This window comes from Pipistrellus hanaki (genome assembly GCF_964339955.1).
Source record: "Pipistrellus hanaki genome assembly, chromosome: 5".
Lineage (NCBI taxonomy): Eukaryota > Metazoa > Chordata > Mammalia > Chiroptera > Vespertilionidae > Pipistrellus > Pipistrellus hanaki.
In genome coordinates, this window is record NC_140507.1 from 66,899,681 (window position 1) to 67,160,002 (window position 260,322).

General features: G+C 45.2%; 1 protein-coding gene and 2 long non-coding RNA genes across 4 annotated transcripts; 2 read left to right on the plus strand and 1 right to left on the minus strand.

The window, feature by feature from the left end:
- Window positions 1-3,158: 3,158 nt before the first annotated feature.
- XKR6 (XK related 6) lies at window positions 3,159-218,760 on the plus strand. The gene is made up of 3 exons (XM_084886395.1): window positions 3,159-4,472; window positions 198,468-198,664; window positions 213,537-218,760. The coding sequence occupies exons 1-3, from the start codon at window positions 3,703-3,705 to the stop codon at window positions 214,499-214,501; spliced, it is 1,932 nt and encodes a 643-aa protein (XP_084742521.1). The 5' UTR covers window positions 3,159-3,702; the 3' UTR covers window positions 214,502-218,760.
- Window positions 218,761-222,010: 3,250 nt separating this feature from the next.
- Window positions 222,011-239,126, minus strand: LOC311623905. 2 transcript variants are annotated; one of them, XR_014795222.1, is made up of 4 exons: window positions 236,601-239,126; window positions 227,340-227,423; window positions 224,697-224,898; window positions 222,011-223,742 (listed from the first exon to the last, which is right to left on the minus strand). It is a non-coding gene; the product is annotated as an uncharacterized lncRNA (long non-coding RNA). The 2 variants fall into 2 exon arrangements; XR_014795223.1 differs by having other exon boundaries at window positions 227,340-230,829.
- LOC311623907 lies at window positions 223,622-232,293 on the plus strand. Its single transcript, XR_014795225.1, has 2 exons — window positions 223,622-223,740; window positions 227,334-232,293. It is a non-coding gene; the product is annotated as an uncharacterized lncRNA (long non-coding RNA).
- Window positions 239,127-260,322: the final 21,196 nt, after the last annotated feature.

Consider the following 260,322-nt stretch of genomic DNA (forward strand, 5'->3'; position numbering starts at 1 on the left):
AACAATGCTACATGAATAACCTTGACCATAGGTAACTTTGGACATATACATATTTATAAACTCCCATAAGAGGGACTGCTGTCTTAGAGAGTGATTGCATTTTAATTTTGACAGGTAGTGCGACATTTCCTTCAATAGAAATTGTGCCATTTTGTAACACCAGCAGGAATATATGAGAGTGCTTGCTGAAATTTCATTTCTTAACATCAAATACAGAAATGGAGCTTCAAGGGATAATAGGTTCTATGAGCTTACTCTGCAGTGCTCAAAGAAGTCCTATTTCTATAGAAGACAGTATGATACAAGGAATAAAATTGGTAAGGATGGCATCCCCCTGTTGGTTTTGAGGTTTTACTCAGGCTCACATTAGGAAAACCTTGTGAAGAACGTTTGAGGAAGCCCCTGTGTAATGCTTTTGCTAGGGCAAATTTTCATGTTGGAATTCAAGTTTTCTGTCTCCTAGATATGTTATCATCCATCATAGTTGGGTCTCTCCAGTACTAATACAGTAACACTGACTTCATTTCTAGGGGAGAGTACGTAACTTCTTGGCCCGGGGCAATGGTTTAGGCATTGGAATTAAACCTCCCATGGATGTGACTCTACCTAAGTTATTTGGTAGACTCAGGGCTGTTTTCTAGACCATTAATATGGAGATAGTAATCTCCATGCATTTTGGGATAATATTTGGGACAGTGTGTAATATATAATAGCATTCAATACTAATTTTCCGCTCTTTGCTGTTCTGAAAATAGCAGGGAATTGGGAAGAAAAACCCCAAAGATTTCTCTAAACAACCAAAATCTATGCCACAATTTCCATATATTGTATTAATATCTGTCTTATTTTACTCATGGTATAGGCTCTAAAAATGGACTGTTATTTTATATATTTATAGTTTGGCTTCCCAGCCTATATCTGAGTGGAAGTAATAAGGGTCAAAGTTGTTAACTGACTGCACTATGAAAAGCAGAGATTAAAAAAAATTATTTGTAAACAACAACAAATGTGTCTAGTAGGCCTGGGGTGGCTCCTTAGCAGGCCCTTGGAGTTAGAGCTTCTTAGCATAAAACCACCTTAAAGTCAAGTCATCAGGAAGGGGTTAACTGGTGTGCTGTTAAGAAAGCAGACCTTTGGACAAAGCATTTCTTTTTATTAATTCACCACACCCCTTATTATTAAATAGAGGTATCTTTCTAATGCATCAATGGGTTTTATGAAGTATAAAATACAATTTGGGTGGACACTTGGAAGGGTAAATTTCAGTTATCTGGAAAATTAATTTAATCAACTCATTCATTCATGTAACCAATATTTATTGAGAGCCCATGAAGTGTTCAGTACTGTGCTAAGTGATGAACTTACTTGGAATAGTTAATTGCTCCAAAAGTCCAGGTAAAAAATAAAGTACCATTCATCCATCACACAGTCCAAATTTATGTTAACCTTTCAGTGAGTCTCATGATAGCTGTATTATCATTGTAAGATATTTTAATTTTAGAACCTCCTGGGTTCTACAGAGTATCACTTCCCAATAATGCAGAATAAAATTGTTGAAACAGCAAATGTGAAGTTGAAATCACTTGATAGTCTGTGATTCTTATAAATCTACTTGAAACTTCAATTGTGAAAGTACTTTTGATTCAATCTCATTAGTCAGCCTTATAGAGTGTGTGTAACTTACTTAACTAATTTCATTAGTAGTTTATGTTCTTTTAGGGCAGGGAGAAATATAACTCATAAATATGCCATTACTACTTGCTTTTGAATCTCATTTCGTAGCCTCACAGGCTTAAATGGAGGAAATATATTTTAAAACACAAATTAATTGTATCTATTTCCTATACTTACTTAAAAATACTTTCATTTATTAGAGATACTAAATTTGAATGATACAATTTAAGCAACTATATGTTGGTACTATGCTAATAACAGCAATAGTGATAATAATAACAATAATGATAATGGCAATTACCATTTATTTAGTGTTTATTCTCTATTACTATCTATCAAGTATCATGGTGAGAGATTTGAATGGATTACCACTTTTAATTTGTCCAAAAACTTTTCAAAGAAAGCCCTATTATTATTTCCATTACATAACATGGGATTTTGAAGTTTAAAGATGTCAACTCTCTTGCTCACATCATTCACATTATTTCTGTGGAATTGGGATCCAACCCAGGGCAATCCTACTGTATGTTTATGCCATCTTTCTCAGGTGTTAATTCAAATTCAGCAAAGAAAGAAATAGAACCCCATCTATATGCAGAAATAACCCTTTTCAGCTGGCTAGAAGTATTACTACCATAGAAAAAGAGGCTTAAATCATAGCATGAAATAAAAGGCTACAGCTATATGACTTGTATCCAAAAGATTTTGGAATTATTCCTCTACCCCCCCAAAGCAAATGACTGGTGTAAAAATTCTCAATGGGTACTTTCCGTAAATATACTTTCACTGAAAGATTATTATAATTCAAATCCATTCAGTGCTGCTTCACTTTTGTAATTTGTTAAGATTAAATAGTTTACCCTGCACCTATTTTAATGACATAGCACATTGATAACATTTTCACTCATTTAAAGCTATGTTTACTGTCAGAGCCTTAGCACCAAAAATTCTAAAAGGCAATCTTCACACATTCAAATAGCCTGAAAAGTAATCGATACAGCTTATCCCCTTGCTAGTTCTAAATTTTCCAAATTAAAGTCACAGAATTTTAAAATCTCATACTTAAGATGATACACTCAAGGTCACAATGTGCCAATTCAATCTTTGCTCCAATACTCAAGATGCAATCAGGCTGATGTTTAACTAGAGTTTTCTTAAGGGAATTGTGAAAACTTTATTACAAAAGATGGTTAAGTTGTCAGGGACAGGAAAATCTGGGGGTCAACAGAGGTAAAAAGAGGAAGGAGGTATTTAAATAGAAGTGAGAATCAGTATGTTGTGAGTAGGAATCTAAACTGACTTCTGTAATTTCTAAAGACCCCCAAACAAGAAAAGAATAAAAGGTACTTTTGAAAGAAAAACACACACAAAACAGCCAAAGAGGTGAGACAGCCATTCTGATGGGGAGGGGGGGTGTCTAACTATACAATGAGGTCATCCTATCTCCCGGAAGTGACACGTAATCACCTGCTTTGCACTAGCTCCGCCCCTTCCTCCAGAAGTCCCGCCCCTCCGCCAGCGGCCGGGAGGGTGTTAGGGGGCGTTTCTCCGGGAAGAAAGCTGTGAGCTGCGACGCTGAGGAAGGGGACCCCAAAACGTCTGGCACTGCCCCCTCCAGGGATCACTTTGGACCGCCTCACTCGTCCCAGCGGGGTTCAGAAACGCCGAGGGGTCAACCTGATGGGTTTCGGGGTCAACGGAAGAGGGGAAGGGGAGCCCTGGCGGGGAGAACCCCCCGGCCCCCCGCCCAGCAGCTGAGGCATAGGAGGGCGGCCATCTTGGCCGGGTGGGTAGGGCTGGGGAGCTACGGGCGCCGTGTGATTGGGGGGCTCGCCCGGAAGTGACGCCGACTACCCGGAAGCGGAGGGGGTTCCCCGGCCCACTCCCCCCTCGTTCGTTAGCTCCCCGCTTCCTCCCCGCCCCCCTTCCTCTCCATTCGTTTCTCCCCCCCTCCCCGTTCCCTGCCTTCTTTTCCCCCCCCACCCGTCCCTCCCCCCCCCAACCTCCGGAGCTGGGAAGAGAGTCAAGATGGCGGCGAAATCCGATGGCGGTGGCGTGGGGGTGGGCTTCGCCCAGCTGCACAACCTGGACGAGGCGGTGGGCAGCGGCGGCGAGGAGGACGGGGAGCCCGGGGGAGGCGGCTGCGGCGGCGGCGGCGGCGGGGACGGCAGCGAGCCCGGCGAGAGCAGCTCGCTGCACATCTGCCACTGCTGCAACACCTCCTCGTGCTACTGGGGCTGCCGCTCCGCCTGCCTGCGCTCCCTCCTGGGCAAGAAGCCGCGCCGCAACGCCGCCGCCGCCGCCGACGGGGGGGACCAGCCGCTGCAGCCGCCCGGGGCCGCCGGCGCCGACCGCCACCCCCCGACGCCCTCGGCCGCGCGGCCGCCGCCGCCGCAGGTGGAGCGGCCGTGGCTCGACTGCCTGTGGATCGTGCTGGCGCTGCTGGTCTTCTTCGGGGACGTGGGCACCGACCTGTGGCTGGCCCTCGACTACTACCGCAAGGGGGACTACACCTACTTCGGGCTGACCCTCTTCTTCGTGCTGGTGCCGTCGCTGCTGGTGCAGAGCCTGAGCTTCCGCTGGTTCGTGCAGGACTACACGGGCGGCGGGCTGGGCGCCGTGGAGGGGCTCAGCAGCCGGGGTCCCCCCATGATGGGGGCCGGCTACGGCCACGGCGCGGCCCGCGGCGGCCCGGGCGCGGGGGGCTCGGCCACGCCGGGGGCGCAGCGCCTCTGCCGCCTCTCTGTGTGGATCTGGCAGTCGGTCATCCACCTGCTGCAGATGGGGCAGGTGTGGAGGTAAGAGCACTGCGGGGATGGAGATGGGGGCGGGGGCTTGGCCAGCGGTCCTGCGAAAGGGCCCCGCGGGGCGAGGCGGGGCCTTAGGGGGGCGCGTTCCGCCCTCGGGGTGCCTCGCAGGTGGGCCCCTCGGACGCGCCGGGCCCGGGGTCTTGAAGGAGGGGCTGGACGCGCACTTCCCCCTGGCATCTCCAAAAGACCCATCTTTTTTGATCTGGATGGAACCTTGACCACGCCTTTTGGCCCAGGGAGGCCCAAGTCCTGCTGTTTGTCTGCATCCTTGGTTCGCGCTTAGCAGAGAGACCCTGCCTCATCCTTCCCCTCCCCCCATCTCTGTAGACCTCGGCATCCCCGTTGTCCCTTTCCCCTGGATCTTAAGATAACCAGCCGTTGGAGCTTTTTATCTGCACCCCAGCTCTTCTCCTGGGGCGAGGTGGTGATGGTGGTGGTGGTGGTGGGAACCTTCCTTCCTCCAGCCGGTTTGCACTCGGTTTTGTCCCCCAGTGAGACATCTTCCCCTCTTCCCCCGACTTCTCTCCGCAGTGGACTGTGTGGGGCCCTGTGCAAACCCCCTTGCTGCCTCTTTATTTAGCACTCCCTTCTTCCACGCCCCCTCCCCTCCCCCTTCCTGCAATCCCATCCCCAGCAAATGATTCCAAACCGCTGCCCTCCTTGAAGGAAAAAAATGACTTTTTTTTTTTTCTTCTCTCTCTCTGGATTAGACGTGCCCTTTTCTTAGTGACAGGTAGAATTGTGTAGTGTGCGATGAGTGTAAGCGTTTTTTTTTTTTAATTCTCACCTCCAGAAAATCAGCCACCCAGACACCTATTCCGATGGAACCTCGGTTTTGGTAGCCAGGCCAGTGTGTAGGTGGTGTGCATCTCCACAAGCCCTGAGCTTGGCCCTGCAGCACTTTCGAAACCCTTTTGTAAATTTCCCGTGTGCCAGGTGAATCCCTCAAACACCATTTGCAGATGTGCTTCCTGCCAGCAGCCTTACATGGCTAAACTAAGCAAATGATCCTATTAAAATCTTGGTAAATCTGTGCTCTCCAACTTAAATCAGTTTGAGTGTATTTTGGGAACAGTGAGTTGTAGGTAAGAACATTTTCAAGAGAAAAAAAAAATCGTATTGAGGATGAATTACACAGAGCTCTTGAGGTAGATTGCTTCTGTGAGAAGACATTTTGCCTTGATTGTTCTGACTCTTCCACCCAGTAGGAGATTTTAGGCGCTCAGTATTTTAGATAACTAAGATCAAGTTCATGTCTTTTGAATGTTTGTGCAGATCTCTGTTCAGAATTTCAAAAAAAAAAAAATGTTTCAGAAAGCATGGGATTGAGTTAGTGGAATCTTGAAAGTGACTGTAAGAACTCTGTCCCACAAAATTTACATGCAAATTCTGAATAGGGGACATGTGAGGTGCTTCCTGGTCCACCCAGGGTTGTTTATTGGTGTTCCTGAATTGAACCAAGCAGCCTTTTTTCTAGCTATATTTTCTGTAGATAATTTGTTTCCTGCTGATAAATTTATAAGGAGAGGGGGGAATGAAATAGAAAAAAAAAAAAAAAAGTAGTTGACTTTTAGCTATTTTGAGCATAGCTTGTGGTGAAGTACAATTTTGAAAAATATTTTGAATTTGAAATCTAAACTTAAAACACCCATAAACCCAATAGTAAATCTAAGGTATTGTGTTCGATATTGGGGATACCTATTGTGATTTCTTCTAGCTTGATAAGGTATAAAGGAACATAGGGGGAGAGGGACAAAAACTGTGGAGAAGAGAAAGATTTTGAAATAGCAGCAAACTTTAACAGCATGTATTTAATAACTGAACAAGCTGAAGTCACTTATCTCTCTCCATGTCTTAGATTGCTAAGTGTGGGAAATCAAAAGCTTGATGTCAGGTTAAAATTCCTGAGAGAATTGTTTCTAATATAATCCACCCTAGCTATTTATTAGTAGTAGCTTTTGAGATATAATGAAATTGGAGTTCAGTTTCACAAAATTTTTAGGTAGGGTAATTTTCCCTCAACCGACCTAAATCTTAATTGTATTTGGGCAGAATAGAAGTCCAGATTTTGGAATAAACTGACAAGTGCATTTTAAGTGTAAATTTAGCTTTTATGGCTGTTTAAAATGGCAGTGCATTATTTTCCCAGATATTCATTGATATTTCAAGGTCTACAGATACAAGCACACACACACACTCACACACACACACACACACACACATTTGTTTTTGTATGTGTGTGTGTGTTTTTTTAAAGTATGTTTTTATTGATTTCAGAGAGGAAGAGAGAAGAGAGAAACATCAGTGTTGAGAGAGATTCATTGATCAGCTGCCTCCTGCACACCCCCAACTGGGTATCAATCCACAACCCGGTCATATGCCTCAACCAGACTTGAACAGTGACCTCCTGGTTCATAGGTCAACACTCAACCACTGAGCCACTCCTGCCAGGCTATTTGGTTTGTTTTAAAAGGTGCACGTGATTTTATTGTCTGCATAATTTTAGTCTTTTTTTTTTTTCAAGATTAGAATATATGTCTAAATATTTCATTAAGTTTTAATGAAATATTTAGACATATATTCTAAATATTTGTATAATGTATTAAAAGAGATGCTAATTCAGTGAAGTTATTTATTCTAACATAGCAATACTTCAGAGGAAATACTTCTTGAGGAAGGATTTTATTTTTATCTTTTTTCCAGCAAGCTGGTTGTGCTTGAAAAACTCCAGGAGCAGAGTCTGCTCTTTAATACCTGCTAGGCATGTGGCTTGAATAGAAATTCACATGGGAAGCTTAGGAGAAAGGGTTTTATTCTTTTCTTGTTTTAATCTCTTGGCAAATTACTTGTCAGTGTGTATAAACATACATCATCTCAGTTTTTACTGCAGCTCCTTTGGGGTTACAGTTGTTTTCTTATTCATATTAATTACTTGAATTTTGCTATTTTATGTGGTCATGCTATATAAAGGTTAAGATCTAAGAATTATATCATTGACTTGGGCCACAGAAGAAAAGAAGTTGGTGAAGTTGTACATAGTTAAAGCTGATTCCACTAAAGTAGGGGTGTCGAACTCAATCAGAGAAGGGGCCAAAATCTAAAATCCAGCCTAAATTGCGGGCCGAATGGTTTACTGAACAGTCATAAACTGACAATGTCATAAACTGACAGCGGAGTGCAGTGATGACAGCGAGGTGCGGGCCACATTGCAAGGCCTGGCGGGCTGGATTTGGCCCGCGGGCCTTGTGTTTGACACATGTGCACTAAAGCATGAGTACCTGTCTCTTCACATGCTTTTGTTTTTTAAATGTAAAATTATTTGACTTCGGCTTGGACAAAGCACAGTGCTTAAGAAAATTTAGTTTGCCTTTATAGTAAGGCGGTAAACTTCTATGCTTGTTGACTTTCTTTTCAAGATGGAAAATCTGGACATCTCTTTCACCAAAAAACTTTGCAGAACGTAGGAAAGTATTTTTGGCTGGGCCAAAATTGGAGAATGGAAGGGTATCTGTGGGATGCCTTGGTCATGACCTTTCTTTGCATAGCACTACTGGGCTTATTTAATGCATCTTTTACCCTCATAATTAACATGTAACTTCCTTTGTAGCCGTATGTGTTCTATTTTGCAGGTGCTTTTCCTAGGGGTAACAGGTACATGAGTCACTCATACTGGGACTGTGAGTCCCACTGGGCCTTATTTCAGTACAATATGTTGTTATTAGAAAGTGAGATCATTTTCTTGGAGGGTTAGACTTGATTTAGTTTGCATGTTGCATTGCTGTATGTAAGTTTTTCCTTCAATATACTAGCCTTTCTTTGCTCTTGTGCTGCATTTAGAGGGTGCTTAAGTGTGTTGGCAGTTCTCTGCAGTCTAGAAGCAACAGTTCTTTGAATTTTCAACTTATGTCATAGCTAAATCACTAATCTCCCTTTTTATTTATATTTCTTATAAGTATGCTTTCACCCTTCTGTTTTACAAAGTAAAAGAGGAATTGCTTAAGATCTTAATGGTATTTGTGATTTTTAAAGGGAATATCAGCTTCCCTTTCTTTTGGGGTAGAGGATTGCCTTCAAGGGAGAAAGAAGAAAAAGGAGCTTCAAATATTATAATGGCATCACATATCTGAACAGTAAAGCTTTGTTTTAGTATTTTTTGTTTGTTTTTAAGACTTTGGTCATAGGGACATAGCTCTCTAGATAATCAGCATTAAATGTTGCTGGGCCGGTGAAGAGGTAAATATACCTTTTAAATGTGTATGCTATGGGGCTTTGGTCTTATTAAATAGTTTGGAATAGTGTTTTTTGTTTGTTTGTTTGTTTGTTTGTTTGTTTTTAGAATAGTTGTGTTTTAATTCTGGCTGAGAATAGAAAATATTACAGCTTTAAAAAAATACAAAAAAAAGAAATGTTCTCGCATTGCTGGACCTGCTGAAGAAGAATCCCAAGATGGGACCTAAGCAGTGTTATTTTTAGAAGCTCCACAGGTGGTCAGATGTGCAGCCAGGTTTGAGAAACACATTTAGAATTGGGTTTCAGGCTTGTTTCATTTGGAGATTGTTATTGGATTTGTTCTTAATAAATATGAACAATAAATATGATGGAACAATTGGGAATGGAATAATTTGGTACTCTGAAGTTTGGTTCCTGGACAAAACCATAACAAAATGACTTCACCTTGGAAACACGCATGTCTAAAAGCACTTGGGGCTGTCTCCAGTGTATGCACTGATGGTACTCAGTGTTTTTTCCTTTGAGCCCACGTATGCATCTTACCTTTTTAAAGGATTCCTAAATTCAGAGCAGTTTTCAATCAGTATAGCCCACTTCTCTGCCTTTTATGTGATTCAAATAGTGCTTTTATGATTATGTTGAATGTAAAAGGTATATTTTAATTTTAAAGTGATTCTCTTAAGTAGGCTTGAGGTAAACATAACTGGGATTATAAGAGGCATTGGACTAAGTGATCTGTAATATCCCTCTATCTCTAAGATCTTGTGATTTAAGAAATTCATTCTTGTGGGTCTGGTGGACTAGTTATAGTTACATTAAAAGATTATATACATGTATTTATGAGTGTGTGTGCCTGTATGTCTGTTTAAAGAGGGCTTTATATGCCTGCATGTTACTGGGCAGGAATTTCAGTATTGTAAAAATATAATTGTTTTTCGGTGTATCCATAAATTTAATGGAATTCTGGTTCAAAATTCAATGGAATTTTTGAGGAGAAACTTGAGAAAAATTTATCTGAGAAAAGTAAATGTGTCTTTTAGTAAAAATAACCTTGAAAAAAAATGTTGAGATTTACCTTATTAGAAAGTGATGTGCTTTAAAGTATTAATAATTTGAACAATGTGCTTCTGGCAGAGGAATTAAGCATATAGGTAGTGAAGCAGAAAAAGCAAAATAAATTGACAGGTTCGTGGGAATTTAGACAGTAAAGGTAGTACTTCCAATCAGTGAATGGGAACAAGATCATTTAACAAACGATATTGAGGCAGTTGACTATCCAGTTAGGGGGGAAAGTTGATCTCTACATAAACAAAAACTCTAAAAGAATGAAAGATGTAATAAAATACTAAACTGTAAAAACTCTAGAAGAAAGTGTAAGATAATAATTTTATGATCTTGCAATTGGCAAGGCATTTTGATACCATCAAGAAAAAAGGGACAAATTTAATAACATAAAGTGTCATCTAGTTATCCTCATTTGAAAAATTATAGAAGAACATGATTAGCTGTGAATTAAATTTAGACAAGGAGCTAGTACTTCCTAAAGGAGAGTGACTATGAAGAGAACAACTCTGAAGATTATTTTTGAGTGAACAGAAACAGTAAAAATTTGACATTTACGGTGAATTTTTAAGTAAAGGTTATGAAAAAATGCCATACTTTGAGTAAAATTGCAACTTGTGATAAAAAATAGTTATTTCCAGGATGACCTAAGAACAAAACCTCAAAATCTGTATTTCAGAAGTCTAGCAGTTCAGAAATATAATAGGCACATAACAGAATTCACAAGCAGTTCGTTTCTGCCTTTAATATCATTTGCTTTGATTTTTCAAACTACCCAAAAGGTCAATTAGTTAGGTTTATGTAATGGATAATTTCTGTACTGTTGAAAAGATTCTGTAGGATGCAAAAATAAATAAACCGTGTAGTAAACTTTGCTATTTTCACCATGGATTGATTTGCTTTTATAGTATGCTCTCTACAGATAATTTGGGGCTAAAACTTCAGTTTACTCCCCAGAATATTTTGTTCATTTACTTCCTTTTATTCAGAAATTCTGGATTTCTTGTTTAGCTCAGAATGAGTTAAGTTAAAAAAAAAATCATGAAAATATAGCCTCATTAAAAAAGTTCAATGAATTGTCTGTTGCCTGAAGACATTTCACTATTCACCACTATTAGAGATATTTTAACTAATTAAAAAGCAGAGGGCATTTCATGGTATCATAGGGGTAGGGAACCTTTTTTCTGCTAAGGGCCACTAGGATATTTATAACATCATTCTTGGGCCATACCATATTATCAGCTTAAAAATTAGCCTGCTGTATTTGATCAAACATTTAATTAACTCACCTACTGCCTTGGCAGGGCCAGACCAAATGGTTTTGGCCTGTGGGCCAGACGTTCCCCGCCCCGAATAAAGGGAACATTGGAGTTGAGAAATCAGATTTATCATTCTACATTTTACTAAAAACTCTGATAGTAGTTTCCTCATATTGTATTTAGCAAATGAGTTAAATTGATAGATCTTTAAGGTCCTTTCAATTTTGAAAAGTCTATTATGGTGTTAATGCTCTGAAGTTTTAAAGAAGAACTTTTAGACTCTAATTTGAACAATTAAAATATTAAAAAATGTATAGGTTTTCCAGGAATTGTTTGAAGTCCTGTCTGCAGACACACTCCACCTTCTCTCTTCAGCCATGTTTCTTAGAGTAGTCAGAGAACCCTCTGCTTTGGAATAGGCCCAGAGCTTGTTATTTTGACTTACTCTTAAATAAATTCTCATTATTTTTAGTCACTTTGGTTACTATAAAGCATATATATCTCTCCTGTTAATGTTAGCATTTATAGTAGATTAGACTTCTTGAGAAACTTGTTATGCTGGTTTATTAGCTAATTTTGTGAACTTGCAATTTTAGGTAAAATGAAAGTATTTTACATTACTTATTTTTTTATAGTTTTCTGTTTAAAAATTTTATTTTTTCAAAAGAGCAAGCAAGAATTTATTGACTGCATAAAAACTCACTTACTAGTAGGACAGTGAAACAAAGAAGGGCATAGAAGACTCAACAGCAGAGCCCAGGCTGGGTTGCTTTGGCTCAACGAGAAGTCAGAGAAAAGGGGACCTTGGAGACAGGTTCAGTGGGGTTACCCCAGGATGAGCTGCCACTACCCGTTGCTCTCCTGGTTGCAAGTCTAATGGGGTCCCTTGGAGTTTAGGTGCCTATGGGGGATAGATCTGGTATATCATATTATCTTATATACCTTAAAACAAACCACAATGTCCTAAGGTATTTTGCATATTGTTAACAAAAAGTTTCTTTTTGTATAGGTATAAATATCACTTTTATCCTGAAATATATCAAACAAGTAGTTTTTAAAATAACTTATATTGAGTGGAACATTTCTACTTTTTTAAATTTTTATTTGAGGAAGCTATTCTGTTTTATCTTGGTCATCCATTGTAGAGCATGTTTTGTATACTCATCATTCATTTCTAGGAAGAAATTTGAGTAGTTCACAGAAAAGTAAGCAACAGTTTTCTTCACAGTACTTTTGGAAGGGAGGTAGAGTAATTATTGATAACCCTGGCCGGATGCTCATAGGCACATCAAATAGAAACTTGCTTTTTCACCATTATGCCCCCTTTTCATTCCATCTTAAATATGCTGGAAACATAAAGAAAGATGGCAAAGGTGAGGAAAATACCAAGTCCATGGCTTGGGAAGCCTGCCAATAAAAGAGAGCTGGCTGGGAATTAGGAACCCAGGCTCCTCCAGACAGCAGACACACTCCACCTTCTCTCTTCAGCCATGTTTCTTAGAGTGGTCAGAGAACTCTCTGCTTTGGAATAGGCTCAGAGCTTGTTAAAATGTGGATTTATGGGTCTACCACAGGATTAAGGAACTAGAGCCTTGGAGTTTAGGGCCAGGGAATGTGTATTTTTGCTCAGTTTTTATTATTGGAACTTTAAAAAAATATGTATTTTATTAATTTTTTACAGAGAGGGAGAGGGATGGAGAGTTAGAAACATCAATGAAAGAGAAACATCGATAATCTGCCTCCTGCACACCCCCTACTGAGGATGTGCCCGAAATCAAGATATGTGCCCTTAGCTGGAATCAAACCTGGGATCTTTCAGTCCGCAGGATGACTCTCTACTCACTGAGCCAAACTGGTTAGGGCTATTGAAACTTTTAAGCATGCAGACTAGAAAGAGTAGTATTTTGAACACCTGGATTCAGTAATTAACATAGACATGTGTTTAACATGTATTATGCAGTTGTATCTCTCCATACTTCAAATAGTAAATTGAGTAATTCTGCATATCATTACCCTATCTAAGAAAATTAACAATAATCCCATAATTATTCCATAATTCTATAAAATTATCTGGTAGCTGCTTCACATTCCAATTTGCCCACTTGTCCCCAACAATGTCTTTTATAGTTTTTTTCCACCTGCAAACAGAAATCTAATCTAAAATCATGTATTGCCTTTATGTTTCTTTAATCTAGAACAATCCTCATATATGTTTTTCCTTTATGACATCAACCTTTGCAGAGTCTAGGTCAGCTTTTTTATATTGCCTAATTGTTTCCTACATATGTTGTCTATCTTCTATATTATAGGTAAACTGTAAGTCAGTGTTTTTCAACCTTTTTTGGGCAAAGGCACACTTGTTTCATGAAAAAAATCACGAGGCACACCACCATTAGAAAATGTTAAAAAATTTAACTCTGTGCCTATATTGACTATATATAAAGTAATTCTCTTGAATAGGAATCAAATAAACACAAAGAAAGTATTTTATAATTATTTTATTATGAAATATTAAGTAAACAAAATAGTGAAAAATTATAAAATTCTTGTCTGCACCTACGGCACACCAGGCAACATCTCTCGGCACACTAGTGTGCTGCGGAACAGCGGTTGAAAAACGCTGCTGTAAGTTGCATCTAGGGTCTTGATTATATTCAGGCTACATATTTTAGTCAAAAGTACTACCCTGTTTCCCCAAAAATAAGACAGTGTCTTATATTAATTTTTGCTCCCAAAGATGCTCCAGGTCTTATTTTCGGAGGATGTCTTATTTTCGGGGAAACACGGTACTTATACTTTATATATGCATTGTATCAGTAGGCACATCCTCATTCATCCCACTATTAGCAATGCTAAGTTTACCTCTTGATTAAGGCTCTGATTGCCAGATAAAAGTACATTTTCCTGATTGCAATCAGTAAGTAACTCATGGGGTAATATTTTGAAAAGGTGTCACTATGCTGTTTCCTAATAACATTTTACCTAGTAGTTTTAGTGGCCATTGAGAATCCTTGCTTGAATCAGTTATGAAATTATTGGTGGGAAATGAGATTATATTTTAAACAACATTTCTAGTAATTCTTCCCTTCTCTAAAGTTTGAGAGCCATTTGCTTTACTGGTATCAGGACCTGAGAGAAAAAACAAATATGTCCGTTACTATATGAATCTAGGCACTGGTGTATTTTCAATGGGTTGTCAGAGTTTAAGCTTCATATTAGTTTTGGAGGAACAGAATCAAAGTTTATGCCTCGTGTTCCCTGTATTAATAACAATAACTTGAGAAAGGGCTAATAGACGTATTAGGGAGAGTGCAAGAGACAAGTAGAAATCACCAAGGAGGAAAGGAAACCATAATATGTTGAAAATTCTGTTTTTTACAAATATTGTCTCATTTAAATTTGCATGTTTTTCAGATCTATTTTACAGGTGATGGTATGAATTTAGAGAGGTTAAGTAATCTACGTCACTTAACTGGTGGAGGAAGGCTTTGAAGCCAGTCACCAATGGCAAAATATGTACAGTTTTTATACATCAGTCTTCTCTCTTTAAAAAAAAAATATATATATATTTTATTGATTTTTCACAGAGAGGAAGGGAGAGGGATAGAGAGCTAGAAACATCAATGAGAGAGAGACATCGGTCAGCTGCCTCCTGTACGCCCCCTACCCGGGATGTGTCTGCAACCAATGTACATGCCCTTGACCGGAATTGAACCTGGGACCTTCCAGTCCGCACACCGACGCTCTATCCATTGAGCCAAACCGGTTTCAGCAGTCTTCTCTTATAATGGTCACTAATTACTTGGCTTTACTTTGGGATTTTGCTGTTCTGGCTTATTGAAAGTGGAGGAATGATATTCTTGAACCACTGGGACCTCTCGAGGAGAAAGTTCTTTGAGACCTTTGCAGAGACTAGGGTAGGCTTATGACTCTTTTAATTGATTATAACCACTAATGTGATTCAAATTATTTTCAGCACTTTACCCCAATCTCTTTCCTAAGGTAGACATACCTTCCAATCCTGTGATAGTCCACATTAGAAGGAATTTTTAGTGTTGGCAATACCCTCTAGGTCACTCTTCATTCCTGCAGGTCTCACCTAAATGCTGTACCCATATGTTGGTTGGTTTTCTGTTGACCTGTTGGAAACAGCAAGAGCAGCAATACCTCTTTCCATAAGGGCTTAAAAGCATTTGTTTGCAAACCTTGGCTGTGCATTGGAGTTACTTGGGGAGTCAGATACTTGAATTCCATCATATGAGATTATGGTTCAGTATGTTTAGGATCCTATATGCTTTATTAATCCTCACCCGAGGATACTTTCACATTGATTTTTAGAGAGAGTGGAAGGGAGGAGGAAAGATGAAAGAGAGAAACATTGGTGTTAGGATTGGTTGTCTCCTACAGGTACCCAACCAGGACCTGGTTTTGAGCCTGCAACCGAGCTACATGTCATGGACAAAAATTAAACCTGTGACCCTTCATTTCATGTTCTGACACTATCCACTGAGCCAAATGACTAGGGCAGAACCTATATATTTTAAAAGACTGTGTTTTCAGTAAGTTTCCCAAGCAGTAGACAGATAAGGATGAGAACCATAGTTTTAAAGGCTGATTTCTACCAGTTTTACAGTGTTAGTTCTCAAGGAGAAGGAGTTTATATTAGACTTATTCAGGAATGTTTTTTAAACTTAAGCACTGGGCATGTCAGATTCAGAGGGGTGGAATGTATAAAGGAAGCTCTGATGATGATTTTATTGGAACACCGTATTTAGACAGTCTCTGATTGGTCCTTATTTTTAGCTGGAATGGGTTGATGAAAGTGTATATTAATAAAACAGTAGCTATACTTGCTGTATACTATGGCATATGGATTGTCATATACTATAGTTAAATTCAGGATACTGTAAAGACATTAAAAACACACACATTTCTTTATTGATTTCAGAGAGGAAGGGAGAGAGAGAGGGAAACATCAGTGATGAGAATCATTGATCGGCTGCCTCCAGCACCTCCACTGGGGATCGAGCCTGCAGCTCAGGCATGTGCCCTTGGCCAGAAATGAACCTGGGACCCTTCAGACAGCAGACCAATGCTCTGTCCATTGAGCCAAACCAGCCAGGCAAGACATTTACCATTAAACCTGTATGGTATATAACTGAATATTCCTTTGACTCAGAAGCTTCTTTGGAAGTTTGAAGAACTTCAAGGTCATTATTAACACAAATGATCACAATGGTATTTCAGAAGTGCCAGGTTAGAGGTATTTTACTGTGCTGGGAAAATTGATATTCAATGAGTGTTAATTTCATGTCTCAAATTTTCAGAAATGTTATATTTGTTGAAATCGGTGCCAAGGATAGGATTCATAAAAAGAAACTGGTGAGTGACAGGGGAGAATTGACCTAATAGGTATTAAATGAATATCAGTAGAGATGTAAGTGAAGGGAGCAGAGAAAAATGACTTACCTACATTTTGTTTGATAGATCATGGTGTTGAATAGCTAGGGGAGTGGATGGGAAGGGGCCATATAGTTTTTTATTTTATTACTTCATGCTGGTAAGGACACACACCAAAATAATATTCTTTTGATCTAGGAATGTACTGTGGCACTGGTGACAAAACCTAAAGTCCTGGGGGAAGCTCATCAGAAATCCTAGGAGAGGCAATGGCTGGCAGAGATGGGACATAGGATATATAAAAGCAAGTACAGTGTAGAGTGGGTTGGAGTCTCTGTGATCCTGATCAAAATGAGCAAAACTCCAAAGCTGTCATTTTGCTTGGTCATAAGAAAGACAGTTTTGGAGATGTCAACTAAATAGTAGTTATAAATAGCCCTGTATATTTAGGATGCTTCCATTTTGCCTTCTGTAAAGCAGTTTTCATTAAAGCTGACTCTGAAGGAACAGATTATGCCTTGCAATAAAGAATTTATGTATTCAAAATTTAAGCAAAATGGTTTTCCTGAGACCTAGTGGGTAATGGTGGGCCTTTGGGTTGGAAGAGAAGAGATTCCACAGAAAGGATCTGTTACTCCATGTGCAGATTAAGCAAAAATTGTCAAGACAAAACTGACGTTAAAAGCAATTACCTCTGTTTGAAGCATTTTTGGACTGTATTTGAGGTTTTCATTATTTGATAGGTAGGTACTACATAAGTTTTAGATAGTTTTCAAGGTGTAGTAATCTAGGATTAAAGGAGATGGTATTTGTCAGGTACATTACAGGATATTGAATGGGTCGCTATGAGATCAGTTTGTCATTTTGCCTATTTGCTTGCCATTTGCAGTTCACCATTTCAGTTTGTGGTATGCTCATATCTCCCATAATGTGATATATGCATTCATGAAAAATCTCTCATTCTGCAAAGTCACACTAAAAATAATAGTGCTGTAGAAATATAGGATTAAGGTGAGACTACTTAAAGAAATGTAACCTTGTAACCAGAGCATTAACAAATACATGACAATCCAAATAAGAATGCTAGCACAGTAGGTGGTGACATATGCACCCCGTATCATACCTAGGTGATTCCAGGCTTTATTTTATCCTGGAACATGCTTTTTTCTTTTCTTTTTGATATGTAGATTCTTACAGGGATTAGCTTCTCCGGGAAGCCACTGTCACCAAAATTAAAGCTCTGATCCATGCTGTAGCTTCTTGTGCGCCCACAGCATCATCAGGCAATGAAACAATGGATATTGAAGCCACTAAGTCAGCTGTCAGTGCCTGTACCAAAGGGAGGCACTTTGGTAAGATGCTCACTGTTTTTCTTAAAGTCTTCATTATTTCCCGTTATTTGCGAAAAATCTTGCCTTCGATAGCTTCAAGCATTAACATGCTGGGAAGATTCACTCGTGAACCAACAGTCTTTCCTCATCACACTGTTGTCATTCGCATTTTGCCAGTCATGTGTTGAAGGCATCCATGTTACAGAAGCATGCACTGTGGCATGACTGATATATTTTTTAATCTGTGATGGTGTCAAGATGTAGCTCTTGAAAATGTCAAGGTTCTCTTGTTTGGGGAAGTTCTAGTTTTGGAGATACTGCACTGTTTCAAGGTTGAGTGAAATATATTGTACTTCTCATGATTTGTTGGCCTTTATATACAATGAAGAAGTGAACAGGGGTTGTTTCAATCCACTTTTATTTTTTATTTTTTTAAAATATATTTTTATTGATTTTTTTACAGAGAGGAAGAGAGAGGGATAGAGAGTTAGAAACATCGATGAGAGAGAGTCATCGATCAGCTGCCTCCCGCACACCCCCTATTGGGGATGTACCCGCAACAAAGGTACATGCCCTTGACTGGAATCGAACCTGGGACCTTTCAGTCCGCAGGCCAACGCTCTATCCACTGAGCCAAACCGTTTTCGGCTCAATCCTCTTTTAAATTTCTGCTTTGTAACATAGTCATTAGATGGAATCTCATAATGTCTCAATAGCATATAAGCACTTGAACTACATATATGGAGCAGGAATGGTTTTAAACTTTAGTTCATTTGAAAAGGATTATAGTGAGGCTTTAAATTAAAATTCATCTGGGCATATAGTAAACAGGAAGAAAAAAAAAGCAATAGTAGCCAGTTGTCAAAGACAAGACTGATGGGTAGAATAAACAGACAGCTTACAGCAATATAAACAATCTGTTTTCAAAGAGGTTTTTTTTTCTTTTTCTTAAGGATGCTTGGGAGAACTTCCAAATTAAGTAGAAGTTACTTAAATATGAAAGGCAGTGAATATACATGTTTGTTAGTGACTATTACAGTGTTTCCTCAACTATAGTAACACAAATTTCTTTAGCTTAACACATAGAAACGTATTGTTTACTGTGAGTCCTCTGGCAGATGATGGATTTGACATCCTTTAGGGACTCAACAGTCAGCATTCGGCATTCAGCCAGTGAAAAGAAAGAAAATGTAGAGAAAGAATAATTGTTTCTTAAAATCCCTAACTTGAAGTGACACACATCACTGTGGTGACATTCTGTTGTAGAGAAGTAGCCCTGTGACTGTACCCAGATTAAAGGAGGCTGAGGAATGTAGTTCTGCAAAGGTAACAGTTTTGTATAATCTGTGCTTAGCCCAGGTACCCTTCAGCCTTCAGATTAAAAGAGGTTTAGTGTCTGTGTTTGTGTGTGTGTGTGTGTATGTATATGTGTGTGTACGTGTATGCATGTGTATTATTGATTAAAGGGTAAAAGAGAAAATTTCTTTTTAAAAACTTTGATTTATGTTTTAATTTAATAATTTACAATATATGAGCCATGTCAGGCCTCTCTCTCATTGTGTCTTTTAAAAAAATACAGAAGCTATTTTTAGGCTGAGGATCATACAGAAACAACCCAACCTCTATTTCAATTGGTCAGGTCAAACAAATATTTAAATTAGATTGAAAAAAATATAACAAAGTTTAATCATTTTAAGTGTGATCCATATTAAACTAAAATATAATGAAATAATACTAGAGTTTTAAATAAATTTTCTTCAGATGGAATTACACTAAGGTAAAATGGCTTTCATAGTCAAAATAAAAAGCATATGGCTCTTATGCTTGAGGCTTGTCAGTTTTCAAGTTTTAAGAAATACTTTATCTGGTTTGGGATATGTGACCACAGCTAATGTAACTTTTAACAAACCATGTCCTGTACCTGGAGACCTTGTTCTGCACTATTACTACTAGAAGTCACTCTTTGTTTTTCATGTATTAATTTACAGGCCACCAAATATATAACCTAAAATTTGTGCAAAATTTATACCTATATTTGGAAATTTATATGACTAAAGCTTAATGAATTCTGTTTGTGTGTTAATAACCACATGAATTTAAATCACCTAAAATTTCCTTGAAAAGGTGTTAAAGCATCTAAATTTATGTTAAACTGAAACCAAAATGTTTTCATCAAAACATGTCAGAATATTTTATACATTCTTATAGAAATCCATACAATATTTTAAAAATAGAGACCTGCTACTCTAGTATTGAAGGTTTAACAGATAATGTTTTTAAGATATTCTTTTAATTTCAAACATTATTTAGGTTACATTTTCTGATATTCTTAATTGGCTTTTTAAAATTAGGTTACTAAAACATTAATAAATATATGTTCATTTAGAGGCTATTATTTAATAATTAAAGTTTCTCTGCATAATCTTACCACTAGTTGAAACTGTACTGGTGGTTTAGATAAAGATCCTTGATTTTTTTTCTTGCAAACTAAAATCTCTGACCTGTATGGCTAATAAGTAATTAATATTTTATTAGACTATTATACTTGAGAGGTAAGGGGGGGGCTTACCTTGGTGTGTACATTAGCCCATTTTAATAAATTTAATAAATTTATTCTATCACAGTTTGGGAGACCAGAAGTCTGAAACCACGTTGTCAGGAAGACCATGATCCCTCCAAAACTCTGGGTAGAATCTTTCCTGGCCCCTTCTTAGTTTCTGCTTTCATTGTCAAATGACATTCTTCCCTCTGTATTTGTGACCAAATTTTCCTTTCCTTTTAAGACACCAGTCATATTGGATTAAGGCCCAGCCTACTCTGTATGACTTCATCTTAACTTATTACATTTGCAACTACCCTGTTTCCATAAGGTCACAATCTGAGATACTGGGGGTTAGGACTGTTACATATCTTTTTGGAAGACACAGTTCAACCTATAAAACTTGTGATTTTTCTCTAGCATAGCAGGCTTTAAAATTTTCTTTTATAGTTGACTCAGTGTCAGTCTGACCAAAAAATGAAGGCATTTTAGGCTTGGGTATAGATAAATCTTCAAATAGGAAAATTAGGTGTTTATGAAAGTAGCTGTAATGAAGGTTACCAATATGTAAATCTCTATTTTTGCTGTAGGTTAAACAGAGTCTTTGTAGCTGGACTATAATGTATGACACTACCTGTTCCACCTAACTTCATATTATAACAAGTGGAAATATGGTGGGTTTTCTTATCCATCACTTTAGCTCTGCAGATAATGAATTTTTCTCAATTTTCATGGTGTCATAGGCTTAGGCATTATAATTATTTGCTGAGTTCTCAGAGCCTTGGTTTGTCCATTGGTAGGATGAGAATTCTGCCTCCATGATAGGGTTGTTCAAGGCTTGGATGAGATGATGTTGGCATAGTGTCTGACACATGATGCGTTTTACTCTGTGGGAGTTGCCCTCTCCTCCTCTCCATCTTTTCTTAGCCTTGGCCATGCTCAAAGTGGCTGTCAGTGGAGCAGCTGGAGGCCGTCGCGCTGCCAACAGTAACATCTTGCTGCCAGTGGTGCCAGACTGTGCCCAGTGTTGAACTGCCTAAAAATAGCAACCAGGAAGACGGCCAGAGGAGGTCTTTTGCTCTGATTTAAAGGCTTTTTGGGGGGGTTTCTTTGAGAAAGGCATTCATGCTTTATTAAGATGCACTAATTGCCTGTGGGTCTCGGTCCCACCTGGTGAGGTGCTGTGGGCGCCGTTACACCCTGTGTGCCTGGGAGCGGACCTCATCTGCTTTCTACTAGGTTTTAAATAGTCTTTGGAATTTGCACTCAATCCCAAGGTGAAAGCTTAAGGTTTTCTCTGAGCATGTATCTCTTTTTGGGCATACTTGTTGCTTTCTAAGTTTCCCAATACACATGGGTACTTTTGACTGCCCTACTTTCACAAAGCAACTCTCTTTTTGACATTTCCTTCTAGATCTCAAGTGGTCTAGTGTATGTCTCAACTGTGATCTTTTACCTCTACTGTCTACACATTGTTCCTCTACTTTAAAATGTTTACAGAGCAATGCCAGTTACTTCTCCAGCATGGGAGGGTTTGAGTTAGGCAAAACAGACTGCACCTGTGTCGTCCTCCAGGCGGCTCCCAGATCGGTTAGAACAGAGTTACATAATAATTTGCAAATCAGGTTGACTATTTTTTCTGGAACCAAGGAGCAAGGTCTCAGTCTGGGAAAATAGTCTGCTGCTGCACCAGAGATGGGGTAGGGCAAGGACAATTAAAAATACCGCAAAACTTGCCTACCATTTTAAGTGAATGCTCCCTTGATTTCGTGTAGAATTGTTACAAATCTTTGTTTTTTAGAGCTCTGACAAACTTGGGTCTTACAGTTGGTGCTTATCTTTGATGTTATGGTATGGTGGGGGGAGCTTGGAGCTCCCTACTCCAACATTCTGACATTACCTTAACAGATTTGGTTCCCTTGTGGTAGTCCACTTTAATACCCATGGAACTCATTTCATCCTACCACCTCTACAAATGCTGCAGATAGGAGATGCCTCAATTCTTACAGACCCCTTTTCTGTATCTCCCTGGAAATCATTGTAGTTTCTGTTAAGCTATTTCAGTATTGTTGTTGACTGAGTAGTTGTGTTAATACTAGTATTTGTTCCTATTAAATATTAGACTAAATAACTACTAAATACAATATAAGGTTTAAAGACAGTTGGGTGCCTTAAGATCTTTATATTTTAAGGCCATATATTTTTTGGATTTTTCCTCCTGTACAAATGCACTTCTGAAATAACCCAAGGCAGTGCTAAATATGGTTTGATTTATATACAATTTCATAGTTATGCATATCCTGGAAAAATTAAAGTACATCTAAAATGGTCTTGTACGTATTGGTGGGGAGTATGCATTTATAACCGGTTCACGAATATCCAGTCAGCATCATTTGGTAGAACATTGGACAGTGATCATTGCTTGTGGCTTTTTAAGACTTTCTGCCCTTTTATGTAGCATGAGATAGGATAACAGTGTATTCAGAAGACAAATTCTAGCATTATATATAAACTATAAGTGGCCATTAGGATAAGACTTTGAGATCCTTGAATTCAAGAATGTATATCTTTCTGGTGTTCTGTGCCTGCTTTTGTTCTTGATCAATCATTTTGACACTTCATTGGGAGTCACTGTTAATTTTCAGGGGTAAGACCTAAGGGTTAACATGTTACATTTATTCTGAAGACCGAGTTGGGGAAAAAATAGAAAACAGTTGGTAATAAATTATGGTTTGTACTAAGTGAACCTGAGGCTGCTGTGACCCTAGACTGTATGCATCTGATAGATTAAATATAAAAGGTAGGCCGAAACCGGTTTGGCTCAATGGATAGAGCGTCGGCTTGGGGACTGAAGGGTCCCAGGTTCGATTCCGGTCAAGGGCATGTACCGTGGTTGCGGGCACATCCCCAGTAGGGGGTGTGCAAGAGGCAGCTGATCGATGACTCTCTCTCATCGATGTTTCTAACTCTATCTCTCTCCTTTCCTCTCTGTAAAAAATCAATAAAATATATTTAAAAAAATTATAGAGAAGGTAGCTGGAGACCGGGATGGCAGGACACACACAGGCTTTATTGGAGAGAAGGGTACCCCTGCCGGCTGCTTTCACAGAGAGGGGCGGAAGGGAGCGAGGGACAGGGTACAAGCACCTTTAAGGATAGGGGATGGGGTTTAGGGCACTCAGCACACTCTGATTGGTGATTAGGGACCTAGGGATTTAGGAATTGGGGGCTTAGGGTATTTGGCAGGTGCTGATTGGTGGTTCAGAGCTCAGGAATGTCTGGCCGCAGGTGGGATTTATGTCTGTCCATCAACTGGAGGAAGGGAGGATCTATCACCATCTTACCACCTTTTCCTTTTTGCCCCTTACCTTGTTTGTCTAGGCATCAGTTTGAAACAATTTGGTTAAAATTCTTCATAAAAGCATTGGAGCTAGTTGATCTTTACTCCTCTGCTTAAATAGTTATTGCCAAGGGAAAGATTGGATAATTTAGAATTGACATGTTGCTTCAGGGGATTTTCTTGGATTGAAGGTGTATTTTAACTCCATTGGTATGTCTAGTTCTTTGGTATACTCACACATGCACACAGTATCATTTCTGAACTCATCATTGGGGAGGGGAGGTTACCTTTGTTTTGCAAATTGGTAAACAAAACTTCAGTGGCATGATTTCTTGATTAAGTGATGGTGTTCTAGTAGTCAAGTCTACTTTTCTTTAAAAAAAAATTTTTTTTTAAATTACTGATTTCTGAGAGGAAGGGAAGGAAAGAGAGAGATAGGAACATCAATGATAAGAGAGAATCATCAGTCGACTGTCCTCATGCCCCACACTGGGGATCGAGCCTGCAACCCGGGCATGTGCCCTGTGACCTCCTGGTTCATAGGTCGACACTCAACCACACTGAGCCACACAAACTGGGCTTTTTTTTTTTTTTTTTTTTTTTTTTTTTAATTTATCTTTATTATTGAAAGTATTACAGATGTCCCTGTCCCTCCCTCCCCCCCATTGACCCTCACCCCTCACCTCCATTCCCCCTCCCATCCCCCATAATTTCACACTATTGTCTGTGTCCATAGGTTATGCATATACCCTTTGAGACAGCTTGCAGGGACCTGGAGAGTATTATGCTACTGCAAATAAACCAGTCAGAGAAGACAAGTATCACATGATCTCACTTATATGTGGAATCTAATGAATTAACATAAACTGATGAACAAAATAGATCCAGAGACATGAAAGCATGAAACAGACTGATGAATCACAGAGGGAAGCGGGCTAGGGGACAGAGAGTTGGGAAGAGATAAACCAAAGAATTTATATGTATATATGCATAACCCAAGGCTAGTTTCTTTATATTTCATATCTTAGAAATGTATTTTGAGAAACAGTTTATTATATGGTTAGAGGGGAAGAACAGTGGGTATAGTTAGAAATTAGAGGATAGAAAAGGGGGATCCTAAGAATGAAAGACCTTCACTGTTATGATGTGTGTGTGTGTGTCTGTGTGTATTTGTGTTTATTATTTTTAGGTCATATTTCTAATATTTTTAATGTTTGGTTTCTTTGAGAACTTGTTTGGAGGTTCTAGCAGGGGAGCGCAGCTACTCGTATACCCTTGACCGAAGACCGGTCCTCTCCTCTTGGGGGAAAGTCGTCCTCTTCGACCGAGCGCGCAGCTTCGGGAGGGACGCACATGGATCGGTGAGGGAGGAGGGGGACACCCGCCTAGCCAGCCAGATCAGCCGAATCAACCCTGGCGATCAATGGGGTGACAGATGTCGCAGCCAGATCGCCCTCACATCCTGTTTGGTTTCTTTGAAAGGAACCTGTTAAAACAGCAACTTAAAACAAGAACCACCTGGATTTTCACTTCATTTGATTTCATTTTCTTTTTTCCTTTCAGACCTTTCATTTCCCCCAGAGGAATCTATAGGGGAGAAGACTCAGAATAACATAAATGTAGGGGCAGCACAACCAAGGGGAAAAGGCTAACGATAGCACTGAGTAAGTGCTGGGAAAAGAGCCTGAACACCAGTGGGGGAGAGAAGGGAAAAGTAGCAAATGCCTAGAGTAATTGACCTCATTCTAGCATGGCTGCTATGACACACAATTGCAGAGTTTGATATTGTAAAGGATCAGAGAACTGTTGGCTCTGCTTGAGGCACTTTCAAACCTCACTACAGTACCTGAATTGAAGCAGAAGCCTGCGGGACCATTGGCTTTCTGACTGTGAATAGGCCAACTCACTGGTGAAGCAAGCAGGAAGTAGTGATGGCCTGTTCTCATTTATTCTTCCCCATTGTAGACAGGGGAGATTGTAAGGGTAAAACTAAAATGAGAGTGTCTCCTCCAAAAAATTAGTTTTACATTACCAGTCAGGATCATGTGTCTGTAACTTGCTGAGATAGCTGGGTTGCTGACTGGTTGTCTTTTTTATGGTTGTTTATCCTGTTGTTTTGCATGTATTTTTTCAATAAGGGCTGGGCCAGGAACAGCAGAGATTTAGAATGAAGTACAATTTAAACTCTTCATTTAATTCTGTGACTGTAGATATCTTGGACAGGTCAGTGGACTGTGCCTCAGTTCCTCAACTGTCAAGTGAGGTAACGATAGTACATCTAACCCATAGGGAGAATAAATGAGTTTATGTATCTAACATGCTGAGACAGTGTGTCTAGCACAAAATAAGAGCTGTATTAAGTATTGTTGTCAGAAACTGAAAAAGATGAGTAAGAGCCTACTCAAACAAAATGGATATGTATTTTATCACACCCGAAGTAGTGATTCTACTAAATTCAGTATGAATTTTGTTACTCATTTATTTTTTTAATTTTTGATTTTATTATGGGGCTTAATTTTATCATGGATGTCTATCTCCAGCAGATACAGAACATACTTAATTATGTGAACAAGGATAGACATGGTACATGAAGATTTTTTTAATACTATGTTAGAACCTGAAAAATGACAATGGCAACAAAAGAGACAAAAATCTCTGATATACCAAGTCATATTTTTCCTGCAATTGTAATTATTTCTTTGAATTAAGTGCATATGGAAATAGAGTGTGCAATAAATGCTACATGTGTAATGCTTATACTTTATTCAAAACAGTATTTTACAAGCCATCTCATGCTTGAAAGACTGATAATTAGGACTGACCGTCAATTTAGCTGCCTTTCTGTGAAATTTGAAATGAAACTACTTAGTACCTTATTATAATAAAAAATTAGAATTTTTCCTGTATTTCCACAATTGATCAGAGCCATTCCTTAAGTTGTAACTTGGTAAATCTTAAAATAGCGTTTGGAAAATTAATGTCTTCTAACAAATTTTTATTAAATTTGTTGGCTTTTTAACAATTTTAAATGGCCTTATTTTATTAGAAAGTAATTTTAGCTTATGACTACTGTTTTTGCTATCTTCTATAATAATTAAAATGTAATGTGCTAATTAGACCAGACCCAAGCCAGAGCTGCGAGGGAAGTCCGGATCCCAGGTGCCTGCCAGCGGCCAGAAGGAAGCCCGGGTCCCTGGTGCCAGAGGGAAGCCAGTGCCGGCAACCAGGGGAAGGGAAGGCCTACTCTTGCACAGATTTTGTGCATCGGACCTCTATTGTTATTATGTTAGTAAAGTGTCCTATTTTCCTTGTTTTCATGTACAGGGGAAACAAATTGGATATAATAAACCATTTCTCTTTAAGAAAAGCTGTTTTTCCTAAAGTGATCTTTTTGGAGGCCGATGTCCAAAAAGATTGGCTATAATGAGAATAAGTGACGGATGCATAAAAGTGTCTGTGAGGTCTTAAACGCTTATACGATGTAGTTCTGCTAGGACTCAGCCATTGCATGTGACATTGCTGTTAATGGATAATGGTTTAAAGAGCTATTGAAAACATTGTGGCTCATTACTGAGTTCTTTTTCTGGCTCTCAAGTGTCAGCCAGACAGACCAACTTAATTAAAACTCTGGAGGTTAAATGGCTCACTGGGTTAACCCATAGGCCTTTTGTAATAATGTCTTAAATTTTTTAGACAATTAAAAGGCACAGATTTATATACCTGGTAAGGCAAAACAAACCAAAAAAGTGAAGTTTCTCTTTTGCAATTTATGGAGAAGAAATTGTGTTCTATAATTTTTTAAGTTCCAATTTAGCTGCCTTTCTGTGAAATTTGAAGTAAAACTACTTAGTACCTTATTATAATAAAAAATTAGAATTTTTCCTGTATTTCCACAATTGATCAGAGTCACTCTTAATGGAGAAGGGACAACTGATCTGTTTGCTAATAATTTTATGAAGTTAGAAACTGGAAATCTCAGAAGTTTGTAATACAGATAGACTCCTAAGAAAAAACACCTGTCTTTGAATAATTTTTGGTTTACAGAAAAATTGTATTTGTTTTAAATATATTTTATTGATTTTACACAGAGAGGAATTGAGAGGGATAGAGAGTTAGAAACGTCGATGAGAGAGATATATCAACCAGCTGCCTCTTGCACACCCCCCACTGGGGATGCACCCGCAACCAAGGTATGTGCCCTTGACCGGAATCGAACCCGGGACCTTTCAGTTCGCAGGCCGATGCTCTATCCACTGAGCCAAACCGGTTTGGCTGGTTTACAGAAAAATTGTAAAGACAGAACAGATTCTCTCACCTCCTCACCTGGTTTCCCTTATTGTCAGTGTCTTCTATTGTGATGGTTCATTTGTCCAAAGTGAGAAACCAGTTTTGATATTGCTACATTACTATTAACTAAACTCCAGATTTTATTTGGACTTTACCACTTCTTCTATTTGTGTCTTCTTTCTGTTCTAGGACACCGAATTGCATTTTGTTGTCACATCTCCTTAGACTCCTTACCTTAGTGATAGTCTTGTTTTTCATGACCTTGACAGTTTTAGGCATCTTGTAGAATGTTCCTCAGTTTGGGTTGGTTTGATCATCTTTTCATGATTAGACTGAGGTGGTAGAATTTTGAAAAGTATACTTACAGGGGTGCAGTGCACTTCCTGTCATTTATATTAAATGGCTTATGTCACTAATATCAAGGGGTGCATTATACTTACATGACATCATTGCTTAACCTCTATCACTTGATTAAACTGATGTTTTCTTCACTGTAAAGTTCTTTTTCCCTCTCTCTTCTTTGAAATCAAGTCACTAAATAGCTCATCTCAAGGACTAGGGTGGGAGGGGGACAGAAGAGGTAGAGACTTAACCTCCACCTCCTGGAGAGGGTGGTATCTCCTTGTTTTTTAGAATTCTGTAAGCAATATTTGTTTCTCCTCTCCTCTAAAATAAATATTTAGATTTATCACTGTGAATTCACTTTGTGAATATATGACATATCTCATTTAAAAGAGAATTCAGCTGATTCTACACTTGGTGAATACTTGCTGGACATTTAGATCTATTAAACTATAGGCCACTAAGGGGACTCATTTTTATGGTGACCTCTTTTCTGTCTTTTTTAAAAATCAGGCTTCAGTGTTATTCATCAGTTCCTAATCTGATAGATACTATTTATAAAGGAATAGAACCTCTAATAAGGGAAATTATTCCTAAATAAAGCATTAAAATGTAGCACATGTTTGAACATAGATTTGACCCTATGCTTAACAAAAGGAGATTTTGGTCACAGTTATAATGCCCTTTGGGCATGGTATTAATTGATTTTGGAAATTAATTTAAAATGAAACTTCATTATACAGCCATTACTCTTGCATTTTTATTTTTTCTACTCTAAATTCTTAGTGAAAGCATATGCTCTTTAGTAAAAAACTGTAAACTGAAGTTTTATTGTTGAAATATTGCCTGGTATTATAATGATAAATAACTTGCATTTTAAGGAAGCATTCTTTTGTGATGGAATTTTGAAAAGATATATTACTAAAATTGCATAATTTGTACTAATAATTGACTTGGAAACCTTTAATCAGTATATTTTATGCTTTTGGACTCATTTACTCAGCAAAATGTGCTGAGCACTGTGAATGTATAGCAGTGGATAAGAAAGACTTGGATCCTGTTCTCAAGCTAGTGCAGACAAATTGAACAGGAGTGGTTAATGCTGCAAAAGGTGGAGTGTATGTGTGAGCTTACCTCGTTTGTGGGAAGGCATCAAAAAGATCTGTTTAGTAATGTGAAATCTGCAACCTGAGGGATGGCTAGAATCTGGGAGAAGAGTTGGGAAAGAATGGCTGAAGCAGCGGGAACAGTTATGAAGGAAGGAGTATGCCTGGGGAGTGTGGAGTTCTGTACAAGCGGACCCAGAGGACCAAGTGTGCATATGCCTGGGAAGAGCAGGACAGTGGTGAGTAGAGCCACGTGATGAGGGTCTTTGTAAGGCTTTTGATTGTATCCGAAAGGCTCTCCAGAAAGCCATTGATGGTAGAAGATCAGATTCACATTTTGAGTACTATCTCTTCAGTGGACCGGAGTAGAGTGGTGAAATAGATTGATGGAAGGTTTGATCTAATGTGGGGAGGCCAGTTAGCCTTCTGTAGTAGTCTCTGCAAGGGATGGCATTCAGTGCTTAGTGAGAATTTGGTGTTAAGCTCTACCTTCTGAGAGACCACTGAAATAGGTGAAAATTGCATATGTGTATGAAAACAAACAACATATGTCTCCTTTAAGAAGTGTAAAGGTTTGCTTGGCCGATATGGCTCAGTGGTTGAGCATCAACCATTGAACCAGGAGGTCGCGGTTGATTCCCCATCAGGGTACGTGCCTGGGATGCTGGGTCGATTCCTAGTTGGGGGCATGCAGGAGGCAGCTCATCAGTGATTCTCATCATTAATGTTTTTCTCTCTCTCCTTCTCTTCTTTCCTCTCTCTGAAATCAATAAACGTATTTATAAAAACAGAAATGTAAAGGTTTATAGTATATGTATAGTTCTCCAATCTCACTTAAAGATCCTGAATTTCATTAAGAAATTATTGTGAAATCTTTATAATTTTTTTTCTTTTTTGGTGGGGACAGTCCCCTTGTTTATTATATAAAATGAAACTAATATTCAAATTATAAGGTATTTGATCGTACTGATTTAAAGTCAGGTTTTTCTTTTTAATTTTAAACATATCAGACTACCACTCTGGAACAATTGACCCTTAATTAACTAGTAAGCAGGGAATTCAGCCCATCCAAATGTTAAACAGTGCCATTTAAAATTTGGAAGCCCGAAGCAAGATAAGGCTGTGGTGGTCATAGCTAAGACAAATGGACTCTTGTTGAGAAATAAAATAAGGTTGCAAAATGAGTACAGTTCTGAGGAGTATCTCATGTAAAGACTGGAGAAGCAGGTGCCAGTAGTGTGGGCCTCAGGATGAAACCATGGGGCTGGCCAGAAGATTTTTGTTTTCATCTCTAATAGTGCTCCAATAAATATGAGGTTGTGCTGGTAGAAAATATTTTATATTCCCTACTTGTCTTTTCCTTCCTGAAGGAGTAGGAACTTACATAGCAGATTTATCAAAATATGATGAGAAACTTTTAGAATTCAATTTTGAGTCCCTGAAGGAATAGATTGCCTTACTGAGAAGATTTAAAGAGGAGTATAGAAACAGTGGAGAAAAAAGAGGATGGATGGGAGGGTACTTTGTTTTCTATTAACGAATGGTGGGTAGAGCAAAGAGAAAGAGATTACATATACTCTAGAACAGCGATCGCCAGCTGGTGGTCTGCGGACCACTGGTGGTCTTTGAGATCCGAAAAGGTTCGCGACCACTGCTTTAGAAAACATATTTTTGCAAGAAAACAATAAAAACACACGGATTGATGCCAGGCTGCAAGTTTTGACGGCACAGTCCCTTATACTGCCCTTACTTCTGACACAAACTTCAAATTCAGGGGGTTCCCAAAACCACCCTCAGGTTCATTTATTTGCTAGAAAGGCTCACAGAACTCATTGAGAGCTGTTATCTGTACAGTTTTAGTTTATTACAGGTCAAAATAAGCCAAAAGAAGAGAGTTATTGGGCAGAGCCTGGAGAGTTCAAGCACAAAGCCTCTGTGTTGTCTAATGTGCAGTTAGGATGCATTACCCTCTCGTTATTGATGTGTGACAGTACGCACAGAATTGCCAACGAGGAAACTCACTCAAGCTTTGGTGTCCAGATATATTTTGGGGGGCTTCATTACATGGACATGATTGATTGATTGGTTAATTGCCCATGGAGTTGAACTCAAGTTTCCAGGTCTAATGATGTCATATAACCCAAAGGCCTTGCCATAATTTGGTCTTTCTGGCATCGCCAGTTCTCACCCTAAGACTGTTAGATATGGCCAACCCTACTCTAAGATCCAGTATGACCAGCCCCTATGCTAAAAAGGATACCTCTGTCAAATATAACAGATTGCCTCCCAGAAGCCAAGGCAAAGGCCACACCTCTTTTTTTGGCAATGCCAAATTTATTGTATACACTTAGATGTTAAAATAATTGAGATTTATATTGAGATTGGTATTGAATAGGAGCCCAAGAGGAAACAGATAATTTAGGATAAGATTATGTGCAATAGCCTAAAGCAGGGGTCTTCAAACTACGGCCCGCGGGCCACATGCAGCCCCCAGGGGAGTCTGATCCTGCCCGCCAGGTTTTTTGGGCAGTGAGCGCAGCCAAGGTGTTACAGTAGGGATTAGTAGTTCATATAGTCCGGCCCTCCAGCTCTCTGAGGGACCGTGATCTGGCCCCCACTTTAAAAAGTTTGAAGACCCCTGGCCTAAAGGGAGTGTTGGCTTGACCCTAGTCTGAAAATATTTTGAATTTCCTTATTGAGTTTAACTGTGAATGTTGTCAGTTAGTTGTAATTCACTGGACAGTATAGATTAAGTGTACTCTAATTTTAATTTAAAAATTGATAAGTAAAAATATTCTTCTAGTTAGCAGTTTTAGTAGTATTACTCTGTGTTGATGTTATGATCAGAATAATACCAAACCATTTGGCTATCCATCATCTATATCAGTACATAATTTGTCACCTGACAAATTTATCAGCTAGAGTGTATGCTATTCTCAAGCCCTAGTAACCCAGTAATATATTTTCTACATTATGGAAAGTAAAACGGTTGTTTAAGACTGTGACTAGATGAACTCAATTATAATTACATTTAAATTTATTTATAACAGTTAAAAGGATTAACTAGAAAATATTATTTTCATGAGCAAGTTGAGGATCAAATTGTCTTTTCTAGGGTTTCTACTTTGGGTTACTAACTTAATTCTGTTCATTTTGAAAGCATATAGACTGGTGAAATAAAACAGCAGATTGATATAACTGAAGTTAAAATGATACAATGAGACTCTGGTCAGATATATACTTTTATTAGGGAAAAAGTTCAATTTAAGTTCTTCAGGTAAAAGAAATCTCATCCTGGTAGTGACAGATGGGTGTGCATTGACTTTTTCCTCTCCCTTCTTCCCTTACTCTTCCTCTTGCCTTTCTCCCTCTGTCCTTCCCACAATTCATTATATTTAGAAATATAATATTAGGCCCTAGCCGGTTTGGCTTAGTAGATAGAGCATCAACCTGCAGACTGAAGGGTCCTGGGTTTGATTCCAGTTAAAGGCACATATCTGGTTGCTGGCTTGACCTCCAGTAGGGAGCATGCGGGAGGCAGCCAGTCAGTGATTCTCTCTCATCATTCATGTTTCTCTCCCTCTCCCTTTCTGAAATCAATAAATGTATATATATATATATATATATTTAAAATATACATAATATTTGCCAAGCTTTAATTTATTCCAATGTTTTTTGGTTTTTTTTGAATTATTTTTTTAAAATCAATCTTTATTGTTCATATTGTTACAAAGGTTCCTCATTTCTTCCCCCCTCCACCAGGTTCCCACCCCACCCTCTGCCCCCTCCCCATCCCCCATTGTCCTCATCCATAGGTGCAGTTTATGTTCAGTCTCTTCCTCCCTCCCTTTCCCCTATAGTAAATCCCTTTTCAGATAGTAAATCAGTTACTTAGCATTTTCTCATATCAATAATACCACCACATGCCCAATGATACATTTCACACAAAAGACATTTCCAAATAGGTCAACCAGCCTCATCCAGGCCCCACCCAAGGCACTCACAGATCAACACCCCAGCTCTATACTAACTCAACACATCCAGATCTAAGCCTTCATCACTTGATTCAGCAGATCCTCAAGTTCCCATAAAAGTTTCCAGCCATGTCTGAGAGGCAGCCGTGGGGCAGGGGCAGGTGAGGAGCGAGCTGTTCCGGGCCTGGCTGCTCCGGGTCTGGCCTCTGTTGCTCTGGTTCGTTCCACAATCAGCTGCTCCGGGTCTGGTCACCGCCGCTCCTGACCTAGTTGCTCTGGATCTGGCTGCTGCTGCTCCGGGCCTGGCCGCACCCGACCCGGCTGCTCCGGGCCCGGCCGCTCCTGGCCTGGCCGCTCCCAGCCTGGCAGCTGCTGCTCCTGGCCTGGCCGCACCCGACCCGGCTGCTCCGGGCCTGGTCGCTCCCAGCCTGGCAGCCGCTGCTCCGGGCCTGGCTGCTCCCAGCCTGGCAGCCGCTGCTCCGGGCCTGGCCGCACCAGACCCGGCTGCTCCGGTCCTGGTCGCTCCCAGCCTGGCAGCCGCTGCTCCGGGCCTGGCCGCACCAGACCCGGCTGCTCCGGGCCTGGCCGTATTCCAATGTTTTAACTGCCCTTACTTCTGGTAAATTATTCTTAGGATATTATTTGAATTCTGTATACTTTAGGAAAGCCTATGTGTGCTCTTAATGTGAATTGAGGGCTAGTCCTTCTTTGGAAGTTTAGCTTGGTGAATTTTGACAAAGTGAATACTCACATATGACTAGCAGCTAGATCAAGGAACGCAAGTCACAGAAATATCCTTGATGACCCTTTAGTCACTAAATCTACTCTTCCTTCTCGCCCCCCACCCACAAGGGCAATCACTGGTCTTTTTTTTTTTTTTTTAATCCCCACCTGAGGTTATGTTGACTTTTTTATTGATTTTAGAGAGGAAGGGAGAGAAACATTGGTTGCCGCCTGTAAGTACTTTGACTGGAGACCAAACCTGATGCCTACCTAGGTATGTGCTCACCTGGCCAGGGCATGATCTTGTTTGTTTCCACTTTTGAAAATTGAGAAATTTCTATTTTGAATATAAGTTCTTTATCAAGATATATGCTTTGAAAAATACTTTCTCCTAGTGTGTGACTTGTCTTTTCATTCTAGTAATAGTATCTTCTAAAGAGTGAAGTTTTTATTAATTTTGATAAAATTCATTTTACTTTATTTTTTCTTTCACGAATCATGCTTTTGGTGTTGTATTTTAAAGATCTTTGTCAAACCCAAGAACACAAAGATTTTTTTTCAGTTTTCTTCTGGAGGTTTCATTGTTAACTTTTTTGTTGTTGTTGTTAATCCTAACCCAAGGATATTTTTTCCATTGATATTTAAGGGAGAGTGGAAGAGAGTGGGAAAGACGAGAGAAATATCGATGTCAGAGAAACACATTGATTGGTTGCCTCCTGCATAATCCCTGAGCAGGCCTTGGTCTGGGAGGAACCTGCAATTGAAGTACGTGCCCTTGACCGGAATCGAACTCGGGACCCTTTGGTCCTCAGGCTGATGCTCTATTCACTGAGCCCAACTGGCTAGGGCTAGAGGTTTCATTTCTAAGTTTTACATCTAGGTCTGATGATTCATTTTAAGATAATTTTTGTATATGGTATGGATTAGTTTTTTGGGGTAGAGGAGGGTCATATCAATCAACATCTAATTGTGCTAGTACCATTTGTTGGAAAGATTATTCTTGCCTTGGCCAGTGTGGCTCAGCTATTTGAGTGTCATCTCATGCTTTGAAAGGTTTTGGGTTTGATTCCTGGGCAGGGCACATGCTGGGGTTCTGGGCTCAATGCCACTGTAGGGTGTGCAGAAAGCAACCAATCGATGTTTGGCTTTCACATTGATGTTTCTCTCACTCTCTTCCTCTCTTTCTAAAAATCAGTAAAACTATATTTTTAAAAAATCTTAAAGAAAGAAAAGGCTATTTTTTCTTTATTGAATTACCTTTGTTCCTTTGTCAAAAATCAGTTGACCATAAATGTATGAATCTATTTCTGAACTCTGTTCTGTTACATTGACTTAAAAAAAATATTTTGATGCCAATAGCACAATCTTTTGATTACTGTAACTTTTAAAATTAATTCTTTTAAAAATATATTTTTAATGATTTCAGAGCAAAAGGGAGAGAGATGGAGGGAGGGAGAGAGGGAGAAAAGAGAGAGAGAGAGAGAGAGAGAGAGAGAGAGAGAGAGAGAGAGAGAGAGAGAGAGAGAGAGAGACACCACAACCCAACATGCCCTGATTGGGAATTGAACTATGACCTCTTGGTCCATAGGTCGATGCTCAACCACTGAGCCATGCCTGCTGGGCAACTAGAACCTTGCTTGAAAAATCTAATTTTTAAAATATTAGATGCCTATCCAGTGTTCTGTTCCTCAATTAAAATGGTTCTGTTTCTAACTCCTAGTTGTTTATACTAGTGGGAAAAGATGGTGGGAAAGCCTATCTGCCAACATTTGGACAGGAGACTTAACAGAGATCTGTCCTAAGTATACATTGTGATTCATTGTGGGAAGCACTCACAGGATCTCCTTTGGATCTTTGTGTTTATAAGTTTTTCTGGCATGGATATTAAGGGCTAGGTTTCATTTAGCAGGTGTTTCCATATAATCAATTTCTAAGGTAGAGACAGACATTCTCCTTAAGAATGTTGTTTAATTGAATCCAGGGACAGGAAGTCCTTATCTTGCTGCTCTTCCATCTTCTAAGCCCCTCTGTCTGACTGTCCTACTTGAATGAAGCAGGCAGCAATCTCCTGTCTTTGAAGATGGAAGAGCAGCATGGTTCTACAGGAGATGGCATTATCTGATTAGGTCTATGATGTAATGGATGGCATAGAGTTAATTATGTTTTGAGTGTGGCATGGTTATGAGAACTGACATTTTCTTGGGAATAACATTTCTTGGTTTTAAAAATGTGATAATTATTGGGGACAGGGAGGGTTTTGCACAAAGTGTGTTTCAGCTTCTTTCCTATTTGCAAACGAGGGAGGGTTTTTGGTGAGACTTTCCCAGTAAAAGTTGGTGTTCTTATGCACACAGTTCTTCCAGTGCTCAGGCCTTACTGAATCTTAGTTATAGTGTTGTCAACAGTTGTTCTTTTCGAATCTCCCTGGAGACTTCTGAGGGAAGCGCCATTCCCTCCAGTTCTGGGTCTGCTCTGCCTTACATTTTTACAAGATATAGTTGGGACCCTCAGTTTTTCCTCTCCATGAGGTCAGCCTTAAGGATATTGTTCATATTTGGCCCAAGGATCTGAGTTATGTCCAAGGTTCAGAGTGATGATTTGTTGCTCCAGTCCACTTCCAACTTGTCTCTCACAAAGAGGTGCTCTCTGTGAAGCTGGCACCATATTGTTATAGATCTTTCAGAATGTGATTCTAGCTAGTTACAGACATAACAATGGCAGCACATTAGTTCTGATGCCTAAAAACACTAAAACTTAATAAATGTGCATTTAAATTTCAATTCCTGGTAGCCATTTGCACCCCCTCCCTTGTGTGCTTGTATTTAAAGCCAATTATATTCATTTGTTTGCATTATAACCTTCAGCTTAGTATTTCCCTTTACTGTAACATTAGATGTCACATGAATTTATTTTTCTCACAGAGGTTTTTTATCTTAAAAATATGTAAATTTACTTCTGACCTTCTTTTTAACTTAAATCTTTTTAGTCTGACTTGAGCAGATTTTTGTCCTTGGGGTATTTATTTTTGGCTTTCCAATTGAAAGATGTTTTCTTTGCATTATCACTTTACAGGTGGATAAAGTGTAAGTGACAGAAACTAATAAAGTCTACCAAGAGTATATATAGGAAGAAAAAAAAATGAAGAAAGTAAAAGTTAAAGGTTATGCCATTAATAGTATGACAGAGGCTTGAATGAGATTTAGTTTAGAGGAATTACTTCAGACTAGAATAGAGTTGCTTTATACAATAGCTCTGCCTAGTAGATTATTTGATTGTATTAGATCAGTGCTTTCCAAAGTGTGGTCCTGGCACAATAGCATTCTGTTAGAAGTGTCAATTCTTGGGCCCCACCCCAGATCTACTGAACCTGAATCTCTGTGGATGGAGCCCAGCAATGCTGAAGTTTAAGATCCACTGTATTAGAGCTTAGAATGTAGAGAAAACATGGCTCTTAAGGTCAACTGTGCTAGGGAATAACGACTTCTCTTTTGTTGGTCATGATCCATGTTCATAGCCATGATTCCAATGGGGGAGAAATTCCAAGGATTTGACATTGTAATTGAATTGAGCATTTATGTGTTCTGGTTCCACTCAGTGAGCATCTTGCGTTTCCTATAGCTTTACAAATCTCAGCCTTTCTTTGTGTTTGCTACACAGACAGTACAAACTATATTCTCTTTCTGTTTTTTTAGGCTCTTAATCCAGATTATGGCTCTTTAGATTTCTATGTGGAAATGTGTGTGTGGATTTAGGAATTGAAATTTACTTGAAAGATGTAAGTTACAAGGAAAAGATTCATAATTAAAATAAAAGGCATGATGGAAAACATTGAATTTTTCTTTTAAATTTCTGCTATGGAAATGAAAAATCCTTGGAAATCTCAGTAAAAGCTAATATTTAAAAATTGTTTTGATTGGGTTAGCAGTATAAAATTGAAAAGGGAAAACAAAGATATATAGTAAAAAGTCTTTAATCCTTGTCCTTTAGTCACCGATTCTCTTCCTCTCAAGTAGTCATTGTTGTTTGCCTGACCTTTTATATGTGTACTAGTATATACACACACATATACACACTATTTGTATATATATTACTGTCTATATATACATATATATGTATTTACTTTTTGCCATAAATAATAACATACTATACCTTTTATGATAGACAAATACATTTTTAAAAAATCTTTTGTTATCATTGCTATTAGTAATATATATTATATGTGTGCCATGCCTGCATACACATATGCACACACATCTTCATATGTTAGTATATATGTAGAATGAATTTCCAGAAGTTTACCGGTTGTGTCAAAAATTACATGAATGTGTAATTTTGATATATTGTCAAATCGCCTTTCATAATGGCTCTACTAATTTGAATTACCACCAGTAATGTAAGAAGTTGCTTATTTCTCCATATCTTCACCAACAAAAACTTTTGAATTTTTGCCAGTCTGGTTGGTGAAAAATAATTTTTAAAAAATAAGGTTGTTTTTTTTTTTTTTAATCCTCACCTGAGGAATGAGGATATTTTTCCATTAATTCTTTTTTTTTTTTTTTTTTTTTTTTTTAGAGGGAGTAGAAGGGGGTGGGAGGAGAGAGAGAGAGAGAGACATGGATGGAGGGAGACACATTGATTGGTTGCTGGAGATGGAACCTGCAACCCAGGTATGTGCCCTTGATTCAGGAATCAAATCTGAAACTCCTTCGGTCTGTGAGTTGATGCTCTAATCCTGAGCCAAAATGGCCAGGGCTGAGAGCGAACAGTTTAACAGCACCACTCTTCCCCAATAAAGAAAATGAAGCCGGCCACGAAGTTTTACTTTACCTTAAATGCTAAATGCTAGTCTAGTTTTAGAACTGAAAAGGACTTGTCTTTCTAGAAGTATATATTTTGAATATATAATGAGATGTGTTTTTTTTTTGTGGCTTTAAGTAATTAATTTTACTTAATTGTCAAGGCTTTTTTTTTTTTTTTTTTTTTTTTTTTTTTTTTTTTTAGAAATGGGATCAGGGATTTCCCACACAATCTGGAACTAAGAATTTAGATTTGACATTTGAGCTTTATAGCTTGAGTATCCTTTTCCTTACCTCTATTATATATCAAATAGATGAGATTTTTAACAGTGAAGATTAAAGGCCCTAGCTGAGTTGGTTAGAGCATCGTCCCAATATGCCAGGGCATATATAGGAAGCAAAAATAAAATAAAAGTGAAGATTGAATTGGTTTCTCACATTTATTGTGGACAGAAAAGTGAAAAGATCATTTTTTGAGATAGTTGTTGACTTGGCTGGGTAGAAAATAATCATTTTTGTCTTGTTTCCCTGTCTTCCTTTTTCACCTTTATTAAATAAATTAGACACAAATGCAGGATCCAAAAATAGTAGACTTAGGATAAATTAGAATTCAGGTAGAATTAAGGTATTATAATTTATATAGCATTTGATACTAAATATATGTAATCCTTAAAAAAAATTTAAATTGAATTTAAGAGAGAGAGAGGGAGGGAAAGAGAGAGAGAAAACACGCATTTGTTTGTTCCACTTGTATATGCCTGACCGGGGATCGAATAGTGGCTTGACGTTCTAACCAACTACCTTGTTTCCCCAAAAATAAGACAGTGTCTTATATTAATTTTTGCTCCTAAAGATGCGCTAGGTCTTATTTTCAGGGGATGTCTTATTTTTCCATGAAGAAGAATACTGTACACATTTATTGTTAAATGAAAATAAAGGAACTTTATTACCTGTATACGGTACGGTAGTACGGTAGTTGTCAACACAAACCAGATAAACTGTGAATCCTACAGTATCAAGAATTTACTCATTTATTCAATGACAATCATATCATCTTCTGGAACATCATCATAACAATCCAATTCCTAAATTTCCTGGTGAATTTCTTGTGACTCCATTTCTTTCAGAATCAGTGGACCAAATCTCTCATGTTTAGCCTGGGGGGGGGGGCGCACTTCTTTTCGGGGGATGCCTTATATTTCACTCAGAAGAAAACCTGTAAGTAGGTCTTATTTTCGGAGGATGTCTTATTTTCGGGGAAACACGGTAAGTACCTGGCTAGGACCAATGTATGTAATCTTTTTAAGAATGGTATTTTATAATTGTCCATGCCCCATGCATATTCTCATTCAATTTTAGTCAGTTATTAATTCTTTTTAATGAGATGGTTTGAGCATCTAGGAGTCTACCTGTGGAAGTAGAAAGCAGATTTTTCCCTTTGATAACATTTAAAACCAAGGATGAACCACTCAAGATAGATTTGGTGATAAGATTTTTTTGAAAGCCCCATCAGTGGAGCAGTATAAAAAAAATTTACTTCAATATCTAATTTTACCAATATGACTGCCGTGATAAACTAGTTTTTAACACCAGGAGTATTTTTTACAAAAAGAAGATAGCTCCATCTTTCCTAATAATCTGTCTTACTAAATTGGGAAATCACTTGGCAAATGAAAAGGAAGTATTCTTTGAAGGCAGCAATTTATCTCATCCTCATTTTTGAATTGTTGTATCTGTTTTAGACTACACGGTACAATAGGAAATATTCATTAGGGTGGTTGTCTAAAAAGAGGTTATTGTGTAGTGTGCTCTGTTGTGGAATGGGGAAATGTGCAGTACACAAAAGCTTGCTTTCAAAATGGGTGAGCATGAAGTTTCTGTGCATAAAATAATTTAATTGAAGTTAGAAGAGCCCTCAGTGATAATCTGATTTAGCCCACCCTCCTAATTTTATAGCCACAGAAACTTAGACTTGGAGCATTTAAATAGCCGATGCAGGACTCAAGAGCTAGTTAGTGTGACAAAGTTGGCACTGGAGCTGGAGCTGCTCTCTTGTGGGTGATCCTTACTGTGCAGTGCTTGTGGAGTGATACGAAGTCTCTTGAAAAATTTACCTATGTGCATTTCACTGATTACTGCATGTCTACCTCCTAAATCAAAGCAGTGCTGGAAAGACTAGAAATTTTAAGTAATAGCAATCTTTTTGAACCACTTTATGTGTCCATTGGAGATTGAACTCTTAAAAGATACTTGCATTGTGGCTTTGACTCCATTCCACAGTAATTTTTTCCTATAGTCATCTTTGCTCTGTTCATTTCCAATTAGTTAAAAATACCATTTTTATATTCTTTTGAATTCAAAAAAGGGTTTTTCACATTTCCAAGTAAATAGCTGTCTTTGACTAATCTTTTGTTAATTTTCAATTAATTTTTAGTTCCCTTGCAATTTGGCTAGTTGATTTGGCTTGTGTTGATTTTTCTTTGGAATATGTTAAGATTTTTTTCATTGCCTTAATACATAATGTTTGTGAATATGCAAATGTATATTTGGAAAGAATGTGAATTCTCATTAGGTACAAATATATACCATATGTACCTAATGAGAATTCACATTCTTTCCAATATATATATATATATATATATATATATATATATATATATATATATATATATATATATATGGTAGCTTATGGATCTTTCAGATCCTTTATATCCTTGCTTATTTTTTTTTTTTTTTTTTTACCGGCTTTGATATATTGATTTCAGAGAAAGGTTTTGCTGTGATCTGAATGTGTGTGCCCCCATCAAATTCATGTGTTGAAACCTAACCCCTAAGGTGATAGATTAGGAGGAGGTGTCTTAGAGATGACTAGAGGTCAGAGCAGGAAGCCCTGCTGTCACAAAGGGCATTAGTTCCTTTATAAAGTCGGCCTGAGAAAGCTTCCTCACCCCCGTTCTGTCATGTGAGGGTGCAATGAGAAGCCTGCACCCGGAAGAGGACCCTTACTCAAACATGTTGGCACCCTGATTTTGGACTTTCAGCTTCCAAATGTTGAAAAACATTTGATAGACTTGATATTCCAGCGATGTTGAAAGTTTGGACTAGATGTTCATAGCTTTAGGCTTTACCATTCCAAAAACAAATGATGAAGCACTCAACAGTTGAGATGGAAGAAGTTGGAATCTACTTAGCTTCTTGATTTGTGTCCTCGACTCTGCTAGGATCTTTTCTTTTTTGAGGGGTAAATGTGGAACATTGTTTCTCATCGTCTTACTCATATTGCACTGAATATGATGTCTGTGCTTTATAGTTTCCAGAGGGAAGGAGGTAGGACATAATTTTGTTTTAGCTTAAAAGAGCTTTTCTGTTGTTTATGTGCATTGATTTATGAAGAGAAGAAAGTGTCTTAGATGTCAGAAGTTTTGTTTTACTGTAGTCATTTAAATACTTTTAATCTTTTTAGATTAGTTTTATTTTTTCTTAAAAAATGGACCAATTATTCCAGTCTTATGCATAGAGGATATTGTAGGGACACAATGAAATGATAATTCTTTGGAAAATAATTATACTGGCAGGCATTTATTATAATTGTTTTATGCTATTTGAATTAATAAGTTGTGAGTACATTCTTTTTATATTGAGTTTAAAATAAGTAGTTCATTATTAAATTACTGTCTTTCTACTCTTTGAATTTCAAGATGGTAGTGAGAAGCTAAGTAATTTAAAATACTAAATGAAATAGCAATGAATCTACTTTTATTTATTGTGGATGTTCCCAGAAACATCAGATTCAAATCATTCTCATTGTTTAATTGGGTTATCTTATTTTATATTAGAAATAAAGGCAAAAAAGGTTTGAATTCAGGTTTCAATTCCCAACCTACCTTCTATAGCAAAGGTATGGAAAGTGAGAAGAACTGTCCACATATTATTGTGAAGCTTCTTTTTGAACTTAATTATTGTTGTTTTGTTTTTCTTATAAAGTGTATTCGGCTTAAGCTATCAGTGCATGGCTACCGTGCATGGCTAAAAATAAGTTAAAGATAATGAGTCTTCTATTCCACATTACCACAATATTTCCAAAGTTGTGAGATGAACTCAAAAGTAGACAAGTTTGTCTTCTGGAATGGTGACATAACTGATAACCGGTAGTTTCGTGAGGTTCTTTTTTTCTTCTCAGATTAGACTTCTGTTTCTTTCACTCTCCCAAGACCCATTCTGGCAATAAGACCTATTCTTGTCCAACTCCAGATTCCTCCATTTCCTTGCCTATCAGGATTAAAAAACAAAACATGGTTAACCCTGAGCAATTAGCCAATAGGTGAAAATGGATCTTTGACCTTTTATGTCCCCCTTTATGCTACATATTTCAGATGTAATTTGTAGGGTTCTTGTTTCCAGGTAGCCATGCTGATCTTTCTTGGGTAGTGTTAGACTCTAGATCTCCTTTATTATACTCCTTTACTAAAAAGGATCAGTTCTGTATGTTTTCTGCCTGTCAAGCTCCTGTCTGTTTTGTGGTGATTAATTTCATATTCATCTTTGGAATTGTGTTCACAGATGTTTATATGCCCTCCCCTACCTTTATTTAAAAAACAAATTTGGGAATGCCTGAAATCAGATTTTGGCTTATCAGTTGTACTGTGGGTACCAGTGCCTCCGTGAGTGCATTCTGTATTTAGAGGTGAGGGTTCACTTTTGCCTTTCCCATGCTTTTGCTGCTTGGAGTGTTAGTGCTCCTCGACTCAATATGCAGGGCCAGCTTTATGGGCAGCCAACTTATGTAGTTAGTTGTACAGGGCCCCACACTTGATTTAATGTTTTCCCATTACATCTTGATATTCTTAAATTTTTTTAAAATAAATTTTTATTGTTCAAATTATTACAAATGTTCTCCCCCCCCCCCCATTGCTCTCCTCCACCAGGTTCCCACCCCACCCTCTGCCCTTTCCCCACCCCCCATTTTCCTCATCCATAGGTGCACAGTTTATGTTCAGTCTCTTCCCACATCCCCCTATCCCCTTTTTCCCAAGAATCGTCAGTTCACTCCCCTTCCATACCTCTGATTCTATTATATTCAACAGTTAATATTGTTCATCAAATTTTTTTTTAATTTTCTTGGTTTTTAGATTCACTTGTTGATAGTTACGTATTTGTTGTTCATAATTTTTATCTTTATTTACTTTCTCTTCTGAAAGAACCCCCTTCAGCAATTCATATAATTCTGGTTTGGTGTTGATGAACTCCTTTAGCTTTTTTTTATTAGTGAAGCTCTTTATCTGACCTTCGATTCTGAGTGATAGCTTTGCTGGATAAATTATCTTTGGCTGTAGGTTCTTACTATTTATAACCTTGAATATTTCTTGCCATTCCCTTCTGGCTTGCATGGTTTCTGTTGAGAAATCAGTTAACAATCGTGTAGGTGCTCCTTTATAGGTAACTACCTTCTTTGCTCTTGCTGCTTTTAATATTCTCTTTGTCTTTTGCTCTTGGAATTTTAATTATGATTTGTCTTGCTGTGGTCCTCTTTGGTTTCCTTTTGTTTGGAGTTCTGTGCATTTCCTGGAGTTATAAGTCTAATTCTTTCACCAGGTGGGGGAAGTTTTCTGTCACTATTTCTTTCACTATGTTTTCGATATCTTGCTCTCTCTCATCTTCTGGGACCTCCATAATTCTGATGTTGGTTTGCTTGAAGTTGTCCCTGAGGTTTCTTACATTATCTTCAATTTTCTGGATTCTCTTGCCTTCTAGCTTCTGCGGAGGAGTGTCTTCTGGCTCATTATGTTCCAAATCTTTGACTTGATTCTTGCGATCTTCCATTCTGTTTTTAGGACTCTGTATACGTAATATTTTTATTTCAGATAATGTATTCTTTATTTCTATTGATCCCTTATCATTTCTTGTTGATTCCTCATTAATTCTAGTTAATCCCTTTTCATATCCTCATAGGTCTTATCGATCTTTTCTAGGAAATTCTTGAAAAACCTTATAAGCGTAGATTTGAACTCTATATCCAGTCGCTTTTTGTCTTCCATTTCTTTCCTTTGTGATCTATTTCGCCTTGGCATTTTCGCAGCTTCCCTGATGGGGTGGGGTTTCAGGGTGGAGCCTACAGCTTTGGCTTCCGACAGCCCAGCCCTATGCGGCTCCTGAGTCTCAGGGTCCTTCAGTACTCGTTTCAAACGCCTCCGAGAGAAAGGTGCCCTCAATTTTCGCCTGCTACCAAACAGTCTAGGCTCTCCCCCATGAGCCTGGTATTGGGGTTCAGTTCAGTTGGCAGTGGAGTTGGAGGTGGCGTTCAGAGCAGTCTGGAGCCCCTGTCTCCTTCCCGCCAGGGCAATCCCGTGGCACAGCCAACCATCCCTTCTCTGCGCGCAATGTGCACCTCCGGGACCTCCTTTCGCCGCTCCCCCGGGGTTCCACCATACAGCCCAGCTCCCTCTGTGTGAGCCTGGGTCCTCGGGGGTCTGGCCTAGAACTGGGGTTCAGAGCAGTCGGAACTGGGGTTCAGCATAGTCGGAGCTTTTATCTCCTTCCTGCTAGGGAACGTCAGCCAAGCACTCAGCCTCCCTCCTCTCCGGCTCCATCCTCTCCACGCGCGCTGCGTGTCTCCGTACCTTAGGCTTTTACAGCTCCTCTGCTCTTCCTCCTGGTTTTCTCCTTGCTTCTCGTTGTAGAATTTCCAGTCAGTCGACTTTCCTGTAGTTCTGGGTAATGTCCATTTTATATTTTAGTTGTTTTTTATTGAAATTGTTCTGTGAGGCTGTGGCTAGGTGTTTACCTGTGCAGCCATCTTGGATTCTCTCCTACATCTTGATATTCATAATTTTTTACAAGGGCCCTGCATTATCATTATGTACTAGGCCCTGGAAATTATGTAGCCATCCCATTAATAAACTTTTATTCGTTGCCTTCTTTCTCTCCTCCATTTGCTTCTAGCTTTCCCTAGGGGCTTTTAGTGCTGCCTCATAGCTCGCTATCTTCTGCTCATCCCACTTACTTTACCCACTTCACTATCCCCTCATATATGATTACCTCCTATCAGTGGAATCTACAGAAAACCACAAATAAGAGTTATTTAACTATCTAGCCTGTGCCTGTGAAGTTTACCTGTTAAGATACTCGCAGCTGTTTTAAGATTAGTCTTCCCTTGGTAGCCACAAATATCATTCCATTGTTTATAGTTTCAATAGTCTTGGACTATTAATATTTTTAGTATTTAGGTAGCTACATATCTAATATTGTATGATATAGTCTGCTTAAACCAGTGTGATGGAAAAGAACCATTTATTTGAAACTGTAAAAAAACTCATGATAGATTGTTAAGGATCTTGAGTACTTGCCAGTAGATCAGGACTCCCAGCTAGTCAATTGTGTTTGAAGCATTATGTAACACAATGTATGTGATATTACTTTGTAAACTCCAAATTTTTGCCAAGTGCCATTTGTCTTAAAAATAATTGTTTATCATCTTTGTGTACTGTTGGTAAGAATGTAAACTAGTATAACCACAATGAAAAACAGTGTGGTATTTCATCAGAAAATGAAAAATAGAATTACTGTATGATCCAGCAATACCACTTCTGGATATTTACCCAAAAGAATTAAAAGCAAGCAAGGTCTTGAAGAAGTATTTGTATACCTATGCTCCTAGTAGTGTGTTTTTTACAATAGCCAAAAGGTGGAAGCAACCTAAGTATCTATTGATGGATAAGTGAATAAACAAAATGTGGTATACAGGTACAAATGAATATTGTTCAGCCTTAAAAAGGAAGGGTACATTAAAAAAACAAACAAACATAAATCTGGAAGACATTATGCTAAGGGAAAGAAACCAGACACGAAAGATCAAATTTTGTAGATTCTACTTATATAAGAGACCTAGAATAGTCAAATTCATAAACATAGAAAGTAGAATGATGGTTTTGAGGGGAAGGGGAAAATGGGCAATTATTGTTTAATGGTAACAGTTTCAGTTTTGCAAGGTGAAAGGAATTCTAGAGATGGGAATTGTGGTTGTAATATAACAATGTAATATACTTAATACTATTGAACTGTACACTTTTTAAAAATGGTTACGGTGATTTAAAAAAAAAAGATACTTAGTTCTATATTTTATCTCAGGGAAGAAATAAGGAAAATAATAATCCTCATCATGTTGAGGAGAGACAAATGGGAGAAGATGTAAGTGAAACAAAAATGGCAGAGTGTTGATAGTTGCTGAAACTGAGTCAGGGTACATGAGTGTTCATTGGACTAGTCTCTTTTGTATGTATTTGAAATTTTCCATAATAAAAAGTTTTTGAAAATGATTATTTGCCATTCAGTTTAGAAGTCTATATTTGTTTCATCGTGAGAGAATGTCCACCCAGTTATGACATGTTTTAAATATTAGTCTGATCATCTTTTAGACAACAGTCTCTGTTAGCAGGACTGATACATCAAAGGCCTAGAACATCCAAATCCGATAAGAAAATTAGACATGGGAAAGCACAAACATTCTGATGTTTATACACATGAAACTTCAATGTACAAAATCTTGTCTTTAAGTCATTTAAAAATGGAGAAAGAAGCAAATTAAAATTTTTAAAAAATCAGTATGTTTAAATTTTATAGAGTTCTTTCTCTTGGTTATAAAATACATATCATATGGGGATTTTGTACAACACTGATGGAAGTACACTTTTATTTGTATGGAAAATATCTAAGTTTAATTATATGGTGGGTTGATTCTGAGCATAACTCAGACCATCTTGTATACATAAAAGAACTGAAATATCTAGAGCTCATGTTAAAGGATGTATATTCATTTTTTTTTTTGGGACTTTTTTTTTTTTTATTGAAGCATAGTTAAAAAGTATATTGTAGTATACTTTTTAAAATGAACAAATATTACAATCCTAAGTCTGTATCAATAATTCCAAGGGAATATGGGCAGAGCCCTTAAGTGTTGAACCTAGCAAATTGATATCTTGCCCTACTTAGCAGAATAAGGTGAGAATACGTGGTTTAGCCATCCAACTAGGTACTGTGCTAAGCACAGAGATGGCTGGCCCCATAATCTGAATGTTGTGTCTATGAACTAATCAAATTATAGTAGGATATTTATTTAAAAAATTTTCTTGTTTGAGTTCATCAATATTTCATCACTAAGAGAAAAAAATGAGGCAAATCCATAAATTAAGGCAATTTCAAATATGCTTCTAGTAGAGAATCTTATTAAATGTGGTTCTGTTGTAATTAATTTTTTAGCAGCCTATTTTCTGCCAGGATTGACTTGTCAGATGTGTAAATTTTGAACACCTATTATGTACAAAATAATAAGCAAAATACTGAGAGAAGTGGAAGGTTAAAAATCAGTGACAACTAGTGCTTTCAAGCTCAGGATACAAGCCATTTCAGAAGCTGAGTAATCAGTTAATGAGAATTGAGAAGATTCAGAGTAGTGTTAGTATTACACAGCTGGCTTTAAGACCTATAAACTTCTGAGTGAAAGCACTTTATAACATTTGTCTAGATTAAATTTAGTTGGACTTAACATGAAAAATTGTGAAAGGTAAGCTAATTGAGAAATGTATTTATTACTTTTGATTTAAGATGAACATAGAGCTTAAATTGAATCAGATGCCTATATATATTTTTGTGTGATATACCATATTCCCACAAAATTAAAGAATTTAATTGGTATACTTAGAACCAGAGGAGAAATGCAAAACATTAATCAATAGTATTGACTCTAGTGATAATGTATTCTATTTAATTTAATGGATGTATATGAATGGTATAGAATATTCATAAATATTTATCTTCATTACATTATAGTTAGGGGCCAGTTCTTTATAACTTGCAGCAGACTTTCTGAATTTTAAATTATGGCTTCAGTTGAATTAAGTATTTTTACATTAAGCGATTTTTTTTTTAAGGTGCTTGGCTGATTTAACCTTACAAAATAGTCTGAGATTTATATTTGGGATTGAAACTATTAGTGCTCTCCAAATGAAGAAGAATTGATTATCAAGATTAATACAGGATTTTGAAAACATAAGCTTCACACTAAAGAGACCAAATGCTGCCTGGAGGTCACATGCAACTTTAGGCTTCTCAATGGATTTTGTTTTAAATCCTAATTTTATTCTGTTGTGACATATACAGCCCTCTTCCTGTCATGGAGAAATAGAAATAAAACTTACATTCTGTTTCTTTAGCACGAAAGACTAAACGTGAGACCAAAATATGGAAGTCGAGACTAGGGCTCACTTCAATTGTGAGGTTCAGAAATATATCTTTCATATTTGGCATTTGACTTCCAGAGCTTAGAAACATTAAATATTTGTTAAATGAGTGAATGCCTTATTTTGATTGTAGAAACTGATTAGTTTGTCCTGTGCTGCTACCACTGATGTTGGAACTAGGGGTTCTAAACAGTCAAAAATACATTTTTCAGGGCCAGACCGTCGTTCTGGTTCAATATTACACTTTCTGTTAGCGGTGAAACGGCACTAGGTCACCAGGAAGTGTCAGGCTGGACCTTGATAAGCAACCTCGGTACTTGAGTTCTGGCTAAGAAAGAATTCAGAGCCAAGATTCAAGCTACAGAGAAAGATTAGGAAGTCACAGAGGTAGAAAAAGTGAGCTGCAGGAGAAATGAGCTCAAGAAACAAATTATAGAGGCAAAAGAAGGAGTTTAGGAGAAAGAGGCAAGGAAAACGAACCTTGGGGAAGGACAAGAGAGAGAGGGAGAATATATATGCCTTCAAATATTCATCAGCCATCAGCTTTTCAGGTGTGTCCCTTTGGAGTTGTGATTTCCACTAATTGGCCAGTGCTAGGGCAAGGGTCCTGATGTCGGCCATGGCATCATCGCTTGTCTGGTTTTGTTGCTTTTCTGAGCCTGGAGCTGAAACACAGTGAGGCCTAGATGTTATCCCTAGGGGTTAATGCTTAAAGGCCCACTGGGAGTCTGGTGAGGCCAGTCTTTAGCCCTTTGTTCCTCTTCCAAGTGGTCTACTGCATGATAGCAACATACCAGGGGAGGGTCCGAACTGCTTGACAGATATGAAAGGTCACGAATCTAAACCTCAAGACCAGCAATATTCTAGGGGAGGAAAGGTTACTCTTGGGGAGAGGTCCTTGTTTTCCCAGTTTTGCCCTTTGCTGGGCACCCAGGGCTTTCCACCCTGGCAGCCTTCTCAGTAGTACCTGGCCCATCATCTCTGCTGTGCTCATGTTTTTCTGACCGCCTACCACATTTCTTTCCTTGCCTTAATTTATATGCTTAAAGAAGAGCTAAGTTGCTGTCTAAAGTCATTAGCTTCATTAATGATATTGTTATATTTAACTCTATAAAAAAAAATGAGCGTTCCACAGTCTCAGGAGATGAATAAAATATTACTTTAACTTTGTAGCATCACCTTGGAATTAAATAGTTATTATACTCAGCAGCTGATGGGATGGGGAGAGCACCCTTTCATTCTAAATAGGATTGTGATGCTCTGGATAGAAATGTGTACATTTTCATCTTTTGTGATAAAAATTGGCTTTTAATGTTTTGTATTATAGTATCATGTTGGCAGTTTCATTCCATGATTATTCATTCACTCACATGTATTTTTATTTTTAGCTCTAAGCGAAAGACATGAGGCCTAAGGCTGACCATGAGGTTGTTTTGAGGCCATCTGATTTCTGACTAGAAGGTGTGCGCGATCGCCCCGTCCTGAAACCACTTCAAACAGAATGGTAATGGCAAAGCCTAAGGGAAAGAGAGGCCTTCATGTTTTTCCATGCCTGTTCTCCTACCCAGTTCCTTCCTTTTTAAAATTAAAAAAAAAAAAGGTTTCAAAATTGTGAACAAAAAATATTAAACAACATGCTGACAAAGTCGTAACTGAACTGGTTCAAATGCTTAACAAAAGAATTAATTAAACCGTTTAGAGATGTTAAAATACATTTTTTAAAAAGTGAGCTATACTGAGCTATTTAACTAGCAACAAAATACTTATTACATGTATACACCTGAGCCATTATAAATTTGCAGATTGAAATCACTTTCTCCTTTAAAAACCAATAGGGTTTGCTCTTAAATGGCACTCTAGATTTCGTAAGTTTTTCCGGCTAGAAAGTAAGGATTTTTGCCACAATTTTCTCTTTTCATAAAGAATTTTGATGTTTTGTGTGTGTGTGTGTGTGTGTGTGTGTGTGTGTTTCTTTTTAAAATGTAAAGTGCCTATTAAGAATTTGTTGTATCAGTTAAGTTTGCTTTAATTATTATATGTATTTTAGTTCAAAAATATATTTTATAATTGAAGGTAATAGTACTTTTTTCATTCTAGTAAAACTTTTTTATTGGGGGGGGGGGTACTTGTCCTTATTAAGTTTATGCTAATGGACCATGTCCTATTAAATATGTAGACATAGCAAGGCTTATAAGGCAATTACTAGGATTTAGATCTTCTGGAAATAGTGTTCTAGTATGTAGGTTCTTTGCCCAAATTTAGATTTTATACTAACCAATTCTTTCAGAATAAGTGGTTCTTTATGTTATTTCATTTTCTGTTCTACATGTAGCAATGTTAATAGCAAAAATAGTACAAGTTTACTTATATTTAGCCCAAATTATGCATTTGTTTTAATTGACGAGATACTAAGAAAATGAAATTGTCAACCCATTCTAGAGGGTAATACAGAAGGCAAATTCTATGGAACTGACAACATTTCTATATATTTTTAGTCACGCTTATTTTCTTCTAGGGGCTCAGTTGTCACTGTAGTTCTATACATGACCTTATTTCTCTCCAAACAGTATTTTCTTACCATATTGCCAATGGCATTTTACAAATAGTATCTTTTCAGATGTTGAGCGATTTAAAATTTATATAATGTGTTTTATTTGTGTATGTGGCTTTCTGTGATGATAGACTATTCACATGCCATGTAAATCTAGCACTGTTTAGCTTGAGGACAGAATGATTTTATATCTATGATTTCAATTTATACTTAAATAAGCCAGCCCAACCTTGTTCTAAAGAAAAACAATGTACAATAGGTTGTTTCTTTGTGTTACCTTATTGCCTGATGTGTTTTATTCTTCTGGAAATGTGAACTCTGAACTCTTGATTTTCTATGGAAAAATTAAATAGGTTGGTTTAAGTAGCATGGTTTTTTGTTTGTTTTGTTAATCCTCACCCAGGGATATTTTTCCATTGATTTTTAGAGCGGGAGAGAGAAACATCAATTTGAGAGAGACACATTCATTGGTTGCCTCAGCATGCGCTCCCCGGTAAGGACCAGGGATCGAGCCTGCAACTGAAGTACGTGCCCTTGATGAGAATCGAACCTGGGACCCTTCAGTCTGAGGGCGGACACTATCCACTGAGCCAAATAGTTAGGGCTAAATGGCATGGTTTTTACACCTGTAGTAGAAGAATTCTTTGAATAATACACTTTTGTGTATTAATGTTTTTATGATAAACGATTAATAATTCTTTTTATTTTTTAGAAATTCTCATTACTTATTTACCCAAACAAATTTTTTTTCCCCTCCAAAGTAATAGTTGACCTTTTTTGAAGGTTGGAAGAACTTTAAGGATTATCTTTCTTATTTAATGAGCTAAAAGTTAATGTGATAGAAGGACAAAGTCTTTAACCACTGTTAATTGGCTAAAATATATTTTTACAGGTATGAGTTACATAGGAATGAAATCAGTAACTTTATTTATATACCTGAATGTCTTTCATCATAGTTTTTAAAAGAAGATAAAGACAGAACTAATGCCACTTTAATTTAAAGCTTGAAATTGTAAGGGTAAAAATATTTTGACCCAGTGTTAAATAGGTGATGTGTATGAGCATAGTTTAATATTTATTTTCTTATAAGTAAACTGCCTTTTTTTTTAAAGCAAGACTTTAATATTAGACTTATAACTATAAAATGAGAAAAAAGACATAAATTTTAAAATGTCATTTTGAAAATTGTAAAAGTAAATACTGACCTTTTCTAAGAAAGTCTTTTCCTTTTGACATTGTTTAATTTTTTTTCTTTTCTGTTTTTTAGGTTTGCAATTTTTTTTGGTGATGGCATGTTCAGAATCTTGGATCCCTAAGTTGAATATGTTGGAAATATTTTAGGAACTCTGGATATTGTTGTTTTTGTATATATAATGACTTAATAGGTGAATCAGTAGGTTTAATAAAAAGTATATAAAAGAATAGGATTATATTCTTTATTTCTAAGTTGGCATGCATGTCTCATTCTCAGTTTTAGTGTCATACACCAAGGGCAGTTCTCTTTTAAAAATTTGGGGGGTTAATTTTCCCAGGCAGTTGATAATATTCCTCTCATGCTGATTTGGTCAGTTTCTTTTTCTTTATGTCTACCTTCAGTGTAGCTTACTTAGAGCAGACGTAATTATTGATCAGGAATTTTTAAAAAATCCTAAAGGTGGTAATTATACAATTTTGACCTAGAAATGGTCTCAGAATGGTCTATGTTAGAATATGCAAATTCTACCCAAATTATATCCAGATATACTGGTGGCAAAATGCTGCCAATTTTTGAATTAGATATTATATGTAGCACAGAAGTGCTAATGAAGCTGTTCATTTTCACCTCCCTCTCACTCCCTATGGTTGGATGAATGAATTGGTGGAAAGTAAAATGGCCAAAGAGTAGATAGTGCGAATGAGAAGGATAAGGAGCAGCATTTTAATCTCGAAGGATTATTTCCTCTTAAAAATAGAAAGTTGGTTATATTTTAAACCTGAAACACTAATTCAAAAGAATATATACATCCCTATGTTCGTTGCAGCATTATTTACAATAGTCAAGGTTTGGAAGCATCCCAAGTGCGCATTAGTAAATGAGTGGATAAAAACACAGTGGTATGTTTACATAATGGAACATTACTCAGCTGTAAGAGAGAAGGAAATCTTACCTTTTACAACAACATGGATGGACCTGGAGAGTATTACCCTAAGTGAAATAAGTCACTCACAGAAAGACAAATATCATATTTTTTCACTTATATGTGGAATCTAATGAACAAAATAAACAACATAGAAACATACTCACAGATACAGAGAACAGACTGATAACTATCAGAGGAGATGGCGGTTGGGGGACTGGGTGAAAAAAGTAAAAGGATTAAATAAAAAAACAACTCAAAGACAACAATATGGGGATTACCAAAAGGAGGGTGTGAGAAGAGGATAAAGGGGTAAGTTGTGATGGAAGGAAACTTGATTTTGGGTGGTGGACACATAATATACAAATGTTGTATTATAGAATTACACACTTTATTTGGTTAATTTTATTAACCAGTGCCATCCCACCCCAATAAATTCAAAGGAAAAAAAAAAGACTGCCACATAGAAACCTTGTCTTATTTTCTAGCCTACAGATGTCAGACTCAGTACTACCATGTCAACTCTTCCCTGAATTTTTCACTCTGCCAACCTACTACTCTACATGTTTTGGAATTGTCAGCCCCCACAATTGTGTGGCATAAACCTGTCCCTTAAAGTCAATCTCTATTATCTATCTTTTTATACATACATACACATATACATTTACTCACATTTACATTCATCTATATCTGTATATATGTATATACACACATGCATTTATAGATACACACACACACACATATATCGGATGACTGGAATACTATTATCTGTGGTGGTCTTTTTCTCTGGGCTATTCCTGCTAGAATTAAGAAATTTGAGGAACATTCTGGGCATATAAGTTATATGTATGTTCAAATGTGACTGGACTGCCTCCTTACTCTTTATTTTATTACAGTTTTCATTTACTTTTTTTTTTTATTAGTTCAGATGTACAGCACAGTAGATAGATATCCATACAGGTTATAAAATGTTCCTTCCAAGAGTTCAAGTGCAGCTGCCTCCCTATTCTTTTGATCACAACTGGTGAAAGATTGATTTTTAAGACCATAATCAAAGCAAGTGAAAAAAGATCAAAAGGAAAGTATGTGGAGAACTCAAGGAATTATAGAAACTGAGTGGTAACTCAGTGGAATGTTAATGTATTAGTTTATTATTGGTAGATTATCTGGTAACAGAAATAGGTGTATAACAGAAGTGTTAAACATTTCTATTTGAGGGCTTTTAGAAATGAAATAGGCTATACCATAATTCTCCCACCCCACCTCCTTTTTTCTTTTTTCTTTTTTCTTTTAAGGGAAATTGGCTATTACTTAATAGATGGCACAATGAAAACATCAGAGTTTTAAAAATCTTAATGTGTATTGCCTATTTAGCTGCCTTCCCATTATAACTGGCTTTTAAAAAACTCTTCTTCTATGATACTTTTGTCAATAGAGGTGTTTCCTCTTAGCCAATTCTAGCCACAGTATTGACTGGGCCTTGGCATTTGATATGCCCAGAAGGAATTAGGCAGGGAGGAAAAAACTTGGTCCCTGCTGGAATGAATATTTTAAAGACCTTCTTAGATTCTGAACACTGAGTACAAATGAAATGGACCCAAGAGAGGAAAAAGAGCCTAAGAATAAAAAATGAGGGGGGAAGTTAGGTGTGGGAGGAACTCATACAATAAGTAGCCTAAAGGAAAGGAATAATTTCCTGGGATTATGTTGTAGAGAGTGGAATCCCTGTACTGTGATCTTTATTTGGGTAGTTCACATTAGCACTATAGTATTTTAGGGCTAGTGGCAGTGATCTTGGGAAATACTAATGTATTCCTTAATAATGAGTTTGATCTTATTCTGCTATGTTATAAATGGGTTCATGGCTCAAAGATGAACTTAACTCAAAATAAATATCTTTGATCTCAGAGAAAACTTATAGAAATGGGTCTTTTGTCCCTGTCATATGACTTTAGAAAATGTAGAATGCTGAGCATAGTAGAGAATTGATGATGTGAATACAATATTTGATGGTTGCTTTCCAGAAACTTCTGAGTAAAATCTTAAATGTGCTTCATGTTGGCTCATTTGTACTATAACAACATTTTCAGTGTGTGTCTCATGGGAAAATCTGTACCTTCCTGGGTCTCTGCATTTCTTAGTCTGACACATCACTGTGAGAATTAGAGAAACCTAACTATCCAAGGATGAACAGATCTTTGTAAGTTTGGGTACAGTAAGAACGTAGAGACAGACTCAGAAAAAGTGAGCCTAGAAAAGTGGTTCTTTGTATTTTGGAAGTTTAAGACCCTCTTCTGAATATCTGAACAAAGCTATGGATCCTTTCTCCAACAAAACTAATTTCTTGGATAAAGGTTATCGGGTCAGAAAGATCATCTTCATTTTACTTCTGACCTTGCTCTGACTTGATTGTCACTCTCCGTTAGTGCTTCTCTGAGACTTTTGAAGGTCACTTCCTGCCTTACACATTGAACTTAAGCCATACGTTCAGACCTTTGTAATGCAGTAGAGCAGAAACTCTCTGTGAAGGGCTGCCACAGAGTACAAGTGGTGGAAACAGAGCCCAAGGCAGGAAGATGCAGAACAGCCCCCTAGAGAGTAACTGCCTCCAGTTGCACCCAGCTAGGGGTGCTTGCTTCATGGTCAGTGAATGTTAATGTTTTATTTTTTCACATGAACATATCTTTTTCTAAAATGCCTACTTATTATAGAGGTGTTTTTTTCTTTAAATCTAAGTGTGACGTTTTCTTATATTTTATTATATCAGATTAATGGTGTAAACTATATACTACTTCAAATCAACACAATAACGGGAAGTTTGTAATTCTGTTATTTTGTGACTGAAATTTTTAGCACGTTTTCAGGAAAATTATTGAGATTCCCAGGTAATTCTTTATTCCTTTCAAGTTTCTGGAATGTATGATTATTTCTGAACTTTATTAGTCCATTTATAAGTTTAGAGAAAACTGTCCTCGGTTTGTATTTTGACACAAAATGGGTGCATTTAATTTATGTTATTAGAAATGTGTTTCAACAAAAAAAAAGTCCATACAAGCGGCTCTAATCTCCAGTTTGGAATCTCATTTCACATCCTTGTTATGTCATTCACTGGGATGTTTCTGCAAAACTCAGCTTCACTGAGGTCATCCTTGAAAAAACAAGAAAACTGAAGACACAGACGTGGGGACGACTGTAGAGTTGGACAAGCATCATCAGGTTGACAGCACAGCGCCTTCTGGACACGGCCGAGGCTGCATGGCTCTTGTGCGTGGAGTGATCTTTTATGAATTGGACGTATATTTAACATAAGAAAAGCACAACTCGAGTCTCTAAGCCGTTTCTGTTAGGACAGTATACTCCTGATTGCTGACACGGGTGGAGAAGAGCCTGAAAATTAGTATCGTGTATTCTGTGTGCGAAAGTGTTTTTGTATTTTCTTTTGGAACATAATGTTTTGGGCTTTTACAATGTGTGCCTCACAATTCCATGTCCCCTGGGAGAGGAGCCTGAGCATCCATGTCCCAATGCTTGTTCTCCGTCCTTCCTTTTCTGTGCTGGCTGTCCATTTAAATGTGGGAGAACATCAGGTGCATAGATTCCCAAAATGATCAGGATTCTGTTAGTTCTATCCAGCTTATCCTCCCACCATAATTTTTTAAAATATATTTTATTGATTTTTTACAGAGAGGAAGAGAGAGGGATAGAGAGTTAGAAACATCAATGAGAGAGAATCACCAACCAGCTGCCTCCTGCACTCCCCCCAACTGGGTATGTGCCTGCAACTAAGGTACATGCCCTTGACCGGAATCGAACCTGGGACCTTTCAGTCCGCAGGCCGATGCTCTATCCACTGAGCCAAACCGGTTTCAGCCATAAATTTTTAAAAACACTTTTTTATTGATTTTTAGAAAGAGGAAGAGAGAGGGAAAGAGATAAACATCAATGTGATGCGGCAGCAGAACATTAATTTTCTGCTTTCTGCACGCCTCCAGCAAGTATGGAGCCTGCAACCTGAGCATGTGTCCTGACCAGGAATCAAACCAGCAACCTTCTGGTGCACAGGGTAATGCCCTGCCAACCGAGCCACACAGGCCAGGGCCTTCCTGCATAATTTTATTGCATTTTCTTTCAGTTCTTCTAAATGTTGCCTGATTGTAGTCCCTTTGTTAGGTCAAGATGGAATTATAACGGCACTGTTCAGGCTTCTCCCTCCCATAGTCCTGCTTTATTCTACCTGTTAAGTTGTCTTACAGTAAAGAATACACTTACATCCTTTCATTTCCATCTCCCTTTCTTTGGGGAAATAAAATAGAACTTGATTTAGAGATCTTGGCTGTCTAAGATTTGTAAAAATTCATAGCATTGTATTTAAAATTCAGCGATTTAACTGGTGTTTACAGTAGTCTCCATTGGATATCTCTGTGCTGGCACTCTGCTGGGCGCCCTTGTCTACTCCTCTGCACTGCCCTGTTCTCTTGAGGCTAGGAATAGGCCTCATAGTGCCTCAGGACTGGAAAGACCTGGGACTGACTTCTGTGTAAGCCTGTTGAGGCAGTGGCAGAGATCCATGTGTTCCCCTCTGGATACTGGGAAAAATTGATCACGTGCAAAGGAAATGTTCATGTCAATAATATCTAGAAAGCAAGTTTTATCAAAAAAAAAGGGGGGGGGCAAATTTTAGGTTTACCTATATGAACCCAACACATTGGCTATTCAGGTGTGTCTTACTAAAAACTAAAAAACATTATCAACATATTTAAAATGTGATACTGCTCTAAGAATTTATTATATGTGGTTTTCAGAAATACGTGCAAATATGTCTTGTGTAAAAGCATTTTCTGTATATAAAATTTTTCTGGCTCTTGCTCAAATAAATATTAAACTTAAATGGTCTCATTTAAAATGTAATAGTTTGAAGTTAGTCTTTGAGTAAAACATTTACTTTTCATGTAGTGTACAAATATTCTTAAAACAGCTATGCTTTAGATATGCATTTTTTCTACATATAAAAATATTGTAAGTGGGTCATATCTTCAGTTAGAGTTTCAGAAAATTTGGCTGGAAATACCAAGTGCTTGGGAGTGGGCTGGCTGGAAATGCATATTGAGCTTTTCTGTGTGTGGCAAACATTGTCCAAATAAAGTAGCTTTGTACTCTGAAGGAGATTTCAGTAAATTTTTATTCAAAAAACTATGTGCAAGTTAAGGGAATGAACAAAATGACCTTAAATGTGATTGTGTAAGTGGTCTGTAACCCTTTTCTATCCAAATCAGCAGTGGTAGTCAGTAGGAATGGAGTGGGGGTGGGATATGTAGTTTGAAGGAAAAAGACCCCCACCTGGGGTCAGCAGTGTTGTGAGTCAGTGTATGTAAGCTGTGCGCTGGGACCTGAACCCAAGGTTAAGGAAGCTTGGTACTAGAAGTTTCTCTCCACAGTTCCTAAATGACCACCAGAGAAGGATGGGTGTGAATCTGAGGCAAAATAGGAAAAAGACAGTGTAGGGACTTCAAATTATTTTCCAGTTTAAAGATTGTTCTTTAAATTTCTATGTTCTTTTCTCTACTGTATGTCCTTATGTGGTAAAATAAAAGGCTTGTCAACCCAAATTCTCTAAAGACATCTTAAAAATATTTTATTGGTTTTAAGTCTGGGAGCTGCTGTTTCTTTGAACCATGTAATAGCATACTAGAGGCCCAGTGCACGAATTTGGCCTGGCCTGGGGCATTGGGCCAAAACCAGCCCTCTGACATCCCCCGAGGGATCCTGTATTGCGAGAGGGTGCAGGCTAGACCGAGGGACCCCACCAATGCACAATCGGGGCCAAAGAGAGATGCAGGAGGTAGGCCAGCAGGGGAGGGACCAAGGGAGGGATATGGGGTGTGTCTAACATGTCTCAGTCCCCATCGACCGGACCCCAGCAGCAAACTAACATACCAGTCAGAGCATCTGCCCCCTGGTAGTCAGTGCACGCCATAGCAACTGGTTGACTGGTCAACTGTCTCCCCTCTGGTGGTCAGTGCATGTCATAGCGAGCAGTTGAGCGGCCTTAGCATATCATTAGCATATTATGATTTGATTGTTTGAATGAATGACTGGACACTTGGCATATTAGGCCTTTCTTATATAGGTTTAAGGTCCCAATTGTTTCTCACACAACCCATTCCTCATAGGACTGATTAGAGTGCCAGAGAGAGCAGTTTGGGAAAGTTTTGGTAATTATCTTCAGCATTTCTGTATCATAGGAGTTGGGGCAGCTGGTATTACTCTGTTTCAACCAATGGTGGTCTGGAAATCTCAAGAGTTTCAGTAGTTTTGTGTGAAAATGAACTGAAACCAGATGAGAGATGCACTACAACACAACCCTTGAGGAAATCATTTGGACTACCTTGCAGATAATTTTTTTACCTGCAAAATAGTTGCCAATTTACAAAAACTTCTACACTATTAGATGACCAAAAATAGTGCAATGGTTATAGCTGATTTTATTTTTATTTCTGCTTATCTCTAATATCAAGCTTAAGATCACCTTACTATGCCATGGTCTTGTGTGAGTAGACTGCTTTTTATTAATTTGCTTTAAAGAAAAGGACAAAGGGATCCTGGAGAAGGAGAAACTAAGGATGAACCCATCTTATATTGGGGTTCTTTGGTGATCATCTTTATCTTCCCAGTGTAAGGGCTTTTTTTTCTTCAGGAAAATGTAAACTAAATAACCAATTTTTATATCTTATCCACATATGTGCTGGACACTGTTCTAAGTGACATAGAAAACGTGGCAAGGAGTGAATTTCCAAGAAAGATACTGAGCTTTCTTCCTTTGACGTCTTTAAGGTGAAAGTTCTTCCTTCCTAAGTCAGTGCTTGTAGGCCATTTCTGAGGAAGTCCGTGATCTCTAGTCATAGTTTACAGTTCTCCAAAGTGCCTCCATTTATCTCCAGAGATACTGCAAAATTCTTACTGAATTGCTCATTAGGGAAAGCTTGCCATATCCTACATTAAGGATTTTCCTTAGAGACTGTCTTGGGAGACCCAACTTTGAATTATTAAACCCAGGGCTATGATTAGTGAGGCAGACACCTGCTTCCTATATTCTCTGGGACTTGAAAGCAAGAATGGAATTACTAAATAAAGTGAAATTGGTCAGAGGGATAGTTCAGACTGCATTTGCTGTATTCTGTGCATCCTATCCCTCGGGTAGAAAACTAGAGTGAAGGGCTTTTAAATTTCTCAGTACTGGAAGGCATTAAAAATTTGTCATTAAAAATTTGTATAAGGTATTTTGAACACTCAGTTTTGTAGTAGAGAAAAAAATGATAATATGTATTGATTGAAGTAATTTCTCCTAAAATATGACCAAAAATTGTGGTAAGTTTGTAATTTTTGTTTTTAAGAGAAAGCCCAAATTATGTACTATGGATCTTTGATGACACAGTTCAAAGCGGGGAATTTAGTTTGTTTTCCCTCTCCCAATATCTCATTCTTGCAACAAACCAAGTTGCATTTTCAGTTAAATAGCACCTCTGAAGTTTTCCCTTGGGAATTAGGATTTTCTTAAGCCCTTGATTTGCCTCTTCAGGCCCCATTTCGACCTAAGAAAACCATATCACGGAATGAGTTATGCAACTTTAAAAGCCCCATTTGTAGAACCTTACAGAAAATATTAACGTATTCACACCATTGTGGGGTAGCTTTCTCACTTTCCAAGTGAGGAATTAGGAAGGCAGGTGTGGCTCCTGAGCTGATCGCTGGTATAGGGGCTGAGTGGCAGTATTGAATGTCTGAGCAGCTAAGTTTCCTGATGATTCAGGATGTCTAAGGCTGGTGTCAGAGCGTCGCTTTTCATACCTACCAGGATAAGCAACTCCTGTTTGTTTGTTTTTAATAACATCCTTCCAGGAAGTCAATGTAGCAAATTATAGTTTTTCCCTTCCTCTAGGTTTTATTTTTTATTTATCTGTTTGTTAAAAATGAGGATAAGAAGTTGGGTTCATTTCCTCTAAAAAATTGCTGACCTAGAATTCCATCTTGTACCTCAGTATTATATACAGGATGTGGCAAAAGTATGTTTACAGTTGTGAGCATGCAAAACAATTTATTCTTGTCATATTATTTGTTAACTAGAGGCCCGGTGTATAAAAATTCATGTATTGAAGGGGTAATCCCTCAGCCTGGCCTGCCCCCTCTCACAGTCTGGGAGCCCTCAGGGTCAGGAGACGACCTAGTGATCATGGGAAGGCAACGCCCCATTACACTTCTGCTGCTGCCACTGCCTGCAGCACAAGCTTTAGCTGGCCCTGGTTACCTGAACCTCAGGTGGCCTTGGGTGGCTGGGCAGCCACCATCAGAGAATTGCCTGCACCTCAGGCTGGTCCTAGGCAGCTGGGGGCTGAGGGTACTGGGGGACTCTGGAGGCAGGTTCGCAGAGTGGGGCTGAGGGGATTGGGTGCCGCCATCTTGTGGCTGTGGGTGCATGGCAGTTAATTAGCATATTCTCTCCTCATTGGCTGTGGGTGACACCATCTTTGTGACAGAAGGAGGGTCAGTTAGCATATTCCCTCTTTATTATATAGGATTATTGTATTATCCACACAAATAACTCTAAATATACTTTTGCCCCACTCTATAAAATACATTAAGTCCTAAATTCTGACCAAACAAAAGGATAGATCGGTTTGGGTGGAGCAAAAGATTCTAAAAGCCCTTTTACCTTTTCATGCGAAGTATCCTGCTTCTCAGATCTTTTTGGCTCCCTTTGGTAGTGAATTTGATGATAGTCCTTTGAAATTTAGAAAAAAGAATCAGAGGTGATAAAAGGGACGTAGGACAGGAATGGAGTAAAAACTGGTAAAGTGCAACAAATACTGGATGATGAGGATGAAGTCTTGTTGGTTTATCAGCCCGTGTTTATGACTGAATGAGTCAGGGCTGAGCACTGCACTTGAACTCCTGCCTCATCCATTTCTGTTTTCATCCTCATCTTCCTCTTGTTGATAGGAATGTTACTAAATGAGTACACTGGTACCTAGGTGGTCATCAACTTATGAGTGTGCATAATCATCCTTAGACTCCTCTGAATGAATGAAAAGACTACATTTCTTGACAATAGGAAATTGTCACCATTCTTACTTCCCATTGTCCCCACCTTTTTCGGTTTGAGAGTCTACAGCAAAAGAATTTTCTCCAAAAGTTATTTGCTAGGAAAAGTTTAGAAGCATGATGTAGTTGGACGTGGCATTTCAGTAAATTATTCATCCCTGCAACATATTGATGGGTGCTTACTATGTTCCCGACATTGTTGTGGGCTCTTGGGAAATCACCCACAGTTCAGAGTCTACATTCTGGCAGAGGTAAACAGACTCAGAAGCCAAATGTCTTATGTAGAATAAATAGACAAGAATGGGGAATGTGCTCAGGACACAGTGTAAGGTAGAGGAGCAGGTTTCAGGTTTTGTGTTGTGCTTTCTAAAAATACATTTTTTATTGACTTCAGAGAGGAAGAGAGAGATAGAAACATCAATGATGAGAGAGGATCATTGATCATCTGCCTCCTGCAGTCCATCCCTCTGGGAATTGAGTCCACAACCCAGGCATGTGTCCTGACTGGGAATCGAACTGTGACCTGGTTCAAAGGTCAGTGCTCAACCACTGAGCCATACTGGCCAAGCAAGTTCTCAGGTTTCAGAAAGAGATTAGAGTAGATTTCATCGGGAAAGTGAGGTTTGAGAAAGATGATGGTCATATATAAATTGGAGCTGACCAACAAGTTTCTCTTAAGGAAGAGAGAAGACAGAAGGCTGGGAAATGGCCAACAATTGTTTACTGCTTTTCCATTCACTCTTTAACTGTATTGGAAGTGCTGGCTCTGTCTAAATGTAACTGCACAGTCCCTCTTTTTTCTTTTCTTTTTATTGTCATTCCTCCTGCCTAGATTTGCTTTTTCTAGGGAGGGCCCAGCCCAGATGGCATTTCCATTTTATTGTTCGTGGAGGTAGGCATGTCGTAGCAAACTGGACTGCAGGCAAACTGTGACCCACTAAGTGTGCAGAGGTCCCATTAGAGAAGATGACTGGGCTTTTCACTGGGGCCCTAACGTGTGGGCCACATGTCCTAAGGGCCTATAATGATGACAGGCCAGGCTGAGGGGACCTCAGGAGCTACAGCAGGCAAGGGTGAGCAAGGTCTAACTTCAGGGTGATTAAGATGGGAAAGATCGCAGAGGACCCCACATTCCATGCTAAGGTGTAGGGCTTTGAATCCACAGGCAGGAGGGAACCACTGCTGTCCTCTGGGCTTGTCCCGGTGGCAGTGTCCACTGGCTGCAGTAGAAATTCGTTGGTTCTTGTGGGTTTTCAGCTTATGATCTCTGGCACATGGAGACTAGAAGAGACTCACTCCTGTTGACATTCTGACCATTGTCAGTTCAGACTTGTTCTCAGCCGCATGCAGTGTCCATTATCCGTGCGGACAGCATCTTTGTAGCAGCCGCTCTGTGCAGATGTCAGCAACTCCCTGTGGCTGGACGTGAAGTGGTTGGTTTACGGTTTTCATGCAGGTTCTTTGCAGTTTTTCACTCTTAAAAACTCAACAAGTATTCTCCTGCACAGTGTCTGCACATACCCAATTTCTCCTTGATGTAAGTTATGAACATTAAAAAAATCGGGATGCCTATACTAGAAAGTACTACGGCAATATTAGAAAGTATACAGCAAGACGAGATGCCAATACTAGAAAGAAGTACAGCAAGACCTTATGTCTGAGCCGTGTGTGTGTGTGTGTGTGTGTGTGTGTGTGGCTTATCTCTTCAGATCTGCTTAATAACATTTCATGGCGGGATAAGGGAGGTGGCGTTCCCCAATTGGGCAGGTGAGGGGACTCTGGGACTCCCTTGTCCTTGGTGCTGCAGCCACACCAAGCACCTGCTGCTCATGAAGCATGTTTGCCACCAACTTTCAGAGCACTGATGCCGAGGCCAACACCACAGAAGATTTAGGAATATACGATGATTAGCATGTATTGCAGCTGAACTAAAAATGTGACTTTTTGGTTTCCTCCCATGAAACTGCCTTGATTCCAAGTTTAATTAGGCAGATCAGACACAACATGTTTTGCTGAGAAGTTGAAAATCATGTCACAATTCTGATCTGTTTCTTGATGCAGGAAGGCTTTGCAAGGGTTATGCATCTGTGTGTGTGTGTGTTTTTTTTTTTGCGTCTGTTTTTTTTAAACATATTTTATTTATTTTTTACAGAGAGGAAGAGAGAAGGATAGAGTTAGAAACATCGATGAGAGAGAATTATTGATCAGCTGCCTCTTGCACACCCCCCACTGGGGATGTGCTTGCAACCAAGGTACATGCCCTTGACTGGAATCAAACCTGGGACCTTTCAGTCCGCAGGCCGACACTCTATCCACTGAGCCAAACCGGTTTCGGCAAGGGTTATGCATGTTTAGTCCTTTCAGGGGAGCGTGCCTTCTGGAAGTGGTCGCATTGGATTACTTGGGGGCGGTCTTCTCTCTGTGCCGTTCTCCCCATTTTTCATTCATCAGGTGGTTCCTGGGTAAACCGCTGTGCACTGAACACAGTGAGTAGAACTCAGCGTTAAAGATTCCGGTTCCTGCCCTGGCCGGTTTTGCTTGGTGGAGAGAGCGTTGGCCTGTGGACTGAAGGGTCCCAGGTTCGATTCTGATGAAGGACACATATCTTGGTTGCAGGCTTGATCCCGACCTTGGTCTCTCTGTTTATCCTCCTCCCTTTCTCTTAAAAACTAACTACTACTACAACAACAAACAAACCAATGGAGATAATATCCTCAAGTGAGGATTAAAAACCCCTCCTCCCCCACCAAAAGAAAGATTCCGGTTCCTGTTGTGTGAAAGGCTTGACCTAAGTTGAAGTCAGAAATTCTATTCTCTTCCCTTAAAAAAATGAATGCTATTAAAAATTATACCTATTGGGGGCGAGGGCGCTATGGGGCGATAAGGACACATGTAATACCTTAATAAAGAAGAAAAATGGTAGCTATAATCACCTCTCTGCTCATCAGCCAGCTGCTTAGTGCAGTGGTCGGCAAACTGCAGCTAGTGAGCCACATGCGGCTCTCGAGCCACAGTTTGCCGCTCTGTTAACTAAGGAGTTTGCCGACCACTGACCTAGACTCTTGAATCCAATAATTATAGGCTGTTGTGTCTGTTTTTTTAAAACATATTTAAGCCCCTGGTGCATCCCCTTCCTTTCTGCCTCAGAGTCTTCACACTGCTGATTCCTTTGCCTAGAATGTTCCTCCCCTGGTGCTCACATGGCTCCCTGCTTCATGAAGCTCTCTGCTCAAATGTCCCCTCGTTAGGGTTTCTCTGACCAGCCTATATCTTCCTTATTTCCTCATAGCAATGACCACAACCTGAAACCAAAGGCTCGACTCCTATAATATAAGCTCAGAGGGGGCGATCTATGTTTTGTTTCTTCAAAACCTAAAATGATATCTGACGTGTTAGAAACTCAATAACGATACATATGAATGAATGAATACCATCCTGCTCTTACATAGGGAATTGTGGAGAAACTCAGAGCTTTTAAAGAGTTTGGGAGGAAGTCAAGGACAGAAAAAGTGATAGCCACCTTAGAGAAACTGGCCTCAGGGCCCCAGCTCACGTCCAGCAGTGCCATTCCTGCCTCCAGCTCCTCTACCCGAATGTTCATTCACTTAAGACCATTAGGCCTAACATTCCCCTAATTGAAGGGTGACTTGTGCTAATAGTAAGCACTGCCTTTAAAATACATATTAGTGGATTAGTGCATTCAATACATTGATTGAGCAACAGTTATAGTGCCAGGCATTGTGCTAGAGGCCAGGGCTGCAAAAGTCAACTGGATAGTCTCACTGAGCTTAGAGTTTTCAGAGTGTGCATTTGGTTGGACAGGATCGCCCTCCTGCCATCCCCACAGGAAGAGAAGAGCTCTGAAGGAGAGGGTGCTCTGCTCAGTGGGGAGGAGAGCTGTCACCTGGAGCTCAGGGGCTCATGGGGAGGTACTGGGCTGTGGGTATGGCATGTGGTCTTGGGGCAAAGGAGGGCAGAAATGGGAGAATGACAACATGTCTGTTCAGGACTTTGCTTAGACTCCCCCGGGCTCAGGAAAGAGAGAAGAAGATCTCAGGATTCTTGTTTTCTCTTGAACTATATTAAGAAACAAAATATTAGGATGACCACTGTCTGTGTTAGATTTCTATGGACTAAAGTCTGAAGCTAATAATTTAAAGTGTTTCTGTGGATGAATATTCCAAAAAGCTCAAGGCATGAAAGATTTAAAAAAAATTTTTTTTTTGAACACAGCGAATTTGTATCCCCCTCCTCAAGATTCAAAAGAAAGGAAAAAGGAAAAAAATCTTAATTCCTCCAACAATGCAGATAGAATAAAATTTAAAGGAACAAGATTTCTATGTGATTTTTTTTTCACTTATGCAAGAAATAGATAAATAATCCTTCAAACATTCTAATAGAGGTATCTTGAACTTTTCTGTAAGGAATATTTAACTGGAAGGGGATATAGGACTATCCATGACCATGTAATTATAACTTGTAAGAAGCTTGGGGTTTGCATGGAGACAGCTTTCCTGCATAGCTCTGTTGAGACAGATTCCTGTCCTCTAGCAGTGAAATGAGATACGGTGCTGGAGTATACTTTCTGACACCTAATGTTCTAAGGGTGAAAAGTACATAAGGTATTAATAGCATCAGGAAAAACCCAGGCCTGGTAAAAATAGGACCTCGTATTCATCCTGTCCACTGGATCCCCTGGCTCACATGCAGCTTTCAGAAATAACGCCGGTGCTCAGACCTTCTCAAAGTGTGTGTGTGTGTGTGTGAATAATCTGGGGACTTAGTTCAATGGCAAATTCAGATTCAGTATTTCTGGAGACTTGGAAACCTGTTTGTCTAAGAGGCTACAGGAGACGCCAGTACCACTAGTCCACATGTTACAGGCAATAGTAAGGTTCTAGCTTTCCAAGAACTTACACATGCACTTAAAAATTACATTTTTAATGAGTTTTACAGAGAGAGGAAGGGAGAGGAAGAGAGAAAAACATTGATGTGAGAGTGGAACGTCCATCAGCTGCCCCCTGCTGGGGATCAAGGCTCAACTTAGGCATGTGCCCTGTCAGGGAATCAAACCGACAACCTTTCGGTGCATGGGACTGACTATGCCCAGCCAACTGAGCTACACTGGTCAGTTGGCTGGGCATAGTCCAGGGCCACATGCTTTTTTAAAAAATGGAAACTCTATAACTACCCTCTAAGTTGAGCAGTGCTGCTGGTGTTACCTTCTATACATAATGAAAGTTTGCAAGAGGTAGATTGTGTAAGGTTATGCTAGAAGCCAAGTTTTCTAACCCCTCCTGGGGCGGTTCTAATTTGGTTGTTGCGTCATAAATGGAGAAGTGGGGAGCAGGTGGGAGTTGAAACTAAAATGATGTTTTTGGAACCTCAATGGAGAAAATGCATACATATACTATTATTATGTCTCCCAAGGTCTTAGGAGTGAGAGCTAATGTACCAGGGGGTATAATGGTAAGGGTTATGTGAGAGGTCTTAGACTTGCCTTTTGTAGGCAACAAGAAGACAGAGCAGATGGCGAGTGTCCTGCTGGTGACTAACTTAACTGTCTTTGGGAAAATCAGATTTAACTTGACGATAGGCTGCCTTCCATCTTCCAGAAGAACTTCAGAGCTCGGTGGCATTGATTTATGGAGCACTGCTCCTGTCAGATGGTACCAAAAAAAATGTGCAAATGACATGCAAGTGGGCTAAATCTCACTCAAAATTTGCCAACCGGAAGCACGATGTCTTTATTCCAGCTAGATTTGAATTTGCTCTTTGGGTAACTTCCAGTGAGGTCTCGATTATGCTTATTTTTCATATGGTATATGCTGAGAAATGACTAAACACTGTCAAACAAAGAGAAAGAAACAAGCATAGAAACCCAGCACAGCATTTGTGAGCCTGGGTCCTGGAGCCTGGGTCCAGCAGGTGAGAGGAAGTCCAGGCTGGCCCTTGAGGCAAAGTGAACCTCGTACGGCTCTTTATTTTTTCTCATGAAAAGGCTGCTTTATTATTGGTGTTGTCTATCTTCCTTTTGTAAATTGTCTCAGGCATTTTCTGCTAAGTAGTGCAATGATAGCATAAAGATTTGATTCATTTGGTATCTTATTCAGCTCAAAAGCATGAATGCCTTGGTTTCTCAGTGTTCTAATGGTGTCTTGTAAATGTTAATACCTGCTCGTGGCAAACATGTTGTAAATTAAAGGAAACTAAAGAAAGAAATCACCATACTCCTACCACTCACTCAGTGGTAATTAATTACCATTTGGTTAGCATCATTCATGAACATTTTAACAAGTTGAGATGATGATGCCTATCAAGTTGTTGTTGTTGCTATTAAAGGTTTGTAACCTACTCTTTCACTTAAGAATCTTGAAATGAATGTTTTCCCAAATTTTGAAATATTATTGAAGAGTTTTATTTATTTTTGTTTATTTTTAGTTGGCATTCCAGCGTATGGAATGTTAGAGTTTAGCCAGCCATCCCTATGGATGACCATTTAGTTTGTGTCCTGTGGCATAATATGTTATGCTGCAAGGGAGAATCCTTGTACTAAACCTTTGTACATCTCTCTGATTGTTCCCTTAAGATAAATACTGAGAAATGGGATTACCAACTCAAAAAATGCAGTTAAGCTATTTGTTGGATGAATGATGCCTTTTGATATATATATTAGCAAAGAATGTTCCAGAATGGTTGTCCAAGGTATGCCCTTAATTAGCAGTGCACGCTAGCTGTTTTGGGTATTGTTTTAAAACTCTGCCTTTTTGACAGTTTAAAATGATATCCCTTTGTTTTCATTTGCATATATTTGTTCTCTAATGAGACTGAGTTTCTTACATCCCTTTTCTTTTCTTTCGTGAAATGCCTCTTAGATCCTTGGCTCATCTTTCTCTTGAAGTTTGCTTTGTTCTGTTGTTGTTTAATGAGCGATCCCTGAAAGTGCCGTCTATATGAGTATATTCACCTCTGTCAGTATTTTTTGACATTCATAAAATTTTACATTTTCACCAAGTCAAAGTTACCAATCTTATTGTTTTGTGCTTTCTTCTGCTTTTACGTTTAAAAATATTTTCTCTGTCATGAAATAAAAGGATAATTAAAAATGGTTTTAATTATAGGCTTAATTGGAAGACACCGGACTTAGGTATTAGTAACAAGTATTTTGAGGAAAATAAAACCACTGATTGAATGTGACCTGATCTTAACCAGAGGTGTACATTGAAATCACCTTTTAGAGACATTTGTTTTACTTTATTTTTATTGCTGACACTATTACAGATGTCCCCATTTAACCCTTTGCTCTTTGCCTACCTCCACCAAGCCCTGCCCCCCTTCTCTCTGGCCACCACCATTCCGTTGTCTGTGTCTGTGAGTTATACATATAAGTTCTTTGGCTAATCTCTTTACTACTGTTAAAGCTTTAAAAAATTACCAATGCCCGGGTCACAACCCAGAGCCATTGAAATGGAAACTTAAAAAACAAACAGGCAAACAAACAAAAAACCATTACACAAGTCCACAGACTTAAAAGGAGCATAGTCAAGTTGCACATGGTTTTATTTTATTTTATTTTATTTTTTGCTTGCTTTGAACATTACATTTTATCAGTATACTGGGTGTGTTTTGACTTACCTATCACTGTGTGATAGCAATGAAGGTCAGAGGGCTTTCGTGAAGAAGGGGGCTCAGAACAGAGTGCTGGGGAACTCTCTGCAAAACCACAGTGGCTCTCTGAAAGTGCCCATCTCAGTCGCTTCCATGGTGCGCATGTGATTTCTTCTGAGTTCCATGGCTGATTTCGCATGCTGGCCTTAGGAGTCACTGCTCTACTGCAATACTGAGAAATGGGATTACCAACTAAAAAAATGCAGTTAAGCTATTTGTTGGATGAATGATGCCTTTTTAATTAGAAGAGACAATATATTTACAAATGTATTATATTTGAAGAACATATACAGTAGAGTACATAGGATATATTAGAAGATACAGCGTATTTACAAACTATACACATAATATATTTGTATATATTTCTAAAACCAGGATCCATTGTTCTTTGATATTCAGTGGTATCTCATTTGAAATGGGATGTAAACCTTGCAAATTAGTATTTGCAACTTGGGGAAAAGAAAGTCAAAGCAAAATGGCCAGTTTTATTTCTTTGTGCAAAATTAAATTATGCTCATTAGTTAACATTGAAAATACACTCCTATTTCTCTAGCCTGGAGTTATCTCATTAAAAAGTCTTATAAGGAAATTTGCCTACATAGCACCTTGCATGATAAAGAGCAGCCAGTCTGTCCATAGGAGGTTGCAAGTTGTTATGGACAGGCCTTAGCGTTGGCAAGGAACTTAGCATCTGAGACTTGAAAATGGTGGTAGTGGTGGTGATACCTCACAGGGCTGTGAGGAGGAGCAGGTGTGGTAATTTAAGTCTAGTGTCTGGCAGCTGGCAGCTACTCCATCAATGTTGGTCCCACCATCCCCAGTGTGTTCACTGCACTGGGTAATTTGAAATGGGATGTTTGGAGGTGAGGAGCAAGAGGCAGAGGGTTCCAAGGAGAGGTCCTGTCCTGTGTGTTAGGTCCCCTGATCAATTTGAGAGAGAAATTATACATGCCTCAAACAAGGTAGATCATTTCAATACACTGCAGTAGAAAGTGCTGGATTTTGTCAATACACTGGGGTAGAAAGTACTGGATTTTGTGAAACAGATAATATAATTTATTATTTATAAGAAATCCAAAAAGGAAGACACCGGTATGGCCTGAAGTGGTTACTACAATATATTTTTTTAAAATAATTTTTCTGTAGAAAATGCTTAAACCAGATTTGAATGCATCTTAGATAATTTCAAGATGAAGAAAGGCCATGTTGCCAAAAATCTCTATTGTAACAAGGAGTCTAAGAGTATGTGAGAGGGGACTAGTGCTGGCAGGAAAAAGCCCAGTCCACACTAGAGCACTGAAGGCAGGGGAGGCGCCGAAATCATGCAAGTTTTCTTGCATAACCATCTCTGTGCTGTGGTTGAAGATATGAGACTTGAGATAAACAGTGGATGGGAAGGCTGAGGTGGCCGCAGACTTGGCCACTGTAGCCATCCAGGGCTACGGGGTGGCATTCCAGCAGCTGTGCCAGTTCTCCCTGTGCTGAGAGCCCTGGCGCCAGCTACTGTGATCACACTCCACATTGCCTTCTGTAAGATGACGGTCTGACAGGCTGGATTCTGTGGTCTTCAGGCCTCTTTCAGCTCTGACATGCCATAATGAAAACTGATTTATTGATTATTCCGGGCCAGAAAAATTGAAAGAGGTTAAAAGGAATCCCGAGTTCTTTTCTGGCTGAGGTTCCTCCAGAAGCAGAGCAAAATGAGCTTTTTGATCACCATCAAGGAGGTAGAGTTTATCTTTGGACCTCTTTCTAGTCTACTTGCTGATGTTTGCAGGGCAGGACCATGGACAGCTCTTGGCAAACTGCATTAAGCAGTTTCTTCTCCTCTTTTACCACCCATGATATCCCGCCCTCCTACCCTCCGGCAGTGTTTCTCATACACAGCTTGGGGAGGATACAGATCTTTCCAGCCAGGGGCCCCACCTAACTACCCTAAAATTAGAGATGGTCTCAAGGTCAAAGCATTCCATGTACAAAGTCCATAGTGGTGTTTGCAGAATTATTACTCTTCATTTTGCTCAATGGATACTTAGCTAATATCTCGTGTGTTCCAAGTGCTGTGCTGGGTTCATGGGCAGTACTCTTTAAACTTTAGGTCCCATCCAGTAGTGGCCTTTAGTCTCAGTTTAATTGTCTACAACCAGAATTCTGAAAATAAAACAAATAGAATAAAATAAGTTATCAGTGTCTCACACTTAGTACGGCTGTGTATTATTTAATCAAACGTGTTTCAGTTTTATACTTGTAGGTTTATACTTGTGTGTTTCTGTGTGTTATGATTTGCAGTGGGAAATGTCTTGCTCACTGCACTGTGGTTAGAAAAGTTAAAACCAATGCTTTGGGCTCACAATTCCTTACCTGCAATTCCACATTCCAAACATTAAAAAAAAAAATTTAAGTTTGGCACAAACTCATTTGGCAGCAAAACATGACCTAATGTGATTTAAGGGCAATTATAGCCTTTTTTTTTTTAAATCCTGCTTACCGTTAATATTTGTACACTTAACTGCAGAATGGAGTCATACCTTTCACCCAGTGGGCATGTTGCACTCAATTACTTTTCTAAGAGACAAAAGATTCTGAACCATGGGATCTTCCACAAGAGAGAGTGGATCTGTATAAGGGGCCTAATAGTTTTCATTCATTCCGCAAATATTTATTGAATGCTTACTATGAGTTTGACATTGCACTGGATGTCAGATATGGAAGAAACAAAAGTTAGTGCAAGATGAATTCCTGGAGAATTTAACAGTCCCATGGATGGATAGATTTGGGGACACCAGAGCTGGACTTCATCATTGTCCTTTCATGTTCTTTCTCAGTGTTAGTTCATCCAGGCCCTCAGTTGCAGGGATTTCTCTGTTGATGGGTTCTAAGTTTCCTACACTACATTTCTGACACGACTTCACACCAGCATTTCAGTTCAGCCCTTTTAAAAGCTGACTGCAAACTCCTTCCTCCTGTATTCCTGTATCCTTAATGGTACCACTGTCTTCCTCACCTGGACAAAGCCTTGACCTTGACCCTGTCATCCAGTCATTTATTGATCAATTTCTGTTGATTTTTCCTGCCAGTAACCTTTGCCTCCTTTCCCTTCTCTCTCTAGTTCCAGTGCTACCTGTTGATACTGTGAATTATCACTTGGCAACTGACCGATTAGATGGTGTAGAAGTATAGTTGGGAGAAGCAAAAGTCAGGATCACAAAGACCTGAGCTCAAGTTGCACATCTTCCCTCTTCTGGCTGAGGGACCTTAAACATGTTACACAGTATCAGTTTTGTCTAGATAAAATGGAACTGATGGCCTTAGCCTCTTTGGCTCAGTGCATAGAGTGTCAAGGGCACATGCCCAGGTTGTGGACTTGATCCCCATTAGGAGGCATGCAGCAGTCAACCAATTAATGATTCTCTCATCATTGATGTTTCAATCTCTCTCCCTTTCCCTTCCTCTCTAAAATTAATAAAATATATTTTTAAAAATGGAATTGATGACATATATTTCATGAATTATAGTCAGGAATAAAAAATATACACTTCTAAAATGATATTAAAAGGTAAGCTACAGATTATGTGCAGATATTTGTAGGGTATGTAACTAACAAATGGTGAATAATAAGAATTTATAAAAAACAAAAAAACAAAAAACAAAAACCTCCTTCAAACCAATAATGGGGGAAAAGACACAATTTTAAAAATGGGAAAAATATGAATAAGCAGTTTCTAAGGAGGAAATAAGAAAGACCAATAAATATATAGAAAGAGGTTCAACTTCAATAGAAATCCATGAAATGCAAATTAAAACAATGAAATACTATTTCATATATATCATTTAGCACAAATGTCAGCAAATATGTCAGGCAATAATAACTCATATTGTTGGTCCATGTGTAAACTGGTCCACCCTCTTTAGAGAGCAGGTTAGCAATCCTATATAATAAAGAGGTAATTTGCAAATTACTCCTCACACCCTCACAAGATGGCTACCTATGACCAGGCTGGCAGGGGGGTTAGTGAGGGACAACCAAATACTGAACAAGCAGGCTGTGTGGGGCAACCAGGCTGGCAGGAGGGGAAGTTGGGGGTGACCAGGCTGGCAAGGGGGGCAGTTGGGGCAACCAGGCTGGCAGGGGGGGGGCAGTAAGGGATGACCAGGCTGGCAAGGGGGGGCAGTTAGGGGCAACCAGATAGGCAGGCAGATAAGCGATTAGGAGCCAACGATCCAGGATTGTGAGAGGGATGTCCGACTGCCAATTTAGGCCTGACCCCAAGGGGTTCCTGATTGGAGAGGATGCAGGCTGGACTGAGGAGACCCCTCTCTCACCCCCTCCCCCATGCATGAATTTTGTGCACCGGGCCTCTATTATCAAATAAAGTTGAAGGTATTTATACCTATCACCTAGTGATTCCACAGTGCCAGGAATGTCCTTTGCAGCATTGTTTTTAGGGATAAGAACACTGAAAATAACAAAAACATCCATCAAAAGGAGACTAGCTATTCAATGAAATCCTATATAGCAGTTAAAGTGAATAAATTAGAACTACATTCATAGCATCATAGATACATCTAAACAATGTTGAGTGACAAAAGCAAACTGCAGAATACAGAAACCATTTACATAAAATTTTAAAATATACCTAACATTTTTATTTACATATTACATGTTGGCATAAATGTATGGATAAATATCTATTTAGTTTATGAATAAATACATATGAAAATTATTAACAACAAATTGAGTATAGTGATTATCTGAGGAAGGGGAATAGAATGGAGACTAATATAGAGGGCTTTAGTTATAAGCAATTTATTTCTCAGAAAATGAAGCTATCAATGCAAAATGTTAAATTTTGACAAAGCTGGGCAGTTTTCCTTGTATTATTTTCTTTACTTGTGTCCCTGAAATATTTCCATAAAAAACACACACAGCCAAAACCGGTTTGGCTCAGTGGTAGAGTGTCGGTCTTCGGACTGAAAGGTCCCAGGTTCGATTCCGGTCAAGGGCATGTACCTGGGTTGTGGGCACATCCCCAGTGTGGGGTGTGCAAGAGGCAGCTGGTCGATGTTTCTCTCTCATCGATGTTTCTAGCTCTCTATCGCTCTCCCTTCTTCTCTGTAAAAAACAATAAAATATATTTTAAAAAATAAATAAAAACACACAACACCAACACCTGGTCCTTAGTGAGTTGTAAATATTCCTTCTGCTCCATTCAGAAGGCTTCTAAGATTTTTTTTTCCTGACTAGTCTAGTTCCATTCCCTCCATCTGGCATTCCAGATAAATCAAGGTCCAAACTTTTTGTTGAGGCTCTTATGGCCCTCCACTCCCTGGCTCAAGCCTCTCTTCATAGCTTTACGCTGTAGTGCTTCCCTCAATGGACCTGATGTTCCAGCCCTGGTGTCCCAGGCCATGTTTGGTGCATTCCTGCCCCTTTTCTTGGCTTGTCTGGTTTTCTTGGCTGTGATTTTCTTATCCCCTTTCTCTGGTTATACAAACCCAGCCCCCTTCTACCCCATCTGTCCATCCATACATCCATCTATCCATTTACTGAGCATCTTCTATGTGCAGAGTATATACAGCCTGCCCTGATTTGCTCTGCTGCAAATAATCACAACTTGCAACAAAATCTCTCAAATGACTTAATCCCTTTAATGTGGTATTCATCTTATGAAAATTAATTTTATCTTTCTAGACTAGGTACTGAAGGGCAGGTACTATCTTATCCATTTTTAATTGCACTTATGAATGCTCATTCAATATTGGTGGAAGAAATAAATGAGTTTCAGATTGTGTGTCCAAATACTGAAATCAATGTTAAGATTATGGCTTAATCCTTAGCACTTGAATCTAAATAGTTAGTGTCTTGAGCTCATTGATTTTAATAAGAGTACCATGCACTCTGTTACATCTTTGTCCCCTGCCTTCACATTTACTGAGATTCCAGATTCTAGAGCTCCAGGTATGATCTCATTTCTCTAGGGACTTCGCATTTACTTAGAGAAGGAAACTTCTCTAAATAAATGTGAATACTAGTGCTGCAGAATACTAGTAGCATGACAAGACAGTGTGAGGGGTAGGTCAAATAAATGATGCTGGCATCATGATCTGAAATCGCCCTTAATGAACCGGCTTGTCTTATGCGTGGCTGTGTAAAACTGGTTTTGAGAATTCATCGTTTTGCAAAGGAATCTGGGTCAGAATTATCATTTCATGTCAGCCTGGGTTTCTGTAAAATCCACCCCTTCTTTTTTGGCTCAAGTGGATACTTAACATCTCTATTGCATGTAAGCTGATACTCAGGTGTGATTTGGAGATGTCTTCTGATACTACAATTTTACGAGGCACGAGCCTGAAATCTTTCTGACCTGACTCTGAATGGAATTTTCTCTGCGCTTTTTCAAAACAGGTGTCTGTGAATTCTCCAGTGTACTCCTGGAAAACAGTTTTCAACCTGACTGGCAATTTTTTATGTTTCCAACAACCACAGGTTGTTTGTTGCCATGGTTTCTCCTTATCCAGGAGAGCTATTTGAAAAATTTGGGTTGGAAGGCCTCTGTATGTTAACTTGACTCTTTCCAGGACAAACTTCCCTTCTCTGCCTTCGGCCTCTGCTTGAATATTTCTGGCGGTGGGGAACTCACCATTTCTCACTGCTGATGGCCTTTACAAGTAGGATTAGAGACTCGCAAGTGTCTCTAATGGGAGGGTTGAGCATAATGGGAGGTTGGGCTCTCCCCAGCAGTGGGGCCCACACAGCACTTCAGGAAGACCCTGATCCTCGGAAGGTTCAGGATCTGCTGGCAGATCCCAGTCTTTTGGGACAGTGGGTCTATGGCAGCTTCTTTGAGTCATAGCATTCTGGCATCAAGAATGCTGGTTGCAGTCCTTTTAGAAGATTGCAGTTGTGTTTCGTAAAGAACAGAATTCAAGTCTGGCTGGCTGAGGGGATAGGGAGGAGCCGGAGGAATGAGCATGAAGGTGTAGGGAGAATTTGGGCCCTTACATACAGATTGGACAGAGACCAAATGACCAGGAGGGAGCTGCAGAGGCCCTGACACCACAATTCCTCCAGCTGGTCAGTGTTGTGGATGTGACCCTGGAACCTCACAGGCATCCCGCTGCCCAATCAGTGTGTCTGATTGGCTAGGATAATGTCACATTCTCCCCCTCTTTCCTTCCCCCCCCCCCCACCACTTCTGTTCCTAGCAGAGGAAGGTCAGGATTGGGTAAGACAGAGCCATATGCTCCCCCACCAATTTTGTTTCCAGGGGAGGAGAGTTGGGATTGGCTGAGACAGAGTCACATGCTCCCCACCACTTCTGTTCTTAGCAGAGGAGGGCTCAATGGAGCCTTCTACTGCCAGGTGGGCAGCCGCCACCATCTGCTACCAAGATGGCTCACAAGGGGACTGGAAACCCAGCAGATGGAGACATGGCTGCTGGACTGCTCAAAACACCCAATAGGATGTCTTTAAGGTGCAAACTTTGAGGAAATCCTGAAGTCACCATATTGAATTTGACACCGTCTGAAAAAGAAGAAAAGATAAATTGCTTTATTCTTTCCTGTTCTTTGCTTTGACCTTTGGCATGTCTGCTTTTGGCTAAGGAGGTAAATTCGAGTTAGTAATGGAACCAGTGCCAACCTGGCCCTGCCTAATAGGGTCCAGCGACCGTCTGCCAAGAGGAGACAGGGCTGGAATTGGGAGGTATCGCAGGGGATGACCGAGTTCCTTCAGGACCGTGGACTGCTTATTTGTACCGCACGCCCCTCCCTTCGTGACCATGTCAAAGCATGGTCAGCATTGTTGGAATTTAGGTGTTGGTGGGACCTCCAAAGCACCCAGAAGCATGTTTTTTCTTTCTGTCTTTAGGTTGTGTGTGGTGTGACAGAACCCTAGAAACCCACACCTGCGGTGGGCAACCTTCCACTTGGCTGGGCCCTTTCGTGGTCCTAGCTCCTTGCTCACATGTCTGGCCCCCCTTCTACCTTTGTTTCCCCTTCCTGCCTACCTTGCTCCTGTGCCTTCTGACCACACATCCCTTTCTGCTCTGAGCCTCCCAGGTATTTGATTCACCAGTGTAACACAACAGAGAGGTCTTCAGGTGCAGCTGGGGTGGTAACTTGGAGTCCAGAAAGAATCCATTTCCCTGGTCACTAAGGAATACGAACATAAATAGTAGGTGCAGTTTTTTGTGTGTGATTTTTAAAATATCTATTTTTTATTGATTTCAGAGAGGAAGGGAGGGGGGAGAGAGACAGAAACATCAATGATGGGAGAGGATCATCAATCGACTGCCTCTTGCATGCGCCCCACTGGGGATCCAGCCTGAAAGCGGGTATATGCCCTGAACTGGAATTTAATGGTGACTGCCTGGTCCATAGGCCAACACTCAACCACTGAGACACAGTGGCTGGCTGGGCTTGTGATATATATTTTTAAAATATATTTTTATTGATTTCAGAGAGGAAGGGAGAGGGAGAGAGAGAAACATCAGTGATGAGAGAGAATCATTGATTGGCTGCATTTCTGCATGCCCCACACTAGGGATCCAGCCCGCAACCTGGGCATGTGCTGTTGGCTGGAATCGAACCCGGGATCCTTCAGTCCAAAGGCTGACACTTTACCCACTGAGCCAAACCTCTCATATGCTAGGACTGGGCTTGTGATATTTTTTAAAGGCCACTATTGTAAACACAACTGTGGCTTAAAAGCGTAACGGCAGTAATGGATTCACAGCCAGCTTAAGTGGAAGAGCGGGAGCTGGTTGCTAGATAATTAATAGCTGCAGTTGACTGGATGGGAGGATCTCATAGGCAGAAGTCATATCTAAACCACTGAAAGACTTATACGAGGCACAGCCCCCTGAATCTCAATGGGTGCTCCCTTAGGGTGGGGTATCCCGGCTGGGCCAGGAGAATCCTTTAGTTGCTGGAGTGTGATTAGTTCCAGGTGGTGGTGGTGGTGGTGGTGGTGGTGGTGGTGGGGTGGCAAGGAGGAGCTCTGGGGCGACAGTTGACCAAAGCAGAGGAAAATTGGTTCCTACTTACACCAGTCCCATGTGTGTTGTTCAAAAATGGACTGAGATGCAGCCTGTGTATCCGGTGCTTTATTCTCAGGGAGCCAGGATGTGGAAATAAATTTGTCCTTATTCTGTATGGGCAGATGATAGTTGGATTGTTTCCTCTCATATGCCAGCCTCAGTCTTCTCACTTCAGTTAAGAGCAACACAGGCCTCAGGGTGAAAAAAGATGGGACCAAGCCTGCCTCCTCCACACCGTGGCTAGGTAACTGTGTAAACCACTGACCTCCTCTGTAAAGTGGCCTGATGGTACTTCCCCTTTTAGGGATATTGTGAGCACTCAGTAGGATGGCATGGGTAAAGCCTCTAGCACTGTTCCCATGCCAACCAGGAAAAAGTTATATCTTGGAAAAAGCACAGCCTTTCAAGAAATACAAGACTGGCTTTGAATCCCAGCTCTACTATTGACTATTTGTACTTTTGGGCAAGTTAGCTTCTCTGAGTCTCGGTTTCCTCATCATAAAAGTGGATTTTTTTTAATTTTTTTTTTTTTTTACCTGTTTCGCAGAGTGAGGACAATTAATGGCAATGATGTATGAATTGTCTAACACAAAGCTGGGGGGTCAATGAAGAGGTCAATAAATGGTAGCAATTATTATTGTGTCTTTCCTTCCCTTGGCTATTTCTAGTAGATATGCTGTCATAGGTGTTATAGTGACAGTATTTGCGGAGGCACTTGATATCATTGGTGATGGAGATTGGGAGATGGCTGAGCATACTGTTCTAGCTCCACCCCCGCATCATCCCCCAAATTCCGTTTAAACTTGGAAAGTGTGATAGCAGGCCTTCTACTAGATTTATGGATGGATCCTATTTTCCTGACAGGTTGACCTGCAAGACCTCTTTTTATGAAAGCACCACTCTAATTTCAAAGCAAAAGAAAAACATATATGAATCTGACTTTTAAAAGCTATTGCCTTATATAAAATGCACACTCAAGTGTTGAAGATGAAAAATATGTAGAAGTAAACATTACAGCCCATAGCTGCATCTGGCAATATATTTTTAAAAAAATCAATCTTTATTGTTCATATTATTACAAAGGTTCCTATCTGGCAATATTTTAAAATAAAGTAGTTAAGTGGCTTTTATACCACTCCAATGCAAGGGAAACAACTCTGCACTGGTGTCTTTGTCTTTGTGTCTTACGTTCCATTTAAGTGTGATGTTTCTTGTGAAAGGATCCTGTGTGCCACTGCAGAGGGGAAAGGACAATAGACTGAGGGACCTCAGCATCCTTGTCAGGGCAATGCCGGGACTTAGTGGCTGAACTTTGAGAAGTTGTCTCTCCATCTACCATGAGGCCATTTATTCTGGTCAAATACCATGGGCTATGTTTTAGAAATTTAGGGAGTTCAATTTACATTCTGGTCATGCAAAAAGAATTTCTGAAATGCTACACATTTACACTATGTATAATATGTTGGTTTTCGTGTAATTTGGAAATTGGTGTTGTCAGTTAAATGCTAAGACTATATTGAGAAGATAGATTGCTAATTAGGGTGCTTTTGGCTACAGGAGCAGAAAATGAACTTTAAAGTAGCCTATGTAATAAGGAAAATGTATCATGTCATTTAACAAAAAGTCTTAGGTAATTCGATTCTAGGGTCAGTTAATTCGGTAGCTGAAATATGGCATTATAGACCCAGGTTCCTTCCATCTTTTTGCTCTGCCCTCTTCAGAACGGCAGACTGGGTCCCTTGGTGATTGCAAAATGGACTTCATGTTTCCTAGTATAATTTTTAGATGTGACAATATCCAGAAGAAGGGGGGTCTCTTTCCGTGTAATTCTCTTTCAGAAGGAAGAAACCTTTCTATAAGACATGGACTTCCACCGTGTCTCACTGGCCAGAATCCAGCACATGGCTTTGTCTAACGTTAAACCCTGACGGGAGGATTGGTGTTGCTGAGATGATGTAGGCGCATCAAAATTTACCTTGAACTTGAGATCAGTCATTTCCCCCGAGGGGAGGAAATTTATCAAGATCAGAGTTCTGTTAGCACAGAAGGAGGGGAGACATGGAAGTGGGTGGTTAACTAATAAAGGCAGTCAAAATGTTTTTCTCTGAGACAATTGCCCAATGCTTCCTCAAAGGGTGGATTTAGCACCATTTAAACATTGAAGCCCCTCACTGTGGTGTTACAGGATTTGGTGGGAGAAAAAGAGGCATGCTATAGAGAAAGACTTATAGAATGTATAGTTTCAGACTCTGAAACAGTGCAGTCAGGGCAAGACCGAGAATGAGTATGTGTTGGGGGTAGGGTTGGAGTTAACGGGTTTTGCTGGTTACACTTCCAGCCCTAGCCTGAAGGCAGATGTCTGTGGGAGGCAGTCTCCGCCTTGCAGCCATTCTCCGGAGATCTCTAAGGGCAGGACTGATCCCTGCAGGACCGGGCTGGCCAAGTGACCTCCGAGGCCTCTGTTCTGTTTCAGATATTTCTGGCATTAAATCTTTTCAGAGGATGCAGGTGGCAGCTGCCCCACTGCCTCTGTTAGCAGCTGCCCAAACTACTGCACTGACTCTTGTTTTTTATTTGAAGTCTCCCCTTTCACTGAAGAGGCAGCAGGATCTAGAAAAGAGATACTATCGGAGTGGGACACCAGAGACCTAGCTGGTGCTTCTGCTCTGCTGGGGATTCACTTTGTAGCTGAGGTAAGTCACTTAACCTCACCATGGTGCTTTCTAGTGTGTGCAACTCGGCTCAATGCTTAAAATGTAAGAAAGAGAGCTTTTTTTACGCTTTCTTACCTTTTAGATGTGTCGGGCTAGGCTTGCCTTAATGCGGGCTGGGCAGGAGACAGTGCCTTCGTCCCACTGGGCTTCTTCGCAGCGAAATGTCTAGAGTCCTGATGGCTGCCTCCACATGTCATGCTCCCCTCTGCCGCAGGCTATAATTTGTGGGTATCAACAGTAACAACTAGCACAGCTTGAGTACCTACTGTGTGCCAGGTATATTGGCAGCCTGGGATCTGGGCCCTGGCTTTATTAGTGCTTAGGTTTCCAGAAATTTCTGGGGTCAGCCAAGTTCAACCTCTGTGTTTATCTATAGTGTGATTTTCTGTCTCAAATAACATATTTATATTGAAGCAACCATTCATAAACCACCGAGTCGGCATATTAGCACGAATCTGGGTCAGGGACATGCATTCTACTTGTTTTGTTAAAATACATTTGGCTTCCGCTCCTAATTCTTCAACTGAGGGACAGCAGTGGTGGTGTGAGCATGCGTGGACAGTGTTCTCTAGGGGACCCAGGCCCACTCACCAAAGAGGAGACTTAGTTCCTTCTGCTGGTGCTGCTCAGACGTTAGTGAGTGTAAGAATCCCCTGGGGAATTAGTGAGAACTTAGGTACCTCCTGTAAATATTCCTGAGCTCCCACCTGCACACACTCTGACCCAATGGATTTGCGGTGAGGCTCGTGCATTCTCACAGCTCTATAAGTGATGCAGAGGCAGAGCCTCTGTGGACCCCCAGTTTGGCAATCACGGGTCTTCCTGATGTGCAGAATGCAGCCTATGGAAGCAACCAAAAAGACCTTTGACAGAACAACTAAACCAGAACTGAGTAGATACCTAAGTGCTCTGGAGATGTAGGGACTGGTGTAAATCCCAAGGCCACAGAGCTCCCAGTAAGCCTTCCGCTGGGACAGGAAGTTTGAGCTGAGGTCTGAAGAAGGTGGAGGAAAGTTGGCAATATGGAGGTTATGCACCTCTCAGCTGCACACTGGCAGACTGAGGAATGGTCTTGAGTCTTTGAGTAGAGGTCTGTGGGTGGTCTGTCTGCCCAATGGCTGACTAAGGCTGGATCAGAAAGGCGAGGTTCCTAGCAGCCTGACCTCTGGGGTGGTCTTTCCATCCCTGGTGACTATCCACCCTGGCATCTCCCATTGTTCCATCATCATGGACGCTCTGCTCTTCCACCTTGGTCAACACCATTAACCCTTTTGGATATTTTGGTGATCGTATCTATAAAATGAGAAAAACAGGCTCTTCTCATGAGATCGGTATGAAGAATGATGTAATCATAACACACACACACACACACACACACACACACACACACACACCCCTCTTTCACATTAACAAGCATTCGCTTAGCACTCTACTTGGGCTGTCTCCTGCGAGGGGCTATGGGCTCCTTGAGAGCGGGAATGTACCACACAGCACCTGGAACACAGAACAGGTATGTCATGAACACCTGTTGAATCAGAAAGGGAGCTTTGCCGAGGCTTATAAAGATGGTACCCTGGGACGTACTTCTGAAAAAGCCATAGGATGAGGTGTAGCTGCTGATGCTAATGGAGTTTGTGCATATTCCCCCGGGATGACAGGAAGGACAGTGGTGCCGGGGGTCAGGAAAGCCTGCAAGGAGAGCCTGGGAGACAATGAAGGCAGTGACCACAGGGACAGAGAGGGGCTGAGGTAAGGCCATTCCAGCCAGAGGGAGAGCTGAGAGAGAGGAGCAGTTTAGAGATGCAGCTGGGATGCTGGGGGCGCCAGATTGCAAAGGCTTATTTTTGAGATAAAGGAGATTGGGATTTGCCTCATGGATAGATGAACGTTGCTTAGATTCAATTTTTCAGCAGATATTCCATTTCATAGGTGTAAGCCAATGTTTCCTTAGGAGCCAACGGGCTGCAAACTTGTGGGGGAAGACAAAGGACATTAGAGGTCTCTTCCATCTAGTGTGTGAGGTAACCCCCTGTCCCGAAGCTGGTGGCAGTCCCTTCTCTGAGTCTGGGGGAATAGCTAAACCATTACTGGCAAGTGCCTCTTTGCAAAAAGGAAAAAAAAAAAATAGATCCCACTCATAAACTCTGAAAGGTGAAGTCTGCTACCTTATTTCAGACACATTTGGACTGAATCCTAAATAGGCCAGTCTGGTGGGTGTAGCTCTAAATTTACACCTTCCTCTCATCGTCGTTAAGATGTGCTAAATGTTTCATTAGGGCGAGGTGCTATGGAGCATATGAAGAACTTTGTGAATGTCTATTTTCTCTCCTCCCCCCAAGGTAAGATATGCTTTGTGGTAAATAGTGTGATGCTCAGAGACAGGGAAGTTTTTATTTTTAAATTCAGTATAAATCATACCTGCATTCCTGGAAGTACTAAGTGATCCAGGCTTGGATCTGAGTGTGCGCAGTGAAGTCCAGCAGGGCTGAAATCACACGTGGCAAATTGCTCTGAGCTCTTGAGAGCACTGGATACACAGATGGTGTCCTGGCCAGATTTCCTACTCCCTTGGTTTGGTAAATATCAATGGTTGAAGTCATAGTCTATTTAAGTAAGTAATTACTGTTTGTAGAGGACAAAACTGTAGGAAATGGGATCTGGAAGATACACTGGCAATTATATACAAATATATAATGAGTGTAACCCATTACTAAGAGAATAGTTGTGGAAACTGAGACTTGGGAGGTATGCTGAAGATCACGGGATGAGCTGGGGCAGAGACAGGACTTAGGAACTCCCAATAATCCCCCTCCCCCCCTTTTTTTTGGACAGATTCCTTATTTTCTCTTTCAATGTTATTGTAAAAGTAATATGTTACTAAAGGAGTTAAAAAAAAAAAAAACAACAACAACACCTTACTACTTCCCTACTTCAAAAGCTTTAAAATATATTTCTGCATTTCCTAGCAAAAATTTGAAATGTGTAGTTGTTATCATAGTGGGCATACAATTCAGTTTTCTGTTTCCCTTAATTAATATTCAAGTCACTTCCCCTTACGGTTATGTGCTTTCCATAATCACTTTTATGATAGCTCACCAGAGCTCTCTTTGATATACATTCCCTTATCGTTTGAGCACTTAGGTTATTTTCAAATGTTTAACTTTGACCTGTAATGCCGGCATGAACATATGCATTTGGCTTTTTCACGTTGAACTAGGTCCTTGCCCTCTCCCCACATTGAAAAACTTCCAGGCCCTAAAGAGGAGATCCAGCCATCGCTGGTGGAGTTTTGTACTCTGAACCAGGTGAGAGTTGATAGGGAAAGCTTTGACCCAAGCTGGGGGACACAAATAAATGAGGAAAACAAAATAAAGCACTAAAAAGAACAAAAATGAACAAATAAAGCCCAAAGCTCAGCCTATCAAATCCCACTGTTGCAGGGAACATTGAAGAGAGGTGATGACTTTTCATGATGCTGAAAGTGGGGCCTTGGCCGAAACCGGTTTGGCTGAGTGGATAGAGCATCAGCCTGCAGACTGAAAGGTCCCAAGATCGATTTGGTCAAGGGCATATACATTGGTTGCGGGCACGTCCCCATAGGGGGTGTGCAGGAGGCAGCTGGTCGATGATTCTCTCTCATCGATGTTTCTAACTATCTATCCCTCTCCCTTCCTCTCTGTGAAAAATCAATAAAATATATTTAAAAAAAGAAAAAAAAAAGAAAGTGGGGCCTTGGTAAGAAGAAGGAGAAATTCATGCTCCAACCAGTTTGCAGGAGGAAGAGAAGGTTGGTAAGGGGAGCACTGAGTTCCCCCTTACCTCTGCCTGGTGTGTGTGGGGGGTGCCCCATTGTACTCAGCTCAGGGAGGTGGGCTTCTGCTGGCCACCAAGTCTCGGGGAGGGAGGTCCCAGGAATGGCCGTATTCTGCAGGGGCGGCCTCAGAGATCAGCAACAGTAGAGCAGGGCAACCCTAAGAGAACATCGGTCCCACCCCGGGCTTTGCCTGGCTCTACCTGCTCCACTCTCTTTCGCAGGAAGCTAGAAACACACCAAAGGCCACCACCAGGGACCCACCCTTTTCCTCTGTGGCTTCGTTAGCTCCTCTTCAGTTCTCGAACTCTGAGGGATCAGAGTGGCAACGTGGCCTAAAACCTCTTCAGGAAAACTCGCCGTGTCCACTAAATAGGTGGGCTTTGTCGTATCGGCAGGGAGTCCCAATCCAGGGGATCTCAGGAAGGGGGGCTCTGGAGCAGAGCGCTCTTTGACCTGCTCCCAGGCTGTAGGTTGACCAGCTGTCTTGATCACTAGTAAGCCCCTCCTAGCTTTGCCTGGGTTTTGCTCCTGCTGATGAAGTGATTGCACATTATTCTGTGAGTCCCAACCGATTTTTTTAGATTATCTGGATTCCCAGTTGTCAGCAAAGTCATACATAGAGTGCAATGGGGATTCGCAGATGTCCCCTCCCTCCACTCCCCCAAACAGAAGTGGGCCACCGTTACTATGTTCAGAGCTAAAAATCATCTCCTCCAATCTCCTACTTCCAGCTCCCTGCTCCTGGCCGCACAGAGGCATATCCTGTGTCAGAAAAGCCAAAACTACCCTGGTCTTTCAGGCTCCCCTCCACCTGGGGTCCCAGACCATTTGTGTCCTTCCAGGTCTCAGAAGAGAGGGCAGGTGGGCAGAGCATCCTCAGGTGGTTCACTGACTAAGGCCCTGCTTTTCTGGCTGGTGCTGAGGGAGAGGAGTATGTGCTTATGCTGCCTTAGTCCGAGGCAAAGAGGCTGCAGCCAGTGGCACTGGGGGAAGCGGCAGAACCTCCATTAAACTGTTGCAGAGTAAGCCCCCTGCTAATTAATACACATGAAAGCTTCTCCATCTCTCCATTAAGCAGGCAGGGCTTATTCCTGTTTACATCTTCTTTGACTGTAAGGTTCCCTTTCCACTTGATGGTCAGAACTCAGGGTGGGGAATCCGTGGGGAAAAGAGAGAATCCTTGTCAGAGCCTGCTGATGGGGAGATTCCTGGGAGGGAACAGCCCCAGGGGAGGAAGCAAGGCAGAGGCATTTAATTTTTTGATTAAAACTAAACACTCACAATTTTGATGGGTGATCAAATCATATTGGAAATACATTGGGCCAAATACTTGTGAGGAACCGCTGTGCAGATAATGGAAATCATTTCAATAAAACTCCCATCCATGCTATTGTAAGACCTTAATCAAGGGATAACCTGTTTGACATTGGATCACAGCGAACTGTGTAATTCTGCCCCTGCAGGAATAGATTTATTCCATTTGCCTGATTAATGCATGAGGAAGCCAAGGTCATGCTCAAGTTAAAGTCCATCTTCTGGATTTCACCGGCACCGTTCAGTTTTCTGTGGGAGCAAGTTTTCAGAGTGTGACTTTAACCTGTTAACCGGGGAGTTCCCTTTTTAATTACGCAAAGTACAACGGGCTCATACTCTTTCACTAGGACGTGTCAGTACGTCACTCCCAGTGGACGTATATATTATTATTTTTTAAATTTATACTTAATTTTTTTCTCAGTAATCCTAACGTTTCTCAGAATTTGTTTTTCTGTTCTTCCAAAATGTCCCATCTGGAGGTAGATTGTCTAAAAAGTCCCTTAAAAGTTTCTCAGTCCCTTACAAGTTTCCTATGTTACTGTTACCAAATCTTGATGGTTTCAACTTGACTCAGAGTTACACAGGGAGGGATTTGTCCCAAATAACTACAGACCACTGGGTTTTCTTGAGGTAATTACCATTGAGATGCCTTCGACCTTTTGTCTTTTTATTATACGTCCTATTTTCTGACCCCCATTTCCTCATATGGAAGGTGGGGGTAATGACAGGTCCATTCTCCTTTCCAAAGAGGTTGACAGCTCAAAGTGCCTGGAAGGGCTTGTGTGAACCACAGAGAACAGCCAGCCACAGGTGGACTTTGGAATTATTGTATGCCCTCTGGGGGTCTGGACGGTATTTTCTTTCCAACTCGGTTGTATGCTTTTTGTGGGCAAAGGATGTCTGTCTCGTCCCTCAGTTATTTCTTGGCCTGAGTCAGTGCTCAGCAGACTCCTTGGCCGACCAGCTGGGCAGTAGAGGGTTGTACAGACAGCTCTGGAGACCATCCAGGGAGGCCTGCTTGGTTTGTCACTAGGACGATGAGCTGAGGACAGACTTGAGCTAGTGGAAGGCACTGACTTCATATTTCCAAAGTTTTTTATTATTACATTCTGATGGGAGAAATAGATACATAGTTAAACTGTGAAAATGAGCCTAATAATCAGGTCAGTGGAAGTGCAGAAGGTATCTCTTTTGACATGCTCTGATTTCTTTTTTCCTCTTTCCTTACCCTCCTCCTAAAATATGTCCTTCCTCATAAAGAGACTGATTTTTGATTTGGCATAGGCTGTAGCTTGGACAAATTGTGCGAGAAGAAATCTCTTTTTATTAGCTTGCTAGGAGGCTGTCTTATCATGGGGACTAAAATGACCGGAGAGGCCCCGGGCTCTTTTAATTAGGCAGAGAACAAAGAGTATGTGTCAATTACAAAATGCAAGTGGGCATTTTTTTCTTGCTTTTTGAGGTGTGTCTCTGCCAGTATTTCAGGGTATTATCCATTTGTGCAAGTACCCGAATCGCAAGCAGGCACTCTCTTTTAGGGGTGTTTGGGCAACTTTTGGATTTTTGTGAACCTTTATTGGTTATTTTATTAGAAAATGTTATGTAGTTTTTGTAACAGAACTCAGAGTGTCTACAGTAATACCATCACTATCTTTCTTCCTCACCCCTCTTCCTGGCTCCTGTCCCCTGCTACCAGGTAGCAAAGTTGATGGCTGGTAATATTGGTGTGGCGTAAACTTCCAGATTTTTAAACCTATGCTTAGCCAAACTCATGTACAGATACATGGATTTTGTTTTACAAAAGTGGGATAACTGGGAACATATTGTTCTGCAACTTGCTTTTTTCCACCATGGACACTTCTCAAGTCAGAAATACAGTCTACCTCATTATTTTTTAAAGCTGCATTTATTCCGTTGTTCAATAGCCATAGTGAAACAATTTAGTGATGCACCAAAATGTATTCATTTATTCCCCTACTGATACACACTGAGGTCCTATCCCCCTCTTCCTTCCAACATCTGCACTGCCTCTCGCTGTTGCTGACCTGCAAGGAGGATGCCCACACACCGCTGCACACATCGGGCATGCCCTGCTCAGAGGCACTTCTCCCCGTGAGCTGGTGGCTGGAAATCAGCGCTGGGCCCTTGTGTCCTGCTTTCTGCCCCTGGAGGAACAGAGTTCAGGGTGCAGAATGGTGGGCATTTTTAAGGTCCCCTGTTGCCCTGTTTTTCTGTCTTTGCTTGCTCTCCCCTGTGGTCCTGTTGTGGCCCATGGGCCCCCTTTGCTTGCTCTCCCCTGTGGTCCTGTTGTGGCCCATGGGCTCCGGAACTGGTAGCAGGGTGCTGGACAGTAAGTGAGGGGACCGCAGCAGGAGGGGAGGTGCCAAGCAGCCATCAGCCTAAGTTGGTTAGAATACACTGCTCATGGGGACAGGCCCCTCGGGAAAGTATGCATGCCGTGGGGGCTGGATGAGAAGGCTGGGTGTCCATTGGATTCCACAGCCCGGAGGCTGGCCACTTGCAGGGCTGGCTGGCTGGGCTCCCTCTCACCATTCTTGGCATTCTAAGCACCTTCAAATAGGCTCTCCATGGCCTGCTGCTAGGACCTTCCTGGATGCCATTGAGACCAGCCTTCGCTTTCACCCTGGGCACAGGGAACCCCAGGCAAGAAAGGCTAAGTGGGTCCACACCAGTCAGTCATGAGCACTCATCAGTACTGCGCCTCGTGTCCCCAGAGCTCAAGGAAAATAAGCAGCTGGTGTGACAGAAGACACCACGGGGGCCCTTTGTTAGGTAAGACGAGTGGTCAGAAAGGCACCTGTCAGCTGAGCAAAGAGCAGGGGCCAGTAGGAGATGAGCTAGGCAAAGTGTGATCCAGGGATGGTGATGGTGGATGGAAGGGCCTCAAGTGGGGGATCCTTAGGCTGGCACAATGGGCAGCTCTGGAACTGGTAGCAGGTGCTGGACAGTAAGTGAGGGGACCGCAGCAGGAGGGGAGGTGCCAAGCAGCCAGACAATGTGGATCCACCAGGCCTGGATCAGCTGCATGCCCACATCTCACCAAATTGCCCCAGTGTGGAACTTCTAGGACAGAAAGAAATACTTTATGTGGGGGATCTTGAGGGTAGAGGCAGAAAACACAAGTTTGTCCACTCTGAGGCAAGAATGCTGAGTGCCATGTGGGGCTGGTCAGAAAGTGAGGAGCTTGAGTGTCAGTGGCACCTCCACTGTGAGGACAGGGCAGGCGGTATGGGGGTGGGCCATGAGGGTGGGCATTGGGACTTGCAGAGAGTTCCGGAGCTTGATAGAGGGGACAGGTGTGGCAAACAGCAGAGGCACTTTGGGAGCAGAGATGCATGAAGGTGGAAGAGTCAGGCCTGGTCCAAAGCAGGGAACCTCAAGGCCTGAGATGAGTGCACTTGGTTTGTGGGAAAGGGGATGAGGCAAGATGCTTTGTTCTGAGCTGGTTTGTGGTAGGAGTCATGGCCCTTGCCTGGCTCATGTGTGCTTGTGGCCATGCTATCTAGTAGCTTACATTTCACTCCCTCAGGATTCAGAGGGGAGGTACTCTAGCCAGGACCCTGTCCCGAGCTGCAAACTGTCAGGGTTGGGAGGTCACCAGGCTGCCACCTGTGCCCACCCCCAAGGCCTGGCCAGCTCATGTCCTCCCAGAGTGGGGCTCACCAGGAACTGCCAAAGTGGAGCCTCGTGGCCAGGGTCACATAGAGGACCTGGGGAGAGGGGATGCTCTACAAAGCCTCCAGCATGACCCTCTCTGTAGCCAGAGAACACATCCTCTCTGGCAAAGGGGTGGAAAGAAAAAGAACTGGAATCTGACTGGTGTTCTCTGTCCAACGCTCTATAGTCCCAGGGGTCACAAGAAGAGTTGTGATGGCGAGGTCTTCTCAAGGCTGCCCCTCATCTGGCCCCCACCCCTGACTGAGGTACATGCACTTCCTCCCCTAAACCTTTGCTTCCATGGGATTCAAAGTGACCCGAGTTGTCTGGTGATAGGACATAGACTTCCTCCATACACGGTTGGCAGCCTGGTGGGATGGTGGAGAAGACACTGATAGGAAGGCCGATGGAATCCGGGTTTGGAGTCTGGCACTAGGAGCCCACAGCTGTGTGGCCTTGGATAAGTAACTAGAGCTCTCTGGACCTCATTCCCTTATCTGTAAAATGGTGACAACAACCCACAGCCTCAAAGTGCCCATTAAAGTTGATGATGCCAATAAAGTCTCAGGGCGAACAGTAAGAAATTCAATAAGTGTCAGTTCTCTTTTCCCTTCGGAATTCCTTCCCCTACTTTATCCTTCCAAATGAAATTTTAAAAATAGGTCTGTCTTCCCAGTAGACTCAGTGAGACTCAATAAACTCTAGAGTAAGGTACCAAGAGAGGTTGCAGAATATGTCTCCCCAGAGACCCTTAACAATACAGTTGTCTGGAGTGACCTGGGGGTCAAGATCAAGAACCATGGTGAGGCCCCTCCATCAGAGGGTAAGTGTGCTGCTCACACCTGCCCATCTGGAATCTCCTTTTCTAGCCCTGCACCACCCCTACCTCCCTTCACAAAGGCCCAGCTTGGCGACCAGTTCAGGCGAACACGTTCAGCTTCTCTCCTCCGAGTCCCCTGGGGTCCTGATTCTGAGGAGCAGAAAAGGCTAAGCGTGCGAGGGTTTCCCCCTCCTTTAATTTTAGCAGCAGCTTACTGCATTTGAGCTGACACAGATTGCAGTGGTTGCCATGGGGACCAGAATCCGTGCCCAGATTCCTTCTGGAGCTGGGAAGACAGTGGGGCTTCTCCGAGGGGTTGAAGGGTTTCTACTTTGTGGAGGTGCCTTGATCTTGGACTTCCAGCCTCCAGAACGGAGGGAATAATGTCTGCTGTTTAAGAGCTACCTCGTCTATGGCATTTTGTTATAGCTGTCCACATGGCCTCAGAGAGAGGGGGTTTATTCTCCAGAGTGGTCAGCTTGGGCCTCACAAGAAGGTGACATGGAGTTTGGTAATGGAGTCAGCCACATTGATACCTAGAGGAAGAACACTTCAGACCTGTGCTTCCGCCATGCTTCAGACATAGTAGCCGCTGGCCAGGTACAGCTGTGGAGCCCTTGAAATGTGGCCAGTCCCCGTTGAGATGTGCCGTCAGAGTAAAATACACACTGGATTTCAAAGACTTAGAATGAAAGAAAAGAATGTAAAATGTCTCATGAATATTTTATATTGGTTACAAATAGAAGTGATAATATTTGGATATAATGGGTTAAAAGTATAACATTAAAATTAATTTCACCTTCTTAAAAAACTTTTTTAATGTGGCTACTGGAAAGTTAGATTTATACATGTGAAATGTAAATTTGAATTATGTATGTGAAAGAGCACTTACATCCATGGCTTGCATTGTGGCCGGCATTACTTTTCTCGTAGAGGGTGCTTTTCTAGGCAGGGTTTGCTAAGCGGGCGCAGGCCTGGTGCGGGCGGGATACAAAGAAGGCCAGGGTGGTGGATGCAGTGAGGCGGGGAGGAGGGCAGCAGAGACTCCTGGATTTTGAACAGAGAGGACTGACATGGGGCTAATGGTGTCCCATCTTCACTGCTGGTGCTGCTATAGTAAAGTAGCACAGACCAACCGGCTCACAGGGGTCTTCAAACTACGGCCCGAGGGCCACATGCGGCCCGCAGAGGAGTCTGATCCGGCCCGCCAGGTTTTTTGGGCAGTGAGCGCAGCCGAGGTGTTCAGTAGGAATTAGTAGTTCATATAGTCCGGCCCTCCAGCTCTCTGAGGGACTGTGATCTGGCCCCCACTTTAAAAAGTTTGAGGACCCCTGGCGCTAAAACAACAAATTTGTTTTCTCACAGTTCTGGAGGCTGGCAGTTCAAGATTAAGGTGGGAATAGGTTTGGTTCCTCCCGAGGTCTCTCTCCTTGGCTTGCAGATGGCCATCTTCTCACTGTGTCCTCATGTAACCTTTGCTCTGTGCACACAAGCCTGGTGCCTCTTCCTCTTCTTGTAAGGACTCCAGTCATATTAGATTAGGGCCCCACCTGTTCCATCTGACTTAATTCCCTCTTTAAAGGCCCAATCTCCAAGTACTCACCTTAGGAGTTAGGTCTTCAATAGAACACAATTCAGTCTATAACACACCCTTAACAACTATGTGCTCCTTCTGCCCAGCTAGTATGAGAGACGATCACTTGTGGGCAGGACCCTTCCTGTCCCCAGCTCGGGCACGTGGTCAGCAGTGTGTGGGAATGAGCATCTGGCCTCTAACTCACTTCTTGCCGCAGCAATAGGCCCTGGACAACCCCCAGAACCTTCCAGGAGGCTCTCTATGGTGCTTCCTAAATGGAGACCACCTTCCTGAGACCCCTTAGGTACAGGCCCTCAAAATCCAGGACCCCACCCAACTCCTCGCAGCCACCCTGAGGAGGGGCCGTTATTCCCCATGCTTTCCAGATGGTGCTTGAAGAAATGAAGCGACGTGCCCAGCGTCACACAGTGAGAAGAGGCCACGCTGAGGCCCGTCGGATCCTGAGTCTGTCCTCCAGCCACTGCCTGGGCTTCCGGGCAGCTGGATGCAGCTCTCCACTCTTTGAAGGAACAGTGAGTCAGACTATTACTTGTAAAGGACTGGACTTCCTCGTCCCTGGGGCTTGGGAGTCACGGTTGCAGTTGGTGAGTGGACGCTCTACTGTACATCCACTTAGGGCAGGCACACCTGTGCTGGCTGAGCCCCAGGTCCCAGCTGGACTAGCTGACACTTCCTTCGCATCCGCCCCGGCTTTCATCGGGTGCCTGCCTTGTGCTTGGGGCCCTTTCCTGCCATGATTGTGTTGTAGCTTCAATTGATAGGTTAGAAAATTGAACCTCAGGGAGGTGAAGGAGGCAAGGCCACTTGGCTAGTGAGACCCTTTCCCAGCTGCTGCTGTCACTCCAGCCTGTGTGCCCTTTCCAGTGTCCCATGGAGACCTGTAGAGTGACCTGATAGCCAGGACACCTAGGTTCAAGTTATTTTCTACCAAATAAATAAATAAATAAATAAATAAATAAATAAATAAATAATGTTTAACTGTGGTAGAATACATATAATAAAATTTAAGCAGATTCACATTGTGCAATCATCATCACCATCCCTCTCCAGAACAGAAACTTTACACCTACTAAATAGTAACTCCCTGTGTTCTGTCCTCAGCCCTAGGCGACCACCATTCTCCTTTCTGTGTCTATGAATCTGAGGCCTTTAGGTGCCTCATGTAAGGGCAATTATACAGTCTTAACGCTTCTGTGACTGGCTTACTTCACTTCAGTTCATCAGCATTGTAGCTCATGTCAGAATTTCCTTCCTTCTGAAGACTGAATAATATCCTATTGTCTATATACACCATATTTGCTTTATCCATCCACCGACCTTGGACACTTGGTTTGCTTCCACCTTTTGACTGTTGTGGATGCTGCTGCTGTGAACATGGGTGCACAAGTATCTCTTGGAGATCAAGTCACGTCGTTTAATCGATGTGCTGGGAACAGTGATACCAGCCTGTCTGCCTCCCTTGGTTTCAAGGATAAAGCTGCGAATGTGTGGAATGACTTGTGAAGTGTAAAGGACTACCTAATGGGATGGGAGGTGGTCTTTATAGTCGTTCCCCATCATCAGCCTGACAGGGAAGGGTCAGCTTTCACCAAGAGGAAACAGGCCTGGAATATTCTCCTAATCCCAACCCTGGGAGGGACTTCATTTGGCAGAGAGGAAACCGACCTAGACCCTAATGAAGGGGTGGCTTGGAGGGCAGATTCGAGCCCAGGTTCATGGTCTATGTCCAGTCTCTGTTTACTTCCCCAATAGGATGAAGCTTGGGGACAGAACTTGGCTCAAATTTCTAAACCAGAGACCTGTGGCTGGTGAACAGATCCACCATTTTCTTTCCCGAGCGCATGTCTTAGCAGGGTTTCCACACTCCTGCCTCCAGATGTGAGGGGCCACTTTGTGGGAGCCCCTGCAGGGCTGCAGCAGCACTGAAATGGTCCCCTCTGCAGCCGCCTCCCTCAACCCTTCCCTGCCTTGCCCAAGGCCTCAGCTTCCCAGAAAGGCCTCTCATCCTGTGAACCATTTGGAGCCTCTCTTGTCCCCAGGCTCTGCTCCGAGGCCAGGCTGGCCTGCCATCCTGTGGGAACACTACTGTGGTTCCCGCTGAATCTCTAGTGTGTTTTCCCAGTGCTCTGCCACCCTTCCTCCCTCCTCCTGGTCCCAGCACTGTTTATTCTCAGCCTGCTCCCAGAAGACTGCTGCGTGCAGATGCTCCAGTGGTGAGAACTTCATTCACTGGGGCCTGGAGCACAGCCGCTACTTGGCAATCTTCCCCTGGTGGCCAGGGCCCTGAGGCAGCACCCCTTCCACCCCCAGTGTAGCAATACAACTTTGCCATCTTTGTTCATCGCCCGTACTGGACGGTGAGCTTTGTGGGGCAGCGGTGCCCCCGTGCTCAGCGTAGCTCTGGCACATAGCAAGGGCTCAGAGAATGTTTCCTGATGGGATGAAGGCTCCCCTCCTAGACTACATGCTCCAGAGTATAGACCTGCATTTCTTCCTCCATCCCCCACATCTAGCATAGTGCCTGGTACCTAGCCAGGCCCAGGAAATGATTGTTTGAATAAATGAAAAAAAGAAAAGAATGAATCATGAGGCCGGAAGCCTGTGTCAGCTCAGAGCAGGGCAGAGCAGTGCCGCTGAATGGATCTTGCTGCCATGCCATCAGATGCTGTACCTGACGGTGGGCCCCGGGCCCCTGTGGGTGGGGCTGAGGAGAGGAGCCTCAAAGTGGGAGAAAGGGCAGGAGAGGCAGAGGGATGAGTCAAGCAGAGCTGCCAGCCATAGCTCCATGTGCCTGGCTTCTCTCTTGTTGCTGCTGGAGGTGATTCCGAGCAGATCTGTTGCAATGTCCATGAACCTCTGAGGTAGGACATTTGAGGAAGCATCCGGCTCCCCATCGCCATTGTCTCAGGAATAGGCAAACCTGCTTCTTTTGAGTCTTATCTTCCTGCTCAAATGCCCTCGGCAACGAAAAGTCTAAAATTTCCATGATGTCACCCAAATCTGCTTCAACGCTTTTCCCCCACTCAATTCTCTTCTTCAAACCAGCCAACAGACCACTGCGTGTTTCCGGTTTGTCTGGCTTGTTTCCTGGAGGCATTCTGGAACCCACCGTCTGGACTCCTGACCTAGTGAACGGGCCGGAGAGCCCGGGTCACCAGCTGGGGAATGGCTCACTGGTGGCCGCCCAGATGGGAGAGTCTACCCCAGGGCCTTTCATCCTGAAATGCCTCCACCCACACCGGCCCCTCTCTGTCTGCCAGAGGCCTGCAGAACAGCTTCTTGGCAAGAGTTTCTACTTCTTAATCTATTTCCACAACCTGTGATTGAACTGTGTGCATTGCAGGTACCAGAAGTTAGTGGCATCTTTTAATTCTCTATTATTGATGAAAATTTTTGGTCTGGAAAGAAAAACCCGGGTTTGGGATTGATTTTCATCAGTTTAATTCATCTTCGGTATCGACCGGTGCATACGTTAGAACGAAAGACTAAATCCGGGCTGTTTCAGATGATCAGGAATGTTATTACAGAGCATCTAAGTTTGGGGAGCAGAAGGGCACACCTGACTCTCTGCACGTTATGACAGTCGTTCACATCCCTCCATGAGGTCTTAACAGGCAGGTGCGTCTCTGATTCTCCTTCTGACCTCCTTAGACCCAGTACAGTACCTGCCACATAGTTGACTCCCAGCCAGCATTTGTGAAGCACATTTGTTTAAACAGCCCCCAGAGTTCATCACCACCCTTAATTAATGCTCATCAGGAGGGAATCCCAATGCTCAGATGGTACAAGTGTGCATGAATGCCCTGGGGAGTAGGATTCTGGGAAAGGTATTGAATATCAATCCTATGAGTCAATAAATGATTATTCTTCTCAGGAAAATACAGTTGAGACCCTAATTTTGGATGTGCTTTAGCATAGAGAGGCAACTTTAGCAGTCAGCTTCTGGTATAATTCAAGTATCCTAGCCACAGCCATCCTGCCTGAGACCATCAACACCCACATCCTCCCATCCCCACACCAACACCCTCCTGTTGTTGCCTGATAGGTCCGGCTCACTCTCCCTCCACCCGGAGTCCCTGGGTACAGCCAAAGAGGGCAGGGAGTGAGGGGAGGGGGGGAGGAGGGGAAGCGCATAGAATTCTTTTCCTTCTCTCTCACTCAACATGAGACCTGGGGACTCTGGATTTGACTCTTGGCTCCCTCAGTGCAGGGCCAAGCTTCAGTAAGTCCCCAGAACTCTGGGCCTGCAGAGCCCCTTGTGAGATGTGGCTGTTGAGACTCATCTGTCTGCCTTTCTGGTGGGCAATTTAATTCCACGTAGGAGACCGAGGGAGACTCCCTGAGAGGTGCCAGCAAACTGAGTCCCATAGAAGGAACACAGCGGAGGGGGTGGGAGAGTAGAGCAGGAAGAGAGCATCTGCCCACAAACCAGGAGGGTGACACATTTGGGCCAGTGCTGTACTCACCCAACTGAGGTTGGCCTGGTAAGGGGGTGGTTCTGGCTGGACATCCACAGAGCGAGAGGACACTGCAGGTGAGAGATGTGACAGGAGCCAGGTGGAGGAGAGCTGAGCTGGGTCTTGGGGACAAAGGACTGCAATGCCTGAAGGGTCTCCAAGGCCAGAGCCAAGGCTCTGTGTTGTAGTGGGAGGGGGTGAGGCTTCTTCCCGACCCATGGGGGAGGAGAGAGCTCTGAGGGGAGGAGACAGCTCCCATGGCCTTAGAGAACAGGAGTGCTGACACCTGGGGCTCAGGTGTGCCTTTTGTGTTTTCCCCCAATGCATTGGGAGAGGGACATGTGTGTTTTGGATTTTGAAGACCTGAATGCATGTTCTGGCTGAGCATCTCTGAGCCTCAGCCTCCTCATCTGGCAGATGACTACACTGATGATAAAACTTTATTACAAAAATTGCAATAGTTGGATCACTTTTAAAATAATTTTAATTGTGCTATCACACGTGACACAAATTTTGCAATCTCAACAACTTTTGAATGTGCAGTTCAGTGGTGTTACATGCATGTACATTGTTGTGCAGCAGAGCTCCGAGCTTTTTCATCCAGCAAGACTGAAACTCTGTCCCATTAAGCAACTCCCTCTGCCTCCTCCCCCCAATAACCACTGTTCAACATTTTGAAGTTGACTTCTCTAGAGACCTCCAATACATGGAATCATGTGGTATTTGTCTTTTGTGACTAGCTTATTTTACTGAGCATAATGCCTTCAAGGTTCATGGTAGCATGTGTCAGGATTTCTTTCTTGTTGATGGCTGAGTAATATTCCATTGTCCAGTTCTTTAGTGTGTGTGTGGGAGGACCAAAGGGCAGCATATGAGAAAGTGATGCGTGAACTCTGATCTGCATGTGCTCTGGAGGAAAAGCTCTTCGTAGGACTGGCCTCATTAACTGGTGGAATGGATCACAGTGGAGATGAGTTGAGCTGGGCACAGGAAGAAGTGAGGAACAGAAGGGAGGAGGAGCGAACAAGCACACTGTGCATGACATGGTCTCACTTGGTGACTATGCGATAGCCTGGGTAATGTCGTCTCTACTGGATAGATGTGGAAACCAGGGCTCAGAAAGGTTAAACCATGTTCCAAAGTACAGAGCCAGTAAGAATGAAACAGTGGCTAGAATGGATTGCTCCTGTCACTGTACAGTCCAATCATCTGTGGCTTATGTGCAAAAACAAGAAGAGTCTATGTTTATACAGGAGAAAACTTGCCGTGTATTCCTAAAGATGCCCTAGAAATGGTGGGCTGCAAAGCAAATGAGCAGAGTCTGAAAATGCTCTGTGGAACAAGCAGATACTAAGGCCAATTTAAAAAGGGGGATCAGCCAATCCAATGTGGCTCAGTGGTTGAACATCCACCTATGAACCAGGAAGTCATGGTTTGATTCCTGGACAGGGCACATGCCCAGGTAGTGGGCTTGATCTCCAGTGGGGTGTGTGCAGGAGGCAGCCAATCAATGATTCTTTCTCATCATTGATGTTTCTGTCTCTTTCCCTCTCCCTTTCTCTCTAAAGTAAATAAAAATATATTTAAAAAAAAAAAGAAGAAGAAGGATTAGGGACAGAGGCTGTGCAAGATGCTGGGATATACCATGAGGAGCAGGGAGTTATTTTACAGACAAGAACAGCTACTGAATTCCAAAGAACCCACTGGTAGGATACCCCCGAGGGAGAATGCAAGTTACCCTTGCTGCAGAAAAAGCCAAAGTCAGGGTGCAATGGGGGAGTCTACACAGATTCTTCCATTGCAGTACCAAGGAAAGTGGGAGCTAGACATGGAGGGTCAAGATGGCAGGGACTTCAGAGAGTATGAGGATCCTCTCTTCCTGCTTCTTTGCTATTTCATAGCTGAATGAATTGAAGCTTAAAGAGTGACCCAAGGATTCAGTTCTCTTGGCCACCAAGTTTAGTGCTCTGCCCTGACGTGTTGCCGTGTTTAGTGGACACCTGCACTACGGTTAGTTGTTGGGGAATATATACAAGAGCTTACTATATATTTTAACACAGCTGCTCTGTGATAATATGGTAGGAGTCTGATGTGTGCTCTGGGAGGTCAGTGGAGGCAGCCCAGGTTCAAGGTTGATATCAGGAAAGACTCCATAGCGAAGGTGGGTCCTGAACTGTGCTTAAAGCATGGAACATGAGGGACGCGGGGAAGGAATAAAAAGGTTCCAGTTAGACACAGAGAACAAAGGAGGATGTGTGTTAGCCATGATGGTTTCTGAGACTAAAAAGGACAGGGTTGAGTGGGAGCTGGCAAAGGTTCCCTGATGAATTATCCAGGGACAAAGCAAAGAGGAAAGCTGGTGGCATTTGACTTGCACTAACAAAGTCTCAAGAATGGCATTTGTAGTTACAGGCATTTATTTAATGTGTATTAAGGAAAACTTTCTGCAACTAGCACACCAAAGCTGTGATTCCCTGGGATGACATAAAATTTATTAAGAGAAAATGTGAGTAGAGTTAAAAAATATATATATGTAGACAAGACGGCAGGTGGTGTGGCTGGTATGGTGCATAACAAGGTCCTGGTACTCAAGAGACTGGGGAACACTGAATCAGAGGACAAAGAAAAGGTGCCCTCCAGCATGGCTCAGTGATTGAGTGTCCACCTATGAACCAGGAGGTCATGGTCTGGACATATGCCTGGGTTGTAGGCTCAATTCCCAATGTGGGGCATGCAGGAGGAAGCCAATCAATGATTCTTATCATTGATTGCTGTTTCTATCTCTCCCTCTCCCTTCCTCTCTGAAATCAATAAAAAAAATATTTTAAACAACAACAACTCAACAACAGAAAAACAAAGAATAAAGGAAAGGCATGTTGGAGGTAGAGAGCTGGGTAATGTGGTGAAGGTATTGGACAGTGGAGTACACCAAGGAATTTGAGGATTATGTGATTAAAACCCTTGGGGGGGAAAATGTTTTTTTTTTAAAGGTTAAGAAAAATGACAAGACCCACAAGACAACTTCTTCTTTTAGTTCATAGTTAGGAGGCAATTATCTTATTTTAGTTTGCAGTTAGGAAAAACTCATGTTTGTGAGTCTCCCATGTTTCCATCTTTGTCATGAGTGCTAGGAAGCTCAGAGCTCATTTCTTACTCAATTGTGTTCATTCACTTGAGTCTAGCTTTTATTTCTTTTAATTTATTTTTTAAAATATGTTTTTATTGATTTTTTACAGAGAGGAAGAGAGAGGGAGAGAGAGTCAGAAACATCGATGAGAAAGAATCATCGATCAGCTGCCTCTTGCACACTCTATACTGGGGATGTACTGCAACCAAGCTATATGCCCTTGACCGGAATTGAACCTGGGACCTTTCAGTCTGCAGGCCAACGCTCTATCCACTGAGCCAAACCAATTTCGGCAAGTCTAGCTTTTAAAAGGAAGTTATAATTGTTCCTCCTTCCACTCACATATCCCCATTTAGCATGTCTCTTGTCTTTATTTTTATAATGATTTTTAAAAATTGATGGTATGTCATATCTTTTTAGAAAATAAGCAGAAGGTAAAGAAGTATTTTAAAAGCATTTCCAAGACTTTATTAATGTGCTTTCTAATGGTAACCATTGAGATCTTTGTCAGTTCTTCTGGGTCTCTTTTTGCATTGCCCTTAACTCTACTTGCATTGAATTTCAGGGCTCAGTTTTATGTTTAATGGCAGCAACTATCCTTAGTCTAGGAGACACAGATCCATCGATCTTATCTCTTCCTTAATGTGAAGCATCTCTTTCCATGCTTTCATGTTATAAATTTTATTACTAATGGCCCAGTGCACAAAATTCATGCACATTAAAAGGGAATTAATTAGAGGAAACATTTTGATATTGCTATTTGCCTATTCTCTATAATAGAAGGGTCAAAGATGAAAGAAAATTAGTAAAATGTATATGAAAATCTCCCCTGTCAGAGTCTGGGGCACACTGCAGGACCCAGAGTCAAGTCCCTGCCCACCTGCGCACACCTCAAAATTTCGATAGACCCAGATCCGGCCGGCCCCACCCCTATCAAGCCCCACAGGGAAGGGGGTTGCAGCCTCAGGTCCCCTGTCAAGCCCTGCCTGGTGGGGGGCACAGCCTCATATCCCCCAGCCCAGCCTCAGGTCCCCTGGCCCGGCCTCAGGTCCCCCAGCCCCAACACCAGGGTGGAGAGGTGCAGCCTCAGATCCCCCAGCCTGGCCTTAGTTCCCCTAGCCCAGGTGCCAGAGCAGGGGGCGGGTGCAGCCTCAGGTCCCCTGGCCCGGCCTCAGGTCCCCCAGCCCCAACACCAGGGTGGAGAGGTGCAGCCTCAGATCCCCCAGCCTGGCCTCAGTTCCCCTAGCCCAGGTGCCAGAGAAGGGGGCGGGGTGCAGCCTCAGGTCCCCTGGCCCTGGTACGAGGGCACAAGGACATGATGACTATTTGCATATTAGCTCTTTATCATATAGAATTTTATGTGCCTTCTATTGTACCTTCTATTTTTACCACAATTCTTTTGGGAAGTGAAGGGAGTATAAACACCTGGAGGAAAAAAGGAATTAAAGGATGGAGTATGTGAGTATTTGAAATGTCTAAGGAGAGTTGATAGAAGTCAATGAGTATTTCTTAAGATGGCAGAAAATGGAATGTTTAAAGAGGTGAAAGTTGGGAACAAATCATGACAATTCTTGCAATGTCCTTTTGGCTAAGCAATTTCTTTCCTTTTTGATAAGTTGTTATGCTTTCTTTCCTGAAAGATGGTGGGGCTTTCTCTTGCCTTAGCATGATAAGAGGTTAGGGCACATGAGGCCAGAAGACATTGGGCTCCCGCCACAGGAGGTAGGAGAGTGAGAATGATAATGGCCAACTAATTTTTTATTAGTTATCCACATGGCTCAACTTAAGGAAGGCAGAGATGCGTAAGAATCTGAATGGAGGCTTTAACTTCTCTTCCCTATTTGAAAAATTAATGGGGAGGGGATGTGTCTCAGAGAAGAAGTGGGGTTTGTGGTTGGAGTGCTGGGAAGGGAAGATGAAGGAAACCATCTACTGGAAAAGAAATAGGAAACAGGGCAGAGTGAAGAATGAGACTGGAGGACTCAACGAGGCAGTATAGGGAAGTGAAGCGTGAAAGAGATATAACCAAAAACACAGTATAAATGGAGACATCGATATAAAAGTCATTGATATGAAAGGAAACTTTAGAAGGTTGAGTGAAATAGCAGGTTGGAGGAAGGCACTCAGTAAGCTTTTTGTCAGACCCGATGGCAAGTTGAGAAGATTTTAAGGGAAATTTTGAGCTCAAGGAACAAGTTTGAAGAGAAAGAGATGCATTCACTCCATCTCTTAATGAATAAAAATTGGGTCCATCCAAGTGTCTGGCAGAATAGCCCCTAAGGGGGAGAGTTGATGAGAGGTGATTAGTGAGTATCTGTGGCCAGCTCCAAATTACAGCCTTACAGCCAGCGACGGGTGGCAGTGGAAATGTTCCAGAAATTTACACTGAGCCAAGTGTGTCTGTGGCTGTTCCTGGCATGGCCTCCTCCCCACAAATTCACATTTGACTCCTTCCTGGGTATAGTCCACCCGGCTGTCTTGTCATGTAACTATGCGAGTATTAGTCAGGCTAGTGTTGGAGGCTGTAGTAGGTAATGCCAGAGAGTCGGTGGCTTCAAAGGATTTAAATGGATTTGTTATCCACATAAGAGTACAGGTGGATGGCCTTCCATGTGTTCATTCAAGAACCCAGCCTACTCCATCCTCCATCTCCAGGGGTGCTAGGGTCCTTCACTTCTAGCCAGTGCATTGGGAAAGAGGGTGAACAGTTTCTTGTGGGCCTAAAAGGGATGTTCACTTCTTCTCACTTCTCATTGGCTAGAGCTTGGTCACATGGCCATACTGATCACTATGGAGGCTGGGAAAGGCAGTCCAGCTGTGTGCCCAGGAACAATGAGGAAATAATTTCGGTAAATACATAGCTGTTGATGTCACATCACAGTATGTAAAACAAAAAAATAAGTGAAACTCAAACTTTAAGACCAGGTCTCATGGGATGGTAATTATGTGTATTGCTGTGGGAGTCTTTGCTCTTTTGAAGGATTCAGCAAAATTGTTCCATATAGAAACCCTCAGCCTGTAGGCATTTAAGAAGTCGCTCCGTCCGCACTGTGTTTGGGTACTGTGCTGTCCCAGGCACGAGAGGAGAGGTGATGTGGATGGAATGATTCCTGATCCCTGAAGACGGAGATCATGGAGTCTGCACATCTATATATACCTTCTTACTGGGGGCTGAGGGAGAGTGGGGTAGGTGAAGGAACATACAAATTGAGGCATCAGCCTCACTGGAGCACTGATTCCTCTGGTAAACATTTGGCTTGCAGATCACATGCTCAACCCCTGGTCTCTTAGCAGATCCTCCCCACCCTCTGGCCTTGGCTCTCCAGATTTCCTGGGGTACATAAGTCAGTGTTGCTCTCTGACAAGCCCACATTCCATCCAGAGGCAGGCACCTCCTATGCCATGGGCAGAGTGACTTTCCAGCTGTAGGCCCCAGCCAGGTGAGCCTGGGCAGGACACGTTGGGAAAGCAGGATGGCCCAATGCAAGCACCTTCTGCACCCGCCCTGCTGCACTACCAGATTGGATCTGACTTGCTGTCTGCTGTCGGATCTGGTTGTTCCCAGCATCCTCGTTACCCCAGCCTATCCATCCCACGAAATCCTGTGTTTTCAGATTGCTTTCCCCTGGATGCATTCGCCTGCTGCTGTCCTGGTTTCACCCGGTATAATTCCTGCCTGCTCTTCAGAGGGCGGAGCATGGCCCGGAGATTCTGGCCAGGGAGCTAAGAGCAGCAACATCTAATCCTGGCTGTGTCCTTGTTTGACCCCCATACTCCAACTCAGACTTGTTTTAATGGCCTCAGGTTAAGTCCTCGCTGCAGCACTGACAGCTGTCCTCCCTCCCGCCTTCCTGCTTCTTCTGCCCAGCCTCCCTCCTCCTGCTCAATCTATGGGCCAGGGAGATTGAATGGACTCTCCCTGCCCATGGCTGCCTGCTCCCTCCAAGAGGAGACTGGATTTTTAATCCTTCCTCCTTTGCTTCCACAGCACCCTGGATAGGGCTCTTTCAGTCCTAACCTTGGGCCCTCTGTTTCCATCTTCCAGATAGGATTGGGGTTTGAGCTCTCCAGGCAGGGCTGTCTTTCGGGGTGTATTGAATGAGTGAATGAATGAATGAATGGATTTGCACTGAGTAAGCGTGGAGGGAGGGGGCTTCTTTTCACCCACCCAGACACTGGGGTGGCCCTGATTGGCTTGCATTTCTGTCCAATGGGATTGTTAGAAGGTGACCCAGGTCAGTGTGTGTTTACATTTTTACTGGTTCAGGATTTTTAAAATGACACTCTCCAGGTGGCTTGGCTTTAAGTTTTCACCATCCACAGTGTGAGCAAAGTGCCATAGCCCAACTGTTTCAGTCTGAGACCAGACCACTTCCAACCCCCTTCCCTTGGGCCTTTGCAGCCAGAATGTGGGCTTCAGACCTGCCTCCAAGCCCAAGCTCAGTGCAAGCTCCTTCTGCACCTGCCCTGCCGTACTTCCAACTCGCCCGAGCTCTGGGACAAGCTGTTTCTCTTCCTTGAGTCCTTATTTCCATATTGCAAAATGGGGATACTCACGTACACCATTCAGAGTTGTTATCAGGGTCGGTGTTGGGATTGAAAGAGGTGTTTCCCTTATGGCACATGTACTGTCACTGCAATTGCTTCTAATTGCTTCTCCTCCACTACAAGGCCTGTTCTCTGCTCCATCCCCAGGGCCCTGTTCATGGTGCAATAAATACTTACTGAATGGATTGCCAGAAATACCAAACTTAGCACGTGGCATAGAGTAAATAGGCAATGAATAGTGGTTGTTACTGCCTTTTCTCTCCCCCCTCCTAGAATGTGAGTTTCTTTGTCGACAGAAAGTATGATCTCCTCCTTGTCATTACTTTGTAACCTCTTCAACCCTTTGTATCTGCGGGAAAAACAAATAAACAAACAAACAAACAAACAAACAAACCAATGATGATGTAGAAACAAGCCCCTGGGCAAGGGAAAATGCAGGACAAGTGCTTTCCACCACATCCCTTGGAGAGCATGTGGGGGTGATCCCCAGCTCATGCGCAGTTCTGGGTCCATGAAGGCCCCACAGGCTTACAGAGAAAGCAGGCAGTCTCAACTCAGGCGCTGTCTAATGCGGGTGTGTAGTAGAGGCAGGGAGGAGGGACAGAGGGGAAAGCCGAGGGCTCTTAGGCTCTGCAACCCCCAACTTCCTTCATAGCTGTTCCTCCAAAGCCTGGCCCTCAGCCACCTCAACCCAAAACTCTTCAGAGCCTGAGTGAGCATCTTCCACTTTGGGGTTGAAAGCCAGCCCTGCTGAGACCTGCACTTGGGTGAATTTGCCTGGGGTTATTCTCCTTTATCTCCACCTGTTGCTGAGCCCACGCTGGGGCTTGTCGCTGCAGGGTGGACCGCCAGGAGTACATGTACATCAGAATGATTTACTTTTTAAATTTATTTCAGAAATAATACATGTTGGTTACAAAGAATTTTATGAAGACAAAAAATTCCAAAGGTGAAAATAAAGTTTACCTGTTTTTGTATAGCCCAGAAATAACCATTATACAATTTTTGGCTTATCCTTTTATTTTTTTTATTTATTCTTTATTTATTTACTAGTGGCCTGGTGCACAAATTCGTGCACAGGTGGTCCCTCTGAGTGGCCTGCAGGGATCAGGCCACAACCCGCATTACAATGTCACCTGCAGCTCCTACCTGCTGCTCCTGCTCATCCTGGCACCACTGTGCCTGCCACAGGCTCACACCCAATCAGTCCCAATGGGGAGAGGCTTGTGCTGCTGCAGCAGTGCTCACCAGCCATGAGCCTGCTTCTGGTGCCCTTCCAAGGGGAGTGGCCTGAGGGATCAGGCTGAAACTGACTCTCTAACATCCCCCAAAGGAACCTAGATTACAAGAGGGTGCAGGCCAAGCTGAGGGACCCCACTGGTGCACGACTGAACTGGGAGGAACCGCTGGAGGGCTCCAGGGAGTGTCGGGCCCATCTTGCTCAGTACCAATCGGCCAGACCCCAGCAGCAAGCTAACCTACTGGTCAAAGCATCTGCCCCCTGGTGGTCAGTGCATGTCATAGCAGCAGTTGAGCAACCTTAGCATACCATTAGCATATTATGCTTTGATAGGTTGTTCAGTTGTTCTGCCGTTCGGTCTATTTGCATACTATCCTTTTATTATATAGGATTATTTTGATTTAAATATACATATATAATTTAAAGGCAAAATTGAGATCATAATATATGTAACCTTTTATGTTATACCTTTTGACTTAAGAACATTTTCAAGAATGATAACTATTTTTACAGCAGCATTTTTAATTGACTGAAAATTATCTACAGTACATAGATATAGTTGATTACCCTCTCATTGTGATACATCCAGATTGGTTCCAGTTTTTTTGCTATTGTGATAAATATCTTTGTATCTGCATGTTGTTTGGAATTTAGAATTTTATTTATCAGGCTAATTCCTAGAAATAGAAATATGGATAGACTGGCAAAATTTAATTAAATGGGCAAACTCTGCCTTTTAAAAAGTTAGTTCTTACGATTTATATATGGGATGACATAATAGCCAGGAACACAGTGCCTTCTCTTTGAGGATCCTTGTTTATATTTTCTCCTGAGAAACTAGTTTCTGTTTGGTGGACACAGAGACTATTGTACGTAATCACTTCTTGCCTTCATATTAGTCAGAGAAAGACAAGTATCATATGATTTCACTTATATGTGTAATCTAACCTAGTTTATAGATTTTTAGAATAGTTTGTGTGCTACCCTCACCCTAGGCTTGGCTTCTCTTGCTTTTCTGCCCAATTTTGTCTTTACTTATATTTACATGTTTTGATATTGCTGTACTATGTGCATCCTTTAAAAAAATTTTATTGAATTTATTGGAGTGACATTGGTTAATAAATTTAATAGGTTTCAGGTGCACATGTCTATAATACATCATCTGTATACGTATTGTATGTTCACCTCCCAAAGTCAAATCTCCTCCCATCACCATTTATAGCCCTTTTACCCTATTCTACTCCCCACCCCCACTTTCTTCCTGGTAATCACTATATTATTATCTGTATTTATGAGTTTTATTTTTTGTTTTTGCTTAATCCCTTCACCATTTTCACACAGGCACCCCTCCCCAATACCCCTCCCTTTCAGTCTGTTCTCTGTATCTATGAATCTGTTTCTACTTTGTTAGTTTATTTTGTTCATTATATTCCACATATAAGTGAAATCATAGGGCACTTGTCTTTCTCTGACTGGCTTATTTCACTTGCATAATATTCTCTAGATCCATTCATGCTGTCTCAAAGGGTAAGATTTCCTCCTTTTTTTTTTTTTTTTTTTTTGACCGAGTAGTATTTTATTGTGTAAATGTACTACAGCCTTTTTATCCACTCATCTATTAATGAGCACTTGGGCTGCTTCCAAATCTTGGCTATTGTAAATAATGCTGCAATGAACATCGAAATGCATATTTTCTTTTGAATTAGTATTTTGGGTTTCTTCAGATACAGTTTCAGCAGTGGAATCGCTGGGTTAAATGGCAGTTCCATTTTTAATTTTTTTGAGGTTACTCCATACTGTCTTCCACAGTGGCTGCACCAGTCTGCATTCCCACCAGCAGTGCACGAGGGTTCTCTTTTCTCCACATCCTCTCAAGCACTTGTTTGTTGATTTTTTGATGACAGCCATTCTGAGAGGTGTGAGGTGGTATCTCCTTGTGGTTTTAATTAGCATTTCTCTGATGATTTGTGGTGTTGATGTTATTCTTCAAAATGCTTTTTAAAAAATGAATTTTAATCCTTTTCATCTGCACTCAGAGCTGTCTGAAAGGGGATTCCTGAGTTGGGTGAGAAACTGGACATTCTGTAAAATGCCTAAGACCCATCCTATCACCCACAGAGAGAATACCATAGCTTATGTTTATTAAGTGCCATCAATACCTATTTTAATCCCTAATGCGCCCTAACAACATAGATACTTTTGTTCCAGATGGGGTCGCATAGCTCGTTAGAGGGGGTATCAGATTGGGACTTGGGCCTTCGCTGGAATGAAGGCTGGGTGGAGAAGGGGGAGGGGGTGGCGGACAGGCAACGTGTTGGCTGAGCCCTCCACACCCAGTTCCTGGTCCTCCTCAGGTCCCAGGTCCCCTGCAGCACGTCCTTTCAAGCGGGCAGCAGCGGCCATGCGCCTGGAAGAGGAGCGTGTTTCTCCCGCAGGCAGAGCCGGGTTTGTAAACAAACACTAGGGAGCCTCCACCCACCCACGCAGCAGATGGCTCCTCAGCTGCTGTGCAGGGTCCCTCCCTCTCCACGGATACACAGAGCCGTGGGGCAGGTGGCATCGCCCAGTGACCGAGCCCCAAGGAACACAGTCCCACCCCCTTCTGCTCTCTGGACGCTGGAGAGAGGAAGCGTGAGCCGGGGGGCCTCTGGAGGGGAACTTTTTAAGTTTCTGATGGGCATCCATCCATTTAATCACATTAACAATTTGTGATATTCAAAGATGGGGAAACGGCGGCACAGGGCGTTGAACAGTCTGGCCTGGATGTACAGCTGGTGTACAGCAGAGGCGGGAGTTGAACCCAGACGACTGTAAACCACTACTGTAGCAGGTGCTTCTTATTTAATGTCTAGGAATGGTGAGACGTGAGTGGCCGGATTTGGGAGTTTGAGCCATTCATGCTTTTGGTCTCCTTGGTGCTAGGGGTCACCTCCAGCTAGTGCCTTCATTGAGGGACCTCAGGCAGAGGCATTGGCTCAACCAATGACAACATGCTTAGTGTCCCTGAACTTCGGTGGGTTTCTAAAATCATCTGTGGAGCCTGTTGACATGACGAAAGCCTGTCTTCCGGGCAGGACAGGTGGGGCATGTTTCCCAGCTCCCACAGGGTCAGGTGTGGACCAGCGTCAGAGAACTACTGGCAAAGCTGACATCAGTCAAAGGCTAACTTTGTGAGGAATTGTCAGACTGTTTCCCAAAAGCAGCTGCACTATTTTACATTTTAAAAAAAACTTATGTTTTTATTAATTTTAGAGAGAGAGAGGGAAACATTGATGTGAGAGAGAAATATTGATTGGTTGCTTCCTGTACCCACCCTGGGCAGTGATCATACTCACAACCTTTTTGGCGTACAGGACGACGATCCAGCCAACTGGGCCACCCGGCCAGGGCCATTGTACATTCTCATAGGACCTCTCGGAACAGAGCTGCTTACACACCTGGACTGTCACATGCAAGAGAAACCAAGTTCTATTGTGTTTGAGTCATTGCCTTTGGAGGTGTCTTTGATACTGCAGCTCAACATCACTGTAATATACTATCCCATTGAATCTTCTTACCAGTCATGGGAGTGAAAGGAATAAAGCCAGTATGCCTGGTCTGGTATGAAACCTGAATAATAGGGAATCGTCTTGCATTTAGGTGGGAGAATGCCACAATCCACGCATCCATTCATTTGTTTATTCATCTGTCAAAATGTGAACTCTGATGATTTGCCAAACATATTACCCAGGACCCGGCCTTCAAAGATCTTGTAGTCTAGCTAGATAGCCAGGCACTTGGTTTAGTAGGACAGACCTTGGGCATGGAATTCAGGCAAGGCTGGATGGGGTCTGAATTCTGCCTCACTTGCTGAATGGAGGGTCTGGGCCAGTTAGTTCAGCTCTTTGAGCCTGTTTCCTCATCTCTAAAGGGGGACACTAACACCTCCCTTGCAGGGAACTTGTGTCGATTAAGAACTTGTGTGTGAAGTGACTGGCCCGTGGGAGTTGCTAGCAGTGGTTGTTGTTAATAACCCCTCACAGTGTCCTATCTGAAGTCCAGTTAGGACAAGTGAACAGAACGCTGAGGGGGACTCTCAGTGGCTTCTCTGGAGTGGGGAGGAGGGCCTGGATCTGAGAGTGGGGTGAGGCTTACTCGGTGAGGAGGTGTGGGAAGGAATTGACTAGCCCTAGAAGGGGCAGTCCCTCCAGGGTCAGTAAGGCCCAGGATCTCAAAGCATCAGAACACAAAAGATAAGGGGCCGGGTTAACAGAACCAGCTGAGGGACCATACTCTCTCTGGCTCAAGGAGTTGGTTCACATAGGCCTGGTGCTCACTCCTCCAAGAAAATGTTCCCCAGATGTGCATTCCAGGGTAAAGCCCTACTTGTTCACATGCCTGCTTGTCCTAAGACCACCTCTGGGAAGAAACAGAGGCTCAGAGAGGTGGAGGACTCACCCTGGGTCACTGGGTGGGTGAAAGGGTGGGTTCAAGCACAGGATCAGGGCTTCTAGCAATGATAAACTGGTCGGTGTAGTCCAGGGTCCCTTATGGAATCTCAGACTGTCAGGAAGAGCAGCCAACACAAGTCCATCATTTCTCAGAAGGGGAAAGTGGCTGAGAATGACTCACAGGATCAAGACCAAAGTCTAGCTCCCCTGTTAACTCATGCTGAGCTCTTCCCACTCCACCAATATTCAATAGAAAAGCGTTATATTATTAACATCATCATCATCTTCTTCTTCTTCTGGATTTTCATGCAAATGGAAAAACCCAACTCCTTTATCCCTAATGCATAAGTTAGCACGGACAAACCCCAAACCCAGATGGAGGCTGGATTTTTCCAAAATCAGGTCAGGCAAACAAGATCCTTGGGGGTTTGGCTGGTCTTAAGCTCTGATTAAAGCCTGCATCTGAGTGAGCAGAGCTTCACATCTCCGGAGGAGGAGGAAGAAGAGGAAAAGGAGGAGGAGGATGAGAATGAGGAGGAGGAGGAAGAAGAAGAGGAGGAGAGGAGGAGGAGGAGGAAGTGGGCTCAAAGGAAGTGGGCTCAAAGGCAGAAGCCACAACAGCCCAGGGCCAGGCTAGTGCTGGACTGGAGATGGGGACAAAGATGGGGACGAGGAATACAGACTCCAATTTTTACCCACTTAGGGCTCGAACTCTTCTCCAACCAGGCCATGAACTTCCTGACTTCTCTGCCTTTGCACTGTTTGCCCCTTCTAGGGCTAGTCAATTCCTACAGAAAGTAAATGGCTTTGCCAGTGTACTTTTCAGATACAAATCTGCATTCCCAACCACTGCTTTCATTGTGCTCTGACTCTTGAGGCCTCTATTTACCAGCACAAATCACCTAGGGCAACAAGGGACAGCCCCAGTGTCCCAGAGCCACTGAAATAACACTGACCTCCTGATCCTAAAACTGTTTCCCCTGCCTTGCTGGTATTTCCTACAGATAGAGACCCTTGCCAACAATTCCCCTTCTCTTTCTGCCTCCTACTGACCCTGAATGCCCACCCCCACCCCCATGGCATGGTTTACCCCCTCCTATTGGGATCTGTGAGTAACAAACTATCTTTTCAGTGGCAGTCATCTTTGGTCTGTTGGAAACCCAGATTTTTCTATCAGTACACTATATTTTAAAGCATGGTCCTCCTACAATGATACATCTGCTGCCTCCAGACCCTCCAGTCAGCTCTGTGGAGAGCCAGGTGTCCTCAGGACCTCCTGGTGTCTGCTCTAGCCATTCCAGCTAGCCTGCACATATGCAGCTTCATCCAAGAGTGTCCTTGTCCAGAGGCTAAGTTAGAATGTGCAATGCCAAGACATCGAGAGTATTAGGTATTTTGCTTTAAAACAATTCTGTATATATTTTATCCATCCATCTATATCTGAGTCTACCTTCAAAATCTGTTACGCCCTGCCTCCGTGGTTCAATCAGCTTAGACAACACAATTTTAAAGCTGTGTTCTCTCTCTTCATTCATTTAACAAGTGTTTATTGTACATTCGTTGTTTCTAAGGTGCTGCATGTGCTCTGGGCTGGGATTCAGATCCCTGCTTTGTGTCTTCAGGAGCTCACCATTTAGTTGTAGAGGAGGATGTGCATATAATAAAATATGCTTTTAAAAAGTGATTTAAAAGCCCAAGGCCCAGCTGTAGGGATTAGAAAGAGCTTCATGGAGGAGATGGCATTTAAAAGGTGGGCCTTGAGACCTAACTGGTTTGGCTCAGTGGATAGAGCATCGGCCTTCGGATGGAAGGGTCCCAGGTTCAATTTTGATCAGGGGCATGTACCTTGGATGTGGGCACATCCCCAAAAGAGGGTGTGCAGGAGGCAGCTGACTGATATTTCTCTCTCATTGATGTTTCTAACTCTCTATTCCTCTCTCTTCCTCTCTGTAAAAAATCAATAAAACATATTAAAAAATAAAATAAAAGGTGGGCCTTGAAGGGTGAGCAAGGAGAAGACCTAGGATTGGGGGGAGGGGCAGAGAGGCAGGAGGCAGCATGTGGAATGGGGATGGGGCTTGGATGCAGAGAGTGATGTCTGAGAGCTTGGGCTTACAGTCAGCCAGGGCTGGGTCCTTCCCCCTCATCCCCAGTGCAGGGACCAACAGAACTACATGCTGAACAGAACTACAGTGGGCTCCAGCTCCCCTCTGCCCAGACGCTGTGTCTTTGGGGATTCATTGAACTTTCTCACATGTATGAAATGAAAATAATACAAACACCTTTCTCATGGTGCTGTCAGGAGATGAAATAAGAATGATTGGCGTGAGGAAGAGAGAATATTGGACATATGTAACTTTTTTCATCATTCATTTGTTTATTCATGAAACACGTGGTATTTGAGCCCCTACTGTGTGCCAGATCCTGTGCATTTCACGGCAACAAACACAACACAGAATCTCTCCTTTTAGAGCTTACATTGCAGTGTGGGGGATATGGAGAAGATGAGAAATAAGTAAAACATAGTGAGTTAGATAGTGCCCAGGGGACAAAGCAGAAATAGAGGGTACTGGGGATGCCATACAGAGGAACCAATGTTATTATTGCTTATCATTTAGTTTGGGTGGGAAATCGGTTACGTGAAGTGGGGAGAGTTGCAGGAAAGTTTCTGTGGACAGTCGGGTCTAGGGGCACCACAAAGGCTTTGAGCAGCAGCGATCTGAGCTGTGCGTCGTCGGGACAGGAAGGTGGCTGCTCCTGTTCTAGGATTGAGGGCCAGGCGGTGGGGAGACTCTGGCAGTGGGAGAGGACAGAGGAGGATGAGGCCTCCCATCTGGGTGGTGGGCACCAAAATGAGACAGAAGCCACTTTGTCTGGGGGGTTCCTTGGCGTGGCCCAAGCTGGCCTGGGCTGGGAGAAGAGGCAGAGCTGTGTCAAGAAGCTCCATCCTCCCTACTCATCAGGGCTGGGGGCCTGGGAAGGTGAGAAGGTGAGATGGTATTAGTCCCTTTTTCACAACCCTCCAGGTTGTGAAAAAGGGACTAATGCCTCTCTTTCCAAGCAGGAACATAAAGAGTAGGAGTAATCTTTAAGTTTTTCCCAAGAAAACAGCAATATGAACTGTTGCTTTGGCATGGCTGTCTCTGTGGACCACTTGGGTTCTGGAAGTGTCCTATTAGGGGAACGCTGGGGTCCGATGGTGAGAGACGCTTTTATGTGGTTCTCTTGGTGGAATTGCCTTGGGGGCATAGCCGAACATCTCTAAACTATGAGTCAAGAGCCTCGTTATTTGTAAAGAAACTTCTTCCTGCTCTTAAGCCATTTCCAGGTGAACACGGGGAATGTTTACCCAGCAGTTCTCAGAAGAGCCTTGTGAGCCGCTGGCATCGGGAGCATCTCAGAAGTTGAGCAACATGGAGAATAGAGAAGATCTGGGGAATGAGAAACTTGTGGGAAATGTGCATGGCAACCATGTAAATAAAGAACTTCCCAGTAAATGCGTAAATAAGAAGCAAGCAGCAAGCTTTTTGGAATAGTAATCAGCTCCTTGGCTGGTTCTGCCTTCCCCAAGTGTGATGGGAGCGGCAGGACACCTACATCTATTTTCAACAGAGGAATCACCTCCATGTGCGTTACTGCCTGAGCCACAGAGCAGGGCTCAGTCACATAGAGAGTTCTGTGTCCAGGGCAGAGGCCCCCAGGTCAGAATTGTGTCACCATCCCCTTGTGTGGCACCCAGCAGTGGGGGCGCCCATAAGAAAATGCAGAAGTACAATGAGTAGTGTTCAGAGAGTGACAAGGGCTGTAGAGACAAAGCCAGGAAAGGGAATGGAGTGTTTCAAATAAGTCTGTTGTTATTGTTATTGGGCATGGTTGGAACACAGTGTCTGGGGGCCTGTGAAGGAAGTAAAGTTTGACCGGTGGTGTGACAAGAACTGTCATCCATGGTCCCCAAGCCAGGACAGGGGCCCGAGAGAGGCTCTCTCGCTGCCCTTGTCTTTTCTTCTGTCTCTGTGCAGTGGGACCCATAGGCCCACGGTGCTGACTGTCCGGGTGGGTGAGGTGGCTGTAAGGCCGCGTGGATCACTTTAGAAAGTTCTAGATGAATCCAAGATGTCCCACTCCTTCTGTTGCCCTTCAGGGCCAATTTGGGGGAAGTAGAAGCTGACTAGAGCCAAGATGACGGGTATTTGTCAGACAGAGCTGCCCTGGGATATGGAAATTGGGGGCGATGGTCCAGACTCCCCAGAGGAGCCGAGCTTGAGTTGGAGGGGATGGGACAGGCACCTGCTTCCCTGCTGGAGCTGAGAAAGGCCTGATGCTCTCCCGGGCTGGGAACCCTCCTCCCACAGATGTCCGAGCAAACACCCTGGATGTGGCCATTAGCTCCAACAGCCCTTCCCACTGCCCTCTGGCAGTCCCCTTATCTAGAGGAGAACATAGGACCTGCCCCAGTCCCAGGCCCCTGCCAGCCCATAGGGCCTTTGCATGAATTAGAAAAAGGGCTCTTAAATATATACAATTTTTATTTAAAGAAAAGAAAAGGGACTTTTCCTTGGATAACTCTTTTAAGTTAGTACAACCTGAACCCCTCTCTGAGGTGGACCAGCCCACAAATGTCTAGGGAACCTAAGGCCCGGTGGGCAGCAGCCCTGGCAGCCCTCGCTCTCTGACCCTGCACACAGCCCAGCAATCACCCGCGGTCCACCCCCCACTCCCTTCCCTGCTTCCCACACACTACCAAGAGGAGGCAACTCTTCCATATTATATTGTCTTTTTAATATATATATTTTATTGATTTCAGAGAGGGAGAAAGAGAGAGAAACATTAATGATAAGAGAGAATCATTGATTGGCTGCCTCCTGCATGCCCCACACTGTGGATCAAACCCAGACAAGTGCCCTGACTGGGAATCAAACCGTGACCTCCTAGTTCATAGGGCACACTCAACCGCTGAGCCATGCCAGCCATATTGTTCTCTTGGTGGAGGCGGGAACTGGGTTTCCTAAGGGGCAGGCAGGAAAGAGAAGGGACTGCAGATCCTGTCCAGAGCAGAGTTGGGACATGGGCTTGCACTGACCCTTGTAGGGGGCTGTCTCCCAAACAGCTCCAGAACTCAGCCAGAAGACTGGGAACCTTCGTATGGACCACACTCTCTCAGATAAATTGGTACATGTCTATAATAAAATTAGCATCCCTCCACAAGGCATTGTGTCCTTGGGCAGTGCACAATCGTACCATCTATACATGGGTGCCATCTTTGTCCAGGGCACACAGCCTGTGAGTCAGGCTTCACACACAGGCCTCGTGGCTTCTGGTGGTCATCGGTGCAGAGTTAGTGTTAAGATGGGATTACCATGACCTATCTTCCTCCTCTGATCTTGCTCAGCATTCAGTGCCCAGATGTGGCTTGCCTTGGACCAATGGGGAAAGGCCATGTTTAGTGGAAGGAGAGAGGTAGGGACCCCCTCATAGTTCTTTCTTTCTTCCCCTTGAAGGAGCAAGAAAGGCAGCTCCAGTCCCTTAAGCTGCTGACTTCATTAAAAGAGCTGGATTTATAAGGTAGCATTGCTGAGTCCCACCCACCTTCAACCATGGCAGTCTATGTTCTATGTTCTTGGAACTTGCACCCTTTGATTCCCCATCCACTATTTCCACCCTATTTTGTTTATCATATTATTGCAACGGAGAGAACTTAAAGAGGAAAAGTGTCCACAATTCTACCTTTGTAGCACAGTGGTCCAACATTCTTTCCATCACTGTGCTCCCGTGAGAGTGTGCCCCTGTGCACACAGACTTAAATCCCTGTATTCCAGACCTCGGAAGGATCTCTAGAGAATATCTATCCCCTCTCCTGGCTGTGGTGGGGTGGGCTTTGCCTTCTCTCCCCTGGAGAAGGGTGTGTTTGTTGGAGGAAACGAAAGGGAAAAGGGAAGTTTTGTGCACTGGTGTGTGTGTGTGTGTGTGTGTGTGTGTGTGTGTGTGTGATTTTTATCTACAAGGCAGAGCAAGTGAATCTTGGTCCCCCACGGGAATTCTCAGGAACAGACTGCTAGGAACAGATTTGATCAATGAAAGCTATTTCCAGACAGAGAACGAGCCATTGATGAATTCCTGCTCTGCCCAGTCAGTGGGTTGGGACTCATCAGTTTGTGAGAATAGATCAGAGCCAGGAAGGGGAGCAGGGTGACAGGACCAGGCTATGGTCCTCCTCCGGAGACACTGCCTTTGCTGCTGTCTTGGAATGAGGGAGAGCCAGCTTTCTTTCTCATTAGCCCAAGAGGATCAGGGATTGGTCTTTGCCTGTGATGGATGAGTTCACCCAGGCCAGTGCGGGAACAGTAACTTGGGAGAGGGGAAGTATACAAGGCTGGAGGACGCAGAGTTACTGAATGCAGAGACTTAAGAAACAAAGGGAACCGTATCCCCCAGCCTTTGCCCCCTCCCTTTATTCGTAGCTGAAGAACGAGGCATGCAGGAGGAAGGGATTTGTGCCAGATGACACACCGCGCCCATCTCAGGGGCACAGCGTGACAGGTGAAGGGCAAACTTGGTGTCTGTCCCCCCCAAGTTCTTCCTCACCTGTGACTTAACAGCCCTTCAGCCCTGTGACCAAGAACTCCCTGAGTCTAGACCACAGTGTCCTAAATTGGCTCCAGGGGAGACTCCCTGTGGTTGGAGAATGATAATTCGATGTGTTTGAGTCGAACCCTGGGGCTGGTGATGGAGCAGGTGCCTGGTGCTGAGGGCAGGTGACTTGCAGAAGGTCAGCTAGTGGTTCCCACACAGCAGGTGAAATGGCAGTGTCCAGGTCCCCCTGGAAGTCCTGATTTGGAAGGTGGGGGAGCTCTTCTCTGAGAGCTTAAGCAGGTTGTCCCAGCAGCTCTGGGCCAGGCTGGCAGGTCTCTGGCTGCAGGAGAGGTGCTGAGTGAGATGATGTTCAGGGAAGGGCTTGCTGCCCGAGGATACACACACATGCAAACACACACACACACACACGTGCATATTTGCTGCTAGAGGTAATGATAACACAGTTGTTTCCAGGGGCTTTTAACTGGCCATTTTAGTCAGATGGCTTTGCTGTCTGAGTGGTTGGATTCCTGTTGACCTCACCCTCTCCCTTCCACTTTCAGGCTTTCTCCCATCTCCCTTCTCCACTGTCCCTCTGTCCCTCTTTCTGCTCTTTATCTAAGGCACTGGGTCCCACACCTGTTTATCTCTTGATTTGCCTACTTTGGGGATAAAGCATGTGTCACTGGATATGTGACACATTTGTCTCATTCAGCCAGTGCAGGGAGGGAAGCAAGTGAGTAGAAAGAGGTGTGTTGTGTGAAAGGGACTGGGAGAGGAGAGTGAGCCCGCAGGTCCTCAGCTGGGACACAGTGGCCTTCCTGTAGTGACTGTAGAATGGAAAAGGCAGGCAGCAGACATAAATAAAAACCTTGGATCTGCTACTACAGAGCTGTGAGTTTCTGGGCAAGTTATATAACCTCTCTGAGTATTTGTAAAATGGGGATCATGGTCCTCCCTGAGTTGTTATCATTAAATAGGTTGAGTAGGGTGGAGCTGGCCATAAATTACAAACCCGGGCTGGAGACAGGCACAGAGCATCCCACCCCAGGCTTCCCTGGCTGAGGGCACTGGGGCTTCGGTGATGGCTCATAGAGACCCTTGTCTTTTTCTCATCGTTCAGGGCTTGGAGAGACCAACTGACTCACTCTAGCCAGGACTTCAATGTGGCCACCACGATTGCTGAGATCAGCCATAAACTCAACATGAGCCAATGGTTGGTTGTGCGCCTGAAACGATGCCATTTCTCTGTTGCTGATGCAGCACTCTTTCCCCTCTCTGTACCTGACATACTTTTCTGTGCTACTCAGGCCAGCGTAATTGAATCCGTCCTGAACAGATCTATGGAACAGACACTGCACGTCATGCTAGCCCCTGCAGCCCAGCCTCCGGAGCAGGGTGGCAAAGTAATCCTGGCATTCCTTTGCAAATATTTACATCCTGCAAGTAGAAATCAAGAGGACAGAACATAGTTCTCGAGGTCACATAGCAACTACTAGCAGACAGCTGATATCTTGGTGGTTAAAGCAAGGGGCCCTTGCTTTATAGCACAAGCTGTATAGTCATGCCCCACTTCATGATGGGGATGTGTTCTGAGAAATGCACCATTAGGGGATTTCATTGCTGTGAGAACATCAGCAGGTACTTATACAACCTAGACATATAGCCTACTGCACAGCTGGGTTGTATGGGATAGCCTATTGCTCCTAGGGTACAAGCCTATATATCATGTTACTGTACTGAATACTGTAGGCAATTGTAATACAATGGTAAGTATTCATATATTGAAAAATCTAAACACAGCAAAGATACATTAAAAATGTGGTATAAAAGGTAAAACATGGTACACTTGTATCGGCTACTTACCATGCGTGGAGCTTGCTGGCCTAGAAGTTGCTCTGGTGAGTCAGTGAGCGATGAGTGAAAGTGAAGGCCTAGGACATCACTGTAGACTTTATGAGTACTATACACATAGGTTATGCTAAGTGTATAAAAATATTTCTCTTTCTTCAGTAATAAATTAACTTTAGATCACTGACACTGGTTTTTTTTTTTTTTTACTTTACTATATAAACTTTTAACTTTTTAACTTTTCAATTCTTTGGTAATAACACAGCTTAAAACACAAACACTATACAAGCACACAAAAATATATTTTTTCTTTATAACCTTATTCTAGAAGACTTTATTTTAATTCTTGTTTTTACTTTTTAAACGTTTTTATTACAAAGGAGCCCAGGCCTCCTCGGGTCAGGGTCATCAGTATCACTGTCTTCCACCCCCTCATCTTATTCCACTGGCAGGTCTTCATGGGTGAAGACACACGGGGAGCTGTCATCGCCTATGAGAACAATTCTTCTGAATCACCTTCTGAAGGGCCTGCCTGAGGCTCTTTTAATCTATCATCTATCTATCTATCTATCTATCTATCTATCTATCTATCTATCTACCTATCCATCTATGAGAGAGAGAAACATCGGTCGCCTGCTGCATTCGCGCAGTCCGGGAATTGAACCTGGGACCTTTCGGATATGGAAAAACACTACAACCAACTGAGCCACCCAGCCAGGGATGCCTGAGGTTCTTCTTGAGGAGGTGACCCTCTTTTCAGAAATAGGCCCTTGGTGGTTTGCTTGTCTTGTTTGTTTGTTGTTGTTGTTTTAAATCACCGATTTGCTTATAAACAGATAATGCACCATGAATGTTCCTCTGTTCATGAAAACCTTGCAGAGTTGAGGTCCATGTTTTCAAACTTTTTAAAGAGCTTGCAAAAGTTTCTGCTAAAGCTTTCGCTGTGAATTTTCTTGGGGGCCTTTCTTTCTCCTCTCCTGCAGTTGCTTTTTCTCTTGCCTCTTCAGCTATGTGTTCCTGTCCCAGTCCCCACGATTCCTCATTACTTAATTCCTCAGGAATCACCTCTAGGAGCTCCTCTGCGTCATCCTTATCCATGCCAGGTTGAAGTTGGTTGCTGTCTCACCCACAGCCTTGTTGATTTTTGCAATCTTTGTGCTACAACTCTACGATGGCGATGACGTCACTAGGTGAGAGGAATTTTGAGCTCCATTATGATGTTATGGGGCCACCTTGGTATATGTGCTCTGTGGTTGACTGAAAAGTCTTTATGTAGAGCATGATTAGAGTTCCTATTTGGTGATGGTAAACCGAGGCATGGAAGAGAATGTCCTTTTAGCCACTCTGCAAGGAGAGAAAGACACTGCCTCTGTGCTTGCCTCGAGTTGGCCCTGTTTGCCCCTCCATCATTCTTGAAGGCTTTAAAGAGGTAAATAGGAAAAGGTGGTAGAAAAATCTGTCCATCATACTTGGATAACATTTTCTTTTTCTTTTTTATTCTCATTCCTTACTAGAAGAAGGTACCGTTTGGGTTTTATCAGCCAGTGTCTCCCTTGGAGCTGCCCTCAGAAGCCCCTGGGGGAGGTGGGAACACCTGTTAAGCTTTGCAGTTCTGTCCCGAAGAGGTGGGTGTGATGCTAAGGCCACTCTGCTGCCTGTTGTTCAGTCTCCTCCTCTGGAGTGCCCCAGTAAAGAATCAGCATTGGCGGCATTGGGTGTGCCAGCTGGCCCTGCGAGTTTGGGTCTTTGGGTCATTCTGTCTCCTGGGCATGGGGCCACCCCTGGTCAGTGCCAGCCACAGCCCCTGAAGAGAGGCCCAGGGAGCAGCAGCCAACCCCGAGTCCAAGCTGGGCTCTTAGCATCTGCCTCCATTTTAGGCATTGCTCTCTCTGCAAATATCATAGCACCCAGCACCAGCCTGAGAAGAGCTCTGAACCCTTCTGCCCAACGCTGTCCTAAGAAAAGGGGGGAGAGATAGAGGTTTTAGATACTCACCAAGTAAAATGAGGCAGTGGGAGAATCCAAGAGAAGATGGCATGAAGCCTCCTGGCCCACTCCAGCCATGAGGACCCCAGCTAAGACATTGACAAGAATAAGCTGTCCCACAGCAAGCTGGTGAATAGGGTACCCCTTCCCACGGAGGGCTTCTGAGCTCCCCAAAGCCCAGAGTTATTTACTCTCCCCAGGAAAGTTTCTTGCTGCCCAAGCTGGCCACTTCTGCAGGGTGACCTCCAAAATGCCGGCCTGGGCAGCAGTCCTGACTCATCCCCAGCAGACTCCCTGTTGATCTCATTGATAAAAACCTGCCGCCACTGCCGCCACTGTGTATCTGGGCAGCCAGCCAAGCCCAGCTTCATTCACTGAAAGGCAGCAGGGCTGGGGGGAGTCGGGTAAGGAAGCGCAGAGAGAGGAAGCCAAGGAGGAACAGAGGCCTGAGATCTGGTCCCAACTAAGTGGAGCCATGAGCACCATCCAGCGGGAGGCCACTTGGAGGTTGACACTCCATGGGTCAGAGAGAAACCCAAATCAGGAAGGCCTGCTAGAGGATCCAAGAGTAACCCAGCCACAGTACTCACACTCTGTGACTCAATTCCTGCAGAAGGTCTGTGGGGACCAATTGGATGAATTCTTCTCAAACCTTGGGCACATCAGAATTCCCTGGGGTGCTTTAAAGGATACAGATGTCCACATTCCACCTAGAAAATCAGACTTAAGAGTTGGCCCCAGAAATCTGTATTTTTAGCCCATTCTCCAGGTGTTTCTTGGGGTGCACCAGTCATGGCCTGACTACTGTGGCAGGCTCTGCCCCCCTCCAGGTGCCAAGACAGGACTCAAATTGAAGCTGAGCCCCAAAGCTACAAGGCTCGACAGCTGCTCATCGGGATAACACATTTGGGACCTACAGTTCGCTTCTGTTTAAATCTCCACTCATCTCATGGTTCTAGTAGGACAAATGCAGACCACACCGGGCATGGGCAGGTTGGCCTCTGGTTACCGCCTGTCACTTACAGGCATGCCTCGGAGAGACTGTGGCGCAGGTCCAGATCCCGGCAATAAAGCGAATGTCGCAATAAAGGGAACCCCGAGTGTTTTGATTTCCCTGCGCCTATAGGAGTGATGCTTACACTGTACTGCAGTCCATTAAGTGTGCAATAGCACTATGTCTAAAAAAACTATGGGCCTCTGTGGCTGTTATTATACTTCAGGCTTCTTCCCACCTGAGTCTCTCCGGGCTTCACTGGCTCCAGCTGGGCTCTGGGCCCTCCCTGAACTGGTCACTGTGGCCAGGGCACTGAGAGCTCCGAGTGGCCAGATGTGAGTGACCTTCCTCCTGGAACAGAGACTGGACTATGAGTGGAGAGGTGAGGGGTTTGGGAGGCTTCCCCAGTGGAAAAATGGGTGAGCCAGAGCCGTGGTTGGCAAATTGCAGCTCAAGAGCCACATGCGGTTCTTTGGCCCCTTGAGTGTGGCTCTTCCACAAAATACCACAGCCTGGGCAAGTCTATTTTGAATAAGTGGTGTTAGAAGATGTTTAAGTTTAAAAACTTTGGCTCTCAAAAGAAATTTCAGACATTCTACTGTTGATATTTGGCTCTGTTGACTAATGAGTTTGCTGACCACTGAGCCAAAATAACAGAAGCCCACCTACCTTCCTCTCCACCTCCTGGCCAAACTAAACAAAATTAATTATTTCTCCAAAAATCCCTGAAGGATGGAAACCAGTAAATTTACTAAATGACTAGAATTACTTCTCTGAGTCCCTGAAGTATACTCCTCTCTTCTGCCCTCAATATATTAGTGTCCTCCTGCATCACAAATGTTTCCTGCTCTTTGCTTTAGTTATATTTAAAATAAACACATGACCTTGGGTAAACCCCCTGACATCATGGGGAATCAAATCTTTTATCTATTAAATGAGAGGGTTGGCCTAAGATACTAATGTTCTCACATTTTTGAAACAGAGGCATTTTTTTTTAATCAAATTAATTTCAATCCCAAGTCCCAAAGTAATGTTGTTCATATAAAAAAGGGTCCCGTAAGTTAAAACTTAGAATATTCACTCTTTATTAAACCGGTAAATGAAAACAATTAGGTCCATTCTGACAATACACAGATTTGAAATCGGAGATTATAGTTAATATACTTATACATCGGTCTTGGCATTCAATTATTTCCATCTTTGCCTGTGTGTATAACACAGTATGAAGAAAATTCTGATCAGCTCAAATAGATAGTTGTAAGTGGTAGGAGTTTTCTAACTGCACTACTTATACTTGCTGAGCAATTTCCTCTGGAGTGAGACTGAGCCAGGAACTCGACAGGAGGATTGGATAATTTTTGTTTCATCGTAGACTCACTATACAACATTCTTCCCTCAGCATAAATATGAATGGGGAAATAACAAGTACAAAACGCTGCGAAAGGCACCAGCATTCTCTGGGCGCCGATGAGAGCTGGGTGGGCTGCGCGTTTTCTGTGGTGGCACAGCTGGCTTTCAGACAGAGTCTGGAGGTGTCTGGAGCATCTGCGTGCCTGGCATTCCCTGAGCACAGCAGCCGGGAGGGTGCTGGTGCGCAGGCGCCTGCGTGGGGCAGGCTTGGCGTGCACACCTCTGGGCTCACAGACCTCTCCATAGCCTCAGCCGTCTCCCAGGGAGTTCAAAGGTGAGAGGCTCCAGGGTCCAGTCTGCACACGTGTGACACAAGCTGGTGGCCCAAGTTCATGGCATCGGTCAATGGCCTAAGAGAGTCACTACATATCAAAATTTGGTACGTACCTTTAGAAGTGAGGAGCGGTTTTTATTGTGCTTTAAAAACATAGTTATGTCCATGAAACTTGGCTCCAATTTCTGTTGAATCCCCCCAACCAAAAAAATTCCCCCAAATCTTAAGAGCAACGTTTCTCAGATTTTACCGTGCATCAGGGTTGGGGTACCAAATTCTCAAAATTTAGTGCACAGTCACCTGGAAGGTGTGTTAAAATACAGATCCTTGGGCCATGCCCCCAGAGATTCTGCCTCGACAGGTGTAGGGTGGAGCCTGAGAATTGGCACTCCTCACAAACTCCCGGGTGGCGCTGACCCTGCTGGTCCACCCTGAGTAGTGAGATTCAAGTTCAACAGCTTGAAAAGGACTTGGTCAGATCTCTGCGGAGAGAGTCTTCCTTTAAACACTCATGATTCGCTGAGGCTGGGCAGAGAGTGTATCACTTTAGGCCCCCTCCTCTCATCTGGACGAGGTGACCATCCGGGAGATGGGACTAGAAACTTTCTGAGAATCCTCTAGGCTCTGAAACACCCTTCTCTGTACTGGTAAAAAAGAGTCTTTCACAGGTGACTTCTCATCAGACACTGAGGAACCCTACCTGGACGTAGGGTCAGACCTGCCTTTTTCCTTGCTGTGAGCTGTGGCACTTTGAGGAAACCACTGACCTCCCTGTCCTCAGCTTCCCCATCGGCAACATTAGCTCGTTACTCCCCTCGCCGCCTCCGCCACAGGATGCTGGGTCTGATAGTGTTTTGTAAATGACCCGCCACCATCTGCACACATGTAAGGAGCTGTTACTAACAATACCTGTGAAATCTTTATCCGTGGTATTTCTGGTCATCACCAGGCATTTCAGGCCTTTGCATTCTTCATCAAGATCCCCAGAATATAGCCGGGGTTCTGGAAGTTTAGCTGTAGGCCTGCAGCTGCTCTCAGGCCTCTGGGGTTCCTCTCCAGGCCACCCTTTGTGTGGATGGGTTGAGCCCAGCTCACACCTTTCCCCTAGGAGGTTGACCAGCCTTTTTGGGGAGCAGAGATTTGGTCTTGAGCCTCCATCTCTGCTGGGGCCCCGCATACTTTGCTCAGAGCCTGAGGCAAAGAGCTCTGCCAGTGTTTTGATCTCTGGGCTCCTATGTGGCTGAGGAAGGGCCCGAGCTGTCACAACATGGAAAGAGGATGTGCCGATGCTGCTGATGCTGGTGGTGACGCCGATGGTGCGAGCTGGAAATGGGGTGCTACGTCATCGTTGTCATCATCATCATCATCATCATCTGAGCAGCCACCAGATGGCTTGTACCTATGTTGGGCAGGGCACTGGGCTGGGTTGGCCATACTTTGGCTCTCAACCTCAGGGAAGCTCCCTAAGGTAAGTGTCATCATCTCCATTTTACAGGTGAGGAGACTGAGGCTCAGAGAGAATCCGTTACTGGCCCAAGGTCACACGGCTCCTAAGTGTGTATGGATCTGAAACTCAGAGCTTTGCTGGCACCAGCTGGTGCTGCCACCTCCTTCTCCCACCCAGCCCCTCTGGGTTTGGCCAGCACATGAGCAACATGCCCCAGGAGAAGCCTATCTTACTGATTATTGCAAGGGAACGGACAAGGGATGGGCACACTGTGACAGGAGAGAACACAGAGCAGCACTGGTCACTAAATGTCACATATACACCCATTAAACTTGTCACCTCTGTCCCCATCAAAGGCAGGAGGAAGGTGGGAGGTGGGACAGGCCTAGGCAGTTTGCTACTTCTCTGGATGCTGGTACCTTTAGGGGCCTGAGCTCAGAGCCAAGGTCATCTCCCATTCTCTCCAGTTTTAAGCTATTGTCAGCTGCCCTTCCTAGAAAGCCACCCATGCCTCCCTATTGCCTATAAGATAGAAGCACAGCTTCTCAGCTCAGTGTCAGGCCCGTATTCTCTGGCTCCCAGTTCTTAGCCTCTTGGGGTCCCATCCCACCTGGAGCTCTAGACAAAAGGAGCTTCCTCCTGTTTTCCATAAATGTCCCCAATGTCTCGCCCTTGTGCCTTTGCTCGTGCTGTTCTCTCTGCCTACAGTATCCATCACTTTATTTTGTTTAGCAACTTCTGCTGGTCCTGCAAAGCTCAGTTAAAGTTCCTTTCCTCTAAGCTGTTTTCCTTCACCTTTGAGATCCTCCATGCCCCCTGCCTTCCCCACCCATTTAGCCTCTTCCATCTGAACTCCCGCAGCCCCTCCTTTGTTCCCCTTGCCTGGCAGTCACCCCTGCCCCATACTCTTCTGTTTTCTCCTAACCAATTGTGTGCTCGCTAAAGGCAGGCATTTGGTCTGATTTAGCTCTGGTCTTGGACAATGCTCTGCAGACAACTGGCACCCAACACATCAGTGCAGAATAAATGACAGGGTGTAGCACACTGCTTTTGGAATTTGAGAGTCTGGGTCTAATCCTGGCTCTGTCATCCTGGCTGGCTGGCTTGTTCCTCTCCAGGCCTCAGTGTCCTCTTTTGTAAAATGAGGGAGTTGGACTCCATGGGTGGTTTTCCACCTTTAGTATACCTGAGACCTACTCAGGAAACTTGTTTAAAATGCATATTCCCAGCCCCCCTCCCGAGAGTCACAATCTGAAGTTCTAGGGTGAGCTTGGGTTTGTGTACAATTCATGCACACCCAGAGGGCTTTCTGGTGCTGGTGGTTTTCAGACTACTCTTTGAGCAACTCTGGTCCAGATAGATTTTGAGGCAGGTCCTGTCTGAGAGGCTAGTCAAACTGTGAGGGGAAGAAGGGGCTGTGGAGTGGTGGCCACAATTGGTAAGGCAAGAGACAAAGTCATCATCCCTACCATCATCATCATCACCATCATAATTATCTTCATCATCATCACCTTGATCATCACTATCGGCACCATTACTTCCATTATCATATCACCATCATCATGATGATCACTATCACCATTATCTTCATCATCATTATCAGCACCATCATTAGCATCATGATCTTCATCACCATTGTCTCCATCATTGCTATCACCACCATCACCATTACCATCACCATCATCATCAAAGCCATCACCACTTCTCGGTGCTCACTAGGGGCCAGGGCTTGTGGGTATTACTTCCTTCAACCTTCCCAAGAGCCTCGTGAGTTGGACCCCAGGAGTAGAGTACAGGAGGCGGGGCTCAGAGGGAGGCCTGCCTGTACCCTGGAGCAGACCCTGAGGAGTCTAGTGTGCGATGGCCCCAGGATCCAGGCGGTTCTGCTGTGGGAGTGGGCCCGTGCCTTCTCTGTGAGCCTGGAGAGAGCAAATAGGGTACTTGCCCCTTCAAGCCCATTCCTTTACCCACTGCATCACTATTACAGGCCTCCTTCGTACCAGATGCCAGGTTTGAATTCGATCCAGACCAACTTTTTTTTTTCCATTTTCATAAAAGAAAAATTTTATTTTTCCTTTCTCCAGCCCCTTCCTCCCCAAAATAAACTCCTGGGAAAATAGCATGTGGAGCTGAGCCTCGGGCCAATTTGTGTCTTTGTGCGCAGCACGCACATTCCATCTTTCACACCACAAACAGCTTTGCTCTGAAAAAATATGTTTTCCCTCCGCAAAACTGCCATTTTAGGGCAACATAGAAAGAGACTATTTTACTCTTTCTTCCCCAGGAAAACCCCACCAAGATGTTGTTTTCCTTTGCTTTTTCTGGAGGGGAGATATTTTTTGACAGCTTTCGTCGCTAATCTGGCTCTTAGCCCCACGTCTGGTGCCAACTGGTAAAGGAAGCAAAGGAAAAACTAGATGAGCAAAGGCAAAATTCTCATAGAGGGGCACCAGAACCCCAGAATTCAGGACTTTTCAGGGACCTCATGGTAAGCCCAGTCTCCTGACGCCCTGAGAATCCCTTTTGAGGAGCCCAGGATGGGGACACAGCTATGGCAGGGCCTGGATTCCTGCTGGGGGTCCTGATTTATACCCAATCAACAAACATCCCACCAAACTTTTTTCACAAAATATTTGTATTGATTTTTAGAGAGAGAGAGAAACTGAGAGAAACATCGATATAAGAGCAGAACAGAGATATCAATGGGCTGGCTGCCTCCGGATACCCCCTACCAGGGTTTGAGTCCGCAACCTGGTCATGTGCCCTGACTAAGAGTCAAACCAGCAACCTTTTGGAGCACAGGACAATGGCCAACCAACTGAGCCACACCAGCCAGGGCCAGACTTTCTTTTTTAGGCTGGAGGTGGGAGGGGTGTTAGGATTACAAAAACAAATCAGTCATGGACTGACTATCCCTCCATACTCTCGTCTCAGAGTGGAGATTTGTCTATGAATTTCCTATGACACTGAGTAGAAGGTGAGATGTACTAGGAAGCAGGACTCAAGTCTTAGTTTCCTTTGAAGTTTGTGTTAGCCTGGGGAGCTAGGGAGGTGTGGAGTAAGAGGTGGCACTGGAGCTGAGTACAAACTTTCCAGAGAGGTTCTCTCCAGTACATCGAGATTGGCCCCCATGAGATTGGCCTCACTTGCCCTCCTTCTTCTTTCTGGCCCAGGTCAGAGCTGATGCCCGCTTCTGTGTGGGGCAGCCCATTGGATGCTGAAAGATGGCTGCTGAGAATCCCCAGGTCTCTGCTTTTCTGGGCTTATTTCCTGGACTCTCATGCCTCACAGTTCTGTTCTCATGGCCCATCTCCATGGGTGGGAGCGGAGTGGAGGGGTCATTTCCATTCTGGAGCCAACTTCTTGAGCCAGGAGCCCCTGTGGGCTATGCTTGTGTGTGAAGCACGAGGGTTCTTGCTTTGGGCAGTCCGGAAGCTCCGGTCCCATGGGGCTGATGTTATCAGGGCAATTGTCCTGACGTGGCTGGACTTGAAACCATTCCGGAGGCCTGTCAGCATCCAGATATAACGGGAAGAGGGATGAGGACATTCTGGGCCAGGGAACACTCAGAGGTGGAAATGAGCCTAGTTTGGGCAGGAATGAGAGAAGGAGATGGCTAGGCTGGGGCAGAGGTCTATGCAGAGTGAGCTGGGAAGGGATAGGGGAGGACTCAGATTTACTGCAGACTGTGAATACTAGAGTAAAGAGTGGACTTAATCCAATGAGCACTTGGGAGCCACAGCAGGTTTTGGAGTGATGTGTTTGTTTTGGGTATAATTCTTGTTGCAGATTTGTGTATAGGGGAGTCACCAGGCTCAGAGGTGATTTCCAGGTGAATAAGGTAGGTCCTGGCTCTTCAGGAGCTTACAACTGAGCAAGATGGAGAGATGTGTAGGGGGCATCCCAGCCCAGAGGTCACTTCCCAAGGGTTCAAACCCATCACTTCCATCCACCAGCACTGTGGCCTCGGGTGCCACTAAACATGTCAGAGCCTTCATTTCCACATGTAAATGGGGATAATGATAGCACCCACCCATAGGATTGCTATAAGGATCAATGGAATGATACACTGGAAGAGCGTTGCCCAGTGCCCAGCTTGTATCAAGTGCTTACCATTAGCATAACTATTACTAAGGAGCAAAGGTACATACACGGAGTTGCAGGAGAGCCAGTGAGCTTGGATAGCTGGGGTCTGGGCTCAGTAGGCAAAGAGCACACGAGTGGAGTTCCTAAAAACACGAATAACGTGGTGTCGGCGCATCCCAAGTACTACAGCCTTTCACCCATTGCTGGTGGCATGCAAAACACTTTGCATACAAAACAAAATGGTGCAACCACTTTGAAGGACAGTTTGGCATTTTCTTACAAAACTAAAGCATACTCTCACCATATGATCCAGCAACTGTGCTCCTTGGTATTTACCCAAATAAATAAAAAACTTATGTTCACACAAAATCCTGCACATGGGTGTTTATAGCAACTTTATTCATAATTTCTAAAACTTGGAAGCAGCCGTGATGCCCCTCAGTAGGTGAATGGATGCATAAACTGGGTTACACCCAGACAATGGAATATCATTCAGCAAAAAAAAGAAATGAGCTAGCAGGCCACGAAAAGACATGGAGGAGCTTTAAATGCATATTACTAGGTAAAAGAAGCCAATCTGAAAAGGCTACATATAAGGTGGGGCAAAAGTAGATTTGCATGGAAAATAAGACAATAATTAATAAATACCAATACAAGAATAAATTGTGTTGTGAGTACTTACGACTGCAAAGCTACTTTTGCTGCACCCTGTATTGTTTGAGTCTAACTAAATGACATTCTGGAAAGGTAAAACTATGGAGACAATAGAAAGGTCAGAGGTTAGGGGGAGCGAGGGATGAAAAGGTGGGGCACAGAGGATGTTTAGGGCAGTGAAGCTTATGCTGTATGATACTAACATGTGGGTGTGTGTCATTGTACATTTGTCCAAACCCATAGGACACACAACATCTAGAGAACCCCAATGAAAACTGTGGCCTCTGGGTGATCATGACGGGTCAGTGTAGGGTCACCCACAGTAACAAATGGAGCACTCTGGTGAGGGTGTTGATAGTGGGGGAGGTTTTGGGGTGGAAGGGACCTAGAGTGTATGGGAACTCCCTGCACCTTCCACTTAGTTTTGTAGGGAACCTAAAACTACTCCACAAAATAAAGTCTGTTACTTTTAAAAAGTAACGTGGCTGCACAGAAGCCCAGGCCTCGTTTCAAATAGTGAATTGATTGGGCAATCATTTGCGTATTGACTGTTCAGGGGCTGCAGCATTGGGCACAGGACATGCCGGGAGGAGGATGTGCCTCTGCCCCCAGGAGATGCTCCCAGCATGCATGTGACAGACTGCCCTCAGGGGCTGCCACAGGGGGAGCAGCAGGCCATTCAAGGTGGGGGCTGTCCCAGCCTCGAGAGCTGTAACCGAGCTGTAACCGGGGCCCTGGATGGAGGGGCGATTTTGAGGATGCGAGATATAATGGTGACTGTCCCCACTTGAAAGCTGAGCGCATATTCTCCTTCTTTTCTTACCACACAACGTCAGGGAGGTGTGAGCTCCGTGCCACAGTGAGCAAGCAGGTGAGACCTTGAACCATGAACACAAATGAGTTGCTAAAGCCTAATGTGCTGTGACCTGGGTCAGTTCACACTTCTCTGAGTCTGAGTTAGCTTATCTTTAAAATGGGGCTTATGCCTATTTTGTAGAATTGTGCTGAGAATTAAATGATAAAGTGATTACGAATGCTCTAGGTTCATGCTGGCCAATAGAAATATAATGTGGGCCACAAATGCCAGCCACTTTGGGAATTTTACATTTTCTAATAGCCACATTCAAAACCATACAAAGGCCCTGACCAGGTAGCTCAGTGGGTTAGAGTGACATCCTGATACTTCAAGGTTGTGGGTTTGACCCTGGGTCAAGGCATATATAAGAATCAACCAGTGAATGCATAAATAATTAGAACAATTCCATATTTCTCTTTTTTAAATCAATACATAAAAAATTTTAAAAAAAAACACACCCTAAAATGTGAAAAGAAGTAGGTAAAATTAATTTTAATAACATACAGGGTTGGGCAAAAGTAGGTTTACTGTTGCTCATATGGAAAAAGACATGCAAGTTATGATTATTACAATAGCTTTATCAACTCAAAATAATGTTACAATTGCTTGGCCAGAGTGGCTCAGTTGCTTAAGCATCGTCCCACGAACCCAAAGATCACCAGTTTAATTCCTGGTCAGGGCACATGCCTGGGTTGTGGGCTCTATCCCCAGTGTGGGGCATGTAGGAGGCAACTGATCAGTGATTCTCTTTCACCATTGATGTTTCTCTCTTCTCTCTCTCCCTCTTTCTTCCTCCGTGAAATCAATAAAAATATAGTATATTAAAAGAAAAAGCCTGGCACAGTAAACGTACTTTTTGCTCACCCCTGAATATATAATGTTTTATTTAGCCCAATATATATATATATATAAAATATTACCATTTAAACATATAATCAATATAACATGTATTCATGAGACATTTACATTTCTGTACTAAGACTTTGATATCTGGCGTGGTTAACACAGCACACCTTGTTTCAGACCAGCCACGTTCCCGGTGCTCGCTAGCCACGTGCGGCCAGACGCTGCCCTAGTGGAGAGCACAGCTGGTTTGTAAATACAGGCAGTTTCTGCTTCTCCCTCTACAAGTGGGAATAACAACATCACACCCCAGAGCGTCACTAATTACTCCTCCGGTCACACTCTATCTAGCGTGTATTAGTACTATTAGATCAAGAGCTTTATTTCACGCGCCACGATTGTATATTCATAAATTCTAACCCATGAATTGGAGAGTTAGCAATCACGGGCTCATGCAAACACGGGAATTAGTCTTTTGTTCCCCAAGCAATCTGTGTTCACCTCTTTCAGAGCACTTAACAAGCCTGGCATGCGTTCGGATTAGTTGTGTGAATCTCTGTCTCCCCTAGTGCTGCCCTGACTCTAAGTTCTTGGAGGGAAAAGATGTGTCTCTAGCATCCTTCTGTCCCCACTAACCCCTCCTTGCACCCCAAGGGTCTAACTCTGAGCTGGCCCTAGCAGGTATTCAATAGGCGTTTTATGAATAGGCTCCATCAAGCAAAGTATCGGTTCCTCTTAGAAGAGAAGCATATTATAAAGAAAAGGCTCTAAAGTCCGATTATGTAAAAACGTGTTGAAAGGCAGCAGGGACATCAAATGGAACCACTGAATTGAAGTTTTTATTCCAGCGGACGTGAATCTGGCTGAAGTGAGCATGGGGTTCCGGCACACGGGTGTGTTTGGGAGATGAGGCCAGAACAAAAGTGTCTGGAAATTTGTCACAGGCATTTGAACTTCAGATGAAATCAATTCTATCTCATCCCAGCGTGACACATTCTCATCAGCTTAAGGGCCTCCTGGGTGGGGAATGGGGGGACGGGAGCACCTTATTCTCCCTGTTTATGTCAGAGCCCCTGTCCTGGGGAGATCTGACCCCTGACCCCTCCTGCAGGCTTTGGATCCACGGGGACTCAGAGACAATCATGCTGGAGTGTAGGCTTTCAGCAACTCAGTGGTGAGCATATGAGCAGGCCATTCACAGTTGCTACCTCAACCCAGGACATGCCTGTAGCCCTGGGAATGAGGACAGTCCAATTCTGAATAGTCCCAGGGCTCACAACTCCCACATCTTTGCAGCCGTCTACTAATCTGTACTGTCTCTTTAAGAGGCATCGATTCTAGACTGCTGCACCATGGGGCCAGGAGAGGAGGCACCTTTCAGCAGGTGATGGAAATGGGGGGCACCTGGAGGAAGTCTGTTGATTTGGCCTCGTGGGCAGAGATGTGATAGTGCTGGCGTGGGAGAGGATGAAGTTGTTGAGCAATCAAGGCATGAGGCAGGGGCCGAGGCTAGCCACATCCGTGCTAGGGAGCAATATTTGAATTCATTAATAGCAATGATGAGAACTCATGATACCACTTATCGAACACGTATTATCTGCCAGACACTTTACTGAGCGTTTCACCTGGATTGCTTTTTTTAAATATATTTTATTTATTTATTTATTTTTTTATTTTTTTTTTACAGAGAGGAAGGGGAGAGAGATACAGAGAGAGGAGAGAGAGACAGAGAGACGGAGAATTAGAAACATCGCTGAGAGAGAATCATCGATCAGCTGCCTCCTGTACACTTCCTACTGGGGATGTGCCCGCAACCAAGGTACATGTTCTTGACCGGAATCGAACCTGGGACCTTTCAGTCCACAGGCCAATGCTCTATCCACTGAGCCAAACCAGTTTCGGCTGGATAGCTTTCTTTAATTCTTAGAGCACCCCTCCAACAGGAGTTCGGTCACGTCCCTGATGAGAATACTGACTCAGAGGTTGGGTAACTTGTCCCAGGTCGCTCAGGTGGGCAGAGGCTGCTGGGGCAGGGGCACAATAGGAGTCAACACACACACACACACACACACACACACACACCTCCTAATACGCATGTTGTCTGCAACAAGACAACAATAATTTATTATCATTTCACTTAAAACTACGGGAGAGGGAATTGCTTCTGTGAAGAAGCAAAGGGTGGGAGCTGGAAGGGAGTTGTACGTTATCTGGGATGGCTACTTAGATGTGCAGGGCGTCTTTGGGAGAGGACTGTCCGCCTGTGTTGTACCGTGCTTGTTGTGATACAGGTGAAGACACAGTTACAGGGGCTTTCCTAGGTTCCTTTGCAATCAGGATTCTCCCCACCCTATTTTTCTTGTAAAGTTTTAAGTTCCCCTTCTACAGGTGTCCCCGTCTCCCCAACCACTCGCCTGGGGAGAGACAGTGTGCCTCGGAAATGCAGAGAGATGTGAGGTGACTTAAGTTCCTTGGGAGGGACAGCGAGCTCCAGGCAGTGCAGAGGCAGGGGACTAGTTCTCACCTGGAGGAAGGAAGGCGTCTGTGCAGAGGGCACCTTTGGGAAAACACTAACGGAAAGAAAAGAGGCTTTCGTAGATACTGAAGGCATAGGCCGTTTCTGGGTGTGGGATTCCTCAACCCTAAATAGAGGGGCAGAGGTGGCTAATAGATCTTTATGCTCTTCCTCCCACCCCCACTCCCAAGGGATCATCTTAGGCTCTAGGATTGAAAGCATCTCTTTAGAAAGTAGCCCGCACTCCTCCACCCCAGCCTAGGCATCCATCCCCTGCCCCCTGCAGTGTTTTGTTTTTTTTTGAACGGTGGCCTGTGGACACCGATATCAAACGCCTTCCAGGAGCCTGTGAGGAGTGCCAGCCCCCAAGGAGGCAGAGTGGAGTGGGTCGGGGTCTGCAGCAGCGACCTGGGTGGTGGCGAGGGTGGCAGTGTGGGGGCTCACAGTGGAGAGAAATGGGGACACCGTGCTGGGAGGGTGAGCAGTCCTCCCGCCCCAGCACTTGCTCATCGCCAGCCCTGACTCACTGTTTGAGACAAGTTCCCGTCTCTGGTTTTTGTTCAGCACATCAGAGGCTGAGCCTGTCTTTGGTCTGGAGTTTGAACAAATTGGAGCTGAAATCGCCTCAGCGGGTTAACTGGGAGCGCTTACCGTCAGTGCCAACGCCGCTGTGCATGAAAGGGGAGGAGGAGTGACACTTTTTCCGGTGGACCTGGAATGCAGGAGCCCAAATCCAAGGAGCCCCAGGTTGGAGATGCCTAGCTGTAGCCCTAGGACCCTGAGGATGTTTAAAAGGTGCCTGATGAATTAAATATCGATTAATTAAATATTCATAACAAATAGAGAAGTAGAAATGATCTCTATTTTTGTCAGTTGCATAGTATAGTTACAAAAGCCCAAGCTTTAGGGGAAAAAACAACTTGGGATCTTGGTTCTACCATTTACCAATTGCAGAGCCTGGGGCAAAATAATCCCTCTGAGCCTCAGTTTTGGCATCTGTAAACGGGAACATTCAAGCTTATTGGTAGATGTAGTGGTAAGGGCTGAAGAACATGGCACATGGGTCTCCTTGTCTCCCACCGCCCACTTGATCCCTTGATCCCTGCAGGCCTTTTCCAGGAGTGCTCATGGGAACGCTGTTCTACAGCACTAGTCTGCTTGTGCTTTTGGCCTCTCTCTCTGTTACCTGTCATGATCACATGAGGGAGAAGGGCTGGACTCATTAAGACAGGAGCCTGTCTGTCTAGGGTGCACTGCCTGTGGACTGCAAGGTTTCCAGGGCCGTTTTGGTTACATTCCTTAAAAAGTTCCCCAGTGAGCTGTAGACTCCATGAGGTCAGTAGCTTTATTTCCCTTTCTTTGTTTTTTTCTGCAGTGTCCAGTCCAGGGTTCAGCTGGAGGCAGGGGCTAGGTCAATGTTGCTGGGAACACAGAAGCAGCCAGTGATAATGGTGGTGAGGGAGGCAGGCAGGAAGAAAGAGATCTATATGGAATAAAGCCAAGTTCAAGGAGACAGATGCACTCTAAGAGCTCCTTGAGGGCAGAGTGTGTCTTACCACATAGGTATCTCTCTAAGGGGCTAGTTCAGTCTTAGCCTAGTGGAATGAGCAGTAAGCAAGGAAGGAAGATTTGAGGCTCTGATAAGTTGTTCTTTTTATAATATATATATATATATATTACACTGAATGGCAGATTATTATGATTTCTGAACTCATAATAATCTGGCCACTCAGTGTGTGTATGTGTGTATATACATATATATGTATATACACACACACATATATACATCTAATACATATAATATATATATATCGCTATATATATATATCAGGGGCCTGGTGCATGAATTCGTGCATGGGTGGGATCCAGCCAGCCTGGCCAGGGCGAGGGGACATGGGCTTGGCAGGCCTGCCAGCTGGTCGAATTCCTGGTTGAGGGGACAATTTGCATATTAGCCTTTTATTATATAGGGTATACACTGATTGGCCAGATTATTATGCATTCAGAGACCATAATAATCTGGCCATTCAGTGTATATTGAATTTCAGAGAGGAAGGGAGAGAGATAGAGACAGAAAAATCAATGATGAGAGTGAATCATTGATTGGCTGCCTTCTGCCCACCTTCTTTTGGGGATGGAGCATGCAACCCTGGCATGTGCCCTGACTGGGAATTGAGTCGTGACCTCCTGGTTCATAGATCAATGCTCAACCACTGAGCCACACCAGCCAGGCTGGTTGTTCTTTGGAATAAAAAATACAACAGGACCAAGAATTTATAGCAGTTATGAACTCGGATATTCTTAACAACAGAGTCTCCATGGATTTTGGAGCTTTTGTGACCTTGTGACCCTATGTGACCTTGGGCTCCTCATCACAGCTTCCTCTCACTTTGTAAGCTGGGGCTGTTTTCTGCTTGAGAGGGGCAGAAGGCTAGAAGCTACTATGAATTGCGCTGAGCTCTGAAGACGTAAATAACTATCGATTAATATTTGTGTTATGAGTGGGAACCATTACTTAAACAAGGCAGTGCCTGTGCCCACTGGTTTGTATACTAAGAGCATCCTTAATCTGATGGAATCTAATGGAAGCCTGCAGCATTAGTAACTTTCAGCTGCTTGCCTTGTTCTTCCCCTCCATATCACAATGAAAGTTGAACCTTGTCACCCACCTGATTGTAGGGAGAGAAAAGACAGAGTTCTTTATTCACCTCTCCTCCCTCTACGAGATTCTGTAGTGTCTTCTCTCAGAGACTAAAAAGTCTTAGAACACAGAGTCTATAGGATGAATTTATAAGGAAAGCCCCCAAATCTCTCCCCAAAGAAGCTGCTGTGTGGAGATGGGTTAAGGCCTAGGAAGACTGTGCTCAGTGTGTCTTTAAGCCAGAAGCATTTGCCCAGTAGGCTCTCCATGGTCCTTTGTAACAGGCTAGCCTGAATCCTCATTTCCCACGAGCAGATAGCATCATAGGCATACGTAGCTCACCTTTTTGTAACACCTACTTTGTGCCAGCCACCGTTCTAAGCACAGCACATATATTAACTCTTCAGATCTTTACAGAAGTCCTATGAGATACTCATATTATCCCCATTTTATAGATGTGAATACTGACACACAGGTCAACTGACTTGCTTAAGGTCTTACAGCAAGTTTTGGGGAAGCATACTTTTGCAAAGGTCTTGAGTGTATTCTAAAATCCTCAAATTAGGAGAAAGCACAAAGTTGGCCTGAGAAACGAGTCCATAAATGCCAATCAAAGGCTCCTTGGCTGGGATTGCAAGCCAGGAGTCCTTTAGGGGCTGGGATGTTCCTGTCCTGAAGTTTCCGCAGGTTTTCTCCCTATCCAGGCCACACCCCGGGGCATGTGATACCCCTTCCTAGGCGGAGAGCACACTGGCATTTGTTTTCTCATTGAACCTCACAGATGCCCTGCAAAGCCCTGGTAGAACTCTCCACTTTACAGGGAGGCCACAGAGAGCTTAGCACTGGGCTTGGCACAGAGTAGGGACTCAATTCTAATTTGCCAAATTAATTCTTTAATTCTTTCAATTACAGTTTACCTTCAACACTATTCTGTATTTGTTTCAGAAGAGCAGCATAATGATTAGACAATCATGTACTTTACAGAGTGTCCCTTGATATTTCAAGTACCCCTCCTTGACCCCATACTTATTATAATGGTATTGGCTATATTCTTGAATGACTAGATAGTTGGATGACTAGATGGATTGGTTTTTGTATGAATGGATGAATGACAGGAGAATGGGCTCTGATCTCGGGGTGGTGGGTGCACACCTGGAGTCTGCTTCCTGCATCAAATCATATTAAGTGGGACCAATCCCTGACTCTATGAGCCCAAACCAAATCTCAAGACCTTTAGTTGAAGTCCCTCCATCCCATTCCCACCTTGCCAAGTTCCCATGTCCAGGAGTCAGGGCAGATACATGCCCTTCTGAGAGGCCAGGGGACAGGGACCAGGGTGAGTGGGAGTGTGGCTCATCCTCTCCTGTCATCTGCTCCAACTGGGTCTGGCTCTTGTGGGCCAGGCCCTACCGAGGGGAAGGGAGCCGCCTTCCCTCCTTGACATTGATCTCTCAGTGGTTGATCCTCCACTATTTATAACCCACTGCCTTTCTGCTGTGCTTTGGCCCAGCTGGGAAGTGAGCACCACGATCTCTGATCGGATTTCTTTTTTCTCAGTTCAAGCTTATAAGGAAGAGAAGCCTCCTCAGAGGTCACAGCTTCTGAGCCCCACAGGTGCCCAGTCAATGCTTGTACTCTTAGCTGAAGGTTGGAACCAATTAACTGCATTAGCCTTGACTGCAAGGGCTGTATGTGCAGGCTCGGCTGGGGCCTGTGAGGTTACGGCCCTCAGCCTGGGCCAGCTGTGTCCTGTGGGCCAGAGCCAGCCACCGTGCTGCTCACTCCATCACTAGGTGAGGTCCGTGCCAGGGCTGGGGCCTGGGCATGGGTGGAGGTGGAGCACCGACCGAGTATCCTAGCAGCCTGTTTCTGAGTTTCTTGTCTCCTTTGCTCAATGCCAGGGAGCCCTGTCTGCATCCTCAGAGAAGGCCCAGAGCCTAGCTTCCTTCGGGCAGCTGTCACTCTGAAGAGTTGGGATGGAGGAAGTACCACTTCAATGGGTGGCCCAGAGGGGAAAGATCCAGCCACTCTGCTCTTGTAGCCCCATTTCTTTACTAAGGGATAGGGCTTTTTATGGGTCAGTGTAGGAGGACTGCCCACCCATGTTGTCCTCATTTATCTTTGGTGAAGGTCTTCAAAACCAACCTAGAGAGGAGAGACAGGGTCAGTCCGTGCTGTGCAACTCACATTAATTTTGGTCCCATGCCCTCTGAGGGGGAAAAGGACACCAAAATAAAAACATGTTTGCCTCTCACGGGCCACGTGCCTTGGGGGTGGCCGATACACTTAAGTCTAAATAATTCAGGGCAGACACTGTCTCCTAATAGGAGTTAGGACACTATGATTGGGAAGAAGGAAGGAGGGATTAAATTTTAACTGGGGGAAAGGAGGGGCAAAGGTGCCTGAGGAATGGGCTGAGCCTTGAGGGTGAGAACAATGTGAGAAAGTGGATATGGAGTGAGGAAGGCCCAGGCAGAGGGTCAGCTTGGGATGAGCACAGTGGCTGGAGAACCTTTGGGAAGCAGGAAGTGGTCTGCTGAGGCTGTGGCATGATGGGGGTGTGGAGCTCTGCTGGGGGCAGCAAGGATAGTTACTAGGTAGATCATGAGCTATTTAAAAGGGAGGCCCAAGCCAGGACAAGGAGTTTGAGTTTTCTTTCTTGGCACAGGGAAGCTATTGAAGGTTTGGGGCAGGAGAATAACGAACCATGTTTCAGAAACAGCACCAGTATGTTGGTGCTGTGTGTGTGTGTGTGTGTGTGTGTGTGTGTGTAACTTTGATGAGAATGATAACATTTGACAACAAGCATCTCTTCCAAATGTATTCTCAAATATACTAGTATGTGCCATTGCCTGGAAGAGTGGGAATTCTTCTATAGACACCAAACTCGGATGGTAGTCCCCAGCCCCTGCCTTCATGCTCCTTGTCACCCTCCCTCTGAAGACCTGAATGTTATGGAGAGAAATACCAGCCTAGAGTCCCCATGGTGGAGGCATCTGTCATCGGGTCTCCCCCTCCCTACCATTGCTCCCATCCTGAGTTCACGCAGGGAAGGAAGGCCCCGAGATGCGGCCTGTCAAATACTGTACTTCTGCAGGTAAGCGACTGTGCACAGGCTTTCATTGCAGGAGCAATGTAGACATCCAGGTCTCATCAGAGAAGGTAGGTCTGACTCCTTGGGATCTCTATGGTAACCAGTTACACCTCTCTGCTGGTGGCAGGGAGAGAGCCAGGAGCTGAGTCACCCTGATGGGGAGGCTGAACCTGGGTGCGTAGGAGGATTTAGGTCAGAGAGATGGAAGGCCTGCTTTGACATTGGAGCGTCTCCCATAGGACGGCTGACTGACTCTCAGAGGGTCACGTGTCCATAGTTTGAAGACCTGGCCAAGAGACCTGGGGGCTCACCTATGTCACCTATGGTACCTGGGGACAGGCCAGGCAGAGGACATAGGAACAGAAGAAACAGCCTCTCTGTTTCTTCTGTTCCTCACCAAACCTTTCCTCCTCTCTGAGCACCATCTATACCCAACACCACCACCGCCTCAGGGTGCTGTGACCCAGTCTCGCCCAAACTGTTTCCCATCCCAGAGAGCTTGGGCTTTCCTGGTGCCTCTACCGGAAATGCCTTTCCTTCTCCTGGAATCCCCAACCCATTCTTCAAGAGCCAGGTCAAATGCATTCCCACCCAGCTGCTTCATAATTCTCCATCCTTAACCTCTTCCAGGGCACCTGTCACTCGGCGGTACTGTGTGGGAGTCTGATGCCCACCAGAATGTCAGCCCCTCGCGAGCAGACACATGCCCTGTGGGTCTCCGGGGAGGATCCAGCGGTGTGTGGCTACTTCAGGTTCAGCGGATGCTCATTGAGGGAATGGATGAATTAATCTGGTGGTGCCGCAGGCAGGCCCGGCAGAATTGGAGCCGTGCTCAAACCATCTGCAAGCAGCACTTTCAGGCTAAGCTGCTGCTGTGGGTAATTACAGAGGGTCTCAGAGCACTTCGCAGTTTGCACAGCTTCTGCAGCTGGGACCCTGCAGCTTCATTTCTCTGATGCTCGTTGTGAAAGCATGAGTACTGTCCTGGCCCGGGGTTCTGAGTGTACATAGGTATATGTATATCTGTATGTATGTATGTATGTATGTATGTATGTATCTAAAGATCATGTATCTACCTATCTATCATCTCTCTCATCTCTGTCTATATTGTCTGTATGCATCAATCATCTCACATATGTCAAACACAAGGCCCGCGGGCCAAATCCAGCCCGCCAGGCCTTGCAATGTGGCCCGCACCGCGCTGTCATCACTGCACTCCGCTGTCAGTTTATGACATTGTCAGTTTATGACTGTTCAGTAAACCATTCGGCCCGCGATTTAGGCTGGATTTTAGATTTTGGCCCCTTCTCTGATTGAGTTCGACACCCCTAATCTATAGCCATCATCCATCTATATCTATTCATCTATTTATCAAACTCTATCATCTATCTATCTATCTATCTATCTATCTATCTATCTATCATCTATCATCGTCTGAAAGGTGAGTTGCTTAAGATTTGGGCCCCAGAGGATCTGAGAGGAGGTGGAAGCCAGGAAGGAACTGGGTAAATAGAGGATAAGGAGGCTAGATTGGCTGTGGGTCTCGCAGGCACTGCCCGCAGGAAGAGATGAGGGGATAGGTAGGCAAAGATGCGCTGGTTCCTAGCTTCCGTGTGGAGGAGAGGGACAGAGAGCAGGCAGGGACACAGAGCAGCTCCTACGTCAGCTGCGTAGGCTGAGGCGCGGGGAGGGGGCTCCAGGGGGGGATGATGTAATTCCAGGCCAGGACCAGTGAGGTGGGAGGGCTGCCGTGCCGCAGCCAGCCGGCGGGGGCGCTCTTGCGGGTGTAGTGGGACAGCCCGCGCGCCTTGGGGTTGGAAGGGCTCAGGCGAAAGCAACCAGGCTCTGGGCGAAGCAGGAAAGATCTTTGACTCCCGGTGTGGAGGGATCTGGAGCGAGAGTGGTGCCTGCGCGCCTCGGGCACACTCATCCTAAGTCGCCAGCCGGGGGCGCACGACGTCGTTGGAAGCTGCTGCACTGACTTGCTGGGTGGAGCTCAGACTCTTTTCACCCCAGGGCAGGGGGCGAAGGGCAGAGAGAGAAGGGGACAGAGTGGGGGTGGAGGAAGATCCCACCGGGGAATCAGGATCTTCATCATCGGGGATCTTCATCGAGTCCCGCCTCCATCCCTACCACCCACCCTGCCTTGGCGCTTGTCCCAGGGGAGGTGCCCAGGTCATGGGGCCCAGGGGTCGCCCCGAGGAGGGCTCGCTAGACATAGGAGGTGATGGTGGGTGGACTTCATCTGGGCCAGTGGGCTGCAGGGGTAGGCTGGGGTGGGGTGCGGGAGCAGAAAGCGCTATGTGTTAGCCAAAGGTCTGAGGAGACTTGGTCCAAGTACCTCTGCTCTCCTTCGCCGTCCCCCAGCAGCCAGGTCAGGGAGAGCTGAGATTTAAAGCCTACGTCAGAATGGTTGCAAAAGCGCCCAGCCCACCCTCAGTACAGGTCAATTTTCCCTCTTTCAACTTCCGTTTTCCTTTTCTCACCCCCACTCACGCCCCTGGTCTCCCTCCCGCAGCCCCTCCCCAGCTTTCTCTACCCACCCCCCTCCCTTCCATTTGTGAGCTCAGCCGGTCTCTGCAGGGCTAGCTGTGGGTCTCAAGTACAGCCAGCCCTGTGGCCTGCCCCGAGGCTGGAGAAACCCAGAGCCACTTGGCCTGGAGCCCTTTCCCAGCTTCAAAGATGCTCAAAGGAAGACAATCCTCTTTGCCAGACCTGCCGACTTTCTCTGCCACTTCCCCTCCCCTCCCCGCCCCTCCAGGTACCTCTCTCTAAGGTGAGGGGGTTTCTGGCAGCTAAGAGCAGCAAAGGAGCCCCAGTCCATTCAGAGACATCCTGGCTGCTATAAGTATTCCCCTCCCGCTCCCAGGCTGTTACGCCCAGACTTCGTGATCCCCAAGGACCCTGGGCCATTCCTATTATAGATAAAAAATCTGGGCAAAGGAAGAGTAACCCCTTTTCACAGGTAGTTGGGCATTCTGGGTATGCTCAGAGGGGGAAAATAAAGGTGCAGCAAGAGGGGGTTTAAGAACAGTCAGTGCCAGGAGCAACAGTGGAGAAGTTGAAACTGGAACTGAGAGAATTTGGATTACAATACATACATACATACATACATACATACATACATACGTAGCTCTGGGCATTCCCCCAGAGTGAATACACCCAGCTAGACAGCTGTTACTAGCACCTTGCAACTGTGCCACATCTTCCTTTCAGCCCTAACCCCAGCACAACCAGGGACCCGGCTTCCCATCATGGATTATTTTGCCTGTTTTAGAAGTTTGTAGGAGTGGAATCATACAGTATGTGTGATTATCTTGGGGAGGGCCTTCCACGTTTTGTCTGTGCTTGTCCACGTTTTGGAATTTGGATACGCTTTCTAACCGGACAGATGGGAGCAGAGAGGCAGCAGTATGGGTCTTTCTTGTCTTAGATTCACCCGACTGGGGCTTTTCCGCCCTGCCCCCTGGAGCGATATCCTGTTTTTTGCAGGAACCCATGCTCCTGTTACTCACCAGTCAAAGGCTTTGCCCCAGATCTGGGCTGAGTGGTCCACGATGCTGAGACGTAAATTTCTCCCAGCGTGGTTGCCTTTTCTTTCCGCAGCAAAGGCTCAGAGCTGAGACTCACTGGGAGAAGTGATGCCGAAAACGATGTTCTGGGGAGAACCGTGCTCTTCTTGGCCTCCTGGAGGGAACCAAAGAGGGAGGGAGAAGCGGGGAGGGCCGGGGCTCCAACCTTAATTGAAAGGTTTGCAGGGGCCAGTTGTGTAATTAGTATCTTTGGGAGCTCGCAGGGGGATTTCCCTGCCTTTAAGGAAAGAGCATTTGTTGGCCTACACAGGTTAACAGCTGCCCTTTAAATATTTTCCTTCTGTGGTTAGCTCCGTGCCTGCTTTTGAAAATGTGGTCATTTTTTAAAAAACAAGAATCAATTTCTCCCAGAAGGGATGTGAAGGGTTGCTCTACTCTTTGGGAGCCTTTTTTTTTTTTCTTCTTCCCCTCATGCATAATAAAGATTGAGATTATGTAGTTAGGACAAATGCTCAGGGGCTCTGAAAATATGGATTATGCAGATGAGCTATTTCAAGACCTTTAAAAATGCTGACCCTGTCCCTGAGTATTTACTAGCTGTTAGAAAACGTGGATTGTCTAAATGAGCATTTGGGGACCTTTAACACGCAGATTATGATGGATAAGGAGATCTTCACACATCCCTTCTGGCCCATGAGGCCTGTCTGCTGAGGGAGTAAAGCAGTGTTTGGACAAAGCTGAGTTTTCACGCAGTGGCCTGAGGATGATTTGGGCCTGTCATGTAGGCCTGGGTGTTGGAGGATCAGAACAGATGCTGGAGGAGGTTGATGGCCTCACAGGGATCTCTCTCCCACCCTCCGCCAGGACTGGCTTGGATATAGGGGGACAAAAAGACAGGGCCATAGGCAGCATGCCTCAGAGGTCCGTCTACAGCCCCCTGACTTCATATAGCAAATCCCTTCTACTTAAGGGGCCCCTCTTAAGTGGGTTTTTCAAATATGTTTTTATTGATTTCAGAGGAAGGGAGATGGGGAGAGAGAGAAGCATCAGTGATGAGAGAGAATTGTTGATCAGCTGCCTCCTGCACTCCCCCTACTGGGGATCAAGTCTGAAACCTGGGCATGTACCCTGACCTGGAATCAAACCGTGCCCTCCTGATTCATGGGACAATGCCCAACCACTGAGGCACACTGGCTGGACTTAAGTGGGTTTTGATTTTTGTTTAATTCATTCTGCAAAGCAAGGGCAGAGCATTGCTATAAGTATGTGGGAGCAGTTTCGAGGACGCACTCCCCTCTCCACTAGTTCTGGATGAATGGATGGCGTGGTCCCCTTCAGCAACATAGATCCGGGCCAGATCCAGGCACTGAGGTTTCACAAAAGGGCTGGTTATTAAGTATCTCTCTTAATATATATCCCTGGCGACAAATTGCTGGTACAAAAGTCAGTTATCCTTTGCCGTTTGGGGCCTGTGTTGGCCAGGTTGAGTGAGACAGCCCTTCTAGGCAGCAGGAGAGCCACAGACCAGCATCTCAAACACACACACACACACACACAGCCGTGTTTCCTGGGCATTACCTCTTTGGCCTTCTGAGTCCATCTCCCTAGACTGCGCTTTGTAAAGTGCGGTGGTAAATCCTTGTCCTCCTCCCCTGCAGACCCCCTTTCCTTTCCTCCCCTCCTATAAACCACACGGTGGCTCAAGTCAAACTTCTCAACTCCTATTCCCTCATCTACCTACGTCTAATAGGAGGCCTTGGGTAGGTTCTGTAAATTCTCCGAGCCCTGGTGTCTTTCTCTGTGAGACAGAGGTATTGATGGTACCTGTCCCTAGGGTTGCTATGAAGATTAAATGCCTGGTGTTGAGTAAGCACGTAATACACGCCTCTGGCAATGAGGCAAGTGTTCCGCACCCGGCTGTGAATGGGCCTTTGGGCCGTGGAGAGCCTCTGGGAAGCAGGTGCAGAATGTCCAGCCCTGTAGAGAGCTACTGGTGCACGGATTTGTGCCCTGGGCTACTAGTCCTATATAATAAAAGCCTAGTGTGCAAATCGACCAAACGGCAGAATGACTGGTGGAATGACCAGTAGCTATGATGTGCACTGACCACCAGGGGGCAGATGCTCAACACAGGTGCTGCCCCCAGCCCCCAGGCCCCAGGCCAGTCAAGGCAGATGCCAGTGCTGGGGGGGAGGGATGTCAATTGCCCCACCAGTTGCCCCACAGATTGGCCCTGATCACCAGCCATGCATGAATTTCATGCACCGGGCCTCTAGTTAGATTATAAATTTCATGCAGCCAGAAGTCTTTGCCCCCTTTGTTCTCTGGTGTAACCTTATCAGCTAGGACAGGCCTGGTACTAGGTAGAAGATCCATAAATATTTGCTGAATGAACGAAAACATTATTTAATTGCCTTCCATGACAAGATGCTGGAAACTGGCATTTCCGAGAATGGTTTAGCAGTTCAAAAATATTAGGATGTTGGATTCCTGTCTCTGCAACAATCCTGGCCTGTCCCTCATGGTCTTAAACCAGCTGCCACAGCTCCAAGCATCAGAGCAGCATCTCAGTCTGGAGGCAAGAAAAAAGATGTAAAATGAGCCTTTTCCTTAGCAACTCTTTGCTTATTGAAGAACAAAATCTTAACCCAGATGCATCTAGCAGGGTTCTTCAGCCAGAGCTTGGTCCCGTGCCCACTTCTATACCAATCACCAGAAGAGGGGAACAGGATTAACCACTTGGCTTAGATCAATCGTTTTCCATCCCGTGGATTAGGTGAGGCGCCTGCTTTCTCCATGTTGCCACCGGACGACAGATGGGCTTCTGTAAAGAGAGAAGGACATGGCTGCTTGATAGGCAGCCTACTGAGGTAGTCACAGAAAGTCCATATCCTGCTGCATAGGGAGGTCTATACGGTCTTCAAGGAATGAAATGTGCAAGTTCTGTCTATTGTGGATCTACAGGCTCTCTCTGGCCTCTGAGCCTTTGCAAATGCTGTTCCTTATGCTTGGAACACCACATTCCACTCCTCTGGGCCTGGCCGGCACAAGTCGGCATGCACCAGCTCTTGGATAAGTCCCCTTTGGCCTGGATCATGTATCCCACTGCTGTGTCCCCCAGCACTCTGTGCATCCACAGATGCCTTGCTCCATTCCTCTTGGCAGCTTATTTTTCTGTCTCCCATAAGTAGAAGGTACATTCTTAGAAGAACAGGAAAGTATCTTGGTCATATTGGTATCTCCAGGGACTTGCACGTCATAGGCATTCAACATCTGGGTAAGGAATGAACAATGAAAATTGTAACCATGAGGGCACCATACTGTTCCTTCTGCCCCAGCTGTCCAAGCATATGCCTTCTTCTCTAAGCCAGCGTTGCTTGCACGAATGAATGAATTGGCATCCTGCTGCAGAGGCCACCTAAACCCCTCTTTTGTACCCATACTTTCCCTCCCCAGCCCATTTCTCACTCTGCTCCCTAGCGAATCAATCATTTGATCAGTCTCTGTCTTCCCTATTTTTTTCTCTTTAATTGAAAACATTTTTATGTAAGTGCATTGTAGAAACTTTGAAAAACATAGGGAATGCAAAAGAAGAAAATAAAATATAATCTCACAGTTCAAAAAAAATACTGTTAACATTTTGATTCATATCTTGTAATATTTTGCTAGAATATACATATATATTTAAATATAAGATCTTAATATAACATATTTTTTTCTTATCCAACACACAACATATTTCCATGTTAATACATACCCATATTATTTTTTTTATTGTGGTAAAATATACATAATACAAAATTTACCATCTTAACCATTTTTAAGGACACATTTCATTGGCATTAAGTACATTCACATTGTTGTGCTACCATCACCACTATCCATCTCCAGAAATGTAAAACTGTTGGGAAGTACTCATTAAGTCCTAACTATCACATCCCACCCCTCAGCCTCTGCCAACCATCATTTTACTTTTTATCTCTGAGTTTGATTACTGTAGATAAGTGAAATCATAGAGTGTCCTTTGTGACTGGCTTATTTCATTTAATATAATGTCGTCAATTATAAATGCCATGTTGTAGCATGTATCAGAATTTCTCTCTTTTTAAAAAATATTATGAATAATATTTGATAGAACGTTTAGATCGTCTTTTATAATCCATTCACCCATTCATGGACACTCAGGTTACCTCTGCCTTTTGGTTATTGTGAATGGTGCTGCTGTGAGTATGGGTACACAAATATCTCTTCAAACCCCCCCTTTCACTTCTTTTGGGGATATACCCAGAAGATGAATAGCTGAGTCTTGCATTTCATCATTTTTACTGCAAAGTGTCCTGTTGTATGGATGTGCAACATGTTCATTTAACCAGTTCCCTATTGCTGGCCTAATAGACAGTTGCCACTTTTTATAAACATCAGAATAACAAAATTTCTTGTCAATATACCTTTGCTCCACAGTGAGATTTTTTAAAAAACATAGATTGGGGCATTTCACTGCCCTGGCTCAAGACTCCCAGGACTCCTCCTAACTCACCAGTCCAGGGGGTGAGGCCCTCAGCTCGGGTCTCAGCTGTCACTGCCCTCCCTCCCTCACTAATCTCCCCCTCTGGCGATGTTCCGGGACCTGCAGTACCCCAGCTGTGTGGCATTCCTTACCACTCCCTGTTTTTGAATGTGTTCTCTCTTCTCCTTGAAACACATGGCCATCCCTCTTTTCACTGGAACTTGAAAGCCTTCCCAACGGTTCACCTTGACTATATCCTCCTCTGGGGACTTCTTGCTCACCATGTCAGGCAGAATTAACCACACCCTTCCTTATACTTCTCAAACTTACCTATGTCTGTTAGAGCATTTATGACAGGTTAGCATAGTTATTTGTTGATGGAGGCAGCCCAGAATAACAAAAAGAGGAAATGTTTTGCAGTCTAACAGACCTGCTCCAGCATCCCAGTATGACTTTGGGTAGGCTGCATGGCTTCTCTGAGCCCCACTTTGCTCATTTGTAAAATGGGGATCATAATTCCCAATAATTCCAATCCATAAAAGGATTGTTTGAGTATTAAAGAAAATGAATGTAATCCCAAGTGCTGACACAGATTAGGTATTAGTTACTATCAGTATGGCAACTCTGATGACAAAGCTATTGCCATTGATGGTGGAAATGAGGTGATGGAGATGATGATGATGATGGTGGTGCTGGTAGTGGTGGTGGTGATATTGATAGGGGTATGCTGATAGAGTTGATAGTGATGGTGGATGGTAGTGGAGGTGGTGTTGGAAGGAGTATGATGACAGGGTTGATGGTGAAGATGATGGTGGTGATAATGATGATGATGATGATGATGCTGTCAGTGATGAAAGTGATGTACTTGTCCCTTTATTAGACTGTGATCACTATTAGGCAGTGAAGTACTTGTCCCTTTATTAGACTGTGATCACTACTAAGCTGCTGTACAGCTTCATCTCTGCTTCCTCAATGTCTGCATAGCGCTAATATGTAATAAAAAATATATTAATTACTTCCCGGCTGACTTTGGGGGGGGGGATCCTTCCTGAAGTAACCTGTTAAGCCCCAGATGAGCCTCCCTTCTGGGTCCCCCTTGGCTGAGAACTTTGTGAGCTGAGACAGCAAAGCAGGTAGAACCCTCAACTTTTAGCTATAAAGTTGGGGTCTGCCATCAGCCCTGCCTTTAACTAAGCCTGTCACCTTCCTTCTTTGGGCTTTGGAGACCTCTATGGGTCTCCTGTTCAAATCCCTCATTGAACTCTGTTTTCTATCCAAAGGTGCCTTACTCTGTAACTCTACGGAGGTTTCTTCCATAAATGGGCTTTCATCCCAGCTGGAATGGGCACAGCACCTGGGGATGGAGACTGTGCTCCGTTTCTCCTTTGCCTCCCTTCCCTGGCACTCCAAGTGCCTGGTGCTGTGTTCAGCACAGAGCTCACATCTTTGTGGTGATGGTGGTGGGGCTGGGTGGACAGCACTCGAGGTCCCAGAACTCATGTCACCACCATGGTCTGGGCTGTCCATGGTCAGGAGGTGAGAGTAATTAGTTGTCTCCTGTGTATCACTAGGGCATGTTACCGAGGGCTTCCTGTGTTGGGTAGGAGGGAGAACGGCCTCCAGGACTAGACATTTACAACACCTTATTCCTTCCCACTTGCTATATGTAGATCAATTGGTATTCCCTATACCTTCTTCCCCTGGCGATGAAGAGAACTACAAACACTGCTGAGCGCTTGGGCTTTTCGAGGATTATGAAGCAGCTGCATGTGTCTACTGCACGATTCTTCCCCTGAAAAGCTCACAGTCTGGGAGGGAAGATCATACATGGACACAAGTAATTACAATGCAAGGAACGTGGGCCATCAAGTGCTTTTGGAATTCAGAGGGGAGAATCTTTGTGGAGGACTGGGTTGGACTGGCCCTCCCAGGAAAGGGGAGGGTGAGGTGTTCCTGGCAGGGGGAGGACTTGGACGAAGTGCACAGAGGCAGGAGCGGTTTGAAGTGATTTGTGCTTTCCCAGCAGGAACCTCTACTGTTTACACTAACGTCATAGATTTATCCCTTTGGGGCATCTACTGGAGAAGAATGGCAGAGGCATTCTTCGAATCCCATAGGTCTGATTAGAAAACTGAGGTCTGTTGAAGGGAAGTGCTGTAGGAGTGAGTAGGAACTGGGGAAGCCTGAAGTGCCCAGGGACCTGAAGGCCCTAGGGTTATCCCAGCCATAGGTGGGGCCAGATCTGGAGCCCACCAGTACTGCTTGCCCCTGATTGGCTGGGGGCTGGGGAGGTTCTGAGGCATGCGGAGCCAGGAAGTTCCTTCCCTACCCCATCCCAGCTTCTCTTAAATACAGGGCTCTCTCTCTCTTTGCTCTCCTTTTTTAGCTTTGGCGAACTTCTAAGATGCCGGAGTGACAGCAGCCCTTCATCCCTGCGGAAGCCTGATGCAGGGACAAAGCAGAGCGTCAGAGCCTGCCTGGCTGGCCCAGAGTTGGCATCTGGGAGCTGACTCTGGAAGATAGAGGAACATCTTTCCTTACACATTAGACAAGTTGTTGCTCAACTGGAATAAACTCGTGTCTTTGTCAACGAGATAATAGTTAGACCAGCTGAGAATCAAGGCTCTCTACTTCCTGGCTGTCTACTTTCAGCTTCTATCTTGAAGGAGCCTTGGGACAGTGTATGAAAAAGAGGCCACTTCCTAGCTGGGTGACTCTTTTTAATTCTCTGAGCTTCAGCTTCCCCATCAAAAATGGAGTTCTGCCTTCTCAGTGTTGTTTTCGAATTAAGAGCAGAAAATATCTGTATGGCTTCTAATACCTAGCGTATGCTCAATAAATATTAGTCTGTTTACTATTTGTGCTAAATCATTCTTGAAAGACAGCAGTTGTGTTGTTCTTTCCTCCCCCTAATTTCAGATTTTAGATATAGGATTTGTATAAGTTGGAGGAGAGATACATCTTCCTAAGTAGAAAAGCAGAGGCTTGCAGTGTTGCGGTGACAGAGAGAATTTCTAGGAAAGAATAATGATGCTCCAAAGCATGTAATATGTACATATCGAAGTGCGGTTATGTGCTCAGCGAGGAAGTAAACAATCTATCATGATGCACTGCTCCTTGCTTCTCATTTGCACAGTCTTGCAGCCTTGTGAACTCATTGGCTGCAGTGACTTTCTGTTCACTAGAGGGCGCCAGGGAAGTCAGGTTGCACTTGGGCTCTGTTCTGAGGCCTTCCCATAGAGCTTCAGACAAGCTTCTAAGTCCACCATCCAAAATCAGTGGAAAGCAGACAGGACTAGGAGTCAGGAGGGCTTGGTTCCTATCCAAAATATACTTTTAATTGGCTCTAGGAAAAAGCACTTCACCTGCAGGTGTCTTTTTCTTCATCTGTAACATAAAGTGTGTTGGGTTAGGGACTCCTCAAGGCTCCTCTGTCCTTGGTTGCCCTCAAATATGGAAATCTCTGTTCACTAAACCCATCGTCTGGGCAATCATACAGAGACAGTGAAGTCAGACACCTTCCTCTCCTCTTTCTCTTAATCCCCTAAATTGTTAGTTTATAAGCAGCATGAGAGTTCTCCTACTTTCCCTTAAATCTTGGGGTTCTTAGAGACACCTTCTTGATCCTGCCTGTAGCTGAGCATCTCATGCTGAGGGTCATTGGTGGGGTCTCTGCACACATGAATGCTCACCCTACCTGCAGGAGGAGAGCCAGTTCCTTTCAAGCTTCCTCTCATCTCATTTATACAAACCAGAGGCAGAACAAGACTCATCACCTCCACTTTTTTCAAATATGGAAGACAGTTTTTTGTTTGTTTTTTTCCCAGAACTTGTAATTTATTTTGGTGTCTAGAAAGATAATTTCTCTCCCCCGTCCCCCATCCCCAATAATGTCAGCCTAACTCTTCTCTTTTAAAATTAGAAATCTGGTGACCATAGATTTATTTCTTTAAATATTTTGTTCTGGAAATTATAGAGCATCAATAAAAAGAAAACTCTCAACAATAAGTCCTCTACCTGGAAACAATCTGTCAACATTTCTCCTAATTTTATTTTAGTGTTTTTATTCACATTAATGAAATCATACTATAGACACAAGTTGCATGCTGATTTTTGCCTCTTAACATCATATTATGAGCATGTTTCATGTCAATAACATAGAATTTAAATGCCTACACAAAGCTTCATAGAAGAGATGAATCATTATATGGCCCTTTCCTGAAGGTTGGACATTGAACTTGCCTCCAGGTTCTCGATGCCACAGATAATGCCATGAGTGAACCCATTCACAAACATGGCAGCTCCTTTCAACTGAAATTTCCCTAACTCACTGTTACTCATGTTTGATGAGTAAGAGTAAGACAGCTGGGCACAGGAAAAGAAAGAAAAGGAGCAAATATTTAAGTTTCTGTTACCTTCCAAGTGTGGGGTGCAAAATACTTTCTACATTACATTTGTCTTTAGAACAATCATAGGCACTTTTACAGATGGAAACTGATACCATGAGAGATTTAGGAATTTGACTGTCAAGTCACACAGCTAGTTAGCAACTGTGCCAGCGTTTGACCTTGACTTTGTTTTATGACAGAGTTGGCTTGTCCCTTGCCACCATGCTGCTCAGAGGCAGAAGGAGCAGGGTCTGGGCTGGGCTGCAGGGAGCTGGTGGGCCCATTATTAACAAGGGGTGTTCAGATCATAGGGGTTGGGGTGCCTGGCTGCAGAGAGACCAGGGGAACTGGAGCCCACTTGGGGGCAGTGGAGGAAATGAGCACCCAACTTGGAGAGCCCTGCTTCATCAGCCCCTGCTCTTGTCCTCCACTTTCCTCTACCATTCCTAATAAATCGGAGTCATAATTTTTGGCTTTGTACTCATAAATTTGAAGTGGAGTTCTTACTAGGCCTGTCAGTAAGATGGAGAAGGGAGGGTGGAGGTAGAAGTGAATTCTAGGAATCAGGACTATTTTTAGACACATCCTTGTTATTCTGGATCTTGCAGGTCACTGGTACCAGAGAATTTTGCAGACTTGACAGCTGGTGTTAAAACAATTAGGCTCAAAATGACAACCCAGGGGTGTGTGTGTGTGTGTGTGTGTGTCCATTCTTCCTTTTCTTCTCCTTAGGAAACTTTCCTGGGTATTTTGGGCAGGGCCAGCTGGGTCAGTGGGAGGATGTGTGATCTTGGGAGAGTGAGTTTCAGACTGTGTCCTGGGAGAGCTGATGACGCCTCTCTGCTGTGCGTGTAGATATCACCCCAGATCTGTTACTTATCCCCTGCCCCTGGCTTGAGTCTTCTCTTCTGTAAACTCCTGAATGGGATTAGGCCTTCTTTAAACTCCCCTTCACCTCTGGCACACATCCAGTGATTGGAACTGCAAATGCTCTTGGCATGCTAGTGTATGGTCATTACAGCTCCCTGCCCAGCAATCCCCCACTGGCCTTGATCATGTCTACCTCACATTCTATTTAAGGCTAGCTGTAGATTAACATGGAATTCTTTGGGAGGGCTAAGAGGCAGCTTTGTCTAGTTTCTTGTCTTTCATGTCCTCAATCACTCTTCATTATCTGGACACAGCCTGCCTTTTATGCTAATATCATGCTAGGAAGGAAGAATTTTCTCCTCCTCAGGGGAGTGTCACCCTTTTTGTTCTCTTTAGAACTTCACCTGATTGGATGAAGCCCACCTACACTGGGGAGGCAATCTGCTTTCCTCAGTCTGATTCAAATGCTAATTTGATTCAGGAACACTCATAGATACTCAACATCCTCATAGACATCAAGAATAATATTTGACCAACTGTCTGGGCACCCCTGGCCCAGTTAAGTTAACACATCCAATTAGCCATCTTAACATACAATAATTTTTACTCTACCCATACACACATTATTTTTCACACACACCCCCCCCTACATATATTCATGACTGTAGGCAATTGCTATTCTTTCCACCTAGAATGGCCTCCTCCCCATGATCCTCGTCTAAGGAAGAAATTCTACCCATAATGCCTTCCTTACTTTTTCACCACCTAGAAGGAGAGGGCAGGGCTTGTAATACTCTGAGGTGGCTAAGATCATAGATATGGAGCCCCACTTTTTGGACTTACATCCTGGCTTTTCTACTAGCTCTCTGGCCTTGGGTTCATTTGTATTTCATTTGCTTGGTCTGCATAATGGACGTAATAATAGTACTGATTTCATGGGGCTGTTATGGGGATTGAGTGAGCTGGAACATGTAAAGCTCTTAGAACAGCATCTGCACACAGAAAGAATGAGATACTTACAAGGCATTACTGATGTTGCTATAGTCCCTGATCTGAGAACGGTGCCTGACATATACCAGATGTTCCTTAAGTCTGTCGAGTGGAGTCATTTATAATAAAATGTATATAGAGGATAGGAGAGTCAGTGCAGATGGGGTGGTTTTAGGGAAGAACTATGGAGACATTGGGTGTCCTCCCAGGAGAGAAAATATAAATGATTAGGAAGGTTGTAGGGTGCATGTGCATGCATGTGTGCACGCTTGTGTGTGTAAGTGTGCACATGTGCCTGCACCTGTTTGGTTGATGGATAAAGACTTTGCTTATTACTTTCCTTTTCCTGTCAATCCAGTGCCTCTTATGGACTGAAGCTGTCTTTGCACAACAGGCCTGGATGTTTCCGTTTACACCATCTTTGTCTACAGAAGACAAAAAACTAAGAATGGGGGTGGGTGGGTATAGTGTTTTATTTTTCTTCAAAGAGGAAAATTGCAAAGGAAATCTGTAATTGGGAAAATTTTACTTCTTGCTCTCAGCAATATAGAGATGTGCTCTGTTTCTTTACACTTAACTTGGGCTGAATGTGGAAAAAATGTAAGAGAAAAGCAGAGGCTATAGAAAAACAATTCAAAGCCTTTCGCCACATTAGCTGGGAGCAGTCAGAAAATATTGTCAGAAGACAGAAATCACTGACAAAGGAGGGAAGTGCTTTCTAGAGCTTTGGACACCCAGATAATACAAAGCTTAGCATCCCCACTGTTCGGCACACCACTGGAAAAGCCTCTTAATAGAAATATAGATAATCACGGTGCATTGCAAAGGTCTATTTTAGTCAATATCTATGAGAAATAGTATTGATCTGAGAAGTTGATAGTGCGTAATGTTATTAAAAGAAGTCCATAACTTTCTAGGTATTGCTTCCTTTAAAAGTTCTCTCTCCATTTATATTTGTGTGGATCTGATGCATAGTCTCCCAGAGCTTTAGTCCTGAAATGCATCTTAGGGAAGGACTGTTTCAACCTCCAGTTGTCATCTAGGTAAGGAAACTGAGGCTCAAGAGAGTGATTTGCCCAAGGACACATGGCCAGTGTAGATCACAAGGATCCCCACTCTTTCGTTGATTCCCAGAGAAGAGATGTTACAAAGAGATTCCAACACTTGGAGCCCAAACCAATGAGGGAGGTGTGAGACCTGCAGGTAATTGATGAATGGTGAATGTGTGAGTGGGTACAGCTGTGCAATCTCTCAAACTCTCATGAAACAATAGAATACCATACTAATTCCTGACCCTGTCAGATGGCCTAGCCATATTGTTGTCAGTACTGCTGGTAAGGGCATGCACAAACCTGGGTGGAGAACTGACTAGAAAACAAACAGACTTTTGTGGAGTTTCTTGGCTGTAATGGTTCATGTTATATGTCAACTTGACTGGGCTAAGGAGTGCCCAGATGGCTGGTAGAACATAATGTCTGGGTGTGTTTGTGAGATTTTTCTGGATGAGACATTAGCAGTTGAATTGCTGAACTGAGTAAAGAAGATGGTCTTAGGCCTGGCTGGCATGGCTCAGTGGTTGAGCTTCAACCTATGAACCAGGAGGTCATGGTTGAATTCCTGGTCAGGGCACACGCCTGGGTTGTGGGCCCAATCTCAAGTGTGGGGTATGCAGGAGGCAGACGATCAATGATTCTCTCTCACCATTGATGTTTCTATCTCTATTCCTCTCCCTTCCTCTCTGAAATCAGTAAAAAATTATTTTTTAAAAAAAGAAAAGAAAAGAAGATGGTCTTTGGTGATGTGGATGAGCCTCATGCAAATTTCATTGAGGGCTTGCTTAGAATAGAAAAGCAGAGGAAGGGGGAATTGCTCTCTCTGCTTGATGCCCTCAGACATCAGTCCCCCTGGTTCTCAGGCCTCTGGACTTGGACTGAAAGAATCACAGCACTGGCTTTCCTGGTTCTCCAGCTTACAGGCAACAGACTGTGGGACTTCTTAGCCTCCATAGCTGTATGGGCCAATTCCTATGAGCAATGTTTCCTTCTACATATATCTGCATGTATCCTGTCTGTTTTCTGGAGAAGCCTGAATGATATATAGACATAGTTTCACTCAATCCTCACAACTACACTATGCAGTAGGCAGAGCAAAGCACCCCCACCCCCTTTCCAGTCACAGTGCACAGTCCCCGGCCCCAACACATCTCATTCAGTGTATTCTTGGCATTGACCATCATCCAGGCTGGACTAAAAATCATTCTCAAGAGTATCTCAGGAGGGAGCTTGGATCTGTGGTAGATAGTAAGGAGAGATAAAAGTTGGAACAAAAGCAGTTTTGACTCTTCCTAGATTCCTTTTCAAGCAAGTTACCAGCGCTTTCCTGGAGGTCTCAGCAAGTGAGTGACTTTCTAAAGAGGCAAGAGACCAGGTCTGGGTGTACAGTATTTCATTAGTGATGTGAGGAGGAGGTAGTCCTTTCCTTAGGGTGTGAGAACTTCAGGGCCCTCAACTGTGGGATCCATTACGAGGAGGAAACATCTTGAGAAAGCCTGAGGAGATTGATCATAAGGAACAAAGGAGGCCCCAAAGCCCTGTCTTTGAAGGTGACCTGGAGAATGGCTATAAGGTCCTTTCTGAGGCCATCCAGCTCCCTACTCCCTGGATGAAGGACAAATCCTCCAGCAGGCCCATCTTCTTCATATTGGTAGCATCTCCACTGAAGGAGGCTCCTTTCTCCCTTAATTTCACCCTCTGGCATGTCACAGCCTCAAAATAGGCAGCTCTCTTGATTTCTACAATAGTTTCAGCCTTGCAAATTAATAACCCACATTTAATAGCTCACAAATTGACTTTTTTCTTATTTCCCATTTCTTATCAGCATATACTGGTAGTAAAGACCAAAATCCTTCCTGGTCTATACATCTTGCATGGTCTCTGCTTGTTGAGGTGGGTGGCTTTTTGCAGTGGTGGTCTAGCCTTCCTCCCCCTTGCTGTAGGATTTTCTAAAAAAAAAAAAAAAATGCTGTCCAGATGCAAGGAGGCCTTGCCATGAGATTGTCCAATGTAATTCAGGGGTAGAACTGGTCTGTGAAAAGGCCTTGGCAGAGATGTGACTGGTGATAAAGGAAGTTTGTTTTCTGTTCATCCCCACCCGTCTTCTCTTTCCTGTCCTGGTGCTTTTTCTGTTCTTTTCTTGGGCTAAGCAGGGGGGTGGGGCTGGGAGCTCATGAGCTTTAGAATTAGATTTTTATTTGCATTCTGGCTCTACCATTTATTAGTTTTTAAGTTTAGACAAGTTACCAAAAAATTCAGAGTTAGTTTCCTATCTGTAAATTGGGTGATTTTTCTCTCCTGTACTTGTTCAGCTGATTATATGGAGTAATATGTGTATAAGTGGAGAACAGGCACTTAGTAAATGTTAGTCTCCTTAAGTCCCCAAGGCACCTGAGTGTGGGGATAAATGTGCAAGTGACATTTAGGTTACTTCTAATTCTGATAGTTGAATCTAGTTTCAATATTTGATTCTTATCCCTGGACGGTGTGGCTCAGATGGTTGGAGCATCATCCTGTATACCAGAGGGTTGCAGGTTTGATCCCCAGTCAAGGCACATGTGGAAGGCAACCAATCAATGTTTCTCTCTCACATCAGTATTCCGATCTCTTTCTCTCTCAAAAAATTTTTTTTTAAAAGATTTGATTCTTAGAGCAGCTGTGACCTTATGACCAGACGGAAGACAATAATCTCACAGAACCCCCACCCCCACCCCCTGGCCACTGCCCTTCTGTTGGCAGAGAAGTTTCTGCTGGTCTCCCACTCATCTTCAACTTGGGGATGGCAAGATCCCTACTAGTCCCAGCCCAGGTCCTACCTGGGAAGCAAGCATTAAGCTCCAGAGGGCTTAGCTGAGTGCCTCCCTCAGGAGCAAAGCTGGGAGCCAGGCCTGGGGACAATGCAGTAATTCTAAACAACAGGGTATGGAGGTGTGTGACAAGTCTAGGCTTGATTCAGATTAGTGCTGATTTCCCCAGGGACTTACTCCTTAGAAGCCCCCTGGCATGGTCACATTGATGGGTGGCCACATTGCATTGTGGGAACTTTGCAGATCGACTTTAGCTCCCCTTGCGGTCAGGGCTCAGGGGACTGCGAGGACTTTCAAGGGCTCAGCCAAGGAAACTACAGTTTCTGGCTACAGCAGGTAAGTGAAATACCAAGCAGGATCTAGGCCTTAGGATAGAGGCAGACTGAGGCTAGGTGGGCATAGGGGTTTGCTGAGGTCAGAATTTATTTCAGATCCAACCCTGATTGGCATGAGGTGGACTGAGCAGGTGTGGGGCTTATGAGTGGGATGGGGAGCTCCAGGAAGAACCCCTTTGGGAGAACCTGGCTTTTGGCTGATTAAAAGTCCAGTGGGTGCATTTCAAAGGACAACAGAGGAGGAACCAGGATGTGTATGAATGGTTCAGGAGTCAGGTGTGGGGGGTAGGGTGCTGAGACTAGGAGAGAAGCAGAGGAAAGACATAGGAGACAGCCACGGAGCCTCCTTCCTAGTAGGTACCACCCTCTTTCCACCCTGCATAAGGAGTTTAGTTTGAGGGATACCTGCAACTTGAACCCCTGAGCATTGCAGTGTGTCCATCTGAAGACATAGGCTGGACCGGATCATCATTCAGCCCTCCACCTGGCTGAGAATCACACAGCTGAAGGGGATGGTCCATTCAGAATGAGAGAGGTGGAGGCAGAGGGTCCACACAGCTGGGTCTGCTCCTCCTCCTCCACCTCACCAGCTCTTTCCCACCCCTTTCCTTCATGCCTGCCTTTTATGACGTCACCTCTCACCACTGCCCTCACACCCCATCCCCGCCTGCTATCTGCTCCTTTGCTTCCGGACTGCAGGGCTGCTGCTGCAAGTGGTAGGTGCTGATTAAGATGGATGGATTTGTAAGAGGCATTCAGTGTGACTAGAATAAAAAGCACCACAGCCTTGCCTGGATGTGGGCATGCAGCCAGAAAGTAGCATCACTCAGGAGATTACTTTACTACTGCAGCTTGTCCTTAAAATAGCATGTGCCTCTCCATGTTCCATTGTGGTTGCTATTTATGTAAATGTAGATACACACACATATATACATTTTTAAGAAGATATTTTTGTCTATTTTCCACCTACCTCTTCCCTTCCTTCTTGTTATTTGTTAGTGGAGATCAGACACCGGTTTTTAAAGGAAGTGTTAAGGATCCAAGGTCACTGGGGAAAGGTGACATTCTCCGACATTCTGGGGTGGTTTGCTGCTCCAGGTCAGCTTAAAGGTTAGCACCATTCGGGAACTTAGTGGAGCTGGGCTTGAGATCACAGAGGTCTGTTTGGAGGTGCCTACCCAGGGGCTGTGGATGTACACCAAGGACCACCCCTTCCTCTCATCTGCTGTGAACCAGTCACAGCATCACTTGTCCTTTGGGAGACTCTCTCCAGATGCAGAATTGACTTGCTCGATACACAGTCACTGCTTGGTCAGTAGGGTGGAGGAAGTCAGGGAATTGGTTCAAGGTCACGGAAAAGTGGAGGCTCCACTCCCAGGGCCTTTCTCCTGATGTCCAATCTGGGCCTCACTTTCTGATAGGAACAAGAGGGATTACATTTCCCTTTAATACATCCTATTGGTTTTAAAGGTTCAGAAGCTGCTATTTGTTTAAGGTTGGACCTGAAGTTACTTCTGCAGAAATCGAGCCCTGGCCTGGTGACCCAGTGGCTTGGAGCCAACATCCCATACACCAAAAGGTTTCGGGTTTGATTCTTGGTCAGGGTGCATACCTAGGTTTCGAGTTCGAGCCCTGGTTGGGAGTGTACCAGAGGCAACCAATAAATGTCCCTTTCTCACATTCATGTTTCTCTCTCTCTCTCTTTCCTCTCTCTCTAAAATCAATAAAAACCACTCCCTCCAGTGAGGATTAAAAACACACACTGAAACCTTGTTTATAGATAGTGCCAGTGAGAAGCACATCTACCTCTCGAGGCGAGGAGAGGGCATTAGGGATGAGTTAGACAAGAGCTCCAGCATCAAGTCAGGGGGTGGCTTTGGATAGATGAATTCTTCATTCTATTAGTAACCACTAAAATCTGTTGGTCTGTGCTGTGTGTGTGTGTGTGTGTGTGTGTGTGTGTGTGGTTAAATGGTGCTATAGAATTTACCACCCATCTATGAATTTTTTTCTGTAAGCTCTTTAAAAAACAATTGACAGCTGAACAGCAACAGGCTGGAAGATGATGATATCATCACTCTGCTATTTATAGATCTCCATTCCCTGAAGAATGCAGATCCTGATATTTAGATTGTGAAGGCCTATGGGTAGGACTCCTGCCCAGTTTTGTGCTTCCTGCTGTAACCATCACATGGCTGACTCATGACATCGTTAGCCACCTGTTTATAAACAGGAAGCTGAAATATGGAGCCAGGATGTAAGTGGAAAATGGAATTATCTAGTTCTGTTTTCCCATTTTCATTTTTTCCCACTAGGCTTTACCCATTTCATATATTTGGAAGCAAAAGCAGAGAAGAACAGTGTTGGAATCTATTCCAATTTGGATGTATGGTCTTAAAAAAAGGAAAAGAAAAGCGCTGTCTTATACAGAATGAGGAAAGAAAGCTAAGAGTGAATGGAGGATAACCCTGGCCAGTGTGGTTCAGTTGGTTGGGTGTCATCCCATGGACTGAAAGGTTGCTGGTTTGATTACCGTTCAGGTCACATACCTGGGTTTGGGGCTCGATCCCCAGGAGGGTGTGGACAAGAGGCAGTCCATTGGTGTTTCTCTCTCTCCTCTCCCTCTCCATTCCTTTCTCTCTAAAAATCATGAAGTGTTTTTTTAACGAGAGAATAGGAGATAGATATAGAAGATAATTTAATGAAAACAGTAATCCTGCAACTTTACCTTTAATTAAATTTAGAATAGAAATTGTGATTCTGGTCTGATCTGGGTCCAGAGGTGACCCTGTGTCTTCCTTTGTGTAGAAAGTCCCATATAATCTTCTTTTATGCTTATTTGAGCTATTGTTTTGTTGCAAATTAAGATCTGTGGCAATTCTGAGTACTCAGAAAAGATAGACTCATCTTGTTCAGATTTTAACATCCAAATTGATCTTGCAATAGAACATATTTCTTTCATTCCTCTCAGTAATAATGATCCCCAGCTAGTCAGTTTGCCAGAGGATCAAGAAAGAACTAACTAGAATTTAAAGGGGGAAAGAAAGGTAATTTCAGCTAGAGGTTTGAATACTGAGAACCAGTTTGGGGCCAGAGCAGGCTTTTCAGCACCATGGCCAGCAGTAGCCCCACACTAATTCTGTCCTGTAGTCCTTGTATCCAAACTGGACAGTTCTTTGCTAACATTGCATTGGAAATCACTCTGCAAGTATAACCACTCCCCATTCAGACACACGGATGTTATAAAAATTTTGTTAGAGTGTTTTAACATAGTGAGCCTGTCACTTTTACAACCTCTTATACAAAGTGGGGCCAATCATTATCTCAATCCAAGTTTGACAAGGAATGCCACTACTATCCAGGAGAGAAGGCTAACTTCCTAAGGATCACGCGGGTGCCACAATGAGCATAACCCGATTCCCAGTGTGTGATCTACTCTGCAGACTGTCTGATCATCTGCAGGGAGATGGATTAAGAGTGAATCGTGACATTTTACCTGACTCTGTCACATCTAGCAAACAGATGTCAGTCAAAAGATCCCAGGAATGAGGGGCTAGTTTGGCTAGATTATTTATTACTTAACCCCTGACAGACTACTTAGTTTGTGACCCAGGTGGGATATTTACATGTATATTTTGCCCCTTGCATCACCACAATATTATTAATAATACTTTTTTGAGCACATACCGTGTGCTAAGCACTCTGCTAAGTGCTTTACATGCATTATCTCATTAATTTTAATAACTTCAGTTCGGTGAGGTAGATACTGATGGTCTAATTTTATGGCTAAGAACTGAACTTTAGAGTGGCTAAAAATGTACTAAATGTTATGTATCCATCAGCTTGGTGGAGCCAGGATTTGAACCTGTTTTTCCAGCCACTCTGCTATCTTGAGAGCCATCGTTGCAGCCTCTTCTCTCTTTTCTCTGATTTCTTTCAATCACTGAAGTAGATCTGCTATTAAGAATTATATCTAATGCAGGTATCGGTGATCACACATGTCACATGATTCGTGATTTGGGCCTAGCCAAGTTTCAGCTACCTCTCATGTCCAATTATAAGTCATTGTGCTATGACCCCCCTCTCCCCCCACGGCATTCTTGCTTTCTCAAGACAGTTTAACCAAAGGAGTTATAAGGCAAACATTAACCCATGTACAATTTTTGTCAGTCTGGTGGTATCTCACTATTCATTTTCCTTCAAGCAAAAATGTCTTTCACTCCTATTCAACCACTGGGTTCTCCAGGTGAGGACACTCACTTGGGTATTGGCCCCTCATAGCATCATTCAGCTTCTTATATAAAATAACCTCCACCTAGCTCAGGCCCTTTACAAGCTACAGATGTCATCCCTGTGTCTGTTTCTTGGTACCTTGTATACAGCTTGCATGAATGGCAAAAAAGGGGTGGGAGAAAATGGCATTGAGCTTCAAGTCCCCCCTCTTTCAGATTGTGGGTTACATTTGCATGACACTAGTGGTTATCAACTCTCCTGGAAATGATGGTGCTGTCCAAATGGTGTCTCTACATCTGCATAATGTCTACAAAGTCTTCTGGGACTTTCCAAACAATGGAAAGCAGAAGACTCCAAAGAAGATCAGGATTCACTAAATGTCTCAGGAAGAATGCCTGAGTTCATTCATCTACTTTTTGACTCAACAAAAATTTACTGAGCATCTCTTTTGTGCCAGGGGCTGTGCTAGGATCTGGGGTTGACAGTAGCAAAAAACATTAAAAAATCTGCCTGCCCTAACTGGTTTGGGTCAGTGGATAGAGCATCGGCCTGTGGACAGAAAGGTCCTGGTTTTGATTCCAGTCAAGGGCACATGCCCAGGTTGCGGGCTTGATCCCCAGTAAGGGGCATACAGGAGTCAGCCAATCAATGATTTCCTCTCATAATTAATGGTTCTATCTCTTTCTCCCTCTCCCTTCCTCTCTGTAATCAATAAAAACATATTTAAAAAAAAATCCATGTCCTTATAGAACTTACACTCTAGACTTTAGAGGGGAAGTCTAATGACCTGGGCCACCATAATTTATTGAACAATTCAGCCCCCTCCCCTACTGACTTGAAATGCCACCTTTGTCCTTTACTATATGCCAATATGCTTTTCAGTCTATTTCTGGGCCCACATAATCTATTCAGTTACATTTACATGACAATCCATCTGTATCTTATGTGTCAGGACTACACTGTTTTAACTATTATGTAAAGTTTATAAACATTTAGCATCTATCAGTAGTGTCTTCTTATTACACCTATTTTATTCAGAAGCTTCCTAAGGATTTTTGTTTATTTTTTTCTGTGAATGTGAGAATCAGTTTATCTAGTTAAACAAATATATCTTCATATTTTTTATTGGAGGTCACATTAAATTTACAGATTAATTTAGGAGCAATTTAATACCTTTACAACATTGGGACTTCCTATCCAAGAATATGGGATGCCTTTCCATTTATTTAAGTTTTAGTAGAGTTTTACTGTTTTCTTCATATACATTTTCTCAAAAGTATACTCCTGTATATTTTATAATTTGTGTTATTTTTATGTTATTGTTTTTTTCTTTCATTTTGCTTTCATTTGGAAAGCTGATAATTTCTGCTTGTTAATTCTGTATTTAATAATCTAGTTGGATTACTTTAAACTGGGGATTGAGCCGGAAATCCAAGCATGTGCTTGACTGGGAATTGCACCGTGACCTCCTGGTTCTATCTGGCCAACAATCAACCACTGAGCCATGCTGACCAGACTACTTACTGGTTGATTCTCTGGAGTTTTCACCTGAAAATAATGATAATTTTACCTTCTCTTTTCCAATTTTTATATTTCTTCCTTTTTCTGTTTCTAATATATTCAGGCCAATGTTAAGAATTTGTATTGTTAATAGACATCCTTAGGATACCTCTAGTGTTTCTCAAATAAACATAATACAGCTTTTGAGTTGAGGTAAGTAGGAGTGTGTGTGTGTGTGTGTGTGTAAAAATTTTATTATATTTTAAGATAAAAAAGAGTTTTACTTAGATTCAAGTGGATGTTGATGCCTTTCAGTATCTATGGAGATGATCATATGATTTTCTCATTTGATCCATTAATATGTAAAATTATGGTAATAATACATTTCTGTATTTGTGGAATACAAGACTCATTTGTCTAAGATGTGTCTTTCTTTTACTGTGCTTCTGGATACTGTTTGCTAATATTTTAGAGTTTGCAATAATATTTCTAAGATTGGTCTGTAGCTTTATTTATGCTTTGTCTTTCTGGTATCAATATTATGCTAGTTTTATAAAAGGAATTTGTAAGCTTTCTCTTCTTTCCCTTTTTTCTATGTTCTAGAATAGTTAAAATTGCATTGCAATCATCTGCTTAAGGATTAGATAGGATATTTTTATAAAATCATTTGGGCCCAGTTCTCCACCCCGCCCCCCCCAAACAGGTTCCTCTCTATAACAACTTTTATTCTATGATAATTTTTCTCTTTACTGTTTATATCTCTCCAGAGGGTTGTTTTTGGTAATTTTTTATTTTCTATAAATAATGCATTTTATTCAGGTTTGCAGGGTTAGCTGTGTAGAACAGAGCAAATAAATCTTGTATGATTCCATTCACGTCTTTTGTATCTGTTTCCCCATCACCATTTCTCATTTTGTGCATTTGTGCTTTCTTCCCTTTTTTCTTGATTATGATAACTAATAACTTATTTTTCCCCCACAAAAAGCTCTTAGATTTACATATCAATTATACATTTAAATGTTTAATTAAATTTTTGTCAATATTAATTTTGCCCTTTAAATTTCCTTACTTTTATTTTATTACATTATTTTTCTCTCTAAATCTACTTCTTTCATTTGATTTTTATAAACTTTTAAGTGAATTGGTATGTACTCCCATTTTACAGCTAAGAAAATGGGCTTAGAGAAGTTAAATGACTTGCCACACATAATTAGAAAGGAGCAGAAATGGGGCCCACCTACCCCAGGTGCTCTTTTCCCAGCGTGTCCTTGGACCTGGAGCTGACAAGGGTCTGCCCCCTCCAAATACCTTCCAGTTATTTTGCCAAATTCTGTCCTCCTCCAGCCACTTCATCCCTTGCAGCTGCTGCAGGAAGGTCACAGCATGTGGAGGCTTTGAGAAACGCCTGGGCCCTAATTCCAGCCGCAGATCAGTTTCCCCTTCTTTCCTAGACTTGCATGCAAGTCACTTCCTGTGAGCTTGAACAACTGACTCCAGAAACATCTCTCCTGGAAGGTGGCCTTTTTGCCAACAATAACTTGACAATGAACAGAAAATTTTTGTATTTTTCTCTTTGTCACAACTGAGCCACTAACATTCCTTCTCAGCCTTGGGGATGAGTTAAACTAAATGTAGGGCCCATTTCAAGGAGTCATGGAGAGGCACACGTGTGGGAGAGAGGGTTGCCAGTAAAGAGCGTGGCGTGTGCTCTGTTTAACAGAGCAGGATCTAAGACCAGAGAGTTAATGTGCCGGACATTTTTGAAGGCATTAAACCATGGCATCTTAGATAGAGAAGCCAGGACACACATATTGCCTTAGACCAGTGGTCGGCAAACTGCCTTAGGGAAAAACACTTAAAAAACATTTAATAATGTACTAATGTCTTTAACCTGAAGTCAAAACTTTTGGTTAAGGGTAATGCCTTACACAGTGGTTGGCAAACTCATTAGTCAACAGAGCAGCAAACCACAGCTCTCGAGCCGCATGTGGCTCGTGAGCCGCAGTGTGCCGACCACTGCCCTAGACCTTCTTCTTTCTTGTGAAAGTAAACATTTCTTGTTTTCTGGGAAATGACTTTCAACTGGGAGAAATCAAAGGGCAAGTCCAATTCTCACTATATCTTTTATTTCTCTTTACTTTGCTGCCGTATATTAATGTTGCCGCCTGCCTTTGCCTTTGAAACAGAGCTGATTGGAAAGGCGCCGTGAAGAGTTGTGTTGACTTGTGCAGATTTCGCAGGGACAGACTGATTGCATCTTTGCCTTTAAAGTCCTTCCCCCTGTGGTAGCCTTGACGTCGGGCAGCATCCGAGGCCTCTGGGCTGATTAGGGTTTTTAGTGCAGGAAAGTTTGTTTGGATGGATGAGCCTTACTTTATATAGGCTCAGCAATGAGCCTTTTGAATTCTGAATAGCCTTAATCCAAGCCATGGGCATTTTCCCCCCTAAACAATTAGCCTTTGGAATAAAAGCACAGCTCATGAATTTGCCCCTTTCCCCATAAGCCATCATTTAGATTTGAGATGGGACATCTATATATAATAATAGATCCTATTATTTTTATTTATTTATTTTTAATATATATTTTATTGATTTTGTACAGAGAGAAAGGGAGAGAGATAGAGAGTTAGAAGCATCGATGAGAGAGAGTCATCGATCAGCTGCCTCTTGTGCACCCCCTACTGGGGATATGCCCGCAACCAAGGTACGTGCCCTTGACCGGAATTGAACCCAGGACCCCTCAGTCCCCAAGCCGACGCTCTATCCACAGAGCCAAACCGGTTTCGGCTAGATCCTTAATCCCAAAATGGTGGCATTTCCACTGGATGAAGAAGGAATAATCAAAGAAAGACTTAAGCTAGCATGCGAAGGATTAAACTTCATTGTAAGGAAGAAATTGCAGGGCACCGGTGTAGTCAACCACTAGAACAAGTTGTACCCGGAAGTTGGGCAGTGTCACTGTCTGACATCTTTAGAAGGAATGTCTTATTACATGGAAAGTGCAGTCGGTACTTAATTTGGAGGTTCTTTCTAGATCCCTGCCCTTATAATACTATTAATTTTTAGATTCAGGTTTGGAAATGCTAGACTGTCTTTTGCTCTTAAATGATTTCTGTCCAATCCCCCCAGGGGTCCTGCTAGATCTGGCCTCTGCAAAACCCGTCATCCCTTTCCAAAGCTTTGTTCTCCTCACCTTCTATCGGATCTGTTCCCAGGCCTTTTTTGCTCCATCTTGGAAATGTCTCTCTACTTCACTCTTCTCTGCTTTGCCTTGGTTCAGGCTACTATTGGCCTCAGCTCAAATACTGCCATGGATCCCAGATCACATAGATGATGGGTAGAATGAATCCTGCCATAGACGGATTTGCTAGGCAAAATAACAATGGCCTCAGGGAGAGTTGTCCAGTTGCCTCTGCAGCCTGGGAGGGTGGCTGGTGGGCAGCAGCCCCATAGCAGCACCAGCATACTGAGCTTGGGGCACAGGTTTGGGTGGAAAAGCCCTGGCTACCTGGGGCCAGGTCTGGGGATGTGGGCTTATCCTGTAAAGATGGTGGTTGAGGCTGAGGGTAGCCACCTTTGTTTAAGCAAAGAACCAATGCGAGAAGAGAGGATGGCCAAGGATCGAGCTGGGCCGGGAAGGGAGAGAGGAACCACATTTCCTTCTTTGTTAAGGTCAGAGACTAACACTGTATCTAGAATAGCTACTGAGTCAGGGGTCTGGAGAATGCATAAGGGTCTTTGTTAAAAACCTCAAGTGATAAAATGCACCTACCTCCTATTAAATTAGTCTTTAAAAAATTGTCCACCCTCCCCTACACACACCATATCACATGCATTATTTAATTTGTTTGAGATGAAGTGCATTTCTCCGTATGTATAAATCCATGGAAATTTATTAAGTCTTGACAAGAGTTATTGAATGTTATAATAAGTTTTTCAAATCAGCAGATGTTGGATGACTGAAAAATTATTAATTAATGTGTAACATTAAATACCAATAAATTGCATGGGGCATTTATGAACTATCTTTGGAGGTCATTAAATATGCATATCAGGTAATAAATCTATTCTTCCCTATAAATCTGTTCTGAATCTGGTGAGTTAAGTTTTAGGTGATAGTGGTGGGAGGGTTAGACTGTTGCCTGGTGTCAGGGGGACCCCAGGTGGTAGCCAGGAACCAGAGGCCAGTCCCCTTCTGTGTCCTACATTCACCCTAATGAATGGGAAGGAGGTTCAAGAAAGTGGGCTTTTAGGTTTTAGGTATTGAGTAGAAAGAGCAAAATCCAGAATTTGGAGCGATGTGGATGACAATTTCTGCTCCAACAAGCCACCGAAATAATAGCTGCCATTAGTTGAGGGCCTACTGTGCACTCTGATTGCAGTTTTAAAAAAATAGCCCATCTTATCCTTACCCAAACTCTGGAAGTCAATACTACCCCTAGCCACAGAGATTAAGTACCTTTCCTCAGTTACTTACTCATTTCAAAGCCCCATCACTTACCATGACCCCTCACTGCCTCCATCCCAGGACCAGCCTCAATTATAGATTCCTTAACAACAAAGAGATAATCCCACTCATACCCTCTCTGAAAGTGACGATAACAGTGATAATAAATTTGGGCCACACAGGTCAGCTGTCTTGGTTGTTAAAGGCTGTTGGTTCTTATTTACTGACTAGAGGCCCAACACACAAAATTCGTACAAGAATAGGCCTTCCTTCTCCCAGCTGCTGGCACCAGCTTCGCTCTGACACCCAAGACCCGGGCTTCCCTCACAGCCCTGGCTTCATCCCGAAGGTTGTTCAGAAGGATGTCCAGTCTAATTAGCATATTACGCTTTTATTATTATAGGTGTTTGTACAGTATTGGTTATAACATATTTTAAATCCAATCCAGGGTTGTTACTTACTCTCGTCCTAAATTCCTCCAGTGATGGGGACTCACCTCTTCCCAAGGCCCATTAACCAATGTTTGGGTTATTAGAAATTTGCTTGTTTCTTTTTTAATTGAATTTATTGGGTTGACACTGATTGGTTTAAAAAAAAAAAAAAGGTGCAAAAAAATTCTCTTGCTTCTTAACCTGTACAGTGGACTGGATTTTTGGTCATTCTTCACATGTATTCTCTGATGGCCACCAGGAGTCAGTGTTGCATGGGGCAGAACTAATGGGAGCCCCCAGAGGCACTGGTTCTAGATCATGCTCCACCACTGAAAACCTGCCAGGTCTCCACAGGTCACTCTCCCTGGGCTCCACCTTAGCAAAATAAGGGTGCTAGCTGGACAGCCTCTGTGGCAGCAGCCTTCCTTGGGAGGTGCGAGGCTGTTCCTAATGGGAGCTTCAATGAGATGAGGTCTCATGGGGGAAACTAGAGATCCCCAATATGAACTCTGAAAACCTTATTAGCTTTGTGATCTTGGGTATTCCACCTGACCTTTTTGGAGTCTGTTTCCTTTGGGGGGCATCCATAGACCTTAGTAGTCAGTCAATGTTTTGTGGCCGAGGCCTTAGTAAGGTGTTAGAACAAATGTGCCAAGTAAGCGAGGAGTCTCAGGGTCTGCGAGTTTCTGATGGCACGCCTGTTTGGTCATGACCACACACTCGTTCCTGGTTCAGTGAGCCCTCAGGTAAACTGCTCAGACAGCGATGTGTTCTGCCTTCAGGGAGGATATGTTGGTCTTGGAGGCATTAATTGTCACAGTAATTAATTGAAAAATTGTCCTAGGTAGTTTAATGAGAGAGACAGACAGAGAGAGCGAGAGCGAGAGCGAGAGCGAGAGCGAGAGAGAGAGAGAGAGAGAGAGAGAGAGAGAGAGAGAGAGAGAGAGAGAGAGAGAGAGAGAGAGAGAGAGAGAGAGTGCTGGCTTAGGACTAAGGAAGCCACTAAGCCGCTTCAATGGCTTTTGTGATGTTCATTCCACAAACATTTGTTGGGCTCTCTTCCGTGCCTGACACAAGAATAAAGAAAGGAATGAGACGCAGTCTGTGCTATTGGCCTGTGGAGTTGGAGCTCCTGAAGGCAGGGTGTCTTCATGCACTTCCTGTTAGCACCTAACAGACCCCCACAAACATTTATTGGGTGAATGAATACAGGATCGCTAAAGTTGCTGGCAGTTTGATGGAGAGAGCAGCATCCCTAACATGGCCAGGAGAGATGCAGAGGTTGTTCCGTGCTTGGTCCTTTGACTTGTGGGTTCTTATCCTGAAAAGGAGTACCGGACCAGGTGCTGTTTAAGGTCCCCTTGCTCTCTGTGACTCATATCTCCCTTCCTCTCTCTGAAATCAATACAAGCATTTAAGAAAAGGGCTTCCCATTCACAGAGGCCCTGTCATCATATAGGATGGTAGCAGGAGAGGAGGAGGACCATACCGAGCCCTTTGCTGGGCCCATTTACTTGTATTCACTCATCCGACAAATATACTTTCCCTGCACGACCTCATAAATCCTCCCCCAGGGAAGGGGCAGGTGTGGGCACTTTCATGTTTCCTCTGAGGGAGACTCGGAGAGTGAAGGTCCATGTGGCAGAGCAGGGATTTGAACCAAAGCCTGTCAGAGCAGAGCATGGTGGATGCACAGAGACCACCTCACTGCCCTCAGCTCCTGATTGGAGTTTTGGCCTCCTGACTCTCCAGCCGGTGCTTCCACAGGAGGCTGTGCTTCCCCTTTTTATGGAAAACGTGCTGGAATGGAGTCTTCCCCTTACCTCCAGCCCACCGAGGATCCCGCAGATCTGCAAGAGCACAGGAGCTGTGCTGAGGCGGCGTGGGCCGGAGCGCAGCGGTAATTTCCCTTCTTTCAGCTGCTTCCCGGAGCCTGGTGGGCGTGGGGGAGGGAACACTCCCGCAGAGGGAAAGTGCTGCCGTTCTGGCCCACTCAGGGACAAAGGTTGGAAACACGTTGCTTAGCTGTTGTTTGCTTTTCATTGTGACTTTATTTGAACCTGAGAGCCGGGGGATAATACCAGAGTGACTTTTATTCCTGGACAGCAGTCCGCCTCGAAGCTGCTGTGTGTTCTTTGCTGGGAGAAGCAGTTCTGTTGCCTCCTCGTAAGTGGGAGATAGGGGAGCAGCCATCACACTCCTTCCCCCAGGACTCTCCATCCCAGGGAAGCCGAGGGGACTGTTGGCCAGCAGGTGGAAGCTGGTCCCCTGTAGCTATTGGCTCAACTGCTGGAGCCTTGCCTAGGTTGATCAGTCCTGGACCACTGGACTAAAAAGGAAACTGGGGTTCAGAAAGGCTAAGCAACTCCCCGAGGTCACATGCCAGCAAGTGGCATAGCTGGGATTTGAACCCAGGTATCCTATCTTTTTTTTAATTAAATTTTTTTTTTAATTGCGGTAAAATACACATCACATAAAACTTACCATTGTAAACACATGTAAGTGAACAGTTCTGTGGCATTCACATTGTTGTTCAGTCATCGCCACCATCCATCTTAGAACTTTTTCATGCCCCTCAATGAAATGTGAGTGGGGCACAGGGAGGCAGGAAGCGTGGTTGTTCTCCATCTCTGCTCCTCTTGGACCCTGGGGCTGTGCTCTGAGTGGGACGCCCCCCACCTCCACCTGGTGTGTCCTCAGGATCAGGTCTCTGATCTCAGTGCACTTGTCCAGCCCCACCTCTTCTGCACCTTCCGCTTCCTGCAGTCACAGCCCCATCCCCAGCCTCAGGTTGTCTTCCTGGTCTTGGCATCTCTGATTTGGTGTCGGGAGCATCCTCCTGTGTGGCTTCCATGGGCAGCCCCAGCCTTTCCAGCTCCAGACTCCTGGAGAGAGAGAGAAAGAAAGAGAGAGAGAGAGACTTTGATGTGAGAGAGAGACATCAATTGGTTGCCTCCTGGAAGTTCCCCCACTACCTGCAACCAAGATACGTGCCCTTAACCAGGAATTGAACCTGTGACCCTTTGGTCTGCGGGCCTACACTCTAACCACTGAGCCAAATCAGCCAAAGCTAGAGGCCATTTCTGAGTATTAGGACTTTGTCAGGTCACTGCGTGTGTGATTCGGGCACACTGTAGTTTGGGACCCACTGCTCTAACCTCCCAAAGATCTTTCTAAAAGCCCTCAGACCAACAGCCTTAAACTAAAGGGGACCTCGGTAGTTTGGAAGGGCTTAGGGGTGGCACCTGGTGTCCTCTTGGAGTCTGGGAGTTTTCCCGTGGAGATGAATCAAGCCTCTGCAGTGAAGCACCTCGAGTATAGTCTCACTGACCTCACAACCATGTGAGGGATGCATGGCTACCTGGCTTATGCAGTAAGCCTATTCTACAGATGACTAAACTGAGGCTCAGAGAAGATGAATGCTTTGTTCAGAGCTCATACTATCAGGAGGTGTGGGCAGCCAGGTCTTGGGATCAATGGAACTTGAACTTGACTGTGCATTCCAATCACTCGGGGATCTCCCCAAAGGCCAGAGTCAGGGAAGGGCCCGAGAGTCTGCATTTTTAACCAGCTCTGGGGGCAAGCTGATGCCCTGGGTCCCGAGACCACACTTGTGCAGCCGGGCTCCAGGCCAGTGGTGCTCGGGCTGGGCTGTGCATTGCCATCAACCTGGAGACCTTTACATATGATGCTGGGCTCCCCAACCCCAGAGCCCGGCGTGCAGCCTGGGCCCTGGAGGTGTTCTCGGTGATTCTGATGCACAGCGAAGGTTTAAGATCTGCTGCCCCAGACCGGTGCTTCTCCAACGTCACCGTGCATCAGAATCACCTGCAGGGCCAGCTAACACACAGAACCCTGGGCCCCAGGATAGGACACAGATTCTATTCCAGAGTTCTGAGAGCAGGGCCCGAGAATGTGCATTCCTAACACGTGTGCAGGTGGTACTGACCCCCCTGGTATAGCACCCAGCTTTAAGTGGCAAGGCCGTATACACTGTGGTCTCAAAAGGTGGTGCCCGGACCAGCAGATCAGCATCCTCTGGGAACTTGTTAGAAATACAAATTCTTGCCGAAACCGGTTTGGCTCAGTGGATAGAGTGTCGGCCTGCGGCCTGAAAGTTCTCAGGTTCAATTCTGGTCAAGGGCATGTACCTTGGTTGTGGGCACATCCCCAGTAAGGGGTGTGCAAGAGGCAGCTGATCGATGATTCTCTCTCATTGATGTTTCTCTCTATCCCTCTCTCTTAAATCAATAAAATATATTTTTTTTAAAAAGAAAGAAATACAAATTCATGGGCCCCAGTCCAGCACACTGAATCCAAAAACTCCAAAGGTGCGGCCCAGAAATCCGTGTTTCAGCACCACCCACCGTGCCCCCTCATCTGACGCACTCTGAAGTTTGAGAGCCACACACTAATGATCATTTGGCATCGCTTCAACTAAAGAGGATCTTAACTCAGTCTCCTTGTGGTGGCCTGAAGGTGAGCTTGGTGCCCTTGAGGAATCCTAGTATCAGGGAGAGTGAGGACCATTCTTTGGTTCCCAGGGAGCCGGGCGGCCCGCAGGAGTCGGAAATGCCTTACTAGGCCCAGACCAGATGCGACACAAGCTTGTCTCTGTCGCATGAACTGTCGGAAGCAAGAACAGCTGTTAAATCATTCTCACTTTCGTGTTTTGTGTGGAGTAAGAGTTAAATTGCCACATCCTGTCAGACAGCCATCTGTTGCCCCGGCAACACCCTGCAGCTGCTGGGGAGAGGGAGAGAGAGAGGGAGAGAGAGAAGAGAGAGAGAGAGATGGTGCTTCCAGGCACCAGGCCCTCACTCCCCTGAGTCTCGAGGGAGCTGTTTGCTGTCTTGGTTTTCCTTCTGGAAAGAGAGTAATCTGGAAAGGCTCCCACGAGGCCCCTGAATGCCCGTGATTATCGTGTAAAATAACTGGAAAGCCGGAAATGTCGCCATATCCTTGCTTTCCTCCTCCCTGCATTGTGCTAGGTGCCAGTGGCCCACGGCCGGCCGGGCAGGCAGCTCCCTCACGCAGGAATGTTCGTGGGCCCCGGAGCCCGAGGAGGATGGCAGTCTTTGGGGGGAGCCTCGCCTTGCACTGTAGCTCTGTTTCCTCTACAGGACAAGGGAGCCTGCTAACCCTGAGTCATGCCCACAGGGTGGTGCCTGCATCAGAACTCAGCGGAGCCACGGTGGGTTTCTCAGAAATGGGAAGGAAGGACTTAGGGAGGACATGCGTCCACAGGACCCCGGGACCTGCCATCTATCAGGCCAGAGCTTGCTAGCGTGTGGGCCTAGGGCCTTGGCAACGTGGTATCCTAGGACCACTGAGAGCCCCACGAGCAGGCTTGCTGGGTGTCCAAAACCAGTTGGTGGCACCCTCAAAGAAGAGGTAAGGGAAGGAGATCTGGACAGGAAGAGAACTGGAAAAATATATGCAAGGTGTAAAAATATATGCAAGGTGTATGCACTGGAGGCTTCACAGGGCCCTGGAGTGCTGGTCAGGGAAACTGAGTCGAGGTGTCGTCCCGTGGGCCTGGGCCACGGGCAGGGAACAGGGCTTTCGAGGATGTTGCAGACATTGGCCCGGGGTCATCCTGTTGGCATCAGGGAGCAGGTCTGGGAGCACGATGGGTCCCAAGCTGTAGCTGCTAGAGAAATGGAGGGCGTGATGGGCCTGGCCTGGCTCCAGGATGGGCAGGCAGCCTCTTCTGGGGAAGGCCACAGCGACAGGCAGGTGTGCATTGCTGGGAGACTTCTAAGGGCAATTACTAAAGTTTCCTCTTCTTTTGAAGACCAAGAGGATGCTACCCAAAAGCTTTGTGAATGTCGAGGTGTCATTACCCTCATGGAAATGACCAAGGTCTGTGTCCCCACAGGCTCCGGGTGACCTCGGTTCCATCTGGGGAGTGGGGAGAGTCACGGTTGCTTTCATCCACGAATGTGGAGAATCTGGGGTCCTGAGCCTGGGCACCTTCCCCGCTCCGTGGTTCTGAGGCTCCGGGTCTGAGCTCCAGGCCTGCGTAAGGCACCGCGTCCGCAGGACAGGCCCCGAGCGAGTCAATGTGCTTCAGTATGGGACGGAGGCAGGCCTTCTGGAAGCTGCAGGAGGGCGCTGAGAGTGCAGGGTGTGTGGAAGCCACCGTTCATTTGTCCCACAGCCACCTCCCCGTGCAACGTGTCCCTGGCACGCACGGAGGCTGTCGGCAGCTCCGACCCTGATGAGGCAGGTTGGGGAGTCAGTGCAACCCGGGGCCTCCAGGAGAAGGTTTGAAGAGGTCACTGAACCCATGTGGTCCCCTGGGCCGATGCAGGCACTTTCCAGGCTGTGGATTCTGGGAGGCTGGTGATACCCCACCTAGGGGAGCCTCTGGCCCACTGAGCTGTTGCATCACCCCCAGTTCTGCCGCCGCTGAAATGTGGGGTGGGCTGTAGCAGGAGACGGCAGATTGCTGGTATTTATTGAATCTTCTCCCTGGGCTGCTCGATGGCTCACACATGCCTCACCACCACCCACCCTCTGAGGTGGGGGTCATATCACCACCTGAGAGACATGAAAATGGTGGCTTCAGAGAGGTTCAGTCGCTTACCCAAGGGCACATGGCTGTGAGCTGGAATTTGAACCCAGAACTGACCTCAAAGTTCACGCTCGGCTCACTTCATGCATTCACTCAGTGCTTCTTAAGGGCCTGCTTTGCACCAGGCACCGTGTTAGAGGCTGGGGAGTCACACAGCAGAAATCCATGTCCTCATGACATGATCGCTCTAGTGCAGCAATAAACAGGGATCTAATGGAACAGTAGGATGGTAAAGATGGTAAAATGGCTTGGAGAAAAATAAAGCAGAAAGGGAGGAGGAGCGTTCCAGGGGAGGGTTCCTCCCTTCCCTCCCCGCCCTTCCCCCTAGCCCCTCCAAGTCAGGAAAAGCCTCGCTGACAGAGCCACGACAGAGCCACGCGCTCCCCTGGGGAAAGAGCATTGCTGGTAGAGGGACTGCTATGCAAAGGCCCTGGGGCAGGAGCAAGTCTGATTCAGCTGATAACCCTGTGTGGCTGGGGCCCAGCCAGCAAAGGAGGGGCCAGGTAGGGAAGATCCAGGAGGAAACAGGAGGCCTTTGTCAAGACCATGGCTGGTCTGGGACTCTGAGTGAGCTGGTAGCCACTGGAGGGGCTGCACAGAGAAGCAGCCACAGCAGTATTGGGTATTCAGTCCACTGACGTTGGGGCCCAGGGCAGCTGCAGTGGGACCAGCGAGGATGCTCAGGCTCAAAGGAGAGTCACTACTTGGACATTCAGACAGGGGCCAACACTGAGATCCTGCCTAGCTTCACAAACAGATGAGTCAGAATGTCAGCCTGCCAATGGGGCAGAGGAGATAAGAGATGTTGAGCCAAATCCCCCTTCCAAGCAAGTTCCAAAGACGCAAAATGTAAAATAAATAAATAAATAAATAAATAAATAAATAAATAAATAAATAAAATAAACAAAAATACACTTGCACCCTCTAGAGAAAATTCTCCCTGGTCACACCTCCAATCAAGTCCCCTACCTGTCAGAGCACCTGGGGACGTGACCTTGACTGGGAATTGAACCCGTGACCCTTTGGCCCATGCTCTATCCAGTGAGCAACACCGGCCATGGCTGTCATTCAGTTCTCAGGACAGCTGTCCCTTCCTCAGAGAGACCTACCTGAGTGGTCAGTCCAATCTGGCCACGTCCCTGGCCACACCCTGTTGCTTCACGCTAGTTTTTCCTTGATGGCACTTAGTGTTTTCCCGAGTGTTTACTTTCTTGCCCACCACCAGAATGCCAGCTGTGTCCCAAGCTCCTAGAACGATTCCTGCCACGTGACAGCCCTTAGATCATCTTTGCTGAAGGAGTGAATGGATGAGGAGATGAGGACGAGAGCGAGGAAATGAAATTGCAGGCCTTGGGACCTTGAGGAGGTTGACTTTGGTGTCAGACCTGAGCTTCCGGGTCTTTGTGACCTTGAACAGATCCTGTTATATCTCGGAGCCTCTGTTTCCTTATCTGTAAATTGAGAACAACCCTTCCTTGCTGGACTACGTCGGGGATCAAATAAGATAACTGTGCGTAATTGGCAGTCTGCCTGACCCACAGTGAAATTTGATGAGTTTTCAATTTCTTCCTCTGGGTAGAGACGTGGGATCATTTCCTGGTCCAAGGAACGGCCTCAGCTCACACTTCAGTCAGGTTCTCTCCTGCCTTAGGGGGCCACAGGCATCTCCCCCCCACTCCCACCCCGGGCCCCAGGCCCCCGACTATCTCTGACCCCACCTCGTGTTGATGGGTGAATGGGCTTGAGGGTTCCCTTGACAACCTGGAGGAGACTGTGGCTGAACCCACCTGCTATACCTGAGCCCCCCTGTCTAGGAGAAGACCTCTATGCATTCCCGATCAGGAGGCATTCTGGACCAGCTGCGGATTGAAGAAGGGTCAGGGCTAGGGTGAGGCAGGCCAGGTGCCAGGGCACCAGTGTTAAGGAGGTCCTCACTTTCAGGGTGCTGCAAACACAGAGTTGCATCTGAGAGTGAGTATCTCCTAACAACTCTCCCCCACACCACACACACACACACACACCCACACACCCATGCTCCTCAGGGCCTCGCTCTCGTCCTTTCTTGGTGGCAAAAGCTCATGGGTTTGGAAGGGACACAGAACCACCTCCCACCCACCCTCAGATTCCCCGAGCATCCCTGCCTGGGAACACAGAGGAAAGGGCCACAGGGTGCCCAGCTCCACGGAGGGTGGGTCCCTTCATCTTTTCCTCCTGCCTTTTCTGATGCTGGGTGTTAGGAACGAAATGTTTGTGCGTCCCCAAAATGCATGTGATACATATGATCTAAGGGCTCAGTTCTTACTGTGATGGCCTTTGGAGATGGAGCCTGTGGGGTGATTAGGTTTAAAGGAGCATGGGCCCCGTGCTGGGTCATGTCCTCGCCAGACGGGGAAGAGACCAGCGCTCTCTCCTCCCGGTGAGACACAGTGAGAAGGGCCCTCCCCAGGAGCCGAATCTGCTGGCTCCTAGCTCTCGGACTCCCCAGCCCCCAGAACTCTGAGAAATAACCGCCTGCTGTGTATGCTGCCCAGTCTGTGATATCGTCACAGCCGCCGAGCTAAGACTGGGCACAGCTGGCCTCCCTGCGATGTCTACTGGTTGCTCCTATCTCCCCGCACCTTCTGGGGCCACAGTGGGAAAGTGCGGCCCTTTCTATGTGGCCGCAGAGGGGCCCAGTTCCTCCCTCATTTCTGTGGTTTCCACACTCTGTAGAACAGGGAAAGGAGAGGCACCAGAGCAGCCCTATGGCCATCCCGGAGAACAGGAACGCCGCCGCATGCACCGTCATTATCTCTGCGTGAGCCCGTGTCTGGGAGCCACAGAGCCGGCAGGAGGGTGGGGTGACCCAGCAGAGGTGGTCGGAACTTCTGGCAGTGGGAGCCCTGCAGAGGGGTGGCCTCCAGTCTCCAGGCAGGTGGGGCCGCGCTCCCAGGCTGAATGCTTCCCTGTTCGAGTGCAGACTGGCTTTTGCACTGAATGAGGGACCCACTCCCCAGAGCAGCGATGCTCTCAGGCCTGGGTAACGACTGGGACTTTTCCTCTGCACCTTTCCCGCGCCCGCTCTCCAGAGGCTCTTGGACTCCGCGTCACGTCCTCGGTTGAGCTCATCGTTCTCGGTGGGATAGAGAAGAGGGAGGGAGTCACACTCTGCAAAGGTGAGAAGCCACGGGCACACACAGGTGCTCCCTCTCAGCCAGGGACCAGGGCCTGGTTCTCCGTCAGGAGCAGGCTGGCACTGGCGACAGCCCCAGACCTCTCTCCTTGCGGCTCCGATGACTTCAACCCCTGGCAGCAGCAAGCACGCGCCTCTCCAGGTGACCAAAGCCTCCCGAACTGCCCGCCCTGCCAGGGGGTGTCCAGATCTCAGGACGACCCTGCCCAGAAGGGCTCTACCTGGATCCTCCTGGGAGGACCGTATCACCCACCGGGCAGCTCGTTGTCACTTCTGATTTAACCAAATGAAGCGCAGGGAACGCCGAGATGCACGTCTTAATCACATAATTACATTAGTGCCGGCTCCAAAGGATCAGCAGGCTCCCCGCGTCCCAGGGTTCGGGCCTCTGTTTCCCAGCTTCTCACAGATGGCACACATAGAACATGCCTTTTCCACATGACTTGCCTTGGTTATCATCCAGGCAGAGAACTGAGCGTCACCGAAGGGCTGTGCGGAGTCCACTGGGAGACTATTTTGAGGCTCAGGGAGTAGATCATCAGCGATAAGAGCTGTTAGATCTGCTAGCCTGACACAAATGAGGGAAACGGAGGCCCAGAGAGGTTGAGCAACTTACCTAAGGTCACACAGCCCACAGCTAGACCAGGACACTTTCCGGTCACTGTGGGTTTCCTAAGGTTTCAGTTTTTAAATAGATTTGTACAAATGTCAGTGTTTCATGACAAATCTAACTATAATTTGCTAGGTGTTTTTTTTAATCGTAAAAGAATAATAATACTGGGAATCATTCTAAGATTAGGTATACTGTGGAACTAAATCTTATTTTGATTTAGTTCCTGGACTAAAAATAACCAATTCCTATTGCATGGTGTCCCCCGTCCCCCCGTTGGCTGGTTCTGAGGAGAGCAGAGAGGCCAACTGGTGCAGGGTGGCATGCCAGGGAGGGATGGGAACACTCTGTACGGAGTGAGATCAGGCACCAGAGCAGGGAACCAGCCGCTCTTGGCAGGTGAAGTCTCCATCTGTCCCGCAGTCCCCTCGCAGGTTTTCCTCCTGCATCAGTATCCCAGGGTCTTGCTTGTCTGTCTCCTGGGAGGGGCCAGACATGAACACTTAATCCCCTGGGCACTGAATCCTGTCACTGCCCAGGAGAGTGAGTGGGGTCAGTGCATAGGGTTGGGGGCATGCCCTGGACTTCCAGCTTCTCAAAGCTCCTTCCAGGCAGATGCCAGCTCTGTGGCCCTGGGGAGCGGAAGGACTTGTAAGAGGCGGATGAGTCCTTTCTTCCAATGGGGACGCAGGTAAGAGTGGCCATGCCTGTATCTGAGAAGCTGGAGGCAGTTTAATCCCAAATTTTAGTCCAGTCTCTCTCTCCCCACCAGCCCCTGGGTGGGAGGTGCAGAGGGGGCAGCCCCCCCTTTTGCTGTGATTATTGGCTGTGACCCGCCCCCTGAAGTCATTGGCTCAATTCTCCCTTTTCTTTGGCACCTGCTGAGTTTCTCTGATTCCCGGGGGCTCGCAGGGGCTTGCACCCCCAGGCCTCTCAGCAGCGAGGTGGGAAGAACTGTCTTCCCAGCAGGGTCCACCCATCATCATGCCTTTAGTGCTCACCCTGCTGACAATCAGCGGGCTCCCGGGTCCGCGTGTGGCCCTTCAGCCGCTCCCTCTTCGGGGTGAGCTCTCTGCCCCTTTTTTGGGAACCACTCTGCAGAGTGTGGGGCAGGCCTTGGTGGAGCTGGCATCCCAGGGCAGAGAAGACGGCCACAAGCCAGGGCTAGAAACAGGGCAGGCCGCTAACATCACCCCCGCCATCCTCCCGACCCTGTCTCAGGCTGGACAGGAAGTAAAGAGAAAGGAAGCCAAGTAAAGGGCCACTGGGAGGAGGGAGGTACTCCAGCCATCAGGCCACAGAGGAGGCTGCTTGGGCTTTCCTCTCTGGGGCCAGTCCTAGGCAAACCGAAGCCAAGTGGCCCCAGCTCTCTCTCCTGCACCTTCCCACCAGCGGCACCTGACCCAGAAGCAGACCCCTGGGGGAAGACAGCAGATGGCAGCAAAAACGCAGTCCGGCGGGGGCCAGGACACCCGGGCACCCGGGGACAGATTGCTGCCAGCCCTGTCTCTCTTGGCCTCCGTTTTCCTTGTCTGTAAAGGAAAGGGTTGGATTCCTGCCCAGTCCAACTCCCACTTTCTGCAGTTCTTGCAAAGTGAGATAGGACGTGTTACCCTGTTTGGCTTCAATCAAAGGAATGGCTGTCTAACAGGAGGAAGGGAATCAGAACTTGAGCCCCGGGTTCAGTGCCACTGGCCACATCTGCTCCCATCCCTCCTTCTGTCAAATGCCACGAGGCCTGGCACTCATGCAACGACCATTTTTATGGATTAATCAACAGAGGCCTCTTTCTCCATGAGTGTCCTAGGGTCGCCCAAAGGAAATGCATTCTCTCCCACTTATGGAGGCTGGAAGTCCAAGGGCTAGGTGCTGGCAGGGTTGGTTTCTGCTGAGGCCTCTCTTCCTGGCTTGTGAACAACCACCTCTCTCTGTGCACAGGGGGAGAAGTCTGTGGTGTCTGTCCTTTTTCTCTTCTTACAAGGATACCCATCCCATCAGGGTAGGGCCCCACCCTCTCATTTAATCTTAGATCACCCCCTTAAGTGTCGTGTCTCCAAATCTAGTCTCAGTGGAGGTTAGGGCTTCAGCATATGAATTTGGGGAGGGCGCAATTTAGTCCATAACAGCCACCTCCTTATTGCATCCTCATATGATTGTCTCTTAGTCTGTGTGCATCTGTGTCCTCGTCTCCTCTTCTCATAAGGACACCCATCTGATTGGAGTAGGGCCCATCCACATGACCACCTCATTTTAACTCTTTAAAGATTCTATCACCAAATAATACAGTCACAGATGGAGGGGACATAGTTTAGTCCATGACAGACCCCAGAGCAGACATTTCTGAAATGCTTTCCCTGTAAACAGGATGACAGTATTCCAGGGTGAGTGTGACGGACGAAGCCAGGGGAGAGAAAGCAGGACCTCCATGGCTGTGGCGGGTGGTTTCGGAGACACCGAGGACCAGCCTCGGCTGCTGTGCGTGACCTCAAATGTCTTGACGGTTGAAATTGCACAAGTCAAGCTCTCACAGCCTCAGTGTCCTCTGTGAAGGGGAACAATGATACCCACTTTATCTACACCAGAGATTCAAAGGAAACAGTAAGTGGGGAAATGCAATGAGTCAGGTACACTGGTCGCTCTGTCTGGGAAACAGAGCCTCGTGGCTCAGGGTCAACTCCCAGCTCTACTGCCTGCCTCGTGTGTGACCTTAGGCAAGTTGTTCGACTTCCTTGTGCCTCAGTTTCTTCATCTATGAAATGGGGCTATGATAGAACCTACCTCACAGGTCATGTTAAGTGACTACATACACATGTTAAGAGTGTATCAGGCATAGATCTATGAAGAGAGAGGGACACTCTTGAAAAAACAATAACAAAGCTATCCCTGGCCAGATAGCTCAGTTGGTTAGAGTATCTTCTGGATACATCAAGGTTGTGGGTTGATCCCAAGTCAGGCCACATACAAGAGGCAACCATGAAGGCATAAATAAATAGAACAACAAGTTGATGTTTCTCTCTCTTCCCCCCTTCCCCTCTTCTCTCTAAAAATAAAATAAATAAAAAGAATAACAAAACAGGAGCTGCCACCTGTCAGGTCTCTCAGGTCTGGGACAACAGTAACAGTGCCTGCCTGGTGGGGCTGCCGTAAGGGGTAAATCAGATGGCACGTGAGAAACGTCTAGCAGACTGCCTGCCTCATAGAAAATGTCCAACGTTACTCATGGGCCACCTTGGGAGGGGGGGTAGTCTGGCCAGCTAGCAGAGGGTCTGGTGCTGGCCAACTGTATCATATGCTCTTGCCCTCTCAAGTTCTGCAGAATGTGCTGAGGTAGGAATTAATGAATTATTAAGCCCTCTCTGTCGAGGGAGGAGACTAGGCTTGCTGTTCCTGTTAGTCTTAGATGAAGACTGCTGTGTGGATGTACCACTTCTTCACCTGCACCTGTAGAATCCACAAGAGATCCTTCTTCCTATTTTATGGATGAAGTGACTGAGGCTGGGGAGGGGATGGGACTCTGGCCATCTCAGGGCTCCTGGCACAGGGTGGTGCTCTCTGCTCGAACAGGCTCCTAGAAGGGCTTGTGCTGCCTCCTGGCCTCAGCAGCTCCCATGAGATGAGGTGTCTGTGAGTCTGGGCTTGGGCTGGCTCCCGGTGGCCCTCCAGTAGATTGGGAGCTGAGAGCAAAGAGCCCCCTGGGCCCACTGGCCAGGCTCTGACCACCTTCAGGAAGAAGTGAATCCCAGCCTCCCTGCTCAGAAGCTGATGCTCCCTCACAACTTTGACCTCCTCTAGCCCCAGCCACCCCTTCTACCCTCCATCCTACCATCCCTGCATCCATTTATCCCATACTATTTATTTCCAGACTAGGGAGGATGGAAAGGTGAGGCTGACCCAGCTCTGTCCTCAGAGAGCTTGCAGTCTCAGCACCATGGGTGATTTCTCCTTAGAAAGAGCCCGGAAAGGGCCATGTCAGAGGGGCCGTGGGTTCAGCCCTGAGCCGAGGCAGGCTTGAGTGGGAAAAGGCCTTTCTCACAAGCCTCAGGTTATGGTGTGGCTAAATGCTCACGGCCTGTAGATTAGTACTCTTGACTATCTGAGATGACAGTCAGACTTCGCCTGCCTCTGGAGCCTTCCTTGTCTTCCCCACCGGGTAAGGAGCTTTGTGCTCTAAGAGCCCCTTATACTTTGGGGGACGGCATAGTCCATAGCTCTGGTCCTTGACTGGCTTCTGGATGACTCATTTAATGCCCATTTGCCTCAGTTTCCCCATCTGCAAAGTGGGGGAATCAGTGGGTGTACGCCATGAGTCAGGAGCATCAATCCATTTAGAGCATGAAGGGTGCATCTCAGTCGAGGTGCACTTCCTGTCTCCCTGCCAGACGTGAGCTCCTTTGCCTGGCCCTGAGAGGACTTGCTGCCCCTTTTCAGTGACTGTTCTGTGGGGGGATGTGCCCTCCTGGCTATGGGAACAAGAGTGAGAGCTCTGGGGAGGAGGTTGGGCCCAGGACTGGCTCTGGGCCTCCAGCCTGGCACTCGGTGCTGCTGTATCGCCCCTGTTCTTTGCTCTGATTGCAGGTGTGGCTCCGTGGGTGAGCATCAACCCATGAACCAGGAGGTCATGGTTTGATTCCAGGTCAGGACACATACCTGAGGTTGCAGGCTCAATCCCCAGGGTGGAGTGTGTAGGAGGCAGCGGATCTATGATTCTCTTTCCTCATTGATGTTTCTCTCTCTCTCTCTCTCTCTCTCTCTCTCTCTCTCTCTCTCTCTCTCTCTCTTTCTCTCTCTCTCTCTTCCTCTTTCTGAAATTAATAAAAACATATATATTTTTAAAAAATGGATCACCCTGTCTGAGGTGATGAGGGAAGTCAATGCTGGTGAATGTGAAGTCAGAGGAAGAGTGCACAGGGTCAGAGAGGTGAAGCCCACTGTAAAGTCACTGTAGTATTCTTACACACACACACACACACACACACACACACACACACACCGCATCTGGTGTGGGCCTGCGATGCAGTGATACTGCCTGACCCAGGGCATTGGGCGGGACCTGGCGGGTGATCTGAGCCCCAGACCCCTTCACACCCTCACCCCCAGCCCAGGTCCCCAAGATGAACCCTTCTCCCCACAGGCATCGGGCAGTTCCAGAGTCTGCATGGCTGCCCCCTGAATCTGGAGATTTGGGAGGAAGTGAGGAACTCCTTCAGTTCCTTACTTACGGACTGGGGTTTGGGGTCAGACAAGAGGGGCAAGGAGTCCCAGATCTCATGGGCAGTCAACTGTGGAGGTGGCCCTGGGACCCAGGTCTCCTGACTCCCAGCCCAGTGTCCCCCCTGCACGCCCCGTGTCCCCCACAGAGAATGGGGAGGCTTTCAAGGAGAGAGCAGCCTGGTGTGGGGCTCACCCAGGCCTGGGAGCAGGGGGAGCCCAGTCCTCTCCTTTGCCACCCTCTCTATGTCTTGCTTTGGGGGCCTCCTGGGGAGGCTGGGCGGCCCTGGGCCTTGCACCGCCTGGCAGTGCGCTTCATGCTGCGGCCGCATCACCGGCCTCCTGGCTGGGACAATGCAAACTCGACTAAATGCCACTTTCTGCTTCTATTTCTGGCCCGTTTCCCTGGGCAGCCTCAGGAAACGGCGCACATGACATGTCTGGCTTCCCAGGTTGGGGACGGGGCCTGCATAGGGAAGAGGGCTTGGAGGAGCAGAGCCTCACTCCTGTGGGGGGCGTGTGTGTGTGTGTGTGGGGGGGGGGGTGCTTTGGAAGAGACAGCCCAAGACCTGCAAGATGACCGATGATCTGGAAAGGTCTCTGGGTAGCAGACCACACCCACAAGGTCAATGTCGTGCTAGGGCCTGAGAGCTGGGTCTTCCCTGCTCATCCCGCTACGGAGAACACAGAGCGGAGAACACAGAGCAGGGAGGGTATCCCAAGGCCACAGAGCCGGGGCCTGGGGGCCGCAGAGCAGCCTCGAGGTCAGGGCAAGCCCAGCACATGGACTCCTTGGCCCTTTCCTCATGCACCATCGGCAACGTTCCCTGCTGGAGCCTCAACGCCAAACATGAAATATTGAACACACAGAGCATTGATCCAGTGGCTTTGTCTTCATTCGGGACAGAGGGAGTCATGGGACAGGGGCAGGGCGGCTCAGAGGGAGGGGGCGGGGGTAAGGCTGGGTGTCCCGTACCCAGCTCAGCGCCTGACATGCAGCCGAGTTCAGTCGTGGTGTTGGACGAGTGCTGTCGGGAAGGGCCAGGTTGCTGAAAGGAGCACTCGTGAAAGTCAAAGAGGGACACACGTAGGGGATCTGAAAGGACCAGTTTGCCCACAGGGAGGATGAACACTGGGGTACCGCTCCCCCAGGAGGCAGGTGGGTAAGCCAAAAACCCTCCCTGAACATCTCAGGTTCACTCATTCCCCACAGATCCACTCTGGAGGGGACCCTGGAGGGTTAGCCACACCCTGTCCCTGAGGCTTGTGACCTCAGGTGTGTCCTCCTGCCAAGTGCCCAGGGTTCCTCGTGGCCACTGCCCTGGATGGGCTCATGTTTACATGTATAGATTCAAAGCCCCTGGCAAAGTGCAGGTGGCGTTCCTTTGGGTGGGTGGGTCCTCTCTAAGCCTTGTGAGCTGTTTGAACAGCCACTCACGTTGAGGCGGATCCATCTTCCCCAGCCTTGGCCTGGCAGCACCTGGAATGTGCTCTGAGCCGTGGCCACGTCACCTAAGTCCTGGGACGTCTGTTTAGCAGGAAGCTGGTAGAACCACCCTGTTGTCAGGGCCTGTTGTCAGAATTCAGCTCTAATTTGGGGGACAGCACAGTGGCCCTTCCCATTGTGGGCGTGGCCCCAGCTCCAAGCAGAGAAGTACCAGGCGCCCAGGGCTGGGCTGCTTGCCTGGTGGAAAGAGCTCTGCTGGCTAGAAGGGGAATGGCATGCGTCACTCATTCCGGACTGGGACTCAGGCCCCAGAGTGAGGCTTGAGGAGCAGGGAGGGAGAAAGGGAGAGAGAGAGGGGGTGGGAAGAGAGAGAGGGAGAGAGGGAGGAGGAAGGAGGGTGGGAAGGAGGGAAGGGTCCCATGAGCTACTCTGGGCTCCAGTCCCGGTGCCCGCCGTGGAGAGTGGGCGCTGACCCTGAGCCGGGAGCACAGGAAGGCTTTCCCCACACCTCCACCGGGAGCTTGGGATGAACTTTCTCGTGCTCAAGGAGTTTATTAACAAGCTGCCCAATTGGCTCCTTCATTCATGAGACAAACACCGAGTGCCCACCTGGCAGGGTGCCTGGCACCGGGTATGCGAAGATAAACCACGGCCCAGAAACTGGGTCTCTGTCCTTCTGGGAGCTCGTAATGGGGAAGAGGAAGTGTTTCTCCCAAGTGAAGGTTTGCCAAGGTGCACGTTCCCTCCGGAGCCTCAGGTCAGGGGCAGCAGCGGCAGGGGCCCCACTCTGCTGGTGGGGACATGAGGCAGGGCAGGGATGGCCTCCACCCCCCTTCTGCTCTCCAGAGCCCCGGGAGGCTGGGATGCCCTGGCCACCGGCCACCTCCACCTTACATCCAGAAACGCACCTCGGTGACACCCATGGCCGCCACCACCTCCCTTCCCCGAAGCTGTGTGGTGCTCTCCCCCCCCCTCAGCTACTCTGCTCCCCCTGGGCCCCTGCAGGGAAGTGCCATTTCGTGCCTGCTCCCTCAGATGTGTGCCCGCCGCCACCACTGCTCAGCTGATGTCAGGGACACTGGAGAGAAGAGCTAAAAATAGCTCGGATTTGAAGCGCTGCTCTCAGGGGCTAAGCTGGCAGCTGACCCCCACCTCCCTCCTCCCCTCCTCCCAAAGGCAGCTCAGCTGGAGTGTGTGTGTGTGGGGGGGTGGGTGAGGGGGAGCAGAGGAGCTCCCAGTGCCATCCAGGCAATGGGAGGTTCTAGAGTCATTCGCACGCTCAGAAAGAGCCCGGGCTGTGTTGGTGCACAGGTCCTGCTGTGCCAGGCTTGGGGGCCCCTCGAGCCACCCAGGCCTTGCATTCCGGGGGGTTTTAAGGGAGTCCGCAGGTGGGGCGTGTGGGGCACACACAGGTGGGCACAGCTGGCATGAGCATTTGGGTGCCTCTGAGGAATTGCCGGGACGGGGAGGACCCCTGGCCGGTCCAGCCGGCTCCGAGTGGGCTGTGAGTGTCTTGACAGCCCCATCGATGGGCTCCTCTCTTCTTAGCTGCCCAGAGAGGGACAGCAACCTGTCCTGTCACAGTGCTGGGAACAGCCTGCAGGCCTCTGCCAGGTGACAGGTGGGGGCCCATTTTCCAGGTGAGGAAGTCGGGGCTAACCTAGATTTAGCAACCTGGGTGGCTCCCCACTGGCTGCATCCGGTGGTGAGTCTCTGCTCTCCCCACCGGCCTCTCGCACCTGCTCCCTGCCCCCCTGGCTACACCTGATAGTTCTCCGTTTCCAGACCTTCCAGGCATGTGCCCTCTGGATGTATTATTATTATTATTATTATTATTATTATCATCATCATCATTATTGATTTGAGAGAGAAGAAGGGAAATTGAGAGGGAGAGGCATCGATTTGTTGTTGCCCATATTCATGCATTCATTGGTTGGTTGTTGTACGTGAATTGAACCCGCAACCTTGGCGTATCGGGACAATGCTCTAACCAACTGAGCCACCCGGCCAGGGCTGCTCTGGCTGTCCCCACTGTTTGCCACCAAGTCAGGGCCTGGGCACCTGAGCCATAAGAGCTGGAAGGATTTTGCTCTGTCCTGCTTCTTGTTCCTGCTCGGAGACCCCAGGGAGCAGCCACGGGGTTCCTGCCTGGCACAGGGTCAATGGCATGAAGGCAGGAGCACACTTTGTTGTCCCAGCAGCCTCAACACTCAGGGCCAACACCCTCCCTGGGTGGCCCCTGGTGACTGGCTCGGCCATCCTCAGTTGGTGACGAGCCCAGAGTGGCAAGAGTCCCATAACAGCCCATGCAGCCCGGGGCCCTCCACCCCTCCCACCCCTCCTTTGGGCCACTTTCTCCCACAGTCATTGTGTGGCCGCGTGGCCTGGACCCTCCCAGCCCTGAGGAGTGGTCAGAAATGGAAAGGGAACTCCTCCACCCCAGAAGGAGGGCCCAGAGGAGAATGCAGAGCTTACAATGTCGCAACAGCACGCCACACCTGTACTGCTACCAGCCCAGTGGTTCCCAGCAAGCCAGGTGCAGGTGGAGGGAAGAACAGGGAGGGGTTGGAGGAGGGGGTTGGGGCTCCCCAGGTTCGGATATCAGTGAGCTTTTTCCTGCTTTGATGACAACTAGCCCAGCTCCTCCCTTGGTACTGGGGGCACTGCGTCATCACTTCCCATCTGCCCTGTGATTCCCAGGCCCCTGCTCACTGCCCGAGAGAGCCCGGCCCCTGGTGTGGGCTCTGCTCTTCCTCTGTGCCCTGTGTCTGCTGTGAGGACAGTGAGTGGCCAGGAGCAGGCAGCCCTGGGGGCCAGGAGGGGAGGCGTAGGCAGGGGACCACCCTCCGTGTGTGATCATGTGTCTCCAGGTCTGTGCAGGCGGAGCTTAGATGTGTGTAGCGGGTACATGCATATGGTGGTTTGTATGTGTAGGTCTCTGTGGTAGACACAGTGTGTTGCCATTTAGGTGTATGAACTTCATGTGTAGTTAGCATGTACACACCAGGGATATACACTGACTGTCCAGATTATTATGATCTGGCCACTCAGTGCATGAATTCGTGCATAGGTAGGATTCAGCCAGCCTGGCCAGGAGGAGGGGACATAGGGGGTTGGCCGGCCTGCCTGCTGGTTGAACTTCTGGTTGAGGGGACAATTTGCATATTAGCTTTTTATGATATAGGATATACACTGAGTGGCCAGATTATTATGCATTCAGGGATCATAATAATCTGGCCACTCAATAATGTATAGTGATCATGTGTGCCCTGAGTGGCGTTGGTGTGTTCCTGTAGGTGGTATGTGTGTGTGACTGTGTGTATGCATATGTGTGAGAACGAGAGCAGGTGCGCCAGGCCCCCCCAGGATAAGGGTAGAGACGCCTCGAGGTGGCATGGCTAGTTATGTTCACTTACTTTTTAAAAATATTTTTATTGATTTCAGAGAAGAATGGAGAGGGAGAGATAGAAACATCAATAAGAGAATCATCGATCGGCTGCCTCCTGCATGCCCCCTACAGAGCATCGAGTCCACAACCCTGGCATGTGCCTTGACCGGGAATTGAACCGTATCTTCTTGGTTCATAGGTCGATGCTCAACCACTGAGCCATGCCGGCCAGGCACAGCAAGTTGTATTTAAGTCAACAAAAATATGAAGGCTTTTTTTTAAAATTTTTTTAAAGCGCCAAGAGGCCTTGAAGGGAATAGCTGTTGTTGATTTCAGAGGGAAAATATGTCTTGCCTTTAAGGTCAGTCTTTCCCTTAAGAGCTGGGGGGGTCAGGGAGCCGCCCAGCTGTGCAGCCCACAGGCCTGCCTGCCCTGGCGGAGGCGCCGGGCTCTGAAACTACAGCCTGGCCGGCCCTGGGTGCCCGAGCACTGGTGACCAGCTTCCAGCCCCATGGGCAGCAGGGGCTGTGCCTTGTGGTTTGTCCCAGCCCAGCCAGGGCAGCGTCTGCAGATGCCCATGAGGAGGGGCCGCCCGGGGCCCTGAGCAGAACACGCCTCCCACCTGCTGCCTCCGGGGCCTGCCCTGCACAGTGGGATGCAGGAGAAACCAGGGTCTGCGTGGCCTCCACCCGGCGCATGCCCAGCCGATTTCCAGTGGCCTCCTGGGTTCTGTCTTCTCCCTGACTGGCATGTGGCCCTGGAGGGGCAGCCTTACCACAGTGCCCCTCGCTGGCTCTGCCCTGGAGGTCTGCGCACAGTGGAGAAGGGCAGCCTGGAGTCTAAGAATAACTTAGCGCCGGAGTCCAGTGTGAGTGCTCGCCAGAGCCAGGCCTGCTGGGCTGCTGCTCCTCTCTCGGGCTCCTCCCTCCCTCCCTCCTAGGGGAAGTTTGAAGGATGAGGCCAGACTGGGGTCTCAGGGCCCCCTGAGGAGACCACCACTCCCTGGGGGGAGGGGGGTAGAAGAGCTCACAGCATTGGGTTCCTGCTCATGTGGCTACCGGAGTAGATGGTGATATCCCCTGCCCTCACCCTGCCCGTCCCCCCTCAGGAGTTGGTTTGTCCCTGGGATAGGGCTATGGGGCCAGCCGGGCCTTAAATCCTGCAGCGGCTACCCATTCATCCAGGCTCAGGGCCACCCCTCTCCCTGCGGTGTCATCAGGAGAGGCTGGGACCTCGGGACAGGCCCAAGGGGACTCTGGCCAGAGGAGAAGGAGCAGGAAGGAGTGGGGAGGTGAGAAGTCTCGTCACTTCTTTGCTCAGGTTCCTCCTGCCTGCCTTCTTGCTGAGTTGGCCATTTTGAGAGTTCTGTGTATATTCTGGGCACAAGGTCAAAGATGCGATTTGCAAATATTTTCTCTCAGTCCCTAGCTTTTTTTTTTTTCCCCTCATTCTCTTAACAATGTTACTTGCAGAGCAAACGTTTTTAATGTTGATGGGAGCCAATTCATCAATGTTTTCTTGTATGGAGCATGCTTTTGCTGTCCTGTTTCAGAACTCTTAGCCTAAAGCAGGGTCATAAACATTTCCTCCTATGTTTTCTCTTTCATGTTTTATAGTTTTCCATTTTAATTTATGATACATTTTAAGTTAGTTGTTGCTTATGAATGACTAATTGTTCCTACATCATTGGTTGAAAACACATCTTTTCCCTGTTGAATTATCTTTGCACTTTGTCAAAAGTCAGTTGACCATATATATGTGTGGGCCTGTTTCTAGACTCTATTCTGCTCCACTGATCTCTGTCTTTGCCAACACCACACCTTCTCAATTACTGTAGCTCTATAGTACGTTCTAAAATCAGATAGTGTGAGTTCTTTAAATGTATTTTTTTTTCTTCAAAACTGTTTTGGCTGTTCTAGTTCCTTTGTCTTTTATATAAATTTTAGAATCTGCTTGTCCATATCTGCAAAAAATAATTCTGCTGGAGTCTTTATTGAAATTGTGTTAAATCCATAGATCAATGTGGGGAAAATCGTCATTATATTGTCACTATATGGATTCTTCCCATCCATGAATATGGCATATCTATCATTTGGATTTTTTTTTTCTCTTATTAGTATTTTGTAGCTTTAAAGTATAAGCCCTGCACATTTTATTAGCTTTATTTCTGGGCATTTTATTTTTTGAGCTAATTTAAATGTTATATTTTTAAATTTTTTAAATTTTCAATTGTTCACTCGTAGTTTATAGAAATACATTTAACTTTTACATGCAGACCTGGTATCATGAGATTTTGCTGAACGTACTAATGGGTTTTGTAAGCTTTTTCTTTTGTATAGTTCTTGGGGTTTTCTATTTAGACAATTGTGTCATGTACAAAGGGACACTTACTTCTTTCTTAGCAATATGTACATACTTTTTTTTCCCTGGATTATTGCACTGGCTGGGACTTCTAGTATGATGTTGAATAGGAGTGGTGAGAGTAGACATCATTGCCTTGTTCCTGATCTTTAGAGAAAACATTTCAGTCTTTTATTTTAACTAGTGGCCCGATGCAAAAGGGAATTAATTAGAGGAAATATTTTAATATTGCTATTTGCCCTTTCTCTATAATAGAAGTGTCTGGCCTGCCCCACCCACAGTGGGCAACATCAAGACAGGCCAGCCCCTCCCCTGTCAAGCCCCGTGGGTGCGGGATGGAGAGGAATGCAGCCTTACACCCTGGTGCCGGGGCAGAGGGCACAGCCTCAGGGGTGTGTGGCCTCAGGTCCCGTGGCCCCAGTGCCATGCAGCCTCAGGTCTCTGCTGATTGGTCGTTACAGCGTCACGGCATGATGACCATTTGCATATTACCCTTTTATTATTATGATGATTATGATATTAACTGAGGGGTTTTGTAGACACTATTCCTATATGTGAGGTTAAGAAAGTTCTATTCCTAGTTTGCTGAGAGGTTTTAAAAATCATGAATGAATGTTGAATTCTGTCAAATGCATACTTTCTGTATCAATTAATGTGATGTGTGATTTTTCTTATTAACTTCATTGATTACATTGAATACCAAACCCACCTTCCATTCCCAAGATAAACCCCAATTGGCTCTGCTGTGCCATTTCTTCTGTACATCACTGGACTGGATTTGTTAACCTTCTGTTGAAGATTTTTACACCTATATTTATGAGGGCTATTGTCTGCCATTTTATTTTCTTATATGGCATTTGTCTGGCTTTGATATCAGAGTAATGATGGCCTCATAAAATGAATGGGGAAGTACTCTTTCTCTTGTTTTCTTCTGGGGGGAAAGTGTGTAGTATTACATGTTAGGTAGATTCTCTAAGCGTCGGCCCCCACAGTCTGGAATGAGCCCTGTTTGGGGCCTTGAGGGTGGGTAGTTCTCTGCAATCAGAGGTTTCAAAATACCATTTCTGAGAACTTTGTAAGAACCAGCAGGGGACTGTAGGCCCACAGAGGCGAACCGATTCAGCCTCCGGCCCTTGCAGAAATCACTCATTTCCCATCCCAGCCCATGTCAGGCACAGCTGTGGCTCCTTCCCAGCATGAAAACTTCGTTTAGCCAAGACTTTCTCTGATTTGCCTGAACTATGACAGGCTGTGTGGCTTCGGGGGGATCACTCAGCCCCTCTGAGCCTTGGTGAGAAAAAGGAGATGTTAAATGTGTCTCCTCTAAGTGGTGGTACAAAAGTGGAAGTCTGCTCCAAGAACTAGAGATTTCAGGAGGCCGGTATAGGAACTTTAAACAGCGCCATGGTTCACAAGGCAAGGGGAGGAGATGGAAGTGGGAGGAGAGTAAGCAGAGAGGGCTGAAGGACAGACAGGTGGAAAGAACTACCCACCCTCAACACCCCAAACAGCCTGTGGGGACCAACGCTTAGAGGATCCTTTAGGAAAAGTAGTAACATCTATCTAACATGTAAAGTAGGGGGGGGGGGACAACATAAATAGCTGAAATAGCTGTCACCTGTGACTTCTGGTCTCCCACACACTCTCACAGGCATGCCATTTAAGGGCCCCATCCCTCCGAGGGGCCATGATTACATACATTCATCTGTTCAGCAGATCCTGGGGGCCTACTCTGGGCCAGGCAATCAATAGATAAGGAAGCTGTGGAGGGGGTGGTGTCTCAGAGAGGTTGGGAGAAGTTCCCCAAGGTAACATAGCCAGTGACTGAACTGGAAGAGAACTCAGGTATTCGGGGTGAGGTGTGCTTTCCCACCGTACCAAATCCAGAGGAGAAGAGACCAGCGGTCTGCCTCTGAGGCCTGTGGAGGGAGGTCTGAGCCGGAGCCCCAAAGCCAGACTGCTGGGCTGTGAGCCCCGCTTAGCCCACCAACTTAGCTGGGTCAGTGCTCCTGCAGTCCTCCACCTCAGTGGTTCAGGTGCCCTCTGCAAAGTGAGGGTAAAGGTGCGGCCACCTCCCCAGGTTATGGCCAGGATTAAACGAGTTAACAACTACAGAAGGCTCAGAGCATGCCTGGCACATGGGAGGGCCAGGCAAACACCAGGTATAATCTATCACCTGTAAACATGCCAGGCTGTACTTTCCGCCCTGCAGAGCCAGTCTCTTACAGAAGGCGTAGGTTATAAATGCTGGCAAAGCTCAGAGGTCCTCCAGCCGGCCCCTAATGGGGGTGAGGGGTAGGGGGTGGGGAGGGAAGGGAGGGCAGTACCAGCCCAGCCCCAGGAGGGACTTCCCAAGGTCGTGCAGACCGGAGACCAGTCTTCCTGAGTCCTCGCTCGCCGATGCCCCGCCGCCTGCCTGTTTTGAGACCCACGCATTTCATGATGCGAGGCCCTAGGAGCGAGGCAGTGTGTGTGACAGGCAGGGACAAATCCAGGAGGAGGGGAGCTGGGCGTCTTTCCTTCCAGCCTACCTTCCCGGGGGAGGCTAGCTTGCTGGAACCTCCCAAATGGAGAGTTAGGAGGAGCAGCAGTCCGCCTTGTGTCTCCTCCTGCCGATGCCACGCCTTCTCGTAGGGACTCAGCACATCTGGGCCCGCCACCCCATGCACCCCAAGCTGCCGCAAAGGAGGGTGCTGCGCCTTGCTGGGGATGAGATCACCGCCTGGAGCCGTCTTCCTGCGTGGCTGGGGCTCTGGCGCCACCTTGTGGCCATAGGCCTGCACTGTCTTTGCACAGGGGCTGGTGCCCCAGAGGTCACACTGAATTTTACCCATACCTCTCAGCTATCTACCGGGGACGCAAAGACTTAAGAGAAAACGAGTTTTCAAGAGCCAGAAGGTGCAGAATAAGTAGAAGGCACTTGATCAGGAAATCCTAGACTGGACTCTAGGGTGGGAGGCTGCATAAGCATGATTTCCAAATCAGGTTTCAGACTGGTGCTGTCCGGGCTCCCAGCATCCCTTTGCTCATCAGCACTGGGGAGAGGAGCTCTGGTTTTGCCCTCTCACACCCTTATGTATTCCCATTCATTCCCCTGGGTGCTCGCTCAGAGGAAATAGGAGGGGTTTTTCTTCGAGTCAGCATGTTCTGGCCCATTGCCGTCCATTGCCCTGGCCAAGATGGGCAGAGGGGCTGGTGACTTGAGGAAAATGGGTGCTGGAGTGACAGGTCAGGTGCTGCTCTTGCCCTTGGAGGGCTGACCTAGGTGAATCTGAATGTGAGTGTTACGTGACCTGGGGCCTGCACACATAGGCTTGGCTGCCAAATCATCATTTCTCCACCTTGGTCCGCTTTTTGAGGCTAGGAGAGGAGCCTGTGGTCTGAGAGTACCCCTGAGAGAGTATAGATGTGCGGTCTGGTCCCTGTGGGAAGTCTGTAGCCCATGGCATTGTGTGCTGCAGGTGCCCCTGTAGGTAGAGCTGAGTGTTGGATCACGGAAACCACATCTGACCTGTGAGACCACGGGCACCAAGCCTCCGCGGGGCACATGGCTGCTCTGGGTGCTGGACTCGCAGCACTGCCTCAGCCCTCAGCCAGCACCCCTTTGTCCCCCTGCCCCCCCCCCCAACTCTGCCTTCCCAAGCCACCTTCAGATCTGCTCCATCTGACCCTTCCCTCCACCCTTGATTCAGTCTGACCTCCCCAGCTCCTTGTGACCTGTCTCTGTATCCTGCATCGCCCGGCCCAGGTTTGTCATTGCCATCGCCTCTTCCATCTGGCCCTCTCCTTCAGCCCCGCATTTTGGCACTGCTTTCCTCTCCTTTCCCACTTTCTCATTCCTCCCCCCATCTCTCTCTCCGTCTTTTTATGCCCCTTTCCGCCTCTCTTTTTTGCCTCTGCTTCCCTCTCTGCCTTTCTCTCTCTCTCTCTCTCTCTCTCTCTCTCTCTCTCTCTCTCTCTCTCTCTCTCTCTCATCCTGGGCAGGCACAGTAACCTCCCTGCCCTTTTCTGAGCCTCTTCTCTGCTCCCTTGATTTTGGGAACTTAGCGACTGAAGCCGAGAGAGAGGCCATGGCTCATGGGAAGTGCCACCGCTAGTAAGTGACAGAACTTGGAACAGAACCAGAAACCGGGGCTTCATTCCACTCCCCAGCCTCAGTTTCCCTTTGTGTTAACGATGATAACCAGCCTGCCCCACAAGGCCTGGCAGGGACTCCGGATCCGATGGGCCCAGAAACACCTGCCCTGGGCCTGGTGCTCCTGCCCTTCTCCCAGCCCCTCCCCGGGGTCCCCACTGCAGTCGTCCTCCCCGGTGCCTGCACCTCCTGCCTCCTTGAGTTTGGTTCCCTGCAGAACTGTTTATCCACGCGCTCCTGGGAGTGTGTCTGTAGGGAAGGTGTCTGCCCCCGCTCCCCTGGGTGCGCCTGCAGAGATGCTGCGCCAGAAGGCTCCTAGGAGTCCAGAGAGACAGACCGCCCATCGGGTGTGGGGTGGGTGCGCATTGCCTGCATGCTGGTGTTAGGCCACAGGCGGCAGGGCTGCTTTGTGTTCTGAAGTGCATCCTAGGGGACCCGGGGGCACCGGATCATCGTGGGGTCCGGTCCATGATTACCTCTGGAGGGAGGCCCACTGTTTGGAAGTGGAGAGGAGCATCACCTCACAGTTTTGAATTATTTTACGAACGTATGGCCGTGCGTCTTTGCCTCTAAAGCATGGGCTTCAGTCACATGACACAAGGTTCTTGGAAGCACCATCTCCCACTGCTCCCGGGGAAACACACAGCCCCTCGCGGCCGCTGGCGTTAGGATCCCTCGCGTAAGCTTGCTGCACACGTGGACAGACAGGCTCATGCGCTCCTTGGGAAGGTGGGATAGAGAATGAGGGTGAAGCTGGAGGGGCAGGCAGGGTCCCCTGAGCCAAGGGAGGAGGCGGGGGTTTGATTCCAAGCATGACAGGGGCTGACATGATTGCATTTACAATTCGCAAGGAGCACCCTGGCCGCTGTGTGAGGAGCGATGTTTCTGGGGCCAGAGCTGGTGCTGGGATACAGGGAGGACTTCACTTCGATGCAGGCAAGAGGGGGAGTGGGGAGGCGGGGGGGACCAGACCGGTGGGGATGACGGGACAGAGACAAAGGACAGCCCATGGCCCCAGGTGGGCACCTGACAATGCCAGGCGTCCACCGTGCTCTCAGCCTCTACGATTCAGGCTCAGCCCTGTAGGAGGCCCAATGCTTACATTCCCTGGGATGGTCAGGGACGCATGGGTGGCTCCATCCAATTGGCTGTGGGCCCTGGTTTGTGGGGCTCGTGATCTTGATCCCGATTGGGCCACAAAACCATGCTTTCTGAACGTGCGTTTTCCTGGCCTGCCTGAGACCACTAGTACCTTGGATCCTCCCGTGACTGTGGCCTGGAGACAGCTCCCGGAGGTTTGGGTAGACGCGAGGCAGGGAGTTTCCTTACAGGACCTAGGATGTGCGCCCACCATGCTCGTCTCCCTAACCATCCCCAAGGTCGACTCTCTCCGCGTGTTAAAGAAGGGCAGCAAGACACAGAGTTGGAGTGATTAGTCTGAGGTCCCCTTAGCAGACAGCCGCGTTGGGGTTTGAACCTGCATCCTTTGCCCCGTGTCCTCTCCGACGGAGGGGTCAGTGCGTTGGTCTGCCGGTGTCCTGGACACAGCATCAGGTTCTCCCTGGTGTGGAGGGCACATGAGCTTTGCTGTCCAACGGCCTGGGGCCGGCTCCAAGTTGCTCCACTCGCCGACTGTGGGTCCCTGGCGGTTCCCTGGCTGTGCTGTGTGGGGATTACAGCTGCCTGTGGCCTGTGCCCCGCCGTGGTACTGAGTAGGACTTCCACAAATGCCACCCACAGCCTTAGCACCGCGTCGTCCACGTCCGTGTCGGTGGGCTCAGGAGACCCCCAGAGCCGGGCCAAGTGTCCGGAAAACCTCAGAGCAAAGGCGAGACACCAGCATCGCTGGCTCTGGTTTTGGGGTGGGGGTCAGCATGGCCCTTCCGGAGCCCCGCCCCCACCCACGCTCTCTGTTCTGTTCCCTTCTCCCGGCAGGTACATCCGCACCATGTACCTGGGGATCCAGAGCCAACGGCAGAAGGAACACCAGCGACGCTTCTACTGGGCTATGATGTATGAATATGCAGACGTCAACATGCTGCGCCTCCTGGAGACCTTCCTGGAGAGCGCCCCCCAACTGGTGCTACAGCTCTGTATAATGATCCAGAAGAACAGCGCCGAGACGCTGCCCTGTGAGTGCGCCCCCGCTCCCTCATCCCATCTGGGGACCCCCCGCCGTGGCCGTTTCCTATACACTCAGTGCCCTGTGGACTCTGGGGGTGTCGCCCATTCTGATCTCTGAGTCCCTGGGATGCCCAAGCCCCCGGGGGGGGGGAGGCTGACCCGGCCCACATTGAGTGTATGAGTGGCACAGACCTTTCCACTGCCCACTGCCCACTGCCCACGCCACGTGGTCCTAATGAGTAGAGCAGAGCCAGGGCCTCTAATGTCCCTGGAGCAGCAGAGCGAGGGCCCTGGTCTCCTTGGGCCTTTCCTTGGGTGCGGGCCTGAGCTGAGTGTCCCCACGTGTGCAGGATGGGGAGCTGCCCAGAGACGGCACGTGACAGAGACTAAGTCACTGCAGGTTTCAGACGCTGTGAAGCTGTGGCTCTTGCTTCAAATCAAAGCTCACATGGAAGCCCTGTACATAAAGCAGGCTCAGGCCACTCTGTTCTAGTTAGATGGGGGCCAGGGCCCCACACACTCTGCCCCTGGCCTTCTCCCTATCCTGGCCCCTGTGGCCCCGAGGGGTCTCCCAGGAGCCCCGGAAGCCCCCAGCGCTCAGCCTGGACGGCCCCGGGCTCTACGGCGGCAGGAAGTCCGAGGCCTGGAGAGGTTAGGCTTCCCCAGACAAGGCGGAGTCTTGATGGTCAGACAGGCCTTGCTCTCACCCCCGAGGGCCCTGGTGACAGCATGAGGTGCCTGGGGCAGATGGCCTTCTGCTCAGGAAGCCTCTACACCCACCGCCCTCAGCTCCCCAGGCCAGGGCGACATGCTCCAGGGGGCACATTTGCTGGGGGCTGGGGTGGGCCCCTTTCTTCCCCATCCCGGTCCTCCTTTTTCCAACCCTGTTTCGGTCTGAGACTCCCTCCTTTCCTCTTTCCAATCCAAACTGCCCTTTGCTGTTTCAAATCTCCCTCCCCTACCCCACAGCCCAGGCAGCCAAGATGTCCTTCCAATGTTTGATCACATCCCAGCACCACAAATAGACAGACAGGCGGCAGGGTGACGCCGGGTGAGCTCCCAACAGGGCATTGGTCCCAGACCGGGGTCCTGGTTGCCACGTGCACCCTGTGGTGATGGGTGGAGATGGCCCTTCACCTTTCTGAGGCCTCCTTTCCGCTTCGGAATAAGGGGGGGACCCTCAGGGGGTGCAGTGATGTGATGCCTGTGGGTCCCTTTGACACGGTCAGATTCCAGAGGAACCTCAGGGGTGTGCTGGTCACATCCAGGCCTGACGGGAGCATCTGGGCAGGTCCTAGGGAGGCCCCCCTCCCCACCTGCGGGCCATCCCTCTGAGTACGTCCTTCCTGTGATGGTTCCTCAGACTATAAGCATGGGCTGCACCTGACGTCCCTGGAGGGGAAGCTCGAGGGGCAGCAGATGTTGCTTCCTCTTGACCCAGTGGGGCCAAGGCCAGGGGAGGCCAAGGGGCTGGTTGGGAGCGTGCCCCCGGCAGGGGCCAGGGCAGGGGCTGGAGTGGCAGGGTCGCCGGCTCTGGGGAAGCTCCCTGGCCCTTCCCCCCACATGCCCCTGCAGCTCAGAGGTGGGGTGAGCATTAGCCCACGTTCGTTTGGTGTATGGGATAGGTATTTCCCGAAATAGGCTTTCGTGGTTCAATACATTTGGGAACTGCTGGCTAAACAAAGGTCAGCGGCAGACGTTGTGTTGGTTGTGAATCCCCAAACAGGGATGGGGTCTGTGGTGTAAGCAGGGTTGATAGGAAGAAAGGAGCCTTCACGGACAGCGAGGGGCTTGGCATTTTGCTGGCCCATAACTCCTAGCCCTCTGTCACCACCGCACCTTTTCGTTATGATAAGATGTGCCTTCCCTCTCTCTCCCCCATGAGAGGCTGCATGGCACGTGGTGCTTTAAAGAAAATCAGTTCAAGCATTAGAAACTGGAGGAAGGGAGAGGACGTTGTGAACTTGGGAGGGACCCAATGGTGACTCGGAAGGAATCTACCAGCCCAGACTCCCGGGAGCTCGGCGCACGGCGCACTGGACGGGCAGCCAGCGCCCGCCCCACTGCCTGATCATGGGGGGCTCTGAGGAGGGATGGCCTTTCTGCGCCTTAGCGTGGTCGGTTCTGAAATGAGGGTGATGTTAGCACTTGCACAGAGGGCTGTTGTGAGCACTGAATGACGTGACAAATGTCAGCCTCGTGCGACATCCGGCTGTTGTGCTGTTGATGGCGGCAGAGCCTAGACCGTAGATACCGTGTGGACTGGTCTGCAGGCTTTCCCAGGGGGACCCCTGTGGACGGGCCTTGCTTTGGCTGGCTTTTGGGGACACCCGTCCACCTTGTGCCGCTCATGCTAGCAGATGGTGAGGAAGATCACTAACCATCAGTGATCAGTCACCTTAGCTGTGGGTTTTCCTTTGATCTTGTCCAATGCCAGCCTCTCTCTCCACCTTCTAGTCTTCAGTCATCGCTGGGTTCACAGTGCAGTAGTCAAGCCTGCAACGTGGATTTGTGTCCAGTTTTCCCATAAATCAGACTCAAGTGAAAAATGTAATAATAATGGTAATGACAATGACCCATACACATATTATGCTAGAGTCACTTGGGCATGTCAGCGGGGTCTTCCGGAAATCTGATGTCTTGGACTAAACATAAAACATTCGGACACACCATGTACACTAGTATGAGTCTCGTGTCTGCTGGCAGCTCTGTTCTGGGCTAGAACCAGACTTGGAAGATAGTCCGGAACCGTGGGCAGTCAGGCGGAGGTGCAGACGAAATCCACCTTGGCCATTTACCGACGTAGGATACGGGGCAAGTTAACCTCCCAACTGGGTGCCTTCGTGCGTGAAGGGGGCATAGTAACCACGTTGTGAAGCATCGTGGAGGCCTCATGAGCTGCACCTTTGCTCTCCAGGACCTTGCCTGGCACATTGTGGGTAACTTATACAATCCGTCATTCGACAAAGATGCCTTCCTAGTAAACTAGGTGACCTCACCGTGCCGTGGGCAACACAGAGGATGGCAGACATGGCCCATGCCCTCATGCATCCCCCAGCTCAGGGGGGACAGAACAAAAACCGTGAGACAGAGGACATTTTTGGAGCAAGCAAAAACGATGCTGAGACTGAAGGACACAGGGCGGGGCTCAGGGAAAGCCTCTCCAGACAGCTGGCATCTGGGCTGTGTGTCCATGAGAAGGAGCCAGCTCTAGGAAGAGAAGAAGCAGCCTTCCAGGCAAAGAGAACAGCACACACAAAGGTCCTGGGGTAGAACAGGCCTGGCTTGGTCTAAAAAGTGTACGGACCCAGCGTGGCTGGAGGTGGGCAGCGGGGAGGGGCTAGGGAGGAGAGAGGCAGGGGAGGACAGAGAGACAGGCAGGAGCCTGGCCAGCCTGGGTGGGCTGGGCCCCACAAGGAGCTTGGGTATAAACCAAGTGCAATGGGAAGGCTTACAAAGGAAAGCTATACAATCAATTTGCTTTAAAAGAAAATTCCCTTTCCTGCTGTGCAGGGGGCAGAGCTGGAGCTGAGCCAGGAGGACCAGCTTAGCAGCTGCTGCTGGGGGAGCGGTGGTGGTGGTGGGGGGGGTGTCCAGGCATGAGAGGATGGGGTTGAGCATTTCTGGGAAATGATGCTGAACGTGCAGATCTGATTGGTGCTCTGAAGAGTGAGTCAACAAGACGTAGCAGGGCTGGTGTCGACAGTGAAAAAGTGTGCTCGCGGGGGTTCTCACTGTGTTGAGATGGAGGAGGGAGAATCGCAGGAGCATGAATCCAGGATTAATAGCTTGTCACCTTTTCTTACTTTTGGGTTTTCTGATGCTTAAACGTGAACAGCCTTGCTCACGTTAGGGATGGGTGGGGGCACTTACTGCACCTATGCACCTACATGGCACCTGATTCTGCCTTTTTGTGGTTAAGCCCACACTGAGGAGTTGACCTACTTATGGGCTCTGATGACCACCATCCCCGGGCATCACAGTACCACCATTTGTCTGGCACCTGCCAGGGGCCTGATGCGTTGGGAATGGGTTTGCAAAGACGCATCCCCTAAGGGAGTTTATGGTTTGATGCAGCACATTTTAAATTTTTTTAAAAATATATATTTTATTGATTTTTTTACACAGAGGAAGGGAGAGGGATAGAGAGTTAGAAATATCAATGAGAGAGAAACATCGACCAGCTGCCTCCTGCACGCCCCCCACTGGACATGTGCCTGCAACCAAGGTACATGCCCTTAACTGGAATCGAACCTGGGACCCCCTCAGTCTGCAGGCTGATGCTCTATCCACTGAGCCAAACTGGTTTCGACAATTTTAAATTGTTGGATGACTGTATGTACAGAGGAGTGAGTTCCTGAGGGTGTGATGGAGGAGGTAGCATGGGGTCTGGGTTTTGATGGGTGAATGGGAGCTCTTCTGAAAGAGAAGGTTGAGGGGCTCTCCTGGCAGTGGGACCAGAAGTGCCAAGGGACAGAGGCCAGGGAGCATGGAGTGGGCAGGGGTTGGATGGCTCTAGGTGCCAGAGCATAGGGTGTATGGCCCTGAGTGTGGATATAGTGGTGGTGATGATAATGATGATACCAGTAACGTCAGTTAAGACTGTGTACTAGAGACCAGTTTAAGAAGTTGACATGGATTAACCCAGTAAAGTCCCATAGCAACCCTATGAGTAGATGCTCTAATTATTCCCATTTTATAGGTGATGAAATTGAGGTCCAGAGAGGTTAAGAGACAGCCACAGCTTATCATTGACAAGGCTGGATCTTGACCTAGGCAGCCAGCTCCAATGCCTGTGTCCTTAGCCAGGGTGGCTGTGCCTGAGTCTCAAAGAGACAGGCATGTGTGGATTCTGCAGGAACGGGTCACTGATGTGGGGAGGAAGCAGAAGTTGGCATGCATTACAGATCTGTCATCTCCGGTGTACACATGTGTGTGCATGTGCATGTGTGTGCATGTGTATGTGTACCCCTGAGACAATCATACTGGTTAGTACAGCAGACGGTGCTTCTGGAAGCTGCCCAGGGCTTGGCTTTTTGCAAATGTTCTGTCTTGGGAGCATCTGTGGGAGCCACTCTGCTCAGCGCTCATGAGGAAGCCTTGCTGCCTTACTGTCAGGCACAGCTCCATCGGACCAGGAGGTGAGGGAATGGGGCTGAGACCCAGCTTCCCAGAACACCTCTTAGTAAGAAAGATGCACAAGAGCTCACCAGCCTTCGCCTGGCCTTTCCTGGGGAACAGTCTCTATCCTTGACCTTGGAGACTAAGAAAGCTTGGCTGGACAGAGTGGATGGCTTACACAGTGAGTGAGGGATTGGAGATTAAAACCCAGTGGCCGCCCAACCGGTTTGGCTCAATGGATAGAGCATCGGTCTGCGGACTCAGGGATCCCAGATTCGATTCCGGTCAAGGGCATGTGCCTTGGTTGTGGGCACATCCCCAGTAGAGAGTGTGCAGGAGGCAGCTGAATCGATGTTTCTCTCTCATCGATGTTTCTAACTCTCTATCCCTCTCCTTTCCTCTCTGTAAAAAATAAATAAAATATATTTTAAAAACAAACAAACAAATTAAAAAAAAAAAAACCAGTGGCCCACATTTCCAGGGTGGCTCCCATCCCTCAGTCTCCTAAAGTCTCTCTGGAAACTCTCCAAGAAAGCCCCAGGCATCCCCAGACATTCTCTCAGCCCCTCACCCTCTTACCAGCTGGGGGACAAGACTGGAAGTCCCTGGGTGGGATCCAAAGCTCGAGACCCCCACAGGTGCTGGGGCTGGGCTTGAAAGTAGAGTCACCTCTGGTCCCAGTGGGGAGCCAGCTGGCCCAGTGCAGACCAGCCCTCCTCAGGGACACGCGTGGGGCACGTGCTTCTCCCAAGGGCAAGGGGTTCTCGGAGAGGACGGGAGCAGACTTGACTTGTTCTCATGGTGGCGCTCCACAGTGTAACCCCTCACAGGTACCTCCAGACCCTGCAAGCGGGCTGGGGCAGCTGCTGAGAGAGGACGCCCAGAAAGGCACCCTTAGTTTGGTATCCGAAAGCTTTACCCTCCGGCTTCAGTTTGCAAAGGGGTTTGGACCTACAGAATCTTTAGGACTGAAGAGGTTGAGGGAGGCCATCTAGCCCGTCCTCCTCGCTTAACAGTTGGGAAGCGGAAGCACAGAGAAGCAAGTGAGCTGGTCAAAGTCACCTGGCAAGGAAAGCTCCAAAAAGGCTCCTCTTTCTGCCGCACTGTGCCTGCCGCTGAGGCCGTAGCACAGCATCGAATGCCAAGCCCTGCCCAGGTTACCCCACAGCCTCTCCTCACCCCCATACACCTGACCGTCAATAACCACGGATGCCTAGATCTAATGTCACGAAGAACGAGCATCTTTACTAAGACAAGGAGCTCACTGGCCTTCGCCTGGCCTTTCCTGGGGAACAGTGTCTATCCTTGACTATATGAGAACGTGCTGAACCCTTCCTTTAAAGACTGGCCTTCTTTCAAACAAGTGCTGGGCGCTAAGATTCCATTAGGGCTCTGGCTTTCTGTCTGTTTGGCGTTAACCGCCCTGGTCGTTTTCCTTCTTCACTTTGGTTTCGAGCTCCTTTCACATCAAAAGCCTTTCCGGTGACTCAGACCACAGCTGCTTTTTCTGGCAAAGCCCTGACTGAGTGCCTTCGCTTCTCAGCTCCCATTAAGCAGAAGGTCTGTGTCTTTCTCTTCAGCAGCCAGCCCCCAAGCACTCCCCGCCTTCCCCACCCTCTATGAGGGTGAAAGGTCTCTGGAACCCCATAGGAAGCCTCCACCCCTTTAGTCCCCTGCTCAGGTTTCCCTGTGCAGACTCAGCCCCAGCCATCCTGGCTAAGGACACAGGCACTGGTCTAGCCCTCAGGTGCAGGGAAGGCCCCGGGGCTGTGTCCTCGCTGTTGGCTCAGTTACACCACCCTTCCCTCCTTCTCCCCCAAAGGAAGACTTCCTCGCCTCTCCTCCTGGGACCCTTTTTCCTTCTTTCTGTGTCTTTCCCTTGTGGACATGAGCTGCCACCCTATACGTCTGGGACAGTTGATCATTTAGGGTTTGGGTTACAACGAGGTGGAGCTGCCACCCAGAAATCGATGGCGGTCTGGTTGTGTGGCCCGAAGGTGTCGGATCTGTGCTCTACACGAGAGCCATGGGTTCCCCACGGCTTCCTCCTGACCCGGAAGTGAGCTGTGTTATTAAAATGACCAACCCACTGCTTCCAGCGACCTCAGGTGATGCACCAGCTTGTCTAGATGTACTGGGCGTTTCCGTGCCTACCCCATCCTTTCCCAGTGTCGGCCACGCCTTGATGGGACCCGAGGGGAGCAGAGCCCTTCTCTTACCTCGCCCCTGCTGAGCTGGGGTTGTCCACCATGGAGACCTACATGGGGGTTCAGACCAAATCGGTACAAAGATCTCCCAGCCTTGGATCTCAACTTCCAAACTGCTCAGCACACTCCTGTGTCTTGGCGGGGAACAGATAAATGAAGGACAGAATGGGCAAACGGGCAATCCCCTATTCACCCACTTCTCCTGGCCGTCTTGCATCTTTACCCAAAACTGAAATGATGAGATATGCACAAAGACACGCCTGCCTCCTCTGGCCAGCTCACAGACTAGGCCTGGCCTCTGCCGTCTCCCTGCCAGGGATGGCCTCTCTCCAGCTCTGTGTTCCTCTTCCTTGGAGCAGACAGCCCTTCTGCCTTCCGGCCAGACGGCCGCTTGGGTGTGCACACGGGGCCCTCTGCAGCAGGCGCCCGCTCGCAGCCCTGCTTCCGCTACCAGCGGCTTCCCACGGAACACGACGTTCAAACCTCTCATGTTTAAGCAGAATTTTGCAAGGATTTTAAACAGAGACCTAAATAAAGCCCTCCAGGACGTCAATCAAGCCTGAATCTGCTTGTAATTTCGGGGCCTTTCATCGGAGGTTGCCCCTAACAACTGGTAAAAGAAAAAAAAGAAGGAGGATTCTTATTCTTTTAAACTGTGGTAAGAACACTTACCATGAGATCTGCCCTCTTCACAAGTGTTTAAGTGCAAAAAAAAACCCAAACATATTAGGTGCTTATACAAGGGAGAGAGAGTCCTTAGCGCTGCAGAAAAAAAACAACGGGAAGGACGAGCTAAATCGGTTTCATGACAGTTAACGCAGGAGAAACAGCAATTGTTCACCTGGAAATGTCTGTGCGTAGAATGCTGGAACAAAGAGGGACGCTGAGGCAGACTTCCTGCGCCTGCACGGGGTGACTGCACCACCTCTGGGGGACAGGAAGAGGGGGCTGCAGTGATCTTTGCTCTTCGCTTTGAGAGGCCTGATCTCAGTCCACTCCATTTGCAGAATCTTAGACTCCCAGCAGGTGCCTCCTCTTCCTGCTTACATACTTACTAGCAGCTCACAGGGGCCTGCAGGGAGGGGTGGAGCTGGGAGCTCTCCTGGCCTCGGCCATAGGCCTGCTCCCTTCAGGGGAGTGCAAGATTTCATGAGGGAATCATATAGGCTAGGCCAGTGGTTGGCAAACTCATTAGTCAACAGAGCCAAATATCAACAGTACAACGATTGAAATTTCTTTTGAGAGCCAAGTTTTTTAAACTTAAACTTCTTCTAATGCCACTTCAAAATAAACTCACCCAGGCCATGGTATTTTGTGGAAGAGCCACACTCAAGGGGCCAAAGAGCCACATGTGGCTCGCAAGCTGTGGTTTGCCGACCACTGGGCTAGACCATGTAGGTTTGTGTAAGTGCACTCTGTGATGCTCACACACTGACAAGATCCTCTTTCTCAGAATGCACCCCTATTGTTAAGCAGTGCATGATTGTGAGTGTGTGTGTGTATATATATATATATATATATATATATATATATATATATATATCGCCAATATGAGTATGTACACTATACATAGTCTTTCTTTATATATATATTTGTCTATTTTATATGTAGTATAGTATGTGTATGTTTCAAAGATGTGCCTTTATGCTTTACACTCATAGTTCATCAAATCCTCCAAATCCACATTTATCCACAGTTCACAAACAATAAGCTAAGGAAGGTCTGTTCGTACCAGAGCCCATGTCCTTTCCAGGGTGTCTCACAGCCCCTGTTAAAAATGCAGTCAATCTGGGAACATCAGGCTTTGAACTCAATCAGCCATTTGCTGTAACATGAGAATGGGTTTATTGGAACGTTCCAGGGATGGAAAACAGCCTTGTTGGTGTGTTTGAGGCCAGCCAAAACCAAGCATCCACGAGGCTCATGCCATGCCAGCTGAGTGGCTGACATTTGTTCTAGGATCTCTGAAGTGTGCCTTTACCCAGCCCGCTGTGAAGATGGCATTTTGATAGCTCTGACAGCATCTTAGACAGAAGAGAGAAGTGACGCAGGGGCTGAATTTAGCTTTCTTCCTGTCAGGTCCGTTAAGCATTGGTGTTTGACCTTGAAGCTGCGTACCTTCCTATTGTCCACCACATGGGGAAGCACCAGGGTCCATCAGGAGGCAGAGGGAGGGAGGAAGAAATGTGAGCACAAGTCTTTATTGTGGTTTCTGCGGGAAGGAATGGGCAGGGCAGTGGAAGCAGGTGTAGGATGGGCTAGTCCAAATAGTCTGAGAGGCTCTGGGGCCCAAGGGCCCTGGGCTGTCTGGTACCTGGCTCTGGAGGACTACAGCAGGAGGCTGGTAGCCTGGGAGGGTCAGAACCCAATAAAGGAGGTTGTTGGGGTGCAGGTTCTGGATGGATTTGTTTGCAGGGGTAGGGCACCAGTGGCTGGCTATTTATAGCAATTTGCAAACCCTAGAAGGGGTAGTCAGTCCCTCCAGAGTCATGTGGGGATCATATCCTATGCAAATACAAAATTGTGACAAAAATGGGTATGTCAGTACTTAGAAAAGACTATGCTCAAAAAAAAACCAAAAACAAAACAAAAAAAACAACAACACACACACCACACAACACTTAGAACAGCGATTTTCCAACTTTTTCATCTCATGGCACACAAACTAATTACTAACATTTTGTAGCACACCAAAAAATACCTTTTTTGCCAATCTGACAAAACAAATAGGTGTAATTCTGATTCATTCACATTGGATGGCTATTGTTGTATTGGCTGTTGTCATTTTTTTTTTTTTCCATTTGATAATCTAAGGGAAAGGAGGTCAGTGCCCCTGATTACATAGTCAGGTAGTGCGTGTTTAAAAATTTCTTGTGGTGTACCCAGGTGCCACAGCACACTGGTTGAAAATCCCTGCCTTAGAACTTAGTTACTGTGAGCATGTTTTCAGTGAGTTTTTCAGAGAGTGTTTTCTTTGTTGCTATTAGACTTACAGATTATGATTCTAACAGATAGCATTGGTTTGCCCAGAAGTACAGTGTTGGCACAAAGGAGAACCTTACGGGGCTCTTCTAGTTTGCAATGATGCCCACCAAGCTTCTCATAAAGGAGAGTTGGTCTGTGCTGGTACATGTTTAACAACTGGCTCTTAGCACATTTGGGGGAATCCTGCTTTTATAGCACTTGCCAATTTGTTTGGTATAAATACGGCCACCACGCTTATGTTAAGGCTCCATCATGACATCAAACAGCCCACGAAATTCCTGCAGATTTAACAAGTGAACCTCAAAAGCCAGGAAGAGCCAGCCTCCGCACACTGATCCTGTCTGGGGAGTGAGGTAATCCCAGGTTGCGGTATCGGCATTCTTGCTTACTGCCTATGTAACCTTGGCCAAGTTACTTGAGTCTTTGATCCTGGCTCATAGATGGTATCCATGAGGCTTGTTTCTTTCCCCCTGGTTGCCTGCTTAGTGAAGTACCTTTATGCCATCGCCCCTTGCTGTGTGCCTGGGTGGAGGTGAGGACAGGAGACAGACGGTGTTATTTAAAGAGCCATGCACACAGCTGTGTTATCTTTTTTTCTGGGAGCATTTCCAAGAAGAGACTGGGCTTTTTAAAAAATGGAGCAAGATAGGGGGAAGTTGACAGGTGGAAAGGGAAGAACTGCCCACATGAAAGGAACTCAGTGTGGGGAAACACACAATGGGAATTTGAAAAGCAGATGGTAAGAGTTTCCCCAAAATGTTAGCTTCAATTATAGGGAGGGAAGAGGCGAGGGTTGAAACAGGGACATGCTGACCTTGACCTGCAGGTAGACAAATAGCCATGTTTCTTGGTTTGGGGAATCTCTAGGGGAACAACCCAGTGGGGTCCAACACCCTACAAATTAGGTCACATCCAAGTTCAGTTTCCTCATCGGCGAAATGGGGAGAATAGCCCAGCAGGGGAAGGATGCCATACTGGGGGATAGCTAATGGTCAAGTGTGAAGAAGGACAGAGCAGGCTCCCATGTGCTGGCCCCTCAGTGCAGCCCTGACACACTCTGAGCCATGGCCCTGTCTTCTACTTCCCAAACCTCAGCTCCCCTTGTCATCCTGAAGGCTAGGCCCTCCTGCTGTCCCTGATCCCTCCCACTGCATCATAGCCTCCGGGTCTTCCACATTATCTGTCCCTACCCTCTCTACTCTAAAATGATGATTTTAGAGTCTCATCCTTTCTCAGACAACCTGTCTCTGTGCTTCTCTACAGGATGGGACAGCCATACTCATATTTTTTTTGCTTTGTTTCCCAATTGGCAACAATTCAACTGACAGTGACCCTTGGATATTGCAATGTCACCATCAAATTGGGCTTTCCCCGATGGCCACCCCTCTTCCGTAAGGGATATGCAGCTGCAGGGTGTGGCCCCTTCTGCTCTGTTCCGTTGGCTATAGGTGTGGCCATTTCATTCCTGGAAACCTTAGATCCTAGGTTCGGTGATCAGAGCTGGAAGGTCCCTCTCCCAAGCCTTTCTCAGGGGAGTGGACCCCCAGGAGGCTCCAGTGTAGTGACTCCTAGCTGACTCCTAGACTGGACTCAGCCAGCTCAGTGGGCCAGCTGCAAGCCCCACCTCCTGGCCTGCACCAGGCAAAGCGAGCCAGCCGTGAAGGTCACTGGCCAGAACTTGTCACAGCCAAACGTGAAGTGCTTAACAATTTCCAGCCTGATCTTCAGAATGCAGAAAGGGATCCAAGCTGTAGCTGGAAGCAAATCATAAATGTTCCCAGGCCCATCCAAGAATTTCACTGGGGCCACGTGGCCACCGGGCTGCTTCCACAGCAGGTTCCCATGAACTTGGGTCTCGGCCAGGATAACACATTGACTTCTGGGTTGACCTCAGGCAAGACAGAAAGCTTTCAAGTGAGCCACTGCAGGGAGGGAAAACCCCACACTTCCTCCCTCTGTAGTGGAATACACTGCAGGCCTTGGAAGATTAATCACTTAACAGAGGGAAAGTGATCTCAGTTAATTCTGTTGGCATCACCTCTTTCTTTGTGGCTTGAATGTTACTCCCCTGAAGAAAGTAGAATATAATTCAAATTTGGTTTTTAGTTCCATAATCAAGGGCTTCTATCAGATAGCCATGGGTACTGTACTTCTTGTCCACTCTAGGCAAAGATTCAAACCCTCTGCACCCAGTGTGCCCAGACTTTCTTTCCTCTCTCCTCACCCAGCCCCTTCCAAGGCAATGTCTGCAGTGGTGACTTTCAAGGCCACTGGAGTCAGACTCTGAGTTTGAATCCTGATTCAACTTCTTGACAGATGTTTAATTTTTGAAAATCATCTTGTTTCTTCATCTAAAAACACTAGGATTAGAGCACTGGATTAGTTTGCCAGGGCTGCTGTTACAAAATACCACAGGCTGGGTGGCTACAACACAAGATATTTATTTTCTCACTGTTTTAAAGGCTGGAAGTCTAAGATCAAGGTGTTGGCAGGATTAGTTTCTCCTGAGGCCTCTCTCCTTGGCTCGTAGATGGCTGTCTTCCCATTCAGCTTTGGTAGAATTTCCCTCTGATTACTAAGGGTCTGTTGTACCCCTGAGACATATCATTATTCACATTAAGAAATGAGTTCATAAAGAGAGGGGGCATTTAAAAGGGGCTCTCCGAGGATGCTCCAGTGTTGGTAATGAGCCTAGTATTGACTGTCAAGATTATCGCACATCCCTGCCCTCCAGAAACCTACAGTTCAAGTCATATGACTCCTAAGGGGACTTATTTTCCTCTCTGCCCCAACCCAACAGACAACATGAACAGAGGAGGCTGAAAGGTTAGTGTAACCACTGTGACATGGTTGCAGAGCATGCATGCCCTCACCAGATGCTGTGGAAATGCCCTGTGTGTACAAAGGGCAAAGCAGGACACATAAGTACCCTGTTCAGAACTTTCCAGAAAACTGAGGCGTTTCCAAGATTGGCTTCTATGGAGAACTTAACCATCCAGGATTTTTGTGTGGTTATAGTAACATACTGGTTTTTGTTTTCACCCTATCCTGTTCTGCAACCCACAAACCAGAGCATCTCCTTGAAATGATGGAAGGGGATGGCTGTGTGAGATGGGTCCGTGCAGGGAGGGTGTAAAATGACAGAGGACTTTGATTATCCGTTGAGGTTTGGAGGTGAATGGAGACATGGGCAGGGACCTGGGAAAGATGAACAGAAGACTGGTGCTCTGAGGTAGTTTCTTGATAAATGGGCTCCTAGATCTGACCTTTGACCTTATGAGAGAAAATAACTAGGGGCCATTGATTTCAGCTTGGAAGAATGTTGTGAGGAATTGTGCTCTGGTGCGAGGGTGGGGGATGTGGTAAGGAGATGTTGTCTGTGGAACACTATTCAGGACCTCAGTTGAGTTTGGCTGCATTTAGTTTTGAAATGTTGGGAGATAGGAAAAGCAGGAGAGATGCTACATGGCTGAGTGAAGACCACACATTTGGGAGTCAGGGGGTGATAGGGTATCTTGCTTGAGAGGAGATTGTATGATTATATCTGACCAATGATTGCTTGCTCCTGGGTGGGTCTGGAGAAACTCTATTAGCTATTTATTGTGTGAGTTAGTTACTCATATCAAATAAGCAGTATTATAAATAAAATTGCTCTTGGTGATTCCAATATCACTTGAGATCAGACACATTCATTTGCCTGTTGAGGAGAAATGCAGGGAATGACAAGCAGAGCCTTGGAAACCATGCTGGTGGGGGGAAAGGCATCCTCATACCATGAGTTATCCCACTGCTGGGACAGGATGGGGCCTCTTAAGATCTCAGAGAACGTGCAGCAGTGGTTTGTTGGAGAAAGCAACAAGGATCGTGGGGAGGCCAAGAGAAGAATGAGTGAGAAAGGCAGTCAGCGAGACAGACAGACTATCCCAGAGTCCTTGATCCGGGTGTCTGTAGGGAGCGGATGAGGGAGGGAGAAACTAAGTGAAGGAAGGGTCAGTGAAGGACTCCTTGAGGCCTGAGTGAGCTGATGAAAAGGCAAAAGAGGAACTCCAGTGCCATCCCACAGGAGAAGGGTGCGGATCTAGGGGCAGAGAGTAAGCTGTCAGCCTTCACAACAGGTGCTCCCCTCTGTGAGTTTCTCTGAGAGCATAGGCTCCTGGTGACAAGGACACCATCCCCTGCCACACATCTGTGTGCAACGAGGATCCCCGTGAACTCAGAATTCCTTAAAATAGAACACATGTGGTCCCATCACAGCAGATGCCATGAGGTACCACAGTGGCCCCAGTTCTCAACCCCCTTGGCAAAGCACGTCAGCCTCATCTTCCCTCTTGAGCAGCGACTCTCCCGGAGTTCTGGGCTGGGTTGTGGAAACTGAAAACTAAAATTTCAAAAGCTGTCAGCTTAGGGAGCAGCTGTGACCTCCAAGTTCGGCTCCTGATTTTGTGTTTCTTTCTCCCTCCTCCTTTAGATCTCGGTGTGTGTGGGCGTCTCCTCAGCTGGCAGCCCTGCTGTGCCCTGCAGTTGACATCCAAGGTTTTGACTGTGTGGGTTTGTGTCTTTCCGGCAGGTGTCTCCTCTGTGACTTCCCTGATGTCCCTGGCTTGGGTGCTAGCCTCCTATCACAAGCTGCTGCGGGACTCCAGGGACGACAAGAAGAGTATGAGCTACAGAGGGGCCCTCATCCACCTCTTCTGGCGCCTCTTCACCATCTCATCCAGAGTTATTTCTTTTGCCCTCTTTGCTTCCATCTTCCAGCTCTACTTCGGGATCTTCGTGGTCGTTCACTGGTGCGCCATGGCCTTCTGGATCATCCATGGCGGAACAGACTTCTGCATGTCCAAGTGGGAGGAGATCCTCTTCAACATGGTGGTAGGGATTGTGTACATTTTCTGCTGGTTTAACGTCAAGGAAGGGCGGACTCGATATCGAATGTTTGCATATTACACGATAGTGTTGACCGAGAATGCTGCCTTGACGTTCCTTTGGTATTTTTACAGAAACCCGGAGACCACTGACTCCTATGCGGTGCCAGCACTGTGTTGTGTCTTTATTAGCTTCGTGGCTGGGATCGCACTGATGCTCTTATATTACGGTGTGCTGCATCCCATGGGGCCACGAGCTAAGATCTTTGCCAGCTCCTGTTGTGCCGAGCTGCTCTGGGGCATCCCTCTGCCCCCCGATGTTGAGCCCATGGCGCCTCAGACCCCTGGGTACCGGGGGACCCAGGTCACGCCTACCAGAGCCGTGACGGAACAACAGGAGGATCTCACGGCTGACACTTGCTTGCCCGTTTTCCAAGTGAGACCCATGGGGCCCTCCACCCCGTCGGGGCGTCCTTACCACCCAGAAGGGCCCCTCATTAAGATTGACATGCCAAGGAAGAGATACCCAGCTTGGGATGCCCATTTTGTAGACAGGAGATTGAGAAGGACTATTAACATTCTGCAGTATGTCACCCCCACCGCGGTAGGCATTCGGTATAGAGATGGACCGCTCCTTTATGAGTTGCTACAGTATGAGTCTTCACTCTAAGAGCGTCTTGACCCAAGTTGAGAAGGGGACCTTAAGTTGGTTTGCGGTTAACACCGCTCGCAAGAAAATATAACCCTCCCTTCTCCCAATTCACAAAATCACAACCACCACCACCATCACCACCTCCACCACCACTGCTACAAAAAAAGAAAATAATACGTCACAACCCCTTCAGATAAGCTTTCTTTCCAGTCGCTGTATGTATACAAAGATATTCTCTATGTTTTGTAAGTAAAAACAAAAAGAAGATCTTTCTTTTGTTTTTTTACACATAAGAAACAGTATTGAAAATCCCACACTATTGTTCATAGGGTGGAGAAGGAGGAGCTGTCTCCACTCCAAAAGAAAAAAAAAAGTGTTTTATACCTTACACCAAGTGTAGATCATTTATGGGATTGGTGCTGATTGAAAGAACAAAACAAAACAAAACAAAACAAACAAACACAAACAAACAAACCTTCAACTGCCTTATGCCCTTAGGTGCTGAGTTTCATTAAGTACTGTCACGTTTTTTCTCATGAAAAAACTCTCTGGTGGTTTTGGCACCAAGAGAGGGGAAATTAAACAATTGAAACAAATCTAGAAACAAAACGAAAACCAACCAATAAATAAAACACAAAGCAATCATTCTTCCTATTTGACTATTTGTAATGAAGAAAACAAATTCACCAAAAGCAAAGGCATAGAAACCCCAATCTTTGTTCCGTTTCACTCTTTGCTCTTCCGTCCCTGTCCCCAACTTAACAGCGCCTTCTAGGAGTCAAATGGCCATTTGGAACTCAAATGGCTCAGAAAGCTCCTTGAAGGCTGACCTTGTGCCATTTAGCATTCACCTAGTTCGAATCACATTTGTTTCCTGGTGAAAAGCAAAACAGAATAAAACAAACAAACAAACAAACAACCCCCCCTCCCCCCCTCCCCGTAATTCAATGAGAACAGGAAATTCTAAAGCAAATTAAAGATTCCCATCTATTTAATCAAAGAAAATCAGTAATAATAAAACTCAGCATAGTAGCAAAAAGAACAACATCAATTTAAAGGCACAATACTTAATCAGCGACTGGCAAAAACGATTTTGGTCTGTCCTTTTAAGGCCGTGAAAGGTATACATTTACCACACGTGATATTGTGTAAGGCCTCTTCTGTTTCCATTTGGTGGGAAGCCTTAAATTGATCTGGAAAGAATTCTTCATTTTTCATTTGTGCTTTTTAAAAATATTAACACAGAGGAAAATTAGATGTCAAATTGAATAACTGACCCATTTCAAAGACTGTTTGGTGCTTCTGTCTTTCACCATTGTGGTTGGCTGAAACTCATTCAGCTCACTTGGTGCATCTGAGGTGAGTGGGAAATTGTATGTGTGTGTGTGTGTGTGTGTGTGTGTGTGTGTGTGTGCCCATAGCACACGTATATTTGTGTGTATGTGTCTGCTGCAAGGTCTTGCCAGAAATGTGGGAAACTGCTCTAAAGGCAGACTCTGGGTATGCTAAGGTGGAGTGTAAGAGGGCTGGGGAGGGGGGAGCAGGAAGGAGGGGGTGGTGCTGGAATACAAGCCCCTGTCTGGATGGCGAGACTCACACCAGCAGCATATTCTGGGTCTTAGAGGCTGTGTCATTTGGGTGCAGATTTGATTATTTTTCTCATTGTACCAAATTGAATTTTAAGAGGTGTTGCAATATGTTCAACCATTTCTTAAATGTTATTTTTCAAAGTATTGGTCCTGTAAGGAATATTCTGTTGTAGGACATCATTTCAATCCCATTGTATCTCTACTTGGGCACCAAAAAAAAAAAGAAAAAAAGAAAAAAAAAGGAAAAGAAAAAAATCACAAAAACAAAAAAATCTCTACAAAAAAGATATATATATAAATAAATAAATATATATATATATATATATACACACACACTATTTTTTAGCAAATACTCTTAGTCTTTGTTGTGTGTAGCTGCGATTTTTTTTTTAATTTCCAGATATAACTGTTTAGGGTGCAAGACCTCACATTGAACTATTCTTAAGAGAAGTTCAAGCTCTGAGGAATTCTTTGTTTGTTTGTTTTTATGTTGGTGGGTTTTTTTAAGAAAGAAATTATTATTCAAAGAGTTTTCTCCTTATCTTCTTCACTGTTTATCTAAAGATTTTTTAAAAAAATAAGTTTTAAATTTTAGTTAGCTGTAAATCTGGATGTTCTTTTTTTTGTCCAGATCCCTTTGATTTCCTTTATTGGTACTAAACTTTGCAGTGCTGTCCTGTCTCCCTCCCTGACTCAGTTGCCCCTGGGGTGCTCCCCCTGTGGGAAGGAGGGGCAGGAGGAGAGGTGCAGAGAGCCTGTGGGCCCAGGGCCCACCCACTAGGAAGCACGCTGCACAGAGCACACCAGGCCTTGTTGTAGACCAGCCACATGGGTCTGTCTGTGCCCACCCAAGGCACACACCCTGGGCCACCCAGCGGTTAATTGGGAGTTCCAATCTGGTTGGAGGTGCTTTTCCTTTGCATTCTGCTTCCCTAACTGAGGGCTTAGCTTGCCACTTACTCTGCTGAGGCTGGAGGATGGGAGGCCATGTGAGAGGAGCCATCCGGGCTCGCTGGGTCCCAGCTCTTGTCTGCCTCAATTCCGGGGCTCCTGTGCCTGGAGCCTTGGGGACGTCCATCGCTAGAGCAATCCTTGGCACTGTCCCCTGTGCATCCCTTTGGGACTTGTGCCATTTTGGCTTGTTGGTCTTTTCTTGGATTTATTTCCTTTCCTCTTTCTCTTTCATTTCAACACATTGCAGCTCTATTTTTCTACTGCACATCCAGCGTGCGTGCATGCGTGCGTGTGTGTGTGTGTGTGTGTGTGTGTGTGTGTGTGTGTGTGTTTATGTTTACATGCAAATGAGAAAATGGCTCACATTCGTTGACCTGGAGCACCAAAAGTTGGGGTGATAACTTCCAACTCAGGGAGGACCCTCTGGGGCTGTAGCCACTGGGAACAGATGAGAAGATGACAGGACCTTTCCCAAATCCTTTCTTTCAACCTTTGTCGGACCGGCCTCTACAAGACTCAGGCAGGAAGGCACACTTGTCCCGTGAAATGTCATTCCCCACCCCCTTCGTCATGCCAGCTCCTTCCCTAATGATGCAAACGAAAATATGACTCTAAGAGCGGCATCTGGGTTGCAAAGAACCAGAAGGAGGCAGAAAAGTCAGGAAAGAAGTAGAAAAGGCAGAAGGGAGAGAGGGAGGGAAACATGCAGAGAATGGCCAGGTAGAGTTTGCATCTGTCTTCTCAGTATTGTCGGCCCCTACCAATCCCGATGTCTTTAGCCACCAGGAAACTCTCTCCATCGGTCTCAGCATCACCTCCCCGATGAGTGTGCTTCCCCTAGTGTGTGTGTGGGGGGACCTGGCCCCTGGGTGGCAGTGCGGGAATCCACGCTTTCCGTGCTCTGAGTTCACCTGGGAAGTGGGTCTTCCTACCAGAACACTTTGGTCTTGAGAAACCCAGCTCCTCCAGGCCACTCTGCAGCAGGTGGCTCTTTGTCCCTAGAGAAAAGCGACACTGGGAATCTGCCTTTAGTCTGCCACCTGCCTGAGCCCTGATAAACCCCTTATGGGTGATGAGGTGCTGCTCATAGAGCCCCATCTACTACCTAGGGGGACGCCTATGATATTCTTCTTCTTTTTTTATCTTTAGACCTACTTTTTGCCCAGGAACTTCTGAAAATAAATGAGCTCTCGATATTTGGTTCTGGTAGCAGATAAGCAGATAAGACTGTACTGGGAGCTACAGAATAAACTAGGAAGCTATGCCTCTTACTGCCACCCCATCCCCCCGCCCCAGAAAAGATAACCCCAACCACACAGAAGATTTGAGTCTTATCAGTCTCAGAAATACAGTAGCATCGCTCACACCTGGCTGGTTTTGTAGCATCATTTCTGCAAGCTCTGTTTCTCCCTTGCTCGGTAAATCAGTCTCTTCTTTGGGCCTCGTGTCTCTTAAGACCATGGTGAGGGAAGCGAAGAGGGTTCAGATTCATCACATGAGCCCCCCACTGAGCTTACTCATCCCAAGAGTTTCTTGTATATGAAATATACTCCTCTGCTGTCTCCAGAAGGTTCACCTTGCTCTCCACAGAAGCACCAGGGCTGCTGTGGGAACAGGCCCATCTCTCTTGATGGCACACACTGCCGAAATGCCCCCTTTCAGTCACGGAAGATAACAATTCCTTGTGACCCCAGGGGCTCCTCCACACCTGCCAGCTCCCCCAAGCTCAATGTCTCGGAGCTATGGCCTAACCTGTCCCCTCAGTAGCCATGGCCCCTTTGAGTCTCAGGGTGGTTTCAAAGAGTGTAAACATCTGTCTGGATTGAGATCATGAAGGTGAGTCTTTTGGCCATATGGCATCTCATGTCACAGACACCAGACCCTGTCCCAACAGGGGCCTTATTCTCAGGGAGAAAAATGTCTGTGTTTTTTTAAAAGCACCAAAATGACATCATTTTTCTCCCTTCTCCCTCTACTTTCACTCTCTCCCTCATGGTCATAGGGGCAGGAGAAGATGTTTCTGATGCTGATCTTGTAGGAGAACCTGTAAGCAGGCATGACTTCACTCCTATGTATCCATGGAAACCCCCTGCGGCATTTAATTGCCTGATAGAGGAAGCACACTCCCCCTTTTTCTCCTCTGCTCCCTGCTCCTGGGGTGGGGGCTCTAAAACGAGCCCCAAGCCCTGGTGCTCCAGCCATAGCAAACTTTTCCACTTTCCATTACCCAGAAACAGATGTAAGAGGAGGACAGCAGGGGCAGGCCCAGAGCCTTTGGGCTGAAGGAAGAGTATCAGGCCCTAAAGGAGGACAGGGAGGGGGCCGTTCATGCCCTTCTGCTCCTGGCTCTCTCTAATGGGATAGACACACGCCGTGGCATTTCCTTTGCCAAAGAGAATGGCTCCTTACTGAAAGTGAGCCCTCTCAGGCCTCTTCGGTGTGTGATGGTAGCAGCCCTGGGCCGTAGGTAGCTGTCACGAGGGGAACATACCTTATAGACACTCGTTTGATTTTCTTATCAAGAAGCTAACATTAGTTATTTATTTGCCAAACTGAAAAAAAAAATATATATATATACCTATTAAAATAACACTACCAGATTTGGTTGGGGGAGAAGATTTAAATATGGAGATTGTGAAGAGTTCACTGCCATTCATTTCACCTGGATTCAAGTGAGATTCCCAGGGTAGCCCAGAAAGCTGCCTGCCGGGAAGATCTTGATGAGTAGGAGAGAGACCAGGAAGAGATCCTGCGGGAGAGGTTTGATCAGCCTTCCTTTCATTCTCAAACATTTCCTGATGGCCACAGTCTCTCAGGCAGCCCTCTGCGAGAAGCACGCTCCGCTACCCTATAGGCAGTGAATTTAAACCAGCATCAGCTCCTCTTCTTAAGGTCCAGGTGTGAATGAAAGGAACAAAAGGGGAAATCTTTCAGGGTTAGCCATCTGAGTCATTATCTCCTCATCTAAAACGGACCTCTCAGAGCAGCAGCACTCGCTCCCATGCACAGCACAACGTGGCAATGGCCGTGGTTAGCCTATCACAGGCTACAAGAGCCCTAAGCTTATAAGAGGACTGTCTCCAGAGCATCCTAAATCAATGTGTGCCTGTCCCACTTTCAAAACTTGTGAGAAGGCAACGCCACCCTCTCGGAGATTATTTTTTTTCTGAAGCCCCTCACTGGGGAAAAAGATGATGCGTACTCTAAATTCCTGCACGGGCAACATAAGCCTCATTCTCACCCATCCTTAGCTATCTGAAAGGTTTTCTTTCTTGCTTAAAACACTGCATCTGTGCTATTGGCCAAATATCAAAAGACAAGGGCACTGCCTTGATCTGCCTGCAGCTTTATTCCCCTGCCTGCCCGGTTCTGTCTGTCTTACGTGACTCTCCCGGGCACCATCTGCTTCTTCCCTCCTCCTGGGAAGGAGCTGTGCCTTCTTGCTCCCTGTACCTTTCCTTGCACTGGATGGCAGGAAGTGGCTGAGATGTGCTGGAGCCAAAGGCTGGGAATGCTATTAATGGCAGCTCCTGAGGGCAGCAGACGGACAACCATAGGTGTTCCCTCTACACACAGCCAACACCTTGTGTCAAGGGCTAAGAATAGACCAAATCGGAAATGAGCAGGCAGGACCTCAGGGACTCCTGCCCTGGCCTGCCCCATCCCATGCAGGACAATATGCAAGCCTCCATAGGAGATGCCTGCCCTTGCCAATCCCTAATTCGAATCATGAGGAGACCCCACACCAGAAACTGAAGTCAATCAGCTCATCCTTGCTCAACCCGGAAGGACTACTCCTAAAATGTACCCTCAAACCAAGGAGGACAAAGAAATCATTTGCCTTGGGTAGAGTGCTAATGGCTAACCCGGAAAACATCCCTCTAGAAGCAGCCTTCCGCCGTGTGTCATGGGGGATACAGACAACTGGTCACCTAGGAGATGACCTCCCTTGGTCTGTTTTTCCATCCTCAACGTAGCTCTGAGGTACTCAGGCTAGAGTGGGGCTAGAAGGTTTGTTTTAGCTGTAGACTTCACAGAGGCTCTTCTTCAGGTCCAGAAAGATCAGGAAATAGCACAGGCTGATTCAGAGTCCCCCACTGTGATCATGGATTCTTCACCTCTCGGTGCCTTGGTTTCTCCATCTGTAAAGTGGAGAGGAAGAAGGCCAACCTCTTCTTTCTCTCCTGCTCAGGGATGCTGTGAGGAATCAGTCATTATTGCCTGCAGTGAAGGCATCATGTAAGGAAGGCTGGTGGTCTCGTTACTTGGGAAGTAGGACCATAGAAGGATAGGGTGTTCTCCAGATGCCACACCTGGAAGCCCAGAGGGTGAGCAGTGGAGTTGGACAGGGAGAACGCTCACACACCCGTGGTTCTTAAATATTTCACATCACTGTGAACCCAGTCAGTGGTACTCGCTCAGGCAACCGAAGGTCACCTAGCCCACGCCAGTCACTTGTAACTCTAAAACCAAATGTCCCAATGTTGATTTTTTTCCTAAAGTATCACAGAATATATGGAAGGACCCATTTGAAAACTGGTATTTGCTGAGCTTTGGGCAGACAAGAGAATGGGTGAACAGGGAGTATTTGGAGATGGTTTTTAAGGTGGTTGAAAGCCCTTCAGGAAATATCTCTTACTTTTGTTCTTCCTCACAATGTTTTTTCAACCTTGAGGCTCACCTCTCTCGAATGGACTCTCCTTCTCTTTGCCTCTCTGCAGAGTACAGAAACAAAACTGTTGTGTGTGTGTGTTTTAAATAAAACAAAAAAGTCTCGTCAGCCAAACTGTGGGTCCCAGTGGTGGGTCTTAATCATTCCCTGGTGTGCTTTGAGTGGAGTCTGCAGGCAAAGGTTCAGAGACAAACAGGGGCTGGGAACATCACCAAGGAGTTTTCTTTCAATTGGGGTATTTTTTCCTCATCATTTGAATTGGGAACGTTTAGTTGAGTTTCTTTTTCCTTTTTTTTTTTTTTTTAAAAAAAATTTTTCATGTGGTTTGACTATTTTCAAATTAATTACCAAGATACCCTTTGAGGAGTAAAACAGACCCATCCTAAGAAGCTTTGTGTTCTTCTTAGGCCCTCCACCAGAGTGAGGGCAGGTGGGAGCCATGAAGGGCGCTGGTGCTCCGGAAGGGCCAGCTGCAGCACTGGTTTTCCATTGGCTTTGAGAAACCTTCTTGGAAATGAAAATTCTAAAAGCTTCAAATCTGACTCTGAGCTCTGACCCTTTCCTTGGGGTTCAGGTGTATTCCAATGTAAAAATCTTCACACACACACACACACACACACACACGTCTATCCTGAGACTGTCCCAAAGGAATAGGCAACTCACCCAGGTAGGTCCTAGTTGTTGCTACAAATCCTTGGGCTCCTTGACTATGGGGCCCTGACAAGAGCTCCTTTCCCACCTGCTCTGACTCTGTTTGCCAAGATTAATATTACTGTTTTGACAGCACAAGGGACCAGATATAGTTTGGAACTCAATAATGACTTCTGTTTGATCTTGTATCTCTGATTGTCCTGTGGATAGGCCAGATCCTGCTTGGCTTATTTATTTTCACTAGGTGTTTCTGATGGTAACCAGAAGGAAGAAATAAATGAGACCTCAGACTTGGCTCTCCGTTCTCACCGGCACCTCTTTTTTGACTGGGATGGATGGTGAATGAACTGTACGCATTTATGACCAAGAAGATGGACATGTGAAGCCACCAAGGACAAAAGGACTCAGTAGATGGGTAGGAAGAATGATAAAGAAGAGGAGGGCTTCCAGGAGTATGTGGGGGCAAGCATATGTGCAAACATCTAATCGTTGCTTCCTACACTCTCTGGGGCAGAAATAGCAAAGCATGTTCTTTGCAAACAGAGGAAATGGATTTTACTGAGTGACCGATTTAAGCAGTATTGTTTTACTAAAGGGCATGAAGAAGCATCTAATTGCAAGGAAAGGCATGCTCTCATGAAGTGGTCATGTTTTTGGAAGTGATGAATTCAGGCCTCTATCTTTCTGCAGATCGAAGTCAAGTCACACTCTTGGGACCAGTTTATTTTTCTGTATAGAAGGAAAGAATGAGTATTGCTTACTTACCTCACAGGGGTGTTGTGAGGATGAGGTGGTGACTGTCTGGAAAAGTACTTTGAGGGTAAAAGTATATGGTTATCAAGTTTGCTTCCTATTTAACATCCTTTTAAGCATTAGCTGAGCACCTGCTGTGTGCAAAGCACTAGGTGCTGTGGGGAAGGGGATGTGTGATCTAATTCCTCTTCTCTTTTTTAATTAATGGATATTTTTAAATGACTGCAAGAGGATAGAAAAACAGCTATATTAATGTGGGTCAAGAAATATGTTCTCTGCCCCAGAAAGATATTCTCTGTCTTCCTTTCCATATATTGGGCAGAAAGGAAGGATTTTAACATCAGAGGGTGTTATTCTGAGTAGCAAATACATATTGGTTTCTCTTCTTCCTTTGAGAGAAAATGAAGGCAAATAGCAGTGAGCATGTCCTGTGACCAGCAGATATGGTACTATGATTCCCATCATTCCTCCTGGGCTCCGCTTCAGTTTTGCCATAGCCTTCATCTTCTCTCTCCAGACCCAGAGAATGGTTTGCAAATGCTGTGCTAGGAGAACTGGGTACTTTTTGGTTGGTTTATGTCCTTGGAGAGTCTGGTTCACTGTTGTTTGCTGGAAAGTCTTGGCTTCCAAAGACTGGGGTCTTTACTAGAAAAACAAAAAAATCAGAACATTTTTATTTATATATATATTTTGTGGTGGTGGTGGAGTTTTCAATTTCTTAGCTGCCTAACTTTAAAACAAAGCCTTTTTTTTAAACAAAAATTTCTCATTTGTTTTTCTATGTGCAAAGTTTTCTTGCCTTCCCAAACACACTCAAGGAATCAAGTCTGGATTCTAAAACAGAGCGCATCTCAAATTCTTTGTCAAGTGCTGGGCCTGAGGTTCATGAGTTTCTACAAAGAGCCAAACCACCTGCTGAGCTAAGCAGGTGGGAATTCCAGCCCCACATTGAAGCTTCCTGGAGGTGCCCCAGAGCCTTGTAGCTTTTCGGATGCTCATTCAGTATTAGGAGGGCCCTCTCCCCGAATCCTTCGCAATCTACGTGCCACAGAAGGAGCATCCACAGAGCTCGGTGGGGGCTTCCTCTGAGTTTTAGAACCGGAGGGAAACCACTTGTTATTTTGCTAATGTGATGCCAGCCTTCGGGGAAAGGAGAGAATGACTTTTTTTCCTTTCAGAGGGAAGAAGGGACAAAGAGAAAGAGAAGGTGATGTGGTGTGACTATGGCTCTGTTGCTGAGAAAAGATTTGGGACTCAGTAGTCCATTGTGGTCCCCTCCACCTTAGACACAGGACTTGGAGGACCCATGTGAGTTTCTTTAGGACCCTAAGGTAGTGAGTACGGAGGATCAATATCCTTTCCCTTGAACCCAGGACTCAAGGACGAGATGTCTTCAGATTTGGTGCTGCCTGGCCCAGACCATTCTGTGCTTCTCAGCCACTCCACTGCCCTTCCCTAGCCTGTGCTCATGATCGCTGCAACCTTGGCATTTATTCCAAAAGACCTGCTTCTATAGGCCAGTCATAGGCATACCGCTTCTGGGCGGGAGGGGGGGGGTGGTGTTTGTCAAACTCAGCCCCTTGCGCCTGTCCACTTGCCTGGACGCCACTGTGGCTGCGTGCCTCCGCCAACACATCATCAGCACCCAGAAGCTGTCACGCCACAGGCCTCTGAGCAGTGGCCTCAGTCTCTCCACCTGTCCAGCCGCCCAGTGTCAAGGACAGGGACCCTGCCCTCTCTTCCTGTAGTAAATACGTATGCCTTTAAAAGGTGTGGCCCTGGCTCCTGCGGGAGACCTATGTGGGGGCAGGAAAGAGAGGCACATCTGTTAACTTCAGCAGCTGGGGACGCTCACTGATAACTTATGAGCCCAACATGGGCCTCCAAGTGAAAATACCAAGTTTTCACAGCCCTCCCGGGCTATCCAGGCCATTATATCACCAACACACAGAAAGTCCCTGCGCAGCGTGATATCCCACCACATGGGGCGCCCCTACAGCCCTGCCCTGGAGGCTAACCTCGGGCACCTCCTCATTATGAGGGTTTCATTCGTATTTATTTGAAATTATAGTGATTATGAATGAGAGTGAGAGAACAGTGAAAACCACATAAGCTATGAGGTGAGGTGATATTTTGAAATTATCAGGAATTGTGTAGAGCTGGGGAGGCCAATCACAGTACATGATCATATAACTGCATTTTAAGCTTATTCATCACATCTGGATACATAAATGTGTCAATGTTGGGCATTTATATGTATATATACAGTGTGTAAATATGTATGTGTATAAATATACATATATACACATATGTATATATATGCATGTATCTTCTTCTTAAAGGGCTTAAAAAGTTGATGGAACAGAGAATTATGATGTTGAGGGATCTTGCCGGACTTGAAATAGCCCTAGCTTAGCTGGTCATGTCTTTCTCCAAGGCCTGGCCATGTGGACTCCCTGGAGCTGGCATATGTCTTCACTCCTCCACCTGGGACAGGAAGCCAATGGAGGTTGTGCTGGGATTGTGTGAGTCTCCAGTTGCTCCCAGTTTCCCCAGCAGGCTCACAGAGCAGCCCGAAGTCTCTGGGCAGCAGCTCTCCACTTTCTGGAATTCTAATCCCACGTTGCCACTGGAGCAGGGAGCGGAGGATGAGTACAAAGGGGACATGGGAAGCTACTGCGAGGTCAGCTCTGTGGCAGATGTCCAGGATCTGTGGCTGGCAAAACCCGAGCCTGAGGGGTCCCGCCCTGCATTATCCTACCTGCTGGTGCTGGGAACCTGGCCCTGAGAAAGGGGGTGGGACCCCCTTCTGGGGACTCTCACAGATGGGAGAAACTTCAGAGCAATCGCTTTGTAGGACAGACCAATTTTAGTGCTGTGCCACGGACCTCCCTGTGGCGGTGATGGCCATGACAAGTGCGACAGACAGGGAAGAAGCAGGTGTCCACTCGGGTTCCCTCCTGCCTGGTGACGGCATTCGGATGGCCCGAAGAGCCAGGGAGTCTGGAGGGACAAGGCACGAATGGAACTCAGTGCTTTGAGCCACAAGCCTTCTTTCTTGACCTGCATCCCAGGTGAGGCTCCTCCTTTGCCTGAGCAGGCAGTTAGCTTTTTCCTGGCATGGACTCTTTGGTGACAAGACATGTTTTTAAGAAACCCATTTTTCTATGGCTATCTCAGAACATGTCTTTTTGGGATACAGGAGAGGAACTCGGAGATAGGACATGGGAAGATGAGAGTGCCACCTAGAAGGGCTATGGTACACCCCTCCCTTCCTATGTGGGTTTTTTCTTTCACTTTAAAAAAGAAATCACAGATTTGTTACAGAAGAAAGTATACAGGTAGGAAAGGAAGGAAAGAAAGGAGAAACCGAGAGAGGGAAGAAGGGAGGAAGGGAGAGTGAGAGGAGAGGACAAAGAAAGGAGGGAAGAAAAGAATGAAGAGGAGGACCTCCTGTTGTCTCCCTGACACCTCTTGGCGTCTGGGGGTTGTTAAACTGTGGCTTGCTGTTCAAAGCAGCAGGCTGTGCTCCTGCAGCTGGGCAGAGCTTCTCCGCATTTCCTCACATGTGGGCCCGAGGACAGGCCACAGAGTCCTGCTCTCACCTCACTGACTTCCCCTGCAGAGATGTTTGGGGCCTGGCCTTCCTATGTGCTCACTGTCACTGGCTCTCCCAACCCATCTTTCTGGTGAGGGGTGCAGCCTGCAAGGCCAGAAGGCTGGAATCCAAGCTCTCTACTCAACATGATGGTTATTTTTTAAGATATTTTCTTACCTTTGTTTATTTTTTTCTGGGATACTTTCCCTACCATTCTTCCCATTTTAACTCAATAAAACTGATGACACTGCTAAGTGACTCTTTCTAGAGCAAAACTATTTGAAACTCTCAGGTAATTCAGTCTTGAGTGCATAAAATTTGTAATTTCCCCTAAAGGGCTAACAAGATATTCTCGTTGCTTCTATCTACTCTGAGCATTAGCTGTGTCTGAGAAACTGGCTTCTTGTATGTGAATTTGAGGGTTTGAAAGAAGCAGTCCTAAACGCCATTAGTTTTGAGATTCTAGCTATCCTCCTCCCACCCCTTCCCCACTGAACAAATGACCAGGCATGCATCCATTAAAGGAAAGTTCTAGAACGTGGCAGTTCCAAGCTGATGGTGTGTGCCCTTGTCCCTCTCTGTCCATTCAATGAGGTGGGAGTTTGCTGTAGGGGCTGCAGTCATCCACAAGAGACTCACCATGGTGTCCAGCTGGGAATCTTTTCTTCCCTTTTCCCTTGTGTATCTGATCTTCATCATCAGCCCTTCTGTTCTGAGCAGCAGCTGTGTGAGTAGAACAGAGTTTCCAAAGTTTGTTGGTGTAAAAAATAATGCACATTGAACTATAGGCTAAGTCCTCCTGACCATGTAGGCTTATGGCCACCTGCTATCAACCAAATTCCCAAACTAAGGGACTGTCCATGAGTCTAGTTCTAACCCCATCTCTCTGGAGCAGCTCTATGGGCAATGGCTTAGCCAAAGTTGGTGGGAGGAAAGCCAGAGGGACCATTGCCCTTTATCACACCTGACCTGCACAGGTACTGCTTATGTACCTGAGCTACAGTAGGTAAGGGGAGCCCTTATGCATTTGACTAAGGACATAAACTGCATAATTAAGAAACCCCTTTGAATGAAAAAAGAACCTCTTATTCTTAAACTATCATTTCACTTCACTGAACATTAATTATATGCAAAGCATATCCCCTGCCATATGTGATGCAGTAAGGGAGGGAAAATATTGGATGAAAATTTGGAAGGTAGAAAGGCTGAGAATGATGACCCCATTTGTCCTAACAGGATAGTGTAAAGACTCCTGGTAGGAAACCAGTAAACCTGAGCTCTGGCCCAACCCTGTGTGACCTTGGGACCAATTAGTTAGACTCTCTAGTCATCTTTGTTTCCAAAAATGTTCCTTCTGTTCTAACATTCTCTGGCCACCATGGCTTGGCTAAGAACTCCAAGAACTCTAGTGGAAGGCAGCATGTGATACAGGCGTCCAGCAGAGGGAGTTCTTGATTCTGAAAACAAGGGAAACCCTTTAGAGAGGATGCAGCCAGTGAGGAGAGCCTGGCGATGTTTCCCTTCTCCAGTGCTGGGAACCAATGCCACAGATTGCACCTTCCGCTTGGTCTCATTGAGGGAGCAGTAGTAATGACATATTTGCATTTCTCTTCTCTCTGCCATCTCCCTTGGTGAGCAGCAGCAAGAGGAGCCGAGGAGGAAGGCTCTCCCTGACCAGCCGCTCAGAAATGCACTTGCCCATCTAGACTCCACCCACTGTGGTTGCTGGGACTGTGGTCAGGCCTCTGTGACCTTCAGTCAGCAGAGAGGCAGGGGCTTTGGGCCATCAATACATTTCCTGCCCAGAAGGAAGCTGTAGGAAGTCCTGGGAGGAACAAATGGCCAGAGGCCATTCTAAATCCGTAGGCAGACAGACTCCCAAACACCAAGTCTGTCAGGACAGGAGGCAGATGGGTGGAAAACAGCGTAAGAAGAGACCTGGGGCAGGGACAGGGGCATGGTGTATCCAGGGGGCTCTCCACCTGAAGGTGCTGGAGAAGGTGCTGCAAGTGAGGACTCTTCTGATGGAAGTCTTCTGTTTGCCCCTTCTGCCCACAGTAGGTTTGGATACATAATTCAGGTTGTGGGAAGGAGGTAGGAACAATGCATTTTTCCTCACACTGAAATGGGAGTATCGTTTTTGGTATTGATAAGCGTCAGAATTTGAAAAAAACAATTTAAGCTAGAAAAAAAATACAACAACCCACAAACAAACAAACAAAAAATACCAGTTCAAACAACCAGAAGGAAAAGAAAGAATTCCATTTATATAGTATGCCACATATATAGTATTATATTATATAGTATTATATTGTTCTGACTGCCCCTGTGCTTAGTCAGAGCATTGACCAGAGTCTGGGAAGAGGGGTTGCATAGAGTTACTTTGATCCTGGTCCCCATGGGTTTTAGACAGTAAGTCCTGGGAGCCTTACAGATCATACCAGCATGGCCCGTTGGCTTTTCTTCTAACCAGACCAGGAGTGAGGGAAGGGAAATGTCTGGTGGGGAGAACTCCGCACCCCTCACCGATACAGGCTTCCCATTCCTGAGGCGTGTGGCGCCCAGCCAGGAATGAGAAACATAGGAAAGGCTATTTCAAGGCCGGCAAGTAGCTAGTGGGAATTGGAATGCCATCTAGCATCGGCTGTGCGGTCCTGGCTACCCCCGCCCTCCCCTGGTTGTCAGTGGCACACGTCATTCTTGGTGCTCCAAGCGGCCAACGACTTCCAGTTTCCTTGGCCAGACTCTAAGGATGGTGTGATAGTGATTCCCAACCAACACTCATGGTTCTCAGCTATGTGGGCAGATGTGGACATCTGTCTGTCCTCATTCCTCTAGACCCGGTGCTATTTGTGGCTAACGGTGCCTACAGATGTCATTCCTACATTTCCTCTTACTTTTTTCCAACGCAATGCCCACACAGAATCACATGAGAAGGACAGACCTCCACGTAGAGCTTGCCTTAGCACAGGATTTTTGTTCACGGTCTCCCTTTCTTAGAAGGACTTGGTTTCCAAAGGCCAGGTCCCCTTTTTTCTTTTTTTTTTTTAAGCATGGAAATGTGTTCCCTTTCCAGTAGCCAAAAAGAAATTGCAGTAAGAAGAACCACGCCCACCTCTTTCTTCCCTCTGTCCCTGTGGAGTGGCAATGGACAGGTGTGTACACGGGACTGGATCCTTTTTGAATCAGTGGCCCTGGCTGGAGACGGAAGGCTTTCTGTTCCCCCACCACGGGAGGTCAGGGCGGCGGCAGCAGGCAATTTAACTTCTTGAAACCTTGTGGTGCCTTTTCCTGTGGTGCTTCTCTCTCGTGTGACCCCAGTCAAGGTGGCCACTTGCAGCAAACAGCAAGGCCAGCACTTTCCCGTGTTGTCATGTGCCAGTGCAGTCGAGGACTTCTGTGTACACATGTGTAAACAGATACAGAGGCAGAGACCTCTCTGGAGTTGTATAATTATGGGAGGGAGGTTCTGATGCAGCTTTGGTGGGAATTGATCGTTCCCTTGCAGACACAGGCGCTGCTACTCGAGTGGCACCAACCGCTCTGTGCAGGTTCAACTCCCAGGCAGGGCGCCGGCACCCAAGGTGGTTACGCCCCGTGATGCGTTGTCTCCTTTCTTGTGAAAGTTGCTGTCTCCATGGAACACTGGTCAAGGGAGCACAGAGCAGCTTCTTTTGAACTTCCTTTGGTGCTGATATTTTTAAAAATTTGTTTGTTTTGCTTCCTCATCAGCGGCCAATAAACTGCTTTTTGCAAAAATCTCAATTCACCCGTCCAAGGTGGCGAGAGGCATAGTTTGGGACTAAGAGGCTAGAGGTTGGGCATCCCTGCCTCTGTGTCTTAGCCCAGACTGTGTCCTCTGTGACCTGCTGACCGGCATCCATCTCTGACTCAGTTTCCCCATCTAAAATGGGCATCCTACGATTCCTTACCTCATGGGGGAGGGTTAACTCAGAAGGATTCATTGGCAGCACTGAAACACGAAATGATCATTCACGTGGGGACAGCAACTTGACATGTGTCGACGGGTTGGTGTGGATGTTGCCGAGATTTTTAATCCTGGGGTTTGACTGTGTACCCCTCCTGCCCCTCCATCTCCACCGTGCTGTGTGTCCTCCTTTGGCAATACCTTTGAAAAGTGTGGAACAGACGGAGATTGCCCTGAGGTGCTGGGTAGTGCTAATTTCTCCCAAGGGAACAACATCACTAATACTGTCTAAGGTGCTAGAATCAAACCTCATTTTATAAACTTTGGTTCTTAGAGAAAAACAAAAACATGCAGAATTCTTTCTGTGAAGCCTTACTATAGATTGTTATAGCCAATTGTTTATCCAAAATAAGAGAGAGAATAGAAAATAAAGATCAGATGCAGTGATTCTGTATACATGTAACTAAAAGAGCTTTGCTATTTCCTATATTAATGTAAACTATCGTATATATGTATGTGTATATACATATACTAGTATACATATATATATGCTTGAGGCAGATGGGAAGAATGAAAAAAAGTGAAGTATGTTCATCTTTTAATTTTCAGTTGGTTCACAACTTTTAGGATGTGAGCACAAGAGGTTTACAGTGGGATGGAATAAAGGATGCCCAGTATGGTATAGGAAATTATTCATATTTCTGTTCTGTTCTATGTTATTCAAAGGAGTTGGCTGAATGAGAGGAAAGGGAAATGAATTAAAATGTAGATGTGCTTTATAAATGTTCTGAGTGTTCATGTTACATTTTGTTGTTTCCCCTCGAGTCTAAGGCTTCTCAACAGCACTGTCAGTGTGTCTGCTGCCTAAGGTGTTAACAAATACTGTTTACCTTAAGAATGTTTTTGTGTTATTTTTTTTTTTAAAGAGGCAGTTGTTTTTCCCTTCATCTCTCCAAAATTGTGAAACCCCTGCCCCTACCAAAATGGGAGGCATTTCCACAGAAGTTCAGTAAGAAAACAGAACCATTTCTGGTGCTTTCCTCGACACCCCCATTCTCACCCGCCCCCTTTCATGGCTAAAGAAGGAAAAATCATCCAAGACACAAGTTTTGACAAGAAATGGGGCGAGGTTGTAGCAAAAGTGTATCGGTGAATGCAGACGTTGCCCAAACAAGTGGTGAGGGGTCATTGTAAAGTATGGCTGTGCCATTCAGGTGTAGCCCTAGCATGTGTGTGTGTGTGTGTGTGTGTATGTGTGTGTGTGTGTACTGTATATATGCTTCCCTGTCTAAAATGCTCGGTGGACAGAGAAAAAAAAGGATGGTAAACAGAAATGAACAGAGAAAAAATATATATCAAATGCTATTTTGTCAGATGATGCACTTGTTCACCTTGATAGAAGCCACTGTTTCACAACTATGCAATCTTTCAGTCTCTCTTCCCTCCCTCCTTCACCTCGGATCTCCACCCACTCACAGATTTTTCCTTTGTACCAGAACCACCACACCCAGCCCCTGGTTCAAGGTGAGCATGCTACAGTGATTCTTTTCCTAAATCGAAGAGCTCCTGAGAAAAGCTTCTCCTTTCCTTTCGGTTTCAATGAATTTGATTCGATGTAACCCTGTTTGGTTCCCTAAGTGAACTGATGTGTATTTCTCCATTTCAGTTACATGTTTACAAATTTGTTTCCATCTTTTTGATGCAAGATATTTATTTTCTTTATAAAGTGTACTTTTATATGATATGTTTTGGGGATGTGTTGACTTAAGGCAAGATTAAAAAAAAATTTGGCTTAAGTGGAACAATGAGCATGCGACCTCTGGGGTAAGGGGTTGGGCAAGAATATGGACCCTGGTCCTGGGGAAAGACCCTGGTGGGGACCTTATGTACTCTGGGAAGGATTTGACCCAGGTGTTTATTTTCTTATTCGTGGTCACCTATGTGGAGTAACCTACCCCCAGAGGGTGAACTAATATTTTCTACCTTAGCTTTAGAGCTTTATGCCAAGTGCATCCTTCCCACCGGTTCTCCCTGCTCTGCCCAGTGCCAAATCCTTGTTCTTTACCTTTGCCCAGCTTCATGCTAATATGCCTTTCCCCTGCCAGCCACCAATGGCAGCTTGCCTGAGTGGGATTACTGCACCTGTTTTTATTTCGAAAGTTAGATATAAAGAGAATCTTCAAGAGTCTGCATCAAAGTGCTCAGGAAGTTGGCCCTCAGGTTGCACCCCATTTGAAGAGTGTATTTGAAAGCAAAACGATGGGTTCTAGGGCATTTACAAACTACCCTGGAGCCCCTGTGGCTGAGCACTCCTTCCCAGGGTTCCAGAAAGTAGTTGCTGGGAAGAAGAGAGACCATGGGGTTAGACAAAGCACAAATTAGGCAGGGGACACCCTGCACGCAGAAGGCAGCTTCTCAACTTCTCTGGTTGTCTGCACAAGGCTGAGTTTTGCACATGGCGTACAAATCTTGCACAAGGTCTCAAACCCTCTGAGCCAGTTTTTAAAAGATAAATCCAGACACTGCCGAACTGCTCCAGCACAATACGTTTCCAGTCCATGGCTGGTGGGAGCTTGGATGGAATTCCTTTGGGATGGAAAGGGAAGTAGCCCTTTGACAAGAATGCGTTTTCTCTGTGGGCCTCATTCCTGCCTCCCCCATCCTGCACAGACTCTTAGCTACTCAGGGGATCTTCATGAAGTGCTGTCCATTTGCTTTTAGTCCCTGTTCTATAGGTCTTGCCTGCTCAGACCCACCCTACGAATGTATCACTCATTCTTTCTTTGTCCTCCTGTGAAAAGGGTCCTTTTGCCCTTGGAGGTAGTGTTTTGGAGACGTTAGGCCTTCATGGGCTCTGGTCCTACCTACACAAACCCAGGGGTCTTTTTCAGAAACCAACTTGTCTTTACAGTTCAGAAAATATCAAGGGGATCAGTTCCAAGACATCAGGAGACTTTGCAACTCCTGGGCCTCCATAAAAAGTGGCTGGGGACTAGAGCTGTCCTCTCAGAGGCTGCCAGGGTCTGGCCCATGACCCTACTCTTCTCTGGCCTGCCCATTGGGCTCAGGTCCTCAGACAGCTTTGGGGATCCAGGGACTCTGGGTATCTGTGAGGTTCAGAGTTTGGGGCAAAATGAAGAGAGGCCAAAGAGTGGAAGTGGTCTAGATCCTTCGCTCTTCTCCCAGGACTGAGCCAGCGCATCCAATACTAATTCTGGGGCTATGGCAACCTGCTCCTCTGGGAGCTGTGGCATTATTAAGTCCCACCACAAATCCAGACCCAGGGAAGGTGCCAGGCTTGAGGCCTGACAGTTCATCAGCAGCACAAACAGAGCTTTTGTTGAGGAAAATCTTCCCCATCAGAATGGACAGGTCCTGTATGGAGGCTTTGTTAGGTGACTTCTTACCATCCATTGGCACCGGAGGCCCCTCAGGGCCCACAGGTGTACAGCTATGAATAACTGAGCCAGAGAAGTTATGTGTAACCCAAAGCTTCCCTAGGCTAGCTGCTTCTGAAGGAGTCCCCCCAGAGCTGCTGTGTTTCCTTCTATGGGAGGGAGAGTCCCTTTAGAGGAGAGGAGTATTTAGGATTAGTGGAGTTTCAGGAATGTGGGATGTCAGAGTAAGCCCAGTGTGACCTGGGCAGGAGACATCAGCCACGATAAGCAGACACCCCTATTGGAAGGACAGGAGAACTCAGACTCAGCTGACATTGATTGAATGCCAGTGATGTGAAGCTCTGTCCCAGTTGCCTTCATACAAATGGTCTCATCTAATCCTTTCAGTAATCTTGCAACAAGAAATCTCACCCCATTTTTCCAATGAGAAAACGGAGGCCCAGGAAACCTGTGATTGCACAGGGTCCTGTGGATGGTCAGGTACAACGGGGGCCAGACCTGGCTATTTGGGCCCACTCTCCCAGGTCAAGGCTCTCCCCACGCCTCCCCCAATGGCTCCCAATGACCAGGTGACTCAGGTAGCTCCGAGTGCCCGCCCGGCAGGGACTGCTTGGACTATGGAATCCCTGGCACATCTGTTTCCTTGCAGAAGGCCATGGAAGCTAAGACAAAAGTGGCAGGTTGTAGGGGACTAAATGTTTATGAATTGAGGCATCCCCACGGAAGAGGACTGTCACCTGACCATGACCTGTTGGGTGTGAGTTCCTAGAGAGCTCCATGGAACCTTGCTCTGAGCATTTGAGCTTTCTGTTTGGTTGTCCCGGGAACTCCGTGTCTCCTTTCTGTGGGTTAGTTATGTGTGATCTTGAAAGGTAAGATGACTCTAGATAGATGGGTTATTTCTCTAAGGATCCATTAAAAGAGTTAAAAGTTGGAGTTAGGACAAATTCAGAAACTTCAGATGCTTCCCAGAAGACAACAGCTGTGGTAAAGAGGAGTCATTCTGGGCAGGGCAGGAAACCCCTCATGCTGGACCAGAGGGAAGGCAGCCTGGGAACCCACAATCTGCTTCCATCCCCACCTTTCCTGGGCCAGTCAGTTGCCTTCGGTGAGCCTCAGTTTCCCCATCTCTAAAACAGAGGGGCGAGCCTGGTGACCTCTGTGACTGACCCATACCAGAGAGGTAATAAAATACCCAGACACATTTGATGAAAGTTTTGACAACCGAACTGATAAATTTGGATTTCGGATGATAATCTGTTGGGAGCCACTGAAAAATTCCTAAGCCAGGGAATAACATGACCAACATCAAACTATGATGCTTAAGAAAGTGGTGTTCACTGTTATGTGAACTGGTTAAAGGAAAATAAAAACAACAGCCAACATCAATGAAAGGAGAAGAGAACAGACAGTGAAAATGGGGAAAAGGCAGGTTAAAGAGGCGGGGGAGAGGCACAATGGACCCAATAGTTTGTCTACAGTCAGCCTCATGCTTTATACATTTGCAACAATTATATTAGCTTAATGCCTACTGGGCAGCCTCTGATTGAGCATGTGCACGTGCACGTGCCCACGCTCACGCTATCCTCTGCCTGCCACAGTCATTGCAGCTATCCTCGGAGAAAACCCCCCAGTCCTTGAGCACAAGGAACAGTGGGATCTCAGGGTTTGAAGGAGACGTGGACACCACCTAACTTCTGCTCATCCTCATAGTCATAGACAAAAAGAGAGCAAGCTTGTTCTCCAAGGCCTCCCTGGGGAAAGCACTTTGCCTGCACCCACTCTTCAACTCGCTGCAGAGTCCTCCCTCCCAATTCCTGAAATGCCGCTGCTGCAATCTAGACTGATGCCCTTTGCTTTGGGTCTCTGAGGGGACAGAGATCTAGTCTCTGCATTAGTGAACTGTGGGACACTCAGAAGTGCCCTCAGCCTTGCCTTGTGCAGGAATTCCTATAGGGCTAGAGTGATGGTAGAAAGCTCACCATGGCTTTGCCTCCTGAAATTAAGTGCTCAAGACCCATCACAACCCTGACCCTGGCCTTCTGGCCCAGCTAAGCTGCAGGCAGCTGCCCAGCTTTGCTGTGATCTCAGTTTTTACACATACTCAATGAATTGGTTTTAGTTCCTTTCCCACTGGGCCCTGCTTCTGTGTATTTCCTCTCACTTCAATGGTCTATGTTCAAAATTCAAATGGGAGTTTTCATTCACATACCTCTGGGAAGGCAGGAGGAGGCCTCTGAGAATTGCTTTGAGGTGGGGGTGGGGTGGGATAGAGGGCCTTCAAAGCTCTTATTACACTGTAGACATCTTCCCCAAATCATGTTCTTGTTGCATTTTTCTATAAATGCAAGTCACCCTGGGTAGTGGCCTCCACGTGTCAGGTGTTCTGCTAGGCACTGGGAACACGAAGAGGAAAGGTGGCCTCTTAGGGCATTCACAGCCCCTCAGGGGAGACAGCACACAAACAGGCCCACTTCAGGCTTCCCCGATGTGCACTTTGCTCGTGCACTGGCCTCCTCTCCCAGGCAGTTGCCTGTCAGTTCCCTCCCCATTCTGCCATCATTTCAGACTCACCATGCCTTCCACCAGGACCCCTCTGTCTATCCTCTTGCTTGAGGATGAACTGGCCGGCAGCTGATCCCAGCTCTTTCTCCGTGAAGCTAGTCCTACCAAACTCAGGATCACGTCCACAGTTAAACAATCCAAGGGAGTTTGGTTCGGGTCCACTTTTAGCTCAACATCGCTGAGTCTTGTTTCCTCCACAGTTTTCTAGGGTCTCCTCTTCGAGTCACTGGTGACAAACCCAAGTTACTCCTTGATTTTCTAGTTGAAGCTCCTTAGGTGTCCATGATCCATCTGCACCTGCCGGGGCTGCGCCTTCCTTGGTTGGTCATGTCTTGGCTCTGTTCTCCCAGCCGCTGCCTCCACCAGCCAAATTGCTCTCTTGATCCCTTCTCATCTCATTCTCCTTTCATCCATGACATCAGCCAGGGCAACGTTGATCTCTGTGGCAGCTACCACTGCCTGACACTGCATCATACAGTGAAAATGCATTTATAGTTAAAATGGAGGCTGAAGATGTCCTTCTCGGTGGCCTTTTCAGCTCTCTGTTGGAAGGCTGTCAGTGGAAATGATGCGGGAAAGGGACAATGTTCCAAACCAGCTGGGGTTCCTTGCCTCACCCACTGGGAGAGCAGATGGTCCTAGAAAGGTAAAGCTGTGCCATGGACTTCACAGCTCAGTTGATTTCCAGCCACTTCCAGGCATGTTTCAAGGGCCCTCAAAGGTTAGTGGTCCCTGCTGTAGTGGCTGCAGAGATGGAGGTTACTTTAGGGAAAACTAAGAAACCTTGCTCCTTTATTAACATCTGGCCACGGAGCTCCTAAGGTTGTCCCAACCCCTCCAGCAGGAATACATAGAAGAACCCTCTGGGACAGGTTACTCCTAATTACATAGGTGAAGATTACATTTCTCCCACCCTGCTCCCCACTGGGTACAAAAGCAAAAACGAAAACTTTATTTCACCAGGGTTTGCAATTGAACACATCTGAATCCTTGATTTTTTCAAAGAAAAAAACATTTTTTTTTTTATTTTGAAGCAGGTATTTTTTTTTTTTTTAATGGGGCTTATTTTTGGATTTGAGATCATTGGGCTTCTTGCCCCATGAATCAATGCTTGCTGCTGTGTTGAAAATGCATACATTGGTGACCACAGTATTAAGCCAAATTTAAACTCTTTAGTCTCCTCCATCTGTAAGTGTTATGTATCTACCTCATTATGATTTTTTTGGTTTCCTGTGCTTTCGTGTTGTGTACAATGTCAGAGGTGAAATGTAGATAAAAAAATATATATATAAATATATATTTTTGCTTTGCAATAAAGTTCAAAGCTATAACACAGAATATTCATGAAATGTCATAGCCTTTTATTGTGCTCTATCTTCTTGGTTGTGAATTGCCCTGAGAGCCCTTTTGCCTGTTCACTGGAGTCAATATGATTGTGTTTGTCATTTGAGAAATTATCCTAATTATTTTAACTTGTATTTTTTCAACACATTGAGTAAGACACTAAGATTCTTGAACAACTCTTGGTTCCAAAGGTGCTTTATTTTTGTGGACTCAAGTGATCAAATGGAAGTGTCTCTGCAGACTTGAATCTTCCAGAAAAAAAGAATGATTGATCTCAATGCCTTTGGGCTTTGGGTTTAGAAAAAAAGGTTGTGCGTAGGGGGAAAAAGGAAACATCGGCTTGGCTTTGACTTTTTGAAGCTTTTGATATTGATTTATGTCCGGCTTTCGTTCTTTTTTTCAATTTCAACTTTTTTGGCATGGAATATGGTACTCACTGACTCCCTAGCAGTCTTGTCTGATTTGGGCTACTTTTGACTTTTTGACTTTGCCGTTTTTCTTCAGGTTGATTTTATGTGTTATGCTATTTGGCGGCGAACTGCCCTGTGCCCAGCTCCCACATCTTCTCTAAACCTTCTGGAACTCTCTTCCATACCATGTGTTAAGAGAGAGGGTGACTTGGAAATATTTGTAGTCTACAAGACAGCAATGCCATAAAGATTCAAGGTTTTTGGATGGATCCTGACCAATGACAGGACCAGGTGAAGGGAATCTTGAACAGAAGTTACAAGGTGGATTGTCGGCGATTGATTCCTTTTTTCTGTGTGTTTGAAATGAATTACTTTACTTTAACTAAGCATACCCTAGTCATGACTCCTACTATTTTGTTTGATTGAACAATCCTTATTTTGCTGTGTCTTTTGCCAAAACTTGTTAAGACATTTCTCAAACTCATTAAATATGTTTTAAATGGGATTTTAAGAGGTCTATATATTAGAGGAAAAGATCTTTAAAATGCTTCAGAGAAACTCTGTATGTATGTTATTACTCCCCAGCTCCAGAGAGCTAGGGAAAAGTAGTAATCAATGAGGGGAGACTCATTTCTCCAACTGGCAAGTTTTCCCTTAAAATACCTACCATAACTACAAAAAGAAAAGAAGGAAAGAAAAGAAAAATGCTTAAGATTCAATTTCATAATATGTCCGTTTTTATCTCCTTTATTTTCTTCTGATGGTCATAAAGAATTTCTAGTGTGTATTAATAACAGACATTTTAACATGCATTGGGGAGGTTTGCTTTGCTCTTTAACAATGCTGACCCGGCATTTCAAACATTGCTGGGTAGGTTACACTTAGCCTGTTCTCAGCCATTTCTCTCTTTTTATGGTATAATGGTCTGTCTATGAATTGAAATGAAGATAAAATGTGTACTGAAGTTGGAACACACTGGTGTTGATTTAAAGGAGGAAATCTAATGATATAAATTTCACTAAGTAGATGAGTGGGAATATATGATAAATTCACACACACAATAACAATATACTTCAACATTGGTTTTTGATTCTGAGGAATTTGCCACCTCACTGAGCTTCCCCAGATCCCAAGATTTCTTTGGGATAATTAAATGCCTGAAAAATGTTGTGCTTTGTTTTTGTTTTGTTTTTTAAGCACTAGAAAGCACAATTCTTATTAGTCCCTGTTTTTTGGGTGACATAGATATTGTAGATTCAAAAGAGCCAGTTTTTAGGTGGGTTTTTGTGGGATTCTTGCTTGCATCGTCACCTTCCAGCCTGCACAATGCCAAGGGGAAATTAGCTAAGGAGCCACCTACAATCTCATGTCTTTACTCTTTCCATTCATCTCCGCCCCCAACTTTCCCACTGGGGAGGCTTTATGTACTGGAGACCCTAATGCAGTTGAAATATTGGGCTGACTGCTCTCTCCAGGCAGGCTCTAGGCCATTTCCACATTTGTATTACCCTTCCTGGATGCCCACACCCACTGTACCCCCAAATCACCAAGGCACAGATAACTAGGAGATTTTCAGGGTGGACAGAAGGACGTTTTTGCTGCATCTGGGGTAGAGGCATTTTAGGTGTATGTGTTAGTAGTCCCAAGTAGTAGGTTTAATCTGTTTCTTATACTGGAAGGATCCGATGGACCAATCTCTAAAGGTAAATGTAGAAGGCAGACCAGCCAGTTTTGTCCATGTAGTGGCCTACTGCTGGCTCACGAGCAAAGCTCCCCTGGTTGAGAGGGAATTCCTAACATGTCAGAATAAGCATGGGAACAAGAGAAAGGTGTTGAGCCTCCTCTCATTGTGAAAAGGTATTTTTTTTTTTTGCCCCTGTCTTCTTTCTTTTCTCTCCAGAGACCATGTATACTCAGAACGAATTGGTCTTTGGCCTTGACTGTTGTTGGGTTTTTGTGGGAAGTTTTTGTACCACTGTGAGGAAGCTGTGGTATTTCATGTTACTAATCTGGAGATTTCTCTGTCTCCTTTGAAGGGTAAAGGCATTGTTCTGGCATGTGATCATTCTAGATAGATGTTCTCAGTCCCATTTATTGTTAATTGCTCTTGAACTTCTAGGAGGAATCTCTATTTGGAATCTGTTCCTGACTCCCCAGTTGCTTTCTGGGTGCCCTGCTTCAAGGCAAGAACAATTTCTATGCATGGGAAAACTCTGAGATCAGAAGCAGGAGATACATTTCAATAGGATGTGGGAAATTATATAAGAATTTCTCTCATCCTGAATTCAAGCCGTGGTACAGCCATTTTTTCGAGACTTTTGACCTTGGACCTATCAGGACCTTGGAAGGACAATGTGGCAGATAATGAGTTATTTTTATTATTCCTACTTCAAATTCAGTCAGTCACTTGGCTATCAAATATTTATTGAACACCTACTGTGTCAAATGCAGGGCTAGAACTGTAGAGGCTCTAAAGATGATACGAACCTGAAGGAATTAAATATGAGAGGTGAGAAATGTCCATAAATAACTAAATTACAGGGGGAAAATGGAGCCCTAAGAGAGGGCTAAGCACACCCAAAACAGGTAGCAATATTTTTAAAGTGGAGGTATAAAGGAAGACTTTAAAAAGACTGGCATTTCAGTTGGGTTTTGAAGGATACATAGGATGCGTGAAGATGGGCGAATTGGGTTGCCCATGCCTACAGTCATGTCACATCATTCATTCGCTTAAGATGTTGATTGCTTTCTGATGAGAAATCAAGGCAATTTCCAGCATCACATACTTAAGCCATACGGTGTCTCTCACTGTCTGTTAACATTTACCCAACCCTATTTTTGAAAGAGTAAGTCTTTCAAGCTACAATCAGTTTCTCATTTGGTAATGTGATCCAGAGAATGCTCCCCCTTGTGGATAACCACTCCATCTTCACAGGCTTTGCAGACTGTTGGAGCTGGGCTGTTGTTCTCTGAAGTTTTGGTGTGCCTCACTCCCATTCCGTTGGCTCTCCTTGTATCTTGGAAATCAGGAGGAAGGAGGTCCTAAAATAGTGGTGATTCGTATACTTCCATCAGTGAGGGTAAATTAGAGTATTGCAAGGTGTCAGTTGACCATTCCAGATTTAATTTCAGAGACCACTGAGTTCTCAGGGGGAAAGGGGAGGAAGACTTGAATAAAGAATGGAATTTCTTAAAACCCAAAGCTTCCTAAGAGATATGAAGGAGCCTACTCTTTGTTTCTTAATAAGGTTTTAGTTCAACCCTAGTCAGGCTGACCTTCATGACTATTTAAGACCACTGCAACCTCCTCAAGCAAGTCAAGCCCTGCAGACCTCAGTCAGCTCTGGGCGCTCTTCATAGCAACCTAGCAGCTGGTCACTATGAGCACAGCATATTCTAATGGGCACTCTTTTGGGGATCTGGGGAGAGTCTTGATTTCTCCTATAATTAGTGCAATGGTCCCAGGCCTTTCCAGAGACTGTGAAAAGACCATATAGAAAAGGAGGCCAAAATTTTTTTCTGATCCTTTCCCCAATGTCCTCCCAATCCGCTCAGCCCTACACACACATTGTCCCATGCGTTCTTCAACTTAATTTGATGATGTAAGACACAAAGAAGCAGGGCAAGCAGGACAACCCACCCACAGATGGATCCATTCCTAGAATTCATATTTCCCATTTAAAGTGTGTTGGCCTTTGCTATAGACTCAGATTCTCAGCATGTCTAAGTGGAAATGCAGGGAGTGGCAGTTCTGAGCATTAGAACCTGCTAATAAAACCAACAGGCTTGGCCTCTCAATTGGAATCCCCCAGACACCTCCATCTGCTTCATTATAGTCATTCTCTCGTTAATCTCCTAAAATGTGTCTGTTGTTGCCAATTCATGGCATGGAACCTTTTCAGAATAGGAGGTATGGTGAGTGCCTGCATCCCTGATGCCAACAAACTAACCATATCAACCCAGCATCCATTCAGAAAAGGTGGGCTTCTGTTTTGCACAAGTCATTTTTAACTCCAGGCTTCCAGGTATTAAATGTTGAGCATTTCCTTTACCTCACACTAGCTGTGGCTCTCTGAGCCCGGGCTGAGGGTGATGCCCAGGCACTCACAGGCTCCCGTGTACCTCATGTTCCACCTTGTCTGCTTAAGGATGTGCTGTACAAAGCATCATCCGTCTCAGACTTAGCTCACACTCACTCAGCACTTGCTTCAGGCCAGACATTTGGCTCTGTGCTTTTCAGTATAATTTCTTATTTAGATTATGTAACTAATTTTTTTTATAGTAACCCTATTTTCTATAGGTATTTAATGTAGATCTTTATTTCAAAGAGTAGGAAAATGAGACTTGGGAGGCTGATGATTTGCCCAACTTCCCTTAATTACTGAAAGACATTGATTGAAAGTCCCCGGCCTTTGCCATCACACTTGAGCATGCATCCTCCCCTCATTTAAATTGGTGGGGTCATCTTACCTTCCTTTTCTTCCTGCTGCCTAATTGAGAGTTCACGTCTAAATGTCATATATTTATGTAGGCCTGCAGTAGCCCCAAAAGGCTTGACCAGTGTAAACTACTCACATTGAGATGGCCTAAGAGTAGGAGCTCTAAGGTGTCAGCTTGAGTCCAATAAATGGAAAAGAAGCCTTTATCTGATTTCCAGTGATTTTTTTTCTGGGGAAAAAAACCACATATACTATGAGAACTTAATTTTTAAGTCAATTGTTGTTTCTCTGACTTGTCCCAGGAGGCTCTTTGGGTAGGATCCATCCATGTGGTAGAGAAGGAACCGGGGCATTGATTGACACCATTGTTTTGCCCAGTCTATTCATTAATTTAATCTTCTAACTTACTCATCATTCACCCAGAGGATCTTCTATGTGCTTCACTAAACCCTATCCTCAAGAAATTCACAGTCTGGTAAGGGAGCTAAAACCTGTACATCATGGGCTGAAACTGATGAGTTCAGATATAGGTCTTTGAGTTCAAAGGAGGAGGAAATGGGGTATTGTGAGCCCTCCTGTGTTTCTGAAGGACTGCTGAGCATTCTTCATGTATAGAATACCCTCACTTTAGGACCTTAACACAGTGTGTCCCCTAAAGAGAGTCCTCTCTTTTTCCTAAAAGTAACCCCCAATGTGTACCAATATCTTAGCAGCCATTTTTAGCAGATACTTCTTGCAAGATCACAGGAGCCCTTCTCAAAAGCAATGCCCTCTTAGAAAATATGGCTTAACCAGAAAGAAAGAAAGAAAGAAAGAAAGAAAGAAAGAAAGAAAGAAAGAAAGAAAGAAAGAAAGAAAGAAAGAAAGAAAGAAAGAAAGAAAGAGAGAGTAATGAACAGATTCCTCTTCCTTCAGATAGATTGCTCTAGAAAGAAAGCATGGTGATCTCTATCTGGAGACTTAAAGTGATACAGGAATTTAAGAATGGACTCTGTCTTAGTCAGTTTAGGTTTCTATAACAAAATAGAATGTATCCTCAAATGTGAAAAGAGAGAGCTCTGGTCTTTTCTTCTTATAAGGGAACTAATCCCATTTTGGGAACTATACCCTCATGACCTTATCTAAGCCCAATTATCTCTCAAGAACCCCACCTCTAAATACCATCACATTGGGGATTTGGCCTTAAATATATGAATTTGGGGGGACACAAACGTAACAGACCCCTTTACTGCTTTGCCTCCTGGAGACATGAAAGACCTGAAATCCAGCATCCCTACAACCTTCTTAGCTATTGTTTTTAACCATCATTTCTTTATGTCCACAGAACACATGCCTCCATCCTGAGTTTATGGACTTACAGAGTTATAGGTTAAGCAATAAGCTATGAACATATACATTGGTTACAGAGAATAAAAGATAAGGACAGTTAAGAGTTTCTGAAATCAAGACATATCACATCTATTGTATTCATCACTTTTCTGAAACACTACATACTAATCTCCAAGTAAGTTTTATGGCTATAGATTATGTCACTAGGTAGTTTTAAATCCTCACTGTTTCACAGTGATGAGAATTAGTGGGGTTTTAATCTTTAAGAAATATTATTGATTCCTTAATCTCCTAGTTCAGTTCAGCAAACTAGACCACTAAAAGTTCACCAGTGGTTTATCCAGCACTTTTCTCTAGGCATGGCAGAGTGACAGCATGGAAGCTGTGCTGTTGCATCACAGGACCATGGAGAACTGGCCTCCACACCTGCTTCCCTCCAAACCAGGTCATAACCCTCTGAAATCCAGGTGCAGCAGCAGGAGTACTGGATCCATCACCAAACCATATACCAGCTCAAGCACAGTTAACTCTTCTGCTCAAGAGTTAACTCTTCTGCAACTCACAATGGGGTGTGAATGTCATCCCCAAAGTACCTTCCCATCCTAAAATTCTGCCATCAGTACATCCAGTCATCCAACATAACCTCTGTGGAGCTCTGAGTTGTCTCCAGACTGTGAGCTTTGAACCCCTAAGAGAAAATACTTATCTCTTCTCCTTTGAATCTATCTCAAGGTTTATGAGCGTAAGAACCCAGGGAGATCTTCCTTAAATCAAAGATAAACATCTCCTAAGTTAATTCAACTACAGTTTGTTCTTGCTTTAAAAGAAAATGTGAAGCCAATTTCTCACCATCCTAATAAGCATACTCAAAATATAGATCTTGAAGGTAAATTTGTTTTGCTTCCTCTAACCTCTTTTTTGTTGTTGCTGTCTAGCAGTTTAAGTGTATTGTGATAAAGACCAAAGTATCTGCACATCATGAGATGATAAGCAACCATAGTTGATGTACAGAGAGTTTTAACCAAAAAAGAAAAAAAATGTAGGGAAAGCCCATATTTCATCCAATGGCCGGATAGTAACCAAATAATTTAGCGCTAACTGGGCTCATAGCTCCTCAATCTACTTCAAAGGTAGGAAAGCTTCCCAACATGGCAAAGAAATTTGTTTCTTCCCTTTATCAGGGTGTAGGTGTGAGTAAAGGGTTTCTTCACTTATGCAGGTCCCTTGTGTGAGGCAGGTGGATCCAACCACCTGGCCATATCCCAGAGGAATGGGAGAGGGTGCTACCCACACTTAAGCAGCCCTGACAGATTCCGGATCCTAGATAACAACCCCTGGATGTCTAAATAGTCCCCTTTCAATGTCAGCAAACCTGGGAAGAGTTTGCCCTAGACAGTTAGGAGGAACTCAGAGGGACTAAATAAGGGGGACAGTCAAATGGGTCAAAGAGTAGTTTTTGTGGGTTTGGGCACCAGGAGGAGGCTAAGGAGGGGATGTGTGATGAATAGGGGCTCAATGTGGCCTCCACAGCATTCTGGCTTGATATCAAGGTTGCCAACCCCCATGCTCCACTGCCTTCCCTGAACACAGAGAACTCTTGAGGCTCTCCAGTGCATATTGCCCACCTCCTAACCCACCAAGGACTGGTTGGCTTTACAAATCTTGAAAGAGGATGACTCCTTGTTCACTCCTGCTTCCCCTCATGTCCCACATCATGATTGGGAAGACTGTCACCTGGTCACTTCATTTAGCCACATTGCTCTCTTTCAGCCTCTTGCCCACTCCCAGAGCAATGGCTCTGAAGAAATGATGGCACTTTTTCTCAGAATGTAATCTGGGGTTCCTGACTATATTCTCTCCATTCTTTCCAGAACATGAGGCTCTCGGAGGCACAATGGCCTTGAGAAGGGCCATCCTTTTGCCAGATGTAGGCCCCTCCAGTCCCCGCCCACTCTGGCCCCCCAGTTCTGGTTTAACATTTCCATTTTCCCCTCCTGGGGGTGATCTAGGTGGCACAATGGGGCTTGAGATTCATCATGGTTTCCTGGGATGGGGAGCCAAAGCACAAAGCAGCATTGCCCAAAGGGGCTCACGCTGAAACACTGCTCTGTGTTTTTAAGAACAATGGGAAAGCTCAGTTAGATGGGAATACTCCCTTCAGAATCTCCACTGTCCAGCCCCAGATTTCCAGTCCTTTAATTGTTGGAATTTTAATACCATCTATTTATTATTAATTTTAATGGAGGAAGGACCTCATGCTAACGAGTTGTCCAAATGGCACCATTCTTTTGTTGCTGTTTGAAGTTTTAAAGACCGACGTGAACTGTGTTTGTGTTTGCATATCCATTTCTTGTGCTGGGTTGATTTCAGATTGGTGCATTCTCACTTATCAGGGACCTCTGACTCGAGCAGAACAAAATCAGCTACTTTCTCTAGTTACTGTAAAGCAGACGCATAACTTCTACTGTATTTTGAAAAACCTTGCACTGTAATGGTTAACAAAAAAAGCAAACCTTATTGAAACTGACTTTGTATTTTTGATTACATCTGAATTTTCACATTTTTGTATCTAGCCGTGACCACGGTAGTGCTTCCATAGCTTGTGTTCAAGGTCTTGTTTCTTTCCAGATTGAATTCTTAGGATTGTGTTGATGCCAAATGTTTAAGGGGCAGGACTGGGGCCTGGCTAGCAGAGCCTGTCATGGGGTTGTGTCCTTCCTCCACCAGACCACTGGCTGGCAACGGGAAAACTTGCCTAGACTGGAGCAAGCCGACGTTACATTTCATTACGTGAATTCCCACAGACAGCTCACATCTCCAACTAATTTGAGGCCAACGATTATGGCCAAAACTTTGCCAAGGACTGTCAAAACTGAGCTGTCCCCACCCGTGCACTACCCAGCTTTCTGGGTAAGGGAGGACATTTCTGAAAACAAAACTTGTGAAATTAATTTGTGATTATGATTTTTTTCCTTCTTGCTGGAAACATGCTGGGACCCAGACAGCATGATGTTATCGCTCTTTCTGCTTTTCCAAACAAATACACCTGTTGTGCTCTTTTGTTTTTTAGTGAAGAAAATTCTAGACACAGACCTAACTATGAACTCTTTTCCTCCTGTATTTCTGGTTAGCAATCCTCCCTATGTATTCCTAACTTGTTGAAGTGTTTTCCTTCTTAGCATTGTTTCTCATATATATATATATATTTTTTTTACTGAACAACAACAACAACAAACCCACAAAGGAACAAATAATATCTTTCTCTTTTTCTCTCTTTCTCTCTCTGATGTGTAATGTTGTGTTGTCTGGATTCTGTATAAAAATATGTATATGATGTATCTGATATTTGGCAGCCACTGGCTGTTACTTTAACCAATATAATTAACAAAAATGCATAATGTTGGTGTTTGATTTTTTTTTACAAAAACAAAACGAAACAAAAACAACCTAGTTAAGATGTTTGTGTATTTTTGCATGGTTAAAATGTACTTAGTGCATTGAGAAACGTCGTGGAGGTACTCAGTGAAAAGGCCGGTTTACTCTTTGATTCTAATGGTGATTGGTTGTTGACCAGACTATTCCCTATGATGTCAGTCTTTATGTTAGCATAACTCTATTGATAACTTGTTTTATTACTCAAGATTCAACATAGTGTATCTATCTATCTCTATTGTATTGACTGTTCCTTAAAACCAGGTTGTGGAAGTTCACTTCGTCTGACACAGATGTCTCCATTGCCAATTTCCATTGAGTTATGTCCCATTTAATTTGCTGTACAGTCCAGATCTGAAGCCCCCTTTCTCCTCCTCTCCACCTGCCCTGTAGACAAAGGCTATCATCTCTACTTCCAGAGGTCTATTCCTTTGAGCAGTACTGTGGTTTTCCCTTCCCACGGAACTTTTCCCCCAGAAAAGAAACCTAGTTATATAAAGGAGGAGAAAGTACAGGAAGTTAAGCAGAAATCTAAGAGTTATTTATATTTTATACATAATAGTACATATAATATAGGATAGATAGGTAGACAGGCAGACAGACTTTAAATGTGAATTAAGCAGAAAGGCAATGGAAGATATTGAAGTAGAGAGAAAGAGAGAGAGAGAGAGAGAGAGAGAGAGAGAGAGAGAGAGAGAGAGAGAGAGAGAGAGAGAAAGAAAGAGAGAGAGAGATCCTGCGTTTTCCTCCTAGATGTGTCACTAGGTCAATATGAGAGCTGCAGAAAAATTATTTGTCCTTCCTTGTGCCCAGTTTCACCGTATGTAAGATGAGGAAGTGAAAACATTTTTTGCAGGGGGAGGGCAACTACGCTTTCTTGAGTCTTCAATGCACTTAGAGCAAGAGTGGGTCTTTAACTACCTAAGAGGTTCATTGCTGTGTGTTTGCAAACCATGCTGGCAGCATCCTCATTCCTCCTCAAAACATCTGGGCCTCCTCAGAGAAAGATGTATCTGAAAAGGCACCAGCTGTTCTGGTGTAAGAGTACCCTGGCATCCAAAGTTTTCTCTTCAGTTAGGTAGCTTCTGCGCAGCTGGGAAGGAGGTGGGGTTGGTAGAAATATTTCTGGTGAAGGAAATTGAGCTTCTGTCCCCTGGAGTCAGAGTCCATGGGTTTAGACACATGAAATTGTCTATTTTATATTTTCCCAACTCTGATAGGTGTTCCCTACCTTGCTTCGAAGCAACATACAAAGTTCATATCAGAAGCACCTGTATTCTCAGTATTCTAGTTTTTGTAGACACTGGTCTTTGGGCAGAAAAGCACACCTGCCTCCAAATAGGTCTTTGCTCCCTCCTCACATCTGGAGACAGAGGCAGTCCTTCAAGATTGTCAGGCTCCTTGGTTCTGCAGTGAGAGGTCAATCCTGACAGCCAACCAGGTGGAACAAGTACTGCTTTTCTCACTCTTAAGAGGGAAGACCTAAGAGCTCAAATGCTTCATAAGCATCTTGTCATGGGCCCTATATCCTGCTGGGGTGTATGTGACCACAGTATTGATATCACCACTGACCATTGCTAGTGGACATCTTTCAAAATATATTGAAATTTTCATTAGGTTTGATGGCACTTGCTTCTTTTCCTCAGGGTCAAGGTTGACTGCAAAGGGGCAGGACTTCAGAGACATGTCAGGTACTGCTTCACTCCTGCCTGACTCTTCTAAGGCCAGAATTTCCCAGAGGAAGCAACATGAATGTGACCTTGTTTGAAATGAGCCTCTACCATTTCAAAACACTACCCCTTCCAACAGTTATATTAGTCAGGAGTGCCAAGGGACCCATTAGAAAATGTACTATCTCCAGAAGCAAGATGTATTCTTTTTGGTACAAGGCTAGTTGATACTACTATCCTAGAATTCAGCCCCTACCTTGTGTCTAGTCCAGACTGATACTCACTTCTCTAGAATCACAGATTATGAATGTCAGAGAGGATCTTAAGGCTCTTGTGGACCAATCTCCTCCCCTTACAGATAAGGAACCCAAAACCCTTTTCCCGAAGCACTTTTCCCAAAGAAATATGGCTAGAAATTAGCAGAGCCAGAATCCGACCCTGCATCCCAGTGCTGTGTTATTCCTCTCCCGACTTAGGCCTACTAATGCAGAGTGACTGCTTTGTTCCATTGAAGTTAAACATTAAGGGTTAGAGTTGGAGGGTCTCCCTTTGAAATAATGGTACTAAAGAGAGCACTTTGGGTGAGGGGAGCACCCCTTGGTGGCTTTATGGATACTGTGTTGTTGTTATATATTATATATATATATACACACATATATATATATATATATATATATATATATATATATATATATATATTTTTTTTTTTTAAGGCTCATTGACAGAGTTTTTAAAAATCCTGCTTACCAATGGAAAGAGCAGAGCTGAGAAACTTGACATTGATTTAAGAATGTAAAAATCCAACCAAAATATTCTAATCCCTGCAGAGAGTGTTCTGTGTTCCAGAACTGGTCCTGCATTAACTCCGTGTGTGACTTTGGGCACTTAGCCAAGGAGGTCTTTCTGTAAAATGAGGAATGAAGCTACATAATGTCCAAGGAACCTTGTTTCGTACTGTGGATGATTTCAAAACAGATATTTGAACACATATTAAAGTAGACTTGTACAATGAAGTCCACAGACCTACTAATCGACTTCAGCTATATGCCCACAGCTTGATGATCATGTTTGCTTCATTATGGATCAAGTGTTGTCATCCTTGGATTCCTGGATGAAATGTTGCTCACTTTTCTTAGGATCAAAGCAAGACAGGTTCTACCAGAGAAAGGTCAGGCAGGGCACCAGTCCCCAGACAGCTGGCCATTACAACTGGCATTTCTACATATTGTCCCCATGACTGCCCCCTTTTGAAGTGGTCTTGAGTAACTAGAGCACAGCCATTGCATCCTTAGCCCCAGGCATCTCATGGAGAGGTCTTGCCTTAGGCTGCTATCTAGACCACAGGATGGAAGAGATGTCTGTCTTATTTCTGAGCTCACAGTGGGTCATATGCTGGAGTAAGTAGTTGTACACCTGTTAGCAATGGCCTCAGAGCCAGTTATTTGATTCTAGGGCCTCGGCAGGCATATTACCCAGGATCCTGCCAGAAGTATACCCAGAATGGCAGGCCACTCTCAAGGTTTATCCTTCCCATAGCATTCTGAGGCCGTCTCCTTCACCCCGGTACAAGGAGAAAGGAAACTTGTCTTCCATCTATTTCGTTCAGTCTTTTGTATTTCCTGTGAGTGGAGTTAAGTCAAAGGAGCTTCTTTCATTCCTCTAAGGGCCCACCCAGGGGCTCACAAACCTTGCTAGGACCTCACATTCCCATGGGTTTTGCAGCTGTCATTCTATCTGATGTGGGGGGAACATTCCTGAGCCTGGCTAGTCCTGTCTCCAACCGAGCCTAAGTCTCACTGGGATGTGTGAGCATCAATCAGGCCTGGCTTTCCAGGATGCGTACTGTTCAAGGTTTTTGAGGTGGGCCAGAGAGTCTACAGCAAAGGACTTGCCCCAACTCTGCACAAAACTAGGTGCTTCCACTTTTGACTCGACAGCTGGGCGCCCACAGCTTGCCCGCCTGAGAGGACCTCGGGAAAGAGAGTCTGGAAAGTAGAAACTTTGGTCAAGTTGCCCCAAGTCAGGGAAGAGCCTTCTTTTCCATGGAGCCTTCCAAAGGGCACACCCTCTGCCAATCTCATATTGTAAATTCCAGGGCCTCCTGAGCTTGGGGGGAAAGGTAGCTGAGGAGAAAGGGACTCCTCATCTTTTGTTTACCTTCAACTTGGCTGAATTTAGCTGCCCTTAACTTCTAGTTTGCTCAAGTCCTTATTGCCTTAACAACCACCTAATAAGCAGTCAGAAAAGCCCCTTTGGTGGCATTCGTTGTGAAGCGCTATACCTGTTCCCGTCTCCCCCCCCTGCTGCTGTGCCTGAGGAGAGTCCCAGCCCCTCTTGCTGAACCAGGAAAGTTCCCAGGTTGAGGGCAAACCCAGAACTGCTCGGATGGAGAGATCCCCATGCCGCTCTGTCACTCCTGTGGACTGATCAATTGTTTCCATCCCTCAGACTTGCTTTGCTTCAGATCTGGACTCCTCATGCTCCCCCCACCTTTCGCCTCTTGTTCCAGAGACCCTCCGCACCCCCTCACTCTTGGTGCCATTCCTGAGGACCATCTAAACTTTCTGTTCTCCCGAGCATTTTCGTCAGCTGCAGCGTATTTCTTCAGCCTCTCCACCAAGCTCTTTAAAACGAAAGGCAGTTGCTGTCTTCCCATGGACAATAATGAATGTATCTACTGTAAGCGCAGACCATGTAAGAGAAGTGGCTGGGTTAATCACAAAGAGGGTTTTTTGTAAAGCCTGTTTATTTTTTTAAGTCGGTTTCGAGCATTTCTATTTTACCACCCTTCACGTGGTTTTGGGGAACCCAAATCGTATCAAGGTCTCATGCCAAAACAAGCCAAAAGTTATTTTCTTTACCTTTTTCCTCCATGCACCATGATTTAAATGATTGTTTCGGTGTCATTTTAAATGTTTTCTCGTGACATGTACTGACGATAAAAGTCATCTTGACGAAAAAAAAAAAAAAGATTTATACATGAATCAGAAAGTATTTATTTCAATTTTGTACCTTTCCATTTTAATACATTATAATGTATTGACTCAGCTGAGATGATATAAACAGTTCATTTTAATAACATGTGTGCGTGTGTGTGTGCCTTTTCTTTTAACGTGGTCGGGGAAGGGCGGGTAATCCTGGAGTGGGTGATTCTGGGTGCTTCTTGGCATCAATGTGAGCAGAGTGTGGCCTCTGATGGGACCAAAGGCTTTTCAGAGGCAGCTGGTGAACCCAGGAGAGGAAGAGATGGTACAGGGGGATCAAGGAGGTAAGTGGGTGGGCCGTTGTGGGGATAAGGGCCTGGATGCCCAGACACCATAGGAAGGAACTCCCATGGAGAGGAGGCTACATACTCACAGAGCCTGAATGCAGACTGGCAATCAAAGGTTTGAGTAGGGACCAGGAAGGGGAAAACCCAAAGCAAATAAGGTGGGAAGAAGCTAGAGAGAAAACTCAAGGTCTCATTCCTCCCCCAGCTGGCTGAAGACCTACAAGGCTGCCACATGGTATATGCAGAGAGGAAGAGAGAGAAAGCCAGATGGGCAAGCCCACCCCAAAGAGGACCCTGGTGCAGCCCGTTCCTTCTGCTGCCAGAGAGAACGCCATACTCAAGTGTATGACATATGACGTTCACCACATACAGTGACCTTGACCTCTAGAAAATGTGGTCCAATTGGTATCTTGAAACCTGGCCCCTATTAGTACAGTAGACCTTTCATTGTTTGATGGAGGAATAAGCTGGAGGGCAGGGCACAGCATATATCTTTTTACATGCTTCCCGCCCCCCCTGCAACAAGCTGCTGAAATGTGTAAAATGGTGCTTTCTACAGCTCTGTGAGTCATATGGCTGAACTTTCTATGGATAGAATTAACTTTTTAAAAATGGTTAAGTATGAACAACAGCCCTGAACAGATATTGTCCCAAAGAGAATATAGTAGTCCTCACTGTTCCAAGATATCCAGGGGATGCCTGAAACTGAGAATAGTACCAAATCCTATATATACTATATATTTTTCCTACACATACATTCCTAAATGAAGTTTAATTGATAATTTAGGCAATTTCATGGATAGAAGATTCGTTCTTACTATAGATCCTAGCAACCTCAGCATTTGATTTTTTTCCCCTCCCTTATTAAGTCAAGAACTTTCAACTTTTCACTCTTTAAGCACTGCATGGCTTCTTTGGCACATCCATAATGCCAGCACCACTACTCATGCCCTTTGAGTCATTACGAAGGGTTAGTTGAACACCAGCATTGCAATACTGTGACAGCCGATCTGATAACCCTGTTGGCTACTAAATGACTAACCGACAGGCAGCATACACAGCATAGAGACACTGGACAAAGCAATGATTCACATCCCAAGTGTAATAGAGCAGGACAACACAAGATTTCCTCATGCTACTCAGAACGGCATGCAGTTTAAAACTTACAAATTTTTTTCTGTAATTTTCCATTTAATATTTTCAGACCATGGTTGGACCCTCCCAAGTGGATGGCAAAGTCAGCTTCCACCCCATCCTCCTTTCATCACCCCAACTCCCACCTCATGTTTTTTTTTGTGTTTTTTTTTTGTTTGTTTGTTTTTGTTTTTTAGTATATATGTATTGATTTCAGAGAGGAAAGGAGAGGAGAAACACCAATGTTTCAGATAGTAACATAAATGATGAGAGGAAATCATTGATCTACTGCCTCCTGCACAGCCCCACTGGGGATCGAGCCTGCAACCGAATGTGCCCTGACTTGGAATCAAACCGTGACCTCAACCACTGAGCCACACTGGTTGGGCCCTTCCTGTTTTTGTTTGTTCCCTTTGCAGGGAACATCCCCCTCTAACCTCCCACCCTGCCACCCTGAAAACATCTCAAGATATAAGCAACTAAAATTTTACCATCTTGCTCAAAAGCTAGAGGAGGCTAATAACTTAAGACCGTGGCCGGCAAACTTTGGCTCGAGAGTCACATGCGGCTCTTTGGCCCCTTGAGTGTGGCTCTTCCACAAAATATCACGGCCTGGGCGAGTCTGTTTTGAAGAAGTGGCGTTAGAAGAAGTTTAAGTTTAAAAAATGTGGCTCTCAAAAGAAATTTCAACCGTTGTACTGTTGATATTTGGCTCTGTTGACTAATGAGTTTGCCGACCACTGACCTAAGACAATACAGAAAACAGTTGTAAGATAGAGAAGAAACCAGATTTTTTTCATTTGAATCATTCTTTGATTTGGATCTCTAGACGTGGTTTTCCATTGTGGAGCTGGACGGATTCTGTGGAAGCTGAAGCTTGGAGTCACACGGTTTGGACAGGCAGTATAAACAGGAGAAATCTGAGGCCAGGCCTGCTGCAGGGAAGCCAGAAGGCATTTCTGGACTGGAATCAATACAGAGCCTTCCTTCACACTGCTCTTGGCTAGGTTTTGTCTTCCTATTTGAGCTTCTATAACATAAAAAGTGAGGACAAGAAAAACTATACTGGGAGGCCTAGAAGACGAGAGACCTGAGTTGGCATTAACTGGGCGTGTCAACTTGAAAACAAAGCATCCCTGACACGTTCTCCTGACTCAGAGACATGAGCAACAGAAACCGGGTCAAGCAAGTTTAAAGCGGACTGCAGGGGAAACAACCTAGCAAAGTCGGATGCTCTCCCCCCAGGGAAGGCGTAGATAAATCTCAGCGAGATATCTGATCGATCGAGCATCCATTTCCGGTGCGTTGCATCTCAGAGTGGGCAGGTGCTTCTCAGCCTGTGCTCCTCCTGGGGCTGACAAAGGCTTGTCTGAGGAAAGCAGGAGAAATCCTCCAGGAGGTCACGAGTCTTCCATTCTCGGTGTAACAGCAACTAGATAGGCTCATTGGGGGAGTTAATGATAGACACAGGACCCCTGAGAACTGAGAAAAGCAGACTCCAAGGGCCAGGCTCCATTCTCTGTAGGCAAATCAGAGAAATATCCCCTAAGGTTGGTGGGGAAGATGGGACGAAGGACCCCAGCAAACAGCGGCGGCAAAATGAGCTTTAGATACACAAGGAAGCAAAGCTCTCCCTTCCTTTCTGTCTGCTTCCAGGCCCCCTACCGCAACCAGCACACTCTACACGGTTCTACAGAAATTCAAAATGTCCTTTGAAATGTTCACAGTTGTTTTTGGTGGTGGTTTGTTTTTTAATTTTCTACTCTATGTCATTTCAGGTTTATCTGTCTTCATTAGTGAAAAATTGATTTGAAGGTAAAACCTGGTTTGTTGGCTAAAAACTTGCATGTTTCTAACTGTCCAGTTACTGTATAGGACCATTTTGCTTGATAAAGACTTAGCTTTTGTAGATATACACTTGCAAACATTCAGAAAGTATTTAGGGACATCTGCTTCTGGCCACAATGGGATAATGGATTTACCCATCCATTTTAAGCAACTATAAAACTGGACAAAATATACAAAATAGTGGTTTTCAGACACTTAGCAGTAGGCAGTGAAGTCCTGTGGCCCCTGAGAGACTGGGCGTAGATGAGATGAACTCGTATTGCCCTTCCTTTCTTCTGAAGAGGGTTTCCAGGCGGCAGCCCCAGAGGAGGAGTCTGAACGGAAGCCAGAGGTCTCCGTGGGCTGAGGAGACAAAGATCGAGGTAGCTGGGATCAGGGGACAAGAACCACAGCAGAGGGTCCCCTCCAGTCTCCCAGGGATTGCTGAGCAAGGGACACAGGTGCAGTGACCACCGGAAAGAACCACCGAGAGAAAGGAAAATCCCCAAGCTTGCATGTGCTGCCAAGAATAACCATGCCTCCTGAGCAGAAAGAACTCTGAACACACAGAGCATGGGGCAGAATCCGCAGAGGAGTGCTGCCGCAGGAGTGGGAGTGCCACCTGAACTAAAAGACTGTCAGGGGCACACAGTCTCAAAAAGATCAAATTGTTCCCCGGGGACTTCACTGGATCCCACCACAAAGTACGTAAAGGAATAAAAAAGCCTCCAGCACCCAACAATGTAACACAGAATGCCTGGCTAGGTTTTATCTTCCTATTTGAGCTTCTATAGGAAGAAGCCTCCACAGTTGCTGGGCGTGTAAAGAAGCAGGAATAAGTGAACCATAATCAGGAGAGAAAAAATTTTAAAGCATTAGGAAGATCAAAACAATGACCGTAAGCTTACCAATGAGAAATGACCTTAGTTAGTGATCCAGGCATTCCCTTCTAGACTTTTAGTCAATGCATTGTTTTAAAAAAATTACATTAACTATGGATGATCAAACGCAGGTACAACTTGCTATTCTGATTTTCTGCCTTTGCACACTTAAGCACCATCCCATGTGTATTGTCCCACTCTTTTGGTTTTAAGAACCAATGCTCACTTGAGTTACCTCAAATAATAGGAAGTGTATTATAAGGAGACTATCAAGTCCGTGGTAGGCAAACCGGCTTGCGAGCCACATGCGTCTCTTTGGCCCCTGAGTGTGGCTCTTCCACAAAAATACCATGGTCTGGGCGAGTCTGTTTTGAAGAAGTGGTGTTAGAAGTTTAAGTTTAAAACATTTGGCTCTCAAAAGAAATTTCAATCCTTGTACTGTTGGTATTTGGCTCCATTGACTAATGAGTTTGCTGACCACTGCACAGGTCATAAGGAAATAAGACGAAAGGAGAAAGAAAAGCAAGTGACCGGACATTGCTGAAGGGAGGGATTGAGACGGCTCTCAGGGTCCAAAGCAGGTTACTCAGACCCAGAGCCGCTCCCAGACCCCATCAGGAGCTCCTTCCCAGGATGCCCCACCTTAACGAGACTCATCATGCACTGGCTCGGTATCCCGTCTCTTTGCACATCGTCTTCATTGCTGACTAGTATCTCACTGCAAGCATATATGGGTTTGCTTATCTATTGACCAGATGGTAAGTTTTGGCTTATTGTGAATAAAGCTTCTATAAATTGTACAAATGTTCTTATAAAAAGACATTTTTTTTTGGGGGGGGGGCGGGTAAATACCTAAGAGTGAGATTACTGGATCATATAATAGGTTTATGTTTACTTTTATTTTAAGTAAAAAATTGAAATAAAAATGTAAAAAGCCTTCCGGACATCGGTTATTTTTACTTCTCTTTCTCCAGGGAGAGATGATTATAACAATGTTCTGTGGGGATGCCTTCTCTCACTGCAACATTTTTCCCTCCTGCCGTTTCTGTACTTTCAAGATGAGACAATCACAAACAGAACTTGGAGAACATACTTTACAAACCCCTCTCTACTAACTGGGTTGCTGCTGTCTACCTCCTAGCTCCAACTGCCAGGAGGGAGAATCTGATCAGTGCAGCTGATCACCATCATCCCACACTTGCCCAGCTTCCGTGCTAGCACACATCATTGTTTGTGGGTTTCCTATGAATTGTGGCCTGGGAAGGAGGTTCATGTAGTAGAAGGAGAGACTTTTTTTTTTTTTTAACAATAGTTATTTTTAGAGGAACATCTATCTGAGAATGTAACATCAATCGACTGCCTCCTGCATGCCCCCCACTGGGGATCAAGACTGAAACCTGGGCATGTGCCCTAACCAGGAATCGAACCCGAAACCTTTCAGTGCACCAGTTGATGCCGAACCAACTGAGCAACACCAGCCAGGGTGAGAGGGGACTTCTTCAAGGTGTTAAAAAAAAAAAAAAATGTATACACACTTTGAATAATTATAAAGGCAGTGCTTGTTAAAATACATTTTATTTTCAAAATGTAATAGAATCAGCTGTTAAAGTATGTATACATTTTGGGGGGACACCCCATATACATGAACCAACTCAGGGCTGCCACTCCTAGCAGAGACTGTGAGTTGAGCAGTCCCACACAAGGATTGGTCGATGTGGCTGGCATACTGACATATAACTACAACGTGACTCGCTAAATAATTCCCCTATTGTTGGATACTTAGGTTGTATTCAACTTTTCATCTCACGTCTTAGGCTGCAAAGTCACTTTGGAACATGAATATTTATATAAAATTGATATAATTTCCTTAGGCCCCCTCAAAGTCATACTACTGGTTATGAACATGTGACATTAGTGATGTTCAGACTTTAGCATGCATCGACATTGCTTGCAAGGCTTTAGTGAAACACACTGATTCAGTAGGTCTAGCATGGGACCTGAATGTTTGCATTCCCTAACAAATTCCTGACATTGGAAGAGGGATTTCTCTCTCCTTCAGGATGTTTCCATACTGATTTGTGCCTCTTTAGAACATTTAACACATCTACGTTGTGTTAGAATTAAGATAGAATGTGGTCATTTCCTCCCTAGAACAGGAGCTCTGTGAAGTTGGTTGTTTTACTAACTTAATAATTCCCTTATTGTTGGGAATCTTTTTACTAAAGTGCTAAGCAGGGTAAGTGTATTTCAAAAGAATGTTATCTAATCTGTCACCTAATTTCCTTGCTAGTTTCCCCTTTGTTGTAGTACTTCTGTTCCAAGTTTGTTCATTTTTATTATTCGCAGACATTCAACTTTTGCTAAGAAATAGCTGCAATTTTTTCATGTCTGATTTTTTAAATATTTTATTGATTTTTTACAGAGAGGAAGAGAGAGGGATAGAGAGTTAGAAACATCGATGAGAAAGAATCATCAAATCAGCTGCCTCTTGCACACCCCCTACTGGGAATGTGCCCGCAACCAAGGTACATGCCCTTGACCAGAATCGAACCCGGGACTTTTTAGTTCACAGGCTGACGTTCTATCCATTGAGCTAAACTGGTTTCGGCTCATGTCTGATTTTATACTTCATCTTGCCATCAGGTACTCTTGATCCAATTTTTTTTTTTTTAGGTTGGGTGAAGGCGGAAGGAGATTGTGAGGAGAGATGGGCTACCTTAACTTAAAAAGGGCCAAAGCCCTGGCCAATGTTGGTATGTGGTCAGCCCATGCACAAAGGGTCACAGGTTCAATTGCCAGTCAAGGGCATGAACCTGGGTTACAGGTTTGATCCCCAGCTTCAGTCAGGGCACATGAGGGAGACAACCAATCAATGAATTGATGAGTTTCTCTCACATCAATGTTTCTCTCAACCAGTGTAATCTCTTCTGCTCTCTTCCACTCTCTAAAAATCAATGGAAAAAATGTCCTTGGGTGATAATTATCAACAACCCAACCCCCCCCCAAAAAAAGTGCAATTCCACTCCTAGCTGACAATTTTAAAATATAAATAGGATTCTGTAATTTTTTAAAATCTCAAACATAACAACAGTTGTTTGTTCCTCCGTCCCCATAGATAATCCTCATAGATATTTCATAGATACAAGGGATGCTAGAGTTGGAGCAAACCTTGGAAACCACTGGTCTAAACTAAATTCACTTGTGAAGACCCATGTCCCTTGTAGTTCAGGATTCAGGGTTCTGGATCTGGAAGAGGGGTCACTCACAAATGAAAGAGATGAGACAAGAAATAATAATTTGGGAATTGAGGGACCAGGTGGGAGCCCAGCCCAAGAGGAAGGACTCCCCTTGGGCTCAGGTATTGCCAACCTTTTATTCAATTTGGGATACACCTACAGCCCTTAGGCAGGCAATTTCCAGTGACAGACTATCTTATCAGTAAGGATTTACATGACTGTCTGGTTGCTTCAGCTACCATTGGCTTGACTAAACAGTGGGTGCATAGCTCTGACCTTTGCCAGGGCTCAAGGGTCACCAGCATTCCAGGCCCTTGTCCACACCTCTGTGCTAGTGAAGACAATAGGTGGTTTAGCCACATTCACCCAAATTCAGAATTCCCTCTACAACATTCCTGTGTGGCCTCTAACTGAACATTTCCAGGGTAGAATACTCACCAATACTCGTTGTCATTCACTGTCACACTCGTTGTCTTAGTTTAGTTCTTACCATCTATCACCTGCACCAGGGCAACAGTGTTGTAAACTTCTGCCTCAATCTTTCTGACCATCCTAGAGACAAAATTATCTTCCTGAGATCATATACCAACATGTGTGGTGCTTGAAAACATGCTGACTTCCTGATAAATTCATAATTGTCCATGCTATATAACTACCTTTCATTGTCTCTGGTCTAATCAAACAGTTCAGGTAACTATCCTAAGACTACGTGATCCTGCCTCTTTAATTTTGTGCAGGTTCACCTCTCTAATCCTCTT

Bases quoted from the DNA above. Each gene is read 5' to 3' on its own strand.
- XKR6 (XM_084886395.1), top strand. From the start codon at position 3,703: ATGGCGGCGAAATCCGATGGCGGTGGCGTGGGGGTGGGCTTCGCCCAG. The intron at 4,473-198,467 runs GTAAGAGCACTG...TTCTCCCGGCAG, and splicing joins CAGATGGGGCAGGTGTGGAG to GTACATCCGCACCATGTACC. The intron at 198,665-213,536 runs GTGAGTGCGCCC...TCTTTCCGGCAG, and splicing joins CAGCGCCGAGACGCTGCCCT to GTGTCTCCTCTGTGACTTCC.